This window comes from Aulonocara sp. 'chitande type north' Nkhata Bay, linkage group LG2 (assembly GCF_057382095.1).
Source record: "Aulonocara sp. 'chitande type north' Nkhata Bay isolate Kocher_YH1m ecotype deep benthic linkage group LG2, A_spYH_male_GT1.1, whole genome shotgun sequence".
NCBI classification, from domain to species: Eukaryota; Metazoa; Chordata; class Actinopteri; order Cichliformes; family Cichlidae; genus Aulonocara; species Aulonocara sp. 'chitande type north' Nkhata Bay.
Window position 1 is genome coordinate 7,984,535 of NC_141345.1, and position 288,358 is coordinate 8,272,892.

At 41.7% G+C, this 288,358-nt stretch overlaps 2 protein-coding genes across 5 annotated transcripts; both read right to left on the minus strand.

Annotated features, from left to right (window-relative positions):
• Positions 1 to 5,484: 5,484 nt before the first annotated feature.
• On the minus strand, positions 5,485 to 237,249 carry LOC147337394 (protocadherin-1-like). Of its 4 annotated transcripts, none has more exons than XM_086304704.1 (6): positions 237,231 to 237,249; positions 234,929 to 235,027; positions 221,957 to 222,794; positions 214,700 to 216,883; positions 122,893 to 123,112; positions 5,485 to 16,407 (listed from the first exon to the last, which is right to left on the minus strand). In XM_086304704.1, the coding sequence occupies exons 3-6, from the start codon at positions 222,770 to 222,772 to the stop codon at positions 15,980 to 15,982; spliced, it is 3,648 nt and encodes a 1,215-aa protein (XP_086160830.1). In that variant the 5' UTR covers positions 222,773 to 222,794; positions 234,929 to 235,027; positions 237,231 to 237,249; the 3' UTR covers positions 5,485 to 15,979. The 4 variants fall into 4 exon arrangements, 3 of the variants coding, with proteins under 3 accessions (XP_086160830.1, XP_086160827.1, XP_086160835.1); XM_086304701.1 differs by lacking the exon at positions 237,231 to 237,249 and adding an exon at positions 235,122 to 235,644; XR_015130823.1 differs by lacking the exons at positions 5,485 to 16,407; positions 237,231 to 237,249 and adding exons at positions 63,056 to 64,375; positions 66,976 to 67,541 and having other exon boundaries at positions 234,929 to 235,644.
• Positions 96,623 to 100,896, minus strand: LOC147337395 (uncharacterized). The gene is made up of 2 exons (XM_086262898.1): positions 100,537 to 100,896; positions 96,623 to 100,499 (listed from the first exon to the last, which is right to left on the minus strand). Exons 1-2 carry the CDS (start codon positions 100,894 to 100,896, stop codon positions 98,829 to 98,831), a joined length of 2,031 nt encoding a protein of 676 aa, XP_086119024.1. The 3' UTR covers positions 96,623 to 98,828.
• Positions 237,250 to 288,358: the final 51,109 nt, after the last annotated feature.

Below are 288,358 nucleotides of genomic sequence, written 5' to 3' on the forward strand. Positions count from 1 at the left end.
TTTTGAAATTCATTTTAGAATCTTTTGGAGAACCCAACCTTAACTATCATAATCATCGTCATCTTAATGTGCCCCTGTCACCTTTAAATTGAAGCTTCGGCGTATTCGATTTGTTCTGTTCCCTCTAATTTTCCTGCTGTTCTCTGCGGTTGCTGCTGCGACCTGCTTTCACTGCCGAGAATCAATACGGTTTTATCTTACATTATTATGTTATCATCTACTTCCCATTCTAGGTATGCTTTACACCCCTGCCTCAGCAGAACCACACGTAGAGATGAGCTGAGGTCAATGGGAGAAATGAAGAGAATCTGAGAGACAAGAAGAGAAAAGGCAAGAACAGAAAGGTGAACGAGTGCAGGTAGAGGAGGAAGCAAATAGAAGACAAACTAAACTGTGAGACCAAAAACACAAAAGCAATGTTGGAAAACAAGATGGTGATTGCACTGATGCTTTTGTGTCTACATGTTGAATCTGAAGTTGTTGGAGAGCCCAGCATGCAGTTGTTTTGGTCTGTTCACAAACACCTTCCTTGGCATGATGGCTCTTTTTCTTTTTCAATAGAAAGTGGCCCTGAAACAGGTTTGAGACAGCACTACCTCCGAGGAACGAACACACACACACACACACACACACACACACACACACAGGTTTCTGGGGGGGGGGGATTTGGCTGGAAGAAGGAAAAAATCAACAAAGCCGTCAAAATGAAGGAATGAAGGAAACAGGAGCTGAAAGAAGCTGAAAGGCAGGAATAAGCAGAACGATAAAGAGGCAGAAGGTTAAGATGGCAATGAAGATATGATGGACGGTAAAAGTGGAGAGAAAAATAAAGGAGCAAACAGGAAACAATGATGAAGGCAAGGACACACAAACCATTGATGCAGTGAGAGAGAGGGGACAGAAGGAAAGACTGGAAACACAGAAAACAAACGATAAAGATGAGGGAAAATAGAGAAGAGCTTAAAAGGAAAAAACTTGGTAAGGAAGAAAAGAATGCAACAAAAAAAAAGATTAGAGAGAAAATTGAGGGAATTAAAAGGCCAGATGGGGCAATAAGGTTTGGAAGGACACAAGTGAAGGAAAGGCAACAGGTGACAAAGAAGTGAGAATAAAGTATAAATCACCAAAAAGTAGAAGAAAATAGAAGAGCAGGAAAAAAATAAGGGAGAAATTAAATGTGGGGGATAAGATGCATGAAGTGTGCACGACTTGGGCTGCAACAGTGAAAGCATGGATGAGGAGAAAAGGAGGACGACGAGGCAAGTGAAGACAAACAGTCTAAATAAACTAGAAGATGAGAAATAGGGTAAAGTGATAAAAACCTGTGGGGAAAAAAAAGGGGGGAGAAAAGCAACCTGCTGCAAGTGTGTCATCCTCCTCAAAACAAGCTGTGATAATATTTTCTTTTTGTTGTTCCCAGAAATATTGTGCGGCAATGAATTTAATCATTTTGCCCTGAATTTCAATTTACTGCTGTAATGCGATGCAACAGCGCTATAAGCACAGTGTCAAAGTGCCTTCCTCCGAGTCTGTTTGATATTCCTCGTACACAGCAGCCACATACAGGGTTTGTTTTTATTGAAATGTGATTGGGTGGTGTCTCACTTTAGGGCATGACACTCTGCAACTTGAGGATTCACGAGTCAATTTCCTGAAGTGGAATCCAATAACGCTGAAGAAACCGAGGCGAGGTGTTTACGACTCCTTAGGAACATCAGGTGAGCGACGCTGAAAAGGCTGTAAGTCACTCTGAAGATGGAGCTGGAAACGTTTTATGCTGAGAATGGGAGGAAGTATACCCGTGGAAACTGTTCATTCTCCATCGCTGGGAAACCGGGACAGCAAAATCTGCTTTTTCTTCCCATGGAGAAACCGAGGTCGTCCTCCGGGAATTTAGGCTACAAATAGGTTACAAAGTGTAGCTGAAAGTTTGATCAGTCAGACCTTCTTAATAATGTGACAAAAAAATAAATCACTTTAGCAGGTTATTGGTATCAGCCAATGCAAGTTATTTATTTTAAATTGGACAAAAGTTTGTGGACTACAGAATAAGGAATAATGGAAGTCCAACAAAAGGACACTTGGAAAGAGAGGTCGGCTGTTTCCTGAGGTTCTGCTTTCAGCTGATATTGATCAGAAAATACAGCCTTCCCAGCAGGAGGCCATAGATGTTCAAATTTCCACATTGGCACAGCTGGGATTAGATTTAACTCTTTATTTAAAAAAAATCATAGATTGAACCTTTGTATGTCATTTCCATATTTTGACGCTTGGTTTGGGATTTTGCTGTCTGCAGGAAAAAATGTTTAAAAAATACTTGGAAAGTAATTTACAATTCAAATTACTTTAATTACTTTAATTACTTTAATTCAGTCTTGTTTTATTTATATAGCACTAAATCAGCAGCTGCCACAAAATGCTTTATATTGTAAGCTAAAGACAATACAGAGAACACCCCAACAATAAAAAGATTCCCTCTGAGCAAGCACTTGGCAATACTGGGAAAGAAAAACACCCTTTTAACAGGAAAACCTCCAGCAGAAGCAGGGTCTGAGAGGGGCGTCCATCTGCCATAGTCAAGGGGAGGGAGAAAGCACAAAAACTGGCACTTACCTGAAACTCGGATGTGCTCTTGCATTACATTTTCAGTTTCCACCAAACACAATTTTCACTCGTAACGCACTGTCCTAGTTCAGTTAGCCCTGGTTCGTGACTTTGATGTCTCAGCTCTCCACAAGTCTAATATTTTTTTATCACTATAGTTCTTTTCATCTGTCCCACAACTTCACACAAAACATCCTGTTTTTTACAGCTGTTGAACGACATGACACAGCAGGCCTGTTAAATTAAAGCGCTGCAGATGTTTAGGAGGTGGATTTGTTTGAACTGTTTAGAGATATAGTGGCATGCTAATTTGAGCTAATCAGCCATAGAGTGTGATTTAAAATGTTATAAATCTGTGCAACCAGAAGCTTTGTTTCCATCCACAGACCTTAAAATGGGCAGTTAGGTTTACTTTTATTATGCCTACATGAAAGACTCTCATGCTTTTGGAAGGCAAGAAGAGAGTCATGGTCTCAATGATCATCTTCAGACTGGAGTATTTACTCCAGGTACATAACACAGAACCCTTATGTAACCCCTCCATCAGGCTGACCATCAATCTTTCATTTAGACTCAGCATCTGCAGGTTTATGGGAAGGGACAGATGTGTCTGCAGATGTGGCTGTGCAGAGGTATAAAAAGTGTTAAATAAAGACAGCCGACGTGAAATTGTGCTTGGCATTGTCCCCGTTCTGAAGCGACACATGTAACAAGGCTCGTGTTTAACTAAGTGAACAGCAGGAACATGAACATCATTCTTGTGACAAGCTAATGGCTGTTGCAAATTCTTTTGTGTCATCGAACCCAATTCTATTTATTTTTCACAGTTTTATTGACTGACTCATTTCAGCTTTCCTAAAAGCACATCCAGTGACTGAGAGCCTAAATCCTTGCAATCTTCCTGGAAACTATTTTAGACTTTGGTTTGTACAGTGGATGTTCACAGAAGGGAGTCTGCAATGTAAAAAGTATAATTCATGTGCAGTTGTTCAAGTTGTATAATGAGAAACGCCAGTTTGTGGGTGTTCCCTATTTTCCTTGACCCCGTTAAGCAAATATAGATGGTTATACATGTGAATTTATTCTTCAGATGCAAATATTGTCTAAATAATGTGTACATTTTGTTTTTCATATGGTCACTTTGGATATGGACGAGGGCGTGTGATGTAGATCTGTGCACCAAGACATCAGCGAACAAGAGCAAGACAAACCAGACACAGCGACAGGTCGCCTTCAAAGTAAAAGCTGCACATTTTGAAACAAGAGGTATACAAGAAATATTAAGCACAGTTCCTATGTTCATCACTTCATGACAAAGTTATTGACCTATGGATGAGTGCATGAGTGCATATATAGCAGGTATATGACTTAATCATGTTTCTTTTTAATTTCATAAACCTTGTTGGTTCTTAAAATGTTCTCTCCAAATAAAAGTTTTCACTTTTTAAAATTTGTTTGCTTGTGTGAATTGTGTCTTTTTTTTAACATAAATTATCAAGGTATTCATGTGGACACAGAGCATCACATTTACTTCAGTCAGCTGTTATTTGTGCATCAGCTTAATAAAAAAGCGATTAACAAACTAACTCATGAAAGCAAAATTAGACCTGCTGGTTCTCTGACTTTAGACTTCAAATGCTCGTTCTCATCCAACTGTAGTGGTGTGAGCTGTGAAAACATCAGTGTATGGGGCTTTTAAAAAAAAATAATAATAATAAGAATTTATAGATTTACAGTCTAATAACTATTTTAGAATAAATAAAATGTCCTCCACTGAAACAAGGATATGATGTCATCATCATCAGTGGAGACTGGTGGATAAACGTACAACTACAAAAAAGTTATCACATAGAATTTTGCTATTTAATTTTTTTCTTTTTTTTTTAATGGCAATGCATGAGTTTGCCACAAAATATTATTATATATAGTCTTGTGGTTTGTTCAGGGGGAGCTTTGCTAAGCTAAGCTGTGCAGCCATGTTCTCTTTAGAGAGAAGAGGCTTTTCTCCTGGAAACAAACCACACTTGTTCAGTGTTTCTCCTGTTTCCAGTTTTTTATTTAACATCCTAACCTGTCTGAGATCAGAACGTGCGATGCTCAAAGGCAGGCTCCACCTCAATGTGAATTTGCTGGTAGGTCCACTCATTGGAACATTGGCAAGCACCTTGAATGTTTTTCACTTGTGAATCTCTCTCACTGTAAAATGAGGAACTGCAAACTGTTTGGAAATCACCTCATAACCTACAATTTTACTCTAACACAGCTTCAGCCTGGTACGCTGTGTTGGTGACTTTAAACGTGTGATAGTGTAAATGGATCACAGACATCCTGTTACAAGGCATTACTGTATATTTGAATTGCTTCATGAAGGTAACGTAGGTCCTTGTATTTGAGTTCGTTCAGATTATTTTCTTAAAAGTGTGATGAAGGCTGTAATGTCTTCCCACTTTTATAAAATCAGAGATTTTGACGTTGGGAAAATACGCTATTGTTCAGGACAGCACCACCCACCCTTGCATCGTTGAATGGTTGAAGGCACTGCAAGTCGCAGTTTTTGATATTTATTTGATTGGTTCTTTTGTGTGATTTTGCACTCTGGCACATTCAGTGGCAGGGAGATTTACAGGAGGCTTTTGTTTTTGATTGGCACGTTCAGATTTGTCCCAAGAGCTTTGCTGACCTGCGCTGCACAGAAATATGCCAAAGACATTTATTCACTGCAGAAACGTGCATAGCAACATTTCTTAATCAGAAACAACGGATCCAGTATTCTAGATTTTATGCTGGCCAATAAGAGCAAGCCACATTGTTTTCTAGTAAAAACACGTGATTTCATTGCAGACTGACACCTGCAAGACAAACTGAGCGACAGCCGGGATGTTTCTTTGACTGATGTATTTTATTGTAAAGCTATAAGGAAGGAGTAATTACAAGATATCATTTCTTTGATTTGCTCAGCAAAAATAAAAGACCACATTTTTTTTTTCAAATTCAAACATGCGAATGTTGATCAAAAGAGAACAGATGAGGCTCAAACAAACACATTACCCAACTTCCTCCAAGAAAATTAAAAGACTGAAAACAACAAAAATTCATGTACAGTTTGTCTTAAGACTCGGCTGAGATGAACATGAGAGAACAGAAAGCGGTAAAGCAGACGGGTGACTGGAGGAGGCGCACTGCCAACCTCCGCTCTGAGCCTGACGCATCACTCCTACATTTAATAGAGCCTACGGTACTTGAGACGATATAATCCTACAGGTTCAAGGTCAGACTTCCTTCATGTTGTTTGAATATATATATATTTTTTATTGACATTTTTTTTTTAAAAAACCTACACTTGCATGTACATAAAACTGTACAAAAAACAAGGCATCACTAGCATTTTTCCTATATAAATATAACCAACCAACAATTAGGCTACAAACGTGGACTTCCTGTAAAGACGAAAAGTGATTCGGCGGTTCTGTCCTGCTGTTTTCTTCTCTTCTAAAACAATATGAATCTTTACAACATTCTTCACACAAGGAAGCCCAATGCCACCGTTTAGAATTTGTTTTCTGGGATTTTTACCTCCAAGGTTACAACAAAATAATTTTAGGACCCTAAAAAATTCTCACAACCACATCTCAAATAAATAACTTTGCCTTTCTCAAAAAAAAAGAAAAAAGAAAAACAACAACAACAACAACAAAAAACCCCTTATACAATAGTTATCTCCACTAACATCACTTTGTGTGATGATGATAACCTTGTAGTTATTTTTTCACTGATTTGGCTGATTTGCGGTCCCGATTTCTTCTCTTTTTCTTCTTTTTGTAACCATCAGATATCTCTGGGAGATAAATAAATGACATCAAAAGAAGTGATTATAAACTGATTAATTCCTTTCTTCAAAGAATTTTAATGGAGCCCTTAAAGTCCTTTTAATTTCAGCACACAAAATAACACATAAAAAGCACAGATTAGCACTTTAGGAGCTCCAAGAAATTCTGTTTACTTTAGTTTCTCTCCAGATGTCACATCCTTTGCTCATCATTACCAGAAAAATCGACGTAGTTACGTGAGATAAGTACGTGATTCTGTAATTTTGTATTCTTCCCCTTTTTTTGTTGCATCACCCAAAGAGATCGCATAATGGTAAAGGTGTCTGCAGGCACCGTCGACAAAGATCCATTTCACGCAAACCAAGACGTGGCTCTCGTCTTATTGTCGAGATCAACTGTTTTATGTTTTGGGAAATCAACATTTAATTTTATTGATTGTGTAATCGCAAAATAACTAAACTTTCACATTCTCCATTCAGCTTGCCGGGTCTGGCTTTCAGTCACGATGGAGTAAAGAAATAGAAAACACAGAGTCCAGTCTGCCTGCTCAGAAAACAGATATCATCATCATCATTTACATGCCGCGTCTGGTAAGAAAACAGCAACAACCATTTATATTCATACAGTATGTCTATAGCAGTGTTGATTCCATAACATTGATAAAACAACTGTGACAACAACAAAAATGTATAATATTTATAAAGTTGGTTTGTTTCATGCTCAGCTGAAGCTTCGACTGCGGAGACTCCAGCCTCAGTATAATACACAACCAAAAAACAGCAAGCCACTCCAAAGTCTATCACGTGATTTCATGTGGAACTCGTCTGCAGCTCTCATGTGATCGCCCGCCTTTATTCTGTAGACTTCTGCACACCAGAAGTGCAAGTCAAAGAATCCACCGGTTACTGTCACGCAAATCAAATTAGCATGGTGACAATGGCGTTCAAATGGTGGCCAAATGGTCTTTTCATCAAAAATAATAACTAAACCTCAAACATGAGTTTAGAGTCTGATGCAGTAATATTCAATGTAGGACCCAGGCTTCTGGTGCTCAAAGTGGTAAAAGTCATTCGGTTCAAGTACACTTAGTTCAGCCTCTTTAAAGTTGTTTACAAAAGTCAACATTGAGCGTAAAACTGACCCTTAAATAGATCAGGCAAAGCAGAGATGTGGCAGTTATGAAGAATTTCAAAAATAAACAGAGGTCTCTTGTTTCCCTTTGAAAGCTGCCGTTTATTTCTGTGACTTAAACACAATTATCAATGCAAACGCCCCAGATATAAAAACACTGATTACACGAGAGCCACAAAGTGGTTCCGGTCTAAATATAAGTGGACAGAAGAAAGAGAGAGGAAAGATGAATTCACTGAGTCGTTATGTTACCGACAGACTCACGACACCGCTGACAGAGTCAGCCCGAGGAGGGAAAAATGCTGAATTAAATCAATCCCGTTGTGTGTTAGAACAAAGTGAACCTTTTGCAAAACCGAGTAACTCGCAAACCAAAAACATTCACCTTTTGTTCAAACTGTAAAATCCACCGTTCAGCTGAACTCACAGATATAGACGTGATCCATAAAGGGACCACCAGAGTTTCACAGCTGGATCAGGGCTGTTCATGAAAATGTTTTAAAAGTAGGAACTACAGACTGCGTCTCAAACTGTACTCTCCTAAAGCTGATCTAATGAACAACTCTGGACTGTTGTACAAAGCAACAGCATCCACTTAAGAGCTGGTTGTTGCTTATCCATTGATCTTTGTGTTGAAATTTGAGTGACTTTTCATGATTTAGAGTTCAACATAATCCTTCTTTATCTTAGCCTTGGAAGATTAGATTGCTTCTTTTTTGCTTCTTTAAAGTGAATTTAAGCTTCAGGTGAGAGCGCCAAAACAACCCATGAGTAAGGCTCGAGAGTTGGTAACACGTGTATGTCAAAGGTATGTCACAACGACTCGTGTCATTGTTAAGCAATGACTATAAATAAGTTCAGCTTTAAGAGTCTGACGACTTGAGACAGTCTGCGTTTTAGGAAAGCAAACTTTTCTCCACTGTTAAGTACAGCTGTGGATTTCATACATAAATAATGCCTGTCAGTAGTAAACCAATGTGTATTTTAAAAATAAACCGTTCCTGGGAGATGTTTATGTGTTGGAGTCATGAATCAGTCTATAAAGTGTTTCAGAAGCAAACTATGGTAGGGCACTTTAGCTGTTAATAATACATCAAGGGTAAACCAATGTTTTTTTGTTTTGGTGGTAAAACATTTTGAAATGGCAAAAAGCACATTTTTAATTTAAGGTCTGCGTTTTAATCCTAAAACAGTTTTCACGAATGATTTTGAGAGGTAAACTTGCAGCGTTTTATTAGTAAAAGCTGCACAGAAGTATGAAGGCGGAAAAAGGAAAGAAAACTGTAGATACATATGCATTAAGTTGCACTCAGCTATGAATGTCAAATACAGTTTCTGATCAATATCCTTTCCCTTAGAGATGCTTATATTTGATAACGCATCAGATTTTTTTATAAAGCTCCTCATGTCTGTGTTTGCTGACTGAAAGGACGAACTGCAGCTGACTCAAGCTCCATAAAAAGATTATACATTAAATTGCTGTTTTATTTCTTTCTCTCAGGCCCAGCTGAATATTTTTATCATCTATATTTATTCTGGAATATCTAATATTCTATACTTTGGCAGAATCAGAAATAAACACAGATATACTCTTTTTCTGTAACTGGAAAGCTCCCTCTATTTAAAAGCAGCAGGATGTGAGTGCACTGCATGCAGAGACACCTGTGTTCTGCTAGGGGCTGATGGGTGGTGGTGGATTTTGGGGTTCACGTGTTCCACCAGGGAGCAGGAAGTGCTTGTTTGAGACACCAAACACTTATGGTCATGCAATGTTTTAGATCGTGCCCCCCCTCCAAAAAATAAATAAATAAATAAAAATCTGTGTCTACTTTTAATATTAGCCTCAGATTATCATCCCTTTTTAATAAAGCTGGATTAGGTGACCCTAAACCCTCCCTTAGTTATGCTGCTGTAGGCCCAGATGGCTGCCTTTCCCTGAGCCTGGCTCTGTTGGCTCAGGGGTCTTTATAGTAAAAAGAATTTCTCCTTCCTCACTGGAACCCTGTTTTACTTAAAAAAAGTAATGCATTACACATTACTTGTCATGTTTCTTAAAAGTAATGCAGTATGCTCACCAGAGAAAGTAATTTGTTACACTACTCATTTATTAATTTCTTGTTACTATGCAGGCGTATCTGAAACACATTGTCTCATAATCACCAGTTAATGTAAACCTCACGCTACAGTCCCACACACCAACATAAATCCTTATTCCTGATGAGGATATACGATCCTTCAGTATTTACATATGAACACAGCACAAAGCAAAGATGGAAAAGAGACTTCAAAGCCATCGCCACAATGATTCTAGTTTAGAAACATGAACAGGTAGAAACTGAGGTGTAACCCTGACTGCTCATCACTGCCTCTGTTACCTGCTGACGTTCAGTCTCTGGCTGCTGGGCTGGAGTACACCCACATTTAATTTCTGCATTACTGAAAGATGTAATGTGATTACAGCAATGTGTTCCACCCAACACTGACTGTTGCCAAGTTCTTGCTGGTTCTCCTTTTGACGTGGGGTTTTTACCTAACATTGCAAAAAAGTCTGAAATGACTGTTCCGTATATGATATGGCTGGTTGTATCTGAACTAATCAACATTTTTTTTCAGATTTTTTTGAACTTCATAGTTTGACTCTGTGCTTTACTTGAAAAAAGAACATAAGAAGAAAGATTTTCTCAAAATGGTTTTCCCACTCTGCTGTAACCTGAGCCTGACCGCAACCACAGCTCACACCTTTGGGATAAGCTGGACCACATGACAGGCTTTGTTACCAAACAACTGCAAATTTCTGTTACTGGGTTCCAAAATCTGCTGGTACCCATGATGATGTAATCGACTGTATATGGATGGATGTAGCCACCATGACCTCTCCCATTGGCTGTGGGCTCCACATTTTGAAGCATCATAGTAAGCTGATTACTTAGCACTCCACCTCAACACACAGACCCACTCATCTGCTGAGATACAAATGAAATACTGAAATTCATACATCACAGTGGAAGCAAAGTCTTCTTGTATGGGCTGTATCGCAATGTAAGCTATTTCATTTGTCCAGTAAGCACATTAGAAATGCTCAAAGTACACCGACAGCACAACTACAATTGAGAAGTCCAGTTTAGCGACTCAGATTAACAAAGGTGAGGACAAGCCGGTACTGAATGGCTAATTTGGTCAATCAAAGTGGCCACACACCCATATGAATTTAAAATGATAATAATATTAAAATAATGATGATAATAATAGTAATTATAATTCACCCTAGAACTGGAGGACGTTGTCCACAAGGCTGCAGTAAACATGGGAGTTCTGACAGTTCACACTTTGCTTCATTTTTCAGCTCCAGAGGTTGTTATTGTAACCACATGTTTAACAATAAGACGCGAACATTTACATGTCCACGTACTTTTGGACCTCTAATATAGGAACGCTCAAGCCCTGACACATTTCTTCATGCCTGTATTAAGCATCATAAGCCTGATGTGACTGTGCAAACATGCCAGCAGTACCCGCGTTTGCTTTAATGCACAAGCAAAACTACGGGAGGCCTAAAGAGCAAACAGCGACAGCAGAGTTCACCAAAGGTCATCAGGTATTACCAGGGTTCATTTTTCTTTGTCTGGGGTTAATTGCTGCGAAAGAGCTGAGGTCATACCGATGCTATATGACCTCTCCCCCTCTCCCCTATCTTTGCCGTGCACAGCATAAGACGTCGGGCACTTGGGAGTTTATCGCCCATCCAGGCTGTGGGTAAGCATCACAGAAAATAATATAATTACTCACTCACGCTGAATTTGAAGCGTGGCAAGGGGAAAAGGAAGGAGGAAAGTCAACATGGGCCTCTAAGGTTGGCCTGTAAATAATCAATCCGAACTCTGAGCTTTAAATCACCCGAGGAAGAACGGGGAAGGCGAGGAGCGGCGCTGGGGCCTATGAACTCTAAATCTGTGTCACAGTGGGGACTGAATGGTGGCTGAATGATGGCTGACTTATATGCAGAACACAATGACCGTGTGTGCAGGTTCTTAAGAGGGAGATGCATCAATCAAAAATCAAATATTGTCGAGGCAACGGAGAAACCTCGCTTTGAACCATACACAGCCCACACGGAGAGCTTCAATACACCAAATGCTAAATGCGTGACCCTTCCGATAGCCCCAATTTGCCGTGTTTTCTTCGCTGGCAGCTCAGCTTGTTGGCATCGCTTTGATGTTCCCTCTTTGATTGTGAGAAAAGGATGTTCATGTCACATGCTGTAAAACATTAATGACTAGTCATTTAGGCTCATCAAGACTTTTGTGCTCGTGTGAGTGAGACAGTCACAAATCTGTTGCCTTTTTCTGGAAAGGAGCAGTTCTGGAAATGACAACATGAGGCAGATTCACTTTCTAGCAGAATTTAATATCTGTCATGTATAAGTCCCATATATGTGTAGGATTAACTGAAGAGGTTTTTTTTTAATTAAAATGAACATTTTCTTTTTTAATTGATGGACTGACAAATCTGTGGATAAAGCTACTGTCAGCTGTTCTCTTTTTCCCAATGGCTCGTCACAGTGAGCAGCTCCGCACGTTTCATTTGTTAGATTTTTTTAATGCTGAACGCCCTTCCTGACGGAAGCCCAAAGGTACATCTGTCTCCTTCCAGAATCGAGTGGGTCAGGCAGATCTGCTGGTATTCAGATTACAGATCAAAATCAGTTTTTTTGGATGCAGAGTCTGCACATCCACTTTTCATTTTAACCAGTCTTTGCAACATTACCAGATTTTGTAGCGCCTTTCAACAATTATTAGAAGACATGAAGAGTTATATTCTCTGTACAGTCTTAATTTGATGAAGCTGTTAAGGCAAAGGGATTTATAATTTGAAATTTCTAATTATGGACACCTAGTAGATGTGCATTACTATTTCTTCTCCAGGCCCAAAAATGCAAAAAGAAAAAGGTGCATGTTCAGACTAAATGCAAAGCAGAGTTTTTGTGTTATGTGATTATCTCTCTGGTGACACAAACAGAGGCGGCCATGCTTCTATTAGCCGAGAGTCTCACAGACTGTGGATTCTTCTGATGCAGCTGACAATCACACATGGACTGGTTAATGCCTATCTTACTGTCTGCGTTTATGGGTAGTAGTTTTATATGGGGACATGAATAAAAGAGAATAAAAATTAAAGAGAGGGCCTTGAGAAAAGTGAACAAAATTGAACGACTTTCTTGTAAATTCTGAAAATATGTTGCTTAATTTCAGCCATCAGTTGTACTTTGCTGGAAGTAGTTCTATGGGTGAATATGTGCATGTTCTGAAATGGCTCTTCAATAAAACTCAACATCTGACCTTGATTCTAGGTTGGAGTTATACAAGCCTTCATGAAAATATACATCAGAGTAAATGTAAATGTTTTAATCAGTTGCCTGAGAAGCTGTCAGGTAAATCCCAGGTAGGGATGGACGCCGATGAAAATAATCTCACCACAGTTTTTGCTTTATTTTATGACTTTCCAGTTCAGTGTGAGACTAAATGACTTGTTCGGGAGATTTTTTTGCAGCACACTCTCTCACTGTGCCTTTCCTTTCATCCATCCACTCCCAGCTGGCGTGCATCACTACAGGTGAAATCTCACATTATCCTCAGCAGCCATTAACATGAGCCTCAGAATGAATGAACTTCCAAACCAGCTCACTTTTACTGGTGCAAATTATTGCCGGTAATATGCCAAGCCTCGGGTTGTAATTAGAGTTTCTGTGCTGTGCTGTGCTGTGCTGTGCGGAGAGGGTGTTAGCGGACTCGAGCCTGTACAGGTGTCATTAATCCTGCATTCCTATGCGACTTCTGCACTGCAGGAAATGGCAGCCACCTCCCCCGCTGCACACAGCTAACAGGTTTAATAAATACTTCTGCTAAACGCCGCACGGCTCGGCCTCACACTGAGAAGGTAAAGAGGTGGGAAATAACGAGCGGCGACAAAGACTGGAGAGCTCTTCCTTCAAGCTCGAAAAACAGCAGGGAAACATTCACCACAGTCACCACAAGCACACTGAAGCCCACCACAGCTGTAAAGGATAAAGGAGCCATAACACTCTGTGGACTGTCAGCATCAGGAAACCTACAGCTGCTTTGTGCTTGTGGGACTGCCTCCAAAAACAAAACAGGCATCGCGAACAACATCTCCGCTCTCTGCTAAGCTTTGAAAGATTAAGTGAAGATTTTGGAAATCATTAATCTTAGATTATATTCAAATACTTTCTAAAAGTGAGCTCCCGACGTTGTGGCCTTCCAAGCTAGCAGTGGTAAGAAGTACGACATGGATGTGATGCTGAAGATGATCACCTCTGAAGAAGCAAATAAAATCAGTAATGCTTCCTGCACGCTTTAAAACGGTAAATGGCCTCATACTTATTAAGTGCTTTTCTACTCTCCTTGAGCACTCAAAGCACTTTATACTACAAACCTCATTCACCCATTACTGCACCCTAAAGTGGTAGCAAACAGAGCAATATTACACTCCCTGTGGATATTCATGGTCTTCCGAGGATGAATCTCAAGGATGATTATGGTTTGATTCACAACTACAAGAAGATTTTTATGAAATAATGCCTGAACATTCATGTTCTTTGGGGATGATGCAAACATCAGAAATGTTGAGATCCAACAGATTGCAATGCACAGGTCATGTTCTGCTCCCTGGAGTGTGAACCCTGGTATTTGAATTCCTTCTAAACCTTTCCTGTGATGTCACAAGACAAACTTTTTATTGAGTCTGAAATAAAAGCTTACAGGCTGTCACGGACTAGAGCTACAGCTATGACGATTCTCCATTAACACTTTATTGAGTTGTTTATTTGGATCAACTGGATTATAAATTTTAATCTCAAAAGATCTGTGAGATCTGGAGCCACTGGACAAACTAAAAGCTACTCACTTAAGTTCAGAATGATATACAGAAAAGCAGGAAGTCTTCAGACTGGAGAAGCCGAAACTCTAACTAATTTGAAAAGCTTTTTTAAAATTTTTTTAACCTTTTCGGCTTCATTAATGCAAATGCTCGTAATCAATCCGTTATCAGAAACTGCACAATAAACAGAGTAATCATTTCTTCTTTACGATGAACAATGCTGCCTTAAGCTGAGCACTTTAAACTTTTAGGTCTCTCACATGTGAATGTATCATGGCATCGAAGATAATTCGATGCCAGAAAGAAAAATGATCAGTTTGATGCAAGAAAACCGTCATTTGACTATTTTTGGATACCCTTCTGTAACATTCATGTTTAAGTTTATCATATTATGGTATACTACTGACAACAGCATGAATAATATAATCGCTTCTTAGATTCTAAGTGCTTCTTTCAGAGTCTCAGGTTTCCTTCAGTTCTGTATGAAGTTGTATCGGTGCGCCTCTAATGTTTCTGCTTCCTCGTTAACGTAAATTCCACCGTGTTCCAGTGTTGGACAGCAGAGGAAAAATGATTAAAAAGTCTTGTGTTTGTAACTCGGCACCGTTGGTGATGCTCAAGAGTCCAGGTTCCTGCAGTGTGACGGCGAATGCCACGGCATCATTTCTCTCTACATGCAACCATTTTCAGTCCAGTGTTACATGAAGAGCTGCAGAAAGATTAACGGCCACGGATCCGCTCTGCCACAGCAGTTTCCACTGTCACTGTTTGTAATATTTACAGCCTGTACAATGAAAAAAAGACTTCTCCACAGCAAAATAAAGAAAAGAAACCCTAAATATCTCAAGATTGGAAAACAGCTGTCTTTCTACAAATGTCTCACGTTAACGATGAGCTGCTCCTGACAAAAATAAGCCAGTTGATTTGATGCAACTTGGCTTAAAAACATAATATTTCCCTGTGTCTTCGAAGGTGACAGAGAAAAACTAGAAAGAAAAGTAAATCCAAAAAAAGAAAATGAGGATAGATAGCAATACACAGTATACTTAAGTAGGATTTACAAGAAGTTATTTCCCTTCACCCCCCGGAAGGTTTGTTTTTTGTTTTTTTCCGTTTTCCGGTCCCACACAGCAACAAAGCTAAAGCAACACAAAAAATCCAGCTGAAAAATGTGAGTAGCTAAATAGTTTCCCATTTAAATTATCACAACAATGTGGTGTAGTTTACATTCCTTCCAAAGCAGCTCAAGCCGCATTTTCATTAATTGATTTTGAATTTCTTCTATTTTACATGTGATTGGTTTTTGCAGGGGGTGGGGATGTCTGTGGGTAGAGGTGGAGGGGGCTAAAGCCTTGTAGGTAGATGCATTTATAAAAAAGGTAAAAGGGGGAGTAGGTGCTGTGGCACAGCAAGTTATAGGCACAGGGGGCAGCTGTGAGGGGGCGCGACAGGTGGTGGCGAGCAGCTGGGCGATGGGGAGCGCTGGGCGATGAGTGTGGGTTTTAAGGTGGAGAGCTGTGCCCTCACAGGTAGATCTCCCTCTTGGAGGTTTGGCCGGTTGGAGTGGTAGCTGAGTGGTACTCCACCGCCTGGCTCAGCGGGATCTCCTCCATGCCACAGTCTTTACTGGATGAATCTCCGCCACTGGGGTAGGCACTGCTGTAGGGTGTCATGAAACGCATGTTGGCCACTTTGGAGCTGCTGCCACCACCGCCACCACCTGGTCCACGCTCCTCCATCGGCAGGGGCTTGGGGCTGCCGTTGGCCATCAGCTGCTCCTGCCCGTCCATCTCTTGGTAAGGCACGAAGGTGGAGAGCTTGGGGGCATTCTTGGATACCTTGCGGTTGGGAGAAGGCTGGCCGGGCATCCAGCAGGAGTCAGAGTGGCCAAACTCGGTGCACTCCCGGGTGCATTTACCGGTCATTGCCACGTCGGGAAGAGGCCTGAGATCTGCAGAGAGACACAACAAAACAGAGAAGAGAAAGCATGAGTACCGTGGAAACAGCAGCGCGAGGAAAGGTGGGAGATGAAGATGACATTACGGTGCAGAGGTTTCACATAAAAAGCCTGAGATAATAAATAATAAACTCTAGTCTGGGCTTGATGCACCAGCTGCAACAATAGCGATCCAGATTAGGAGGTTTTAAGGATTTGGGTGGGATAAGTTCAAGTCCTGTCCTGCTTTTGTTTCCACTATTACTCTCGGGTGAGGTTTAGACACTTTAAACTACTCGGTTAGGGTTAGAAAGAGTGTTTTTTGGTGTTTTCTCAAGGTTTGGGTTAAAAGGAGCACATCACACTCAACCACTGCAGAAAAATATATTTGCAGTGACAGCCCCATCTCACTATTGTCATAACCCAGTGGGTTACACACTGCTGCCAAAGGACATCTTGTGCTTGTACACAACAGCAGCTTTGACAAAATGCTATTATTTGCCACATCTGTGAAGAGAAGCGCCTGTAATGTGTCTTTTTGTGGAATGGTCTTTAACGGTGTCTGTCTGCTATTCTGAGCTGTATAGGTAGTGTCCCGTCGCTTGTTGTTGTTGTTGTTGTTGTTGTTGTCTCATCTCAGCAAATGAGGCCCCAAACCTGGACCTTTTAAAGCTAATAAATAAAAAGTCAGAGAAGCTTTAGAATTGATTGTCACTCCATGTCACCTTAGCTATATGAATATTGGCTAAAATACAAATGAAGCTTTGAAGATGGGAGTTTTGATTACATTTGCAAATCTGCAGAATTTGATTGAACAGGCCGGGGATACGGACACAAGGATTTAAGATCTGTATTTAAGTTTGGGATGGATATGCCCATTATTTCCTTTCTCAGATTTGAAGAGAGCAAGCTGGACTCTGATGCTTTTTCTTCTTTGCAACCTATTATGATAAAGCTTGGATTCCGGTTACTATAGGCTAGCACTTTTTTCCAGGTATATGCATATAAATACCTCCAGCAGTAACAAATGTGTGTCTGCAAGTCTTTCTTTTTTATTGTTATTTATTAGGTTGAACTTTACTTGCTGTTTTGTGCATTAATGCTCATCTGTGGGATTTTGTCTTATGTAGCAGAACAATTTCCCCTGAGAGTTTGCAGCTAAAAGCCAAAGTTGGTTGTAAATTGCATTTGACTACAGTCAGATAAATGTGTTTGCTGAATAAATATTGGTATTTATGTATCCAAAGATCTCATAAATGATGCTTTTGTTCTGTAAAATCTAACAAAACTGCAAGTGCAGTGTCACAGTTCAGCTGTGTACAGGCTGGCGAGAGCAGGAGATGCTGATTAAAACTGTCATTACCCCTTTATCCACACGCAGTTCTCTCTATTTGAAGAAAATTAATTAAAGCTCTGTGTATTTTTAAAGTCACTAATAGTTCACAAAGTGCCAGGAATTTGTTGCTGACAGAAGGAATGCGCAGATCCAACGATGGGCGCTGAGCGTGAAACAGGATCAGCTGATTTAGTGAAGGAGGGAAAAACACGCTCAGGTTCATTAAAATATTAATTAGGTTTCGCAAACAGCCACTTAAGGCTAAAATAACAATTCTGTTACTGCCTTGTTCTTGAAAAAGAAAAATGACATAATGAAAGATGATGGCTGCAGAAAAAAAACATCTGTGTTTTAGTGTGTGATTATTACGGTCACGATTTCTCAAATCTGGATTTTCTTTTTTTGTTTTTCTGTAAGTTGTTGAAGCTTCTCATCCTGTACCTCTGAGGTACCTCTGAGGTACGGAGGCAGACAGATGGAGACTGACAGACAGACGTGGGGCTGAGTTCGCATTTTAAAGAAATCACAGCTTAGAGTGGAAAAAGGTCAGAGATGGAAGCAGAAATATCAATGCGTATGCAGAAAGTAACCTTTCTCCTGTGCGTGACATTAGATCATTCTTTGATACTAGAGGCTAGGGGCTCAAGAGGGGGCAGAGGAGGTGGCGGTCCTCCTGGGGGATGGCGCTTATTTCCCAAAATGGCCTCTGCTTCATGCATAATTGAAATTCATTGCCTCCTTTTTGCAAAAAAGGAGCTACAGTCGGCTTTTCTGTCTGTTTGCGGCTTGATGTGTGCGTTCTAATCCCGCGGAGTGCTGAGTAGCGGACGCGCTGTCTTTTTTCAACGCTTCCCCTCCCGTATTCTCACGGCCGCCGCTGCCATGGATTGTAGTTTTTAAGCACTTCCCATGCAAAAGCAAGGTGCTTGCAAAAATGTTAAGTCATGTGCGAGTGGCTGCCGAGTTCAGAGCGGCTGTTTAATAAGTGCTTTGCCTCCAAACGTCGTGTCAGCAGGAGGCTTATAGAGCACGGACTGCCTCAGAGCTGTACAGCTGAACACACTCCAAACTTGACTCACTTCCACAACAACAGACGAAGGACTCAGCACTTGAGTTCAGCTGGACTACTGTGTGCACGGGAACTTTGTTAAACTAAAGCTGCGATCACTGCCATCGACTTTGCCGGTGGGAGAACAGTAGAAACTTTATTAGAAAAGTCTTCCAGGAGCAAATATTACATTCGGCTCTGTAGCATTTTAACCAGTGCCCACTGAACAAGGGAATACTGGCAGGCAGCATTTACACGCCAGCATTTCCTCGTGGTTATACACATGCATGGAAGTTACTTTCAATTGTAATTTGAGGGATTGATATTTACAGTACTTATGACCTAAATTATTTATAATAGCTAATGTGACACAGATTTACATGATTGCAGATTTAGGCAGATTAAACTGAAGCTTTCGAGTTGTCACTATCAAAACAGAGGCTGAGCCCAAAAAGCTTCACACTCTCTGGACTTTCAGGAAATTTGATCTTACCCATCCTGCTCCCCTGACAAACAGATTACAGGCCAGGTAATGCATGCAGGCCACCACAGACGGTGTCAAATCTGATCTCATAATTAAAGCTAGTCCTCCCACACAGCAATCACCATTTGGCCCAAATGTGGCCTTGCACTTACAGTTTCCTTTAGGCCACATTTGGCTTTGGCTAATCCTGCTAACTCAAAGCACGGCTTGAGTTTTATGTGGCAAACTTGAGGTGTGCTGTTGGGCCACATCTGGCTACCAGAGCAGATCGTGCCAGTGCCACAACTGAGCTGAAAGTGCTTTGAACAGCTGAGATTTGGTGTGTTTTCTATGCAGGCTGTTCTCCTTTCCGATCTCGAGACTCTGCACAAGTTTAAAAAAAATTCTATAACAAGGGTTTGTTCACTTAATGTTTAGTATAAGGGTTTTTGTGTTCACGGTTCTACATGTTTAAGAGTGGCATCAAATGATACAGGACAGGTTAATTCAGGCAGGTCTTCAGTGACCTCCCTTATTTTCAACTTTAAGCTTTTTACTTTTAAACCCATTTATTTCAAAATAATCTGTTCTGTCTATAAGTCGATCTTGCACTAACCCTGCCAAATAGTGTTACAGATGTTCCTCCTGGAAGGTTCAGCCCCTCTGTCTGTCACTGTTTGTCATCGCGAGTTCTCCGACACTGTCAGAGTGGAGTGTTTTTCTCAGGGGAGCCATCTTTGAACAGGTGATGTTTACAAGAGTAACAGGAGATAAACAGGAAGCTCACCTTCTGTTCGATCTTTGCAGTCACAGCACAGTTCAATCAAACTGTTGTTTCATGCCTCATTTCAAATGAAAGCAGGCAAGTCTGGTCAAAAATACCGTACATCACATCTGTGTGTTACAATTAGGTGGAAAAAATGTAAATACATGTATCTATTTAATGATGTTTGACATTTTTACTTGTTTCTATTCATATATTGACACGGTTTGTGTTTTTTCCAAATTTTGGCCACCTGTCCCTTCAGAAGAACTGGTACGCTTTGTTAACTGTATGAGAATACAGATACCAATGAAGTCTTCTAGTTCTACAATTTTGTTTTACATGTACACTGACAATAAAGGGCTATTCTATTATATTCTATTTTTCAAAAGATATAATAATCTCTTTCCTTTCACGACAGATAAATGCCATTACCAATTAGCAGTAACATTAGCACGACTTTAAATGTCTCACAATAAGAGCTTCTAAAAGCTCTAATGGTGGTTCTATGGTTCTAAATCGGAAACATTTCTTTTTACCATGGATTCGTTCCTAACGATTTTTAAAGATGTCTCAGAAAGCAGTGATAAGTAATAAGTGTATAAAATATGATACAGGTGATACATAACAGGTGGTGTGCAATTGTGCACAAATAGAATTAATGCTGCAGAAATCTGTATTACAATAAATGTATCAGGACCCGATAGAAAGTGCAGAGATTAAAAAATGTTCAATCCAGTTTCAAACACTGGCCTTTAACTCTGAGCAATATTTGCCAATTTACAGAGTACTCTATGTGTTTATTTAGTTATACGAAACTGTACGTATGCATGCACATTCCTGTATGATCAAAGACGGTATACAACCTAACAAAACTCCAAAACACTCACTGAACTCATTAAAAAGTACAGGAGCAAATCAGAGCGTGAACCTGTATCCGGGCCTCGGCCCAGTGATCTGTAACTCTAATCACAGAATTAGGGCTGATGGGGGTCATGTTTGTCCTAATTAGGCACAAGCACTAATTGGCCTTGTTTTTTTGATAGAGCTAATTGGCGAGCACGATGGGAGGAAGAGTTTGGGCGGTTAGGGTTGGTTGTGGCTAAGATGTGAGATCAATAACGATTTTGGCTAATAAGGCCTTCCTCTGTTGGTGGACATTAGCTGGGTGCTGCAACCACCGCCGCCGCTCCTTCAGCACAGATCTTCATCAAAGACAGCATGAAGGCTGATCAGATGTTTGCGAAGGCTGCTGACTCGCCTGCTTTTCCTGACTCTCATTAGTGGCTGAAGCACAAATGTAATTATCTGAGAACTTTGTCACCACATCAATTAGACACAAACTTTGACTTAAAGCTGGTGGGACTCATTTACTTTCATAGAGTGTTACCGTGTTTATATTAATGCATGTTTTCAGTTCATATCTGACTATTTTCTTGTACTGCTTTATTGTATTGATATCATTTTCGTTCATTTCATCTCAAACTTTGCTCTGCAGCTTGATGCCCACAGCATGCACTGGTAAAGTTGTCAGAGTATGTCTGTCTGTGATATGACCCTTATGACCCTTATGACCAAGAGAACAAGCTCAAACTCAAAAACATAATAAAAAAGATATTTTAAATTAGCAGTGGCAAAAATTTCTACAACAGCAGTATTTCTATTTTACTATGTCGACGGGATGCAGAGAGACTTCACTGTTTATGCGCGATGTCTCAACCCAACCGGTCGGGGCAGATGGCTGCCCCTCCCTGAGCCTGGTTCTGCAGGAGGTTTCTTCCTGTAGGGAGTTTTTCCTTCCCACTGTCGCCAAAGTGTTTGCTCACAGGGGGTCATATGATTGTTGGGGTTTTCTCTGTATGTGTTATTGCAGGGTCTACTTTGCAACATAAAGCACCTTGAGGCGACTGATGTTGTGATTTGGCGCTGTATAAATAACATTGAATTGAATTCAATTGATGTGAGGTCTATTTTCATCATTAGTTATCATTAGAGATTTTGAGCATTTGCCCTTCTATAAAAAAGAAAAACGTTTTTTTGAAACTAACTGAACACACTAGAGCTCCCCAGAGGATGAACCCCTTCCAGAAAACATCTTGCATTTTTTTTTACCTTACATTTCTCGTGTTCTTTGCCAAAGTGTAGGGGCACACATGGTCAGCTGTGTGGTGGCAGAAATATTCACTCAGTATAGTCATATACCTCTGCATCTGCGTAACATGAATAAATGTATGTGGTGTAGTAGCATTATTAAGTTGCATTTTTATGTACCTTTGACCAGTAAATTTAAACTCATTCATTTAGATAGGGCCTTGGAAACAGCTGCCCAGATGCATCACAAAGATGACTGCTAACTGACAAGATCTGCTTCTAAAAGTTCTTGTAGTCAGCACGAACGATGTGGGGGAAAATGGGGTGATGTGATGTGCTGAGCGATTTCGACAAGGGCCAAATCATTAAGATTGAATTTGACTGAAGTATCATGGAAACTTGTCAGTAGTGCTGAGTAAACACTGAAAGTTGTCCAGTGAGGGCTGTCTTGTTTGAACAACTGTGATCTATGGCAACTCCAACTCTCAACCTGCATTACTCAAAAGATCTGCCGCCAAGATCGGAGCGCCTGATCGCACGGGGTACATTCAGAAGCCTCATAAAGCAAATCCCTCACTGGGCGGGGTCGTAATGTTTTTGTTGAGAGGCACTGAGATGACTGGTATGATTAACCATCTGACCTCCCCGGGGTGACAAACATCACAAAACATTTAGCAGTTTAAAAAGTTCCCTGAAGCACCAACAGCTGCAGCTGCAGCATCGTTCGGCGGCTTCAGCCTTCTTGTCAGCTCTTATGGGAAGTTTGAAAAGTTCTGGGGTAACCCCCGGAGGAGGAAACGCTATCTGTCTTCCCCCTTCTACCCTCGGCAAGGCTCGGCTTCGGTGCTGTCAGAGGGCTGAAACACTGAATTCAAGGTTGCCTCTATTAGTCAGGGCGATTTAAAATGGAGTAGCCCTCCTGAGTTTTTTCCCCCTGTAGCCCTTATCTGTACTCTTGAGTTCCAGTAAACCCCAGGGACCCTCACACGCCCTAGCAACCCCTCTCCCTGCATAATACACTCCGCTACCTTGGTCACCATTTTCTGGTCAAACTAATTAGATTTCAGTGTCCCCGCTTGGGAAGATGTCAGTGGTATGAAATGGAAATAATTTCCAGATGAGTATCTGACATTTTACGCTGTCGACTGGAGTAAAGAGCCCAGGCGGATTGGCTCTCTCTTTCCCTTTTTTCCCCTCCTCCTCTTCTCCTTCCTCTTTTCCGCTCCATCACTTTAGTCTCAGAGATATGCTAAATCCTCGTGCTTCCCCCCGCTCCGCTCGGTCCTGGGTGATAAATGGAAGCAAATGTACACAAAAGAGAGCTTCTCTTTTTTCTGCTTATGCTTGAAGTGTTAATGTGTTTAATTACTTTGAAGCTGGATTTTGCATGTGTGTGTGCGTGTGTGTGAGTTTGTGTTGCAATAAAAGCAGCGGCAGGAAAACCTTCAATTAATGTCTTTTCTCTGTCTATGACAATAGCTCCAATTTATCTTATAGGAACAATAGAGGAGTGAGAGGAGGTGCAGCTGCTCTGAATGCTCAAAGACATCCAGGAGAAAGCGGACGACGTGCCGCTTCCCCCGCTGCAATCAGCGGTGATGCCAGCAGCCCACATACACAGAGATACCTTCGTTTCAGACAATTCACTGACTTGCACTCCCTTCCTGGAGGCTATAACTATGGCGCTTGGATCAGACTAAACCACATTTCATTTCTTTGAAGAGTTTTCATGGTTTTTGTGCCAAATCAGGTGATTGCAAGGCTACAAATTTGCCATTTATTCCAATGTGCATGTGATGATCAAGCAGGAGGCTCAACAACGATGTTGCCTGAAGAGTCTTAGCATTGATAGTCCACTAAAGTCATCGTAGAGCAAATGACTAATTATTTTGCATGGATAGCAAACTGAATGATCTTCTTTTTCAGTATCTCTTTGTTAGTGTGTATTTATTTTTCCTATTAACCTGGAGCTCTAAAGTCCTGGGGATAGAGAGCTTATAGATGAAGTCACCAGCTCTAGCTTGGCCTAGTTTTTGTGACCAAGGTCCATCTCCGTCCGCTCACCTCCAACTGCTCACAGCAGATAGCCGGGTTCTGCCAGAGGTTTCTTCCTGTTAAAACGTACTTCTTCCGTCCCACTGTCGTCAAGTGTTGCTCACAGTGGTTGTCTGATTGCTGGAGTTTTCTCTGTATTACTGTAGGTCTTTACTTTAGAATACAAAGAACCTTGAACAACAACTATTGTGTGATTTGGTGCTATGTAAATAAAAGTGAACTGAGGGTGCAGCAGTAGTGTGGTAGGTAGCACCATCACATGACATGGGTTTGAATCGTTTTGTTGGCTAGGCCTATATGTGTGGCATTTGAATCTTCTCTCTGTGCATGAGTGGGTTTCCTGCAGGAACCTCAGCTTCTTCTCACAGTTCAAAGACATCTAAGTTTAAATTTAGTGTAAATTGGTGTGCTCTATGAATGCCTTTTTATCTATGTTACTTAGGATTGTACATTGGATTTTTGCACACATTGGTCCTTATGCATTAAATATCTGTCAGGGTCCCTGTGCCTACCCGGTCGGCTCAGTACGGCTACATATGTTTTGTATTCCTTTTTTTATTTTTTTCCTGCTCTCTCCTTTCCCCTCTTTCCCTCCTCCCTCTGCCTGGGCGGAGCTCACCTGCCGGCTCCTGCCCTTGGCCCACGCACCTGTGGCTCATCACGAGTGATCCAGCTCCTTTATAAGACGGCAGCCCTGTGTTTCTCGTCGCTGGACCGTTGCCGACCCTCGTCAGTGTAACCCCAGCTCAATGACTTCAGAAGTGTTTCATAGCGATTTACCTAACTACCCATTCGTGTCTCTGTGTACAGATTCCCTGGACCTACCCCTGTGTTACCCGAGTGAGTGGAGTGTGAGGAGGAGTGGACGGAGAGTGTGCGAGTGTGAAGAGGAGTGGACGGAGAGTGTGCGTGTCTTTCCCGTTCGTGTGTGGACCCCCGGAGCCCGGCTTTCCCCTCACTTTTGTAAATAATCACCTGGTGCATCATAATAAAGACTCTTGTGCTTTCAAGACCTAGAGCCTGCGCGTGAGTCCGTTCAGTCCCGTTGTGACAATATCAGAAAAGACTCCAGTGAGCGGTAAAAAGATTTCCAGTGCTTACAAATCATCATTCTGTGATGTCAGGAAAGGGCTAAGAAACAGCCAATTTCATAACTATAACATACACAATAAGATTGTAAATATAAAGGAATGTGCTACTGTTTTCATTCTTTTGTGGTATTTGCGAGGAAACAATATTGTATAAATTTCATATACAGAAATCAGACACTTTCCCTAAAAAAGTCCACCAGTGCAGTAACACAGCAGCAATTTATACAGCCAGCTTGTCATGAAAATATAAATGCAATGTTCTAGGTATGACAGCCTCATCAAAACTGTGTCTTGTTAACATACAAACCAGCAATATTGAAATTCTACCCTGGCAGCAAGTGGAGACACACCAGACCTGCAGCATTTTGAACAGATTCCTGCTCTGCATTGCTCCGCCTCAGCTACCAAACCTTATCCACCTCCTCGGTTTGTATTACACCTACATGTGTTCCAGCCTTTATTTAACCCTTCATACTCTACCAGGACAAACTCCAGAGCTGTGACGATCAAACTACTTCCCAGCTGAGTGTAATAACAGACAGGCATTGTCGCTGTGCACGCAGCAGAAGTTTTTTTCCCCCGAATAACATAATTATCACTTTGTATTACACGATAAACACACACTGCTGTAAACCTGGATCTGCAGTCACAATCACACAGCGCCTCAGATCAGTAATGCTTGTAAAAACACACCAATATTCAGATCTCCTCAGTGTGTGCTGCACTGTGTGTTCCTATTAAGATTTCACAGGCATCAGTCTAAAAAGCTTTTCAAAGTGTTCTCCCAATTGTTAATGATGCTTCTAACAATAACACGCCATTCAAATGGAACTCGCCCCGCTCTGCTGCTGTCACTGAGGTTTCAGACACTCTGAACTTAAAGGATCCTAAAAGATCTGAGCCAATTGTGTTCGTGCACTGAACCCTGTGCACATATCTTCAACTGTGAGGTGGCCAGCTAGTTAACTCTTGGTCTACATGCATGTATTTCTGGGCTAACTATGCATAATGTGAATTAGCAATATGGCAGCTTTAGCAGAATTTTAAAGTCGAAGGTTTTACCACAGATATCATATGATGTCTCTGTATTGGAATCCATGGGAATTTCAAAACAGCACTGATTGTGACAGAAGAGAAAAAAAACAATGGAATAAAAGTTAATTTAGATCATGCCTGAAATTAAATACTCGAGAAAAACGCTCTCTGGTATTTCTTGCTAAAACTACTTTGTTATGTTAACAGCAGTATTGTGGTTCAGGTTAACATCTATACACCATTCCACCATGTCCCATGTAAAAATACTCTTTGCCCCATATTTGGTCTATTAGCCCAGCACTGCTAAAACGGCACTATTAAACATCCTGACAATGAGATTTCTCAGATATGCTCTGTTGCCTTTTTATTTTCAGCAGCATTTCATCTCTGCTTTTTTACACAGCACATTTTGATTAGAACGTACATTAGACTTTAATTTTCAGAAGAAAACATTTTTTTCATAATTGGTGAACTTATTAAAATCAAGCTGTTTCTTCTACGAAAACCAGGTGGCTAATTGCCATGGTTTTTTTTGGCTGCGTCTTCAAAACATGCGATGAATGAAATGATTTGTGTATAAAAAAAAAAAAAAAATGTTGTTTTTTGCAAAGCTGCAGGAAGCTTTTTGATAAACAATACTGTCGCCCTGATGCACGCTGCTTTGTGCGACTCCAGATCTTTACAAAGAGGTTAACAGGACTCATAGACTCATTATTTGGGAATTGTGAGCCACCTTGAAATAAACTGAAATGATCTTTTCAGGAAGAAATGGGTACTGCGTTCAAAGAATCATTTGATTGACACTTGCTGCACCTTTCCATGATTTTTTGGGCCCGGTGGCTTCCTCCAGCTGAGCTCGCGGACTTTCTATTTGCTCCATGCACACATGAAACAGAGAACGTAATTGAATCTGCCAGCTCTTCTTGACTATCCGCAAGTCATTAAACAGTATTGAAATTACAGTTAAAAGGAACCGTTTCAAGAGGCTTGTGGTGCTCAGAAAAATTCATTCCCCATTTTACAGCAGCTCGGTTTAGCGATCGTGTTTGAAAGATGTGCTTTTGGGCCAGTTTTTGACACAGAAGTTGAAGAAAACCAGCGAAGCCACTTCAGACTGCATTTAGGCCAGATCCATTCCTAGGGCTCTTTCTCTCCCCTTCTTTTCATTGTTTAGTATCTCTCTCCCTCTCCTTCTCTCGCTGTGACCCCCCAGTCTGGCTCCGTGCTGAAACCTTGCCGGATCTAATTAAACTTTGGGCAGATTAGAACTTTGCCTTGTCAGTCTTTATTCATGCTTAAACAAGTTATTACTTTTTGAGAAATTAAATTAGCCGGCAATTAATTAATCGACACAGAGCTGGGAAAGAGGACGAAGGGGAGGAGAGACGGAGGGGGTGGGGTGGGGGGATAAAAGTTGAGGAAAAGATGGCAGGAAAAAAAAGGGGGAGAAAAGAAGTCAGGTTTGGCAGAAAATGAAGGAAAGGAGTCTGAGATTTATCACACAGATTTGAAGGAAAGAAAAAAGAGGATATTAGATATTTAAACGTCATCAGTTCTTTCACTAATTAGCAGGAGAGCGCCACACAGATGAAAATCATTTGCGTTTTTTTCTTTCGAACATTAACATTTGATGCTTTCAGAAGCCCCTCGCTCTCCCTTCATGCCAAGATGTTATTAGACAACCCCCCCCCCCACACCCCTCTTTTCTTTTTTTCCAAATCCAAAATTAATTCACCCCTTGACTCCCTCTGAAGGCAGAAGAAAAAAAAACAAACCGACTGAGAGAAGAGAAATAAAAGAGTCGTTTCTTTGTTTCTGCTTTTTGCTTCTCGCTCCATCGCCTTTTCTTTTCTTTTTTTTTTTTTTTTGGCAGTGGCAGTGGTGTCTCCTCCTCTGTGACATTAACGTATTGATTGACACGTTTAAAATGAGTCCCCCTCCCAAATCTCCCCTCTGCTTCCTGCAAGGTCTAAATCCATTTCCTGCTTAAAGCCCGGGGTGTCTAACCAGCCAACCAACCAAACAACAGGGCAGCCGAGGCGACAGTCGAAATGAAATACTGGAGGGGCCGACGAGGCCAGAGCAGACACGCTTCCTTCATCGTGTCTTTCTTGCTTTCTTCTTAACACCTTCTGGTTTCTTTCATTTAATCTCCATGTTTTGTCTATAATCCACCTTTTCTTGGATACTTGCAACTCACCTAAAAGTCCATCCTTTCATCCAGGGCACTTCATGAGGACACTTATTGTGAATTGGCACAATATAAATCAAACTCATTGCGAAATGTATTCATGCATTTGGAGTGATTTCGACAGCTTTCCATGCCTAACCTTTAATTTCCTAAACGTCTACCCTTCTGCATTTCCTTCTTTGTCCATACTATTTTCTATTTCCCCCCTCCTGCCTTCCTATCATCTCTCCTTTCTCCTGCTTTTCTAAATAAGATAAGATAAGATAAGATAACCTTTATTAGTCCCACACGTGGGAAATTTCCTTCCAAACAGCCTCTCTTTCTTTCCGTCTCCTTTCCCCCTTTTAAGATCTAAAAGATGATTTTACCAAATCACTGTAAACAAATGATTCCCAAAGGAGACGGGACCAAAGGAAAAACTGAGGAAAAAATTTTCACTCTGCAAACTCTGGTACAGTTTTGTTCTTTCTGCCCTGCTTTCTTCCAATATGCTTCCTTTTTCTGACTTCCTATTTCCTTCCAAACAGCCACACTCACCTGAGCTGCATTTACACCTCTTCTGCTGTTCAGTCGCTCTTTATTGATTCTGGACTAATTTGTGCTTAACATCCCTTCCCGGCTGATCGATAAGCCGCTGCAGCATCTGCTCGGCTCTGAGCTCATCAATACGACCGCAGCAGCAGTCGCTTGGATAACGACGTGATGCCGGTAAAGGACACACGCAGAGGCTACAGCGGAGTTTGTAATTGGTTCTGTCGAGTGACACACGTGAGTTTTAGGTGTTAGATGGGAAACTGGTCATACTGGTAATTTTGGTTTAAAAATTAAAAGTCTGGTGTCTAATCCCTATATCCCTATAGAATCATTTGGATTGTCGACTATGAACGCTACTTTCTTGAGCATAAAAATACATTTCCTTGCACAGCGATGCCATCACGTGTGGTGTACCAGCTGATAGTTGCTCTTTATTGGAGTCACACATTGTGCCTGTGTTTTCCTTTATTAATTAGAAATAACGTAGACATGTTTGGCACAGATTCTTTGTCGTTGTTTCAAACTTTAGCACCAGCAAAAGTGAAAATAAAGCATGAGTGTGTTCTTGTTGCTGTAACCGCTGCTGGTCTCATTTCATCAGAAGCTCAGCGTGATGCAACACTGCTGAGCTGCCGGCACTGACCTGAACTGTTTTTTTACTTTTACTATTTCAGTACAAGACTTCCTCTTCCTCATCCAGCTAGCATCGGTACTTCCTGTCCTCTGGAGAGAAATGTCCCCGCCTTTGATGAGTTTACAGTAAATGGCACTAATCTGTCTCTTCAGCAGATCGGGTGGACAGGGATGGATTTTAAAAGTATTTTGAGTGAACCTCCCGGTTAAGTAACCAAAGTTTTTATTTGTAGCGTTTTGTATTTGTGATCGGTGCCTGAAAACCAACTAAAGCAACTGCAATAGAAAACGCCCCGAGCTATATCAAGTACAATAACACAGCAGCTTCTCCTGGCCATAAATATTTGACCACTGCATCCTGCTGTGTGTGTGTGTGAGTGAGTGAGAGAGTTAGAGAATGTGTGAGCGAGTGTGTGTGAAAGAGAGGGCATTAATGATGCAGAGGAACATGGTTTGTGTTTGCTTTGAATGCACAAACTGACCTGAATACAGAAACTCTGGCTTGGCTTGGAGCTGGCAGCCGCAGCACATCTGCATCTCTTTAAAGGGAAATCCTCCATCCTTTTTTTTTTAATTTTCATAAACTAGGTCTCACTTTGGTAATTTTATGCAAGTGGTGGTGCTCGTATTGTAAACCAGCTGATGTATTTGCATCTTTTTAGTTATTTTTGGTCTCTTTTCTTCAAGAAATGGCCGGCTAAGTTGGCCAAAGATTACATTACATTCTCCTTTCCAGACACTCTTATGTTTATGTATGCAGACTGTTGTAGCCCGACTCAGCTCTATACTACAAATAATCTGTTCCAGCACAGCAGAAAGATCAGTCTGCATCCAAGAACATAACCTATGCTTGTTAGATTTTCTTAAATGAATAAAAACACTGCCAATTTGTAAGTTATGACATTGCGGGTTGAATAAATAAATGGATAAACAATTTTTAAAAAGTAGAAATGGTGCTTCTGCATGCTGCTTTGTGGATAATTAGGTAGATTATTTATCTCCAAGCTGATACCTGAATGTCGCCCACTCTCACCCCTAACGTGGACATCCAAACCATCACTGGCTCAACATTAATACGTCTATTATCATCACTCGTGGATTCATGTGGATACAGGAGTCCATTTGTGTCTCTACGTGGACGTCAAGCTGCAAATTATCACATGCGTGAGAACATCCAAGTACATTATTATCTCAATTTAGACATCAGGTTGTCAGTTTTGCTTGTGTGAGCGAATATTGGCGGCTTTGTGCATTGCTTGATGCCCATGATTGCCTCATTAAGGACAAGCGAGTCCATCATTGTTTGTACGTGGACACCTGGAAGTCTAGCTGCTCTGTGTGGATGCAAAGGGGTCCATACTATCTGGTCATGTTTAAATCCACCTCTACTCTTAAAGGATAGCAAGGTGATGGATGGAACTCAGGTTAATTGTACCTGCCAGTCATCTGCAAACTGAGGCAGAATAATTAGTACTGTTTAATTATTATTTAAATCTACAGGGTTTCAGGAGTCCCGTTGGTTTTAGTGAAACCGGCCAGTACAACTCATAAACAGCCTTGTCATAAAATCTTTGTTTTCTGTTATAAAGCAAGCCTGCGGACATACAAGTGGAACTATGAGTGCCAAAGAATCCACTTAAAAAAGTCTAGATCCATTCCGACTCAGTTTCATATGAGCTTAACACCTATAACAACAACATATTTTGGACTTTATTGACTCTCTGATTCACACCTCTGCTGGACTTCTTTTCAGAGTAACCGCAGTCAGAGCTCACGGGTGCTGTGAGGATGCTGGACTCGGCTACATAACATCATTTGGTAAAGCAGTGTTCTTTTAAAGGACTCGAGATTCATCAAACATCCTACCACACTGAGCTCCCTGTTGTGAAGCTGTGAAATGTGATCATGTCTGATAGCAACGATGACCAAAACAACTGGAATGAGCTCCCAGATGTTTAGAGGAAATCAGTCATTTCTTCCTTTAATGTTTCTGCTGAGATGGTGAGACGTGACTTTTGTGCGAATCCGCTGTCAGACCGGACTTACAGACCTGTCAGCGTTGTTTTCCATGCATCAAACAATCGCTAATGTTGTAGGTTTAAAGTGTTCCTGTTTACGCCCGTCTCTTGAAGTTAACTCACACATTCGCACATCAAACAAGAAGCTGAGACAGTAAACCAAACTCAGCAACCTGCCCCTGTAAATAACATCAACCAACCGGGACATAAAAAAACTTATAAAAAAAGACAGATCTGAAAGACGACCGAATTAGCAGTGAGGTGAAATAAATCTTCACACAGAAAGAAACGCCAACCAGTCAATTATTAATAGTCCAGAGGAAAAAGAGCACGCACACACACACACACACACACACACACTTGTACTTACACCCCAGTGGAATCGGCCTACTATGAAGGAAAAATTCAATTATCCTACAAAAGTGAATAAATTTGCAGCATCGCAGCCCCCGGCTGTAGCTGCTGCTGCCATTTCCCAAGATGCATTTAGGGATCATGTGGAGGGGGGACACAAGGAGGTGAGGCGGGAGAGTTGGGGGGGGTGAGGCTTATTAACAGGACCTCACAATCCTTTAGCTCTGTCACAGCAAAAATGCTCTCAAAGCTGCTTCTTTACATTCAGCAGTGTGTGTGTGTGTGTGTGTGTGTGTGTGTGTGCGTAAAGGACCGTTTTGGCACTGTGAGCTGCTGATGTTCCCTTTAAAACGATTTGTTTAAAAAAAAAAAAAGGAATGGCTGAAACCCTCAGAAAATAGAATTAAAACAGATTAAGAATTAAAAACTGAATTAAGCCACATCAAAGCAATCTTAAGTCTGTTGTACTGACTAATGTCCATGTTAAAAATGCATTACATTCACCAGATATTCCAGTAAAAGTAATTAATTAGATGCACAAAAGCCAGCAAATATTCATTTTCTGTGCCATCAGCTCATCAGAAAATATGGAGATGTTCATGAAAAGCAGAACAGATGTTGATCTTTTTGTCATTTTAAACACTGCCGTCCCTAAACGAGGCAAATTGAAATATAATGTAAATAAAGGTAAAGATATAAAGCATTTTCTAACCATCCCAATGTTTTATATAATCGATGGTATTATAGCAGTAGGAAATGTCTCCCAAATATTAAACATGTATCTGTTTTGGTGGAACGTGGCTGGGATCAGTGTTGGGTCTATAAACCACTCTTACACCTGAGGTCAGAGTTTAGAGTCCTTTAAGCATAAAGCAGGGACTAATAGCACTAACACTGAGTGGATATTGTTCTTTTAGTAAAAAACACATTTCACTGAAGAGCACTGCTTACATGTTCAGTGTCAGCAACTTGCCAACAATCAGTTTGTAAGTGTTCTTCATAACGTGACCAAAATGGAAATTCAAGGAGACAAAGGTAAGTCGTGGATATCCAGTGTAATGCTAGGTTAGCACTATCTACTTCTGTACTGGAACACAGCTCAAACCTGATTTCTGTCTGTAAATCATCCTTTTATCAGCCATTTAGACAACATGCTAACATGCACGTTTGACGTCTTTCCGTTTGCATGAAATATTAGCCCATTACTGAACCACTGTAGGCATTTAGCAGCAAGTATACAGTGAAATACATCCTGTCTTTAGGCTTTTTGACTCCAGTGGGACCCTTATTGAGACTGTTATATGAGGATTAACTACTGCGAGTTGTAAACTGACAACAGAAAAGCGAAAGTATCATTTTCTTTTCCTAAAAGGAATGTCATGGCAACAAACTAAAGCCATCCCTGCGCTACGGAGGCTTCACGGTTTGTGCTGCTAACACTTTTTTCACAAGTGCACCCATCAGGATTCTGAATGTGTTTTTCTCCAGCAGCTCTTCAGATTTCCTCACTGATCATTTCTGTCTTTTCATGTCTTCAGACCGATTGTATGTTTGTCACGACGACCGTCGGCGGCTTCGCTGCGAGCCACTTCCTGTTTGATCCCACAGTAACAGTCCACCTGCGGCTGATTGATGCGCTCTCATATTCTCCCGCACACGGATCAGTGACGCTTCAGACAGATTGATGCTGGCACGTATGACCGGCCGCAGACAACAACATGTGACAGGCGTGTTGAGGAACACAATGACAAACTGTACAGGCAACACGGTGTTGTGTAGGCGCATCAGCTTAGCCTGATCCCAGTTATTGGTATTCACTCACGCTACAAGCTGCTCTCATTACCTTAATGACCGTGTGGATGGGGTGACTCGTTAGTTATCACTTACTTCCTGTCCATTTTTTACCTTTTGACAAAAATCAGATAACACATAAAAAGAATGAAGAATGAGAGCGATAAAAATTGGAGCTCAGAGTAAAAAAGGACTTGTTCTCCATTTCCTCACAGAAACGCTTGAAGAAAATGAGGAACATAATAAATGATAACTACGCTTAGTTTTTATGTTTACTCATAAATTCAGATGACACCAGAGATTTACATCAAAACACATCCTTATTTCAACAGTCATATTTCCCTATGCTTTGTGCTGAAAGATATCGTCTCAGAAGACTTTCAAATCATTTTAAAGAGAGACTGAAGCTGTGCAGAGACATAATTTCACCGAGAAATTAAGAAATAAGAAGGAAAGCTGAAGATAAAACTTCACCGTCAGACTTTTTTTAATTTTCTACAGTGGGATGAAGTTTGTAGAAGGATATTTTATTTTATTTTATTTAAAGGATGAAATAAAGTATGGCAGACGTCTTTTCTCCTCCTCCCCGATCCCTGCTGGCACTCTGAAAGTAAAAGCCTTCAAACAGAAGTGGAGTCCGTCGGTATAAATCGAGGCTAGAGCTCGACGAAGCTGCTCTCTGGAGGAAAGCTGCTTCACCAGCTAAACTTCACGGGGAAAAACTGGTTCAGTACTACAGCTGGTGACAGAGCAACGCCGCAGTTGCATGATAAAAGATGTGCAGCTTTGGTGGGGGCAACTGCATCCAGAAGGTTTTAGAAAATTGAATTAATTCTGTTGCTCTGGATCTTTTCTTACTTTGACAGATTTGTGGTCATCAAAGTAGTTCTGACTTATCCGAGGGGTTTGTGTGTCTAGACAGGCTCTGTTTATTGATGGCTGTTTTCTGAGCTTGCTCCGCCTTCTTATCCGTCATTTAAGTCCATGAACCCCACTCTATAAGCAAACTCTGTTAACATGCCAGCAACCAGCCAACCACGCCAAAGTGGGTGGCCATGTCGTCAGTGCTGGAAGTCAATAATCAAAGCAGGGCGCTAGCATACATAGTAAAGCTAGTTTACCAGCAACAGATGAGCAGTCACTGAACTCTTCATGAATTATGTGCATGGTGGATCACTGCTTGTAATAAAAGGCAAAGCCATAAACAACAGATAATAAAATAATTATAGAATTATTAATTATTAAATTAATGTCATCTAAAGAAAAAAAACCAGGTATTTATGATTAATCTGCATATTTTATGAAATAAAAATATAATTTCTTTCAAATTGCAGCTTTGATCCTAAGTACAATCCACATTATTAATATGAGTTCATTTGCCATCCTTTCACTCTGGTCTCATTTAGATTTTACTCATTTCAAGTAAACATTATTTTTGCTGTATTTATATAACAAAACCACTCAGTGTCATTTTGACCCCAATCCAAAAGAACTGCCCGGAGACATCCAACATCTCACCCAGGAAGTGCCCAGGAGGCGTCCTGGTCTGATGTCTGAACCACCTGAGGTGGCTTTGATCTATTCTAAGCCCCTCCCTTATATGACTGACCTTTTCACCCCATCTCTAAGGATTCAGAGGAAGCTCATTTCCACCACTTGTATCTGCAATCTGATTCTTTTGGTCCCTACCTGCAGCTTTAACTCCTCCACTTTGGGCAACAACCCCGAGTTAACAATCCAACATAGCTGCAGTGAACATAAAAAATAGTTCAACGGTTCATCAGCAGCCCAGTCTCAACTATACTATAGAAATCATCCTAAGATATTAAATAAAAATATAGACCTTTTAGAAATATAAATATATAAAAGCTGATCACTGATCAAGCAGATTTTTAGTAAAGAAGTCAAACTAAACAGCTCTGTGCACTGTGTGGCTCTCCAACTGCACTCAGACCACAAGGAGACAAAGTAAAAGTCCTCCAAGAGCTGGGACTGATAAAGCATTTTGATGAGAATTGGACTAAAATCTAAACTGAACTTTCAATTTTTTTTTTCTTCCACAGCATTCAGGGTCTTTGAGTTTCAGGCTGGTGCAACCTTCAAAAGGGAAAAAGTGAATAAAAAAAAAATCATGTTTTTAAACCAACAATCTGACAGTCGGCTGCACTCTGACTCCTCACTTTGATGTGGTAATTCATTAAATGACAGCAAATAATGCAGAAAAATACTAAAAAGCATTTCAATTTAACCTCCAAACAACTGCAGACTGAACATAGAGTGAAACTGGAAAACAAAGAAACAATCACAGATTTCTCTTCCATCCTTTTTTTATCTGCTTATTTCTGTTTTCAGCCTGTGTTTGCTTCCAAATCTCCCTTTTATCTTTCATCCCCTTTTTTTGGTTTCTTGCTTACTTCTTTCCTTCATCTTAACTCTTTCTTTCCTACCTGCACCTCTCTCTGCCCTCCCCCATCACTCTTTGTTCCTCCTCTCTACAGCTCCTGCACCCAGCAGCGAAGGAGAGGGACCAGACTTGCGGAGATCAAAGTTAACTCTTTGCATGTTGGTTTAAGTTAAAAAAAATGGTAGAGATGGGCTGAGAAAGGTAGATATGCAGGCAAAGTTTGGTATAAGGTACTCCATCCACCTGTGTTGTGGATTAAAAGCTGCAAACAACATGAAAATTTAATTAGGCTGCAGCATGTTGGTGAAAAACTAAGTGACAAAGAGCTCAGGAATCCTGGGATAGGAGGAGAGCCTCCAGCTGTATGAAGAAATTCCTCAAAACACAGAGTTAAACAAGAATAAAAGCCAATGCAGTACCTTCTATGATTCTGTGCTTAAACTAAGCATTTTATACAGGTTTGCATTTTTTTATACGACAAAGTATCACACCTTTAGGCAATATTTCACAACCTCACTTGCAGTCTATGATTTGTTTTTCCCTTAATGCCCTTACTCCCTTTGGAAAGGTGCACCTTTGGTTCTCGGACTCTTTTTCCTTTCCTTTAGCAGCAGGTGTTTCTCTGCTTCTTCCTGATACAACTCAGCTTTTATCAAGAAGTGGGAGAACTACGAATTTAGAAGGATTTGGACTGTTTAATATACACTGATTGGTAAAATGGACTGGTGTGAATATAATGGTTTTTTGGGTGCATGAGTTAAGATGGCACATTATTGCATGAGGTCCATGTTCATTTTTAGTAATATACTAAAGGGAGAAACTGTATCATTACTCCAAAAATGACTTGACTGTCTCTGTTAAAAGTAAACAGGAGAGACAGCTGGAGGTCGAGCTGTCTGAGCAAAGATGTCTATTAAAACACGGTGAAGACTGCCAGAACCAAGGCCATGTTTCTCAGCTTGTCCTTCCATTATTTTTGAAATTAAAATATTTGACATAGAGTTCAGTTACTCCTGTGTGCCATTGTACTTGCGCAAAGCATAAAGTGACTCCTCTTGTCAAATGACATGGAAATGCTGCAGGAAACACTCCAACCACGGGTGACTGAACTGCAGGTGTTGATCAAATTGACCTTTTCCAAAGCCAATGTAAAAAATGGACTTTTATATAAAGAGTACCTCCAACATGCAACATCTTTCCTCCCTACTAATAACACATATAAACAGCCTAAATCTGCCCAGAAACCAGAGACGATGACAGAATCTGCCCAAATCATCCTCTCAGTTAGCAAAACAATCACTGAATCCATATTTGTGCATGTGAAACCCATCGCACAACAACATGTGTTCCCATCACAAACTCCAAAAATCCAAACAAATGTTCCTGAGCTGCTTCATGCGTCTGTCTATCTGTTCCGTTCCTCCATTGATCATCTCCAGATAAATGGTGGATATTTGAAGTCTGACAGAAATGAAGCTTGCTAGTTGATATTACATAAGCTTTGTTTTCTCATTCAAGCACAAACTAAAGATTCTGGATGTGATAAATGAAAAAGTAAAGAAGAAGAACACCGGAGAAACAAAGTTACAGGAAAGACACTGTGAAGCAAAAAACAAGACCAGGAAATAAAGACAGAAGTGACATGTGACAATGAGAGAGCTGCAAAAAAAAAAAAAAAAAACACAAAACAAAACAAGGGGGAAAAAAAGGTGATGGTTTGTGGGAAATGCAGAAACAAACAGAGACTCCAGAGAGGTGACTGCCACTGCACTGCAGGCTACAGCTGACCTCCACACACGCAAACACACACCTTTCTCTCAGCATCCCCCGCGTGCGTCTCTCTGAGCTGCCGCGCTGAGGTCAGCAGAACGCCCGGAGCCATACATGAACCGAAACCTACAGCTGTGTGCGTCTGTGAACCATAAAACATGAACAGACTCACACCTGTACTTATGTGTCTGCGCGTGTGACTGTTGTTGAGTTATCAGTGTAGATCTGTGTGTGCCAATTCCACTTAATCTGAGTTAAAGCACAGACGAGGCATCCCGAGAATCCTTAAATGAAAGCTTTGGCTGCATTTATATTTAAAACCTTATTTTTTGGGGGGTTCATTTCATCTGATATGCCTGGTGATTCAATACATGCAGTTTTTATATTTTAATGGCTATTAAAATTGAATGCTTAAAATAACTGCCCAAATTAGTGCCTAGAGGATGTTGCTGGGAAAGACTTGCTTCTGGATGGACTTAAACAGCTGACTGTGAATTAAGAGTATCAGATTTTAAAAATTTTTTTTTTACCACAAACAAACAAATAAATAAATACATAAATATAACTGTTTAGCTGCTTAGTATCCTTTCTTTATTTTACTAGGACAGGTAAAAAAAAAATGAAAAAAAAGATTAAACTACAGAAATTTTCTTCCATGAGTTTTTATCAGAAGTCACGCTGTGCCTGTGCTGTGACCAATGACCAGCCAGGTTCATAAAGGTATGTGTGGGGACAAAACAGCTAGTTAAATGAAATCAAATCAAAGTAGAGTGTATTAAAATGACTGAAACAATGTCAGCTAATAAAATGTAAAGCAATTTTTCGCATGTTAGTCTTTGTCAGACTTTGACATGCCTAGTTATTGAGCCTGGGATGTTTATGTTCCTGTTACAAGGCTTTGACCTGGACAAATACCCCCATAACACGAAAATTACACACTGAAACTAGTAAATCTACTAAAAACTAATACTGAGACATTTTTAAGCAAACATAAACTGACATGAGCAAATCACTTGTGGAAACCAGCTGAAACTACACTGATCTGAAAACAATATAATTTCACATTAACACAAAAAACCAAAGTATAATAACGCTGCTCCAGACATCTTAGAATTGACATAAAATTGTTCATATTTAATAAATGAAGTGTCTCCCAATGAGCCGTTTGATCGCGAACGTTTAATCGAATCATTTCTGGCAAAAAGAAAAAAACAACAACATTCACATACAGAGTTGTATGAAGTGCTCCCATCAAGACCTCGTCACTGAAGCTGACAGCTCGTCTCCTAGCAACACAAATTTCTAGTTGCAACCGATGCCGGGTGAAATGCAAAAACAGAGCCCTGATGATGTGTGTGGACCCCGTTTAAATGCCTTGGAAACATGCAGTACCGTATTAGATTTTATATTTCAGGGTGTCGACACATCAGCCGGACTTTAACATTATTCCTCTGACAACATGTTCATAACAATAAGATTAATAAATGAGCACAAAAGACTGATGGTTTAGACTGTTTAAGAGGAAGAAGAGGAGAGAGAGAGAAGGGGAGGGAGGGGGATGAGGGTGGGAGGAAAGGGGGTGGAGGAGTTTGGAGGGGGTATTGTTGGTGCTGATGATTCCACTTTACTTCTATCTCGCTCTCTTCATCGGTTTAGACCATCTGACGGTGCTTGGCAGGCGACGAGTGTGTGTCTGTGTGTCCATGTGTGTGTCAGGGAGGGTTGCCAGATCAATAGGCAGCAGGAGCCCCAGTGACTTATGGGATAGATGAGCGCTACAGAGCTGCTGGTCGCTCTGATAACACACTAACACACACAAACACACACACGCTTCTATTTTAGTCTGCTTAGACTCGCGTTGTAGAAGGGTCAGAGGGCACATACATTGTGAGCGTGTGTGTGTTTTATCAGAACATAGTTGGTCAGCATCTTGTTTAGAGAGCAACCATATGTCACACACACACACACACACACACACACACACACACACACACACACACGAACTTTATGAAACCTTTAAGCTCCCTCAGTCTCTCTAACTGCTAACACCTTTGAGAGATGAATCACTGTTATTATGATGTCAAATCAATATCAGCTGGCAAATACTAGTTACTAATTTAGCTATGACATAATAATAATCTTTATTTGACTGTATGGAAGTCTATGACAACCCCACTTGACTCCTCTTATGTGGACCCCCACCCCCCATGCTGTTTTTTACACCACAATCCCCAGTGGGCCGACATCGTAGGTTACCCCTTATTCCTGACACTGACTACAACCTAAGATGAATATATTAGAAAATTCTTAATTCTCAATTCTTTAAAAGTCTCTGTAAATGACTATAAACCACTTTAAAATCACAGCTTTGGAGGGACAGCCAGACAGAAAGACAGAAAATAAAACTCACAATAGTAAAGTTGGAGAAAGAAATCTAAAAAAAGCAGTTTTAGAAGGTGAGAACAACACAGTCATCTGGTACTAGTATAAGTATTATCAAGTGATTCTTCCCTCACAGATAAATATCGTATATATAAAAGAAATATGTTGAGTTAATTGCTCCACAAAGCTGAACAAAGATATATGTGTAATGTTCAAATATATGCAAATGTTTAAATCACCATCTCAAAGCGATGTGTCTAATCTCTGAAAGTCCTGCTTGGTAGATTAAAATCACACCCCGAGACCGCCCTGGTGAGTATTTTTCTCTCTGCTTGATGAAGTTGAACTTAATTCCCGACTTTAGTGTCACTTGTGAGGCGAGCCTGTGTGTTTCGGAGGGCACTGCACTGAAAATTATTTTCTTCACACTTCAATTCATGCAATTTACATGTATTAATGTTTTTAATGATTTGACGCTTTAATAAACAGATTGTGAAGTGTCTGAAAGGTCTTTGTCAGTTTGGATTTGACGGAAAGACTAAGCTCACGTAAACATCACCTCACTAATTTAAAGTGCTGGTTAGCAGTGATTTGACATGTGTGTTATGGCTGGTCAAAATGAATTTGGTTCGTGAGGAAGAGGAAAGTGAACAGCGAGCATTTTGTGTGGATTGTTGTATTTATGCAGGAATCTAAACTGACCATCAATAAAAGCAAGTCTGGCCAGCAGCGGGAACACGAAGTGTGAGCACGAGACAGAAACACAGAGTCAAACATTAGCTGACTGAGTCTCCTCTCCTCTCTCCTCTCCTTCTCACAGCATCGGATGTATTGACAGGGATGCTGGGACTGACAGCCGAGCGCGGCATCTGGAGTAAACTGTCGGTGTTCTCGCTGAAGTCCTCTGAGATCTCTTCTCTGTACGAGGTTTACATTCTTCATCCTCAGTGTCTGCCTCATCTGCCCAAGTGTAACCGGGTCACAAATTATATATTGTTATAATTACACAAAATGTGTTCCAAACCCCAAACTGTGGTATACCTGACTTCTTCTTTGGTGCAACCCTATAAATTTGGGGTACCCCTCTGACTTTTCCCCTTTTTCATAATTCCCCTGTGGGAGAGGTCAGAGTCATTTCTTTTCCAACACCATTATATCTTTACCCAGCCTGACGTTTCTCATTGTGTGTTTTAGTTCATTTTTGTCATCATTACGCCTGTCTTTACAAGATGCTGTGAATAAGTGGCACCTGTGTATGTGTATAGACACTGCTGATGCTAGCATGAACAGTCTTGTTAGCTTGGAAGTTGTAGTGGGTGGAGCTAACTCTCATCCCAACTGTTTATGTTTGATTATAGGAGCTGGAGCGGGCTTTTTACCTTTCATTGTCAGACGCAATGCAGGAACACACCGGTTACACGAGGACTAAATTACTAAATGCGGCAAAGTAGTGTGTGAGTGCAATTCCGGGTGTAATTAGTTTCACAGGTGATTTACAAAAGTTTAGCTATTTTCCTTTCTTTGTTCTTTTTTTTTCCAATTTTAAATATTGGCCTAATGTGCAGTAAATTGTGTGTTGCCAGCATTAATAAATCAGATCGCACACTTGACTGAAATATTCTCCTCTCGATATTTTGTGACTAGGACACTAACGTTGGTGATTTTCACCCATGAGATGAATATATATCACTTTGTGCTAATTTTTCCCTCTCAAAAATGGCATTTTTATTCATCTCTCAGTTTACAGCGATGCAGGGAGGCTCGCCTTCACTCGACTCACATGTCCCAGGGACAGGGTGGACCGAAGAACAAGATTTTTACAGTGTTATTCCACGATAGCTTCTTTTTTAAAAAACTTTCTACGACGTTGTACAGGGGAGATAAAAGAAGAAGGCCTCTGGAAAGGTACATTTTTAATGGGATGTTTCTGTTTTTCCAAATTATGATTTTATATTCTGTCACAACTCAGTAGATTCTTTTAAGATTCCACACCCATCTCCATGTGTACAAGTTTTCAGCAGCAGTCTGAGGCGACTCCATTGTCCCGAAACATCATCAGATGCAGTACGAAAAACGTGATGTCAGAGGTCAGGGGACGGTTTGCAAGACAGCGCGGCATTCTGTCCACACTGTCCTAGCTGAACATTTGGCCTGGTGAACATCGACACATATCACCCACCCTTCCTCCCCAGTGACACACACACACACACACATCCACACCTCTCTGAATGGGTGAAGCGATGCAGAAAATGGGATGCAGGTTTGTCCCTCTGCAACCTTCCCTTCCCTCATTTAGATGTGTTAACTTATTTCGACTGAACGTTTATTTTACACTCAAATGATGCTGCTCTATCACTCTGTCACACACACACACACACACACACACACACACAAACTCACACACACACAGCTTCCTCTCACACCAAGTTGAGAGCATTTCACGCTCTATATAGGCCGTCGTTATTGGAAATGAAGAAACACCTCTTCGTTTAAAGATGCGGTTTGTCGCCACATCTCATTTCCACTCGGCCTCTGAGTGTGTTTTATCTTCTGCAAGATAAGCAGGATAAAGAAAGCTCTTATCTGCCGAGTGCTAAGTGGATGAGGAGCTTCACTGTACGCCGTGTACGCGCTGTGTACTCAACTGGGTAAAGCGAACAAATAAGTCTGATACCGGCTAAATCTAATACTGCCCCGGGGCGAATTACACCCAGAATGCAATGTAGCAGACGATTCCTACAGACGAGGAGATACGACGCACTCTGGGCTCAAATGAAGCAGAAAGTTTGGACCAGCAGAGGAAAGGGTGAAGGATAGTGTAGTTTCACTCGAACATTTTATTTTGTATTGTTTGTGTGTGTGTGTGTGTGTGTGTGTGTGTGTGTGTGTGTGTGTGTGTGTGTGTGTGTGTGTGTGTGTGTGTGTGTGTGTGTGTGTGTGGGAGAGAGAAAGGTGGTGCTGCTCCTGATGAAAGCCTGAACAGTAAATCACAGTGACACACTGTCGACGCAGCAGCGGCCTCATTACAGCTCTGTTTATAACGGCTTCTCAACGAGAACCGTATTATATGATAAAAGTCTGAAGGTTCAGAACACCTTTTTGTTTCAAATGTTACTTATTCTAAGATCAGAGTTGTCCAGGCAAAGTTTTCACACTGATAATCAGCAAAATAAACTCAATATGCAACAATTAAAGCAGCTCAGGAAAGAGCCAAACAGAGACAAGAGAACGTTGAATCAGTGGAATCGGTGACAGATAATCATAACCCTGCAACCCTCGTTTTTCCCGATCTGCTTAAGAAAAAGCTCTGCGGACGTAGCGCTAATTTTACAGTGGAAATTGGACACACAATCAGGGAGGCTTGTTAGAATTTGTCTGAGGCATAAAGTCTTTATCAGGAAGAAATTCGGGCCTGCTGACGGTGCCCGATGAGCCAGAGTTCAAACAGAAACTAAAGTGGACCAACAACAGATGTTCACCTAGATTAATAAAAATCTCCTCCATCAAAGCATATTTCTTCTGTTATTTTTAGCAGCGTTTCAGACATGAAGTGCTCTCACCTCTCATTCATTTTGAATGGGGTGAAGTCACGAGTTTCCAAACTGAATGGTGGATTTGTTGCTTTCACCTCACATGTACTGAAAGATTAAAAGAAACATAGCTTTTCAAGTGCCAGCAAATCAAATCACATCAGCCCCGCTGCCGGTCAGTCAAATCGTGCAGTCCAGACAGAGCGAGGCTGATTTTTGTGCCTTGTATGTGATTGGTTGTTGCTGCTATGATGATTGTGCTTGCAAAGATATCCTCCCAATCATGATGCACTGAGACGTGTCAATGCTAATTTCAGTCCAACGCATATCTTCTTAACTATCATTAAAAGAGTTTCTCACATTGCTTTGCAGCTGATGGTTCGTTGCCTGGACAGTCCAGGCTCCTGTTGCATAGATAAACCTTTAAATTATTCATATCCCCTCATGTCAGTGGGATTCCTCACTCTTTAACACCACAAAGTCGCCCGCTTTACATCACTAACAGTCTTTTGTTGCTGCTGAATTTCACTCACATTTAACGATCTCCGATGGCTTACCTAAGAGCCTTGTTGTTTAGAAACCCCCACACGGATCCCATCTTCACAGAAACTATGGGATTAGGATTGGCTGTCCATCAAAACATTACATTACACTGAATTTAAAGTTAAGAATAAATCCTGCAGTAAAAACACAGCTCAACAATATATAAACGTAGACCAATCAGATCCATTTTTCTCTTCTTCTCAGGTGTCTTTAAACAGCTCTGCCTGTGGCAGCCATGTTGTGAGTCATCATCGTCAACAGCAGCAGCAGCAGCTGATCGAGTCCCCGAACACGGATCTGCCGGCGTTCACGCTTAGTTCAGGTTCCATTTGATCGGTTTGGACAAGTGCTCTGGGAGAGCCTGTGTACCTGCTGCTGCCGTGTCATTTCCTGTATCAGCTCAAACACACACACGCAGGCGTGCACGCACAGACACACGCGCGCACACAGTCTCTAATGGACCTGTCAGCACGGTCAACATTGCAGGAGGCAGACGCAGCTTCAAGCCAGATGTTCAGACGGATGGAGCGGTGTGAGATTCAAGATGCTGCTGCGAGGACACCGAGGGCGCCCTCATCCTACTCGACCGATCTAATTGGCTGGCACCGACCAGAGCCAGGTTGTCAGAGTCACCTCCATGCTTGTTAGATATGGAGATTTACGGGAAGCGGGGACCGAGGGAGGGGAATTATTTGAAATGTACTTTGTGTTTTTAACCTTAGAGCAGGGTGATGTGTGGGGATGAAATCTCTGTGTGGAGCGAGCGCGCCAAACACACAAAGAAAGGAAAAACCAAAACAAACACACAGAAAAAGAAATGAAAGCCTGACATTAAAAAAGCCTTGAAAAAGTATTTTCACTCGGAATTTCAGATCTGTGCTCTATGAACATTCTAGGTAAATGTCGAGTTTCCAAAGCTAATGACTCTTCTGCATTCAAGTTTATGTTTATAAATTTTGCTTTTATGATACATTAAAGGTCTTTTAAGGACATTGAATCCATCTAAACCGTCGGTCAATGCAATGTTTTGTGGTGTTTTTAAATGACTCCATAAAAGAAAGCAAAGAAAACTGAGTGAAAATGCTAAAAGACCGTCAGCATGTTTACTTGGCTGTGGAATTATTTAGTCAAAGCTCACAAAAACATGAATTAAAGGTTCATTTTTGACCTTGAAAGCTGGAGTGGACAAAACAACCAACCTAAGACCCATACTCTGCATTTTCCAGGGGTTTCAGAGGAAAACTGCAGTTTCAAAAGTACATGTGATGAGTGAGGTCACAGAGGCCAACCACAAGTTAGCCCTGCCTACATGCACGTCCTGTTATAGTTACGCGAAGCCGACTCTGACCTACAATCAGAACGCAAACAGTCGACCCCTGCTGGCCATCAGACAGAATGCAGGTTTAAGGCTTTTCTGACATGGTGCACAGTGTATAAAACATGAGCTTCAGCTTCATATTTTAAGAGAGAGTTGTGGCACTCTGACAACCCTGACGTGGAAACTGAGAATTCCTCATCAACAAATATGGTGGTACAAGCATAACTCTGAGGTGGGAAAAGGGTTTTAAAAATGTATTTCAGGGCAAAGTCAGCAAACCTTTGCAACAAAGACTGAAGACTTTTCTTCGGGCTGAGTTGTTCTGAGCAGCTTTTGAAACATCTCCAGTGCAGATGCACTGTGCAAAAAACTGAACTCTGTCAGTTACATAGAATAATATGCAGGTAAAAACATAACAGCACAATATTCTTAGTCATCCATTTAAACAATGTGTCAGTGTACCTGCATAGCAGCTGTTCCAGATGAAATCTAAACTGTAACAGCCTGTCAAGCTCGTAATTTCATCACACTACCAGCATCTAACACAATCTTTGATGCTTAAAAATATGATTTCAGAGTTTGGACCTAATCATTTGGTAGCTTAGTAATAAAATCTTTAAAATCCCACTGCTGTCAGCCAACGTGGTGATTATAATGGATGGCAGATGGTGAGCGGTGCAGGCGTACTGGTCTGGTTCAGGCGTAGTTTAGCCAACATCTCTCATATTCGGCACTGGAGCTGAGAGCTGCTTCTGCTTCACCCTTTTCTGTTTCCATTACAGTTGGTTTGTAGATTTGAAGCCTTCGCCATTGTAATCCTGTGCTGTGCCGACTTTAGCGACACAGCCAAAAAATTCCTCTATTTCAGGCCCTCTCCGACTGATTATTTGGATTGCCGACTTTAGCGAGGCAGTCTATAATTTTATGATCAAAGAGTTTTTCCCTTCGAAAGACTCGTGGCCTCTCACCCAGTGCATGCTGGGAAAGAACTATCCTCGGATGGATTTAAATGCAAAATCATTTTGTATAATGTTTCTAAATGCATCAATTAAACAATCAATTAAAATAAAGAGCTGAAAAATCCATGATTACCTCCAGCCTCTGTCCTCCTGCCCACATTAACGCTGTTTTATGGAGCTCTGCGTGAAGCCTCAGTTCAGTCAGGAGGCACGTTATAATTTGACACCGGCGACGAGAGTGAGTGAAAGACATGGTGGAGGCTGTTAAAGAAAAACCCTCACTGTCATGTGCATGAAATGACGGGGCGGGATAATGAAGGGACTTTTATGCAAAGCGGAGGGTGTCGCGGCGAAAGGCTTGTGCTCGCTCATCTCTGCAAAGCTATAATGATGCATGAAGGGCCCCTTCATGTTTATGACATGATTGTGAGTGATTTATTGGCACCCCATGGTAATTAACATCAGATTATCTTCTCTGGGAAGCTGTGAAGTCTCACTTCGCTACTGCTGCCATGGCAGGAAGTTCACCGCTGGCAGTTAACAATACAGACAGGAGCGTCTGGAGGGCTCCATTAGCACCTAGCCATATGTTAAACAGCAGCAGTTTTAGGTGCCACTGTATCAGCTCTTATCTCCGTGAACTGTTATCAGCCATTATTCAACCAGGCAGCACCATAAAATTCACGGTTTTTCACTAAAATCTGCTCGCGGGGCTGCTGACTGAGCTCCAAAGATGCATCTGTCTGACAAAAGAAAAAAAAGCTTTTAGGCTCAGCCTGAAAGATTCAGATTTATTAACCCTAAACTCATCATTTGTGCTCTACTCGGAGCTTGAATCGGACTGAATAAGTTCTTAGTTGCTCCACATTGTGGGACTATTGTTGTAGGATCTATTGTTTGGATTTGGTGCTATATAAATAAAATGAAAAAAATTTTCACTGGACTGAAGGGGGCTTAACTTGGGACATGCTGGTCACTCTGTTCTGCTGTTAGTTACATTTTGCTGGTGTGTCCCTGTAATGCCATTTAGCCAATGGTGAATCATTTGTATGTTGATGGGAGTCCTCTCATCCACCATGTCACAATTAATCAAAGATGAAAATTCATAACTTTCAGTCAACTCAAATGAACACCTATGGATGGACAGTGTTCTCCATCACCTTTAAAACACCGAATTAGAGAATATCTTCGGAATTTTGAGTTTCAGAAACTTGGAGAATCAGCGCCAGCGTACAGTCGGACCGGCTGTGCATCAGTACATCCAATAAATAATTTGCAAACGTACGTGGGAGCACGTGCACGGTTAGTTGTTTCTGAAATAACGAATTCAGAGTTCCGTTCTTTAAAGTACAACATGTGAGTGAGTACAACAGTGAGGGACTACTTTGTGATCTTTCTTCATTTTATGCAAGCTTAAATCTTCCTCGTTCTTTTTCTCTGGCATGCCCAATTATCTGTGGGCAGCAATGAGTTACCATCTCAGTTCAAGTGAATAATATACATAAAGGGATTAGTGGGCTTGTGTTTGTGGCAAAAGAAGGAAGTGTTGGGAACTACACTCTAACTACATGAAGTCTTTCTGAGTTACTTGGGCAAAAACTAATTATTGATGAGATCTGACACAACTGAAGATTCCAAATATGTCAGTATGATTTCCGAATAATGACAACTCTGAAGTGGATTTGAAAAACCAACCCGTTCTCATCACAGGGCTTCAAAAATGTCTGACATTTCAAAGATGCACACAGGAGGCCCTTTGCCATCAGAGTCTCCATGAACCAGTGGCTGCAGGTGGACGAGACAGGAAGTGACAGTGGTTTAAACTACAGGACTGTCAACCAACTGTTTGCTTGTTTTATTTCTGCACTTTGGTTTTTACTTGTTATTAATTTTCATTATTTTATTATTTGACTTGGTTTAAGCATCAGAGCTGCTTGGTTAGGATTAGGAACACATTGTGGTTTGAGTTGAAACGTGCCTGTTCACATCATCAAATACATATGTTGAAAATGATGCTCAAGGGTTCCCAGAGCATAAAATGTGACAATGAGAGCTCCTCACCAAGAGTCTGTCACTAGTGGGAGTGCTGCAGGTCTTTTTGTTACTGTCTGTTTGCAGAGAAATGTAGGAACTCAAACACTGTGACTACTTGTGCGCAGTTTTCCAAATTCCTGAAGTGTCGAGCCTGATGCCAGTGACTCTGTGTGCAGGCTCAATCCTGACTAGATGAAAAGTTGACCTGAACAGGGAAGATGGTGACAACGATGTTAGTAACAAAGAGAACGACGCATAAAAGCTTCACCAGAGACCTAAAAACAAGGCTGCCGTGGATAGTTTTTGTTGTTTTTAACATTTATTTTCCTTTTTTCAAACAAGCTCTTTGTGACTTCTGTCTACTTGCAACAGGGGTGAGTTAAAGAATGTGCTCCAGCACAAACATAATAACAATAGCCTTCAGTACTGCACTGCATCATATTGTTCACATGGCATCCTGGTGACAGCACACAGCCAGTCTGCTGGTCTCCGAAGCTCTGTGCAAGACTTTTATCCACCGCTGCACTGCTGGGTGCTTAAGAACAGACTCACTATTGCTGTGACCAGCGTGTGAAGGCGCTTCACCAAACAACTCCACATCCAAAGCTCAGAGATGACTTCAGCTTTGACGAGTATTTCATGCTCAGGAACAGACGACGGGCTAGAAATACTTACTCTTAGTGTGGCAGGGAGTATTGTTGTATTCTGTAACCTCGTTTGATTTTCACCGCATACTTTTAAATAACCTGTGACCTCGATAACTGAGGCTCTACAAACACTTTTAAAATGGTGATCAAGGCATGAATAATATTTCTATTTGATAGAGACGAGGCGCAGCCATAAAAACACGGCGTCTCGGGTTTGAATATTCAGTGTGAACGTCGTACAACTTCAATGAAGTGTTGGGCTGTGATCGATCTGTCAGAGCAGCTGGGGAAACAGTTCGGTTTCTCTTAACATTAACCAAGCCTGGTTCACTCTGTGGTCTCTCCACCACCATTTTATTTTATGCAGTAAAGAAAATGTAAAGCAATATCACCACTGCCTGCGATATATGTAGTGTATCACCCACATGCACATCATTTATTCAGCAGACCATCAAATCTTGCTCTGCTACAAGGATGAACCACTGAAGAACGAAGCATTGTAAATGTGCAAAATCCTGAACAGACAATACAGCAAAGACCTCGGCATTAGCGCAGCGGTAGCATTTTAAGCAGAGCTACAGTACGTCTCTTTTTCAAACCTTTAAAAAGGTAGCAGGAAGCGCGTTGCAGGACTCCTAAAATAAGAATTCCTAAAACCTGGGCTCCGACTCTGTTGGGAGTCACTGCTCTAACTGCAAGAAACCTGATGAAGTTCACAGTTTTCCCAGCAAACAAACTCCTCCTGACGTCTCCGCACCCCAAGCTGGAGCAGCTCTCTCTGCCGATCCATCAGCCAGCACCCTGCCCCCTCCCTCCCCCGCTGTGACTTTCCAGCATTCATCACAAGCTGTCCAGCTGCTTAGATCATCCTCAGTCGGCAGTCGCTCGGTCCGCATTATGCAAAATGTCAGCGGGCGAGTGGTGTGTAAAACCACAAAACAACATCAGTCAGTCTCAGGGAAAGAAGCAAACAGAGGATGGAGAGACCCTTCGGTCTTCACGCCTCTTCATCTTGAAAGTTTCCACTTTTCTGTTTCCCTGAAAGGAATAGTGGGCTGGGAAGCAGGCCTCTCAATATTTAAGGTGAAGTATAGGAAATGTAAAAGGCTTTGGAGTGTGTTTGATTCATTATTCAGCGTTAGCCTATTCTCTCCCTCTCTCTCTTTCTTGTGCTGTGTGCAAGAGATAACAGCTCGGCTCCATGCTTTAATTCTTTTGCATAGCAGATTAGAATAGGAAAAAAAAAAAGGGGGGGGGGGAGGCACACAATCCGGGGGAATATGCGATGACTTTTTTTCACATTTTTTCACCCACTGCTTCTTCTTAGTCCTGTCTGATAAAAACAAAAAAAGAAGACTCGTGACGATGCCAAAGAGGAGCTACCCTCTTGCACATCTTGCACATCGTTGTCCTGATGTGAAGTCATTCTGTTCTCCCTCTGGTTCCCGGCAAGTTTTCTTTTTTTTTTTCCTCTAATATTTTCTTGACATTTACAGCGAAGACAAGAAAGTGAGGAAGGTGGGTAGTTATCGCCCCAGAGCTCCTCTCAGAGAAACGGGCCTGGAGACGGGCGCGAGAATAGGACGCGGCAGATGAAAGGCTGCCGCTTTGATAGCAACTGAAAGAGACACGGAAAAGACGCAATAATGCTGGAATCACACGAATCTCACCATCACTGTCACCATCATCATCCTCGGTTCAGTTCGACTGCTGATCAGCCCGCTCTTTGGGGGTGTGCAGCAGTACAGCGAGATCTCCTCTCACAACTCGCACTCACAATCCAACGCATAATTGGCTTCCTGGATTGACTTCAACTGCTGGGGGAAATCTTTGACAAAACCATACATAAATAAATCCATTTTCCTGTGTTTTCTCTTCCCCTGGCTGCCTGCAGAAAAGGCCTCGTTATATATGCAAATGAGATTCTCCTCCTCTCTCTCAGTCATCCCCTCGAGCCAAACGCCTTACTGGCTCCCGCCCATGCAAATGCAGGCCAGGGCAGAGGATCCGCTTACAAAGAAGATACTATAAGAGAGAGAGAGAGAAGGCCAGGATAGAGGCCAAAGAGAACGAATCCAGGGAAGTGACTGAAGGAGAGAAACCAGAATGAAATAGCAGAGAGGAGATGTATGAAGGAGTGAGTGTGTGTGTGTTTGTGTAGGTGGTTCTCTGAAGGAGATGAGTGACAGAAGAGGGTGAGGGAGGCCAAGCCACAGAGAGAGAGAGAGGTGAACTAAGCGCAACTAAATAGACTCTGTTTGCATTATAGACACACATCTGCACAACATATGACCATATTTTCACCAAGCATTAACAGACAGTGTAGGCCTAGATGTCTTATCTGCGGATGAAAAAAAAAACCTTACAGTAAAGACGACCTATACAGATGTGCTGTACAGATGTGCTGTACAGATGTGCTGTATGCGTAATTCAGCACGTATTTTCACATTCATTTGTGTAAATAAACCTGAGATATCATCTTCTGTTGATGAATTCTCCTTTAAGATGAAAATTGTAAAGGTCACCAGAAAGCTGCTTTGAAAGGTGCATTGTCTTTCATCCCAGCAGCCCTGCTGCAGCCTGCTTCTATAAAACACACGCTCATATCGTTTAGTGTGTATAGTGGATTCATATCTTGCTGCCAGATAAAGCCATTTGTGGCTTGCGACGAAAACTGTTGGGTCACATGAAATCAAGCAGCAGCTGATGGTCTAAACATTGTTTATCTCAAACACACTGTCCTTTTTAAGGTTTGCTGTAATTTCTTTGGTTGCCTGATCAGCCATGACTGCAAAGCAGAAATAAAATCTCTGACTTTTGCAGAAAATATTCATGCACATTTGTGAGAGTGGCAGCCAGCTTCTCCCCCTGCTGCTGTCACCTCCCACTGCAGCATGTCTGTTGTTGTGTTAGGGCTGGTGGAAACAACAGAAATGGCTGCGTGAACTGCTCACTTTCTAAAAACATCGCTTATCTCAAGCCGCCGATTAGAGAAGCAATTTAAACCCAAATAACCCAAAATCTGAGACACAATGATTATATATACAATATGGGCATTTTTTGTAATTATTAGTATTATTATTATTATTTTGTTAATGGCAGTCGTAAAGACAAAGTAAGCTTTATTTTTGGCCAGAAAAGGTTCAAGAGGTTCAAATTTAATCTTGTTTAAAGAAGCTTAAAGAAGTAAGTATGTACTTAGGAGGCCCTTGAGCAAGGCACCAAATCACCATGTTTAGCAACCAAAGTCCAGCGCAGCTCCAGAAGCCTCCACACTTAGCGAACGGGTCTACAGAGCTTCCCTAATTAGCAGCGACACAGTCTGAGGGCGTTGGCGCGTCCTGCCCTCCATATCGAGGGGAAGAGTCCCGGCGGGTTGCCGGCATCCCGCCTGTGAGATGAGGACGCTGCACGGTGGCCCTCAGAGGCCCCGCCACTGAGCGCCAAAAAGAGCGGACACGCAGTCCTTGTTAAGGTTACAGATTCTGCTGGTGACACACAGATGACAAGGACAATTTACCACATGGCTGCGTCTCCTCGTCTTTGAGCAGAATGAAAGCGCGCACACACACACACACACACTCTCACACATACACAGTGCAAATTAAGTCTAATAAGAGAAGATGAAACTTTGTGATCCCTGTGGGGAAATTAGGAGGTCGCAGAGGCAGAAAAGAGAGGATACACAAAAGGAGAAAAATTAGGAGCAGAGCAACTGGGAATAATAATGGACGACTGGGATACTGTACGCTGTAGCCTGCTACTGCGGGATCCTTAAAGAGCAGGAAACCAGGAGTACAAAAGTGCAAAGTTAAGGTTGCTGCTTATTTTCTCAATGAATCCATGTCTCGACTATGAAATGTTAAAAAAAAACAGAAAAAGGTGGTAAAAACCAAAAGAATCATTTCATAATGACATCAAACTGAGAAAAGAAGACATCCAAAAAGCTGGAACCAGCACGTGTGACATCTTTGTTATAAAAAGGAGACAAGGAATGGACTGAATTTTCTGCCAAAGACTAATCAATAATTGCTAAGACAGAAAATCGCTGTATCCTCCAAATAATACACAGAAGAAAGGAGGGCAATTTAGAGCAAAGGGGATACAAAGCAAACACATCACAAGACTAGGTGCTGTAAACTGTGATTAGTCCGGTCACAATCGTAGAGCAATGCAGATGTTTGTAACAGAACCCAGCATGGAAAAGAAAAAAATATGTTTGGATGGGATAGAGCGAGAAGAACATCAGCTCACATGTACACGTATGTATCTCACCTGACCCCATGACCTTAAAGCACAAACTGATTCAGTGTAAAACAGGCTAAAATAGAAATGCAAGAGCATTTGTTACTGGCCTGCTCCTCACTTTGCCATGCTCTTCTGGCAAACGTTCACGTGGATGTTAGTTTGACATCAACTTGAACTTTGTCCTGAGGGAGTGTGCTGGTTTGGAGCAAAGGCATTCCCCCAGCAGGACCGTGTGCAGCACCGTGCTACAAAAGCTGCCCAGCAGTGGTTCAAAAGAACATGAAGAAGAGCTCAAAGTGTTGATCCAGCCTCCAACCCACCCAGATCCAACTGAGCATCCAAGACAAGCTCAGTCCACGAAACCCACAGGACCATCTGCTGCACCGTGAAATCTGAACAGTTTGATTTGATTTTTTAAATTTCAAACATTTTGAAATGACGTGAGGGAAGATTAAATAGTTTCTGGACAGGAACACTGGTTTAACCAATTGAACACTGACTGGGAGCCATTAATTACTACAGGAGTCTTAATCAGATACTAGCTAAACCAGAACACTGGGAGCATCACTGCAGTACAGCCACATGAACGCAACATAAGTGACATTACCATCTCAAAACATTACGAGTTGTATACACAGGTTCACTCCTCAGAGTACAGAGACCTCCAAAAGCTAAGACTGAATAAGCTAAATACCCTAGAAAGCTATTTTTTACTTGCTTACCACAAGGGGTCGCCACAGTGGGCAGCTCTACATGTTTGATTTGACAGATTTTTCTGCTGGTAACCTTCCAGGATCAAACCAGGGATCTCTCACGTGTCATTATTGGGTGCAAAACATCACAGCATGCAAATGTGCCACATTCTTCCTCCAATAGGTCATAGCTGCTCTGGTGGCTCAAGGAGGTCCTACACAATGTTAAGCACGAGTTTTAATGTTATGCCTTAATAGTCTGTCGATTCTCTTTTAAAATGGGGCTGCAGATGCTTTATTATAAGCATATTGCATTGTAATAGCATAAATAAGGCAAAGAGCCAGGAGAAGGTACTTTAAAAAAGTCCCTTCCTTCAAACAATATCCTTAAAACAGCCTAACACGCATCTATTTGAGTAAGTAGGGTTACTCAAACAAATGTTACTGGGGCTGTTTTCAGCTGCATTTTAATTCACATTTGTTGCTCTAGCGAGTACGGGGTGTGTATAACAGCGTGTGTTTATGCTAATGAAGGAACATGCCACCCAGTGCCAAACTGCGGCTCACTAATGTGCTTTTAATAGTTTAATCCCACAGAGTGGAGCCCAGTGACTTATGGATTATGATGTATTAGGAAATGTATACAGATAATATTAAATCATCGCATACGTGATATCGCACTCACATGGGCATATTTTTGTGCTTTTGTTTATTTTATTTATCTGAAAAACCTCCTTTACACACATACACTCACACACCAACCATACAACCCTCAGGACCTCAACTCATCCAGCAGGGGTCAGAGGTCAACAGGAAATGGACAGGAAGTGGACCGTGGAGGACTGTGCTGGTGTCTGACCGCTATAACTGGAGCAGAAGAAGATCTTCCCCCTGGACACACACACACGCACGCACACAGTCATGCAGCAGACACACAGTCATGTCCCCTAACCCTTTCCCCTTTCTTCACAAAACTACACACAGAAACATTTTAATGCATGTATACACTCATGCACATCTCCTCAAACCATCCCACACACACATAAACACAGTGGGGTGATATAATGTGATGTGAAAGCTGGCCTGCCTGCGTGCCGTTTGCAGTCCATCACCCACTTTCTCTCCCTTCGTTTTGCCTCACAGGCTCAACCACACCCATTAATGCACCAATCAGATGCTTCGGGTTATACAAAGTTAATATCAGCCTGAATTTACACCAAAGGCACGGCTCAGCTGTCCTCTTACATGGCAGACGTAAATCACACAAAAGCAGCTAAACAAATGTAAAACATTTTTGAAACATGAAGTTCAGGCAGGTTTCATCCCCTGTTGTTTCCTTTACAGCTTATCTACTGTCTTGTGAATGGGCAGCGTGTGTGTGTTTGGCATTATAAACATCACAAGTAATGCCTTGTCCTCAAACTTTGTGAGCATGAGTGTGTGTGTGTGGGAGTGTGCTCTGCATTAGAAGCACCGGTAGCACCACTGACCCGTGTTCGCCTCAGTGTGTTTTTATCTCTGCCTGTGTGACCCGAATTGTAAATACAGCATCCTCCGCTAAGCTGCGCATTTTGGTGTGTGTATGTGTGTGCGCATATTGGCCTGTGTGCTGTGAATTATGAGCAGCAGCCACAACCTGACCTGGTCTGTTCATGGGCTGTATGACTTCGGATCTTGCATATCAATGCGCAAGTTATCTCCGGAATACGTGCGCGTGTGATTTTTCTTTGCGTGTGCATGTGAGCCATGCCAAGAGGTTAATTGAGGGGAGGGCCTCTAAACTGTTGCCCAGGGAAACGCACTCTCATCCATCACCTCATTGACTATTCAGCACCAGGCTCTGAACAAACAAACTAATGCCGAATCCTCTCTGAGCTCAAGGGCGGAGGTGGGGAGGAGCGGACCCGCGGTGGGTCGCTATGCCCGTCGTCGGAGGCTCCTGGCTGGGCTGCTGGGGAGGCTACAGCCCCCTGCTCCCCGACCTGCTGGAGCTCAGACAACAGGCTAATCCTTACAGCACACAGAGGAGCCGCTAATAGGAGAGGATTAAACCAACAAATACACCCACTCCCTCTGCTTCTCCTCCTCTTCCTTCTTCATTCCTCCTCCTCTGCAACTTCCTCAGTTCTTTTTCCCTGTTTTTTAATTAATGTTTTTATATATCGATAGTTAGTTAGATTTGATGTAAGGACTGTAAGTTAGCAGGGTAGTAAGACTTGTGTTCATGTGTATACTGTATATTGTGTGTGTGTAGGTGTACGTGTGTGTGTGTGTGCACGCGTTGGGGAGTGGATTATCCAGGTACCAGGACTCGGCGTTCGCCGGCAGCAGAGCGGAAAGCTTTAATGAGAAGTCACTATTTACTGAGGACAGAATGGGACACACACGCAACACAGAGACTTTACTGTAAATACTCACACACACACACACACACACACACACACACACACACGAGAACCTTCTACGATGATGCACTGCTTCACACACACACTAACCAGTGCAGTAATGGGATTTGGAAGGTTTTCTCTATAAACCAGTCTGCCCTCTTTCTCCTCATTAAGGTACACACCGCACACGTACACACAGCTCAGACACTGAAGCACTGCTGGCTCTATGCTGCTGCAGACTTCTGGGCTCAGTAATTATTTGGAATCTCTGTATCTTTGTCTTCTTTTGTTTGTGTGAACCTGTAGGTGTGTGTCTCTGTGTGTGTGTGCTGGCTTGCTGCTAACAGAAACAGTCTGGTTGAGCTTTGAAAGAATGTAGCAGACGATACTTTACAGTCTCAGAAGTTCTTCATCCACAAATTCAGTCGAAGAATTTTTTTTTTATTAGAAATGGGTTTGAAATCGTGACCTCGGTTCGATCCAATCAAATCTTGTTTTTGGCATCCAAACCGAGGAACATTACTGCCAAAGCAACATGATTTATATCTGCATTACAATACAAACAGTCTCAACATGAAGACGCAATACGGGTGATTTAGGCCTGAGAAGGTTGCCCTCTTCAGGCAAGGAAAGTATAAATTGCTTCTAAATGTATAAGGCAGGTTCACGTTATGTTATACCGTTAATGACCTTTAGGTCCAGCTGTATTTAGCAGCCATGTCACGTTTATGGCACAATGCCACAATTTGACATTACGGAGCATCATGATTTAAAAGGTGTTAAATCATTTTAAATCATTTCCTACCAGAGCAACAAAACAGCTCCTGCTGTTAAAAAAAAAAAGGGCGATGTAAAACTTTAGCTGCTTCCCTTTTCTGTCATTACAATGTGATGCATGATATACCCACCTGATGACTTCAATAAATACAAATGGTTCCAGATTCAAGATATAATAATACGATATAAAATGAAAAGGATGTCATCTATGCAAACTGATCAAAGGCTCCAAAGACTGGTGCTTCAGTCAGCTATTGCACAGAAGCGATCTCATAGATGAATTTTCACATCCAATCAACGTATTTGTACAACAACAACAAGACGAAGCTGGAGGTTTTTTTTAATTAAGGCTAACCAAGACAAAGTGATGGAATCACACCAGCCACGCCACCAATATCATTTAAAAAGGTGAGAAGGAATAAAGTGGATAACAGCCACAGGCCCATTTATTATGTTTAAAATCAACACAATCATTTTGATCTGAACTACACACCAGTGAAGTGTTGCTGCGTCTCACTGAGGACCAAATGTGTCCACAGTCAGACATATAATCACCGGCCAAAGCACTCAGCCTTTGTGATCATTCCTGCCACAGTGGGTGTCTCCAGGAAGACATTTTGCCACGATGAAACGCAGCGTGGCGTCAGTTAACAGGTTACAGATGGTTATTTGTTTATACTGTATGTGGAGTAAGAAGGATAGCACTTATTTGTGGTATGTAATGTGTGGTAGAGCGTATGAGATGAAGTAAATTAAACTCGTAGTTTTGCTTTGGGCAATAAATTTTTTTCTGTCATTGAAATGTGGAAATGTGAGGAAAAACTACTTCCTGCCACGAGGAATATTTGTCTCAGAGGAGGAAGTACATCTCAGTGTTTCCCAGCTGCCCTCTCCACTCAGACTCGCAGTGCTCTCTGGGCGCTCGTGTCTCTTTATAAGGTCCATTTTCTCCAGCCTGTTTGAGCTCAGTGAGTCTGTGTGTGGTTAATAAACTCTCTGTTCTGGGTTATTTTCAGATTCTCTGTGTGGAAACAGCAGAGCAGGGCCTCACATTCTGCAAAGTGCTAATTTCTCATCCACAGCTAACACCTGAAAACAGTGCATAAATATATTAACCCTGCATGCAAACACTGTGATGACCTTTTGTCTTGCAACATAATCCTTACATTAGTCCTGCCTCAGACCTCACCAAACCCAAGGTGATAGGTGAAATGGTCCACTGAAACATTTCACCTAACTCTAAAGGCCGTTACACACAAAACGTGTTTTTCCTCCCCACTGTCACCAACAAGTTTGCTAGGGTTCGTTCTCTAATGGTGTGTTTATCGAAGAATCAAAAGTGACTGTTGATTTAAAATCATACTTTATGAATAAAACTGAAGGGAAATTGCAAAGTGGCTCACAAACACTACCTACATGCACAGCTGAATCCATGCTTGCAGAGCTCATGACTTTTTTAGACTTTTCCTTTGTCATTCTGCACCAACACACACACACACACACACACACACACACACACACACACACACACACACACACACACACAGTTTTGCTTCCATCACTTCAGAGGACTTAACGCTGCCCTTAGCCATAACTACTGCTTGTTTAAACTTAGCCTTCATCTTAACTATTGTAAACAAGAGTGATTGAGTTGTGGGATCTTTACATTTTCGTCCTCAGAAGGAAGACGGGTCCCCACAAGATGAGTAATCCGAGCAGACGCTTGCAGTACATGCGAGCAGAGTAATCATAGCAAATTGACGGATGACTGCACCGCCACTTTTTATCTGTTTCTACACGTACAGACATGAACACGCTCATGTGTCGTGGTCTCTAAAAACTCCATCTCCCACCCTTCATCTCTCTCTCCCTCCATCCTCTCCTGTCCAGAGAGTTAGATGGTGATTAGCGTTGGGATTCTGGGACTCTGGCCTCAGTTTTCATTAACAGCCATAAACACAGTTCTGCTGCACCACCGAGACCAACCGCAGGCTTTGAGTGTGTGTGTGTGTGTGTGTGTGTGTGTGTGTACATCTGAGGAAGCTTTGTCGGTGCTTTGATGAGAGAGAGAGAGAGAGAGAGAGAGGTGTTGTTTATCATGGCAGTAATTAAGGCTGCTGTTCGGCTTTAATTAAAATATAACAGCGGCACCAAGTATGGACTGGTTCTCACACGCACACAAAAAAACCACGCACGGCATCTTTAGCAGTCTATTTACCACAAAAGATAAGGTAAGACGACCACACTCTGAAAGACTTCCAGGGCGACACACACACATACACGCCGCTATCAGCCTCACATAATTGGATCTGATCCAAAAGCGACTTGTGACATCTCCTTGATCCTCTCACTTGAACCCAAACACACCTCGAGCTTCACTTTGGTCCATGTTCTCTCTGACTTTTTAATGGTCTGTTCCAAACTCTACAAGCTTATTCATATTTATTTATTAAGGCAGCGTGTCCTCTCTCTGGTGGGGCGGTAAACTGATTAATCCTGGTCTTTTTCACACGCTCGACTTGCAAGATTACAAGCCTCGGTTGTCGAGGTAAAAAAAAAGAAGAAAAAAAGAGAGAGAGTGGCTCGTGCAAAGCGGCAGATCTTGGGTGCACGTGCGATTCTGGTTTGTGTGAGTTCGCTGGTGCTACATTCAAAGGTGCAGTGGAGATTCATTTTGCTCTCAGCTAGTCAGATTACTGGATGGAAACAGCTGAGCCAATCACAGGCCAGTATACCAGCGGTAGCTCAACAAATGGTGAGAGTCTACAGAGAGATAACGTGGCTTTTCCAGCTGAGTGTGTCGAAAGGCCAAACCACATATGGTTGTCACTTTTGGTTGGCTAGATAATTATGTAAATTTTAGCTCCTGTTATGTAATAACTGAGGGAGAACATGCGCTGATGCTCTTTTGTACAGAACCAGCCACAGAAACCATCATGCATGTGGAATACATGGAATATGTAATATTTACAGCTTCATCGAGCTTTTATAGCTGAGGCTTATTCATGGTGTAAAGTTCTTCAGACACCGGACGCGTAAAGTTTGCGTTTTAAATATATTTCGGACTCGCATATTCTTAATGCAGCCAAATTTCACAGGACGACCTTGCAGTGCTTATTTTTTCTGACCAAGTTAGATTTTTGTTTGCAAATAACCAGACCTGACCAATCAGGCCACAGAATTTGGGAACAAGTGCACTGATGATGGAAATCCTATTTGACCTCAGACACACAGCTAGGTGCTGCTCGAGGTTATTTACTCTCTGAAATGATTTCTCTGCTTCCTCAGCTCAAACTGCCCCACCGGCATCCTGAAGTACGGACGAAAGCGGCCGTGAAACAGCTTCAACTCCTGAAAATCTCCCTGCCGCTGCCTTCTCCTGAGAACTGGGTGTATCCAGAGATTCAGTTTCTAGCTATTCTGCTTTAGAAACATCAGGACAAGCTTCATGTCGACTCTAGTTCTTTTTTTTTTTTCAGTGCATTTTTTTGGTGCATATGTACGTTACAGGACAAATTCAGATCTGAAAAATTCTGAATTTCCTGTCATTTTGTTTACAATGTGCTTGGTGTGTAAAACCGGTGAGAAGCAAAGCTCCACAGTACATGAGAAAAATATACAAATCTTTGAGACTCCCGACATATTTTTACATGTACTGTTTTCCAAAAAGAGTCCAGTTTTCAGCTTTATTTACTTTATTGGCTTCTATTAGTATATAAAAACATGTCTATTTACTAACTAATTATATTCAGTTCTGTGCTGAAAATGATTCATTCCAATCTAATGTAATATGAGTGTGACCTGTAAGGAAAGTGCAGTTTGTCCTCATCCAGACGCGAAACTTTAGTTCTATTTTAAATCACCAAAACAGCCTCCTGCAGGTGTTTTATAAAGAGCCTACAGTAACATAAGACTGGTGCAAAACTGCCTTCATGTTCAGGGAAAGACATTTAAAAAATATAATATGAATCTTTTCATGGCATCTGTTTGATCTAAAACAGGGAAAAAACTATTTTGCACATTTTGCATACCACAGACCTAAAACTCGTGGATGTCAGTGACCTGTGCAAAGGTGTGGACGGCTTACGGCTGATAAATCTACTGCTTGTCATTCTTTTTTCTGACCTGAGCTGAAGGTAAACAGCACCTACGATAGGTGGACCAGAGTTCAGGAGATCAGTGACCCCACTCGGGTTCAAATCTCTGGATTCTCAACAGGTTAAAGTCAGCTAGAATACTCAACTGTGCACCCACAGGCACAGTATAGCTGATAGAAATTTAGTCACATAGTCCAAGTGACAGCAGCTCACGTATATGGGCTCAGAGGGGTGTGTGCGTTTGTGCGCGTGTGTGTAACCAGGTGTAGAGCTGTCACTGAAGGAGAAAATTAGTCAGAAAATGACAGCAGCGTACCTGAGTGAGCAGACACAAACTTCAAAAAGTTTGCAACGACACACATTTCACAGAAACTTCACACACGCACAGCCGCGCACACACACACACACACACGAAGCTATTTTCACTGCGGTGAAGCCTCAGTGACTGCATGATATTTAATTATACTGATAAAAAAAGACTAAGCGCTCTGAGTCGCTGTCCTTTTCTTTTCATCTCCAGGTCAATTTGAACGCTCGGAAATGTTTGCATTTCACATCCTTTGACCTTTGATCCTCTGAGTTTATTCTTAAAAACTGTTCAATTGCCAGAACAAACACTGAAAGTTAAGGTCAAAGAACGGGTCTATATCAAGCATGAGCCCCAGTGGTCGATTCTTTATGAACCAATGGGCCACGTTAACGACGAGCTAGTCCATCTCTATCCCTCACAGTCATGTGGTACATGAAACAATACCCTACAGCGCAGCATCACAACCCTCAAAGAATGGAGTCAGTGTTGCACTGACACCAAATATTCAGATTACTGCACCATGAGTTTTTCTTGAAGTGCAACTAATGGTGGGAAAATTCTTGAGTTGACTGAACCTGTTGATCTAACTTAAACCAGCTCATTGTTGGATCTTCGCATCAGCTGAAATTCTTTTAACTTGATGAGACCGATGCGGACAGTTCCCCGTCTTTGTACTGGTGTGAGAACTCACGCCTTTCACTTAGAAGGAGGAGAAACATTTCAGCACACTCTCTGGGGTGATGCCTTCTACTGAAGTCAATAAGTTAGGGATAATCATCAATATTTCGGAAAGGTTTAAGAAGATTGGGCCTTACTTTAGATTCCACAACAGTCATGTAGAAACATGAGCTAGTTTACTGAGTGCAGGCTCATTAGAGAGGGTTTACTCATCAACACTGCAAACATGTTTATGCTTTCCACGATCAATAATCAAGCAGCTTGAGATGATACATAATTGTGCAATTAAAACTTTGGAAGCAAAGTCAATATGATATCCCCGCTGAGGTCTCCCGTGAAAATAGATACATTAAGGTGTCTCATACAAGGTGCTCAGGAACAAGAGCAAACTTTCTGTGTGTGTGTGTGTGTGTTGCTTTTGGCTTCAGACGTGCAGAAAACAGATGAAAAGAGAAAGTAAAGCTGCGGTACATGATATCAGCACTTATTTATTTTAATAAAAACCTCTGAATACAAAGTACATTCACAGGTACAGTAGCAAGCCACTGAGCTGCTCTGTTGGATTTCTACAGCAAACCAGTGATCACTACAAATATTCAAATTCATACACCATTTTACAACTTTATATCCCATAAACATACCGCTATAAGTCAGAATAAACACACTTTTGTACTTACAAACAAATAATCCTGGTTTTCGGCTGTTATTCATTTGTTACTAAGCTGTAGCACTAACGAACCAACCAGCTGAGTCCTACACAAGTCTATTTACTGGAAGATACAAGAAAGAAAAGCTCTGATTGGCAGGTCAATAAGAGCTTCAGTCGTTAATGATTTGATTAACAGGTCGATAAGGAGTCTAACTGCCTGAATGACAGGATTCACTGGCAGTTAAATCTTAAATGGCCTTAAAAAAAGGAAATCTCCAAGCTATTTGTTGTTAAAATGAGCTTTTTTGGACAGGAGGGGTAAAGGAGGACGTGGAGCTGACTGTGGTTTGGATATGGAGCAGCAGCAGACTTTAAACAGAGAGATCACGACAGAATGATCGCGTCTGAATATTTATGTATTGCGACACAGTATATACTATGATAAAGTTATCAGTTATCTTTTGGTGCTTGTAGTTCTTTAGATAATAATAATAGTTCTGGTTTTAGATACAGGATGATGGCGTTTGCTCAGCACAGCAACCGGAAGCAGAACAAAGCTGCTGTTTTAATTCCATCGAAAGGTTTTTCAGGAATTCATCAACCAATTATAAGAAAATGCTCATAAACTTCAAATAAGTCCATTGACTTTACTAAAAATGTCTCATTTGATAAAACAGAAATTGAATGTGCAAAAAAGAAGAAAGAATCAATAAATTCTAGTAAATTTGTAATTATACAAAGATTTGTTTTATTTTTCTCTGAATTTTAACCTAATGACCTGTAACTTTATCAGTAACCTGAATAAAAAAATGAATGAATGCATCGTCTTTTTCCTTTCTTCTTCATGCAGCAGTTTTCTCCAGCTTTCAGTCTCTGAGCTCGGCGCAACTTCTACACTGGAAACATAGATTAAACTGATTTTCATTTTATCATCTGACTCCAGTTTACAAGACAAACAAGAGGACATCTGAATGTAAGAGTGTGGCCAGTCAATTCTAAATCAATTATAAAGGAAGTGAAGTGGCAGGAGTGAGTTTCTGTCCACCCTGACAAGCCTTTCTGTCGGCCTGTGAGAGAAAGCAGGTTGGCTGATTATCTGCCAATCACCCTGTCCTCCGAACCCTGACTGTCACTCATCAACTCCAGGCACGGGGGCTACAGAAAAAGGAAACAAAGGTCAATAAATCTTCTTGATGCATTCTCAATCATCCAGGAAAGTAAATCTCCAAAAGTTGACTCTGTTCATCTGAATGTAGCGTTTTGTGGGAGAAACGTTTCGTCACTCATCCAAGTGACTTCTTCAGTCTCAGCTGACTGCAGGTTTCCCCAGTCTTATAAACAGTTCATTTGCATAATGACTGAAACCAGCCCACTGAAGGAACAATGGGCTGGGAGGTCAGTTCCTTAATCGTAATTATGCAAATTCTCATGACCATTGATCAACAACCACTGACCAAAGCCCACTGATCAATGGCTATGAGTACCATTCACATAGAGTTAGGGAATGGCTGCAATCACAGCATTGTAAGATGGTGACAGATGTACCCTTAGGCCCCCTCCTCGATTCAGAGATGGTCTTTCCCTTTTCACGTAAATGGCCTCCTTGACTCCGCGCTCAAACCAGCGTTCCTCCCTGTCCAGGATGTGTACATCCTCATCATTGAAAGAGTGTCCACTGGCCTGTAGGTGTAAATAGACTGCAGAGTCCTGGCCTGACGAGGTAGCTCTTCTGTGTTGTGCCATCCGCTTCGCCAAAGGTTGTTTGGTTTCCCTGATGTATAAATCATGGCAATCCTCCTGGCACTTAACAGCGTACACTATGTGACTCTGTTTGTGTTGGAGGACCCGATCCTTGGGGTGGACCAGTTTTTGGCACAGCGTGTTTTGGGGTTTAAAAGCCACAGAGACCCAGTGTTTAGAAAAAATGCATCTTAACTGCTCTGATATTCCTGCCACATATGGGATCACTACAGGTTTTCGCTTGGGCAGCGGTTGTCCTTCTCTCCTGGATCGGCTGGAGCTTTCTTTAGGTGCCTTTCCAGCTTTGACAAAAGTCCAGCTGGGATAACCACATTTACTCAGGGCCTTCTTGATGTGCTGTTCTTCTGCCTCCCTGGCCGCTGTGTCAGTGGGGATGGTGTTCGCTCTGTGTTGTAGCATCCTGATGACACCCAGTTTGTGCTCCAGTGGATGATGAGAGTCAAACCTTAAATACTGATCCGTATGTGTAGGTTTACGGTACACGTCAGCTTTTAGATGTCCCAAATTACTGATGGAAATTTCACAGTCTAAGAAGGCTAACCTGCCACTTTTCATATCCTCCCTGGTGACGGTGTCGGTCCACCGAGTTAATGTGATCCGTGAAATGTAGTATGTCCTGAGATTTGATTTTCACCCAGGTGTCATCCACATATCTGAACCAATGGCTTGGTGGTGTTCCAGGGTAGGATAGCAAAGCCATCTTTTCCACTTCTTCCATGTACAAATTGGCCACGATGGGTGAAACTGGGGAGCCCATGGCGCACCCATGTTTCTGCCTGTAGAACTGACCCTTGTATGTGAAGTAGGTGGAATGAAGACACAGTTCCAAAAGCAAACACACTTGGTCGATGCTGAGAGTGGTCCTGTTGCTGAGGTTGGTGTCATCCTGTAATCTTTTACGGACTACCTCCAACGCTTCCGTGACTGGGATGCAAGTGAAGAGAGATGTAACGTCGTACGAGACCATTGTTTCATCTGACTCCATAATAACATTTCTCACCTTCTCAACAACTGGATGTGGTGTTCAGAGCTGCCCACCAGCGGGTTGAGGATCGAAGCCAGAAACTTGGAGATGTTATAGGTGACCAAGTTGATCATGCAGACAATCGGTCTTAAAGGTGCACCCTGTTTATGTATTTTCGGTAAACCATACAGACTTGGTGTAGACTCCCTTGGGTATAGCCTGTGATGCGAGGTCCGGTCAATAGCCTTGTCTTGTTCTAACTGCTTCAGACAGTCTATCACCCTCTTCCTGTAGCCACTTCCTTGGTCTCGTTTCAGGGGCTCATAAGTATTTTCGTCACTGAGTTGTGACAAATTTTTCTCATGATAGCCTTTCTGGTTTAGCAGTACTGTGCACCTACCCTTGTCTGCTGGAAGGATGATAATGTTGTTGTCATCACTAAGTGATGTGAGTGCCTTCCTCTCCTCCATGGTGATGTTGGATGCTGGGGGCTTTGCGTTGCTGAGACAGGCCGAAACTTTCGTCCGTAGTTGCTCTGCTTCCACTTCTGCAATATTGTTGTTACGAATTGCTGTTTCTGTGGCTGCGATCAGCTCCACTAGTGGGATTTGTCTTGGTGTGACAGCAAAATCCAACCCTTTAGCAAGGATGTTTTTCTTTGTTTTGGTGAGCTGTCTGTCAGACAAATTCTTCACCCACTTATCCACATCCTCGGTGTTGCATCCTTGTCTCTTCTGGTCACTGAGGACACTCTCCATATTTTGTGGTGGTTTCCGACGTACAACAAGTAAGTCAAACTTCCTTTGTTGCCTGGTCTTAGACTTCTTGTGCTGTGCTAGACGAGCCATTTATAAGATTGGGGGAACCTGCAGTCAGCTGAGACTGAAGAAGTCACTTGGATGAGTGACGAAACTTTTCTCCCACAAAACGCTATGTCCAGATGAACAGAATCAACTTTTGGAGAAAGGTCAATAAAGTTCAAATATGGCCCATAAAATGTGACTTTTGGGAAACAATGTGTAGTTCTCACACAGAAAAGAAGCTTCAAACCAGCTGATAAAAAGAGGCGACAAGAGCAAAAACCCACAAAAGGCCAATAATCCACTGCGATCGTGACGAGTCCACTTAGGCGTCAGTTACATCCACAAAGAGAACAGTGCAGCGTAGGCGAAAAGGTACAAATCCGCTCCCCAAAAAGTGACCTACCGAGGATGAGGAGGGACAAAAACAAAAAAAAAGATCCCAGAGGAACCAAAGATGATTAACTCCTCGTTATTCGGGAAAATTTCTCCAACCAAAAAATATTTCTTTAATCAGGTTTTTGTTTTTTGATTCTCCTCGATGGGAACTTGTACGAAGTGAAACATGAAGCAAAAAAAGCAGTTCACAACCACCACAGGCAAGGAGGGAAGAGAAAAAATCCTCAGAACTGAAGCAGAGACAGAAAAAGCTTGAGGACTGAATCGGTTTTCTTTTTGTAAATTCAAGGAGGAAAAAAAAAGAAGCTTTAGATGCTCTTTGTGTCTTTAGTTTTGTCTTAAGGCAGTCTTTTATGTCCGGCCCCCTTCTCCAGCTGGGTGCTTGACGACGCTCCACCTACAAGAGGATAGATACGGACGTCTTACACCTCAGGTAACGCAACGTAGATATCACATTCCATGCAAAATGTCTCAGAAATGAGAAAAAAATGCCAAAAAACGTAGGAGTAATTGAAAGCTGGTTGAAGGAAAAATGATGCTTAAAAAAGGAAGCTAATTAAAAAAAAATGTGGGGGCAAAATACGCAAAATGAATTCACTGATCAGTTTGAAAATATCTTTAAAAAAAATAAGTGCACCATTCATAAACTCACATGGCCACAGTTATATACAGCTGTTAAAAAAAAGACCAAATCATTGAGTCTCGCTGATCACATTGGATTCAGTCAAACAACCGTTTTGGTATGAACAGAAATTCAGAAACAGAACTACATGTTTTATAAATCAAGACACGAATATATAAGATTATGTGAACTTTGTTCATTTAGTCAGCCATGACAGTTTGAGACAGGCTAATTGGATAAGCTAGCTTCCGATTTCATTTAAAAGTTTAATTCCTGTTAACGAGCAGTTTAAATAAAGTAATAATAATAATAAAACTATCTTGAGATAAGATAAGATAAGATAAGATAAGATAACTCTTTATTGTCATTGCACAGTCATACATAGTACAGTAGTACAATGAAATTGGAAAAACTGTCCTACGTCGGCACTACATATAACACAACACGACACGATATGACACATCACAACGTAACAAACAACACAACACAGTATATTAACTTAGTATAAAAAAGAAGAATAAGTGTATGTGTATTGCACACTGTTATTATTGCACATTAATTATTATTGCACCTTGTTATAAATATAAATATTATTGTTATCGTTTTAAACATTGTTACCTCCCCCTAAAAAGTCCAGGGAGGTATCCAGTCAGGTCAGCTATTTACATTGATCAGGGCTATTGCCCTGTTGTAAAAGCTGTCCTTGAGTCTATTTGTTCGGGACCTCAGCAGCCTGAACCTCCTGCCAGACGGCAGCAGCTTAAACACCCGGTGTCCTGGGTGTGTGCAGTCCCGTAGGATGCTGCGTGCCCTCTTGAGACAGCGAGTGCTGTACAGGTCCTTCAGGGAGGGAAGAGGATGTCCAATGATTTTTTGGGCCATGTTGATGACCCTCTGGAGTGCCTTTCTGTGTGCTGTGGTGCAGCTGGAGAACCACACACCGATGCAATATGTCAGCACACTTTCAATGGAGCAGCGGTAGAAGACGGTCAGCAGCTCCTTCTTCAGGTCCATTTTTCTGAGGATTCTCAGAAAGTGGAGACGCTGTTGGGCCTTCTTTAAGACCGCAGAGGTGTTAGAGCTCCATTGGAGGTCTGTGTCTATGTGCACACCCAGAAACTTGAAACTGGAGACCCTTTCCACGCACTCCCCGTTGATGCTGACAGGCTGCAGCTCGGACTTCCTCCTTCTGAAGTCAACTACCAGTTCTTTTGTTTTGGTGGTATTGAGGTCCAGGTTGTTGTCTGCACACCAATCTGACAGCCTCTGAACTTCAGCTCTGTATGCAGTCTTATCTCCCCCTGAGATACCCATAGTAAGACCACATCTGGATCCCCTTCAGTTCGCTTATCAGCCTCGTCTCGGAACAGAGGACGCCATCATCTACCTGCTCAATCATGTCTACACCCATCTGGACCAGCCGGCGAGCACTGTGAGGGTCATGTTTTTTGACTTTTCCAGTGCTTTCAACACCATCAGGCCGACCCTCCTGGGTGATAAGTTAGCAGCGATGCAGGTGGATGCTTCTCTGGTGTCCTGGATTGTTGATTACCTGACAGGAAGACCACAATATGTACGTCTCCCACAGTGTGTGTCTGACAAGGTGATTAGCAACACAGGGGCACCACAGGGGACTGTCCTCTCCCCCTTCCTCTTCACCCTCTACACCACAGACTTCAGCCACTGCACAGAGACCTGCCATCTTCAGAAGTTTTCTGATGACTCTGCGGTGGTTGGATGCATCAGCAGGGATGATGAGACAGAGTACCGGGCTGTGGTCGACTCCTTTGTCACGTGGTGTGAGCAGAATCATCTGCAGCTCAACGTGGCAAAGACCAAGGAACTGATCGTGGACTTCAGGAAGACCAGGAAACACTTGACCCCTGTTTCAATCCAGGGGGTCAGTGTTGACATTGTGGAGGACTATAAATACCTTGGAGTACACATTGACAATAAACTGGACTGGGCTAAAAACACCACAGCACTTTACAGGAAGGGCCAGAGTCGTCTCTATTTTTTGAGGCAACTGAGGTCCTTCAACATATGCCAGAAAATGCTGAGGATTTTCTATGAGTCTGTTGTGGCCAGTGCGATCCTCTATGCTGTTGCATGCTGGGGGAGCAGGCTGAGGGTCGCAGATGCCAACAGACTTAATAAACTGATCCGTAAGGCCAGCAATGTTGTGGGGATGGAGCTGGACTCCCTCAAGGTGGTGTCGGAGAGGCGGATGCTGTCCAAGATAAAGACAATGTTGGATAACACCTCCCACCCACTCCATGACATGTTGGTCAGTCACAGGAGCTCGTTCAGTGAGAGACTGAGATTACCGAAAAGCACCACTGAACGACACAGGAAATCATTCCTGCCTGTGGCCATCTCCCTGTACAACGCATCCACTTAACACACTGTTTGCTGCTACAGCTACACATGTTTCTTTTCCAACTATTCATTTATAAGTGACTTATGTATGTATGTATGTATATATATGTATATATTGTACTATTCTTAGTTAGCGTATTGTCTGTCTTGTCTTAATGTTGGTTTAAAATGGAGCACTGTAACAAAAAATAATTTCCCCCAGGGATCAATAAAGTATTCTGATTCTGATTCTGATTCTGATGAGCCCCACCACAGTGGTATCATCTGCAAACTTGATGACTGTGTTGTCTGGGTGGGAACTAACACAGTCATGTGTGTACAGAGTGTACAGTAGGGGACTCAGTACACAGCCTTGTGGAGAGCCGGTGTTGAGGCTGAGGGCTGAGGAAAGATGAGGCCCCACTCTAACTCTCTGTACACGGTCTGAGAGGAAGTCTCTGATCCAGCGGCAGGTGGTGGAAGGAAGTCCAATTTCCAGCAGTTTATCTATTAGTCTGTCCGGGAGTATCGTATTGAAAGCAGAGCTAAAGTCAACAAAGAGCAGCCTGGCGTAACGGCCCTGCACTTCCAGGTGAGAGATGGTGGTGTGGAGCGTTGTAGCAATGGCATCTTCAGTTGATCTGTTAGCTCTGTATGCAAACTGGAGCGGGTCGAGTGTGGGTGGCAGGCAGGACATGATGTGACGTCGGACCAGTTTCTCAAAGCACTTCATTATAACAGGTGTTAGAGCAACTGGTCGGTAGTCGTTGAGGCTGCTAATGTTAGTACGCTTTGGCAGTGGGACAATTGTGGCTGACTTTAGGCACGGCGGGATGCAGGACTGGGACAGTGAAGTGTTGAAGATCTTAGTGAAGACCCCAGCCAGCTGGTCTGCACACTCTTTTAGGACCTTTGCGGTTACCCCATCTGGTCCGGTGGCCTTCCTGGGGTTCACTGCCCTCAGTGTGCGCCTCACCTCATATTCCTGCACTATGAGGCTTGGGCTGCTGCTGTCCGATGTTTTTGCTGCTGCTGCCTCTGGTCCCTTCACCTCAAAGCGTGCGAAGAAGTGGTTCAGCTCCTCTGCAAGCTCCGCGTTACCCTCAGTCAACGTGGTATTGCCAGGTTTGTAGTTGGTTAAGTGCTGAACTCCCTGCCATACCTGTCGTGAGTTGTTGGTGGTGAAGTGGTCTTCGATCCTTCTCTTGTACGCTGCCTTGGCCTCTCTGATGCCTCTTTTCAACTGAGATCTGGCTGCACTGTACTGCATACCATCACCGGATCTAAAAGCGGCGTCACGTTGCTTCAGCAGGACCTGGACCTCTTTAGTCATCCAGGGTTTCTGGTTGGAATACACCCGGAGATGTTTGTCCACAGTGACACTGTTGACACAGAAGTTAATATATGAGAGCACTGATGTTGTGTGCTCTTCAAGGTCCTGATGTTCGAACACGCTCCAGTCCGTGTTTTCAAAACAGTCCTGCAGCTGATGTGATGCACCTTCTGGCCAGGTTTTCACAGTTTTTGTGACTGGGGGGGCTCTTCTCCTAATGGGAGTGTATGCAGGGATCAACAGCATGGACATGTGGTCTGACAAACCTAGATGTGGTAGAGGGGTTGCTCTGTAGCCTTTTTGGATGTTGCTGTAGGCTTTATCCAATGTGTTTTTCCCCCTCGTTGCACATTTAATATGCTGTTCAAATCTGGGGAATACTGACCTTAAATCAGCATGGTTGAAGTCCCCAGCTATAATGTGCACTGCGTTTGGATGGGAGTTCTGCTGGTTGCTTATTGTCTTGTGCAGCTCCTCCATGGCAGAGTTAGCATTAGCATCGGGTGGTACATACACGGCCGTTACCATGACAACAGTAAACTCGCGAGGTATGTAGACGGGTCTGCACTTCACAGTCAAGTATTCCAAATCCGGGGAACAGTGGCTGTCTACAGTCTTTGTGTTTTTGCACCAGCTGTCATTGGTGTAGATGCATAAACCCCCTCCTTTGATCTTACCGGAGTGGCCGTTCCTGTCGTGACGGTGAACCGTGCGGCCTGCTAGCTCAATAGTCGAGTCCGGAATTGATGGCTGCAGCCAAGTCTCTGTGAGTAATATTATGCTGCTGTCCCGTACACACTTATTGACTGCAATTTGTAATCTCAGTTCGTCGATTTTGTTGGTTATGGACCTGAGCCGAGTGGAGTGGAGGTTTGCAAAAGCTCACGTTAACGTTTGCTAATTGTTCTGTCATTGTTGGCCCGAGTCAGGTGGACCGAGTTCGGTTTTGCACATTTCTGTCAGGCCAGGTTCTGCATGAACGCACACGTATGCCTTGCACCCTCAGTCATTTAAATGATTACACTATTACTGGTAGCTTGTGAGTCTTTGGCTTTGAATTTTCCGTACAAAGAAATATTGAAGATTCATAGAAATGCACTTTTGCACCATTGTTCTAAACGTCGTCACCTGAGAAGGTGCGGATAAAACAGGAATGTGGGTAAAGGCTGCTGAAGCTCTCCATGCTCTCATGGCTGTTTATTCTTTTGCACTCCGGGTGTTTGATTATTGTCACTCTGGTGTAGCCCATGTCTACAGCTCTGATCCAAATACCCCTCCAAACATTTCTGCTGCTTTACATGCAGTGTTTGTGCAAGTATACATGCTGATCCTCATTACTGATACCTCAGGCACCTGTGAATACAGTGACAGAAAGAGGTCTCACAGAGCCACAGCTCACTTGCATTGCAGTTGTTAGCTAGCCATGTGGACAGGCTGTTTACAGGTGTGACTCTGGAGCCCCTCCTACAGCACTGCTCGTGCCGTTATGTCTTTATAATTATCTACAACTAATTCTGCGTATTTCTACATAAAGCTACTTTCGGCTGCTCCCTCACTGACAAAGGACCGCCACAGCGGAAAGCTCCACATGTTTGATGCCGGATGTCCTTCCTGATACAACCCCAAAGGAATCTGATCTCCTGCTGGGAGATCGCTTTTTAAGCGAATGTGTAAACCACCGCACTATACGCACTTCTGCACAGGGTTCTTACTGTATATACTTTACAATCAACTGTCATAATAATTATGATAATCATAATAAAAACATGCAAAATAAAAAACATGTAACTTATAATCCGACTTATAATCACTTTTATTGTAAATGTGGTAGTTGAAGTTCATTGGATTGCTTTAATTTTACATGCAAACTACACAATCACCTGAGATTGCTCTGCTTGAGAGTGACCAATCACCAAAGGTCCATTCAGGCTCAATATTAAGGCATTTCTAATGCCATCAAAAGTGAATATAAAGGCTCATAAACGGAATTAGATACAGCTAACATCTCTGCAGTAAGTTCATTGTTGTTTGAGGTGAATAACCTCAGACGGCCGTCTGGAGGTCAACGCACAAAAAATCTCTTCTTGTTCAACCTGAATGCGCCTCAATAGTCTGCTACAGTCGCAGTATTATGAATATTTAACCCTTTAAGACCTACCATAGAACCAAGTCCGCCAGAGCTTATATTATATTTTTACATGCTGTGGAGCCATTTTTGGGAGCATTTCAAGTTGCTATACATCAATACAACCATTATAGCCCAGATTTTAATAATATGTATTCATTAAGTGCATAGTAATTACATAAATTGCAAAAAAGTGCAATAAACTACAAAAAAATTGAAAATCGTTTTTGATTTTTTAACATATATTTGTAGTTAGAGAAATTTAAGAGTCTTATCCCTCAAAACTGTAAATACAAAAAAGTTGCACAAAATAGTTTCCCACCACAGGAAATTTATTTTGAGTGTCTTCATAGTTTTATTTTTGAAATACACCAATTTTTATACACTGCAGGAAAAATGAAAATAAATATTATACTGCAAATTTGCAAAAAAGCAGCATATGCATCAAAATAAACTATTTCCAGCAGTGCAATATGAGTCCTAAGAATCCCAGAAACGACACAGAAAGTCATAAAGTCAAAGATAACTTTTAAAAAGAGCAGTATAGGCCCTGAGGCCCTGATCGCAAAAAAGACTACATTTCCGCGAAAATGACGTCACTTCCGGTTTCGGGCAGGTAATGGCGGAAATGCAAAAGTTCGCGCTGACGTCTATTCCAACGTAGGAAGTGTTTTGAACAGCTGATCAGATCGGTAAAGCGTGTTTCTGGAATATTATGTTTTTGTTCCTGCAAGCGCTTTTTATGCAGTTTTTGCAAAGCTTTATGTGGAAGGAAACCGTGACCTAGGACAAGCTGATGGCATCAGATGTAAGTACAACTCCTCCGGTTTCATATGCAAAAAAAATTTTTGCGCTAGCTTACGTGGTTGCAGTGCTACTGGGATTTAAAAATAGTTACGCATAACAGAGCGTTCCCGCTCCGATCGGCTCTAAAGGGTTAATTCAATACACTGTGGGTGTGTGTTTATGTGTCAAGGCATTAGTGACCTTCAAGTAATGAATCGGGCTGAATCAAGTTGTACAATGAACCTGGAGGAACGTATAGACCCACACGTGCACACATACTTGCACACACACGTGCACACGCACACGCTGCAGCAATTGGCTGTGCTGTGATCTAGCATTGACTTTAGATTTTAACAGTAGTGAAGTGCGATATTTAAGCATGTATCCATGGCCAGAGGTGCTGCTGCACTTTTCAGGGATTACAGTCTCTAAGTAAGGTCTTCCTCATCTCTCTCTTTTTCTTTTTATTCTATTTTTCTTGCTCTGTACATTTTTCGTCTTTTCCTAGAGCTCCCCCTCTGGATTGTTAGCTCTTCTTCACCTCACGCACTCCTTTCTTTTCCTTGATCTTCCTGCTCTTTCCTCTGCGTCCCTTCTTATTAATACATTCTCCTCCTTGAATTAAGGAGGAAGTCTCCCTGTTCCTCCTCTTGAATTCTGCCTCCTCGTCCTCCTCCCTACCATCATGGCAGCATCTGTTCATAATGAAAGACACAGTTGGACATCGTTCTCGTTTAGCGCCTCCTCCACGCTACCTGCTCCAGAGGTTACCTCCCGCCGGGCGCGTTTGTTAGACATCATCAGCACTTCCCAGCAACCTTCCCTCCCTTCCTCCCTGCCACCTTCTCCTCCTCCAGATGTCATTGATCTAGAAGTGGGTCACAACAGCGCTGAATCAAAGCTAGGTTACACAAGGCTCCGAGGCAGATACTGTATGTAATTTTAGCATGGGTTAACATTTATGCGGGAGAATGCGAAATGCTACGAGTGTTGTTTGGAGCATAGAGACTGAAGCCTGAAGACCTGACAGGTGCTGAAAGGTGCAGAAGATCTTGGCCTTTAAGCCGCATGAGTCTATAAATAGGACTTTAATTTGGAATGTGTAGCTCTAAATCAGGCAGGTTGGTCTTTTAGCTTAACATGTAACTATGTTCTTTATAAATTAATCGTGGAATCCTAGACTGAAAAATTCATAATCGTACACCGAGCTCAGAATCAGTCAATAAAAATATTATTAGAATTTACTAAATGGCCTAAAACAGATCAACTGTTTTTTATATTTCCCTGTTATGTTCTGTTCAAAGTGAATTTCAGTCTATGCAAAGGTATGAATCATGACCCGTAGAATTTTGTGGCAAAGTGTCTAAAATGACCCACAAAACACACAAAATATTTCTCTTCTGCAAGTAATAAAGCCTTAAGGACATTTTAAAATCATAATTAAAAACGTTCAAGTGATTAAAACATATTAATAAAAAAAGCTTGGATGTTCATTCTCAATCTTTGCATATTGGCCTTAAAATACTCTAAATTTACAGGTAGCCTTCTGTTTTGAAACCATCTGAACAAGAAGGTTGTGAAAGGCGATAAAAGCTAACAGGAAGCTGCTCATTACTGAACCTTGTGTTTAAAAGACGAGCATTTAAAGGACAGCTGCCATTTTTTTAAAATCTTTTTATCAAAGCTATAAAAGGACAGTTTCAAAACTGGATGCTTGTACAAAACTACACGTTGCTCAATAATAATGCAACATGCAATGTGTGCAGATGATCTTTAGAAGCGTGGTTTGAAAAATCTGCCCGTGGAAAGTAACAGAAAGCCACTTGTCCTCACTTCATTTAAAGTGCCCTTTAGCAAGGCTCTTAAACTCAAACTACAGCAGAGGAGGTGCTCAATGGTCATCAGACTGTGGCTGTACTGGAGCCACAAAACTGGATGCGCCGCGTACACATCAGCCACCCTGACCTAATATGTCTCCTTTACACTTTTGGAGTGGCCCTCCAATCAGAGAACCAAAGGGGTTATGGACATCTTACTCACTTACCCAGTGAGTAAGATGTCATTAAACATAAAAAAAAAAATGATAGAAGAGCAGAAATTAGATTTTTTTTAAAAATGAGTATCCACTAGAAATTCAGCTGGGAAAACAACAAATTAAAAGGAATTCAAAATAAAATACGAATACATCACAGTCAGGAGGAGAAACTCCCTTTAACAGAAAGGAAAAGTCATCTGCAGTGACATGTTTACTTTAAGAGAGTCCAGCTCAGAACTTTAGCCTCAGTTTTTTTATCCTTATATTGCAGTTATCATAAGATAAAGTTATCAATGAGATAAAATTGGACGTTTCTTTCCTTCTACTCACACATTTCAGGTACAAACAAAAGAAAACAGTAGAACTGAATAAGCGCTTCAAAGTAGACTATTTTCACAAAATCATTATGATTTACAAGGTTTGTTTGATGGAAGATCCATCCAAGTTGATATACCGTGCTCACAATAAAGTAATGCACAGTTCCATTAGGGATAAATACCGCAGCGGGACGCGGATCGTGGGGCTGTGTCACAGCCTCTAATCAGGCTGTTGAACCGCAAAGTGAAAGTGAAATTTCTGTCCTCCTGTTTGGTGCAGACTAAGCATGCAGCACTTTATGAGTTTATAAAGTCAAGATAGTTGCCCTTGCTGCTTACTGTGGATAAATTGAGTTTCATTGAGCAAACAAACACCAAGGTTCTGTTCACAGAGAGAGGTTATGAAGCCTTAAGTCAATCCATCTGTTCAAAGAGCAAGTTAAAAACACAAAACTCTCTCGAGCATTTCAACACCAGCCTTCCTCTGAGAACAAAGCTTCAAACAGTCAAACATTCAAACCTCGACTAAAGGCTATTGAAAATATTCCAGAGAGGAGAGCTGTGCATTTTTGCTTTTGTTCTTTAACTTTGAGTTGTTAACCAGAAGGACAAAAAGGCCCGGCAATTGAAGCTCTAAATAAAATTAGAAAGATTCCTGCCATGACTTGGAAAAATCCAACAGCAGAAAGCTGAAAGTCAAAGACCAGGTGTCATAGTTATAAATGTTATAAATATGTTTTCTGGCCTTCCAGCAAATTGTGAGAAATGAATTTCTGAGAACGAGCACATGCCACTCAGCAAACACCTCCGCAGTCCTCTTGTTTGCTTTACTCGGAAAAAGATACGGAACAATATCGGCATTCTGTCCTACCCTGCTCTAATAAAAGCTGTGAAAATGATAAATATGTGTTTATCCTTCAAGGATGACTTACAATTATATGTTTTTACCCAGAGCTACTTTGTATGCAGTCAGTGCGCACAGGTGTTTGTTTACTCTTTTCTTTGTTTTCTTTTCAACATGAAGACATGGTTCCTGTTTCAGTAAAGGAGGTCAGAGGTCAATGTGCAGCGAGAGCAGGCAGGAGGTCACTTTCAAAAACAGAAAGAACAAAACAAGCGGCGGATGACTCCATCGAGTGCTGCACACAGAGCCGTTTCTATCCCACAACTGTGGCAAATGTATGAACAACATCCAGTTTGATTAATCTACAAAATAATCCAAATGTAAAACCAGTTTGGCTTCAGAGGTTTAATCCCACTCAGTTTTTTTATTTGCATATGAAAAAGTGTCGATTATAGCAAATGTGGAGAATTTTCTGCTTCCAGATGTTTTCAGTCTTTATGCTAAACTAAGCTAATCCCTGCTAGCGCTATCTTATAACACACAAAAATCACCCTTGGCTAAAACTAGAACTTAATGACTTTATTACTGTAAATAAAACAGAAAACAATGATTTGCATGTCATTTGAACCCCACGGTTATTATACGAGCAACATCAATAAGCTGGGTAATCTGCCAGCATCTCTGTTAACAGCTGCTGGCTGGTGCAGGAGTTCAGCTGCTGAGCAGTTTGGGGTCTTCTTTGTAGTATTCTTATTTTATTAATACAGCAAATGTTATCAGTATTGACAGGTCTGGACTGCAGGTAGTAGTTTAGTAGCTGAGGTAGTACTACAAAGGCATGATGTTTAAAAAAAATCAAACATGTTTTAGGATCATAGAGCTTAAATAAGCAAAGCTTTCCTGAAGAAAACATCGTCATCTGGATGTTACTCCAAAGCCAGTTTATATCAGTCAGCATTAACGATGCCTCCACAAATCACCCGGTCACACCAGTATACATGCTGGGTTCTGGCCACAATGTCCCCCTTTTCTGTTTCTCCCAGAGGACACGAACCACAGTTTCAGCACTGCTTCAGTCAGACCGAGACCAGATCTTATTTAAATCTTTGCATATTTTTATTTTATCATGCACATGTGGATGCAGACTATGCTTTTTAAAAGCCGGTGCAATGATTACCACTACACAATCATGTCCATTTTGATTGCAGAAGAGTGTTGGTATTTAAACATCGCTGCAAAGTAAAAAAAAAAAAAAAAAAAAAATCACTCATAAAGAAATGTGAGGAATCAAATAAAAGACATTCCAACAAGGACACTCACATCTGTTGAGGTAAAAAGCTGACCAGCAAAATTCAAGGTGTCGGGATAGACTGTCAAATACAGACGCACTTTTAAGGAAATAATTTAAAAAACAAAGAGTTTTGATGGAGAGAAAAAAAAACCCTGCAACCCTTGGGCAATATGCAAAGTGGATAAACTTCCCCGTTCGCCATGCCACCAAACGGGGCGTGGCGAACGATCAGCTGATTTACACTCTCAGTGATGAGTGTGGAGGCATCGGGGGGGAACGGATGGATGTATATACCCAGTCTTGACATAAGAGGGGGAACTAACGCATACTTTAATAAAAACAGGAAATGAAGTGATGTGAAATCTATGTTTTATCTGCAAGTGAGATTCTAAATACCTTTAAGAAATCTACAAGAGTACAGCCAAGTTATCAAACCATATTTTTGGTGAAGTTGAACCTTCTTCAAACTTCAACCTGTGAAATATGCCATGTATTATTTAGCGCACATTATATAATATGGACACATTATATAATAATGATACAAAAGAGCTCATTGGTCACAAGGCTAGGCATACTGAAGCACTATTTGATGTCATCATCATCATTTCTTCCTGGAAAAATTCTGAGCATGATCCTATTATATGAACAGGTTAACAATGGGAATCACATCAAAGGCAAATCTACCCACAAAACCGAGCCGCTGAATATGAATTACCGAGTGTTTTCGCAGTCTGTTTTCTGCCATCCCCGAGGCTCTCTCAGGACTTCAGATGGTGAAGGAACTGACATAAAGACCCCTTTTAACACAGCCTCAACACAGGCAGAGGAGCTCTCTGCATTAGCCTGCGCATTATCCAGCCGGTGAGTCTCCAGCAGCAGCAGCAGCAGCAGGAGCACACAATGGAGAATATAAAAAGGCGCAAAGGCACGTACCTGCATGAAAAGCACCGTATAGAAGCATAAAGGAGAAATTTCAGTGGTAAGTAAAGTGGCAGTGTGGCGCGACACCCCTCTCTGTCTGTCAGGCCTGTGATAATGCAATGGTCGCTATCCAGCAGTGTGCTCTATTCACAGCTCCAGGCTTCCTTTTCACACTGTCCACAAAAGAATAAACACACTGCACATGTGGGGTCTGCTGACTGTTTGAGTGGCCTGTCCTTTTTAAACTGTCCTTTTGTCCTGCACTCGACGTGCCGCACTCCTGCGGTCCGACTGGTAGTTCACTAAATGGTTCAATTTGCAAGAACTGCTGCCAGCAACATGCGGAGACTTAAACCACCAGAGGTTTAATTTCCAAAATATAGAAAGTAAAGAAGAGGAGACCAGCTAAATCGCCACAAACATGCAAAGGTTCAAACAAACCTTAAAATGTAATGATGCAGACAAGTAAACTTTTACCCGCTTAGTGGGAAACACAATGCCTGAACACAAAGTCCCAAACCTGACAGATTTCACTTTTTAAGACAAATAAATGTTTACTTTGAACAGACGTGTCTCCAAATGGAGACTTAACCTGCAAGGTTGCGGTGCATGGCGCCACACAGCTACCTGTTCATGCGCAGACCACCATCCCATCAAATGTTTTTCAGCAGAGCAACGTTCTCACAGGAACAGATTTTCATCTTCATATTCCTTTAACATTCCCACTAATATTTCCATGTTATGCCCCTATTTGGACTTTTTTCAGAACTGGGCCAGTTATCCGAGTCGCTTTAAATTTAACTTGAGCTCTGACTGACTCATCAGATATTCGCCGTCTGTCAGCCTTGAGCCTTTCTTGGTGTCGTCTGCAGCATGTCTGCCCATAGTACCTCATCGGTTAGCATTAGCTTATTGCATTGCATTGGATAACGCTGTCAGTAGTCAGCTGTACTGCAGTCTTTATTAGGTTCTGGCATACTTGTTGTGCTGTTTTACGTAGCTCATCCTTTGAATTTATGTGTTTTTTTATGTGCTGCTGTTAAACAGATTTACTGTGGAACAGGCTGAGGAGAGCGTCTCAAATGTGACAGCTGAGAAAAAAACTGCTCAGACTGACAGAGAGACTCCATTTTGGAGAATTAAATCAGTTAAATGGCTGTGGGAGAGCGGAGAGGGAAGCTGGATGTGTCCACCGGGCTGAAGAGCTCTCAGGAAAACGCCTCAGTTTCTCCTGCCAAGACTGAATCTTTTATCTTTCTTTTCGCTTTATTGGTGCCGCTCTGACCCGTCGCTCCCTCTTTCTCATTTTTCAAAGTCGATTTTCTCTCTTAAGTGTTCTGCTTTCTCTCGCTTCTCCACTTTTTCTTCTCTATTCCTTTTTTTTCCCTTTGGTCAAATCACTTTTAGCTCTTCTGCTCACACTTTGACTTATAGCTTCTTTTTTCCTCAAACACTCGATGGCAGACAGACAGACAGACAGACAGACAGACAGACACTCAGCCAGTCAGAGTGAGATGAGACAAAGCTGGACATGATTTAGGGGACACTTTCAGATGCCCCGCTGTAAAGGCAGAAGCCATTTCTTGAGCCTATGAGTAGAGTTTTAACATATGATAAGAAGTATTGAAGTCATTCGCATGCCTGCAGGGTGGGTGGAGCTATAAGAGAGTGAATCAAAGAGCCTGACGACCAAAAGGGGGGCGGAGTAAATTCAAGGCCAATCAAATGTTACTAGTAATGTACTCGCATAGCGTCATGTTTTAACCCTCTGTGGTTACTACAGTTCTGCACATCAGGCTTGCGCTTGTTGTCCATTCCTCACACATCCTCTCGCTCCACAGGACTGTTAAACAATGTGGTTTAAAAGCCCACTGCCCTCTCACCCAGACATCTCCATACCTCCACAGGTGTCCCCTCTCACTCCTCATCCTCTTCACCGCTGCCCTCACTTCCTCCTTAATAATCCTGTGCATCCATCCTAATTCATTCACTGTCCTCCATCCATCCTCTCTCTCATTTTCTTCATTCATCAGCCCTTTAAAATACGTGTAAAATACATGTTCTCAGCACACTCTCTTTCCACATCTATCCTTAATCACCCTGACTTGCTGCACATCCTTTTCTCTGTCTAAACAATCGTGTCAGCAAGTGTCCAGCCTCTCACTATGAGCCTCTTTCTTTTGCTTTTGACACCTGCCTCTAGCCTCCCAGTACTCTTGTCTATGTTCGTTATTTCTCTTTCATTATGAACTGTTATATTAAGAAATATTCTTCAAGTAAATTAGTTTTAATGCACATAAAAAAATTGAGATGATGATTGGTTATCAGATGTCGACTGTCAATCGGTTTATGTTCCTAACTCACAGCGAGAGGTATTTTTTCTCCTTTCCAGAGATTCAGTACTTCTCATAGAAAATGAATGAAAGGAAGATCCCACGTCCTTTGTGTTTCTATATTTTTGACATTTCTAACTTTTTGAGAGCTGCCAGTAGAGTATTGTGCAAAAAGTTCCAGACAGCAAAGTATGGGTAACTTTTCATTCATCATTGAACTTCTCTTAAGTTCAGTAAATTGAACATCAGTTCCCATCTCTGCATCTTCTGTTTCTTTATGTAATACTAGTTTGCAGACCAGACAATTGGAGTAGTAAATTAGGACTCGTGAAAGGAATATAAAGCCAATGTGGGAATGCTGGTAAATGCAGTGAATTGGCCACTAGAGCCAATCCATCTTCTCCTCGAATATGATCAAAGTTCACATTCCAGACACTACTAAATGGCATCGCAGTGGCTATATTTAGTGTTTATATTTGGTCTGTGGGCTGAAGCTGTTTCTGTGTGACTCATAGATGACATAAAAGATGAATATAGCTACCACGGCATCACCCATGGTTTCCAGTCCCATTTTGAAGCCTGTGTCTGTATAATGATTTGTTAACCCTATACCATTAGCCAATGAGCATGCCAAACTGACTTAATTTTGTTATGAACCAAAACAGTGACTTAGTCCATAAACTCAACAGAAAAGTGTTTCCCAAAGACTTCTGCAGGACAGGAAATCTTTTCTTGTGTCTCAGAAGCTCTGTCCATGTTTTCCACTCTGGAAGTTCATTTGTGCTTGCTGTTGTGCTGCAGAATCATTTTTGGTCAATCAGATGCCTTCCTGGTTTCAGACTTTTAAGTGCCCAAAATGTTGGAAGGACAGAAAATGCAGTGAGATGTGAAGACGTGCAGCCATATGCTTGGTCCAAAGTTCCAAAGAAGTTCCAAAGAAGAAGTTCCATGTACTCACTGTCATAAATACACTACTACAGCTCTTCTCTTTCATGCTCAGCCTTCTTGTTAAATTAGCAAGAACGGGAAACAGGAAGTGAACTACATCTTCTTATGTGTGACCACAAATACAATATTACAATACACCTTCACCCTCCCCCGATTCCCCCCTTCTATTCCTTCCCCAGAAACACACAAATATACAAAGCCAGCTCTTCGTTTACTGTGTGTGGATGTGCACTGAAGCTGAGCTGCAAAGTGAAGTCAGACAATGAGCTGAGCTGCGACCTCACTGACGCCTTTCACTAACAGACAACACAGTCTGGGGGCGGGACCGACTGTGACCCTGCGGCGGCGGTACAGCTCGTACCTTGCTTTGTTCGTCTCCCTTTACTCTTTTTTTTTTTTTTACTTCCCGATTCCCTCACAGACCGCCGCCGTCTAGGCAGCTGCTTTCTCCGTCTGATCTCCTCGAGCTTTTTGAGTTCAACCGTCTCGCGCTCCAGTTTTGAAAGAAAGAAAAGGGAAACGGAAAAAAATCTTTTTATGTGAAAAAAAAGGAAGATAAAACTTTTGGAGGGCTGCCTTTGCAGGGGTCACCACAGCAACCCCTACCAGCCCAATCCTTTTAATGTGAACGCCTCCTCTTCAGTGGCTCTGTTATCTAAAGCGTGTAGAGGCCAGAAGAAATCCTGCTCTGTGTGTGCGCTTAGCGGTTAGCGTGATGACTCATGCTTCACATCGAACACTTGAGCATCCTGTGAAACAGTGATTGAGTCAGAGCACAATGGCTCCAATGTTATTGATTAATTGAGTTCACGCAGGTGAAGCAGCATCAGAAATATTTGGTTATGATGTCAGACAACAGGTTAAAGAAGGTAACTTTATTGATTGTATCTCTTATAGAGGTCACACTGAAAGACTGGATTTACCCCAGAATACTGCAGAACATTCTGCTGTGAAAATATATTCGTATGAAATGACTTCATGGCATTATGGGATTTCTGTTCAGGATTCAGAGTCAATGCATTATCATCCAATGTGAGGGTTTACGTTTATTCAGGGTCAGTGTCAAGGTGGTTGATGCACATGTCGTATCTTATTCTTGCAGTCAGTGATGGCATTTTTACATTAAGTTTTTTGATTCTAAACTCTCGAATAGTGCATGAATATCAATCTAAACGTAAGTACTTACTAATGACATGTGTCTGAGGAATAATATTGTGATATTTAAGGGGCAAAATGACATTTAAGACAGTAGTGTACCAAACACTCACAGTGGGAGGGGCTAATCTGCCAGGAATGAGCCTGTGCTTGACTTTGATGCTTCTCTGAGCTATAGCTCTGCTTGACATAAATACAAAAGTTTAACAGTGAGGGACAGAATACCTGAAGACACTTCAGTTTATTCCTGGGGTTCATTGTTTGTACATGTGGATGAAAGCAGGGTTAATTTTTTTAACTTATACAGTATGTAAGTGTGGTATAAGGCCTTAATTTGGATTTGATCCAAAAGTCAAACGTGTGCATTTGAAAAAAAAAAAAAAAAAAAACCCTTCCCTTTGCTCCAGAAATAACCGGGATTTTTTTTATGAAGTCTGTTGGACTTATGAAAAAAAAAAAAAAAAAAAACTTCTGCTGAAGTTTTCTTCCTGTTAAAAGGGAGTTTTTTCTTCCCATTGTTGCCAAAGTGCTTGCTCATAAGGGGTCATGTGATTGTTGGGTTTTTCTCTGTATGTATTATTGTAGGGTCTACCCTACAATATAAAGTGCCTTGAGGCGACTGTTGTTGTGATTTGGCACTGTATACATAAAACTGAGCTGAATTGAAAGTGAAAAATGATTACATTCAAAACTGTAGGTGTTAAACATCAAACCACAAACAATGTTTATCATTTAAGCCATGTCAAATGATAGTGTTTAAATCCATCCATCCCATTTCACATTACTCTGGTCAGTTACTCTGTTTACTTTACTTTGGCCCTTTTGTCTATTCTCCTTGCATTGCTCTGTCTATATATTGCTGTGCTAATATGGCACAAAGCACTTTAACATTCCATTTGCACAATGTACATTTTCAGTGTTTTAATTTAAATGTACTTTTTGTTTATAATGTTTTGCACAGGCAAGGAGCAGCTCAGGACACATTTCACTGTGTGTACTTGCACACAATCCTCTTCAGGGTTGTTTATTTCAGAAGATCAATGAACTTGCACTAAAACTTCCAGGTGCACTTCAAACGTCACAGTTTTCACGGTGCAGTAGATGAATCCATGAACTATGTCTTGTCATTCCTAAAACTGCCACCGCTGTCACCTTATTGTCCAGTAGTTGTCTACAGGATGCAAATTTGTCGAACCTACAGCAACCTGGCTGCCAGTGCATTCGCTTAAATCCTTAAAAGATGTGTTCTATTATGATTGTAGGCTCACAAATGTCACTACAAAGTAGTGTGCAAACAAGCACATAAAAAGAAAAGCTAGATGACTTTTGTTTTAATACTTCCTGGAAAAGATTACACAGGGAGGGAGTAACACCCCAGAAAAAGAGCTCTTGAAAAAGAAATCCATTATTTATTATTAGTATTATTAATATTATTTATTGATTGACTGACTTTTACAAACTGTTTATACACAGTGCATCTTGTCTCCACCAGGAGTCACTTATCTGTGCGTGTGTGTGTGTATGTGTTTATGGCCGGCTTTTTCTGTGCTTTAATGAGCTCTGCATGGACATTAAGTAGGGGCTCTGAGCGCAAAAGAAGCGTCCAAACAAACTCAGCAGTTGGTCGAATGAGCCCACAATTAGGTCAGGCACAGAGGAAAAATAGCTGCTGTATCACTGCTGAATGCGAGACAGTTGAACCATTTCATCCACACACACAAGTAAACACAATGAGAGAAGCAGAAAACAGAATAATATGGCGGCTTCAAATGCTATAATGACAGCGATGAATAGCAGAGGTTGCAGTTACCACAGACAAGCTCTTTTCTTTCTTCTCTTGATAGATTTTCACTGCAGGAAGGCACGAGCAATCGCACACATGCGTGCACACACATCGTTAAAGTCATCCGAAATGCAGATGCCAAGGTACATACAGGTGGAGAATAAAGCCGCACCAGTCTGTGACACGATGCAAACCCGGAGGTCACATGATCAATCAGTTGTTCACTGCGGAGATCTGATTGGTTCTGATGAAGACAAATCAACTCAGACTGGACCAATCACTGCCAGAACAAACTGCAAATAGGAAATTGACTTCCTGTCAGAAAGGTGAGATATCTGAACGAAACAATTCACAAACTCACACACACACACACACAAACAGAGGCACACATACTGCGTCAAACGTGTACATGCACACACACACACATCTTTAAATGTTTATATTTGTAGACACACACACACACACACACAGCTGCATTTCCTTGTGCATTTCTTTGGTGAGACATGACTTCCTTACTTGAGGAATGTCACCACATAAACACACACATATATATATCAAATACAACAACACAACTCACTGCTATGGTTTTGTTCAGTGTCAACTGTACAAAGAGGGATCTAAAAGCATCTACAACTACATATCCCATGATCCATATTACTGTCAGCAAAACTCATTAGACCACCGGCCCCGTTTACATCAGCTATGGTTTGGAAATTTGTTGGTAGGGTTGCGGAACTTTTCCAGTGCAACATAATGATATATATTTACAGCCACTGTGATGCTACATTATAGATGTTTCTATGTCTCTTTTTCCAAATAATTTAACAATCAAACACACCTCCAGTGCTTCTTCCTAACACAGATATAACTGTGTCCTTCAAGGCAAACACCGACAGCTGTCAGTGCAAACCAAAGTTTACAGAACACAGAACAATCTCTGACTACAGAGTGAAAGAGCTGAAGCACATCTGGCAGGACAGCTGTGGTGGAATGCCCGGCTCTCCCTACTCTCTCTGGAGACAGCGGTGGTGTGAAAGAGGCGGATGTCAGTGTGGTTCGACCACACACGGCAGCTAACGACCTTAACGAGCCTCGGCTACGAAGGAACCAAATAAAAACGTGGATGTAGGCACGCAGAAGGAAGAAGGGAGGTAGGAAGAGAAGCTTGGGAAGGGGATGAATATAGGAAATGAAATATGAGGAGGAAAATAAATAAAGAACAAGATGAAAGGTAAGGAGAGAAGGAAAGGACAGAGGAGGCAAATAAAGGAAAAGAGAGGGAAGGTTGTCGAGTTTTGACTTTGCCGTCCTCTGGGGGAGAAAACACTGTTCTGCTGCAGGGGAGGTGACCACAACATCAGGGACAAACGCCTTGTGTGTGTTTGTGTGCACGTGTGTGTGCGTATGTATGCAACCTTGTGTGCAAGGCCCTGGGCTCTGTCCTTGCCTCCCACCCTGACCTCTGACCTTTGACCTCCAGTCCTTAGTGATGCTGCAGCCTGCCAGCAGCATGACGGATGTTCCTGCAGCTAACCAGTGCTGACATTAGAGAGACTGTGTGCATGTGTGTGTGTGCACAGACAGGCGTGTTGAATATACATATACAGACTACAGCAGTCGATATCACAGTTTAAAAATACACTAGAGCAACCTGCTCACAAACAGACGAAAACAGACGAAATTACTTTTTAAAAATCACTCTCCTGAGACGAGATCAGTTTCACCAAAATGTTTTCACGTGACAGTGCCCACTAGTGGCAATAGTTATGGTGGGGGGAAAAAAGAAAGTCAGGAAACTACAGAGTCATGAAGTCGGTCAGCAGACAGGAGGCTGGAGTTCACTAATATTCACCTTTTTTCAACTCCCATAGCATCCTAAACAAAGGTTGTTTGGATTTTTGTGTGTTTGTGTCTAATTTTTATAGCAGTGGCAGATCTTATTTTTCTCCACTTGTAGTAGGTGCCATATGTCCTGCGACCTCTACAGACGGGCACAAATGTTTTGGCAGTGGTAAAACTATAGTAATCAGTAATTTGCCCGGAAAATGACATCTGTTATTGACTGTGACTGTTATTCACTATATTATAGAAATGTAAAAAAAAAGAATCCAAAGTGCATGAAAAAAAAAACCTTTGTGCCAGGAGTGTACAGTACAGGAACGAGGAGAGGCAAGCCACTCGTCGTTCATACAGGTGACAACCAAGAACAGCTCTTACATAAAACGTAGACAGCGACCTCAAACAACAGCGAAGCTTCATGAGAGGAGACGGTATTCTGATGTGGGACGAGACTGCAGCGATGAACAGATGAGTCAGATCAGCTGATGTGCATAAGTGGTGAAGATAAGAAAAGATGCACAGACACGCAGGTGCCATATGTTCAGATGCTTGTCGCTGCAAATGAACTCCAACAGAGGTCCTGGTTGTGAATTTATGAGTGTGTGTTGGGGGGGGCAATTTCAGGGTCAGCAGCCAAATCTCTAACAGATGGTCTGTTCCAGGGTGAGACCAGCGCCTCCTCCTGGCAGATGAGCTGCGAGAAGAGAAACAAACTCTGGACTCAAACCCTGGAGAGGCCCCCCTTTTGATTCCCTCTCTTTGCCCCGTTCTAGTCTACTCTTTCTTCCATTTTCTCCTCCCTTTCCAAATAATCAAATTTACAGCATGTTTTCCAGGTTCTGCTGCTTTTGTACTTCACTCCTGTTTTTCTTTTCCTCCCTCTTCTCTTCCTGGTTTGTTACGTCCCACTCTTTTGACACCTATCTTTCTCCTTTCCCATCACATCCATCTTTATTCCTTCCACCTCTCTCTCATATATAATCACTCTCCATCTCTTCCTCATTTTCCCTTATTCCTGTTCCTCATCATGATAATTACCCAGCTTTTTCTCTTTCTGTATGGCTCAATGACTCGTCTTCCATCTCTTCTTCCTCTTGCTGCTTCTTTCCTTCATTCTTCCACTTCTATCTCATTTCACCTCTTTGATTCTCCTCTTCCTGTCTCCTTGCTTTCCTGCTCTGCCTTCTCTTGCTTTTCATCCATTTCGTGCTGCTCCTCCATCATCATTATCCAAGTCTTTTCAAGCCTTTTCTTCATTTCAATATGTCTTCTTATCTTTCTCACCTTCCCCCCCCTCCTCCTCACACCCTCTTCCTTTCAAACATCTCATTCTCAGGCTTCTCGTCCTGCTTCTCATTTTCTCCTGCCTTTGCCCTTCCCCTTTGTCTTCCTCCACTGGGACCTGCTGTCCTACCTGAAGCTCTCTGCTGGATCTGGGGATTTTCTGCAGCCGAGGCCATGAAAGAGGCAGCCTTCGGCTGGAAGCTCACCGAGCATGCTCGGAATCAACAAACGCTGCTCGGTTGTTGAGGTGTTGAAAATGTTAACATGCTGTGGCTGCAGTCTCACTGCTTGAGTCCTCATGTTGGTCAGACGACATGTGCTGGGTGTCCAAACACTTACGCACTGCAGCAGCTGCTGAGTGTTATCATCGATTTTTGTTCTTTTTTATGTTCTAAAGTTTTCTCCTTGTTTGCTAAACTTTGGTTTATGGAAGGATCTGAGCATGCTCAGAGCATGCAGGATCTATTGGAGGTAGCACCCACTATTTTTATGCCTGCACAGCAGACTGAGGCACCACCATCATTCTAGAGTCTTTTTCTATTGCAGCCTATCTACCCTCTCTGAATAAGAACAGTCATTGATCGAAACAATCAATGCAGCACCAGCAGGTGAAATTCAATAGAAGTGTAATCACTGGTAAAGCATTAACTGTATCAACAACAGCTCCTAATGTTAGCTTTAGAAAAGAGAAAAAATGATGCAAATTGACAGCCACTTACAGTCCATCCTCTGGGTCTGTGGGTGACCCAGGAAATAAAATGTAACTTTAATTCATCAAAGCAAAACATACAACTCAACTGTGTGTTTGACATCCACCGCACATAGCCTGAAACAGAACCAGAAAATAAAAGACAAAAAGCAGAGACGATGTTGCACTACAAACCACTGGACGGCTGTTTCATCACTTCACAGATCCTGTCAGACATGCATGTGCAAACAAAGCCAGGCTACCTCCAAGCTGGTCAGAGTGGTTATTGCTCTACTTTATGCACGCACAAAATGAATAAATAAAATGAAATAGTACATGTAGCCCGCACAAAACATCATGAAAAAAATAGCTATAATCATTATACTGGACAAATTTAACAGATTATGTTTTTGTGTTGTTTTCCTTAAAAAAGGCTGAGAAATATGGAAGAAACTCATGTTCTGGGGTCTGGATCCTGGACAGAGATCACAGCGCTGCTCTGGTCTGTCCCGGTTACTGTCTACCTGCTCTCCCACCCCATCCGCATTAATGAAAGACATGTGGGGGAGACATAATACTATTGTCTGTCAAATCTGCTTATGGAAAGGGGGAAGTGGCAGGGATCTGCCTGTTGTGTGGGTGGATGGGCAGATCATCTGCCTCGGATGATGGCTTAATCCAATCACGGCGAGCGGATCACAGGAAGCGGATTCACCGTAAACTGCCGGCCAACCGGCCTCACAGAGCGAACCTGAATCAGTCAGCGTGTCTGTCTGTCAGAGCTCCCTGCTGCGGCTAATTCAACAGGACGCCTCATCAGCGGCGCTCATTGTGCTTATTTATGGACGACTGTGATGATGACGGACCGATTCAAAAGCATTTCACACTTTAGCAAATGTCCATTAAAGGACAATCACAGCATTGCAGCTTCCATTTAGTATACTTCCCTTCGCTTTAATGTTATTTCTGACAGTCCCCACATGCCAAGAGTGTGATTAAGGATATTTTTAAATCTATTTAGCTAAATCTCACAGGCTCATTCGGCCAAATCCAAACAGCAGAGAAAACAACTGGATCGTTCTACTTCAGTCAGCAGAGCAACGAAAAACTGAGTCTGATTTCTCGATGTTTTTGCTCTGTCAGCTTAGCTTGCAATTAAACCTGCACTAAAAGGTCTGTTTTAATCTCCAGATCCTTCATCGCTCACTCTGTATTATCGCTGATTGTTTCAGCTCTATGGAAATCAGAATCATCGTAGCAAATCTGCCACGTGCGATCAACTTATTGTAGCATTTTACAGCCTTTGGATACACACAGTACAATCGGCTGGTTGGGTCTGAAATACAGATATTTTTGTGGAAATGATGTAACATGATGCATCACCTTTGACCTCCCAGCCTCTATTAGCTTGGTTAACGGTGGACTTCACAGTGCAAATCCAAAACTGGTAAATCATTAAAAGAAAAGATGGAGAAAAGAAGCTGAATGTACACAGGGAAAAATAGACAGGCGTCAAGGCCGTCTGAGCAGCTCTGAACTGAAAGCAGAAATCAATACAACACAGAAACATTTCTGAATCCAATATCCTACTGCCTCACTGAGCAGGAGGAGGAGGACGAGAAAAATGGAGCGCAAGAAAAATGAAGGAGGAGGAGGATTCTATCAAACAGCAGCTGATGAAAATGAATATGCGACGGTGGTAAAGCTTCCTCTTGATGTGTATCTGTTGTGTAATATTCCCATCGCACTTGATTCTGGGAAGCTCGAGGTTATCTCACCTCAAACTGGACACGGTGTGAAGTTTACCTGGACAGGCTCTGCAGCAAAGCAGTCTACATCTTTCTCACAGGCAATTTTAGAGTTGATGTAGAGACTTTATTGGCCTGTTATTAATTTATCGGAATATTTTGCTACTTTAGTTTATTACTTTTTCACTGGTAAACCGATAAGCAAATGTGAAATGTTCCAATTTGTGACATGGCAAAGCATGCTTCTTTTTTTTTTTTTTAATTCTCTATAAAGAATATTCAAGATTCCAAATGAGTAAATTAACCGAGAGCCAAAAAAGAGAGTGTGGCCAATAAGCAGAGAGGTTTTATGATTGATAAAAGTGATGAGCATCTGTTTTATGAAACGAAAGCAGCTCCATGCTCATCCCTCTGTGGATACACAGGAAGGGAGAAAAAGGACAATACTGTCATTTAAAAATGACATTAGGCTTCCCAGTGTCAGGAGTCTATTCTTTTCCCGTCCTATTCATTTTCCTTCCATGTTTCTTCTCGTGCAGCAGGCCGTAAGCTGCTTGTAGCACAAATCACATTTTAATTAGCTCGATCCCGACTAACGACCTCCTCCTCCAGGATTACCTGCCAGCGTCCGTCTAATCCTTCCGTCCGCTGTCTCTTCTCCCCTCATTCAAACCTTTTTCCTCCTCCTCCTCTCTGACCTCCTCCCTCCGTCTCAGTTTAATTCTTCATCCTTTTCCTCGTCTGTATCAAACAGAGGGGTTTTTCTCATCCCGTCAAAGATGCAACGTTTACATTCTGCACAAATCAGACGTTTTTACTGTTTTCACACTCCACGTATTTCATCTCTCCATTGTGCGTTTTCATATCGTACGCAGTTTTCCTTCTATTTGCTTGGCTGCTGGTTTTGTCACATTCTAATAAAGCAGCTGTGCATTTTTCCCCATTTCAATTTCGCCTACTTTTCCATCCATATATTTCAGCATAATGTATCAAGCTGAAATTGTCGGCTGCTATGAGTTTCCTGTTCTCATCTGTTTTATTCTTATTCATGTTCTGTGGTTGCTTTCTGTTCGGGAACTCGTTACGAGTTTTGTTAGGCAGCAACTTTTCTAGATTTGATGAGAAGTGATGCAGAGAATCTTTCAGCAGCTGCTGTAGAGTAACAGAGCGAGAAAGGAAGCGGGCATCATTTTGCATCTGTAAAATATTATATTTCAAAGATATGTAAAAATATATATGTTTAGTACTACCCACATGACTTTGATAAAGTCATGTGGGTAGCAGGTTATGGTCAAACAAAGTAAAGCTGGAGACAACAGTGGGTCTGACAGTGTTACTGATGAATGAATGTTCCCAATAAAAAAAACCAAAATATTTGTTGATGTTGACACCAAGGGGAGGTCGGCGCTTTGCGTCCGGCTCTTCCTCCTCCTGCTGTGTTGTAGGTAGGATGGGAGAAAACCTTATTAACTTTGGAAGGATCCTTATGTTAATACCTTCCAAATAAGTGGATTAGCAGAGGGGTCAGCATAGATTAGCCATCAGTTTTTGTTCAGTCCTGATGTCTCTCCTTCTTGAAACCCCATGATCTGAGCAAAATCCTGCAAAATAAAGGCTCGGGGCCAAATGGGGCCCAGACATCACCGGGCTGTTGACTTCCTGGATGGCGAAGGGGGCAGACCTGACAGAAAAGCCCTCTCTTATGTTTGTCACAGATTTCGTCCAATTACCTTCATCGCTTTTCTTTGCGGTGATCTCCCTCTACTCTTTGTCTGCTCTCATCTCCTTCCCTCCCTCACAATAAAACAGGAACATCAAAGCTTGTGTTGCTGTGACAACAGGCCCAAATGAACCCCATCCAGACCTCCTTTCCCGCTGCCCTCTCTTCACACTGGCTTCCCTAATTGGCTGGATCAGCCAGTGGACTCTGATCCCCTTTCGGCAGCAGCACAGAGCGGTGACTTGGCAGATGAATATGAATTAAGGCCCTTGTACGTCCCCTCTTTCATGGCTGCTCTGCTTCATCTCGGGGTCGAGCTGCCATGATGTGAGGTGGGATGGAAGGCGCAATTTCATAATGATGAACCCAACTGTGGGGCAGACAGAGGTTCGGGTCACGTTGTGAGGTCAAACGGCTCCTTGTGACATCAGAGAAACAACCAGAACAGAAAGAATCGCTTGATTTGGATCTTGGACAGAATGTTCTGAGCAGACGGATGCTGCATTCATTTTGTAAACCAGGGAAGTGCAAGTGGTTAGTCACTAGGGATGGGTATTGATAAGATTTTAACGATTCCGATTCTATTTTCGATTCTGTTTAACGATTCGATTCCTTATCGATTCTCTTATCGATTCTTTTTTTTTAAAAAAGGAGAACACTAAAGTCGATTAGCTTAGAACTGTGTTTTATATCTTCTCTTTGAACAAGATAGAAATTTTGGAGTAACATGGCCTTACAAACCCAACAGTGAGATCTTAAGAGATCCAGCCTACGGCTCTTCAATGGGGTGTCACAGGGTCCCCAGGAAAAAAATGTATATGTAAAATAATAAAATAAATATTCTCCTGTAGCAATAACAAAGTTTAACATAAATTATTCTGTAGCAATTACACATCCAGTAATGTCCCTGCCTACAATTAAACACATTCACTTACCAAAGTGAAATCGGGGGCATCTGCTGTGGCAAATGGGTGCAAGCCTTTGACCACAAACTTAGACACTGCTGGGTGACATTCGTCTATCCTGGCCTGAAAGGAGACTGCAGCGAGAACTGCCAGCATCTGAGCCAGCCAGACTCTGTCTCTCTCATCATGGTTATCTAAATGCAACGCACAGTAATAGCAGGTTTTGTAATAAGGTAAATCGCGCTAACATAATATGCAATGCTAATTGATTAGTTACCTGCAGTATTAACGGGAGAGGACGTGGAAACGCTACCGCTGCTGCTGGGTTGAGCTTCGCTAGTCCGGAGCGGATCAAAAACACGACATTCGTTGAAAGCAATCGCGTGTTTTTTGAGCAAATGCTTTTGCATATTCGTAGTGTTTCCTCCCTTTGATGAAATCTCTACTCTGCAAGTATTGCACGTTGCCCTGTTGTCATCCTTTCTCATAAAGTGTAACCAAACTTTTGAGCGTTTGTGCCGCTCAGGCGCCGTGTTTCCTACTGGGTAAAAGACGCTACTCAACGTGATGACGTCATTCGGGGCGACTGGAATCGATAAGGGAATCGTTTTTAAAAGTGGCAAACGATTCCAAGGAATTGAAACAGTGGGAACCGGTTCTCAACAAGAACCGGTTTTCGATACCCATCCCTATTAGTCACCTATGTATTTTTTCTTTAAAAAAAAAATTACTTTGCTGTGCTGAATAAAAGATGCGTCGTGGCCCTTCAAAGTCACCTTTTGAACAATTCATTTTAGTTTTAACCCTGTGCAAGCAGGAAAGCTGCTTATCTTTGCAAGTTCTCAGTCATCCAGGCCACGGTAGTCTTAAGTACTTAAGTTGAAGGCATCAGGGTTGGGGTGACCATTCTTCAAAGCCCCTCACATGAGAGGTGAAACATCTTCATGAACATAAGACGTCCAGCTGCCTTCAACGTAACATTCAAGAAAGCTTCTTGAAAAAAAGCAACAAAAAGGTGGCTCACTTTTGGTCTTGTATTTTCTAGGTCGTGTATGGTTGTGTACATATACACGGATACATGTACACGCAGTCTGTTTGATATTTAATGTTTGCTGCAAGCAGAGTTTCCTTTGAAGAGCCAATTAGGTTTTAGAGAAGTGAAATAATGAAGTTCTAGCTGCATTTGCATGCTTGCTGTTGTTCATAAGCATTTCATTGTGTACATAAAATTTACATCACACTGCTTAACATCTGAGAACATGTACTGCTACATTTCTAAGAACTATCACTAACAGCCTTTCACATAAACATCCCATTGTTATCTGATTGATAATGGTTTTGCTGGCTGAAATGATAACTATTAACATGCAGCAGATTTTATCTGTAGCTAGCAAGTGCAATATAAGTACTCCTGACTCTTTAGTGTTTCCTGCACACTCATTTTAAAACAAGGCTGAAGCCAACCACAGCTTTTGACATCTACCACGTCCAGTAGGACAGAAGATATGGGTCTGTTGTTGTTCAGTGTTGCTGTTCCTTGGTTAATTTCTTATGTTTCGTCTTGTTTGTGAGATAACCTGCATCAATGAACCTTTTCATGTGTTGTAACATATTTTCAGGGCTCATCTCAAACCTGCAAATTTGGAAAATGGCCTCTTGTGTCTACATTGGATCTCTTTGTGGCAGTAGGCCTTTGGTAGTCCTTGGTGTTTCTTTAGAACAGGGGTCTTGAACTCCAGACCTCGAGGGCAGGTGACATGCACGTTTTAGATCTCACCAAGGGTCAACACACCTGAATCAAATGATTAGTTCATTACCAGGCCTTTTGAGAACTTCAAGACATGTTGAGGAGGTAATTTAGTCATTTAAATCAGCTGTGTTGGATCAAGGACAGATCTAAAACCTGCAGGAATCCAGCCCTCGAGGTCTGGAGTTCGAGACCCCTGCTTTAGAACATTGCCTGATGTGCCTTATATTCTAGTTGAATTAAATGTATAGCTCCTATGTGATAAATAACACTGGTGAAACATACATAAGTCCTCAGTCACAGTAGTGTAAAAATAGGACAGCGACCTCCGTATGACCAAGAAAACACAGTAGTTGTGCTGAATTGTTTTTTCCTGTCTGGGGCTGACTGCTAGTATTTACAGCAACCTGCTGGTCACCCAGAGGTTGAGCAATGATCCATGCAGGGACGGAGGCATGCTGTCCCCTTTGTTTCCATTTCATCAGACTTTCTATGTGAAAATGATTCAGCTCTGAAAATTGTTTTACAGCCTCATGGACTGCAATCAAGAACTACAAGTTCTGTGAATCTTTGGTCATGTTAGGGATGATCTTTTCATCCATGAGTGTGGCTGCTCCTCTCTATCGGCCCATCACAGCAGGTGCACCATCAGCTGTGTGCGCAACATTTCCTATGAGACATCCTCATAGCAAGGCTTTCTAACTCGAACTGAGACAGCAATCGCAGTGAATAACACTAATTCAGTTTCACAGCAGAAAATCTCAGAGATGCGCACATTTACGCATCTTTATTAACGCATGGATGGTTTGTGATATGACAGTATAATGTGTTGTGTTCTTCTACACGGTGTAAATGTCAGCTATTACATAGGTTTCAGATGTATATGGAGGAACAGTTTACAGTAAAGCAACTCTCTGCGTAAATCCAGAGTCAAGAAATAATAACGACCTAAATAAACATATTACTCAGAATGTGTCCTCCATGTTTATTGGTGCTGTAACTCATAGAGAAATAATTAACATTGTGAAGACATTTAAAAATAAAAAGTCCACTGACTGTTTTGGTATTGACATGATATTAGTTAAAAGTATTATAGAATATATAGTGCAACCTTTCACATACATTTGTAATCTGTCCTTTCAAACTGGTGTGTTTCCCTCACAAATGAAAATAGCAAAAGTTATTCCAATCCATAAAAACGGAGAGAGATGTCAGTTTACCAATTATAGGCCAATATCACTACTCCCACAGTTCTCAAAAATTTTAGAAAAGTTATTTGTTAATAGACTTGATAGATATATTGAGAAGCATAATCTCCTAAGTGATAACCAATATGGCTTTAGAGTGAAAAGGTCCACTTCGATGGCAGTGATGGAACTTGTTGAAGGGATATCTAATGCTATAGATAATAAGGAATATATGTTGGTGTTTTTATAGACTTAAAAAAGGCGTTTGATACAATTGATCATTCTATATTAATGAATAAACTAGAGAGATATGGCATAAGAGGCATAGCATACAAGTGGATGAAAAGTTACCTGGATGAAAGATATCAATATGTCGAATTCAATAATGTAAAATCTAAGCAGTTGAAGGTAAGTTGTGGTGTTCCTCAGGGCTCTGTGCTGGGCCCTAAATTATTTATATTATATATAAATGACATATGTAGCATTTCCAAACTGTTAACTCATTCACTGCCATTGACGTCTATAGCCGTCAATTGCAGTGAATGAGTCAATGGGTTTAACTCATTCACTGCCAATGGCTGGCAGTGAATGAGTTAAAATGTGTATTGTTTGCTGATGATACCACTCTGTACTGCTCAGGTAAAAACCTAGAACAGCTGCTGACTACAGCGGAAAAGGAGTTAAATATATTAAAAAACTGGTTTGATGTAAATAAGTTATCATTAAATATAAAGAAAACAAAATTGATTATTTTTGGCACTAGACAAATGAAAAATGTATCTAAAATAAGGGTTAATGGAATTGAAATTGAAAGAGTGTACGAAAATAAATTTCTTGGAGTGATAATTGATGATAAGCTGAGTTGGAAGTCTCATATAAACCATGTGAAAACAAAAATGTCAAAAACCATTGCTATTCTCTATAAAACAAAGTATGTCCTGAACAAAAAAATCATTATACACACTTTATTGTACTCTGTTGCTTCCATATATGACTTACTGTCTGGAGATATGGGGTAATGCATATAAAACGAACACTCTTCCTATTTTCAAGTTACAAAAAAGAGCTATAAGAATTATAAACCAATCAAACTATACAGAACCAACTAACATTTTGTTTATTAATCTGAATACCCTGAAATTTTATGATTTAGTTGAATAAAAAATGGCACAGATAATGTATAAAGCACAAAATAACTTGCTTTGCCGCAGTACTCAGAAGCTGTTCAAAGTCAGAGAGAGTCAATATGACTTAAGGGGAACAGATTTCTTTAAAAAAAAAAACAAGATGAGGACAAATATAAAGCAGAGATGTGTTTCTGTTAGAGGAGTTAACCTGTGGAATAGTTATGACAGTGATTTAAAAAGGTGTAGTTCATTTTCCTTGTTTAAAAATATGTTTAAAAATAGAGTATTAGAAAAATATATAAATCAAGAATGAAAAGAGAAAAAAACAAAAAAACAAAAAAAATAAACCTCTTCATTCTTTTGCTTTGATGTAGTTACTTATCTAAGGTGGAAAGTTTTTTTTCTTGTTTGTTTGTTTTGTTTTTGCTTCGTTTTATTATTTGCTTCGAGCCCTGTGTACAGGAGCTGCATGCAAAACAAAACCGGAGCACCAGAAGGCCAAAAGACAAAAACAAAAAACGAGTCCAAAACCAAAAGAAACGAAGCACACCAGAACACAGGAAAAAACAGAGTCCAAAACAGAAGAGTTCAGGGGGCCGACAGCACAGGAGTCCAAAACAGTTCAGGGGGCCGGCCAGGGGGCCGACAGCACAGGAGTCCAAAACAGTTCAGGGGGCCGACCGTGCGGACGGCAACGGCGGCGACGTGGACACAGTTCGGGGGGCCGACCGTGCGGACGGCAACGGCGGCGACGTGGACACAGTTCGGGGGGCGGCCGTGCGGAAGGCAACGGCGGCCACTCAGGCGATGGCGGTCCGGGGGCCGGCCGTGCGGAAGGCAACGGCGGCGACGAGGGAGACGACGGAGCAGTTCAGGGGGCCGACCGCGCGGAAGGCAACGGCGGCGACTCAGGCGATGGCGATCCGGACCAGGCGAGGCTGCAGAGGCTGGACTAGGCGAAGCACAGGCTGAAGCCGGACCAGGCGAAGCACAGGCAGAGGCCGGACCAGGCGAGGCTGAAGGCTCGGAGGCCGGGCCAGGCGAGGCTGAAGACACGGAGGCCGGGCCAGGCGAGGCTGAAGACACGGAGGCCGGGCCAGGCGAGGCTGAAGACACGGAGACTGGGCCAGGCGAGGCTGAAGACACGGAGGCTGGACCAGGTGAGGCTGAAGGCCCTGGAGCTGCAGCAGGCGAGGATGATGCTGGAGCTACAGCAGGCGGCTGGACGGGCTGAACGGGCCCCTCGGACCCTCCAGCGGAGGCAGGAGGCTGAACGGGCCCCTCGGACCCTCCAGCGGAGACAGGAGACGAAGGCCGGAGCGGTCCCTCGGACCCTCCAGCGGAGACAGAAGACGAAGGCCGGAGCGGTCCTACGGACCCTCCAGCGGAGACTAGAGACGAAGGCCGGAGCGGTCCCACGGACCCTCCAGCAGAAGTCACCACTAAGCCAGCAGTCATGGAGTCCTCTGGCAAACACGAAGGCAACTGGCGATGCACTGAGCACTGGCTCTGCCCAGGCAACGCTGACATGGTGCAGTTCTCAGGTGGCTGCATAAACTTCAGGGGTTCAGAATCAGCCGGGGACTGAGACCTAGCCTCTGGGGAAGCCCTGGAGCGGCAAACTGTGCCAATGGCGGCTGAACCATGAAAAGCACCTTGAGGTGAAATTAGACTTTCTCCCTGCATGGAGTGAATGAGTGAAACCGGTGATACTGGAGCCAGAGCTACGGGTAGCGGGGGCACTGGAGCTACTGGGGCCTGCGCTACAGGCGGCACTGGAGCTACTGGGGCCTGCGCCACAGGCGGCACTGGAGCTACTGGGGCCTGCGCCACAGGCGGCACTGGAGCTACTGGGGCCTGCGCCACAGGCGGCACTGGAGCTACTGGGGCCTGCGCTACAGGCGGCACTGGAGACTGAACTGAGGGTGGCACTGGAGACTGAACTGAAGGGGACACTGGAGACTGAACTGAAGGGGACACTGGAGACTGAACTGAAGGAGGCACAGGAGACTGAACTGAAGGAGGCACAGGGGACTGAACTGAAGGAGGCACAGGAGACTGAACTGAAGGAGGCACAGGAGACTGAGCTGAGAGGAGCACGGGCTGCGGGGGAGCTAACCGAGCTGAGAGTGGCTGCGGGGGAGCTAACCGAGCTGAGAGTGGCTGCGGGGGAGCTAACTTAGCTGCCGGTAGCTGCACAGGCGATAAGCAGCTCGCGTTGACATCCGCCACACAAAAACGCAGCCCCTGAATGAACAGTCATGCAGTCCGAAAATGAAAAAGAGTCCTCACTCACCACAGCCGGCGATTTAGAAGCCCGAACGTCCGGCTGTGGGGTGGCGCGCTTGCGGCGCGATCGGCGTTTCCTCCCCGCAGACGGCTCCGACGGGCCGGGCAAGATCACATCCGGCGAGTCGGGCAGCGAGGCAGGAGTGGCTGAGAGAAGGTGCGGTGTGAGCCGGAGAAAAGCCTGCATGGTCGGAGGAAGCGACTGCAGAAGCCATGGCAGGCCAGAAAAGAGCCATTGTAGCCGACTTTCCACGGCACGACGAAGTTCCTCTGGAGGGTTCTCCAGCCATAGCCCGAGGAGAATCTCCACATTGTACGCAATGTCGTCCTGGAGCTCCTCGGACGGATTCACTGCCGCTGGGTCCATGGTGGCTGGTTCGTACTGTCACGGTTTGCCGGGGCAAGCCGTGTGGAATATGAAATAGGACCCAAAATGCGGCAGCTCTGGTGCAGATGAGTGTTTATTTACAGGGGTGTGAGTACAAACAGTGGTGGCGACAAAACATGAAACCGGAAACCTAAACTGGGTAAACTAATAAGACAAACCAGAATGAGGATGCAGGGAGGTCCGGAGAAATACATACGGGGAGACGCAGGGAGACCGAGGGGAAACAACACAGACGAACCAGCGATTACCAAGACAGAAAATACAACTTAAATACACTCAGAGAACACAGGGAGATTACACACAGGTGGGAGACACAGCTGGGAGTGATTAACATGACGAGACCAGGGAGGCAAACTGAAAACACTCACATAAGATGCAGACCTTCACAATAAAACAGGAACACACGTGGGGGAACAGGGTAAACACCAATTAGAGAACAGAACCAAAATCGCGAAGAGAAAACACAAAACGCTGGGTCAAAAGGACCCAGGATCATGACAATAAATGTAAAAGAGCAAAGAATTATATGGACTAGACTGTGTGAGTTTAAATGTTTCTCCAAACCACAGGGCTTAAATGTTTTACATGATGCTGTCTGGCACTGTTTACATCAAGATTAATATCCGGGCTCAGGTTTCTGGACTATCCAGAGAAGCTTCCTACAAGAGAAGACTAATCGGTTAGCAAGACATGTCCACCCTACAGAGTTTTTAATGTTACAAAGGTGGCTCTCTTTTAAATTTACTCTGGTAACTTATGCCAAGCAGCTCTCACATAATTGGATCTTTAGCAGGTTATGTTCAGAGTTTGGTTTAAAATTTGCCTAGAAGCAATACACCTCACCTTGGAGAATTTATGTTGCAGGTTGCAATCAGGGTTGGGGGGGGATGCTCGAATTTGCCCAGCTATTAGGGTACACTTTGGACAGGTTGGGTCCATCACAGGCCTAGAGTGGCTGAGAAAGTAATAAATCGGGACACCACTGGCTGCAGATGATAAGAACCTTAATATAGACTCATGTGCATGTTACTGCACACTTACAAAGACCTTTGAGTTATATGCTGTCCTGCTTCTAACTGTTTTAGCTGGGAGTGCGTGGTCAAGGCAAAGGGGCACATATTAATCACAGTCCACAATCGCAATCACAATTCTCCCAAAAGATTTAGCTCAACTCAAGAGCGCATGATTGATTGGGTATTTTTTGCTTGATGCAAATCCTGTCACTGTAACCTGAAGCTCTAAGCATAACCATCTAAACTCTTCGGATCCTGTTTTTCACTCTAATTTTATTTGGAAATTCTGACCAGAAGATTTGATTCATTCATTTGATTCAAAAGACAACAATTTCTCCTTTTAAAACGGTTAGTGATGGGCATTATCCTCACTATGGAGCAGTCAGTTACAATCACTTTTCTTAGTTGATGTGAAGATAGTTTTAATGCACAGTGCTACACCTGTAACTGACTTGGCAGAGCATGCACCCCATGGCCTGAAAGCTGAACTTCTTCCTGCAGCTGCTTGTGTTTGAGTCCTCCGCAGGGCATTTGCTCCATATAGTTCTCCCCCTCCTTCTCCAGCTTCCTGTCTACTTTTCTCTATCACTGTCAAAGTGCTCTACAAAGGAAATTATTAGTCTTTCTTCCTTCTAATTCATTTTCATTTCATTCATTCTCTGAATCACTGCCCACATCACATCTTGCAGGGATTCAGATTCAGTTTTGTGTTCACTTACAGGAAAACAACAGAGCCATCAGAGCTCTGCAGGTGGGATTAAGAAACGTCTTCATTTGGAAGAGCCACAGACTCAAGGATCTGTCCTTGTTGTGTGACTGGACTTTGAAAAATAACTTTTATCTTACATCCACATATATTTGTTTGAATGAGCACGATAAGAGAAAATCAAATGGATAGTATAAATGTGTGTTACTACTGACTGGGTATAACTACATATGAATCAAACCACAACTTTTGGTGATGGACGCAAACCCAAAAAGCCCACAAACAAGACTCCAAGCTACAGAGAGCCTCTGTTTAGGACCACCAGCACTAAATGGCAAGATCGTCACATGGAATCAGCAGCAAATGTTACTCTGTCTTACAGTTTTTTCTGAATGCTTAAACCCTAACTGTAATTCCTGTAGCACAATCTCTAAAACTATTCAGACTTATAGCAAAACCACTCACTGAGTTTGCAAAACTAAAAGCACAAAAACTGCTTTGCACTCAGTTTGCAATTTTGTAACACACACTTTGCAAAACTGTAGGCACAATTCACTGCACAACACTCAATTACCAAATTTCCAACACACTCCTAGCAAAAGTATACACATGTATGGCTATCATTAACACTAATTTGCCAACTGTCTGGCACACTTTCACATGTGAAAACTTTTTTAGATAATCAGTTCACTTTGCAATCAGCCTAAGCACTATAATACAGGTAAGCTGTGTGTGCGGAGTACAATGGAGGGAGCAGAAAGAGTGAGAAGTAGAGGAGGCCGAGGAAGAGGACGTGGAGGTGAAGAAGTAGGATGAAGAGGACGACAAGGACAAGGAGGAGCAAGAGGAAGACGAGGAGGGGGAGAGGAAGATGAGGAGGGGGGAGAGGAAGGGTAGGAAGAGTAAGAAATAGAATTGCTGATGACATCAGAGCTACAATAGTGGACCATGTAATCAACCGTGGAATGACCCTGAGGGAAGCTGGCCAACAGGTCCAGCCTAACTCGAGCCGCTACACTGTAGCAAGTACCATAAGGACATCTTGAAATGAGAATCGGTTAGTACAGTCACTTTGCACAAAGATTTGTAGCACTGCCATATGCCAATGAGAAACACACCAATACCATTGATGTAAAAATACTGAAATTGTTACTTTACAGAATTGCTAGATGACCAGATGCTGGGGCAGAGGAAGCATGTTCACTGCAGACCAAGTAACCCATAGAGTCATTATGGTGATTGCAAATAATCCTATACTTGGAAATAAACACTTGTGTTTGTTTTGATGTGTTTGAATAAACACCAGTACTTGAAGTTTGGATCCCTCTATGCTTATGGATCTATGACAGAAGTATGAGCTCAAACTGACATAGCCTACCTTGTGCACAGAGAAAGCAAAGGCCAGATGTGTTTTGTATTCATACCATCAGTGTGCAGTTGGCGCATTGTGTGCTTAGTAGATGATGGCTTGTGTGTACTGTTTGATACGGAAACACCATTTTTACGAAGGTGTGAAGAGTTAATCTAGCTGTGTTTGCTTTTGCAAGAGAACTACAATGTTTTGATGATTGGGTGACAGGTTTTCTTATTTGTGTGAAGAGTTTTGCAAAATTAGCCAATAGTTACAAAAAATGTGCTTAAGCATACAGAAAAAACTGTAATGTGCATTGCTCAGTACTAATAATTTGTAATAGTCTGACATCACTTTTAAAGAGCTGCTGGGTGACTGAAATGGGAAGTTGTGTTGAAGAGCAAACTTCCAACTTACCTGTTGGTCTACATTCTGACCCTCACCTGCTGTCATGAGCTTTGGGATGGAAACTGATTTAATAAGACTGAATATAAGCCTCCTCTGTATGGTGCCTGGGTACATCCTTAGAGACAGGCTGTGGAACTCAAACAATGGGTTCAGGCATCTGATCAGAATTATGCATCATATATGGCCTTAAAAGACCTTGAAATACCCTAGACAGAGCTGGGATATGTTGCTGAGGAGAGGAACATCTGGACTACCTGACTGCTGCTAGTGACCTGGCATGTATTGGCTGGATAGCTGGATGGCTGGGTGGTTGAAGTAAAAGTACTGGCACACTAATGCTGTTATTTTTGGGGGTTTTTTAATATTCTTAGACTTTTTCTCTAAATAAAAACATGTTATCTTTTTTGAAGACTAAGCATACATGTAGATACAACTCTATGATTTCCATATGAAATCAAACAATGAAGCTAACAGCAACAAGTGTAAGATAAAGCACTGACGCTTCAGTCTTAATTATATGCAGGCATCATATTAGTGTAAACATATTCTCTGAAAAGCCCTGACATTGACCCTCTCTGCAATCCGTTAGTCCTGTTAATTCAGAGGGACTGGTAGGACTCATCAATCAGGAGCACGTTGAGCGGCAGGTCAGGAAATGCTCAGCTACGTTCCTGGTTTCGTCGTTAATGGGAAACAATATCGGTTTAAGAGAGCGGGTCCACTCTGTGATTTGCCTCTAAGCTGCTCATTAATTACTGAGAGCATTAATCTGCGGGGCTTAATAGGCGATCAAGGGGCTGTAACGTGAAGCAGCAGCATGTGACCGGCACACACCTTAAGCCTCTGTTAATCTATGAGCCGAGAGCCCGCCTCCACCCGTTTAATTCAGAGAAGTTTTCAGTTAAAAGACAAATTGACTGGGTGATGGCACAAGCTTAGAGAGGCCCATGGCTGGCAACCAAGTAAATTCACTTTAATACTTTCCATCAGTTGGCCTGTTTAAGTTGGGCCCCTGCCCACAACTCAGAGTGTTGTGAGTTAAACTTTTAAATTGAACTTTTGATTCCACCTGATTCTTTTGAACTTTAGCACCAGGTGCGAAAAAACTGGTACGTGACATAAACCATGCAACCGTTCCTGAATTACATCTGACCGATCTCCCCTTCAAGGCAATCCTGTCCTGAAACTCTGGAACTTTTGGCACAGCTGCTAGAAGCCCTTTTCTGTCTGCGTGCACTTCTGTGATTTAACCTCTGAACTTTAGATCTCTGGATAAGTGTGAGTTCTAAGTGATGTATCATGTCAGGATTTTTTTCATTTTTTTTTTCAAAACATTCACAAGGTTATGCGCTGTGAAAACACGGTATTACAACTGTGGCACCAATACAATCTCCCCTCACCACAAGCCCTAGTCTGGCACTTTGTCCTTCTCAACACAGTAAAAATCATAAATGAAATACATACATACACACATATATATATACACATATATACACACACATATATATATACACATATATACATATACACATATATACATATACATATATATACATATACATATATATACATATATATACATATACATATATATACATATACATATATATACATATATACATATACATATACATACATATACATTAGGGGTGCAACGATACACAAAATTCACGGTTCGGTTCGGTTCGATACTTTGGTGTCACGGTTCGATATTTTTTCGATACAAAAAAATGTTCATGCATTTTTAATTTGTCATTTATTAAAATTATAAATATATATTTTAACTCAAAAGTACAGTTTTTAAATTTAACCCTAACCCTTGTGCGTGTTTTTTATTTTGACAGCGAATGTGCACCTGCGGACCACTTATGTGCAGCCCTGGTTATTTAGCTCATCATATTGCAGCCACAGAAATTATTTTGTCCATGAAACCATAAAGCTGCACTTTCTTTTTGCCTCATAGTCTGATTTGTCATAACTTCTCCGTTTTGTGGTAAGCTTTTCTTTGGCTGTCACTTCTTCACCCTGACCTGTCTTATTTGGCTCAGCAGAACTGAAATGCTTTTACACACGCACTCACATAAGCTCAGCGATTCTCTGCGCGATCAACCTCTCACATGTTTAAGCTTGCTGCGGGAGATTTCACTTGTCATGTTTGCATAGTAAGCTAACGATTAATAAGACGATGTCAGAGGAATTGGTGCACAAATTATCATCACTCACAGATCAGTGCTGTCGCTCTCTATACACAGTTCGCATGATTGCAAAGTGAAAGCAAAAAAACAAGCGCAAATTCAAACGCGACTTCAATATGTCACATATTGACAGTGGCTCACTGATGCCAATGACATAATTACCCAGCTACATTTCTGAAAGAATGCAAAAGCATTGACATATATTTTTCCTACAATAGCCCGACGGGCAGGGAAGAGATAGATTTTGGTAGCCCGACTGAAAAAATCGCTAGCTCCAGGACGTCGGGCTAGCGATATTGCGAGCCCTGTATCTGATTGAGGAATCACTCATCTTTGGAAAAGAGAGTTTATTACAGAGAAATGTCTCTTTCCAAAATAAAAGCTATACTATCCGCTTCTTCTGGGCTATATTCTCAGCAGCATAAGGAGAATCATGTGCTAACAGCTGTCTAAATGACTCGGCTAAAATTAGTAGCATGCTTGTTGTTTTTGTCTTTGCACTAGGATGATGTCAGTGTAAATGTGCAGTCATATTCGTTGTGTTCCCACTAGTGCTTTCAGGTTAATCTCGTTGAAATGACCTTAACGCCACAACACGGCAAATCTCCGTTAACGAGCTACCGCCGATCGCTCCGTGCATGGGGCTAGACGGCCAACACGTTAACGAGCTAACTGCGCTAACACACTAGTTCACACCAATGTAATTGAGCATTGCATGGCACATCCAACATACTGTTTTACTTTAGTCCATGACTCGCTTACCTTCAGGGTCATACGTCACATGAAAACCAAAATAATTCCAAACGCCAGATCTGAATGAGGGTCAATTTGCCTGTTGCAAGGAGAGCTTAACTTCTGTCTCGCTAGCTTGCCCTGTGCTCTTCCTTCTGACTATGCTGTCTGTGTGGAGCGCTCAGTGGATCTGCGCTCGACAGTGCAGCCTAGGCGGAGTAGTCGAACACAGATTCACTGAGCGCTCCACACAGACAGCATCGTCAGAAGGAAAATTGATAAAATAAATTACAAATGTTGTATTGTTCGATACATATGCGTACCGAACCGAAAGCACTGTATCGAACGGTTCAATATCGATACGAATATCGTTGCACCCCTAATATATATATACATATACATATATATATATATATACACACATATATATATATATATATATACATATATATATATACATATATATATATACATATATATATATACATATATATATATACATATATATACATATATATATATATACATATATATATATACATATATATATATACATATATATATATACATATATATATATACATATATATATATATATATATATATATATATATATATATATATATATATATATATATATACATATATATATATATATATATATATATGTATATATATATATATGTATATATATATATATACTACACTACCAAGTTAAACTTGTGTCAAGCTTCAACCAATGGGAGAGAAGTAAATTGTTTCATACTGGGGCGGGGCTTAAGGATTCAGGAACTATAATAATTGTATTTGTGTTACTTTCAGGCAGATCTTGCCTTTCAGTTTATCTTAATTCCTTCACAGAGTTTCTGAATATCTGTTTTACTGCTGAGGGTTTTCAAAAAATAGCATAGAAAGTTTATTATTGTTGTCTCTGCCTGAAAGTATTTGTGAGGTTAATTCGGTACTAATGGCTAACCCTGTAAAGCACTGTTTCCATGGTGATCAGTTCCCACTGGGGGTCAGGACATCAGAAAAACAAAGTTAGATACATCAGGGACATGCAGTGTGTTTACCTGGTGCACTCTCCCCCATTAACACTCTGACATCACCTTGCCACACACAAAACTTTAGTCAGCCTCTGTTCATTAGTTCCCATGATGCAACACTAACCTAGCAACCAGACCTGTGGCTAACTCCCCTGCTGCTTCCACGCTCTCATTGGATAGGTTCCCGGGGGTCATGGCCCAGCGCTGCCCTCCCTGCCGACCAGCCATCTGTCTTGGAGACTCCGCCTTGAAGCAAGCAGAACCCACCAGGAGCAGCTGCCGACACCAACGGAGGTGGTTAACCAGAGCCAGGACACGGCGGGAGGCAGCTTTAGCGGAGCCGCTTTTAGCTCGCTTGGAGCTGAAGCAGGCAGTCGCATCCTGTTCAGAGCGGACAGTCGAGCAGTGACTTTGATCTCTGAGATAATCTCATAGGTGTCAGCTTCTGAGATGCCGAGTTCAGTGCAAATATGACAGTAATATCACTGCTACTCTGTGGAAATTACATGATGAAGATAAAAATATGCAGCTATGAATGTTCACAAAAACAAGAAAGCTGAAAAAGCTGCAGCAGAGCCGCATAGTTAAATAAATCCACAGGGAATGCAACTGTGCTAAGGTTAGGCCTCAAGCTCAGTGTACAAATGATGGCTTAGACAAAAGTAAGAAGACATCTATTCAATTCAGCTTTATTTATATAGCACCAAATTAGAACAACAGTCAATTCAAGCTGCTTTGTAAGGTAAAGAATCTACAACAGAAGTAAGAAAACAGTCAAACAACATCCGAACCTCAAACATACATGTGAGCTATTCAGCCTCAGTAACGTGTCTAAACTAAACTTTTGAAATGATCATTTTAGGCATTTATTTCTTTTTGAATATTATGGATATTATTATTTCAAATATTGTTTAATATTATGGCAGTTTTTTCTTAAAACTTTTGCCTGTCAGAACAACCTGGACTACATATGACCTAATCTACAAAAACAGAACTAATAACGGACATTGAAATATAATAAAACTCAACAATTTGTAATTAGAAACATTGCTAGAAGACAGAAAACTCTAATGATTCATTATTGAACACCTGAAAACTGTATTCATTTCTCCATTTTTTTTTTTTTTTTTCCTCTGCAGGAAGGGCTTTCATATTTCAGGTGCTTTTATATTTCACGCCAATAAAGAAAACTCGGGCTGACAGAAAGGACAGTTTGACAGTTTATTCAAGCTGCAGTTTAAGAGCGAAGACACTCAAACTCTGAAGAGAATACAGAGCAGTTCACTGTGCTGAATATTCATGATTATAGCAGTACACGTGGCTTCTAAAGCTACTATTTGTTAAAGGTTACATGTCAGCAAATAAACCAATAACTGAGGTAGAGACACTTAAGAAAAATGTGAACAGTTCACCTTCAGAAGACAGAAGCCTATTGTTCATTCAAGGCTCCCTATTCACTGTTATCTGGGAGATAAGCACAGAGTTATTGTGTGCCCATAAATGTATAAACCTGACAGAAAAATGTTAAAGAAAACAAAGTGGTGCTTGTTCTGTTGCAATATCAACACTGATTATGCACAGATATCAAACACACACACAAGACATGCATGTATGTGTTTGTGTACCGTTTTGACTTTGATTAAATAAGTCATCAAGTAACTTCTTCTTCTTCTTTAGAAGTATTTGAAACTTGCTGAAATCCTCTAATCTTCTCTATGTCTTACATGAACTTTCGGTCATACTGGTAATGCCCACAATGTCCCAGAAACCAGTCCCAGTAACATCTAGTTAGGACCTGGTAATATACTCTGAATTACCCTGTAGTTGTTACTGTTAACCCCAGAACCTTTAACTACCTGCAATACAACAAAAGTTGCATTGTATGTAGTTAAGAAAAGTTACTTCCAGTAGATCTGTAAAGTCATCTACTTCCATAGATGACCGTAAACATTATAACTGTGTTATTAATGTAGTTATGAACTGCATGTGCTAAGACTAAGTGTTGAATATAATGTTTGTTTCTTCCATTTGCATGCTAATAATGTTACCGTGCTGATTTAAAGTCTTCCTAGGGAAGCACGTTGGCGTGACAGCCATGATATTGTTAACAATATTCTCTCCTTCTTCCTAAAAGATACTGTAAATCCACTGGGTCTACTTAAGTCAGTCTTAACAACCATCCTCAGTGACACCTGGAACCTTTTGAAGGATCTCAAGTTCCTTATGAGTAACCTTTAAAAGTCTGCCTCATTTACTGTGCATACCTAAAACTGCCATGGATCTGTACTTCCTAAAAGCTTATGTGCCGTCTGAAACTCCAAGAAGGTTTAAATTACACCTGTGTAACCACACCACAACACAAACTAAGAACTCTTTCATAGAAAACCACCTAAATCACCCTAAAAGTAGCAGCAAATGCTTTACATCTCTGCTAACTGTAATTCACAATAAGTCAGACCTCTCTAGTGCCTTTAACAACTTTAAGAGACAGATTTCAGTTGCGTCTGGCTGACTTTCAGAACCCGCTCTTCCAGCAATCTTTAGTATTCATATATGAAATATCTGGAAGGTCACTGAGACTTCAGCACAAAGCCGATATTCTCTGTGACCTCAGGTATGTAGTTGTTGTTGAGCTTTGCTTCTCCTATGAAAACAGTTGAAATCAGGACTATAGAACCTCTATGCAACTATGTGCACATCTGTAACGTTGACCCTTAAAAGCACTTCAGCAATAACTTTTTTATTATTGATAAATGTACCTGTGACACTTTGGGACTTTTTATTACATTTTGAGTTAACACTGAGACATTTGAGTGATTCACTGAAGCTCCTCTGAAGGATTTTAATACACACATGAGCCCTGCAACCTTTAAGCAACTCCTACTGACAGCGTAAATTATATCAGGAACATTTTTCCCCCACAAACTGCTATTTTAAGTCTCTAAAACATTCTTCATACTTTAGCATTAAGGCCAGATTTAAAATTCTCTCAGTGACCTAAACCTTTACACCCCCCTCCCAAAATAAATCACAAAGACCCCTAAAATCTTTAAAATGACGCCTAAAACTCGTGCTGTGTTTTCAGTGACGACCAAAACCTTTTTAGTTACTTCTCAAACATCTTAAACCACAGCTGGAACCTTTTTAAGTAACCCTAAAACTTCCCAACGACCCCTGAAATCTATACAAAGAGGTCTGGCGGTTCCAAATTTGGCACAAAAGTACTGGTTCAGTCAACATGGTGGGAGCACATACGCACAAAGAGGCAGTATCTATATCTCACTACAACACCGGCAAAATAATCCAATCATGGACACAGTGTGCGTGTGCTGCAGCTCTCAGCATCCTTGCTGTTGTACATCAGTCGAATGCTGGCCCAGCTCCGATTTACAGCTACTGCCAAACACAAACACACACTCAGAAACACACACACACATAAACACACACCTTCTTGTGTAGTGTACAGCGGCCACCCCAGATAAGCTCAAATAAACAACAGACCTGGAAAAATAAATCCGCACCCCCCTCTCCCTCCCTTACTCCCTCCCTGGGGACAAGAGAGGGCATCCAACGAATGCTGCCTGTTACTATAAAGCTTCTTGACATCGCATCACAAACACACACACACGCACACACACACACACAAAACACACTCTGCGATACAAACAAGAAACAGAATGGGAGGTATAGTTCCACAGGGAGGGATCACCTCTTCTATCGCTCCACACACTCCTTTTATCTACCGGCTAATGAGGAGCAGATATATACACACACAAACACGCACACATTTAGAAACCGACAAACACACACACGCACACGGATATGCACTCAAGAAGCTACATGAATACACACACCTCCTCAGGACCATGGTTTCATCAGTGAGTGTCCCACTTCTAAACTATGGACCGCTGCTTACATCATTATGTACTCCTCTGGATCTGCCTGTGTGTGCATGTGCACGTGTGTGTGCACGTGTGCTGTGCATATGTGCTCTGTACATGTGCGCGTGGTGTTCATCGCAGAAAGGCTTTGAACGTGCAGTCTCTTTCCTCAGTATGGAGTGCTGTAACACTACATGCTTTAATGAGTGTGCACATGTAGAGAAAGTAAAGTTGTGTGTTTGTGGATACAACAGCATCTCTATGATTAGCCAGTAAGTGGGTTTTTTGCAAAGTAAGCAGTTGCTAAAACAGTAAATGAGCTGCCGTTGCGTACGCCGACACTACAAATACACAATGATCTGTGTAAAAACTTTTTTCCCCCTCCTGAAGGATTGTCGTAGCCTCCCCACTAATCCACCGAGCCATCTTAATGAATTCTTAATGTCTTAAACCCTAAACAAGCCTCCTCTTATTAATCCCACCACAGCACCATAAAACCTCAGAACACGAGTTCTGGAACATCCTCCATGATTCAATGACTTACGTCCTAAAACCTCTATTTAACAGTATGGATGCACTCTATATGGACACAGCTTCCATGACTGAAAAGTGCAGCCAGTGCAATTTTGCATCCTGCACTCTGTTTCATGGCCAGCAGGGGACCAATGCTGTCATTAAAACAATACATCGGCTTGTATATAAAACTATCACAAAAAGGCCGTACTGCTGATAGTTCCTGATTAGTTTATGTCTTCAATAGCCATTTTTAAGTCTAAATGAATGCAGCACGAATGCATGTATGATGGATATTTTCTAGTTTATTATTATGTAAATAATCAGGATAACATTCATCTCTTTAAAAATATCCCTGCACAGCTTGGGAATTAATAATTTCACATTGGTTGAAAAGTTAGATACAACATTTCATTGGACTATATTTAACAATGGTACCCTTTTTTGGTATTTTACAGGGTTTTGTGATATGCAGAAGGGACTTACATCACTTTCTCTCCTGTTATGGGTGAAATGTAAACCTCTCAGAGGATGATGTTAAAGGGTACTGGGATTATAGTGCTTCTGTCAAGGGAAATTCCAGAGTTTCCAACATTACGAGAACAGAGAGTAGAGAGCACTGTTTAACAGGAACAGGACACAGCTCATGGCACCTCAGTGACCCTTAGAAACTCCCGAGTGATCCAAGAAGTCCAATGACTGAACCTTGAAGCCTCTTTAATGGGTCATGGACATCCTAAATGACTCCTAAAACGCCTCTAGTGAGCACTTGAATCTAAAACTTTAACATGGAGTCACCATGATCCCTCCAGCCCCTCAACCTCTGAGCCTTAATCAAAACATCCTGCCACCTCCTCAAGAAACCCACCCAAACCTCCAAGAAACCTGTAGAACGGTCTCTTAAACTTTATGTACTTGTTTTTTTTAATTGTGGCAATTTTCTTTACGGTATAATTTTTTACTTTTACTTTAATCCTACAGTCAGTTTCAAAATAGTGATCCTAGTTCCCCGTTTTTATATTCACAAAGAGCTTAAACTGAAGAGTTTATTTTTGCTGCTGAACACTGAGTACTGATGCAAATCTCTGGACCTTTGGACATAAAGACTTCACAAGTTTGAGAAGAAACTAAAAATAATGTGCATTTCCAGAGACTACTGTTCTGTCCTGGGAGTTTCTGACAGACTTGTGGAGGACTGTTGGCCCCCTCATCATTACCCACTGGAGAGATGATGGAGGAGGAAGAATGAGGAGGAGGTGGTGGGTAGAAAAGAAGGGAATGAAGATCCCTGAGAGCAGAGGCCTCTTGTAGGAGGGCAGGAGGAGGGAGGGGGAGACAAATGGAGGCGATAAGCTTCACTAAGGCGAACACATGAACTCTTCTACTCACCTCCATTTCTTTAAATCAAAATATTTTATCAATTTTACATTAAGTATACTTTTCTTGAATCTTTTTTTTCCCCTTTCTTCTTTTTGCCAAATCACATTTAGTCACTCTGTGATTGCTTTTAAAGCTGTTTTAGAATGAAAATCCATTAAATCCATTCAGTACACAGAAGAATACGCAAAACTAAAACTGACAGGTAATATCAGCGTTTTTTGTTCACATTAAAGATTTGTTAAGACTTTCAAAGGTGTAAACGCTGTTTGCAAAACATGCTTCATAAATAAATAATAAAGTACAGACTAGTAAGCAGTGCTACACCAATGCTGACAGCAAATACTGTATGTTGTGTAACGCTGTGAGGACTCGGTCTTTGCATTTTCATTTATTCTGCATTCGGTGTTTTGCTAATTAGTTTTCCAATTTCTTCTGTCTGTTTTATCATTTACGGTAAAGCACTTAATGTCAACGCCAAACTAAATCATCACTTGTTTTTCTCACATTTAAAAACGCTTATTTACTTACAGTATCAGCGCTGCAGGAGCACACAGTTTAGGTTTATCAAAGTTGGATTTGGTGTAAGATGCACAAATCGTCCACAGAGGTTTACAAGACTGTGTTGTCCTTTTTACCCTTTTATCAGAGTGACTTTAAAGTGTCATCTGATCTAAGATGCACTCTGCAACCAGTTAACAGTTGCAAACAGCCAAACGTCAAGATCTGACTTTTATTATCTGGTTTTAAGTCATTTCTGTGTGTGTTCACTCACAAAAAATGGAAGAGGACACAGCAACAGTTTGCAAACACTTCTGCAGATTACTCACCAATCTGTTCAGGTTTGCATATATTACTGGAATTGAAATAATAAACGAAGCTTGAGCAGAAGTCTGACTTTGGCATGTTTAACTCGGCTAAACACGCTGGTGCACACCGCGTGTCGGTGCTTTGTGCCCACATCCCATGAAGAGATTCCCATATTTGTATAGAAATGATCTCTCCCCGTGAGCTCAGACTGATCTAACGCATAACACGTGTGTTAACAGAAGTGGAGCGGAGCAGCTGAAGTCACCCTGCATACTGAACATTTTCTGTGTTTTCACTGTTTTATCTGGAAATCAAACTGGTGGCTGATTAAGAGCCAAGATAGAAAACCTCGCTAACATTCGCTCTCTCTCTCGTGTGTGAGTGTGTGTTGTGCAGCGATTACTACAGCTCTCAGACTGATGCAATCAGCAGCTAAAGAGGTTGAGAGAGAGAAAGAGAGAGAGTGTGTGTGTGTGTGTGTGTGTGTGTGTGTGTGTGTGTGTGTGTGTGTGTGTGTGTGTGTGTGTGTGTGTGTGTGTGTACCCAAATACAGAATGTTTGCATGTGGTTTCATCTAGAGAGATGAATGCACCACACACACACTTCATAAATCACTTTTTATCCGGCAATATCAGTGTCAGGCAGCAGATTCCTCTCTCTCTCCGTCTCGCTCTCACTTTGTACTTTTCTTCTCAGCTTTTTTTTAATGCCTTTCTTTCCTTTATCTCCACCTTTTTATCTCTTACCTCCGCTCTCTCTCTCGCTCTCCACTTCTCACCACAAACACACACATCCATTCAAATCCCACAAACTGCACCCTCTTCCCTTCCCCTCTGCTGTTCACTCAGTTTGCTTTTTCTCCTCTTTCCATTCGTCCATCACACATAGGAAGTGGGTGCATTAGCAGAGCAAAGATGGCCTGATGGAATTAACGTCCATTATCTGACCATTTACAGGATGGAGAGCGGGATTAAAGAGGAAGAGGAGGACTGAAATGATTGAGATCTCACCACATCGGGCGGTGTTTCTGCTCTCAGCTCTGCAGAACAAACCACAGTCTGTTTGAAAGCATGTTTGTGTTGTCTGTGGGGCCGTTTGGTCACAGCAGGCAAGAGGCAGGGCAAGTGTGATAGGATGAGGTACTTGCTTACTTATTGCTTGTGGTGATAACGAGTCTAAAATTATTTTTATCATTGTCCTGCAACGCTTTTAAAAGACTTCAGGCAGTATTCTGTCAAGTTTGCCTCTTGGTGCTTTTGGGTTTTTTTTTTTACTTTTTTTCAATTGCCATTTACATGCTCATCGAGAAAAATCAATGATGTTTAAAGTAATTCAACTACATTAAAAAAGAGCTCTGTATGTGTTTTAAATCAGATAAGCAGAGAAACCAAGAGATAGATGTTTTTTCATTTTCCAATTTGATGACAAATGGAAAAAAATGCAGATAAGAACAGTGAAACGTACTGAGCGTGTATAAAGTAGAGATGGCACGATACCACTTTTTTATGTCCGATACCGATATCATAAATTTGGACATCTGCCGATACCGATATGAATCCGATATAGTGTTTTTTAATCAACAAAACTGTTTTTTAAAATATCTTGCTGCATTTTGCAAGTCTGCAAGTTCATACTCAAGTTTAAAACAACAACTACACTAAAGCTATTCTGTTATACCTGTATACAAAAAAAATATTTCATAGTTCAGCAATACTGATCAATCTAATAAACTTAAACCTACACCATCCTCACTATTCTGGTATTTTAAAGAGTACTTAGCGTAAATATTAAGCAACCTAACTAATAGGGTTCCAACTCCCAGCAACAACAAAAATAAATAAATAAAAAATAGGGAACCACCCCTCACACTCCACCTCATGATGCTTAATCGACGTAATCAACCTTAATTTGATGAAGTGTGAAAAAAATGCACAGAAATCAATTATTTTTCAAGAAATATTAAATAGATTCAACATCTTTCTTCAACAAAATTGTAGACTGCACAGATGGTACCTTCCCAAAGTAAAAAGTACTATAGCTTACTAGGGTATATATATTAGACTTAATAGTGACTATATACAGTAATTGACTTCTATTCATTTTACATCAAATTAAAACTTTGGGTGTCAGATAATTATTTATTAAAAGCTCGACATTTTAAATGAGAATAAGAAAGAAAAGTATGTCTTTGTGCCCCCTTTTCCCTGTTCATGCCCTATCGGCCCCCCTGGCTAAACTTTGCTAGATCCGCCCCTGCACAGTTACCAGCGTCAGCTACGTAGAAAAAGATCCTGGAGTAGAAAGTAATATTAAATACATTCTAACAACAGCTTATCAAGCTTAAACGTGCTGCTGTTGTTCAGCCGCTGGTTTCCTCTTTCTGGTGCAAAGTGGGCCAAAAGCAAACTAGAGACACGGACTCACGACAGAAAAGCCGATCAGCTGATCGTTAAGCAGTTTCACGATTGAAGTAGCAGCAGGAGAGCGAGAGGCAGTCGCTTGTTAAGCTTAACGCAGGAATGCTTTACAAACATTCAGAGGTGGACTTACACACTTGCTTTACTTCTCTCGGGGATAACTTTGTCGGAGATGAAATGCCGGGTTGCTAGCGAAGCTCCAAATGCTATCCAGACCACCGACAGGTCCCGCATGCCACAGCCGCTCTATCACGTGATGCATACTGCTCCGACGTGCTAACGTTCTGAGGTGAGTTACGGCGTGTTGCAAGTTTTGTGAGGTGCTTTCGTGATATTTAATGGATCGGATTACACTTTTTATTTTTCTCCGATATCCGATCCAGTAATTTAGGTCAGTATCGGACCGATACCGATACGTAATATCGGATCGGTCCATCTCTAGTATAAAGCAACTGTTGCCTCATGGTGATTTATACTGCAAGGTAAAGACCCTAAAATAATACAGAGGAAACCCAAACAACACCCTATGAGCAAGCATTTGGCAACAGTGGGAAGGAAAACCCCCCTTTTAACAGGAAGAAACCTCCAGCAGAACCAGGCTCAGGGAGGAGCAGCCATCTGTCGTAACCGGTTGGGGAGAGAGAAGGAAGACGTTTATGTCAAATACAGCCAGAGATTAATAATAACTAATAATTAAATGTGAATAAACAAATACAGTTAAAAAGGTGAGTGAAGGTACATCATGGTAATCAGAGTAAAGCTACTGCAGATTGAGGGTCACCTGGTCCAGCCCTAACTATATGCTTTATCAAAAAGGAAAGTTTAAAGCCTAATCTTAAAAGCAGAGATTGTGTCTGTTTCCCAAATCCAAACTGGGAGCTGGTTCCACAGAAGAGGCTGAAGGCTCTGCCTCCCAAGTTCAGTGAACTGTTACTGACCCATGTTTACTGTGCTTTATCAAAGACATACTTGAACATGATGTGTCACCGGTGACTTCTGGGATGTTAGAGGTTAACACTCTGGTGCAGAATGACCACAGCTCACAGGGAACAGATGGTCTACTGTGAGCCCAGTCCTGGATGAACAGTGTCATATGTCATGAGTATCCAGTTTATATGCGGATTAAGTCCAGATTATATTACTATATGTGGATAATCCATCTACAAAGACAAGAGGAAAAGGAACCAAGATGCATTAAGGACAGGCTGCAATCCCTCAGAGCCATCGTGGCCATGCGTGATGTAAGAGCCACTCTTTACTATGTGCTGTGGAGCGATGCTTCTATGCAGAATCCATGTTTGAATTCAACTAGTTCCATATAGACAGAGGATATGTTTGATGTTTCTGTAATCTGCTATAAGAGCAATGTATTTGTATAAGCACAAGAGACAGTTAACTAACAAGGGTAAAAGAACTGTAATCAAATGATACAAAACGCTGAAAAGAAAACATGTTTGAGAGCAGACAGTCGTTTCCTCCAGCTTTCCATCAATCTGTCTGAAGCACTTGAGATCAGCAATCAGCCACACAGCTGACTGATCGATAGAGTCTGCAGGAAAACAGAAGGACACATCAAAACAGCCTGCTAAGGACACAGAACAAAGTGTACGGCCCGGCACCAATGCTCAGTCACTTCCTAAAAAACATAATCTGGAAAACACGTGCTACGTGCTGCCAGTTGGTCTAATTATTGCCTAATTATCTATTTAATGTTGAACCTTAATTACGTCCAGCTGCATATGATATACAGAGTCTGCGTTTTGAATCTGTGGTGCGCTAATTCCCGCAGACAAAAATCGCTGGAATTTTGAACGGAGATTTGCTGGACAAAGCCGAGCGAGGGGATGATCTACTCACAGATGGAAAGATAAGAAAAAAAGAAGGATTTTGTTCAAATAAATGATCAGTATGGAGCTTGGCTTATCGTAGCAACGGAGGCTGAAGTTTTAGAATCGGGCTGAGAGAAACAGAGCGAGAGTAAAGTGTATCTGTAGTGGTGTGTTAATCCTCTGTAATCTGTTGGCCTCTCTGCTAGAGCAGCGCACACACTCAGACACACTTCCTCAGGAAAATACCTGCAGCTAAAACATGTTTGACCATCAAAGTGGAAGATTGTACAACACCATCATCCCCTCGCACACTGCAACTCACACACAACATCGCCCTGACCTCATTCCTCTGTGTACGAGCAGATACAGAGCCACTTACACACTCTCCTGCTCTCTATCGCTATCTCTCTCTCTCTCACACACACACACACACACACACACACACACACACACACACACACACACACACACACACACTGGGTGGCAGTAGCCTGTGGGCGTGCAAGCAGCTGTGAATAATTGTGTTTACAGATGGTATATGTACGACCTGTGGGTGGAGAGAGAGAAAGAGCCAGAGTTGGTCTTCTCGCCCTCACAAAAGCAGACGGGGATGGCATTTAAACTGAACCTCACTCCCCCCCTTCCTCTCTCTCTCCCCCCGCTTTTTATTCCTTGCCAATTTCAAACATTTCACCTGAGTTAGCTTAATTGGCACAAGTGTTAACGAGGCATTGAGAGCCCGAGCAGAACAATGAACGGTGACATAAGTTTAAAAAAAAGATGGTGGTGTGTTTAAATGTGTGACTAATGAATAATTTGGGTCTATAAAATGAAGCACTTTATTTATACCTGAGGGAAACTGGGCTTTAAACACTAAAAACAAACAGTTACTGTGTATCATGATCTCAGTGAAATATAGGACTGAAGCACGGAGCAAAAATCAGATGGGAATTAGATTCTCAGCAGCAAAGATGTGTAATCATTTCTCAGGAAAGCCTCAGAATGCTGTTATTCTATTTAATCTTTTGGCATTTTTTTTACTTCATATGGATAAACAAGTTTTTCTTCCTTGAATCTTTCTATTTTTTAATGCATGGATTGGTTTATGTTATTGAACCTAAATGAGATTTTTCCAATACACAGTAGAAACACAGGGCTGTGGATAGTAAATGTGCATAATTTTATGTAATTGACTTGTTTTATGGCCATACTAAAGTAGCTGCACCCAAAATACAGTATTGTACAGAGCTAATGAGAATGATCACCCCCAGCCTGCAGGTGAAGTCAGAATCAGCTCATCCAAACATGAAGTCACTTTTTCCATCCTCCTTTACTTTTTCTGCTCACCATTTATCGCTTTGGCCTGCATCTGACCGGTAATTTGTCCTTTGGCATGTATCAAACACGGCGAAGTGCGGTGCTCTAATAGGTGCAGGAGGAATGATTAAGAATTGTGTTGATCTTTAATGCCTACTATGGCTAGCTGCCATGTTATAAGCAATGCCACTGCTTGTTGCTGGATTATAACACAGTTAAAGCATAAAAGACTCATTCAGTATGTTCAGAAAGTCGTGCTGAATTTTTTCACAACTGCCATAATGAGCGGCTACAGCTAAAGCTAACATCACTGGTACACGTAAAATATACATCATTTGAATTTATGATGGTTTACAAGTCAAATAATTAAATAAATTAGAACATTTTGAAAAAGAAAAACTCTCAGGTTTCCTTGAACAGAAATATTAGTACCCACATACAAACTTGATTTATATATAAATCTGAGATGAGTCAATGTGCTAACATCATGGTAATACAAGCTAAAAGAGGCTAATATTGTGAACTATTTAGCATTTAGTGCTAACAGGGCACATCAAGTCTGTTTACAGTCATCAGTATCAAGGTAGCGCCTTAACTAACTGCTTCAAGAGTTGATGTTTGGATGGACCACTGTGATCCCACCCATTGGATTATGCATAAAGCCAATGAGCATGAGTTCCATATTGAACATGCATAGCTTGGGTAATCCTCAATTCTGGGACATGGAATTATCAAAATTTTTAAATGGACTAATTGTTTTATTAAATATGATCCGAAATGAGGAAAAGTAAAGACAAGAAAGTATCTAATAAGGTCAGGGCCGAGGACTCATACACCCCTCAAACTGGTCTATGGACTGGAAGTCTTTTTGCAAACACAGATACCATCCCCTGATGGCCACGGCACAGAAATTGCCTTCATTTTTCAGACCTGAAAGTTACAACACATTACACCAACTACTGTCAAGTCATGCACTTACCTGAATTTGCTGTGGAGGACTGTGACTGACGTGAAAGCTGCTGCTATTTCTATAACGCTTGGAAGTTGTAATACTGAATTTAGCAACAGTTTAACACATGCACGGTGCTAAATCTGCAATTTTAGCTAGCTAACAGTAGAATAACAGCAGGTGTTGATGATACATCCTCCCTCCCTGTCTCCCACACAACTAAGATGTGACCATGCTAGGTAAGTGCTTCACACTCTGGTGGCGCTTTGATGGTTCAGAGTTCTCCGTCACAAAAAGCACTCTGTGTAGTTGCACTCGGTTATGGGAACATACTCGTGCACTAAAAATAATGAGTGTAAGTGTGGAAGTAGATCAGTTGAGACAACATATAAATGCTGCTTCGTTTGTTTCTACCGGTCAGTATTATCAAGTTATTTTTATAGCTCTGTTTAGAGTTTCTATGTCAAAGGTACAAATCTTACAGTCAACACAGTGATGCTGTGGTAATAATGTGGGTCACAATGTGCCAAGTTTACGTTTAGCTGTTAGCATATTACAAGTTAACATAATCCATCCAGCGTTACTTTTCATACCTGATGTTATTTGATTTTGTGATGATGTAATATGCTTACCATTATGTAGAATAGTATGATCCCCTTATATATCACTTTAAATATTTCATCGTGCTTTACAAGTTACGATAAAAACACTACAGCACATCGTGTTCAGCTGGAGGAACGCTAACATCGTTAGCTTCAGTAAACAGTCTACAGCTAACAGGCTCAGACTGATACACTCACAACCTGTGAGGACTATGAAGATATTCAGAGCTGGTTTTCTGTAAAAGATAAACAAGGGACGACATATATGTATATAGAAAGAAAAATCAACATGCTAACATGATGACAGGTTGACAAAATGCTAACTAGTGAAGTCAGAGCGCAGAATATTGTGTTAGCTATTCCCTGTTAGCCTCCCTCTGCGGATCTATAAATGCAGCTGATAGAGGGTTGGACTCGGTATGATTTACATAATTGGGATGTTAATTCATTAAGCCGTGGGACTTGATTATGTTGCATATTGATTGTGTTGTGCTGCTGTGAGGTCACACACCTCTTTAACGAAGGTATGCGCAGCGCAGGGAATTGTGGGAATTTGATTAAATATATTCGCCGTTAACATTCCTGCTGACATGCCGCGTTTTGACATACAGGGCAAGCGAGGTGTGTGTAATGAAAACAGTTATAATGTGTGTGAAACCCAGCGGTGCTGATATGCTTTTAGTCGTGCGCCTGTGTGTGTGTGTGTATGTATATATATATATATATATATTAGTGTGTGCAAATGTGCCTCTGCTTCCCTATGGGTTGATGGATGGATGGAGGAGGTGAAAAGAGGAGTAGAGGGAGGGGAAACTCCACCTGGTCTTACCGTTCTCCGGGTGCTCCATCTCGCCAATGCTGCCGTCAGGTGTGGTCCGCTCGTAGTGGTCCTCCGGCAGAGCCAGAGGCCCGATCCGCGGCCCCGATGATGACTTGGAGCTGGGGGTCTCCGACTCCTCCAAGCCGCTGTCGTAATAGCTGTGCTGGGATGCGTCCTGCAGATCCTGCGCCTGATTGGCCGTAGAGAAGGTCACTCGACGGTGGGGCAGCTGTGATTGGATGACATAGGGAAAGCGACAGGGTTAGTTTCGTTTCTGAAACATTTAAGGTGAATCACTTCAAGTTAGTGTTGTTTATCCGTTTGATCTGATGCAGCTTAAATGATTAGAGACATCAAATAGAAGCTGGACTGTAAAAATAACCTTAAAACAGTCATTTGCTCTATTCTCACTTCAGGTTCTACTTTGATTCTGCACCTCACACTTGTCAACTTTCATCTCATCACATTTTAAATCTTTGAATCATCTCTTCTCAGCGATGTTATCTGCAAATGCTTTAGCGTTAAGCTAAACCGGCCTTTTAACAAAGAACAATTGATGAGATTAAAGTGTTTCCAGTTTATTGCACTCAGTAACGTCACATAAATTCAGCAGCCGTAGCCAATAAAGGTTTTAACAGATATGAACTTTTTCATATCTGTCTTTTCTGTTCTGTGCTGCTGTAGGCTGCTCCTAGAGCTGGGCGATATGAGATTTTTTCATATCACGATATGTTTTTTTCATTTCAGGCGATAACGATATCTATCACGATATAAGCCAAATAACTATATTTGTAAGATTTAAATGTGCCGTTGCTCACAAGTAAAATGTGAAATAATCAGCAGCTTGTTTTTATTTAAATATTTATTTCCCATAATAAGTTCAACAGGGTAGATGTAGTTAAGGAACATGAGACTTTTTCAGATAAATAAAGGCAAATATTGCAAACTACACAAAAGGCAGCCGCTAAAGCGTTTAAGTTTCAAAATAGAACAAACGAAACAGACTACTAAATTGTCAATTCCACTTAGAAACAAAATATTAATTCTAAAAATAAATCTTAGTTTGTTTTACAGAAGAACAGACAAAACTGACTAACTTTTGTCAATATCAAATAAACTGAGAACTAAAAGGAAATTCTCAATCTCTCCTTGTTGTATAGCTTAGCTTTTCAAACAGCTTTAACAGTTACTTTAGTCTGACAAAAGCCGAATGACGAATTAGCGCTTCCAGTCAGAGACTGAGGCTACTTCCACACGTACACTGGTATTTTTGAAAACTGAGATTTTCCGTTTTCGTTTTAAAAAATAATCCCGTCCACACATAAAGGCAGAAATGAAGGAAAACGCTGCTATGAACATGCCAAAGCAGCAGGTGGCGCTAGATTCCTAACCGTGCAGAAATGTTGGCCAATCAGAAGTCTAGAAGCCTCGGTGGGAAAAAGTAAACAAAGCTGCGGCATAGAAGCAGAACCGAGTCGTATGTGTGGACGGACAGTAACTGTGTGTATATGTAAGCATTTAAACACTGCAGAGAGTAGAATTAACAGTAACAGTATTGTAGAAATTCATTTCACCGAAACAATAACGTGGCGCACAGTGTGACGCATGCACCAGTTTATTGTATTTCCAGACTTGCTTTCGGCACAATTTACAGTGCACGCTACTCTATTTTTTGTCAGACTTGAAATAGCCGAAATACCTTCACACTACGGAACTTCTATGGCTCTTCCGTTCGAAAATCTCTCCGGCATTGGAACCATTATCTGTTTTCTCTTCGGTCACGCTCGGTTGATTTTTCTAGTCGGCACACTCATTTCCTCCATTACCCGCTGGCTGCTTCCCAAACAAACACACGTGCGGCTTGGCACTTGTGCTGTACGTAACAAGTCACGCGACGTGACGCTGCGGCTGTGATTGGTTCGGCTCTGCGCTACTTAGTTTGGATTGGCTGACCTTTTTTTTATTTTATTATTATTTTTATTTTATTTTTTAAGAGGACAAGAGCGGCGAGGTCTATCGCGATAGCTTAATTTCTCTATCGAGTAAAAGTTATATCGCGATACATATCGTTATCGTTCTATCGCCCAGCTCTAGCTGCTCCAGAAGAAAAAATGTGCTGGTCTGCACCGCGGCAAAGTTCTCAGTTTATTTTTTCTGACAACAATTCAAAAGAAAGTAATTCGCTTTGATTATTGAAATAACAAACTAGCAAGTAATTTCTAGAATGTGCAATAAAATCACCGAATGTATTTCCACCACACAACACTCGGCCTAGACTGTGGATGTTGCTAAAAGGCTACGTTCACATAATTTCTCCACAAAAGCCAAAGTCAGAAGCAATTTCAGACAAGTGCTTTTCCAGTGAATAACTTTGAGATTCTCACAGACCGACTGCTATTAACCCAAACATCTCTGCTTTCACGCTTGGTGAAAATGTGTCCAGTTCTTTTTTGGCCATTGCAGTTAAGGTGGCAGTGCAGTGAATGCAACAAATAAACCGGCTCCTGGAGTCATCTACAGAAAAAGCAGATGGAATAGAGAGATGTACAGGAGCAGGGCACAAACCCGAGTCAACCTCTGAAGAAATATAAAATACTGAAAGAATCAGGATGCTACAAAGAGCTTATTAAAATATAGGCTGCAAGTATACAAGACTGATTATTTAAAATATGTGGGTTACGTTTCATTCCGCACATTATTAAACCTAAATAAAATAAATGGTTTCGTTTGCTTTGTTATGCATTTTCTACTCGCGCGTCCTCAAGTTTCCTTCCACTGACTGGCGTCTGTAATGAGACATCAGTATTAATAAAAGCAGCGGGCTGAACACACACTTAACTGCTCCATTTACTGTGTGTTTTCTGGGGGTGGAAGGTAACTGTCTGACTTGTGCGTTGGATGGTTTTGTAATTAAAATACAATTAGCCTCCCTATAGCGCTGTGGGGACGCTTGCCACCGCTCACACACAAACACACATTGTGCAAATACACCGAGTGCTGCCAAACAAACTGTCCTAATTCAAAAAGGCACACAATGCACGGTCAAACATTTCAATCACACGCATCTGACCAGCCAGGCTGATAAAAAGCAACATCCCTGGCTTGGCACATACTCTGTCACCATGGCAACTGGCCCCTATCAGGACCCTGAACCAGTAAAACCAGCAGATCCGTGCTCATCACGCAGAAACAGTTTTTTTTTTATCTTTATCTCTACTTTTTTAAGCAGCTTTTTTCCCCCTTGCAGATGCTGACAGGTTCACTGCCTTACTTTAGACTGACAAACTGTCCTCCCTTCCAGTTTCAAACCAGTAACCAAGCGGCGATCAGACTGCATCTTAATCCTGCCAATTGCACTTTTAATTTCCGTCTTAGTTGAGAGACTTTAGCTCACCAGCCACTTTCTCTGCTGTTTGAATTCTAAATAGTATGAGTGGCTCCACTACAAGGATTTGAAAATGTGTGTAATTGTTCAGCAGGCAGGTAAAAGCGGCTGAATTAATGTCAGAATGATGGAAAATGTTCAAAACTCAACCCGCGGTGGAGCTGTCCTTTAAACTGTGTGGCCACAGTGTGCTGTCAAGGCATCAAAAGCCCCAGATCCCCGGTGCTTCAGGCGACGGGCTCCTCTCCAGGTAAACACATTCAAATACTCAGTAATAACCAGACTCGCTGCAGATCTGTACAGTCACACTGGCTGTCTTTTTCCCCCAATATAATCCCTGAAATGGTGGAGCTCAGTGAGTCTGCTATTTGTAAAGCCAGATTCTACCTAAAAATGTCACCATATCCATTTTTGGTTTCTCTGCATCTTCTCAGTCTTATTCACACTGCCACAAGGAAGACTTCCTATGAAATTATTTGATTTTTGGGTTTTTGTGATGGTGGCATGAACCTAGACAATAAAAATAATCTTCTAACCTTATGCTGATGTCACTCTGACTTGAGTAATATAGACTTAAATAGGTCTTGTGAGGTTCTTTTACTCCTATCTGAATTACCAACCGTACCGACATCACTGACAAGACAAAACTTTTCTCTAACCCAGCAGTGCCCAACCCTCAGGCCACGGACCGGTACTGGTCCGCGAGTCGTTTTGTACCGGGCCACGAGAGTTGAGGCTCGGATGTGAAATTGATTGTTTCAGAGTTTTTATTAGTTTTTAGAGTTATTTTTTAATCGTTTTTATCGTTAACTCTGTTTCCCTTGGTCTTCTCCCTTGTGCTATGAATAAATCTTCTTTTTTTGGTACCGGTATTGGTTTTATTTTGTTGTATTTATCCACTACACCTTAAAGGCCGTAAACTGGTCGGACATAAACTGGTCCATGGTGCAAAAAAGGTTGGGGACCGCTGCTTTAACCTATCCCATAGCCCACTTTGGGGGCTGAGCTACATTTCATTAGACTCCAAACACCCTAAAGATTATAACTGGGATGTGTTAGCTATAGAGTAAACTCTTAAAACAACAATAACGTCAGCAAAAGCACTGATGTAATTGATTTCAGCCGAGGATCGTGTATATACAGTAATGTCTTGAGCCACTCATCATGTCTTTATATTTTGCTTCCAAAGAGCCAAACTTTCATGGAAGTCTTCTAAAGTGGTCTTGAGCGGTAGTTCTCCAGGTTTTCTGTCAACCATTTTCAGTCCAATCCATTTTCAGAGGGATTACTTTCTTGTTTTTTTAACGTAACACTCACTGAACACTGAGCTGCGAATCACTCCAGTATAAAAAAAGACAGCTAAGGGATGAACCAGTGCTGTGTCTAAGCAAAAACCTTTTGATGTAGAGGCCAAATCCAGGGTATTTACATGACTCAAAAGAACAGGAACAATTTCTGCACAAACAGCAACATTTTAGATCAGTGTGAAGAATATTTCAGATGAGCAAGTTACAGATAAATACACATCACCAATGTTTCATTCCTGTCTTTTAGTCGGGACTTACTTTACATGGAAATGAGTTTTGTGAAAAACACCTGTTACATCCTGGGACTTGCTGCCTGAAGTGTTGGAGAGACATCACAGTTTTGGAAAATGTTTTTGTGGACTCTGATATAAAGAATACGCGATCTGTCAGGCTGATAGAACTTATTATTTAATTTTTATTTCATAAGTGGTCTTCAGTCATTTTCTTCCCTGTCTCAGCTCCTACCTGAGACCCTGCGGCGTCAAACGGGCATGTCTGAAAAAGCTGCAGAACAAAGTCGGGCGTTTTATTACAACTGTTTTCGTCTGTTTGCTGTGTGAATCACATCTACGTGTAAACAGAGGAGAAATGAAGTGGATCAGATCCCTTTCTGCCCGTCACCTCCAGCACACTCGCTTTGTTCCCTTTTTTTGTCCTTTTTGTTTTTTCGCTTGTGTGCTTGTTTGTTTGCCGGAAATAGAAATGCTATCTCAGCAGGTCGCACCATGAGAAAGTGGAGCAGATCAGAGGGGAGGAATCTAAAGACCAACCAACATCCACATCAGCCTCTGCCACAACACCTGCCGCCATCTTGGACCTCCATCCCTTTTGTTTCTCCTGCTGCCCTATTTTCAGTCTACTCTTAACCCTGAGAGGCAGCGGGCCTCCACTGTAGACTGTTGGTGTTCAAAACACAGAATTACTGATTTCCAAGACTTATGAGTTTTTAGGGGAGATTAAGCTTTTTTTGCTGTTGTACAGCCGAACGAGCCACGCATAAAATAATATTCAAGGCAAGAAAGAAGTCTCAGAGGGAGCATCAGCATGGTGGACAACAAGCTCATGAATAATTTGAGCCAAACACACTGAATGAACATTTGCTACAAACAGACTGGACCCACAAAGACCTCAGACTGGCAGTCGAGAGTTAAAATCAATCATCACACTGATCTAGTCGAGAAATCCTCCAAGCTAAGCAAAATAATGCCTCCCAAATCTTCCTCATTAAAGTTACTGAGAGATGCTGGTCAAAACAGCCCGATGAATTATTTCAGATATATTTATTTACACACCAACAGCATAAAAATAGAAGCACTGATATCAGCAATGCTGATATCAATGGACATAAATGCGGGAATAGGGTCAGAGTCTGTCACATTTCTGTAAAACTTCCAACAGAAAGCCTGAAGTCTAATCTCAGACATCTTTAAGAAATTTTTAAGGCGTTTATTCTGTGATTTTGATGATGCCACAGAAGTGATGAAAATTTTGACATGTTAGAGGTTTGCATGAACTGTGTATCAATGTGATTTAGCACCCTAACACGTTAACATAAGAATGACTGATTGAGTCCTGTGAGTAACTTTAAACATCTTCAGACAACTAAAAGATGCAGTCTGCATGAATGATGGTCACTATAACTCCCTTGTATATGCACTTTATCTCTGATGTATTATTATTACTTATATATTGTTGTTGGCACACAGGCCTCCACTAAATGCTGGCATTATTCTGTTTTTTAAATCCTGAAACATATATAAAGGACACGAGTGTGTTCCATGAATGCACTGCAGCAGCAATGAAGGTCAGGAATTAAGAATTCAAGGAAAGATAGCTCATCACAGCCTCTTTCCTCCACAGCAAACTGTTAATGCTGCACTTTGATGGAAGTTTCTAATAATTTGTCCACTGAAGACTATTTATTCAATCATCTGCAGGCAAAATGCACGCATGCACTTTTATTTAAAACAAGAGGGCATGATGAACCATTTTTCCTTGAATCCATAATAACTGACCTTCATTACCATTGCAGAGTGCAGCACCACTGAGGCCGTATGCAAGACTTCACTGTCAGGGAAAAAGTAAGAAAAGAAACAAAGAGATGATTGCTTTGATACTTATTCATGGAGATAAAGAGCAAGCAGCATATATTTTTACGTTTCCCATAAAATAATTGTGCAGGGTTTGGGTTGAGGCGTATAAAGAGCAGAAACAGAAATGGAGGAGGCGAAAGAGAAGAGGATGGAGGACAACGAGGAGCGAGGAAAAGGAGCAAGAGGAGGCCAGCTGTGGGTTCAGGCTGATAAGCCTGGGTCTCCTCCTCTTCCTCTCCCTGCTGCTTGTCCTCCTGCAGGAGGTGATAGAGGAAGAGGAGGAGGCACATTCACTGGGCCACATTGTTCAGAGATGATTAAAAACCAATGAGAGGAGGAATGCACGACGCCTCGCTGGCTGTTTGTCAGCCGAGACACGGAGAGGGAGATAACTGAGAGAGAGAGACAGCGTTTGTGTGTGTGTGTGTGTGTGTGTGTGTGTGTGTGTGTGTGTGTGTGTGTGTGTGTGTGTGTGCGTGCGTGCGTGTGTGTATGTGAGAGATCCTCATTACCTCCCTCTGTGGGAGATAAGAGTGTGTGAGGTTGCATTGTGCATGCTTATAAAAGTCTGTCCTTATCAAGTATGCATGCACACACACTGTCAAACCAACACACTGACAACACACACTTATTAACGCATACTCGCGGACACACACCCACACACTCGGCCCACAAGAAGAGCGGCTGCCAGCGATAATTCGACACAACTGTGTTGAATCTGAGTGGAGAATGAATGAAGAGTGGAAAAAGAGATGGAGAGAGGGGAGAGAGAGATATGGCTCCGAGCATCAGGGCAGAGAAATGCAGAGAGGCAAAGGTGCATGAATAAAAACATGTAATATGCTGGTGACAAATTAAAGGAAAACCCCGCACCTTTGACTCCCTCTGGCTCTGTTAGGCTTTGGGGATATTTTCCTGGCGTGGTTTGTTTACTCCTCCCCAACAAATCAATGTGATGTTGCTCTGAGTGATCACCTGTGATGCTCCATGATGTGGGAGTCGTGTCTTTTAGGATGATAATGAACAAAGCGATGTAAGTGTGAATGCAAACTAACACGTTTGTTGTGGTCATTTTCCTAAAGAACATTGGCGTCACATTTAGGTCCGTAGGTTTTAGGACGGTGACACATTTCTAGACTTTAAGATTTTCGTCCAAACTACAAGCCTCTGAAATCAGGGAGTGTTTAGAAAAACCGAGACATGTTAACGTGTCGCCGTCCAGAAACGTTTGGACCCAACTGTAACACGGGTACAATGAATGGGTAGAAAAATCTTGATAAACTGGTTCATCTCCTGCATAAAAAGCAGTCTAATAAATTATTGAAAACTGTCTGAATCCATTTCAGGGACTGGCCTAACCCAATAAGACGATATTATATATAGGGCACTACAGGCCTCTATTGACCATCACATTATATGCCTTTTTCATCTGTCCCTAAGCACCCACAAAAATTATATATTTTTGTGGGTGCATATTAAACGTTTGTGGGGCCTGACTGTGGGTCAGACAATAAAGGACATTTGAATATGTTCATTTGGGCTTCAGGGAATAATAATGAGGAACCTGCTGGGTAGCGGTGCCAGGACTGTGTGGAGATATTCTCACAGTTCTCCTTCGCTTGATTGGTTTCTCTGAATCAGTAGTTGTAAATGTGAGCATGGATGCAGAGACTGGGAGGTCTACCGATTGAAAAGTCGGTCGATCGATTCCCTGACTACTCCGGTCTACATGTTGCAGCATCCTTGGGCCACATGCTGAACCCCGAGTTGTTCCTGTAGCATCCATGGAAGTGTGCGTGTGTGTGTGTGTGCTCGCTCAGGTATAAAAAGATGTAAAAAGCACAAGACTAGCGGTCCAGTTATTATATAGCCCTGTGACTGACAGCTCATAATAATCCTCATTATCAAAGCTGACTTTGGGCTGGGCAAGTATGGCCAACGCCGCGCAATAATAAACTGCAGTGCAAAAGCAGGCTTCTATTACACACTTTTTTACATGTTAGTTATTTAAAACAGAATAAAATGAATTCATGTTGGTAACCTTTACAATAAATGTTAAATGAGGCTTTCCATAGCGAGCTGCCGTGCAAAGCGCTCCTCCAAGCATCTTGAGCTGCTCAGGGTTCAAGGCTTTGTGAAAGGAAAGCTCCCAAAAATGAGGTCAGCAGGAAAGTTACTGCAGGACTGAGTCATGAGGCCACACGCTAATTTCCAATCTTTTTTTGTCCTCAAAAGTACTTTTGTGGGGGTTTTTTCAGTTAATCAAATTCTGTAGACCTAAATAATACAAAAGGCTTTCAGGGCTCCCCGAGTGTTGTGGTGATTTCACCCAGTCGATAATGAAGCAATTTTATACATTTTAGCTGAACCACTATCAAAACAGGAGTTGGCTACAGTTCATCAGTGTCTTCTTCTCTGATGCCGATCCGTCAGTAGATGCGTGAGGGCAGTTTGGCCCCAATGACCTCACAGGGCTGTTCTGATGTGGTTTTGGGGTTCAGGCAGGGGTTGGGCTTATGCATTTAGTTGTGAGGGTTCAGGTGAGCTGAATGAAATGCATCGTGTCAGTTAGTTTTTATAGAGCTGGGAAAGCACTAACATGTGCAACAGAACACGCTGCCCTGCAGCCAAAACAGCACTCTCTCTCTCGTCTCTCTCTCTCCCTGTTGTTCCCAAGCAACTCTTCACTTTTTCTCTTCATCATCTTTCCACCCTCCCTCTCTCTCTTTCAAAGTGAAGGTTGTGAGCACAACGCTGCAGGCGGTGATTGACTCTCTGTGAGAAAACAGCGTGCTGTACAGAGCTGAGCAGGTGTGTGTGCATTTCCACTTAGGCTATATATATGGAACCATACACATGTACTGTTTATATAATATGAACACATAGAGGGACACGGAGCATCTGCCTCCAGCTCAAACTTTAAGTGTACAAGTTGGAGTTTTTCTACACTGCTGTCCCACCACCAGCTTAAAATGCACTATGTGGCCAAATGTATGTGGACTCTAATTTTGTTTCCACCGTGAGGGAGACAGCAGTCTGTTGTCCCGTTGCACCAGGGTAGGTTTCTGTGCTTTCAAGCATTGGATCTGCACGTTTCACATCTTTGGGGTTGGAATTGGAATCATAACTATTAGCCACACCCCATGATCCATGCATCAGTGATCAAGCACACATCTCCGACTGCCATTCTCCTAGTTTAAGAGGATTTTTTAAAAGGAGAATAAACACTTCCTGTTGCACTGTATCGGGCTGATAAAATGAGTCAAAGTGCAGACTGATGGAATCTGATTGCTGATAATGGACATTGATCAGAGAGCAGCAGAAGCAGTGAAGCAGCACACAAACAGCACCTCTGTGTTTCTATGTAAAGTTTCTACATGAAAGCAAATGAAGACGCTCCAGCAGGGAAATTAGTTTCCATCAGAGCGCAGACACACAAAACATATGCAAAACACACTCGTTATGTATGGCATTATTTTTGTGCCACTATTCTGAGCACACGTAAAAAAAATTGAGCGCACGTAAAAAACATTTGCAGGTGCAAGTGTTGCATTTTGAGGAGGAATTTATTTTGAGCAAACAAAAGCTAAATTTGAGTGAACAAACTTCATGCTGCGTGCAAAAATATGTATGTGTGTAATATGTGTTTGCTATTATCCATACACACACACACACACACACACACACACACACACACACACACACACACACACAATAGCAGCCCCTCTCGCTCAGTTTTTGCATTTGCGTTTGCTCGCAATGTGTTGCTTGCGCTCTCAACATTTCTGCCCGTGCGTGCTCAACTCTTTCTCTACACCGTTATATTTGTTCCACAAAACCAGCCAATCACAGTCTTGGATGCAAAAAATCAGATTGGCTGTTTTGGTCTCCAATCAGCTCAAAATGACGAAATGCAATATCCCAGAATCCATTTCGTCAGTGGCAGAGGAACACAGAGTGGCGGAGTTTGAAATATTACTCTTTCTGGGTCACAAAATAAACTTTTAAGATATTTTCATGTGAGAATGTAGCTGTGTAAACTTCAAATACCTGCTCGATTTATCAAGACATCACATATTTGCATAAGTGCTCTAACATTTTCGGAGATGCCTGTTACCCACCAGCATAGCTGAACTGGCCGTTGGTGGGCCGATGGTGATTTTTCATTTTTATGTTTGTTTGTTTTTCTAACTTTATAAACAATGAAAGGTGGTGGATTAGCCAATTGGTCATGATCAACTCTGGGCTGGACCAATTACAATACATCCGTATTGAGGGAAAAAGGAACGCGATTCGTCCTGTACTTCAGCTAGAATGAAAAAAAAGACTCAAAGCTGGAGTTATTCTGTGTTTTTGCTGCACAGCTGCCTCTTCTTCTCTCATTCTCTCCCCCTCTCTCTCCTGTTGCTACTTCAATCATGAAACTGATCAATGATCAGCTGATCGTCTCTCTTGTTTGTTTATCGCCCACTTTGCGCCAGAAAGAGGAAACCAGTGGTGGTCGCGCTAAACAACAGCAGCACGTTCAAGCTTGATCAGCTGTTGTTAGAATGTACTTAATATTACTTTCTAGTATCAGCTGATGTTTGCTGGAGCCACAGCTGTAAAAGCTGCTGGCCATGATATCGGTTTGGATACGTGGTGAGAGGAAAACATGAAGGTGATACAAATCATACATATATACCAACAAGACAGTGTACATCACTGTCACTGTCACAACAGCGTTTGTTTTAGTTCAAAGGCTTTATGGTTTTTCGTATAATACCTGGTGCTGGTTTTGTCAGTTCAGCCTTATATATTATGTTTAACCTGAGTGACCACCCGGTCAGCTGGTGGGTAACAGGCATCTCCGAAAACGTCAGAGCACTTATGCAAATATGTGATGTCTTGATAAATCGAGCAGGTATTTGAAGTATATAATGGTGTAGAGAAAGAGTTGAGCGCACACGGGCAGAAATGTTGAGAACACGAGCAACACATTGCGAGCAAACGCAAATGCAAAAACTGAGCGAGAGGGGCTGCTATTGTGTGTGTGTGGATAATAGCAAACACTGAAATACATTTTTTGCACGCAGCAATGAATTTTGTTCACTCAAATTTAGCTTTTGTTTGCTCAAAATAAATTTCTCCACTTGCACCTGCAAATTTTTTTTTTATGTGCGCTCAGAATAGTGGAAAAAAAATAACGCCATAGTTATGCATGTAGGATTAAAAAAAAAAAGAAGCTCAGAATCAAACCTTAAAGGTTAAAATGGGCAAACAAAGAGGAAATGGGAAACGTGTTTCCTCAATCTTCATTTTAATATTTTCTCTCACTTCTTCTTCCCCTGTGCCACCGAGCCACATTGTTGTACAAAACCTATAGAAAACACAAACGCGAGATAGACTGTTCCACTGAGAAACGTGTTCCTTCATTACCACAAACATACAGGCTGTAGTTTATTTTTACTCAGTCGTATAGACGCCATCCCGCTGCCACCACTGAGCACCCAAATCTTTCAGAAAAAACACAACAAAACCACGACTACGTATGTAACTACAGTTACAAGCTGTTTTAGGAACATTTAATTTAAAAAAAAAAAATCGCGAGGTGTTTCAAACGTCTTCAGGAGGAACCGATGAGTTTGCAGCCGAGAGCCAGCCACGGCGGCCACGTTTTCTGGCTTCCTCGCCTTTTGGTTTACACAGAAAAACACAAATGTGACCTCTATATATCGTCTAATAGCAAAACAAATGATATTAAATACATCCTGAAACTTTCAGTACTGTAAACGGAATCTGCATCTCACATCAAAGACAAGAAAATAAAGATTACAAATATTGGCATGATGCATCTTTCACTGCTTTCAGTGCAGCTAACTAGTGCGCGACAGGCCTGTTTTCACTTTAGATCAAATATGTTTGAGTGTTTAACTGGCATGATGAGTCTACATATTTACAGTATTTAGCAGCAGTGTATACAGCACTTGAAACTTTTCCTGCTCAGAAAATCTTTTCTGGTTCTAATTAAACAGTAAGGCTTTTATCTTGCTGCACTTAAAGCATCGGGAGACCCTGTGAACTCAGTTTTACTTCTCATATTGCTCCATGGCAGTGAAACACAGGCTAAACAAACCCTTTTAGTGCAGACAGACTCTAAAGGATTCACTATATGACAGCATTTTTTGGCCGTGCAACATTAAGGCTACCAAAAAACCTGCCCGCACAACGGCATGAATAATATTTGCCTCTTGTCACTTTTCCAACTTTATCACAGCGACCTTCCCATGCAAACGTGCTGTGATGGCAGAACATCAACATCAACTATCAGTTTTTGCAAGTGGCCCATCAGTTTGTTTGCTCGCACACTCAGAGAGCAGCGCACAGCGGGAGAAGTTTTCTCTGCATATTTGATTTTGGATGCCATTACAGCCTGTGTGTGGACCTACTGACAAGAGTCACTATCCTCCATCAGATTTTAAATTGTGTCAGGTAACAGAAGCTGCAAATTTCGATTGGCTGTTCATCATTTAACCCTATAGTGGTCACTACAGTGGACAGCTATTCAAAGGCTGTTTTCTTGTATTTGTGTCAGTGTTGCACATAAACTACTACATTGGACACTGATGTGTCACTCCACACCCTCCCTCCCAAGCATTCTTCTGCCCTGCAGGTGTGTGTGTGTGTGTGTGTGTGTTCGTGTGCGCGTGTATGTTATCACTGAGCCAGTAAATCTAGTGTTATACTTGCAGAGCACATGGACCCATAACTCAGGAGCACACTCACCTCTGGCAACATCAAACACACATGCACAAGTCATGTCCCTACATACACTACAGGGTTGTCAAAATGTGGACTACACAAACACATACACACACACACACACACGCGCGCGCGCACAGATCCCACTGAAATCACAGTCCTGACAGGACTTTTCTGGGTGGGGGGCGGGTGGGGTTGTAAACAAAGCTGACATTGACAGAGAAACTGACGCAGCAATCCACCGAAGTCTGACGCCACACACAGACACACACAGATCAGGGAGATGAACATGAGTACGCCTTCGTCTTCACTGCGTATTTTTTAATTTGCTGCCTCGCTGCTCTCTCACGTGCTGCTCAAACTGAGACAAAAGTGAACGAGGCGCTGACAAGTGACAGGAACAGCCCCCACCCACACACCCACGACCCCCCTCACCCCTAGAAGTGACCACTGTGCATATTCGCAGCATTCTTGTGCGCCTATGCATTTATGACTTGCTGATGTTTTTGAACTGTCACTCAAAGAAGAAAGCAGAAACATTTCACTCTGCTGAGGAGTTTCATATGATCCAGAGGGCTGGTTAAAATATATATATTTTGTATTAAAAGCAAAATAACATATTAATTTACTTAGAAAGGTTGTATATTATGCATTACCCTAATGCTTCCCCAATAGAAAATAATCAAATAAAATATTGGTAATGCTAGTTTTGTGCTACTTCACAAAATCACCCAAGTAACCAGACACACACTATAATTACCAAGGCTGCAGTCAAACTAGGTAAAGTGGCTGGACACCACCTCACAACCAACATTACTGCAACTGTTTGCAATCAATCCACAGTCTGTTGTCTTTGAAATGATCGTTTTAAATACAGGGTCTTTGGTGCATCAAGGGTCGGTCTGCGATCGGTTTTCAGTAGTTGGAAAAATGTCTGCAGTTATACATTAAACTCTCTTTGAGAGCTGACAGTCTGAGTCAGATGGAGACAGGCTGCCTCGCATCAGGTGACCTGTGCAATCGCATTGCAATAAAAAGTGAGCTTGTTGATGCACTTACTTGCAATCAGTCTCAGACTCAGTGCAATTGCCAACCACCATTGTTTTTCCTGGTTGCACAGAGCCTGCAGTATTTGTACTGCACTGTGCCTGAGCCCTAAACCTTTCACTGACTGCAGTAATGAGTTCTGTTACCAAGCTACAGACACATCTAATGTGATGACAGTAACACATTATTTCATAAACTATTCCCGTAGCAACTTGATAGAAACTTTACAGAATTAAATTCAACATAAACCTGTTGTTCCTTATTTTTATGTTTATGAATTTAGTTCCATAATATTATTCAAAACTTGGTCATACAGGCATCTTAAAAGAAAATGAAGTACTTGACATTTTACCACCATATGGTATCAAACTGAAATACCACTTTGCAAAACTCAGTGAACAACAACATTTTTTAACATTTCTTTCCAAAAAAGAAAAAGGAAAAAAAGAAGCGTTCTTATTTCAAAGAACCACCATGAAAGCAGCCATCAGTTGTGTTCGGGGATTAAGCAAGAGTAAAAGTCCTTTCACAGGCAGCATATCACAAAGAAACACCACCAGTGTGTGAAGAATTCTATTCCTGGCAAAAGTGTCGTAACTCTATAAATGGCTAGATGAGACCGGCTCGGGTGTCAAAAGGTCTCTGTAGCCCCAGTCTGAAGAGAAGAATATAGTCATAATATTCTGACACCCAGAGGTGCTGGAAGCAGGTTCTATACACATCTGTTTTATTTATGAGAACATGTATTCGCAGCATCGCAAACTCAATCGATTCACCTTTCCTACATTGCGTAGAAGCTGATGTCAAAGCAAACTTAGACATGCCAGAGGAGATAAAAGAGAATTATTTTAGCAATATTAGTGTGAAGCAATTCTTTAACAAACGCAGGAGAGAGTAAATCAGACCACGGTGCCCTCAGGACCTCATGTAGCTGCTAATGATGCTAAATGCAGCTACAGAAGACAAACGAAGTAAGAAAATGACACCTGCTTAGGTTAGCATTAGCAACGAGCATGGCGTGCTTAAATGCTCTCGTCTGTTTTTAAAGTCGGGCAACTCTTTGTGTGATTGTGTATTTTTACTCAAACTATTTCTCTTATACAGTGATTAACATATTTCATTATATATTTCCTTTTTTCTGCATCAGTCACGGCATTAAAGTAGCATCACTGCTTGTCATCTATGTCCCACTTGGCGACCCACAGCAGCCCTGACCTATCGAGTGGATGAATTCAGAACCTCTGGGGATGTCCTGTGGCGCCTTGCAACAGCACACTGGCAGTGGATCCTTTCGGTCCTTTGAGTTGCAGGGTGGGGCCTTCATGGATGCCTGAACAGATTGGAATCTGGCACTTTGGGCTTCCTCAAGGCCCCCAAGCTGCTCTGGAGAGTATGTGTAGTGTTTTGGGACAGGGGTGGGGTTTTTGGATGTTTCATATTGTCTGATCTGATGCAGCAGCTCCCTGATCCAAGACAAATGTATCTTATGTCAGACAATAAAATGACGTTAGCTTTAATGGGCTGATTGGTGCATTCATATGGTCACCGTACAAGTCAAGTCAAGTATTTATTTATTGTCATTGTCAAAGAAACAAACACATCTTTGACCGTATTTTAAAAACTTTAGTTTTACGTGAAGCATGTATGTAATTTTTCCCGTATTTATGTGCAACCACACATTTTCATGCAAAGCTATACTCACATGTAGACCAATCGTGCATGTCCTTACTGTACAATAACTCAACCTGGTATTCAACACATACTGCACAATCCCCTTTTGTATTGTCTCTGTCCTGTCTTTGTTTATTGTACAGTTAGTATTGTATAGTTATTATTATAGTCTTGTATAGTTAGTAATTAATACCTTTTTATCCCTTAATTTTACCCAAATTTAGCATGTTATTTTTTGGGATTTCCTAGTTTTATATCTCTTGGAGATATATCCTTTATATACTTATAAATGCACTATACGGGGCTTGGGGTGAAACAGCATTTCAGTAAGCTGTATACTGTGTATACTGATGCATTGACAATACAGCTCTAAAATCTTGAATCATATTAAACCACTCTATGAGTTTCCATATCATCACACTTTGCAGCTACGTTCAGCCTGGACATTTATTGAGGTTTCATGTAAAATGTGTTTTCTTGTGTGTCCTAATGAGCAGGGAGAACTTTAGATTCAGGCAGAGGAATAGAGCAAAAAGTGGGAAGAAGCAGTTTCCAGCTGACAGCTCTGGTATGTTAATCCCTGAAACACCTCCCTTCCTCCTCCTCCTCCAGTCAGGAATGCTGCAGCAGGTTATAATTGGCTCCAGCATGGAGCGAGGGAGGATGAAAGAATGAGGGAAAGGTAGAGTGATAAAAAAGATCGTGAGGGAGAGATGTGAGCGAGGAGATTTGGGTTTGATTTGCTCGGCTGTCGTCCAGCTTCAACACAGAATAGGGAGGGGGAAAAAAGCAAAGAATGACTCAAAATTTCTCGAGGAAAACCAGAAAGAGTTTCTTCTCAGAAACAGCAGGCGAATCTGAATATCTTATTTTTCCCTCTTTATTTTGTAGTGAGATCCTAAAACCATAATTACTAGTTAAATTCACGAAAACAGGGATGTCACATACGGCGGGCTAAATTTGAGCTTCTCACTCATAAATAATGATCAAACAGAGCTTAGAGTTTGTGCAGTACAGGAGAGAAGTCACTTTACAAAATGTCATTCCTGGATATTGAAGACTGTGAGGAAAAAAGTCAGACTCAAGTGTTAAGGAGGATTTTCTTTTTCTTTTCTTTTTTTATACTGCATGATTGTAACATAAGGCCTCCAGGACAAGATGATAAGAAAATGTGGCGAGGCTTTGATGTTTTCCTTGCATTTCTGCAGAATTTCACATTCAAAGATGTTAAAAATTATAGTATTTATTTTAAGGGGGGCTGTTAGTTTGTACATTAATTAAATAAGCATTCAATGAATTCATGTTTTTTATTTATTAGACCAGTCAAAGATAATTTAAGACGCTAAGAAACGGCTCTCTGACCGGTGTAAGCTGGCATATTCACACAGTTTGAATATGCACACTAAACTTTTAGCTAATCTGGCCCTTGGGCATATTTTTGGCAAACTACATAGGATTTAGGCAGATAACATGTGTGTGCATTACTGCATACTCTTACCACGTAATCGCACAATCCGTGTTCATGATTTTTTTTAAGGCTCCAAGGTGCATAAAAGAAAAAGAAACTAAGGTAATGTGGTGTGAAATTAACAGTTTTTGTTCCTGATGAAGAAAAAAGAAGAAAATTAATAATTTTACACATCAACTATTTTCTTAACAGAACCACCAAATTTTACTTTAGCTGCAGCTTTGTACTGTAAAATGTTCAAGCACCGGTGGTTCCCTTTGGGGAAGCAAAGTGCTAAACAGGTAACTCTGATTGTCCTCTTTCCTACGTGCAAACCCAAAGATGGCGGCTGAGAGACGACACGATGAACCCCATTTGGAAATTAAGCTAAAAACAAACATGGTGGCCTCAAAGACTCAAAGGCAATGCAATGCGACATTTAGCTTTGTGTCAGTCTCCACTTGTTCACTTGAAACTCTTAAATTTCATTCTTATCATTCTGTTAACTGAGTTGTTATCCCCCCATATCACATTTAGTTTGGGTCAGAAGGTGTGTTTGGACAATCAAAACACCAAGAACAACACAAACAAAAACAACAAAACCCCACCTGAACACAGATTGTTCAGGTGTTTGTATATAACCTTAGGTAGTATTAAAACCTGCCTCAAAGCTACATGCAGCATGCAGTTATCCACATGTGAGAAAAGCCCTCATAGAGCAAACATCAAGCCCTGAGATTTAAGGATTAAAGAAGACACAGGGTCTAATTAGTGTTTGGTTTACAGTGAAACTGCTAATTTGTCTGTCCAACCAAGAGCTGGTGATATTTTCCTTCCTTTTTCCGACCAAATATCTGATGTTTTACTCTTAGACTCACACAGATGGAGTCTATCTGAGGCAGCTGGTATTCCCAAGCTAAGGTTAGAAGGAGGTGGAGAATGGGGTTTCTATATTTTTCCCTCTTTCTCGTCTGCCCATCACAAACACACACACACAGACACGCACATACTTCAAAAGGGAGGACTGTGTTTTTCATCCATCTCTTGCAAATTTTATTTCCAGACTGAGACGTTTGAAAGGCAGAAAGTAAAGCGAGGTCAGCAAATAGAAGACTCAATCTGTCAAAGCCTCTCCCACTGCACTGGTATGTACCAACGTTTGCACATTGGAATTAAAAGGTACAAACGCACCCTGTTCACAGGACAAACACATCATTACACGGTTTAATGCGTATGTGACTCATATACCATACTTTTCGGAAGGATAGCGTTTGGGGGTCAGTGTTGAGGTGCATTCAGTCATTTTGGTGAGAAGAAAGCTTGACCAAAGATCCTGTTTGCACAGAAGCTGGTCTTTGCTGCTAGAAGATCAAAATGAATGGGATTCAGAGCTTCCATGCAGCTTTCCAACAGACCAAAACTGCATGACACCCATATGCAACGCGCATTCCCTCTGCTGTCCAATCAGCAACGACCCAAGTAGGAGACGCACCAGTGATAGCTGCAGTGGACAGTTCTGATTATTTTAACATTCAGCGCAAATTAATTGGACTCTTTTCAGCTCGACTTTAAACATTTCATACATTTTTTTCACCATTGGACTGAAAAGAAAAGCAGATTCCGTTTGCAGCAGTGACTGGCTCTACATCGTGCATTAGTTCGCAGGCTTTGTACGTCTTTGTTCCACATTCAGTTTCATTCATCTCTTTCTTTATTTTCTGTATTTAGGCACAAAGATGAAAGCTAAACCTTTTATTGAGTGAAACTTTTCCTGAAAAAAAACAAAAACAAGATAAACTGATTATTTAGTGCTGATCAATTTAAAAAAACCTTTCATGTTAAAAGCAAACTAGCGTGAAAAGTTGTTCGAAATCTTTCTTTAAATACGTCTGATCTTCCAAAAGTCTGAAAGAAACAGTGTGAAGGCCATGTACAGCTGCTTTGTGGGATTTGTATAGAGAATTTAAAATTTTTAATCAACAGGTTAAGGCCACAAAATGATAAATGGCCTGTATTTGTATAGCGCTTTTCTAGTCCCTAAGGACCCCAAAGCGCTTTACACAACCTGTCATCCACCCATTCACACACACATTCACACACTGGTGATGGCAAGCTACATTATACACCTACACAAAATATTACAGACGTTCCAAATTATTCAGTCTGACACTAATTTAAAGCATTACTTTGGAAAAGTGAGGCTATATTATTGTGCGATATGTTTTGCTGCTATGGAGAAAATAAAATTCATTATGAGCGAAAGCCCAAAGTGTCTGCCAACATCTTTCTGCAACACAAACCGTGGATCTGTCAAACAGCCGGGGATAATTAGAAAATGAGCAGCTCAAAAAGACATTCGGGTAAAATGCAAAGTGTAATGGAAAGTTACTGTGGCTGCTTACATTTTACATTTTATTATCAGGGTTTTCTTATATTTGAGCCCTTCTGTTAGATGTGTGCATAATGTGTGCTTGACCTGCAGTCAAGTGTAATAAATGAATAGTATATGTACATATGGACCTGCGTGCTGTATCTCCATCTATGTAAACAACAGAAGTGAGACATCTGGGTGCAGTCCTCTAATAAGTCCCCCAGACTCGCCTGGAGGTATGGGGATTGTGTGAAATGAGTGGATTAACTGTTGCATGCTCTCTGTGTGTTTCCATGTATTCTTCTTATATCCTCTGGAAGTGAGAGAAGCATAATAACAGCAGTATGTCTTCTGAGTGCATGTGTGAACACACAGTCAGTTGTACTGCGAGCTCAAGTTTCTCCTTCACTTATTCCTTCCATCTTCCACATCTACACGCCCCATTCCCCCTTTCTCTATCCACGCACACGGGGGGTCATAAATCACGGCAACTCCCGGGACGGCTGTCTGCAGCTCGGCTATTGTGAAGAGATGTGTTGCCGACTCTACGTGTGTGCAGGTACACATGAACGCCTGAGGACATGAGGCCCACATCCACATGTGTTTCTATATATGAGCAGTAAAAATGGCAACAGAGCGAGGCGAGATGAGGAGCGCTGGGTCGGGTTGATTGTCTGGAGACAATAGAGGGAAGGAAAACGATGACGGACCGCTGCGGCATGTCGAGCGTTCCTGAGTGAGAAGCTTCTGCTGTGGGGATAAACGACATCTAAATAAAGAGGGGTGAACTTGAACAGGAAGGAAGACCTGCTGCAAACAATCCAGTCTGTAGTCTTTGTTTTCTAATTGATGAAACAGGAGGTTTGCAGGAGGTTATGAGGCCTCAAAGCTGATCATTTACGTCACTGTGTGTTTGCGCCACAGTCATATCTGTGCACAGTCCATAACCAATCAAAATGGTTGTTTTTGTTAACAGTTAAACTTTATAATGACTTGCCAAGTGAGGAAACTTTGGTTTGAATTTAAGAAATTTTAATGAGTATAATTAACATTTCTGTAGAAAAATATATAAGAGATGCATTAATTATTCAATTCAGAGTAATTTTAAATGTCTCTGGAGGGAACCTTTAATCTCAAATGGAGCCAAAGTGGAATTAAATGAATAATTGTTCACAAAATTAGGTCTCTGACTATGTTTCTGAACCTACAGAAGATAACGCTAAATCACACTGACCCTGTGTGATGCTTTGAAGCTTGCAGTAATGCTTGCATGATTTGTGTTGCGTGCATTGACAGTATATCACTTGTAGCTCTTTGCCAATGGAATATGATTATGTGTGCATGATGTACAAGTAATTTTTAAGGAGCTCCAACTGGAATGAAACGTTACGCTACCAAATGAAGTTTGTGGCTTAGATTCAGTGTGCTAACTTTTCCCTCTCACAGTGTTTTAGTATTACTGTTATTATTAGCCACACCGACGTCCTCTAAGTGTGAGTTCGTATTTTAATGTTAAAATATGTCATCTGTCTCTCATTTACATGGGCTACAGCCATATTTTCACACTAGGGATTAATAAAGTCTGTGACAAGCGCATGATGCCTTCATTCAGTTTCCCACATTCACACTTCAAATAATATAATAATATAATTTTAGACTTTCTGTGGCAGAGAATTAGCCACCAAAATATGCAGCAAAATAGATTTTTACTCTCCCACATATATCAAATTACTGTGTGTCATTATAAATAAAACTCTGCACATTACACATAGTTATTTCATCTGTTCTTATTTCAAAAAGTCTTAAAGGTCAATCAAATTATGACCCATGCTTTAAAAGTGTAGCATTTTTACAGAACATGGTACAGAAAGGAAAATACTTCTACGTGGTAAAAATCCCAACGTGTGGCAAATGGATCAGTTCATTCTCAAAGGTTTAGAAAGAATTAACATTTTATGTGTTTTTCTCCCTATTAGAGGAGTTAAAATATAACTGCTGCCTTAACAAAACTATAACATCTATCTTAATGCTACAAATACTCGTGCTATACTTATGCAGAAAGTATAGTTTTATTTGTAAATTTGAATTCAGTATATGTAAAGTGCTTCTTGTTAACAGGCACCCACTGCCTTTCATACTGCAGTATTATTGGTTGATTAGCAAACAGCTAGCTGAGAGCCAGATAGTTTGCTCCGGGTGGTTTGTCTTTCTGCCTGACTGTCTGTTTGTCCGTGTTGGACAGTGGAGCAGTGGCCTGTTAGCTGGTTAGCCATTGGGCTTTATAGAAACAGACGTCTCTACAGGAACGAGGTGGACACTGGCCAGGGTTCATTAGCATCCAGTCTGGATTAGCTGCTAGCTTGCCAAGATTGGATGCTGCTAGCCAAAAGAGACAACAGGCCCATAGGGAACGACTGGACAGGCTAATGCTAAGGCTAACGCCAAGTCTAATCAGTGGCAGTAGAGAGGAGAGACAGAGAGGAAGATGGCAGGAGGACGAAAGCAGTTCTTCCTGAATAACAATGAAGTAGCGAGCATTTAAAAAAATCCCTGACTGAAATCAAACAACAAAACATATTGTACAGTGAAAAATAAATGCATAAAATAAAAAAGCATGCACACAAAAAAACAAAACAAAATGAAAATGGGATTCAACCCCTGCAGATTTGTGCTGGTGGGAAAAAAAAAAAAAAGACTTGGCATACACGCAATTCACTCATACAATAAATGTTCAAATCTGCAGCACATGGTTCAGTTTGTGTCCAGAGAGGTGCGGCGATTTAGAGGAACAATTTGCAGTACCAACTCCATTCTTTACCAAGATTCATCGCTGCACTGTGAGGGGTTAAAAATCATAAATCATGAGAGTTGTTCTTCTTTATCAGTTTTATTCTTGCAAAACAGATTGAGCACACAGCCACAAAGAAAGCTGGCTTATCATTGTTATTGCAGTATGTGTGATATGTAAGGTAAACACACTGCAAAAGATGGGCTGAAATACAACGACACGCAGAGTGAACGCTTGACATTCAGTAACAACATTTAACTATCTTAATTAAATTTTTATTTATCGTAGAGTAAGCAGAAAGCACAACACTAGTAAATGCAAACTTTATTATTTCTTTAATCATCACATCACAATAACTGTACAATGTTATCTTATCTCTCTGGGCCTATCGAGTTTTAGATAATGTACGAAATAACTGATTAACACATGCGTAACAAAAGAACTTTCATAACATGCCCCAGATTCCTGAATTTAGACCGATGTTACTTTGACAACACAAACAGCATACATTCTGACTCCAGGAGAAGCTCTTCTGTGTTTTGACATTTTTACTTGTTGAGGAATTTTTAATAATTTTTCTTCATGTGCGCTGTGGGAACATTTAGCTATAGCTTATTTAAGTGAAGAGATTTAACAACAATGAGAGCTGAAGTAACCAACCACGCTGTGCTTTCTCCAGTATGATGAAACCTAAAGACGCCAAGCTAACTTCAACAGCTCCATATGAACCCAAACTAACTCGAGCCTGTCATAACAATGAAGGGCTGTGGGATATGGTGATTCTGTGATGACGGGTTAATTTAGACTTCTAATAAAGCTTCAAATAAGCAAACATGGACGCCTCGCTTATCCGGTGATCAAAATAAACCCTCAAAGTGACCAGAAAATATCTCTATGGAGAACTGAAGTGCTCAATAAAAGCACATTTTGATAAATAATTAATTTAAATTTGCAGCTGTTGTTCTCAGATTACAAATCTCTGCATCGAGCTTTTCATTTGTGAGTTAACGTTACTAAGCACCAGTGGGCCTTTTTTGAGCCAGTGTAATCTTCAGAATCCTTCACTGGATCAAAACAACTCGGAGGCTTTCTACTTATGCACAGAAAACCACCCCATAAATGAATAATAATTGGTTCCCACAGAGAGAGAGGGGAAAAAAACAGTCTCAGAATATTTATTGTTGTACAGAGAAGTTTTGTTGTGTCTGCAGTCACACAATAAATTTAAATGAAAAATAAATTCAGTGTTTTTAGCCATTCTGGTGATGGCTGTAAATCTATTTTAAGGAACGAAAATGACGTGAAATGTATCTCAGAGCAAGATCCAAATCAAACTATGAGCAGGGGAAAAGCACACGAGTTATCAATGCTCTGACACAGATGATTTATCCAAGAGACGCGATCAAAACATTAAAAGCTACAAAGTCCTTAACGGAGGCTTTAGAATAAGTACACGGAGGTCACGAGTGCCTGAGGCTCATCATACAGCTTCCCGTAGCCAGGTGTGCATTGCATTCTGGGATGCAGGTCAGTTCAGCTAGCAATGAGCCGTTAAATAAACGTATATTCTCTGTGTTCTCCAACAGTCCAGAACACAGAACCTTCTTCTCTATTTATTTTTGTTGCTCCAGACACATCTGGCCAATAAGCAAACTGAACATTGGCATGTGGTTCGTAATGACGCATTTTGCTTCACTTGGATTTTTTTTTCTGTATGAAAAGAAACAAAAGTAAAAAGATCCACAAGTATACAATCTCAGCTGATCTGGATCAGAGCAGGTACAGGTGTAAAAAGGCCCTTAAAGTGCTGCAGGTGTAATGCTAGAAAACACGATTTTAACTCTTCACAGCAAAAAATTTAAACTCCCCGCGACATGCGATTAGGCAACCACCGCACCTGAAAGCAGTGTAGAGAAAATGAAGAGGGAGGATGAGGACTGCAAGAAAATTCAAAAACCCTCAGACACCTCGCCCACATCACTAAACATGCCGATTGCATCACTAAACATCATCACCCCCGCATTCCTCCCAACAGCAGCCTCTGCTCTCACCCTACGCCTCTTTAACCAAAGAAACACTGAACTTCCACAAGATCTTTGCGCCTGTCAGCTGACCTTTGGCACACTGAGCAGGTGTTTGTGAATTGAACACACACGCACACACACACACACACACTTCCTGCTCCGGCTCATTGTGTTATCAGTGTGGCCTGACTGCCAGCGAACTGTGAGCTTCATGTAAAAAGCTTTCCTCAGTATTTAGATTTGACTATTTGTGCCTCTTTTACTAGAAAAACAGCAAGAATCTCAGCAGTGACTCACCAAACCTTCCTTGCTGAGGCTTTTATTTGGCTTTAATATGAATTTTCACCTTTGATGAGGACTCCCTCCTCTCCATCTACACTTTTAGGACCAGATTGACTAAACAGGAAAAAACCAGCCTCTGAACATAGAGGCTAAAACTAACACTCACAGATGTGGTTAGTGTTATGGGTGATCTCCAAAACTGAGGAGTAGTCTGTTTATTTCAATATCAAGCACAAAAAAATGGGGTTTTTAGGCATTAAATATCATCACAACTCACACTAAATTGGTTGGTAAATCTCAGAGTTCCCGCCTGAAACAGAACTTTTTTTAATGTCAAAACCCAGTTTGCGCTAGCACACCGCGTCACTGAATGGTTAATGACCTGTATTTGTATAGCGCTTTACTAGGCCCTAAGGACTCCAAAGCGCTTTACACATCCAATCATCCACACATTCACACACTGGTGATGGCAAGCTACATTGTAGCCACAGCCACCCTGGGGCGCACTGACAGAGGCGAGGCTGCCGGACACTGGCGCCACCGGGCCCTCTGACCACCACCAGTAGGCAACGGGTGAAGTGTCTTGCCCAAGGACACAACGGCCGAGATGAGCCACGATCGCCCCTGAATCAGGAAATCCTCAGAAAATCTTTAATCTTTAATACTTTAAGTGTAATGTCTGAATGTTAAATTCCTGTGTCACTCAGTACATGTAGAATTTATGTCTTCTTTTCTTCTCTTTATGAGTTCCAGCTCACCACTTATCCATAAATATATAATTTTACTGCATCGCTCTGTTTGTGGCCACTCTTTAAGCCTCTGTGTTTACAGAGAAACTGCAAAGAGGAAAATTATCAACCTTCAAGAGTCAAGGTTGCATTATGCTTCATTCTTTCATATATATGTTGCTTTGTTCAGGTTCCTACTCACCAAGTATGAATTCTTTTTTCTCGGATCAAACACAGCTGTGAGTGGCTGCTAAAAGCTATAGGAGCCCAGTGTCGAAGAAAAACGAGCACCTGCAGAAAATCTACAGACTACAGAAAATCACTGCCAACGTTTCCATGTCCGATTACAACTGAACTACTTTTCAACCATAAATGCATTTCAGTGCTGGCTGGGAACTACTGGCCACCTCATTCTCTAATGGCTGTGGTTAACTGGTGATATGCTAGCTTCACCTAGAAGTGTAAAACGAAGCTGACATTAAAAGATATGTACCAGAAAATTAGCCTTTAATCTGTAGTAAATTATAGGAGCTGTATATGTAAAGTGCTAACCGATGTTAGCTGAAGGAAGCACTGTTGTGCCTGCTGCAGGGGAAAGCCTCAGATCATCCTTTGGAGCTGATTCTCGGCTCTTCTGTGGGCTTAATTAAAGTCGGAGGTGCAGCCAGACAGCTCCGCCGACTTCGTTAATTTGCTGCGGTCTGAGGCAGGAACATGTTTACCGCACCAAAACAGGAAGCTGGGTTTTGTCAGCCAAAAGATAATTTAATAACAATGTTTTTAAGGCTGGAGACAAAGAAGAAAACACAAGCTTGAGTGTCTGTGTCATTTTTCCTGGAATGACTCTGCTGGGAATTGTAAAAGAAAAAAAAAGTTTTCAAGCATCAGAGAGGAAGCGCTGATTCATTACAGCTCAACTCACTGCACCACCACAGCCAAAACAGAGAGACGGAAATAAAGAAGAAGAAACTGTATGACAGTGGCTTCAAAGAAAGCTCACCCAGGAAAGTCTTACAGCGGTTACAGGTAACCAGAGGATGTTAACAGGATTAGAAACACGCCAAACGTGCAATGCAGGTGTGTAAACTAGCAGGTGACCCGGTAACATTACTGAATCTCAGCCAGACAGAAACATGTCACATGACAGTGAATGGAAACAGCTTCATTACAGACATGCAGCACGATTCAGCCTTAAAGAAACATTTTAAGCTACAAGCCTGCTCCAGTTTCAGTTTAATGAAGCTATGATTGAAACAGAAGTTAATCAAAATGAATATTAAGAGCATTATTAACACGAGATGAGTTTACATTTGCATTGAAAAATATGTAATTTTATTACCTCTAATACATGCAGATTGACTGATTGATGCAAGACTCAAGATAAAGTAATAATGTAGGACTGTACTTTTAATTCAGACTCATTACTATAGTAAATGTACAACTTTCAGTACATGCAGTGCCAGCCGTCAGGCATCATTGGCTAACTGCTGGAAATAAAACGATGTACAAAAATAGTAAATCCACCAATCACAGCTGTCAGCCTGGTGAGTCCTACGGTGCTCTGCTCGGCAGAAACAATGAACAGACGTCCGTTTAACGCTGTATCTTTAAGAGTGTGCAGTGGTTCCCTATAGGAAACCATGGCAGCACACTGACAGAGGGTTATACTCTCAGTTATGTCAGCAGACACACCGGCAGATGGATTGCACTGATGAAAGGTAAAGGGTCAGTGGAGGATGCCAGCTGTAACCGTGCCAACCAGACTATAGACATAGAGCAGGCAAGTTGCCGTAGAGACCTAAACAAAGCATCAGTCAGTCACATCGCTGAGGTTTAAAATGAGAACCCAGAGAGAGACATTTAGTCTGTGTTAGAAGTGCTTATGATGTTATAGATATTGGCTGTTATGTATTATCATTATTGCTTTTTGTTACAGTGTATTTAGTGATTACTGTGCGAGTGAATAATGAGGCGTGTCAGCGAGAGTGGAGAAACACTCCATGATAAACAGGAAAATAAATTAAACCGATTGAGAAAGAGCCACAACGTCTTCTAACTTATTATCCAATTATCTTCTATCTGAGTGTGTGTTTTTGTGTGCGAGTGTGTGAGAGTGTGTTGAAACTGTTTAGAGTAGTTAAAAGGGAAATTCCAGTGTTTTTGGAGGGAAAACAATATAGGTTTTTTTATTTTTCAGTGCATTTTCTAAAGAAATAACACCAGTTGAGCTCATGAGAGTCCCTGAGATATTTAAAAAGCCTGTTTGTAACAGTCCCATTGCTGCATGCTGCTAATGCCATAAACAGATCAGTTCATATGGGACCTTCTGTTAGAGTCACAACACAAAGCAAAAGGAGAAAAATGGTGAAAAGGTGACATCTGTCAATTTTCATGTCTTTATCCAGCTGAGGTGCGTCCCAGCTGACACGGGGACAGGTGGCTGGACAGGCCAACACACAGAGGGACACACAACTACACACGCACAATTAACCTAAAATGCAAGTCTTTGAACATGCAAACTCAATGTCTTTGAATGTCTTTAAAGTAAAACAAAAGGGTCAATGTTTAGGTTTAGGTGGTTCGAGCATCTAACTGGGAGGTGTTTCAGGGATGTCTAACTCTAAGAAGACCCCAGATCAACTCGGGCCACACAGGAGAGAGTTTCTTCAATGGATTGAGGATGGATGGATGCATGGATGGATAAAAGACAATGAAAATGAAAACGTTTTCCAAAAGTGTCAGTAAAATGTAGATGTGCAAACACATACGGGGACCCCACCGATAAACTGGGGCTCAGCCAAGTATGTGAGGGACACTAAGTTAAAAAGGCTGAGCTGTTCCTTTAAAAATCGAGGACAAACCAAGTGAAAGACTCAGCTCACACACACACACACACACACACACACACACACAGCCATCTAACATTGATGCCAAAAACAAGAACAACAACACAGACTCTTGTAAGGACACTTGCACCATAAGTCACTTTACACATCAGTGCATTAATATTCAGTCTGTACAGTAACAGTGTTTACAGCGAGAGAGAGAATGTGCTGAAGGAAAGCTCGCTCGCTCGATCTCCGCTCAGCCTCTCAATTACTTCCAAGTGTGATTAATACATCAGACCGCATTAGTCTCTCTTTTTTCCTATATCCTTCCTCCTCCACTCAAGTGTCTCCTCCTCTCTGCTATCACTCCTCCCTCCACTCCCTCCTCCTGCTCTTCCCCCCCCCCTCCGTAGTCAAATAGAAAAACAAACTTGTTGAGGAATGTGGCGATTGGTTTTGGCAGCATCGGTCTGTGGTACTGGGAATGGTGGTTTTAAGTGGGTGGGGGAGGGGGCTGTGGGGTGGAGTGGGCGGCGTCATGAGAACGCTGTGGTTAACTGTGCGGCGGCGTTCCAGAGACGCTGTAATGACAGAGAGCTGGGCAGAAAGATGGAGCCTCAGCTGGAAAGCAAAAAAACTAAAACACGTAAACACAAACTGGTGAGAAGATTTCAGTGTAAAACCCCTCAGAAGCTACACACTCTTAACAATGTTATGCTCCGCTAGGGCTGATTAATAACTTCAAAAGGTTAATACCACACACACACACTGAACTGCTGCATTATCCTGCACTTTACCAAACCACAGCATACAATACTGGACTCCAAAGAAAAGGCATTAGCAGGAGGTATATTTAAAAACCAACAGACACCATGTCCTGAGATTTTTGTAATTTTGTAGTTGAGAGTATATGAAAAATTTTCAAGTGAAAAGAACTGTTGAAAATAGCCCAAAGCACTATAATAATAGTCAAAATGAATACTGATATCATAGGTAACTGTGCAAAATAGCTCGCCCGTAAAGATTTAATAGGAAGCTAATTATATATAATCCGTTTAAAGTGTTCGCCAAATAAGATTTTAGTTGGGAAAAAGGGGAGTAGCAGCTAAATTAAACAGATTAATGGTTGGAAATAGAGGGAAAATGCTGAGCAAAAGATAAAGGTAGCATACAAATGGTGAAAACAGAAGATCATACTTGATAAACAGCTGAAATTGTGAAGAATGGCTGAAATTATTAGCTCATGGCCACGAGAGGTGACCTGACAAAGGTGAGCGGGCAGGAAGCATCGCTAAACCCGAACAAAGAAACAGGAAACACTGTAAATAAACGTATCCTCGGCACATCCCGTGTATAGTACGATACAGTTAACAAGTTAACAAGAGTAAAATTCATATCATGTGACATTACAATCAATGTAAAATAAAATATTGATACACAGTATGACACAGCGGTATATTATACTGTAACTCTATTATATCTAACAGTAATACATGTAATAATATGTGATATACAACCTTCCTGTCATATACTTTACATCATGTGATGCTGCGTTAACCCACCGTGTGCCGCAGCGTAACACAGCAGCCGTGACCTGTCCTGTTGTGTGTCCTCCTGTTCGTCGGCTTCAAACAAGTTTGTTTTCCGACATTTTCATCGAGCCTTTTGTTAGTCAAACAAGCGCGTTTCTATCTGCAGCCAGAGTAATGCGAGCCATTGTACAAAACAAACATTCAGGGTGCTTACACCCTGAGAGCGCCTGACAGCTGCAACACAGATACACTCACTGGAATTAGTAGAAGTTTAAAATAATAGCTCATGTTCAGTTTTTGTCTTTGTTGTCTTTTGTAAATGGGCCTGATTGACCTGATTTGTTTCCCTATTCAGTCTTCCTGTCTGAAAAGAGACAAAAGAACATAAAAACTGATGTAAATGTGTTATTGATCAGAAACTGCTCGTCCTCTGCTCCCCAAACTCACCCTGTCTCAAATGCACGCAGGTGGTGGAGGGCGGATTTGGGAATTTTATGGTGAGCGTAAATGTATAAGAATCAAAGAAAAAGACGGCGCCACATTCCTGATTTGGCCAGTCCCGCAACTTCCTGTTTGACTCTGCAGGGAGTTTATCACTTATGAATGATGACATGACTGGAATAAATAATAGAAGACAGATGCAGAGGAAGAAAGCGTATGAGCGTGCGTGAAAGCAAGAGGGACGGAGAGCGTGTGTGTGTGTGTGTGTGTGTGTGCATTGTTTGTCAGATGGAAACAAAAGAATGATGGCGGAGTGAGCTTTGTATGTGTGAATGTGTCATAAAGTATTCAGTCTAACAGTGCGGTTTTGCTAAATCTGCATCCATCACCACAAATCTGCAAACACACCAAACCTCTGAGAGACACACGACTACGCGAGGGGCGAAGCAAGGATGGAAGGAAAGGAAAGGAAGAAAGGAAGGGTAGACCTTCCCTCCTTCCTTCTTACTCTGAATGAACAGCAGCTCTTTGACGGGAAAGAGAGCGAGCGAGAGAATTAGGATTCAACCGTGGTGGCCAGCCGAGCGAGCCCTGACTTAGATAAATCACCTGCATGCACAAAATACACACACACACTTCAGTGAGGCAGAGCTGACACAAACACACACAAACACAAACGCTGAGTGTACGAGCAGGATGTAGTCGTAAAAAGTGAGAAGCAGCTGAAAGCCAAACTGTGTCTCTCCACATGGGGAAAGTCATTAAACCCCCACAAAAGCTGCTGGAATACACAGCAGCTGATCTGACAGTCAGCCGTACAAGTGTGGGTCAAAGCGTGCGTGCGCGTGTGTGTGTGTGTGTGTGTGTGTGTGTGTGTGTGTGTGTGTGTGTGTGTGTGTGTGTGTGAGAGAAAGAGAGAGAGAGGTTCAGCTGCAGAGATTCAAAGCAGATTCAGAGTAGCCACACCTCCCTCTCACAGAGGTCAGTGGTTTGTTTTAATTTGAAAGCATTTGTATTTCCTGTCAGTGATGCTCTGCAGCCACGTGTGAAAAGTCCAGATCAACCGTTTTTAACCGCTTCTGACGCTTTGTAGCATCAATGTGTGTTACTGTACTGCAGTGGTCAGCAATGCACACATGGCTTCTGTTTTCTGTTACTCCAACTGTGTTTGTTTAATCTCTGCCTTTAGAAGCACCGAATGGACCCATGGTACTCCCCAACACAACACCCTTTCCTCTAGTTTGTTCAAACTTACAGCCACCAGCTGCTTTGGAAAATTTTAACTTTTGCCTCCAATGAACTGAGTGTGTTTTTGAACATTTTTGAAAAATGCGACTTCTACAAAAGGAGCCGATGTCCCAGGAGCTGGGAGAATCAGACAGGGAGGCAGATGGTTCGAGTGTTGGTTTCGGGCTATTTGTGGGATTTCTCGACAGTAAGAATAATATGAAGTAATTCCAGTTCTATCTTTGTATTTGAATGAAGCTAATACAGGAGCAAATCAGAAAAAAGAACGAAAGCTGGCATCCTGACACACTGCATGCTATTGTGAGGTCCGATCATCATTACAAAGAATGAATTACAAAGAGTCCAACACAAGTTTTAAAAAGAAAGAGACCTCCAGCAGGACCAGGCTCAGGGTGGCCAGATACCTGCCGTGACTGGCTGTGCTGTGAGGTGAAAAAAGAGAACTATGAGGTATTTAATATGTGGCAAGGTCTGATTATTCACACCCCAGATGTTACACAAGGCCAAAGAAAAGGAAAGTTTATGTGGCAGACTATGATCTCTCTTTCTAGTCCCTGTTTCTAGTCAGTTTAGCATCGTAGAAAACAAACAAAAAAACAGGAAATGCCAACTTTGAGAAACTCAGATATTTCCTTTCTTTGTTTTAAACTGTCAACAGAAGAATGTGTCCACCTCCTGGAAAGGGTCTCATCCTTTCTTCACAACATCATCCTACCAAGATGCAGGAAGTGATGTTACTATTTCCCGTGCAGCGATGCAGGACGACGCAGGAAATGTGTGGGCTGTGGTCCGACTGTTAAAGGCATCCCCTTGGGAAGACTCATTCATATATACATATACACAGGAAGGAACAGGACAACAATGGGTGAGACACGACAGAGCTGGAGGAGGAAGAAACAAATGCTCTCTGTGCTGCTGCAGGGGAATCCCATAGCACAATACAGTTATTAATAAGAACTTTGTGGAAGATTTCAAGAACTGGATAGTTTTGCACAAGCTGCTTTTCAGGCACTGCAGCTTCATCATCAAGGTGGTTGGAAGAGCAAATGTCCCCAGACGTCAAAAAGCTCAGCAAAGTGTCCGAATGTGAAAACATCACTGGGTTGTTATTCAGGGTCAACAAAGCTTTTAAAAAATGATGACCTAAGCCAGCCCAGTGCATGGCAGTTAAAGACATCCTTTATCACCTTTAACTTTCATTTTAAATGCCACTTTAGCAAAACGGGAGAGTTGAGTCAGATGTCGGGTTTTTTCATGTCAGCAGCTCCCACACGAATGTAGGTTAACAGTGTACACCGTCCACGGTTAAATCCCCAATTTAAACTCATTCAGTCCACGTCAAAGTAAGATTTAATGAATTCAGCTACATTAAAGCGCAGCAAAGACGGCCACAGAGAGCAGCGGGAGACTGGGCTGAGTTGTAAGAGGCTGAAACAAAGAGACCGTGTAGAGCCGACGGTCTCAGTCAGGAACGGCAAAGTTAAAAAGCTGATCATAAAGGTCAGCGAGCAGTCTGCCCCAGCCCGAATTTTGGCTGGCGTGCATCCAACTGGAAAACAGAGTAAAGAAGAAGATATTTAGATACTGTCGTGGAGTTTTGCTGCTTTTTGTGGGAGTAGAGTTTTTTATTGACATGAAAATGCCAACGAGGAGAAGACTGTGACAAGTCACAAAACTCAAGCAGGTTAGTGGGCAGGTAGTAACAGCATATCTCCAAAGTCTGACTTCCTACAAACTGATACACAATTTGATGCCAAAGGAAAAAAATTCAGTGAAAAATGTGTACGTGTCATATATAAACGTGTCCAGTCATCTCTTCTTTTGTAGTTTTTTACAGCAACCAAATGAGACTGAGTTTACCGACTGTTTGTCTATATGAACAGGTGACAAATTAAAGGAAAATCCTGCATTCTTGGGTGGCTCCATCATGTAGAAGAGGACATTTTGCCTCCATTCACAGGTCACGACGGGACCCTGAATGACTGATGTGCATGAATATGATGTGAATCATATACTATGACTCTTTGAGCCACTTTACTATCTCCATGTGTGAGTATGAGGTCAGGATTTGACCTGGAACAGTGTCAATGACCTCACATCACTGCTGTCCATCATTACACAACCTGTCAATTAAAGCAGCTGCACGCACACACACACACATGCACACACACACTCCAAACAGCTGGATTTCGCTGTCATCTGTACAACAGCATGTTGACAAGCACGACCTCTGGCTTTGTTTACCCTCAAACAAAAGGCAATACACACATAATTTGCAGAGTGACACACACACACACACACAGGTAGATAACAACAGAGACAAATGGTGGTCAATAGCTTCCTCCCTCTATCTTTATAGAGCTCGTTAACTTCTCTCTCCCTAATGGCTCTCTGCTGAACTTTTTGTTAGCCATACTGCTACACACATTCGCGCACGCGCGCGCGCACACACACACACACACACACACTCAACAGTCAGCTCAGGTCACACACTAACAGCGGTCGATGGATTTTCGTGCTTTGAGGAAGTGTGATGGGACGTTTGGCTCAGAGGAAATTTCCGATGCCAGCTTTTCTTTTTCTTTCTTTCTTTCTTTCTTTGTTAACCTCATTTAATGTTAAACATAAAGTCTGACATTCACTCATCCTGTTTACTGTCTCACCAAAGTCAGTGACATGTCGCTCCAAAACCATTTTTACCTGATTAACCTTCCACGATGTACGAGGTTTAGTTACCAACACATTACTCAGTGGGGTGCATTTAAGTACTAATAAGTATAAACCAAAATACACGTCAGCACACAAGCCTACTGCACTAAATATCAGAAAATGTGCATTCAAGGTGTTGTTACATTGGAGGATTTGTTGTTTCAGTTTCATGGCTAAAACAAACTGAAATCTTCTCATGCTGAGACACAAGTTATGTCAAAAATTGTTACTGTGTGGCACCATAAGGTTGAGTTGAAACAAACCTTTCATGGCACGCTCCTGGTGCTCAGATGCATCAGCCACTCATATTCATCAATGGTCACATGGGGATATGAGCACTAGACCAAGACTTTAACCCGAATTGATCACCTGTTGCTGTTCACGCAACTGTGTCGATTGTAGCGTGGGCACAGCGCGCGGTCAGGGTTATCACGATAGCTCCCCTCCACACAGGAGGGCTGGTCAAGTTACTCAGGCTGATTAGCCTAGCTTAGCACAAAGACTGGAAGTGAGGGGAACCTGCTAGTCCAAAAATAAGTCCTAAAACTCGTCCCATATTTAAAATTAGCTTCTACCTGCATGCAACACAATTACAGACCTTGCTGCATCTCTTTTCATCTCTGCGTCTCTCTATAGGAGGATAATCTGTCAGACAGACAGCTTCTTCTCTGATAGTCGGCGTCATCAATCTCCAATCTGCCAGTCTTATTGATGAAGCCACAGAGCTGCTGCCAGCTGGCAGCTGCAGGCAGAGACGGACAGACAGAGAGAAAGAGAGACGGATGGAGTGATGAAGAGAGTGATAAATAAAGGAATGTTTCCCTGGAGCGACGAGCCCCGCCCACCCGGTAAAAGACATTAAAAGTCCCATCTGATGCAGGTTTTATGACTTTGATCAGGGTAATGTTCTCCCTGATGTGCTTGTCTTAAATGTTATTTATTTATCTCTCCGACACTGTGGCCATTTTAACATTTGTTCCAGCACCGCTGTGTATTCACTCAACCTGTTAAAGTGGTAATAAACTAGTCATAAACTAGTCATAGTCAGGGGTATCAGTTTAATTGATGCTGAGAAATACGACCTTCACACTGCAGCTATTTTGAACCTTCGATGCAACAAACAAGGCAGACTCCTTGGACTGAATGGGTTCAATCCAGCCATCACATAAAACTGTGTGTGTGAGGCTTTCTACAGTCAACGGGTCCCCGTTGACCAAATGCAGTAGAACATCTTCGTTGCCCTCCTAATGAGAAACAGTGTGAGAAATGTAGGTGGATGCTAATACTTGTGTGCAATCAAAGCAAACACAAATAGATTGTAACTCGCCCACTCACTCACTTACTCAGAGATGTGTCATATTACTGAAAATAAAGACGCAGTGGTACCCGACTCCAGTGTCGGGACTTCCACGCCGACTTGTTTTGGAAGCAGAGATGCCGCTGACCCCAAAACTCGCACGCTGAATAACATTTTCCATATGAGCTTCTTTTCACACGTAACTCATCTGGTTTGGTACATTTAGGCTGGAGTAAAAACTGTCCCTGAAAGTCTGGTGCAGACCAAACAGCTGCACCGAGACCGCATCAAAAGATACGTCTCGGTTCATTTCACATAAAGTTGCGGTGCAGGCACAAAATAGAACAGCCACAGAATGTAATGATGATAAACAAGCATTAAATTCATCTGGTGATCACAGAAGCTGTCTAAGTGATGTTCTTTAAAACTGAAATATAAAAACAGGATTTAAGGTCAGGAGGTGAAAACACAGGAAGTGTTTCTCTGCTGTTTGTCGGCAAGCAGTCAACCTGAAGCAGATTCATTTCACTGGCTGTGTTACCTCCTTTGTACCAGAGGTGAGATTTCCTTTAGCTGAACCTTTAGTCGGATGACATTTGATCGACTCTGAGCCTTGTTCTACTACATCCTCCCGTAGCCATCGTTCGCCTGGTATAATACGGCCGTGCCACAATTTCCAGGCAGAACATTGCCGACTAAGCAGCGCTGTGATAGTGCGACACATCAGAACTAAGCAAAGGTGTCAGAAGTCAGATTGTTATTCACAGCAAAGAGAGGTTTTCTCAGCACTGGATCGTTGCAGGACGGAGGTTTCCTAAGGGCGCGGCGCACTGAGCTCCACGACACTTTGTGCAAACTCTTGATCAGTTGGCTCTGAAGCAGGATCAGGGAGACAAAAAGAATACCATCAGATGTTTGATGCACCAGGCTTTGTTGACTGAGAGCTAGACAAGCATCTTAACCACAGATACAGACTCTAGTAAAGAAAAGACACAAGGCTCCAGAAAGCACAAGTCCATCAGAGACGCGTTCCGCCCTCTGGTGTGCATTTTGTTTTGAAGGATTCACAATGCAGCACAAAAATGAGCCTCAACACTTCATCACAGATATCCTCACAAGTCACTGGCCTCAGAACTGCTATAAATTTATGGGGCACAAAGCTAAAGCTTTCCCCTCTGACTCGAAACTCATCGGACTGGGATAATATCGGGTTTAAACAGAGCTGGCAAAAGTACAGACATTCTGTACTTCAGAAGAAGCACAAATACTACTGTTAAAAAAATACTTAAGTAAAAGTTGAAGTACTGATTCAACTTCTTTACTCAAGTAAAAGTAAAAAAGTACAGGCTCTTAAAATGTACTCAAATTTTTTTGCAAAGCTAATTGAACCTCGTGTTGTATTAACATAATGATAAAATAATATCAGTAGATGGGACTTTAGTCTAATTTTTGTTTATTCTAATTATACTCAGCTTGAATCTGAAGAAAAAGAAGGAAAATAAAAATATATGTCTATTTTCTGTTGCCTCCATTGTAGAGGGCGATTTTGCCTCTAAACAGGAGAATGTGCAATGTGGGGTTAATGTAAATGCAATGTAAACTGGTTGTAATGGTTCAGTGTGGGGGAAAGAATCATAACTCACAATAACTTCTACTAAGAGCTCCAGCAGATTTTCTTAGTGTGCAGGCTGTGATCAGCTGACCTGCTGCTCTTTGTGGATGTACACAACTGAATTCAACCAGATGTGAGCAGATGTTTCATGAGTCATCCTGGCTGATTTCATCCTCTACACTGACAGTACATTGTTTATGCTGTCTTTACATTAGACACTATTAAAGCTGGTGTCAAGGTGGAATTCGGTCAATGGATTGCTGCTACAACTCTGACATGAAACCACGGCCACTGTGCACCAGTCACACACTGTTCTTTACTTTAAATCCATCACAGTGCAGCAAACTAACCTGTTTATCCTACAATAGCCTGCAGAGGATTTCATGCCGTCTTTAAATAACACAGTCTGCCTCAGTTTGTTTAGCAAAAGGTTTCACAAAAAAACATAATGTCACGTGTAAAAACATGAGGACTTACATGTGAGCGTTAAATGAGCAGTCCTTCCCTTTAAATCTAACCTCTTTTCTTCCTCTTCTGTCTTTCTTATCTTTCTCCACCTCTGACGTTAGCTGAAGTTAGCTCTCTTTCTTTTCTCTCCCCGTGAAATTAGCAGCTGGACCTTTAGCTAGCAACACACTGTGAGACAAACTGCACACAAACAGTTTGTGTGTTGGCTGATGTTTGTTGAGCGTATAGAAAAGCTGCATTTCAAATTACCTGACACAAAAACATCACTTCCTTTTATGCTCCTTGCTCCTCTTCAGTAGCACTAGCTAGATGCGGCAACATGCAGTTCCGGTGTGGATGCAAAAACAAACAAACAAAAAAAACGCGTCCCACTTTAACCCCTGGGTTTGGCATCTCTTTTTATGCGACATCATCTGGTGACTAATAACAAACAGGACTGCCTTTCACAGGTTTCTGTTTATATCAGATCGGTTTGATGTTTGAATGCTCACAGTGACCAAATAATAACCGTGCAAATGCATTAAAGCAAAAGTAACAAGTCTGATTTGAAAATTTAAGTAGTAGAAACTAGAGATGGACCGATCCGATATTACATATCGGTATCGGTCAGATACTGACCTAAATTACTGGATCGGATATCAGAGAGAAATAAAAACTGTAATCCAAACGGTTAAATATGAAAAAAGCACCTCACAAAACTTGCGACACGCCCATAACCTCAGCACGTCGGAGCAGTATGCGTCACCTGATAGAGCGGCTGTGGCCTGCAAGACCTGTGGGTGGTCTGGTTGAGCATTTGGACTCTAGCTACCAACCCGGCATTTCATCTCTGACAAAGTTATCCCCGAGAGAAGTAAAGCAAGTGTGTAAGTCCATCTCTGAATGTTTGTAAAGCATTCCAGCATTAAGCTTAACAACTGATATATGGAGCGAGTGCCTCTTCTCTCTCTCTCTCCCTCTCCTGCAGCTACTTCAATCATGAAACTGATCAATGATCAGCTGATCGGCTTTTCTGTCCCAAGTCCGTCTCTCTTGTTTGTTTATTGCCCACTTTGCGCCAGAAAGAGGAAACCAGAGGCTGGACAACAGCAGCACCTTTAAGCTTGATAAGCTGTTGTTAGAATTTATTTAATATTACTTTCTACTCGAGGATCTTTTTCTACGTAGCTGACAGCTGGTAACTGTGCAGGGGCGGATCTAGCAAAGTTTATCCAAGGGGGCCGATAGGGCATTAACAGGGAAAAGGGGGCACAAAGACATACTTTTCTTTCTTATTCTCATTTAAAATGTGTAGCTTTTAATAAATAATTATCAGAATCTTACACCCAAAGTTTTAATCTGATGAAAAATGTATAGAAGTCCATTACTGTATATAATAACTATTAAGTCTAATATACCCTAGGTAAGCTATAGTACTTTTTCCATCTGTGCAGTCTGCAATTCTGTTGAAGAAAGATGCTGAATCTATTTAATTATTCTTGAAAAATAATTGAGTCTGTGCATTTTTTTCCCCACACCGCATCAAATTAAAGTTGATTATGTCGATTAAGCATCATGAGGTGGTTCCCTATTTTTTTTTTTTTTTTGCTGGGAGTTTGCAACCCTATTACTTAGGTTGCTTACTCTTTAAAATACCAGAATAGGGAGGATGGAGTAGGTTTAAGTTTATTAGGTTGATCAGTATTGCTGAACTATGAAATATTTTGGGTGCAGTATATTTTTTGCATACAGGTATAACAGAATAGCTTTAGTGTTTGTTTGTTTTAACTTGAGTATGAACTTGTACAAAAAGCAGCAAGATATTGAAAAACATTTTTACTGATTAAAAAACACTATATCGGATTCATATCGGTATCGGCAGATATCCAAATTTATGATATCGGTATCGGATATAAAAAAGTGGTATCGTGCCATCTCTAGTAGAAACTACAGATATATGTTCAAAAATGTAGGGGGTAAAAGTAAAAATGCATGGCTGCATGGAGGAAATTTAAACAAACCTGAGGGAAAGCTGGCTGAATTCTCTACAATGTTTCCACAAGTCAACAAACAATGCTTTTGTGTACTCGGTAAAGACCTCCTGTGTACCAAGCAGTATGGCAGATGCATCACAAAACAACCGTCCAGTAAGAGCAAGTGACTGCTACCTGCCACCGTCCCGCTGACCTGTTCAACACACTCTCACACTGAAGAAACTGTGATAAACCAAACACTGCCAACATTTGTGTAACCAGGAGGAGCTGTGTGCAGTCAGTAAAGTTGGCATCCACCGAGTCTAAAGGCTCCGGTTTGAGCAAGTGTTCAGTTTCCTGAAAACACCGATCTCACGTCAAATTAATTCAGGCGAACACGAGAAGAATTTAGCATCGTCCTCCATCAAGGCCGAACTCTGAATTTATCCTTACACTGACATTCATCATGCCACCCTGAACATTTGTATCCTTTACACTCACTTTCAAAAGATTTATTCTCATCTATGTAGCTGGAGCTTAGAGCAAAGGTGAGAATGAACGCACAGCAATCAATCCCTGTGTCAGCACTCCTGACGTCAAAGCAGTCACACCTACTTTGCCTAAAAAACAGCACCCACACCCTGAACTTTAAACCCTGCTAGCAACCAAGGGATTATAAAATGTTATAAAATAATAAAAATAATTTCCTGTACAGTCAGTATGAAGGAGGAAAAGGCCAAAACCATTTTCGTACCAAGCTGAAAACATGCTTTTAATTCTGTTTAGTTGGCCAGTTTAACACGGGGCTCTGCGGGGAGTGACTCACTTTTGGATCCAACCTCAAGAGGCCATTAGAAGAACTGTAGCTGTTGGATCCCTGTTGGCTTCAATTTCCAGCAAACCAAGCATCTACAGCAGAGCCGTCTCAAGCCTGAGCTTTTGGCTCACAGGGATTACTTGTAAATACTCTGACCTAATTCTTGGAATTTTTGGCCATGTTTAATATAAGCACCCACCATCAAAACAATATTTATATGTCAGAAAGTAAAGAAACCCATTTGTGTGTCCACTTTAAAAGAAAAAGTTGGTGTTAAGTTAGAAAGCAGGGAGTTATCTAGTTCTAGTTCTCTGCAAACTGCTCTTCGTCTCTGCTGCAGGCTACACGCTCTAGGCTACGTTTGTTGCTTGTAGCACAACGCACTCAAGTCTCTCGCCCAGCTGATGGCAGCTAAGAAGAATATAGGAAATTAAAAGTGGTCAATGTTGGTTAAACCGATAAAACACCCAGAAATGTTAAGAAAGCACAATCGTGCTGTTTAAACGAAACTATGAAACTGTTGTAACTAAGCACATTGAAAGAGGGAGCAAAAGTATCTTTCTTTCTCTCTCTCTCTCTCTCTCTCTCTCTCTGTGTCTATTCGTCTCCTTCTCGCTCTGGATTTCTTGGATGGAGTCAGATAACAGACGAGCAGAATTTCAAACAGGACACACACACACAGACAACCTGATGTCTCTCTTGCTCTCTCTCTCTGTCACTGAGCTGTGAATGACACCTTCATCCCCATCACTTTAACATTCAAACATCTCTCTTTGCACACCATGAATTAAATTTTTACACCCACAAATACACAAATGCTGCGAACAGTATCCAGATGTGTAAATGAAGTGCAGCTGTTTTATTATTGCTGTTTTCTCTTTGCTCTCCTCCACTTAACCTCCTCTTTTCTCATAAATGATCTCCTCCTTCTTTCCTTTCTTTTTTCCTTCCACCTTCTGCGTGGCTCCATTTCCCATTTTCTCCTCTTCCTCCGTCTCTTCCTTGTGTCCTTTTATGGCCACACGTTTGTTTCTCCGCAGGTAAAGCTGTCCGGGTCAAAGGTCACTGTGTGCAAACACACAGATATTGACACACGGTGGGAGCCGCACAGCGTGTGCTGAGTGTGTATATGTGGGTGAGTACTTTTCCTGGAAACCAATCCCTGCAAGCCGAAACCCTGTCTCTCCTTCTCTCAGAGGACGAGCGAGGACGAGCGAGTGATCACCTTTCTCTCTCTCTCTCTCTCTCTCTCTCTCTCTCTCTCTCTCTTCTCGTCTGTCCTCCTCTCAGCTCAGATTAAACGGCAGTGGGTCAGGGTTGGTTAACAAACAGCTACCGGTCAAATGCTAACAGAGCGGAGTGCTGAGAAGGAGGGGGAGGAGGGGGAGGAGGTGGAGAGTTACAGCTCGTCTTACAGGAGGTGCAGGGGGAGATACTTCCTCCTCAGCTCCTCTTACCTCAAACCTTAAACACCAAAGACAGACAGAGAGAGGAAGAGGGGGGGAAAGTGAGAGAGAGAGAAAGAGACAGTATGACGGAGAGAGAGAGGAAGAGAGATGTACATTTCCACAGTATGTATTAGTGTCTTATAGCGGGGAATTAGGAAAAAGTGGGATATGAAATGTGACCCAGGAAGTTTGATCAGTAACCTTCCTGGCTGAAAAAAAATAAGAAAACAAGGTGGAAGTGGAAAATCAGCAGTTCCTCCAATGGCCACTTGAGGCTGGCTACAATTTTGAGTCAGTCTCAAAACAAAGCCTGTGTCTCCTCTTCATAAAACTCTATATGTATTATTAAATGGTTGGCCTCTTTTGTGCTGGTGTCTTATGGAAAATTTTAAATGAATAATGACTGAATGATCAAAAAGATCTAAGAAGTCTGGGCTTGAGTTTTGATGTGTGATGTTCCAGTATCTTACAGCCATGCACTGGCACAGTTTATTGTTGCAGTTTGTTAGCCAAACTTGTTAGCATCAGCTGATAAGTAGCCTGCTGAATATGTTCACTTCAAGCCCCAGAAATACCAGTTGGATATATTTCTCTGCACTGGTCAGTGATCTTACTCTAGTCTGGAGTATATGTGAGTAATTTTTCACATGTTTTTGGCAAGACAATCCCTGTTCTTTAATCAGGTCAGTGGGAAATGTAGCATTTGTGGGCAAACAGAAGAAATGGAAAATTTTCCTTTGCAGTCTTGAAACCAACCAACATTTTGGCCCATTTAAGAACCAATATGATCATGGACGTTAAAGCCATCCAGTAAGCTAAGCCCCATAAGCTCATTAGTGGGATGTTATAATATGAATTCTCTTTGAGCCCCGCTTTCTTACATTTGGCCAAATCTGCCGTGTTAAAAATGTTTTAAACTAGTTATTAGCAGTTCCTGATTGTAGGAATGTGCAGAGAACGTTCACTCTAACACTGCACTGCTGAAGAAAAGCACATCTGGATTGTCTTTTCACTGTGATTTCTGAGTAGATTTGCTGATGTATATTTCACACCATATCCCATAATTTCCTGTAATTTAAAAGCGTAAGACCCCAACCAAAACGATTAGTTAAATTACCATGAGCCACAGGGAATATTTTACCCTCATATCCATCTGTAATTTTATATCATCCAATTTTCTGCTTCTGACTACACAGAATTCAACACCTCTACATAGTTTGTTGAAGTAACAGGTGATGATTTTCAAAGACATTTTTCATTAAGCTTGAACAGGTTAGGAGTCTCTAACACCTAAAGGCAATATGAGAATCAAAGACGAGTACCTGCTGTGTCTGCACTGACTTTGCTGGCTGGCACTGGCTGCCCAGCTTCCCCAGATTAACTGAGTGTTTTTCCACCGGGTCAAATGAGCTCGGCAGCCAAACTGCATCCACCAAAGAGCTGCCAGGGAAATACCAAAAGCACCACTGCGAGCACTTAGGATGTTATCATTAGTATCCAAAACAGCCATTCAACACCAAAAAAACATGGGGCAGTGATAGTTCAGTAGGTAGAGCGTTCGGCCCAGGAATGGAAGGCTGGAAATTCAAATCCACCGAACGGTGGTATCCTCAAGGGTACCTCGGGGTAGCCGTTCGGGTCCCTACACACTGCTCACCGGGCACTGGATTGGTGGCTGCCCGTTGCTCACTGAGTGAATGGGTTAAATGCAAAGGACTAATTGGTGACTGTAGCCACAGAGGTCAGTCGCTGCTCATATCAAATGCTCTGACACAGAAACGATTTGTTTAGGAGATACTTCCTGTGGGAAATATTAAATAAATCAAAGTGTCACAAAGAATCCAAAATGCTGTTGCAGATTAGTTCAAATCACCACCCCCGAGGCTGACACAAGTATCCCTCTGGGATCAATTCTGGGCGCACTTCTACTCATGTTCTAACCACAGGTCACCATCATGACTATCATTTTAAAACATTTTTTGGTATCAGCTGTTTCACTGCTAACCAAGCATCGTTCCGATACCAGGCTGATTTTGATGGCCTGCAGACATCTCTGCTAAATGTTAATCCTGTTTCCTGATTGTCCCACATGACAAAACAGCATTTATGGCTGTGGGGAAAACACTTTCTCTCCAAAAACAGACTGGGCTTGATTTCTCTATGAAACTCTTATTCTTTCGACATGGTTTTGAGGGATGTTTAGTTTTCATTTGCTGTTTGGTCGGCTTTTAGGCACCAAAAATACTAGATGGGGTTTTGGAAAAATGATGCACACATCCCAGTAAATAAAGCCTATATATGCAGATATATAACCGACAGTACAACATTAATAAGTAGAAAGATTTAGAAATATCTAAAATTGATCACTTTTCCAAACCAGACAATATCCACCTGCCTGTTACAATAATACTGTCACTGCTCTTACACCACTGATACCTCCTGCCTTATCGGCTTTGGTTTCATTTCTGCAGACGTTTATTGGATTCTCCTCTGTGAGCTAGATGAAAAGGTTGGATGGTCATCGCCAGCATGAGAGTTCCTGAATAGATAAATCCTAACACTAGATTCTTTGAGAGAGCCGAGCGCTCCGAGCAGTCGAATATGATGGTGATGTCACTAGGTTTTTTGCTGCAGTTAAGTTCCTGCAATTCAATTCCCTCTATCTCTCCCTCCCCCCTCTCTCTCCCCCTCTCTGAGGCCAAGCAGCATATCCTTCCTCTAATACAATAATGTCACAGCTTTTTTGAGAGGTAAAATTCAATTACAGCAGTGCTCCATCTGCACACGCACATATACCCACAGCATTGTCAAGTCATAACAGCCTGGAGGAGACACACTTTTTGGGCATGTGACTGCATTTAACACAGAGCGAGCCCGCTGCCTCCTGATTTGCTGACTTGCAGTTTGTCGTTCTGTCAGGCTAACGTTTCAGCTGTCAGAAGTGAAACTGCTAAAATAGCATTTTCAGGGGTTTTTTTTGTTGTTGTTGTCTCTGCCCCTCGGGGACAGATCTAGTTTCCTTAAATTCAGTTTGTCCATATATCTGTGTGCCCATCTTCAGGTCTCTGTGTCTTCAAAGAACATCATCCTGTCACACCCCTTGACCTTTGTGTACAAATATTGTATGAAAAACTGAGGAGGAAGAAAGGAAGGAAGCAAACAATTGAAAAGAAAGGGCAGACAAAGTGGAAACAGAGGACCAAAAACAAAGGAAGGTGGAAAGAAGGACAAATGAAAGAAGAGAGGACAGATAGGAGGCACAAAACAAGTGCAAGAACGAGCGGGAATGAACCAGAAAAGACAAAAACACAATTCTTTGTTTCTGGGTCCCTCCAGCCCACCCCCGCTGTTTGTGAGAATGTAGGATGCTTACACCTCGCTCTCTCCATCTCTGCTCCTCTCCTCCCTCTCCATCGCTGTGCATCGCTCCATCGTCAGCAGATTCTCCCAGCGTGCTGAGGAAGTCGTCTGAACGAGCACTTCATCCAGCAGCTTTTAATGAAGCGGCTTCAATCTCTCAGTTAACGGCAGGTGAAGAGGAGTAAAGACACGGGAGAGAGCGATGGAGGGAGAGACGGCGGCACCTCTAGTTTATAGTTTGACTGACTTCCTCCCACAACAGATTTCTTTGAACTGTTCTTTTTCCAAGGTGGAATAATTGTACAGCACAGCATACATCTTTAATCACTTAGAAAAATAAATAGGATGTACAAGTGTGGAAAGGTATAAATAAATCTAAATAAATGCACCCCCATTAATAGTTGTTACATAAAGTTAGCCATCACCAAGCGTCTGGCGGAATCCCAGCTGGATTTCTGACTTGGCAGAATTGTTAGATTGATTGTTAAATTGTCATTTAAACTCGTTGGTTTCCTGGCACAGACTTGGTTTTTGTATTTCAAGTATTTGGCCTTTAAGAAGGCCATTCCAGACGTTTAATGTTAGCGTGCTTCATCCATCCTGTTTGATGTGTGTCTGGGATTATTGTCCTGGGGGCGTAAAACTGACTTCACTGTGGACGGGGAAGTTGGTGTTTCACTAGTTTCCACCATTCCTCAAGCGTGGCAGGCTGGAGGAATGGTGGTGACTGAACATCCTGACTAATTTCCTCTCATCTGAAGGTTGTTTGTTTACTACAAGTAGATGAAGCTTGGATGAAATGATTAGTGGGAGTCATCGCAAGATAACAAGCTACCGAAAATGGTAGCAGTTAGCATAGTAAGCATAAATATGCTTATATGCTACATGATAACATGTAGCTCTGTCAAAATTCCTACTTTAGCTCATCATTAAATTAGTGTTTGAGCCCAAAAAACTCATCAAGAAAGGATTTTTAAGGCCGCAGACCCAGTTTGTTCTCTCGTAAACGTCTAGACAATCCAGTTTATTTTTGAAACTGGAGGAGATGCCGGTGTTTTCTGAACATCGGGTAATCAGGTTTAACTCCAGTACATTTCGAGAGTTTTTTTTTTTTTAGTAGAGAGAGTGACGACCACAGAATGTGATGAAGCATCAAACTGGTTTTCCTCAGCCTGAAATCTGAACCAGGATCAGTTTGTTTTGTTTTGAAGCTCAACTTCACTTCTGCACAGGAAGCTTAGAGGATATGAACACACTGCAGGAAAGCTAATGTGTCACCCAGTATGTCTGGAGGGGTTCAAATTACGCACACACACACACACACACACGCACGCGTGCACGCGTGCACGCACGCCCAATTGCACAATCATCTCCGGAGACTAGATTAATCAAAACTGTAAACTGTCTTTTTCATTCTTCAGTGATTCTTGGATCATCTCCGGTTTCATTGAAGCTTCGTCAGGACTAACAAGTGTTAACAAAAACACACACGCACCCACACACGGTTTCGACACCCGTAGCTGTTATTCAGACGCTTCAGTGACAATCACTTCAGTGACAATCACACACATTTAAACTTTTTGAATGGCAGTGAGTCACTCCAAAGCAATGTGGTTTTAATGTGAAAACAAACGCACTAACACACAGAGTGTTCACTATTCATCACCCGTCTAACCACATTCTTCCTTCTACTCCTTTCATGGGAGCTCCAGGTCGGGGGTGCCAGAGCACAAGACATCAGGATTCCTCTGAGCTGAAACGGCGCTGTTCCTCGCTTTTAAAGATTCCTGCTGGTGTCAGCAGAAGCAGAGGCTGCTACAGATGAATAACTAAAGACCGAGGTGTGTGACTTTGCATGGTCGCACATGTGTGTCGGGCTCATCACACAAAACACACCACCATGCCCCCAGGCTCAGTCTCTAACTGAAATCTAGTCAGAATTACAGAATATGATTGGAATCAACAAGAGAACACCAGCATGACAAACAAAAAATTCCAGCTAAACATGAAACACATACTGGTGCTGAGGGTGCTTCTTCAACAGATCTGATCCATGAGATTATTCACTCTTCATTTATTTTGACCCATTTCACTTATCAAACATATATTACACAAAGCTACCCTTGTGTTTGAATGGAGGCGTGTTGAAGGACTGGAGAGATTTACAGCCATTATTTGTGAAATGCTACATTCCTGTTATTTCCAGTCTGCACGTTAGCAGGGCTTGTGAAATTGCTTTTGTGAGACAGGCTCCTGCTTCGTGCTGCTGCAGCATCAGTCATTCACACTCCTTTATGCACTCATATGGCATCACTCAGTACCCTGCTAGCAGAGCCTGTTCAGTACAAGGAATCACACACACACACTTAAAATAAAAATTGCTGACTCTACACAGACATAGTTTTTATAATTGGGCAAATGGGTGGAGTGCTTCATTATCAGCTTGGTTAACAAGCTGCATCTATAAATTGCACAGGTTCATCACACAGACTCAGACACGGCTTATTTATCCGTAAATTTAAAAAAAAACTAATCATACAAAAAACTGCATCTTTGACTTTTTGGATGATCTGCTAGTACAATTAACCTCGCAGCACCCATAATTGCAGTAACATACACCAGAGGTCCACTTAGCTCAGGTGAACCCTCAGCAGACATCGAGCAGGCATCCACCTGTCAGTCAAAGAGGCCAACCCCTAAATGTAACCTCAGTTTTTAAAAAGACAAAAATTCAACAACCATAGATTTTATATAGAAGGCTAAATGAGCTTTAACACACAAGCTTTTGAAAGTGGGAGTCTAGTGGCCATCAGAGGAACTACAGTTTTTGGCATTTCTGTGTTGGCTTCATTTTTCAGCCCTAAAGTTTTTAAAAGAATGAATGACCCCTGCACTCTTTAGTCCTCGTACCTGATCTTCCACATTCAACCACAGCATAAAGTTGAGAATAATCAGACTTCTTCAAAGGCCCACAGAGAAAACAGCACCTGCTCAAACCCACACCTCTCTGTCTCCTGCTGTTTGTCAGGATGTCATTCTTTCTCCCACAGATGCTTTAAAACTCAATTCAAATGATTTTCAGAAGAATTCAAATGTCTTGAATGCAGAGCAGGTGAGGTTCAGTTCGTGTGTTTGTGGAGAAAGTGCTGCCCGAGGCTTTTTTTCTATTCTGGAAAAAAAAAAAGCTGACTGCGCACCTTGTTTCCATAACAACAGACAATCATTCAAGCTCACCTGTTGCTCTTCTCTCTGTGCTCTTTTGTGTGTTTTAAAAGGTACAAAAACAACTGCATATTTCTGAAGGGGAAAAAAAGTTGTTTAAACTCTTGAACTGTGATTTTACTTTTTTACTAAGCAGCAAAAACATTTTCTTCATAACATATATAAAGGCCACCTACACTACCTGCATACATTTCTGCACCATGTGAAACATCGCAGACTCCATGTTTTATGTCTGTTTTTTTCTGTTGGCTGGGAACGCAGCATATGTCTTCTGCATGACTTTACAAGCAGTTCCACAAATTCAGGCATATTTGGTCACGGTGTGTGAAGAATGAGCGAGTGCTGTTAGCAGGAAGCCCAACATAATCATAGCCGGTGAATTGTTTGCGGTTATGATAGTCAGTCAGACTGAGCTCTTCCTTGTGGAGCTCAGTCTGACTGACTGGGTGATGCTGACTAATCCATACGAGCTGATTTTCAGTCTGGTAAAATGATAAACTGATTACAGTTCTGCATTTTTTAATGGTGGTCCTTATGAAGTTTTCACAGGTGGAACTGCACCAGCTCCGCTCCAGTTCTACCAAAGCCAATGAGTCTGCCTTTATACACATACAGAGCTCCCGCAGTGAAAGCCACTTTCAGCAGATGGACTTTCTTTTTTAATTAAAGCATATTTCAAGTTCAAGCTTTTGATTTTTTTAAGGTCACTAAAGGTGACTATCTGTTACTGCTACTTTGTGTTTATCACTTAGAGTTGCCAGTAATGATGGCAGATGAATGTAACAGTATAAAAAAAGCACATTAATTTATGAGCAACAATAAAATAGAAGTGTGATTAGCATAGAAATGGTGAGCAGTGAATGTAATGTGATATTGGAGGTGGTTAACTGCTGGAATATTACCGAGGCACGGCAGAGTGTAAGCACTACTAATATGAACACTCAGACAGACGGGGATAAAAATGACATAGGAAACCCCGGCGCCAACTGAGGAGCAGCAGGAGGGCGATCTCGGGTTGTTTGAGCTCGAGTGAAGGCTTTCAAGCCGTAACCATGGGAACATTTCTCATCACAGCTCTCTGACAGGACGTAAAGGCAACACAGAGACAAAACAAACAGATCTTCAGTCAGACCAGCTGAACCGGTTTGGTGAAACCACACAGGACTTCAGTGTGTCGGATACAAACAATCCTGCGCGTGTGTGTTTAAGTGTATGTGTGCGCTCTTCAGATGTGTCCTTCTTTTATTGCTACAATCAGACAATCAGTGTTTCACTTTTTAAAATATTCATCCCTTCCCACTAAAGCCGGCGTTACATTAAAATTCCCTTTGCAGTGCTAATGGCCATCAGCCTGCAAGATGAGGGGTGGGATGAGCGAGGGGCGAGTGAGGTGGAAGGCAAGACAGCGAGAGAGACAGAGAGAGAGAGACGGAGAGAGAGAGAGGGAGGGAGAGCAAAACAGGACAAGACAACCAGGGATTAAATACATTTGTTTTCTCTGGTACCAAATTAGTATTGACGGCAGCTACCTTCCCTACTGCACACACACACTCACACACACAGCCAGCCATGGTGAAAACCCAGCCATGTTGAAAATTAATTACTCAAGTGTGCTGTGATACTGCACACTTGACACACAGACACACACTGCACATATACACAGAAACAGATATATAATACATATAAGTATATATATACAAGTGAAAGTGGCAGGGCAGGTTCTGCCCAGCTGCTCTGCTATACAGCAAGAGTTAAAGGGATGTATATATAAACATACTGTAGTGTGTGTGTGTGTGTATGTGCACGCAAGTGTAACAGTTTGTCTCTGTATAGCTGTTTGGCTGAGGAAGGAAAAGGCAGCAGCAGAGAAAGAAGACAAAGTGGCTCCATGTAGGCCACACAACAACACACCCGGGATTCATCCATCCAAACATACAGCGGAGTAAAATAGAACCCATTCAGCCCTTCTATTTTGTAATCTACCAAGCAAACAACAAAATAACAACCACAATACCCTAGGACGCTATGATTCAAGCAAATACATTTTCACATTTGTCACGACTTTGAGATTGCAGGGCCCTGTCTTGACTGCCATTTGCACTTGATACCAAGATACTTCAAGCTTCAGCTGGATATTTAAGTAACAGCTGCTCACATTGTGCATTGTTCATCAGGTTTATATACCAGTCTGATGGACTTGGGAGGTCGTGTTTTTAATCCGTGTTTTTCCCACAGAACTCGATTCCATTTGGTCACAAGCACTGGTCACAATATATTTCTAAAAACAGGCGCTTCTCTGCAAATCTAAGTAGGCCCCTCTTGTCACAGAGAATGGTGCAGTAATCAGTACTGAGTCTTTCATCTACAGTGCAGTATGAATGCAAACTGCACTGTAGCAGTGTCTTGATTCTTGCTCAGTCATCCAGGTAATCCCAGAAAGTTGGTTCTGTTTATCTGAACGTTGCGTTTTCAGTGGGAGAAATATGTCATCACTCATTTTGACGAAACATTTCTCCCACAGAAAATGCAACATTCAGATGAACAGAATCAACTTTCTGGGAGTTGTATGTGAAACACAGTGTAATGACATTTATTACCTAGCCATCCATCCTATTTCTTCCACTTATCCAAATATATATATTTATCCCTATTTGTGAGAACTTGCTCCAGATCCAGCTGTGAGGACTCAATGCACCGGCTCCATGGCACACATCCTCCAATCATACTCCAAGCTGAACCCCACTGTATCATGTACACAGTTCCTTTCCGTGGCCGTATCCGGATATGCTCTTTTTTGCAAGAAGAGAGTTATTATCTGCTGATACTTGGCTCAGTCATGAAACAGCACTAAGACACGGATAACACGTGAACTTGAAGATCTTCTTTAAGGACACTGAGATCACAGTGAGAGTCGAATACCATTGCAATACATTCCGGCCTTCGTTCTTATCTAGATGCAGATCACATGTCGCCCTCAGGTGTGAATTTCAAGTGACAACCCAGTCAGATAAAAGGAAGGAGAGATGGTACTTTTTGTAACTGCTACCACAAAATGACGTTAGGGTGAAGAGTTTCTTATCATGGCTATGATTTTAAACTTGTGAAGTTATGAAATGTTTAAGAGAAACATCATAGGCTGTTTGCCTGGAACAGCAAATAAACAGCAGCTTCCTGGTAAAGCTTGAAGCTTTTTCTGACCAATCCTTTCACTGCATTCCTTCCAACATCGACTTTAAACTATACCGTCTTTCAGTTTTAGTTAGAATGTATACAGCATTTAATATATTTAATGACTGATTAATAAGACAAGATAACTATGGTTAGGGATGTTCCACACAAGATTATTTGATTGACTTTGTTGGATTATATTTATAAGCAACCAAACATGGGAATTACAGAGTTCTGGAACCTGTTGGACAACTCTGAGAAACTCGTTGATGTTTTTTCAGCTCATAAAACAACTTAAAAGAAGCCGTTCAAGTAGTCTGGCCAAGGCAGCGGAACAAAGGATCCAAGTCTTTCAAGGAGTGCATACCTTTTTCTCTGATCCTGGAAACAATAATAGTTTCACCGTTAATCTTGATCCGGTGTATTGTAGGGAACCGGTTTTCTGTGGTAAAGCTTCTTCCTTTGAAAACATCTGCAGGAACATCTTGCTTGATTTGTTTGTTGTGTGACCTGATATTTTAAGCAGTTAGACACCTGTATGTTAGATAATAATAATACCAATACTAACACTACTACTGACAGTACTACTAAAGCTCTTGTGTTCAGTACAAACAGTAGGTAAAACATTTAAAAACAAATATAATAAACAGTAAAAACAAAGGCATTAAGCACAGACGCACGTCCACACGTTTCACACATGACTGGGCTTTAAAGGGGTGCCACTCACTACAGGATAGCTATTGCACTCCTTTATTTAAAGCTGTTGAAAGTTCTGATGGCCCAGGGGGAAAATGTTTTCAAGGCTATTTGTCTGGTTCTTTATGCACCTGCACTGCCTGAGGGCAGGAGGTGAACAAGTGCTGTCCAGAGTGGGAAAGGTCTTTGATTATTTTCTTTGCTCTGCTGAGACACTGAGAGTCTTCTAGGGAGGGCGATCGGCAGCAAACGGTTCTCTGGACGGTGTTGATAACCTTGCGCAAAGGTTTCCTGTCTGCCACTGAGCAACATACCACACTGTGATTCAGTACATCAGTGGCATCAATGATGGCATGGTAGGAGGCTGTCGTCTGTGAAGGAGGATCCCAGAAATTTCTCCTGTAGTCAGTGGTTTCACTGGTTTTGAGTGCCAGGTTATTATCAGAGCTCCACCCAGACAGCGTTGGCATCTTTATGGTGACTTGTCACCTCCAACCACAGCAGTGTCATCAACACACATCCGTGAGCAGAGCCACTGCTAAGTGTGAGGGTGGAGGAACAGTGGGCGCCACCTTGACTATTTGTGGGTGGTTAGTAACAAAGTCTTTCATCCAAGCGTAGATGGGGGGATGGGTGGTCTAGCTCAGACAACTTTTCAAACTAGGATATTTATGTTAAAAGCAGAACTGTAATCATCAAAGCGCATTCTGACCCTGGTATTCCAAACGGCTCAGTGGAGATGGTGTCCTCTGTCGGTCTGTTGTCTCTATAAGCAAACGGATACGGGTCAAAGGTAGCAGGGAGAGAGTCTTTGATGTACTCAGATACAAACTTCTGTTAGTGCTGTTGTTATGTAGCCATTTAGTCTGTTGATAGGTCTCTTTAAGGCAGAGATTATAGCTGACTTGAGATAAGGTGACATGATAACTTGAGTCAGAGAGAAGATTAGAAATCTTGGCTAAAAACCCTGAGAGTTGGTCAGCACAAGCTTTTACCTTCCCAAGTACACCAGCAGCTTGTCTTGCATTCCCCATCTTAAGTAGGCACATCACTTCATGTGAGCGTGAGGAGGCTAGATGTTAATGAGGGTTGCATAACTGTGTGGGTCCTCTTTGTCTCAAAATGAGCAAGCACTGACAGTCACATATGTGTTGCCTTTTGCACTTGGCGATGCACTAGAGACCCAGGCCCTATTGTCTGACTTGAAGGCAAAATTGTGGATTCTCAGGAGTGTCTATACTTCTCTAGCCAGCCAGGGCTTTTGGTTGGAATAATCCTGGATGCATTTATCAACCGTGACACTGTCAGTGCAGAACTTAATGTAGGACAGTGCTGATTCTGTGTATTGCTGAAGATCCAGGTGTTCAAATACATTTTATTGTGAGTGCAAAGCAGTCCTGCAGCAGAGAGAGTGTACCCTCAGGCCAAGTTTTAATAATACCTGGGTTGTTTTTTTCCTGAGGGGGGTGTATGGCGGGATGAGGAACAGTGAGAGATGGTCTGACAGGCTGAGGATGTGCTCTGCCTGCTTTGAGTTGGAATAGACATGTTCCGGTGAGCTTTCCTCAATGGTGAAACATTGCATTTGCAGTACAAATTTGGGAAGTTCAGTCTTTAAGCAAGCTTGATTAAAATGTGTACTCCCACTGGGTGAGTCTGGTACTGTCTGCTCACAGTGTAGTGCAGATGGGAGAGAGCTGTGCTAACGTTATCCGTGGGGGGGATACATACAGCAGGGCTGGTCACTGCCGTGAACCCTCGACGGTGAGAGAAGGGTCTACATGACAGATAGTGGGTGTGATTGATATTACTGTTATAGTGGACCAGTCAAGATGTACAAAAACTAGAATCTGTGGTCCTTTCTTCGCAGTGGGAAAATGCTTGGTAGAGTGGCTTTGTGTGGTTGTTTCCTGCATCTTCCCAGCAACAACCTGGTGATCTCGCTATGTCCAGGGTATGAAGGTTTGAAGCCGCATGTAACGCTGATGCAACCGATTAAACTGACATTCTGCAACTTAGAGTGGGTGTAGATGTGTTTTATCCCACGCATTCCACCACACACACACAACAATAATAATAATAATAATAATAGTACATTTTATTTGAAGGCGCCTTTCAAAAACCCAAGGTCACCTTACAAAAGAACAAAATTAATAAAAGAAGCAATAGTCATAAGATATATACCAAAACCAGACAATCGGTGAATCATGCATGTCGCCATCATCATCCACTCCTACAAAATCATCTGAACCGATCTACATTCACTCACTCAACATCTGCTATAACTGTTAATACAACACCTGCTGCTCTGACTGGCAGCTGTGATATGGCCTGTTGTGGCAGGATTGAGGTGTTTTTGTCATGTTTCACCAAACCTCAACATTTTCAGAAATTTTGGACTTTTCAGAAGTTGACAGAATACGTCATCATGTGAACTGTCCTCCTGTTTCTGTGATGGGCTCAGTTGACTCCTGGAAGTTGTTTTTAGAGCAGAAAAAGGGAGTTTGTGAGATTTAGTTGAGCTTTGCGAGGGTAAAAAAGCAGTAAGAAGAGACGGAGGTCTTATAGCATTATAGACAAATCTACCCAGGTTCTTTCTACGGATCAGCTAACTTTCATCTGATCTCTTCTGACAGAGAGACATCCAAGACTCACAGGAAGGTTGGCAAAAGCTGATTCACATATCAAACTGAACCAGGCACCAGCAAATTACATTGTTTAGGATAAAGTTTAAGTCAAATTAGAAAGCATGTTGTAATACTGCTAGGTAACGCTGATCATCAGGAGGCAATGAGTCTTCATAGTGATGCTATTAAATGCCCAGAACCAAAAAATACACAGTTCGGTGCTTGCTGAATAACTTCCAGATAACCAAAAACTAACAATTTAAATCTTTCACTGCCTGATTGGCCAGGTTTGTTTACCAGGTGAGGTCAGGTAAGTTTTTCTCTGCTCTTTTTATAGTTATGAGGTATGATTAAAAGGTTATCTGAATAAAAACCTTGCCATAATTCAAATTTATCTGATTCCCGATAACCTTCTAAGGCATCAACATCCTGCTCTGACCAGCCATGCTCCACAATTTCACCACAGATCCCAAAATTATGCAAAGTCCAAACTGTTTTGACCTGAATGTCTAGATATCAAAGTTTCAATCAAATGAGGTTCATCAATGGTAATATAAAAGCTTAGCTAAGGAAGCTAAAAAGGTTAACAAGCAATAAACAGATGGAGTCATGTTCAATGTTAAGTGCTGTTAATCATTTAGGCTCCATCTGTTTGTGTTGTAAGGGATCATTTTTGGTTCACTACAAAACTAACCTACATAAGCAGCCTGTTATTAACAACAGTATGATCAGATTCAGACTTGTTAAAGCACTAAACTACTAACTAGCAATCTGCTGCACGCTTGAACTGTCACATGGTACATGCCAAACCTCTCCACCCTGCAGATAACTGATTTCTGCACTGTGTTTATATTCATATCATTATATCATATCATCTATTTACACTGTAAATGTAATGTGAAGTTGGCTTGTTCTGGAAAGAATGACTGCATTAAGCCACAGTGTTCAGTTTGGTTTCAGGTTTTTACTTTTAAAGATTTACCTGTTTTTTTAAGAAACATTTATGGGAAACTGCATTTATATTGTAGTGTTTGGAAACCTCTTTGAAACTATATTGAAAGAAGACATTAACATGCAGCATGAACCCAAAGATCTCTGATTTTGAAAAATGTAAAGATGAAAAAAAGAAAACGTAAGGACAAACAAAAGATCTGACATTAAAAGAGAAAATAAACAAATATATGGTAAGTTGACCTCTAGGAGCCCCCCTCCCCCCGTACTTGTTTCTGTCATCGTTCAGTGCTCACTGAGATATGTTCTGTGACCTTTGACCTCCCCGCCTCTGCCTGCTGCTGCTGACTGATCGTGGACGTGAAGGTGACTCTGCTGATATTAAACCTCCACACCTGAGCGGACTGAAATCTCTCCATCTCAAGCGGCGAGCCCTCGTTTTTCATCTGTACAGATAGACGGGAGGAGGAAGCGTTCAGACAGAAGCCGACACTTCCTGCTCGATGGTGGGGCGGAGGTAGAGGTGCGTATGGAGGCTGGGCGGGTTGGAGGTGGATCATGTTCAGACACAATGTCCGACGGTGAGCGGCTGATTTTATCGACTGCTTGACACACCGCGGGGATTGAACGGCAGCTAAATATAGATGCGGCAGGACGGAACAGGGCAAGCTGTACGTGCACACGCCGTGTTTGGGAGCATGAGGCATTATCTCGGGCTCTCAGAAACATTCACATTAATGCTGCCGGTCATTGTTAGCATTAGAGATTCGAATGCTGCCGCTGTTATCAGCTCTCTGCTTTTGTACTCAGCTCTTCACGTGAAAATATTAATGTTGTGTCAAGGTCATGCAGTACAGATGGTGAACAAACACATAATGGGAGCTTGATTATTGCTGCATGAGCTGTTAAAAGACACTAGCCTAAAAAAAAAAATACCATTAGCATTTGATTATGACCCCAAACTTTAGTTTCCTCAAGAGATGTTCTTGAGATTTGATGTTTAAATACTTTCTGTATGGCAAAATAAACTGAAAACCCAACTTTTATGTTTCATTTCCAACAGCTAACCATCAGTGCAGCCAAACCAACTCTACAGAAAGTATTTCAAAAGTTATCTGTCTAATGGTTCAGCTGGACCTGGGATGTTAGCAGTCCTCAGACTGAGCGTGTCACTGCAAGACTTTAAATTTTCAAATTCAAATTTTATTTGTCACACACACACAACCATACACAGTATGACATGGGGGTGAAATGCTTGTAGCTGTACAATGCCCGACCATTAAATGACAGAAGAAAAGTTTTACAATATTTACAATTTACAGTTTACTACAAAATTTACAAATTAACTTAGGAATTTACAGTAAAGAATGTGCAAATAGCAGAAGAGATTATAAAGATTATAAAGATTATGAATTATAGAATTATAGGAAAGGTTTATCTACAAAACAAGTCACAGAAGCACTCGAAAACCAACACCCTGACATTAGCTGGACTGTGCACTGACTGAGGACGTGAATACAGATGACGAATTAGACAGAAAGCTTGCTTATACAAACAAATGAGGTCAGTGCATGACTTCACTGACTTACATGTACAGTTTGGCCAGCCCCACAGTGACAATGTTTGTTATCCAAACATACAACGGATACAGGAGACACTTTTAGAACACCTGTTCAACAAGAAGAGCTCAGCTGGCTGGTAACTGCTCTGAACAGTTAGCAACTTACACACAAACTTGTCGTGGCTAAACATTAGAAACAAACCGGTGGACAAGCGGACCTTCAACAATCTAACCTACACTTTATTGCCACAATTGCATTTGTAAGAATAAAGTGTAACAAAACATCAAGATAATCACTGGTTATCAGGCCTATAATTTCATATTTGTGCTTCTTTACTGCTGCTGTGTTCATGCTGCATCAGCTGACAGGGGAGAACTAAAAAAAAAAAGTCAGACATCATTAGTGGAAACATCATATCCAAACAGACGCAGAATTACAAGCAGAACACTGACAGTTCCTTCTACAGTTACTTGCTTCTTCTTATTATGCTCTGTACGATATGACTTGATCTCTACACGTGACCTCTGACCTCCTTAGTAGGATTCTTTGAATGTTCTCTAACCCTTCGTCTTGCTTTTTAGCAACAGAAAAAAATCAGACACAGCATTCAGCTGGTACTGCAATCCAGGGGTTAATGTGGTTCACAACAGTGAATTTCCAAGCAGGCAGAGGATGCTTCTTCTAATTAAAGGAAAAACCTTAATCTCTTCCAGCGGTACCTCTTAAGGCGCCGTGTTTGCCCGTATTCTGTCTCACACTCAGGAAAAGAAAGAAGAGGAAGTTAAGCAGCCACCCTCCCAAACCTCTCTCCACCTCCCTTTCTTCTGTTCTTGCTCTGGATTCACACATCATCATGTCTACAGTCCACAGAATAAATGTTAATACTCCACACATTCTCCTTTTATCTCATTCATATTTAGTAGTGGGATTGTTGCAAAGAGCACACCCACAATATGTTGTTCTGTTTTTCACTGTTTATAGACAATTCAAAGCATCTTCCCATATTTCATTGTGCTTGTTCTGGATATTTTTCATCATTGTTGTTATTTCTGGGGTTACTTCACGTCAGTGGCACTCACAAAGCCACATCAGCTCCTCTGAGCACTGATATTTCAGTTTGAGCTTCTGAATAAAATGACATTTCAGCTTCTTTCAGAGCCTCCATTTTTGCGGCAGCTTTGATTTTTGTCAGTAATTCTTTTCAAATTGGCTCTTCAACTCAGTTCTGTGGATCAACTTCAGGTACAACTTGCGTTTATATAGGCTTCAACCACGGCACCATACAAAGTGCTGCCTAAAGCTAGATAAATAAAAAAAACGAAACTGGCTTCAGAGTAAACTGTACGTTTCTTTTAGAAGCTGGTGGCTCCTTTTTTCCCCTTTAAACTGGGACTGAATAGAGGAGAAACAGAAGGAGAGCAACACTGACCAGCTCACCTCCTGAGCAGCCTGTTGAGAAACAAATGTGATCAGCCGGTTAACCACAAAAGGAAGCCTTTTGGGAAGTGGAGAGGGGGTGTGTGGGTGCATAGTTAGAACAGCAGGGAAGGTGGAGAGTGTCGTTAAATGGCCAGACAAAGGGGGAAACGGGGCAGTGGGAGGCTGGAGGGTAAACTGGGAGTTCAGGAGTAGGAGGGCACGTTTGTCTCAAATGGCGGAGGTCAAGCTACTCTCTGGTCCGGACTGGACTTCATTTGAATGTGGTTTTGTGTTTTGCATGAGCGTGGGAAGCTGAAGTCTTTCTGAACTGGATTCAGGTTTTATAATCTAAAACCAAATGTAAAGATTTTCTGCTCAGGTGTGCTCATTTATTGAGATAACACAGGTGGTAGTAGTAGTAGAATCGTGCCAACAATCTACATTTGTAATCAAGGGTCAATCTCAGGACTTTTAATAGACTTTGGGGTTCATTCGTGGTCTTCTTAGCAAACAAAAGATTAGGTTTGTTTGACAGACATTAGAAAGGGTTTTATTTTTTATTTGCAAATGTTACTATTTTGTTCATGTCCTACAGCTGCACTTGTGCTCTGCTGTTCATATCGCCGGTTTGTCACTCAGCCTCACACATTCTGCTCAGCTGACATGTTCACATACTCAGAGCCACCACGGCCGACAACACGCTCCAGACCCGATCTAATCTGTTGTGTAAATTTACTGGCAAATTGGTAAATTTCTGATCACCATTCTGATTGCCGCAGCGAGGACTGGCTGCTCGCTGGGTGCAGTGCAAAATGCTCAGCTCGCCTTGTAAACCACACAAACTGTATTCTGAGTCGTGTCTGCTCTCGCTGTGATTCATGATTCCATAAATTGAGCAGATCTGTCGCTTGGTAGTCGCTGCAGGCTGAGAATTCAGTTCATTGTGTCTGAAGAAAACTGCCTGGCTCACTGTTAGACGAGGACAGCGGGGCGTGAGAGCTATCATGCACAGTGAAAGGACAGAGAGAGGAGAGATGATGTGCTGAGTCAGAAGAGACAGAAACCAGCAGCAGATGGCCTCTGACTGACATCTGAGATACACCTCTGTGTATGTGAGTGGAGTCCTTGTAAATCCCACATATCCGCTGCCACAGAGAGCACAGGGAGCTCAGTGCACATCATCCAGGGCGCCGTTAACACTGCAGTAAAGCCAGATCAAGGCTTTTTGGGAGCCTGAGCAGAATGTAATGATCTAAATCACCCAATTACACAGTTCTATAGTTTGTTATTCCATCCAGCCGTTTTCCACAGCAGTCCGAGCAGAGGTGACCTCTCCCAGGCCACCGTCCCCAACTTTTCCATGGGGATCTGAGGCATTCCCAAGCCAGTCGAGCCACAATGTTTCCAGTGTGTTGTGAGTCTCCCATGGTGTCTTTGCAAGTTTGATATGCCCGAAACATCTTACTCGGAAGGTGCCTGGGTATTATACGTCCCTAAAGCAAGTTTATGCAGTGGAAAACGGCCCGTCAGGACTTACACCTCTGACTGGTGCTAAGGCCATGTCCACACTAATACATTTTCATTTGAAAACACATTTTTGTCTCTCAGTTTTGGCCTTCCGTCCACACTGAGATGGCATTTTGGTCAAGGAAAACTCAGCGTTTTGAAAACGCTCTCCATAGTGGATACATTTGGAAACACTGTTTTTGCGTCGCAGTGTGGACAGCGAACCCGGAGCCTTTTCGAAAACGATGGCACATTTTAGTCATGTGATGTAGTCATGTGACCAATTACACTAAGATAGCGGAGGGCATTATACAGCAGTTGTTTTGTTTGCTCTGAATTTTGACAGCCCTATTAAAGATTAATATCAGTTTGTACATGCTCCAGATAGCTTTTCTTCAAATTCTTTAACTCTCACTCGCTTTTGCAACTTTGTACTTTTGTGTTACTCGCAGCAACAACTCCACCTCATTGTTAGTCCATTTAAAAAACTTGGTGCTTTTCCTCAACATTTTGCCGCAACGTTTCAAAGAGCTGGAAAGCAAATAAGCGGCAGACAGAACTGAGGCAGGCCAAATCTTCTTGTTCTTCACCCATGCGCAGTACTGGAACGTAAGTTTTCGGCCGTTTCAATGTGGATGCACAACTCTGTGAAAACGACTGAAAACGCTAGTGTGGACGCGGAGCGTTTTCAGATGAAAACACTGTTTTCAAATTTATCCGGGCTAGTGTGGACGTGGACGTAGCCTAAGCCAGCAAAGCACCAGAGCCCTGTTGGGTCTCCTGAAGGTGGTGGCGTATAGAACAGTGAAACCATGTGTTTGCAGCTGTGATGTAGTCAGAAAAAAAACACTTTTCACCTTTCGATCAGTGTTGGACATAATGAGATACTTTCTATAAAGCCCATCTCAGTATCTACGAAAATCTGGTGATTGATGAGCTTTGTTGCAGAAGCACATGCACACCCATATCTGCCTTCTATGACAATCAACTAAAGGGTAATTTTAATGTTACAGCATAATTTTAATATTGCACAGAGCCCTGAGCTCAAACCCATCAAAGCCCTTTGAGATGAAAGACAGCTGCTTGCCAGGCCTCACTCTCACATCTACACTGGACGTCCAACAAATCCACAGAACCTATCCAACCTTTGGAAGAAAGATTAAAAGAGAAAAAGCAGAAGCAGCCACAGGACGACTCAGGTCTCCAAATACTTCTGGCTGCATAGTTTACCTAAAGGTTCATATTTTTTTCAAGCCCATCTTAAAAAATTTGAATAGTCAGACATCTGAATGATCACTGAAATATAAACAGCCGTTGCTTATAACTCCTGAGAGAGAGAAAAGGCCAGTGAAAGTGGGATATGACACAGGAATCAAAGTGACTGTGGTTATGTGGTATGTGCTCAACCATTAGTTTGTGAACTGACACAGCAATGGACTTAAGCCTCAAATGAACTTGTGCTGAACTTTTGAGGCATTTTCAATCTGTTTTCTGGAAGATCTAGTGGAAATCTCCATCACAAGTATACAAGGAAGCACTCGGTACATTTCCATCCATCATTTTTGGTTTGCATTTTTAATGTAGTCAAAAAATTAGTAAAGGAAATGCCCTATTTAATCATGTTAATCATGCTCCTGCAGCTTCTTTCCCCCACTGTTTCGGTTCACTCATTGAAGCATCTTCCTCTGCAAAACTTATAAACTCAATGAGCCAAATCCTGAGATACGCAGGATGGTAGTGGATGAAAACCGGCAATTATTTGCATTTCCTTTTGCATATATTCTGGTAATTCGACTAGAGTTTGCATTACATTAGTATGCTAATCTAGGTATTCGGCATCAACAGCTTCCTAACTTTGGAAGTTGCTCATTTTAATTTGGCAGATTTAAATACTGACGACTACTAAAACCTGATATTCAGATGAAGTACGAACAATTTTTTGAACGGAAAAGATATATTTTAATGGCCAGTACAGTTTTGGAGGAACGACTGCAGTAAGCAGTGCTGAGTAGAACATAAAGACATGCTGTTAAATGCTGTTTTTAAGACAGACAATAGAGAGAACAACAGGAAGATCATGCACATTGTATTCCTCGTGCTCACGCTAAACAAATTTAAACAAATGACACACTTTTCTAAAATGCAGCAAATTCACTTTAACTGTCAGCTCAGATTTGCAAATACGCTTTAACATCATTGCCATCTCACCGCTCCACCTTTGACCCCGTGTGTCTGCCGCCGGCTGACCCCTGACTTCCACTACAGACAGGAATCCGTCATCGCCTGCCGACCACCGAGCCGGAGCGTGACCTTTAACTCCATCCCCTTCCTCTATCTCATTAGAGCAACTGTCAGTGGGATGTAAAGGGGAGGCCTCCGTGTGTGTGTTAGCCTCACATCTTATATCACGCAACGTTACAGAAAGCCAATACACATCACATCAGAAGAGAAGGTCAAAGGTCGGAGGTCATAGCAGCCTGTTGAGGCCCAAACTTCACAAACTCATCAACTCTAATGAGCCCCTGTGGTTCCATCAGCTTATAAATGAGACAGTAAAGCAGATTTAAATGACCGCTGTGCTGTTTGTTTGTCATATTTTACCTCATTAACTACAAAAAAGTGCACACACACACACACACACACACATCACAGCTGACCGGCTTCCTATCATATAATCAGTGTTTACTCTGATTTAATTCCTTCCAGATGGCTGTTCATGTGTCATTTAATTTTTGGCTGTTATAAAAGTCAACCAGCAGAGTTGCAGAAAGTTTCTATTTGTCCTGGCTGCACTGTTTTTTTAAGCACCATTCATAATTACACCCAAATCTTTGTTTTTCTGCAGAAATGTTTAATAGCTGTGTGTATATTCAGTTCATCTGATTAACACTAAATTAAGTGGGGGAGACACACACACACACAGCCGCCAACAATTAGGCTAATTAATTCATTTGTGGGGTTCAAGTTTCAATTTCATCATTTTAAATGAGATAATTAACAAGCTGCTTTCTGGGGGGACCTCACGTTCATTTTCACACGTATCGACACAGAGTATTAAGATGCACCCCATCCGCTTCCTGTTTACCTGCCGGGGTTAATTAATGTTGCTTGTTTGGGGAACAGACTAATCATCGAGTTCCACCCACCTCCTCCTCTTGAGCTTGACAGGTTGTCAGTCCACCCACCAGTTGAATATCACTGCTGAAAGCCAATAGCAACAAGCCGACGGTGTGTGGGAAATTATCGTGACAGCCTTGTGAGGTTCAGTAATAAAGTTCAAAAACTGCATTCATAAAACGATTAATCAGAAGTCAAAGATCACACCCCTTCAAGGTCGTGTTCTTGTGCATCTTTGGACCGCTTCAAGCACAGCTACTAATTTTATATCACTCTGTGTACATCACACTGGTCGCTTTTCCTTCACATGACAACTGACTGTCCACAATGTCCACAGTATCTCAGCCCAAAGGCAGCTCATTAAATGAACAGAGTGGCCAGGAGCATGCTGCTCGCCGTCAACCCCACATTCATGACGTTGTGCACTGAATTCGTCCACCAGGCTCAGCTGGGTAACATGGGTTCTATTGTATCAGTCCAATGTGCGCCTCTGTTTTTTGACCACATCATCACAGTCTTTGCTCACCACCTACTTGACTTGCCTCCCGGGGACCATTTTGCCTTCCCCAGCATGAAACCTAAGCTGAAGCCCCTTCTGATCTGGGGGAGGAGAGACTATAATGCATCACAAAGGCACAAGTCCAAGTGGACAGAAATAAGACTTGAAGTGATGCAGAGGTGTGAGAGAAAGCGACCTTGAAGGGAAGATTGACCATACTTACACTGAGTAAAGTTTTTGATGCTTAAACCGCAAAGTCGCAGAACTGTAATACTGCGCCTCGTGCTATATCCTCATCCTCTTGCTGACCTCTCAGTGTCAGGCCGAAACAACCGAAATCCATCCCCTTCCCATGTTCAGGCTAGCGTGAGCAAAACCAGCAGGATGTGGAAAAAGGAGAAGATGAAAGAGAGCAGAGGAGAGCTGCTGGCTTCGCTGCCTGACATTACTTACTGTGTGTGTGTGTGGGAGAGAGGGAGGGAAAGTACGTATATGAGTGTGTATGTGTGTGACAGGTACTCAGCTTGCTACACAGCATGCTCAGGAGGTCAGTTAGGTCAAAGGTTGTGGGTGGTCACTTCCTATCCATTAGCAGGAAAAGGATAAAAAGACCCTCATCAATCACCCAACACCTGGTCGCCTGGTAACCAGCACCACCTGCAGCATCCAAACCCCAGGAGCGCCATGGGAGCGACCTCTGACCCCAGAGAGGAAGATTTTCCTTTAACAGACTGCATTGGTGGAAATATTGCAGTGAAACCACCTCTGAAAGTGAAACCTTCCCTTCGGCCTTGTCAAACAGCAGAACAAGCAGGGATGCACTGTTCCAAAGTGGCAGATCAGTATCAGCACTCAGCCTCATTAAGTGGATCTAGTATCAGCCTTGATGCGAGCGGTCTGCATAAATGCAGTTTCCTTGTCAGTGTCATAAAATTCAGGGTTTCGGGAATCATTCAGTCACAGCAGGCTGCTGACTCAGAAAGATTTCAGGCTGTGTGTTGCCCAACATAAAAGTGAGTTTCATGCAGCGAACTGTGCAGGTTATGGAGAAAGAGAGCGCCAGCACTGGGTTAACAGTCTCAATCAGAGGAGAAAAAAAGCTGATTTGACAGTTTGTGGTTGTACTTAACAACACACACACACATCTGAATCACACACAGATGAGTGAAGAATGACCAGCTACGGTCACATGATTCACAGCGTCTCTATACTCCAAACATTGACCCTCTGTGGAGGGTACTGTCATCCCGGTAGAGGACACTCCCATTGGGATACTAATGTTTCATCATAGAAAGGCAAAGATAATCGAACAACAACAGCAACAACACACTCTGTTGTTAAACACACTCATTTCCCTCCCCTCCATTACTCTGTCAGTGATGTGTTATCTCCTCAACAGAGCGCACACACACACACACACACATGCACAACATTTCTCATCATGTTCTAGGCCAATCGATATTCTGATTCCCCTTGAGGCACACAAACACGTGTCAGTCATCCAGTGTGTGTGTGTGTGTGTGTGTGTGTGTGCACATGTGCCAAGTAACCCAGAAACTTGGGTCCAGAGTGTTTGTCCTGGTTTATATGCTAACCCAGTTTTTTTTTGCGCTGATCAGAGATCAATAGCAGCAGTAGGTTGTGAGTTCAATTCCATGCTTATATTTTCACACTGCATATTGCTAAATCTATGAATATTGCAGATCATCTGCCTCCATCTCACCCTATCCCTGTCCTCAACCGTCACACCAACCCTCCATGAATCTTCGCTGAGGTCTTCCTCTTTTCCTCCTGCCTGGCAGCTCCATCTTCATCATCCTTTGGCCTCACCTCTCCGACTCTGAGCCTACCCTCTGAAAAACTCATTTCTAATCCTATCCATCCTGCTCACTTCCAATGAACATCTCCACCTCAGCCTCCTGTCGTTTTGTCATTGGTCTCCAAACCAAACATCACAGCAGGTCTTACTACCACCTTGTAAACTTTCCCTTTCACTCTTACTGCTCTCCTTCTGTCACAAATCACTCCTGACACTTGTCTCCACCCACTCCTGTGCTCTCTTCTTCACCTTTCTTGTGTGCTGTCCATTGTTTTGGATGATTGACTCGAGGTATTTAAACATTATCTCTGTCCTTGCATGCTCACCTTTCCATCCGTCTCCCTCTCTTGCTTCTACTGACTTTCCTTCATCTCGTCTCCTGAGCGTACCTCCACCTCTCCAGGCTCACCTCCACCTGTTCTGTACTCTCACTGCAGGTCACAGCTCAGAGCCTGCCCCTGATGTAATCCCACTCCCATAATTACTACATCTAGAGTAAAAACACAAGGATGACAAAGTGTCAGAGTAGCTATGTTCATCTTTTATATACAGTGTAAATAATGCCATGATCACAGTGAAATGTATATTAAATGTAACACTTACCATATTTGATCTGGGGCAACACTGAATCACACTATCAAGAAAGTAGGGAGTGTACCTAAAGTACTGCATGTACAGGTGCAGTTAAGGTTAAGTAGCCAGACTCAGAGATTTATTTTAATAAACTGAGACTTCAAATCTCTATTGTCTTTTCCTCAAGAATAAAAGTTTACATTTCAGAAATAATGACCATCTCATAACTCACTTACTCTTGTGCTGGTGGCTCTGAACTGAAAGGTGTCATGGGAAATGTCAGAAACACACAAGGTAACACGAGACACAAACAGTATGCGTCATTACTCCTGTTTGTGTTTAAAGAGCTGTTTGTCTCTCTCTCTCACACACACATACATCCTACTTCCTGTCATCATGGAGGCATCAACCAGGACAGCACTGACTGACTGACTGACTGCGGAGTAAATGAAGATACGATGACACTGTGAGGAACGTCACAGCAGCAGCACTGCTCCTCGATCACAGATTCATGGCAGACGTCAGACGAACCCAGACTGCATCCTCACCGTTGCTATGCATCCAAGATGTGTCTGCAAGAAGCCTTTTAGACATACGAATTCAGGCACTTCCCATATGAAATACAGCAGGAAGTGTTGGTGGAAACACACAAATGAAAACCAAATACTTGCCCCAATAACCGGTCTGTAACTGAAGCGAGCTGATGTTTTCCAAGGTGTAACCTCCACAACCAGAACGACTCTGCTGATTGATCAGTGCTCCTGCTGTCACTATTTTCCACTCTCTCAATGCAATCAATATATATAACCAACATTTATTTGGGGCTGTTGCTTCTGCTGAAGACCGTCTGTCACGCTCATCTCCTGTCAGCAGCAAAATTAAAAGACTGTATTTACCTTCATTTATTGCTTCGGTCGTGTTTTTGTCCACAGACCGAGTTTCACTGTGTACTTGCTGCAGTGAATATTTGAACACTTCCAGAGTGGCGAGCACCCATGAGACTGTTAATGGCTGACTCTGCATCATTAATGTATTCATTTTACAGTGTGATGATTGATGATGACGTCACAGTTAAAGGAACAATACACTTGGTTTAAACTATAAATGGTTAAAAAGTGGTTTAAAAGGTGAAATGTCCTGTTGTTGAACAGACACAGTACTAGTACTAAAATTACTTTTACTGTAGTATCATTAGTACTCACACAGTAACTACTTCTTCTTGCAGCAGCTCCATTTAGGAGTCTCATATACCCACTGTCACACCAACTCTCTGCATGCCCTCCTTCACTACACCCATGAATCTTCTCTGAGCTCTTCCTCTCCCCCTGCCTGGCAGCTCCATCTTCATCATCCTTTGTCCAGTATGTCCACTCTCCGTCCTCTGCACATGTCCAAACTGTCTCAGCCTCTCTGATCTGAGCTGTCCCTCATCATGAGTGAAGACTACATGTGCACTCATTTCTATTCCCGTCCTTCCAGGCAACAAAAGTCTTAACATCTTCAACTCCACCAGATAAATAATTAGCTTGTTCTGAACTTTGAGTTAAACTTTCGTTTGCAGGTTAAATTAGCCTGATTAAATAAGCCAACAGCAGAGATTTGTGTGCTCCATGTTAACCTGCATGACCATCAGTGCCTTCAGTTTGTTGCCAGTTGTGTGATAATAGAACTAAAGTTACATTATTTTTATTGCTTCTGTTAAATGTTGAATCTCGCTTTATAAAAGTGTTATTTTTGTATCTAAATGTCTCCATTTTTGCAGTTTTAAAGTTTTCCTCACACGCCTGGAGGAAAAACTGAATATTTTAACAGCAGGCGAATATATAGAGTGTAAAAATGCTGCAATGAGCTTATTAAACATTTATCACGTTTTTTGTTTATTTACTCTTTAAAGTTCCCAAATTCACCCGTGTTCAATGCAGACAAACAGAACATGACCTGGTTGCTCTTAATGGTGACAGCCCTGCAAAAACCTGCAGATTTTTCAGATCAGACCGGCAAAGGAAAAGCGCCACAGCGTACTACTGAATTACATTTTTACAGCTTCAGGAAACATGCTCTCAGCACACACTCTGTCCTCCCTGCAGGCAAACATTAGCATTGTAAATATGAGTGGCCAGCCAGCAGAGCGGTGAACTATTGAGATGAACACCAAGCAGCTGCTGATGTGAAAACTGGGGGTAGAAAGCAACAGCAGCAGAATGGTGACAGGAAACAGGAAGTTCCCAGCAGGATAACGTCACAGCGGTAGACAGAAGAACGAAACCACGTCGCCCCCGTCAGACTCCTCATGCGGACAAATCGATGGTGGCGTTTGCTCAGGAACTGCAGAATTTACTCAGCCTCTGGCTGATCAATGGTGCGGTTTACTGAGGAGATTCAAGACAGACAGCAGTGGGATTGTTAGAGAGGACGGATAATGAGGGAGGGTGCTGAAGTAAAATAATAAGCACAAAAGAATGAGGAACGAGTATAAACAACAACCATGAATACATCTCCTCCTGCTTAAGATGCAGTCCGCCTCAGGATAAAACCAGCAGTGAGAGAACACTGCAACACCATCACCTTCAGAATAAAATATTGTGAAATTCCTTCAGTGAATTAAAACATCCATTTTATCCGTTGAAACTAACAGATGTTTGGACTTTAAATCTGTCCCTAATTAAATCCCCGTGCCTCTCCTCCTGACCGGAGTAGTGGCAGCACAGCCAGACAGGCACAAGCTCCAGGCCAACAAAACAGCTGAATGGCGGTCACCTGCTGCAGCACAGTTTGACCACAGCGATCCTGGCCTGATCCTCAATCTGAGTTGTAAACACCGTTAAGCACTTTTGCTTTTGCCCAACAATTCATAGTTACATAACCAAAGCTGACAAAAAGCATTGGACCTTCAAAACACACCCCAAGCCTCTTCAGTCCCCTCCATTAGCAGGTCTCACATAGTCATTCCAACTTTTACTGGGCGTTCTGTTATTATTCATTTTAGCAACTCTCCAATCCATAATCCATACTCATTGTTAACTCAGGCTCGGCAGGAGTGATGATCACCTTAGCTGCATTAAACTGTGTGTCAGTCAAACTCAGTAAACCCAGAATTTTGCACTATGAGCCATAAGATCATTAATCCACTGAATTGTTTTCCACAACACAACTTTCCTAACATTATTTCAAGTCCATGAACACGACTTCAGTCGGCAGTCCTGTGTGCTGATTGAAAGGCAGATGAGCCCACATTTAGAGTTTGGTGAGATTGTCCACGAGTGAGTCATCTCGACCTTTGAAGTCACGCATTTGACAGATTTTCACACATTATTTGTATGATTTTTAATTCAAAATGTCACTCGGTTAAGGCGTTAAAAACACCTTTGCTAGAATTAGAAAAAGATCATGACTTGGGTTACCAGATCTTTCAAAAGTTTGTTTTCTTGGTTGGCATGGCGACACCTCCCCACTTTCTCTACCTGTCAATGAACGCCAAAAAAAGGATTAATTTCTTCATGACTATTTCACAAACTGCAGATGAGACTGGGATGACTCACTTTACAGTAACTTCAATGTTCTTTAAGAATAAAATGAGGTAAGGTCACTGAAAAAAAAAACAGTGAAATTCAGGGTATGACAGGGATGGATGACGTTTGGTTTCAAATATAATTTTTAAGAACTGTGAACAGCGCGAGGCTGCTCACAGTTCCATTATATTAAATATAACCTGCTGAACTGCTGCGTCCTGACATTAAAAAAAATGTGTTTTATTTGTCACAACCTTCACCTCCAAATGTTCATTTTTACTGTCTAACATAGTCTTCTTTCTTTTAGACTGCAATTCCACTCAATAACTGTGGAATTTGAGTTTAATAAGGAACAAAAATGAGTCCCATGCTCATTATTAAACTCAAATCAAATTTATAAACTGGCCGGATAATAAAAAGGAGATGTTTTAAATTAAAACAACAGTTCTATATTTCCATTAAGCTAAATAGAAAGGATAAATTGATTCCAGTAAATTCATGGAGAGTGCTTCATAGTGAGCTCAGCTACAGCCAGGTTAATGCTTGATAGCTTCAGTTAACATCATATTGTTTGAAGCACTGCATTTCTAAAATTCTATTGGACTCCTTTAAAAATGTTCAAAAATCAATGCAGCAGAACAGAAGATATCATCCTTTTTATTCCCAGCATCCTTTTTCCCAGTGCCCGTTTTACCCACAATGCAACCTGGCTACCAGCAGTTCAGTTGGAGATTAAAGTGTGTTGTAATAGTGGCTTCCAATGTAGTAATGCATCAGGCCCTACACAGCTCCTCGTGGAGACACGAAAGGCTTCATATTTTCACATGTAGTCTTCACTCTTTGATGAGTCGAACTGGCGGAGCTCCCCTTTAATCTCACCTACAAAGCTCTGATTGGCTTTGTGTTTTTTTGCCAACTCGTGCAGCACAAGTCAATCTCATCATATGCACGAGTTCGAGGAAAAGAGAGTTGTCCAGCTGCATGTTTTTACAGGACTTTGATAGCATTTTTATGCATTTTAAAATACGTGCTTCATAAAAATTGCATGACTGGCAGTGAGGGGGGAAAAAAACCTGCTGAGATTTTTTTTGCATTCAACACTTTTCTGTGACTCTTTCATCCAAAGAGAAATACTACTGAGTAGGGCTGAACGATTATGGAAAATAATCTAATTGCGATTTTTTGCCCCAATATTGCGATTGCGATGCGATATGCGATTATTTTTTAAGGTCTTTGTCTTCTGTATTATTAAACAAAGACAAGCAATACATCATATAGTATGGCCAATACTATATTACATTAATTTTAAACTGTTCTTTCCTGGAAGACAGACCTCTGTTATGATGACATGAGGTGATGCATGAATTGATGACTGACATTTTTATTTAACTTCTTCAATCACAACAGTATATTTGAACATACACAATAGTTTATTTTTAGCTTACAAACATCTGAGCATAAAGTGCTGACAAGGAACCCTGGTGTAAACATTAAAATGAAAGTCAGTACAATGTGCAGATTGCAGAAATATACATAAAAAAAATCAGTGGCTTTACCACACTCAGTTTTTCGACATCTGTGAACTACTAGACAGTCATTCGATTAAAAAATAATATTAAATAAATAAAACTAATAAATAAAAAATACACACATCTTACTGATCTCTGCAGTCAGTAACATTACACATAAAGTGCAAACATAATAGCAATTGTATAAACACACACACAAACACGCCTTTAAAGTTTAAAGGCGTGAAATTGGACGGTCTAGTTCTGATTAGCGTCACCGCTGTCTCGGTGGAGTTTAATAAACTCGGCCGTCTGCTTCTTGCTATCTAAAATATAACCAGACACTGGTGTAAATTCTCGACTGTCTCATACTTCTGTTTAATAAGTTTTCTGTTTGACGTTTAGTCAGCTGTGTGAAAACCAAGGAGGAACCCACCCGGGGGATTAATAAAGTTTTATTTTATCTAATCTAATAACTTTAATCTCAGCCAAACCGATTTACTCACGAACAAACAAAACACTGAAAAAAGCCCAACAATAACATTTTTAGGTTGTCTAAGTGACTTATATATTACGTTTAACCCGAGCAGCGAAACTCCGCGGTGATCTGAAAATGATGTGCCGGGAGTTGTGCCGTTCTCGGCTGCATCAGTAACCCTCGAGCTCCCGGCTAGCTGTCGAGCTGGTGGGTAGCAGACGCCTCTGAAAACGTCGAAGCACTTTTGCAAATATGGGATATCTTGATAAACCGAGCAGATATTTGATGTTTACACAACTACTTTCTCGCCTGAAAATATGTTAAAAGTTTATTTTGTGACCCAGAAAGATTAGTATGAGTAATTTTAAAACATAGTAGCGGCCGCCATTGCTGGAAACTGGAGTTTGGCTGGGCCGCGCTATGAATTCTGGGATATGGTAGTAATTTGGACAGCCTTATAATCGCAGTATAATCGCAGCCTTTGCGGTTAGAAAATTGCACTTGATCATGTCGCGATATTATCGCAAATGCGATATATCGTTCAGCCCTACTACTGAGGTTCAGCACAAAGACGCACACCTCACTGACAGCCCGGAGTTCAAAGGTCGCAGGTGGAATCATGCACACAAAATATGAGCAAACATTTCAGACTCCAGAGAGGAACGATGATGACGATGGTGGAGGATGGAAGAAGAGCTGAGTCTTAGTGTTTGTAGCCCTGAAACCAGAGCTCATTTAAACTTAATCAGGCACGCTGCTAACTGCTAACTTATTTAAATGTGCTGTTCTTCTCAATCTTTTGGTTTCTCGTCTTCACTGAGAGCAGGAAGCATACTCGGGGATGTGGCACCCCAACCAGATACTTTAGCTCATCTTCCTCCCAATCAACGGGATCACCACGGAAAGAGTCACCTGTCCCAGATGCCACAGGGCAAGAGGTGGGGTGGACAGGACACCGGGGCTGTCACAGGACTAAAACAGAGAGACAGACGCCCATTCACACCTGCAGGCAATTTAAAATCCCCAGTTAATCTAACACCACTGACTGCATGCCTTTGGACTGTGGGAGGAAGGCAGAGTGCTCGGAGAGAACCCCCACACACGGAGAGGATGCAAACTCCACGCAGAAGGGTCCTGACCAGGTCATGCATTGGAACCCAGGATCTTTTTGTGAGGCAACAGGTATCAATGTTTGAGTCAGAAACTGTTTCCCAGCTTTGGGTTGGTCATCATCATCTGTCCATCTCTGGGAAGCTTCTACTCAACCTACATAAGGTTTACAGGCTATCTTTGACTCTATTATTTGCCATCCCACGCTCATCTATGCCGTTCATCTTTCACAGCCACCCATGAGTGACAGGCATGGCCATAGATGACTGCAGACTACAGTTTAGACTCTGTTTCTTTTCATCTTCAATACAAGTAAAAACAGTTGCATGGGTCAAAGGTCAATCCAGAGTTGTCTCTAACCGTTAGTCAAAGGTCAACCTGCAGGTCAGGTGTAACTCGTGTTAACAGCATTCAGCAGATTTAGCAGCACGTCACACTACAGATGATTGCTGAATATAATGAGACAATTACACTCTGTACACCTCACCTCTAATGCAAACACACACACATTCTCCTTGATGCACACACACGCTAACACACACTCACACACACAAATGCCTGAGCAGCAGTGAAGGCAGTTAAGTGTTTCTCTGAGGCGTTTAGGGACTTTCTGCCTCTTCCAGCTGTCAGAACCGAAACTGAATGATAGACGGTGATTGGCTATGGCTGCCAAGTGTGCACGTATGTACACATGCACGCACACACACTCACACACACACTTTCCTGAAACTGCTGGTGAAATATTCAGTGTGCTGTGCTCACTGAAGGCAGCTCATCTGCCTCAAGACATTTACACCTCATTTTGCCAATTTAGAATGGCATCCCTCCTCCAGCCTGATGCGCGTGCGGGCACACACACACACACACACACCAAACACACAAACACACATTTTTATAGAGTAAAGTAAGGCTCGTTAATTCCAGCCTCGGTGTACTTCTCCAGTGCTAACTCCACTCAGTAGTTCTCCAAGGCAACAAAGCTAATCACTAAGCTAAAATACAGTATGCACACATACGCATATAAAATGCACAGTGTGGCAAATTTTTATGTGTGATGGCGCTGTATGAAGCAGCAGGATAATTCGTTAGGACATTGAGCTCCTACATTATATCTCGCTTTAGCGCTGTGTGCACCCTTTTGGGCAGGTGCGTGCGAGAAAATGGTCATCGGACAACCAAAAGCAGCCCAGCACCCAAAACTGCTGCTGTGAGGTGCATCCGGGTGACGGAGCACAGCTCAGCACTTTTGATGCCTGTGTGAAACACAAAACTATGAATAATTTTAATTAAAATTCAATACTTTAAATAACATAATGTGTTTATACTCAAATCCTCCCACACACACACAAAACAAAATCCACCCACATGCACACAAAGCGTGCACTGCCTTGCATACAAACTCCACATTTGGCTGCTTTTGGTTCAGTTTTGAGGCTTCTGTCACACAGACCTGGCAACCCTGCAGCCGGATTCTTGATGAGGAGCAGTGAGGGAGGAGCGTTCTCCTTAAGTGAAGGAGAACGTTTGCCTGGACGTTTGCCTCGAACAAAACCTGGACATGTCAAAAGTGAAATAGGTTGTTTTGGGTTTATAAGCCACTTTTGCTGTTTGAACTAAAGATGTGATAGATTTTGCTAGACAATACAAGCTAAATTATCTAAAAAGTTCACAATAAACTAGATATGCAAATCCAACAATGATGCTAACAAATAAACTGACCCACTATGCACAAAGAAGGAGAAAAAGGACAGTCTGCACCCACAATTACAGCAGTTCCAGGGCTGAACTAGACCTTCTTGGCTAGAGTATTTTGGCCATGAGGCTGAAGTCCTGTTAGCACACAGAGTTCATCACTGAAACTGAGAAAGCAGCTCTGTATTTACCAGGCAGAAACCAACAAACCCAGCAGGTTAAAAGGAAAACTAATTTGTTTTCAGAAGCAGATCTGATACTTCATGCTCTTTATGTGTCTCTGCAAATACCCATCCTCTCCATTCCAACAGATTTGCAGTTCCCCTTGCCTTTGCAGAGCCAGTAAAAACTTTATCTAATGTGGGACAAGCCTGACGTGACAGCTCAGGAGAAGAACGTCATCAGCCAGTGCCTCATACCATGTTTTGTTGCTCTGAATGGTCAAAGGGCTATCCAACTGTATGCAGAGACATTTTGGCCTGAGATCGCTGATTTCACCTTTAGGAAACTGAAATGAAGAAAGAGGATCCGTGTTTTAAAAGCACCTGCACGCCTCTGGCTTTTTTTCTGTGATATACACCAACTGCAACTGAGGTTCACAAAATTAGCAGATGCTTACCTCTCACAGACAGTCCACTGTTTCTGCCTGAGCTGCCAGGCAAGCAAACATTATGGACTATGACAACTACTCCACTGAGAGACCTGCCTCGGCCAAGACCTCCACACTCGCTTTCTCCTTCCCACGTGCACTCACTGTGCACGCTAGCTGTGTTCAGAGGAGCATCAGCAAACATTATTCTTCAGGGGCAGGCTATGGGGCACATGCATTTGTCCTCTCAGATGGCTGGAGGTCTCATCGTGAAATCAGCTGCCAGATAGTCGTTTATTATTTACCATGCTTTGTGTAAGCTATCAAAAAGTAAATGATCCCTTCACCCTTTTCAGGCTCTGGTTAATAATTATTAACACTTCAGGCGTCACAATATTTTCTGACCAATGTTTCAAGACATAAAGAAGTGATTTAAACACACCTCTGATTCGGATGACTCGGAGGTAAAAACACACAAAAAGGAGGACATTGGCCTTTTTCCCATAAATGAGTAAAGCTGTTTGATCTTCAGTGAAGACACAACATCTGAAGCCCTTTTCAGACAGACAAATGAACACACTGTGAAGATCAGCAGTCGGTCGGCGGATCAGTCAAACCAAACTACCCAGAAGCCCCTGCAGCAGCATGCTGACTCGCCATGTGTTTATTTATCAGTTTTCAGGGATCGCTCCATTGGCTGCTCAGCCACCCGCAACATCGCATAAGGAGCCGGCAGGAGGGCAGGAAGACCGAACAAACGGACACCGTGTTGGAGGACGCGGGAGAGGGCAAGACAAAGATTTTACCTGTCTCACACGCACACAGGTAAACACAGCTTCACAGCATGACCTCAGACTGTATGCAAAGTGCAATGCAAACACGGGTAAAAGGAGATGCTTGTGTGTGTGTGTGTGTGTGTGTGTGTGTGTATGTATTCATATCCCTGCATGCCCAAACATGTCTGTACTTCCACAGAAAAGGGTTCAGCCTGCCCTGTCATTATGTTGCTATGACGACACTGACAGGTTGCAGTGAGGATGGTTGTAAGTGTTTTTATGAATTCAGGTGTGTCATCGCTCCATTCTTCTCTCTGTTGTCACCTATAGTCTCTCTGCCTTCTGAGTATTTCCCTCCATCACTTTATGTATTTTTAGTGAGTGACAGGACACAGAAAACACACACACACACACACGCACACACACAGTGGACTCTCCCAAATCTCATTAACAAACCTTCGAATCGGTGGTTGTAGATTAAAAATGGATCAAGACTCTGCAGCAGCTGCTCGGCCTCTTTCCTCCTCTCTGGATTTCAGTCAGATTTTTGGACTTTTGAGGTAAATTAGAGGTCCGATCCCAGAAGGGGGAGTTTTAAAGAGAATTATTAAACCAGAAGAAGGAAGTGTTATTTTGTACTAAATCGCACTGTCTTTAAACATGGTGATTATGCTTTTATTTGTACTCTTTACACACTTTTTACCAGCGGGCAGTTTTATTTTCTGCATGTAATCACTGTGAAAAGCTCTTTAGTCAGCCTAAATATTTTGTCTCTAAAACATTGATATTTAAGGGGTTTTTCTGTGGTTATCTTCTTTAGGGATTCATTTTCCAATTACTCGACTGATTTTTTTCTCTCTATATACTGTTTGAAAAATGGAAAAATGCTTATTGTTTCCCGGCATCCATCATATTAAATAAACACAAAGGTGTGGAAGAACACGACCTTGGCTGTTACAGCAGCAGAGTAATGATATGGTATCACTGTTGTATGAACACGTATTTCATAAAGCTGCAATGATTGGATGTACCCCTGCTTTTGGCCACGGTTTCAAAATTTATTTGCAGCATTTTCAAAGGCCCGATGTGATTTAATAATGTTGTTAGCACAGGGAACGCAGTCTGCCTCAACAAATCTTCCTGTCTATTTACTGTTCCACTCCAAGTCGTTATTGATTATTTCGTGTATTGATGAGGTTGTTTGTTGGTGTTTTTTTTAGTTGTCAGAGTGCGTCAGAGCAGATAAAGCGTCCGCTGGCTTCTTTGGAAATAAACATTAAGAGGCAGCTATGCTCGTTCAGTTTCTGACAGCAGCTGAGGAGAGAACACGAGCGCTGCTGTCCGACAAACACGGACCAAGAGCAGATTTGTTATTTTCTGTTTCTGAGCTTGTGCAGCGGCTTTAACGGGATTCGCACAAACCTTCAGGGAAATTTTCGGCTCCCCTCCCCAAAAGAAAGAAAGAAGCAAAAGAAAAAGTCGCAGATGTGAAGCTGTGTGTTAACATCCGACCTCAATCCTCTAATTTAACCTCCAGAGATTAGGCCGAGCCACTAATCCAGACTGAAGCAGAGGGAGAGAAGAGAGAGAGAGGCAGAGTCCCGATTTTTGATGTATTAGTCATGTATTTTTGTCTTTTTTTATTCGAATATATTGTTGTCAGCAGTGAGACCTCTCATTCCAACCAATAAAGCAGATGGAAGTGAAATGAAAATAAAGACGAGATGAAATGGAAGATGGGGAGCTGAGGTCGGCCAGAGGATTAGAGCGAGAGAGAAACAGCTGTTATAATCGGGCACACACACACACACACACACACACACACACACACACACACACACACACACACACACACACACACACACACACACACACACACACACACCAGGCTGCAGTTGAAGGCCTCACTGAACCCTCCTTTAATACTTGAACCAAGATCTGTGCTGCGAGCTGAACTCTCATTTGAAATATGGATGAGCAATAAAACTCAATCACTGATTGTATCATCCTGTTTAATCTGCTACTTCATTAGATTTGGAAAAATATTTTGGACCAAATGCAGGCTTATTGTGAGCTGCTGTTACACGTTATTGCTATTACGGTTTCCAAAGGTACTGCTTGCATTTACATCCCAGTGACATTTACCCCTATTGGCCGTAGTAATTGATGATAATGTGAGTAATGTGTCGATATTGTAGAGCTGTTTGAGGGCAGATAGAAGTGTCCACAAAATGCTGTGCGTGACAGCAGCTAGCTTCTCTTCTTTCTTTTACTGCTATCAAGTGACATAAATGAGGAAGTTATTTATTTCTGTAATGTGATCATTGTTGTGGTTTTTCAATTAATTTAAGGAAGTTTATTTAGGGAAGTTAAGTTGTGGGAAACAATGCAAAGAAGATAAACAGGAGACAGAATGCGTGGATGATCATGAGCTGAAGTTAAATCATGAAAATTAAAAACATCTGGGAGGAGTTTCCAGTGCTCTACAAACAGCAGACAAGTGGACGGTGTTGGGGAAAGTTGGATCAGGCTTGTTAGGATCGCCGATGGCTTACAAGAGTGTGACACTTGTGTGGAGAAACTCCTTTTGATTTGATTTTGTCTAAAAAAGTTGGTGTTTGTGGTCCTTAAAACGCCACTAAACCACTAATTATGTTTTTTTTTTGTAACATCTAATTACTTGAACAAAGAAAAAAGGAATCGTTTCACAGAACAAAAGTTCAAATAATCCAAACTGGTGGCCATGAGTAAAACACTGAGGACTCCTCGCATCCTGCTGACTGGTAACAAAATGCAACCAGGAAGAGGAAGGAAGAAGAAGAGGAGGAAGCAAGAGCAAAGCGAAAGGATGAAGAATGTGGATGAGATAAAAGCAGAGAGGTGATGAGAGAGGGAGATAAAGAGAGGGAAAGAGGGGGAAGGAGAGAGGAGACGAGTGTTTCCTATCCAAACAGACACTTCAGATGATATGGAGAGAAAATGCCGAGTAAAAGAACGACAACATCTCCCTCCCTCTTTCTGTTTCTCTTATCTCCTCTCCACAGTCTGAGCAGAGGAAGGAGAGGTGATTCAAGGTGAAGTACGAGGTGGTCATACTAAATAAAAAGAGAGGAGACAGAGGGACGACAAGAGAGAAGGAAAGAAAGAGAATGAAAGTTTGGTCGAGGCAGAAATGGAGAGTAAGAAGAAAACGGCGAGGAGATGGGAAAGGAAAGACAGGATGAAAGACCGGGAAGAGAAAGAGGATGGAAGGAAGGAAATAAATGAAAAGAAATATAGAACGCAAGATAATAAGGAAGGAAAAAAGGGCATGGAAAAGTGAAAGAAGAGAAGAAGTGAAATGAGAGAAGGTGGATGAGGGCGAAGGAGGTGGAAGGAATAAGAGAAAGGAAAGACAATGAGAGAGTATAAGCAGGAGAAAAACGAGAGGAAGGAAGGATGAACGAGAAGTATTTTGCCAACAAGGATGGAAGCCCCTTTGCTCTATAAAACCTCTCTGAGCTCAGTCGACCACTGTGTCATTTTCTGCCTCAGTGCTGAAGCAGTTAACCAACACACACACACACACACACACACACACACACACACACACACACACACACAGAGCAAGCCACCCTCTGCCCTCGTCACGCTCTGCCCTGCAGGGTCCAGGGATTTTATGACTGGCAGAGGCGTGTGTGTATCTGTATCTGAGTGTGTGTGTGTGTGTGTGTGTGTGTGTAGGTGTGTGTGTAGGGAGGAGGAGACATAAAGTAGCAGCACAGAGCTAAAAACAGTCTTTAAACCTGAAGCCTGCAAAGCGTAAAAGTGTGTACGGAGGCAGAGGATGAGGATGATTGAGATGAAGATTACAAAGTGGACTGAATGTGATGAAGAGCAGAAATGAGGATCAAAGGAAAACTTCTCGCTACCAACACACTCGGTCAGAATCAAAGCCAGGCTGACTTAAGATCCTGTCTTGCTGTAAAACATGCGATGTAGGCGAGAAACAACAAGAACAGCACTCGGCTAGTGAAGGCTACATATTAGCTTTAGCTAAAGCTCGTTTTTGTTGCTATAATACCTGAAGACAAGATTTTTTTTTCATCACACAAAACCCTCAAAAACCTCCACGCAGGCTTTGAGGGTTTTACAGTGAACCTATCCTGCTCATTTCCAGGTCTATTTTTATTCTAGGACTTTACTCGAGTAACTCTGCAGACTAACAGATTTATATCATACTGGTTCATCGGCTCATCCTTAAAAGTCCACCTTCTCTCCTGATTGGCTGACTAGGGGTAACCATTTCTGTTTTTATAAGTGAGCAGTTTCAGGCCTGTGCACCAGACAGTGCGAGCTCTGTCTGTGCAGTTACTAGAGCTACAATTGGAGAACGTCATTATGTGAAATGTTCAGCACATTTAATCTAGATAACTAACAATGCAACATAATCTTCAGTCCATGCTAGTGCAATATTTTTAAACTAATACTTTAACCCAAATCAGATTACCCTCCACATGGTGACTGTTAGGAAGTTTATTTGGGCAAATAAAACTTGAAAGCTAAATTGAATTCAAGTCACGTGTTCTGAAACCACCTTGTTTAGCACGGGACTAAAATGCAACCTTCTTGGCTAGCACAGGCGTTAAACGTGGGTGTAGTCGATGGATTGTGTTTTGGAGAGACTATTTCAGATACCAACGTTTCAGAAAAAACAAAGTTTTATTTTCTTGTTGTTTTTCAACACTGGGAAATCTGTACTGCTTTCCTACTTTCAAAAACGCCGTACCTGCAGCTCTTCACTGTGACGCGCAGCCATCAGTGTAAACAGTGAATGTGTTTCTGCTGTTTGTGCTCGGATCAGAGCCAGGAGATGAACCACAAGCGGACAGACAGCGACGGAGGATGCAGCTCAGCTCACCTATTCTGCTGCTTCTCCTTCTTGTTTGTCAGGTCAAACAATGAGGCTGCTATTTGACAGATGGGGAGAGAGAGCTGCAGGAAGTAAACACCAAACAGGAAGTTGAACACAAATGAAGGCAACAGGGCAGACCATAGCCTCCGTGTAATGATCAATTACTGTTGTAGGATGGCATTATAATCAAATAACAAGAGGAAGCAAAGGGCTGCTGGTGATTATGTGTTATTTCCTGATTGATGAAGTCATGTTTGTCTCTCTCCCTCGCTCACTCCGGTAGCTGTCACTTCCCTCATCGTCACCTGTCAGTCAGGATGCAGACGGAGGCGGTTGCCGCGGTGACTGCCTGTGACTGTACACTTGGCAGAAGGTCCTTTAACACATCGAGCTGCACTCCCTCTCTAACACAACTCTCCAGAGACTCGCTGCTGACAGTCCTGATTGTCACTTAGCATCTGCTGCCAATTACTGCACTATGTTCCTGAAAATACTGATCCTGATACTATTACGGCTACTGTGACTACTGATACTGATACTACTGTTACTCTTACTTTGGCAAGTACGCAGTAGTGATGCTACTGCTACCGTGACTCCTAATCCCGATGCTCTTTTGGTCTTGGATGCGAGAAATCACGTGTCAAAATATTTATTCCTCTTTTAGATTGCCTGTCATGCCAATAATCTCGTCAATTGCATTTTTTAAATTAAAGCCAGCGTGCGTTTAGTTTTTCACAGAGGTGAACCCCATTCCAATTAAGACAGAAAAAATAGTGGAAGAAGTCATGTTCTCCGCAGAGCTTTTCCATCGTTTGTGCTTTGACTGGAGTTCTTTTAATGAATCTCTGCTCTGTCTTCTTCTTCTTCTTTTGTGGTGGCTTATTGGCAACAACTGGAGAATGAAATTCCGCTATTCGCATGACAGTAGTGGATGGAAAACTGCATTCATTTGCATTTTCTTTTTGCCAATTTGGATTTCATTTCTGCTTGGAAAGCTGACTTTTATCAAAGTGCCCCTCACCAAAGAAAAGAATGACAAAACCCCTTGTTATTTATGACAAATGTCCAGTTGTGGCAGCCGAAATCTGCTCAAAATGTCAGTGTGGAGTCCACATCAAGATCAAGGTCAGCAACACGTGAACCAAACCAATCCCATCCCATCTTTTTGCATTTCTGTTATCCTGCTCTGCTTCTATCAACACAACACAGTCACACTGCAGGCAGCATCCGAGCTGCTGCCGCCACTGCTGATGATAACAATAAGCAGCTATGTTGTGTGTGTGTGTGTGTGTGTGTGCGTACTTTCCTGCAGATAGAGTTCAGCAGCCCGGTGTGCAGAGCAGCTGTACAGTATCTGACCTCTGACCCCACTTACAGGTGTGTATGTGCATGCATGTGTATTATGCGGTGCACATCTGCAGCCCTCTTCTCTCCTGAGTCATACCACCTGCTACCAGCCCAGTCACACACACTCACAAACATAACGCTAACATACATGCTGATATGTGGAGTGAGCGTGTGTCTGTGTGAGGTTTGAGTGTGTCTGCGTGTGTGTTCGTGTGTGTTTTGCACTCGGCTTCATCATCTCCTCCACCTCCTCATTTTTTCCTCTTTACAGGGCCCACACTCCCCCTCCTCTCGTCATGCTTGCATCTACTGTCGCCTGTTTTGTTCCTGTGTGCGTGTGTGTGTGTGTGTGTGTGTGTGTGTGTGTGTAAACCCTGAGGCAGGTTTCCATTCCACTTCACTTGTGTTGTTGGAGCAGGTGGCAAGACATCACACACACACACACACATATATATATATATATAGAGAGAGAGAAATCTATATAAATGCACTGAACACACAATAACACAATAACAAAATTATGTTTCTTGTGTTTTTGATTTCTGGCGCCACATAAAAGTAAAACACAGACACACACACTGATCTTTGTATTGAGTCGTCTCAGTGGCTCGAACACAATCACAGCCCTGAGGGGGCGACCGAGATAGACAGAGATTGAGAGAGAGGCTGAATAAGAGTTCCTTCATGGCTCTCTCGGCTCTCTATGGATTGTTTAAAATAAACTGGCACTTCTCAAAAGGCTAAGATGATTTTATGTTTTCTGAAGATGATTTCACTCCTGTCCTGTTCTTCTTCTTCCCTGAGAGCAAGCAGGAACGTTCTGGTGGCGTCCACTGAAGCACTGAACTGTGATTGAAGTGATTGAAAAATGTTGCTGCTTGTTGTTGTAGTCCCCATTTTGTCACTGCTGCTTTTTAAATTGGCCAAACGGCTCCTGTGAATGGCTCCTGAGCCGTCCTTTGGCTCTCAAAATAAGCTTTTGGCAGGAAACCACGAGAGGTTTTTTTTTTTACACCATCACTCTATTTTAATCATTTACTTAACTGTTTTAAAATGTTTAATTCCTCTCCTTTCCGTATACACTAAGACAGAAGAAAATGGTCTACTTTAATTTTATTGGTTTCATCTTAAATTTGAGCCCCAACTTGCTTTGGTCCCAGTTTTATGTATTTTTTTACATGGTATGTGGATGCAAAAACAGCGGCTCTGTGAAACTTTGGCTGCTGATATGGGAAGTGTATGCTGAAATAATGATGGTCAGCAGGTGTTTTGTTCATCACCTTTACCTTTTTGTTTTCATATGTTAGCATGCTAACATTTTCTAATCTCCCAAAGGCTTACTTACAGGTGTGCTAGCTGCTTGTAGACAGACATTTCCACCATGTCAGCAGACGTATCATTTATCATAAGGAGAACAGGAATCTACAAAGTAACTCTCATTACATTGTTTATCTAAAACCACCGAGTTAGCAAGCTAACTAGCCACCACGATAGGTTAGCTCAAACCACATGAGTGGTGCTGATGATACAGAGCTTTTCCCTTCATGTTTGGAAGTTCTGTGATTGTATATTTGTACTGTATATTATATGAGGTACAGCAGGACAAACTGAAGTTGCTGTTTTGCATCATGACATCTTTGGTAGCTTGCGTAATGTTTTCAAAGCTAATGTGGGTTGCTGCTAATAATTCACAGCACTTTGAGGTACACTCTATCTCTGTGTTTATCTTTGAGCTGTAAATTTGCAATTTTGTACATTTATATAATACAACCTCATACAATATAAACTATTTTAATATTGTATATACTGTATATATTACCACTGTGATAGTCTTGCAACTACTCGCACTTTAAATTCTGACTACACCCACACACAAGCTACACAAGCACTTGTTTTACTGTTTTACTATATTCTACGCTCAGAGTTAAGTTTATTCTTATTTTAGATAGTTGTTTATTTAGTTGTTTGAAGGGAAGCTGGAAGTAAGAATTTCATTGCTTTGTGTAACCACTTGTGTTTTGCAGTGTATAAGACAATAAACTTGAATCTCGCATTTTTAAGTCATTATAAATTTCATAGTGTAATTATTAGTGTGTAAGTTTTAAAAGACTCAGACTGCTGGCTTGTTGTTCTTAGAGCTTTCAGCTCTCAGGCTGATTTTCTGTGGGACCAGCTTTCAGTCTGGGTTTATTAGACAGATGCTTTTTCTACTTTTAAGATTTGAGCTAAATGTAGTCATACTTACAGGTATCCAAATCCTGTGGCAAAAATAACTGGACAAATATTTTGAATTTTAAACAAGATGAACGGTTCTCTTCCTCTTAAACTGGAGGAGGTGACTCTCCAGCAGAACCTCAGACTCATTTAATGTGTCCTATAAACACCTGAGCGAAACGTTCAGATGCTAATCTCCTGCCATCCGAACAGAGTGTGAACTGTTTAAATCAGTTATTTCAAGGAGAGCTGGTACTGGGTGTCTTCATGAATCCAATAATTTGATGTAATTTGAGGAGTGAGGTGTTTTCTACCTGTCAGACATGCCTCGATGTGTGTGTGTGCGTACACACACACAAGCTGAGAGGATTACTTTGTGCTGACAGACACCCACGCCTTAGGAATGTGTGTGTTGTATGTCTGTGTTTGTGTGTCAGTGTTACAAAGGCCCTTTGTGATGAAACTCCCCAACCATTCTGGACCCGCAACTTCGCCACTATAAACACTGCGAGTAGCTGTTCGAATCAGTGAATACACACAACCTTCAAAACATTATACTCACAACAATGAACAGCCAGTAACAAATAATTAGTACGAGCGCTACTGCTAAAAGGAATAATATAGAAAGGTGACAAATTCAAGGAAATACCCGAACCTTCCCATGCAGTAACGACATATTTATTTTGGTTTCTTTGGTTTTAGTTACTCTAGTAATACTAATACTAAAAAGTACCAAAAGACCTGTGGTGGAATTTTAGGTTCTTGATGTCGTTGATGTTATTTCTGTAGCTAAATTGTTGTAAAATTGTTGTAAACTCTTTCCCCCATGAGCAACGTTTGGGGATAACCTTTGTTCCTGTCATATTTCAGACTGGATTCCAGAATAAAATGACTGAATGTGCATCAGAAGTTAATGTGGGTGATCTCTACACAGTCTATTCTAATGGTGCCCAAACCATGTCTTTACTGATAAAGACTACAGGGTACAGGGTAGCTCATCAAATGTGATCTTTATAGGGGAAAGACTCATAAATGCTCACAACAACTGCTGATTTTACATGAGCTGGGTCCTGATATCTTCTTAATGTATCAGCATTATGTATGGATGAGTGAAGATTCTGAGTTTATTTTAAAAGAAATCTTCTGGAGAAGCTATTCAACCACAAAAGACTAGTGCAACTTTAAAATCCTGAAAAGGAGCTGTGATTATTTTTACATGAGTGTTTTGGCAAAGGAAAGTGTGCAGCTGAAGTAACGTGCGAGTACAGTGGCAGTATCTGTAACCTTGCCTTCCACTCAGCTGAACCTGACTGATGACAGGCACTCTGTCCCAGCCTGATGATATTTTAGCCGCTGCCATGAAATTACAGTAATTTTCTGGGGGAGAAAAAGCTGCTAGCTGCCCGCCTAATGACTGCCATTACAGTTTCTTTTCCTGACAGTGAGCCAGACCGCAGAGAAACAGGAAGTCTTCTGTCAGTCAAACTACAGAAACACACGCTATTGATTAAAAACACCTGTTCTGAATTGCCTATGGTTTAATGAAGTGAGCGAGCTGATTATTGAGTGTGAACATTAACAGGTCCAGTGGGATGGAAACCAGATTTTGGTTCATCGTGTGGTTTCGGGTGTGTCATTTTCATGGATTTCATCTGTTAAGCTGACAAGCTGAAACACTGAATGAATGGGTCTGATGGTCTGATTGCTATTGTGGGTGAAAGAGATTAATATTTTTCTTTTCACCCCAATAACTCAAGGAGAAAATTTCATTTCATTTCCAGCATTTCCAGGGCTTTTTAACTTGGTGGCTGATGTAAGTTTATCTCTGATATGATAAAAAAAAAAAAAAAAGTAAAAATATATTTTTTTCCCTTCTCTACCTTTGCCCACCCTGTGGAGGTATGAATACCAAATATGTTTTCAAAATTAGAAGAAAATATGAGACAAAAATCTGAAACAACAGTATTATTTTCATGCCATGTTCCTAATGACTACAGCGGGCCCACAGAAAAGCATCGGCCTCCTGGATGCCTGCTAGCTGAGTTGTTTTCAGGCATGACGACATGCTTAGAAGGAGTTCCTTATAGAAATGTGTTTCTTGGAAGACCTAGAGCTCCAACCAAGAAGAGCTGGTTGTCAGGGTCTGGGTATCAGTGTCAAGACTGATACCCAGATAAACCAAGATTTGGAGCCACTCCAGCAGACTGATCGTCGGTAGTACCTGATTTAAGATGCACAAACAATGCTTTAATGAGGATAGTCTAGTACTCGCTCATATTTTTCTGGACAATTACAACTTTCTGCACAACACCTACCACCACCCTGTTCCAACCGGCAATTTTGGGAAGCTCTCTCTGCGTATCTCGAAACTCCACTCAACTCTCCTGGAGAGGTTCTCCGAACAATTAGCCTGTTGTGTCTTGCCTCTCTCGCAACAAGCCAGGTTTGGACATTTGAAACCAAGAGCAACATGGTTCTCTTCCGATGTCTTGACTCCTGCGTCTTTTCTCACAAAAGCCGACCCTCCAAAAACAGCTGCAGCTTTTAATGAGTGGAATTGTTGCTTTGCCTATTTGAGACTATTAAAAAAAAAGCTGCAGAATGTTCCCACAAGCACTTCAAATGAAGCACGAAGTAGTCTTTGGATTTAAGACACACTAAATGTGCCATAGGAGCTTTCTGCACAGCCTGTAAGCCTGTAGAGCATAACGCTCAGATCATGAATCAAACTCAAACAACAGAGTGAAAGTGCAGATATGAACGAAGTGCTGGTTGTGAAAACAGTTCTTGTTCTCCTTTAAACAGCTGATAGGCGCCATGATATGACACTTGGGCTGCTGGTACAGAGATACGCAACAGCACTACAACAACAACACACACAGAGCGAGACCTGACAGCAGACATTTGCACACCTCTATGAAGATGTTTATAGTTTCTTATCCAATGTTTCAAATATGTCCTGGCTTGAATTTTTTTTTTTTTTTTGTCCTGAATTCATTCTGGGCATATCTATTCAGCACTGTTACTATTGATTCTGGATTATAAACTTCTAATAAAATAAAAAGTAGCTTAATCATCTGGTATTTGATAAATATATGTATTCAACACAACTTTAGTATCAAACTAAAACTGGAACGCTTCAGCTGTACAGATGGTAATATGTAATCCAGAAGTCATTTAGCTCAGAGCTTATACAAACACACATCTCCTCATTCAAAGGGCAGAGCTTTCCAAAGAAGGAAGGATTGTGTTGGGTTGGATGGACGGAGAGGGAGGTTGGTCAGTACTATGAGTCAGCACACACACACACACACAGGCAGAGGTCGTTGTGTTGCCATAGAAACGGCTGAGCTGGTCAGCGTAAAAGCAGGAAGGATGCCGCCGGACTGTTAATGTAGAGACCAGACACAGGGAGGAGTCGGGGAGAGCTGTTAACTTTCGGCCTCTTCGCTCCTCTTTGCCAATAGCTGTTCTTGATTGATATTTGACCTTTGACCCCAGCGGGTTCAGCACCTGCTCAGAGTTGTTTTGATCTCAGTTCTTTCTGTGCTGTTTGCTGTAGGTTCAAAGTCTGAAAGAGTGTTGGGTGTGTGGGCATGTAGGCAACACGCCACCAGGTAGGCAGCTGTAAATTTAAAGTGACTGAGAGAATAGCTGATGTGTTCCAGTCAGCTGTTATGGAGAGAAAACATATTTGGAACAAAGGGCAAAAGTAAATTTCAAGCACTGTTCAAACTGTAAAGCTCATGTAATAGACCTCCATCGGAAATGCTAACAAGAATGCTATTTTCAGCGAGTGGTTCTTAGTTGAGTGTTTGCTTATAGAAATGCTCATTTCCACCAAACACAAAAATGATTATTTGCTTGTTAACCATCTGTAAAGAATTTAAGCATGCAATGTATGTTTTCAGTTTGTTTTTGGCTTCCTTTTAGTGTCTCAGTATTACGTTTAATCTACACTTATTTCTGAGTACTACACAAATTGTCATTGTTATAGAACGTCTGATAGAGTGCTAACAGTAGCACAGTTAGCCTTTGGTTTGCATGTTAGCATGCTAACAAGTGTAGCTGAAGATAACAATGTTGTAATATGTCTTTATCACTAAATATTTACTTGGGAAAGTACTGCATTATGACCCGATGATTATACTTGGCACAATTTGACAGCTATTATTATATTGTGCTGTTTCCTAGATGTGATGCTAGTGCTAACACCATGACTCTGATGATTCTGCCCTATGAGCCCAGAGCTGCATAAACCGGATATGTGGCTCTAAAACAGTCATCTGGATACATCATTAATGTAGTGGGAAAAAAACAAACATGATAATCCATCTATCTCTGATCTATTTAATAAAAGTAGTGGATTGACAGAATTAGCCACTTTTCTAACTAACAGTCAGTTTTATCTTATGTTATTCAGCTTTAACGGAGCAAAAACTTTAAAATGTCAAGGAAAAAGCTTGCTAATTATCCTCAGATGTAATCTGATGGGTTTCCTTCTCTTACCCTATAATTTAGTAGATAATGTATTTGAGGACTTTTTTACATCACCTTGTGCTCCCTGTAACTGTGAGGTCTGAACGTAGTTGTTAAAACATCAGTATTATGAGCATAAAACCAAATAATTGAGAAAATGGTCAGATAAAGAATTAAAAAAAATATCTAAAAAGGGAAAAGATATGTTACCATTCTGTCATCCAGCTCTAAAATCTGTGTTTTCTGCTAAACCTAATTGTTTGTCTTGACATTATTAATGAAAGGTGTTGAGAACATGCAGAAACCATACTCAGAACATCTTGGGCCAAATACATTTTCTCTCCATATATTAGAAATGAAAATGAAAATACAATACTGTACCTCTCCTTGCAGCATTCCCAATATTCCCAATTCAAGAACCCAGTGAATGCACAGAAAGCGCCACTTAAACATTTAAGAAACAAGTTTATTGAAATAAATTCTGCTTTAAAGTGTTAAAAAGAAAACAAAACACTGTACAATTATGTCCCCATAGAAAAGTACATGAGAGTACACGACTGAGCAGGTGTGCACAGACTAGATGTGGCTTTAAATTCTAGTATGATGCCTGCATGTCAACAGGCTAAATGTTAAACCAGCAGGAGCGCTAGCAAGCTGCCAACAGCAGCAGGGACTCTGCGAGACTGACCAAAGAAACAGTTTCTCTGCTTCGCGTGTTCATATATATATATATATATATATATATATATATATATATATATATATATATATATATATATAAACTGATGATCGCGATCGCGATGACAGTGAAAATGCAGGTGTGTGTGAGTCTTTGGTACATCTTTTCAAACAGTCAACACAAGTCTTTAAGAAGCCAGTAGAACAATGAAATGGCCTTGTTAAGCTCACACGAGACACACTGTAATGTTGCAAAATAAACAGCAGATGAAAAAGCAGAAACAAAACAAAATGTTTCACATTCACATGTATGTACAGTCTGAACATCACTACAACACCTTAATCTGATTGTCTGGTTTTTTCAGCGCATGTGACATTTTCACTTTTCACAGCTGCAGGTCCATCAACATGAAGCCACAAAACAGCCGATGTGGCGTGAACGCTCATCACAATCATACAGTTAATGGCCCCCGTCTCACAGACCCCCTCCCAACTCCCCTTTTTGTACATTAAATAGAATAAAGCAAGGCACTCTGGGTAAAAGAAGGCAAAAGCGGGTGCCTGGAAAATTACCTGCCATTAATCTGTGCAAACAATTGCCTTTTGAGCCCCTGTGATTGGGAACACAGCTAAATTAAAAGTCGTCTTTCAGCTGACCTGACAGGAAGCGTTGTGGCTCGGAAACGGTCGTATTTAGTTGTAGTGTACCTTTTCCTTCATAGCGTAGAGGCTCTTTATAACCCCACTCCCTTAGCCTTCTTATTGCCTTTCTTCCTTTCTTTCTTCTTTGCTGCTCGGCTCCCTGACTGAGCTGAAATTACCTTAAATTGGTCTGAACTGGATGGAAACACTAAAGTGCTGCTCAGTCAGTCTACTTTCTGGCAAAAGAAAGCTAAGAAACAATAAAAATTGGTTAAAAAAAAAGAACGAAAACTAACTCAGGAATTCACAGTCACTCTTTGTCACACTTCAACAAGCTGATCCGGCCATAAAGAGCAGCTTTAAGCCTCAAGTCAGCTCTCCAGACAAAAAAGAAAAGAATAACACATTCAGACATAATGAGGATGTCAGCATGAACCTTTCAATGGGTGCTCAAAGAACTCCAAGAACATTTGCGAATAATAAAATGGGGAAAACTCATAATGTCCTTCATTTAATCCACCATAAAAAAAGGTAAAATGAAACACAAACAAATGAAAAACACAGATGCTAAGGACAGACCCATATGGGATTTCCAAGTTGAACAGGGGGCTCAATCAAACGTATGCTATCAAACTTGGGTTTACATAACATCATAAGTAATTCTTTGAAATATCACATATAACAGGAACTTTTAATTAAATTCTGCAGATTAAACATTTGAATGCAAGGCTTTGAAAACATCATCCAAAAAAACCCCAAAACCCATTACCTCAAACATAAAAATCCTCCATAAATGTGTTTTAGATCAACAGAGTCCATTTTAGGAGGGAGGTTACTGTAAGGAACTGACAAATTGGTAAGCCCATATTTGGTCTAGCCCTGCAATCCTTCATTCTGTGGCTTTGTGGTGTCCATGTTGAAGTGAATACCCAAAACTGAGCAGAACAGAAGACAAATGGTGAACAGAACCAAACTTAAAATAAAAGGAATCACAACTGTGAGGAGGTGGGTGATGTGCAGGGAAATCAGTGCAGCTTTGGTGGAATAACATTGGCTTTGCCAAATAAGTCCCAGCGTGACTACCACACCCGGTTGGTCCAATAGATCTCCCTGTGGTACATTGCTGTGTTTGCGTAGTCTCCTACCTGTTTGTTGCTGTATTTGGGTGGGTTGGCCTTGTAGCTGTAATCCGAATATTGGTCGGAGCCAGTAGAGTTGTTGTCGCCCGTCCCCACGAAGGTGTTGGTGGCAGGGAGGTCCTGAACAGCCTGGTGCTTCTTGGAGGCAGACGGTGACTGTGGCTGCAGCTGGATGGATGGTAGCGGGGAGTTGGAGCGGTAGTGGCGCCCCAGATCAGGGCTCCCTGGTGGATAGTTAAGGGGCAGGTGGATTCTGGGACTGTCATTGACATTCTCATTGATTAAGTTGAATTTGAGGCCTTTTTGTAGACTGGCGTCCTCATCATCTTCTCCTGTCTTAGCTGGTTTTGGAGCCTTCCCCTTTTTGCTCTTTTTCCCTTTGCCATTTTTAGGGCCCTGCTTTGGGGCATACAGGTCCTTACTCTCCTTCTTGCCAGCCTGGTAACCACTCTTGGTATCCTTCTGTACCCAGCGTCTGATGAGGACCACGGCAACTATAACTAAAATGACAACAGCAAAACCGGCAAGACTGCCGTACAGAATATTGCTTTGCTGAGAATAGGCATAGTTGGGATCTCCGGCAATGTCCCTGTCCAAAGGGGTGTAGAGGCTGTGTCCAACCAGCGCTTCAATGAGGGAGACATTTGATTTTGTTTCATTTACAAAAACATGAACTAGTGCAATGGTGTTACGAGGAGGTTTTCCCTTATCAACAACCTTCACTACCAGCCGATGTAGCCCATTGTACTTCGGGGTTAATTCTTGTGCTGCTGTGATTTCCCCATCATTGGTAGATATTTGGAACAGATCATATGGATTTCCACCTATGATGGTATACTCTAGCTCAGCATTGAGTCCAGCATCAATGTCCTCAGCTTTTACCACCTCCACGTGTGTGTTTGGTCGGGTCCCAACCGGTAGGTGTACAAAGGACGAGTTAGACGGCCTGGTAACATATGGGGCATTATCATTTTCATCCAACACATTGATGGTCACACCCACATAGGAGGATCGAGGCGGGTTACCACCATCCACAGCCTTTAGTTGAAATGTGTAGGTGCTCTTCTTTTCACGGTCGAAGGAGATGCTTGACAGGATGGTTCCTGTGCCATTCTGGATGACAAACATGCCATTGTCCTGTTCCACAAACAGCCTGACTTGGGAATTCTCATCCTTATCTGCATCATTGACTGTCACTACACCAACAGGATTGAGTGGAGGCATGTTCTCTATGACAGAGAAGCTATAGCCATTCAGTGTAAACTTTGGGTCATTGTCATTGCAATCTAGAACATTTACCACCACCGTGGCAGTGCCGGTTTTACTAGGCACACCCTTGTCTGCTGCAGTTACACGGAATTCATAACGCTCTTTTTCTTCCCGATCCAATGAGTGATTCACACGAACTTCTCCAGTGCTGGAATTAATTTTAAAGAGCCTTTTGGCTGTTGAATCAGTGATGGTATAGAACAACTCTGCGTTTGTGCCGCTGTCTGCATCTGTCGCCACAATGTCTAGAACTTTGTCTCCTGGCTGGTTGCCTTCTGCAAAGTCTACCTCAACAGTTGAAGGAGAAAAGTTTGGTGCATTATCATTAATATCTGTAACCTGGACTTTGAGAGCGTTAGTGCTGGACAGAGCTGGGTTTCCAGAATCCACAGCGACTATTTCAATCCTGTAATCCTTAATACGCTCATAATCCAGCAGGGTTGTTGTCTGCAGGAAGTATTTTCTCTTCCGATCGTTGGCTGACTCACTTGCAGGACGAAGCTGAAATGGAACATCACCAGCAACAACACATGTCACCACAGCATTTTCCCCCTCATCACGGTCTGACACCTGGACCAGTGCCACTGGTGTACCAATAGGCATGTCCTCAGAAATGTTGGCCACACCATCATGATGTGTTACCAAGCCAATACCACGGATCTCAATGGCTGGTGCATTGTCATTTTGGTCCTTGACGTGTACGGTCACAAGGACCTTGGAACTCTTGGAATTGGGTCCACGATCTCTTGCCACCACAAAGAACTTGAGAAAGTTTTCTTCTTCTCTGTCCACAAGACCTTTGACGTAGACGATGCCTGTTGCGCGGTCAATGCGCAGAAGCCTTTGGACAGATTCTGATGCTTGATGGAGGCTGTAGTCTATCTCTCCATTGAGGCCAGTGTCTGCGTCGTTGGCTTTGACCTACAAGAGTTGGAAAAAAACAAAAGACAGACAGACGGACAGAAAGAAACAAAGAAACAGATTCAATCGTTTAGCCAAACACTGTCCAAAACAACATTAAGAATCAGATCATTTGCCTGTTCAGAATTGCATTTGGTACACTGGAAAATCAAAATATCATCAAAACATTGATCTTTTGGCAGGTTTGCAGTTTTCATGACAAGCAATAAATATTCTATATTTAAGACATTCAACTTTAGACTAAAAGTCTGAAGTAATCTCAGACTAAAAGAATGATTCGCCACGCTCTTTTTCATGTGACGTCAGTGAAATACGCGTCATGATTCCATTACAGTCTCTGTTAAATTTTAATGATTATTTAGCTTCTTTGGCTAATGAAGAGTCATGACCATTACTAATGCAACAGTACAAGGCCCTTTATGTTTTCCTCAGGGGGAGGAGTTTGTATGCTGCGAAAGATAATACCCGATCAAAGCTGATTGCACAACCCTACACAACAACATCTAACGGCCGTGCAGCGGGTCATTGGCATCTAATGGGCAGACGAGTGAATGTTAATGTTCCTCTCATTATCAGAAAAGCCCCAGCTCCTCAGGGCCCATTAGGAGACTGAATAGGACAGAACAGAATGAACCACAAGCTGACTTCATAAGTCCAAACCTAAAGTGAATGGGGGCAGTTAGTCAATTAGGAGATATGAGAAGTCAGCAAAATATCACTTAGGAAATACTCGTTAACACACCTGTCCTATCTACGGATCTAAACCGTTTTAATTGCAGTCATTGAATGCCATGGCTGCCGGTCAGAAATGTAGGTTGTTTCAAATTAAGCAGTTCTTGAACAGCTGATTTAAATGTCCCAGGTGCTGCTGATCCAGTGTTTGTACAGCCTTCACCCAGGACAGAGTAATGTAATTATGTTTGGTTTTTTTTATTCTTCTTTTTTTAAGGCCATTATACCTTTAAAGCTGGGCTGGTTCTTAGCCAAGCTTGCACTCAGTAATATATTTCCCTGAAATTTAAGTCCAAAATATTATGATTTACTAAAATACAAAAAAGGAATCTGCCAATGGGATAAGATTATTAGGGCTACTTTTTAAAGAACCAATCAAACATAAGGGATTGCTTCTGGTCGTAGCTTCGTATTTATCCAAATAAGAAACACCCTTTAAAGCCCCTAAAAACACCAGCTACATTAGTAATCAAAATCTAATATAATGTAAACATGATATAAGTTCAATGAAGATACAGATTATACCATATCCAAAACCATTTAAATCAGTTTTTAGGAGGAAATCAGGGTTTAAAAGGCTACTGCTAGCAGAATCTCTGAAGACTCTTGTTTTTCACACAGACTCCAGTTCATACTGCCACATAATAAATATGTTGTTTATCGTCTGCTCAAGAAACTCACAAACTGTGACGGACCACCACCAGCACCATGATGTGACCATAGAAGCTGCTGATCCAAGTCAGAGAGGTTAAGGTTAAAGAAAGCATGAAAGTGAAATTATAATTTCTCCTGCCCATTGATTTCCTTTCCTTTGCTCTGGCCTTAAGCAGCAGACATCACCAAACAGCGGTGAATTATTGACAGCTTCTGAGAATTGTGTATTGAACAGTGTTGCTGCTGGAGCCCGGTGCCACTGTGATGGGGACAGAGCTGCACTGGCTGCGCTCCAAGGCCACTTTGTCCAGGCATACAGAAACTATAAACACTCTTTATCTACCAGTTAACAATTAACCTGCAAGAGTGTCTGGTTTCCTGACTGAGTGAACCAGAGTTTCTGAATGTTTCAGGTGATTTACAACAGTAAACCTTTAATTTATTCCAACATTCTCCAAATCAGCCTGGTTTCTCCCCCTCCACGAAACTATTAGAGAATTTATTCCCGAGGAAATGAGCTTGCAGACACTTAACGCAGAGAAATAATCTATCACAGTTTATATCCTGTCTAGTTTATTGTTGACTAAATTACATTATAATGACGTGGCAGTTCAGTGTGGACTCTTCAAACCATTTGAGGCTGCTTTTTGAACTAATTAATCAGCTCGTCAACATCATATTGTTTTTTAAATCATCTTTAGGATTTTAGTGACTACGCATTAGGGACCCCTGTCAATATTCCTTGGTCTTTAATAAGCGCTAAATTTCAAGGATCTGTCTTCTGCTAATTACTTGATTAAAGGCTCTAAAAACTGTTAATTGTTCTGACTCAGCTTGTTGATATGGTTGATTAGAGCTACATTTAAAAGAAAAGATGCCAAATTTCGAGCTGCTCTGGTTGATGTCCTTCTGGTTAGCTTCCATTTCTGAAGGGTTTCAGGTAGGCGGAGCTAAGTTCAAAAGCTTTAAATTAGGGCTGGGTATCGTCACTGATTTCTAGAATCGATTCAATTCCGATTCACAAGGTCCCGAATCGATTCGATCCACGATTCGATTTAATTCGATTCGATTCGATTTAAATCTGGGAAATTTTGACAGTCAGAGATATAATTCAGATCAGGACATTTACATATTTTTGTATCTATAAAAAGGAAGCTGACACTCTCAAGACTTTATCCAAGGTGTGAGCATCACAGCAGATGCCTTTGTGTCAAAGTAGCTGAAGATAAAACACAGAAAAACATGTAGGTGATTTTCCTGGCCTGGGATTTTATAAAAATATTCTGCAGTACATCAAAAACGAAAGAAAACCATTAATTAATCAACATTACCTCTGACGTTACAGCGGTTTTATTAGAGACATGGCTAAGCATTTTGCATTTTGAATAATTTTAAAAAGTTTCAATTTGTTCAGTATTGAACAGCAGAAATTAGGTTTTCTTTTCGGAAGAATGTAAAAGGGGAAAAAACAGCGGCCGACAGCGCTGTAAGCAACAGTAGACTTGTGTAACAAGCAAGCGAATAATGAAGAAAGCGAAACTGTTCGAGAGAGAGGGGGGGGAGAGGGGGAGGGAGAGAGGGAGAGAGAGAGAGCTGCGCATCGCAATGGAAGCAAAACAGTAAAAGAGTGAATTCATGACGATGTTTATGTGAAGCGTTTGGATCTTCTTTTGCTGCTGGTTCGGTCAATATTGTTTGGAGAGAGATCAAACTAACAGCTTTAGAATCAGCGCATAAAGGGCGTGAACACAAAGCGCGGACCCGGATCAGCGAGCTGTCGGCTTTCAGCCCCGACTGTGAGAAAGGCGACATCTAACTGATTCTGATCCGCGGGTCGCGCTGTGTGTTTAAGTCTATGTGCAGAATCCCTGTACCTGCTCTCATTTACTGTTTGGTGGTTCTTGAAATTTTGTGAGATGTCACCAGAGATTCTGGCATTTCGGACAAAATAAATTTATATTAAAAAATCGATTCAGGATTTTAATGAATCGATTTTACGTTATCCAAGCCAGAATCGATTTTAATCGATGAATCGATTATAAAAACCCACCCCTACTTTAAATGCAGTGGTGCAGAAAGGATCAGTGAATTCAACTTGGCAAGGTGGGGATATCATGTACCTAAGTGCACCTATCAGGCACAAGAGCAACATTTGAATGTAAAGAAAAAAAAATCGGATCAAAAACCACACCCACACAGGCTCTGTAACTGGGCTTTTCCACACATTAAATATATAAGAACAGAAGAATTGTTCAAAGGAATTTACTTTAGGTTACATTACAAGGGAATATCAATCAAATCTTTTTTATGCATTATTTTTATCCAGAATATATATTTTTTTTCCAAAAATCTAGCGATTTAAACTTAAATTTGCCCATTTTTAGACAACAAAGTTAGACCCACTGATGTTACTTTTTTTGAGATAACAATCTGGCTGCCTGAAGGTCTAAAATAAGGTGACTCGATACTGAAACAGCTTTAGAAGAGGCTAACAATAATCACAAAGCAGCAGTGTGTTCCTTTAAAAAACAAGTCAAAAGAAAGGGATATACATGTCTGTGTTGCCATTGGCTGATTTAAGAAGGTCAGGGTCGTCAGTCGGCGATGTCCTGCTGCCTCTAAAGCATCGCTCCTCAAACGCACGTTAAGTGAAATGAATTCTGTGGCTCTCTGAAATGCAATGAGCCACATCCAGAGCAATAATACCAATAAGCCCCGTGGATAATCTCATGACTGACTCAGATTAAGTCATGCACAGCAAGCTGGAAGGCTGGCTGGCTGGCCGCACTGCAGTCTGAGAGAAGGGGCACGAAAAGTGGAGGATGACATGGTGAAGTGGGTTTGTTGGGATGTTGCGGAGTCACCGAGCCAAACCGGGCCTTCCTGCTCTGCTCGCTGACGGCAACATCACGTACCGCCGCTCCAGCCGAGGGCTCAAAGGTGAAGTTGAATCAGTGGTTAATATGTGACTACACACAGCGATCCCACGCCCCGCTTCACCTCCGCTGCACCATCTGTCTGTACGGATAATTGAGCAGCATATTACGTGCAGTCGCTGCTCCGTGTTGTCCTGCAGTGTTATCGCCAACAAGGCCAAAGGTTCCACTGCAATGTTCGGCGGACAAGAAAAACTCTGGATTGACTCCTGAACAGCAGCAGCAGCAGCGCTCACACGCAGTTTTGCCTGGAGAGAACTAACTTTGCTACTTTTAAAATAACACAATAATAATCATTTACTTGTGATATTTTAGATTAATAGACTGAAAAAGCTCCCATAAGGCTGGATCTCATATGGTTGAGACTTGTATCCCTAAATCACACATAGGGGACAATTTTGAGTAAATAAGAACTGTCCTCAACTTCCACTTCATATTGAATTTTTCAAAATGGAAAAGGTTTTAACAGCAAAGCTTTACTGCCAAAACAAACAAGTGACTTCATTAAGGAAGTTCTAGTTTCTGAAAACCTGCCCACGCAACACAACTGAAAGCCGACGATCTGTTGGGTGTGAAGAGGTAAACATGTTGAAACCTTTAAATGCAAAATGTAAGTGTTTAAAGTTACATTTTACACTGAAAAACATTAATCAGAGGATAAATGACTGATTAGCTATCGATAATAAATCAGAGCTAACGGCTCTACAGATTCAGATAAAATGAATTGTACGACACTGATGTGTGTGCTGACCTGCAGTACAGAGTGTCCCGGTGGACTGTTTTCTGGTAGGTCAGCTTCGTAGTGACTTTTCTCAAACTTCGGAGTGCAGTCGTTCTGGTCGGTCACCGTAACTCTCAGCAGAGCGCTGCTGGCCCTCGAAGGCTTCCCGCCATCCTGTACCCTAATGTTCAGGTCATACGAGTCCTTTATCTCACGATCTAAGTTGCCCATCACGACCAGCTGCGGCAGCTTCTCCTCCGCGTCCACGGCGACCTGCAGGCTGAAGAGCTGGTCAGCGCCTAATCCGGTGCTACTGCTCAGAGAGTAATCTGCCACGCCGTTGCTCCCCGAGTCTCTGTCAGTGGCCATGGGGATGGAGAAGAGGGCGCCGATGTGCGTGTTCTCGGGAATGGACAGAGTCAGGATAGGCGAGGAGAACTGTGGAGTGTTGTCATTTATGTCCAGGACCTCGATGCGACCTTCAATGAGCCGCGGCCCATTGCCGATACCCTTCACCATGTCAGTGATCGACACCTCAAACTCCAGGTAGCATTTGTCGCCCTCGAACAGGTTGCGGCAGTCTCTCAGCGTCTCACGATCGATGGGGATCTCGGTGGTGTAGATGTCACCGGTCGAGCCGTCGACCCTCAGGTACGGCGCACCCACCTCCAGCTTATAGAGATGACCGGCATTGGGCAGGCCCTGGTCTGTCGCCAGGCTGCCAATCATCGTGTTGGGCGGTCGTTCCTCAAAAACCTGATAGAGGATGTCACTGGGCGAGGCGCTGCAAGACACCAGCAGGAAGGCAGCTAAAAAGAACAAAGCTTCACACCTCGGCGCTGCCATGTCTCTGCCAGAAAACACCGCTCTGAAACAGACAGAGACAGAAAACACATTAGTAAGACTCATGTTCTGCTTCAGACGGCACCAAACAAGACTGATAACTGAGGATCTGCAGAGCTGCTGCTCAGATTTATTTCAGGGCCACTCAAGAAAAGATGGCTAAATTCATCTCCTTCAGCGTCTAAACATATCCTCAATGGTTACTCGCCAGACCCGAATGCGGAAAGTTTTCGAGTCTGAACTCATCGGCTGAGACGGTGTGGGGAGAGCAGCCGAGCAGGGTAGAGTGATGACTTCCTCCTGCTACCAGTCGACTGCTCTGGCAGGAAGACAAACTGAACGCTGCTGCAGGCGACCAAAAATACTGACAAGAGGCAGCAGGTGGTAATGGGCCACATGATTAGAATAAAAAAGTAAGATAACACGTGGGGAGGACCGCACTCGTAGAAAATCGGATCATTTTCATGTCTTTCGTGCGTCTCAAAACATGTTTAGTTTGCAATCCAACCTAAAGTCCAACATTCTGAGTAGCCTATAGCATTGAAGGCTGTTTGCAGGGATAATAAACTCAAATTTAAGCTTTTTAAATGTCAAACAGAATTTCAAGCAAGAGCAGATCTTGTTCCTGTGCAAGCAATTCAAGACATAAAGAAAAACATTTGCCATTGCCTTCATCACACACTACTTGTTGGGCATAGTACTTGTTTTCCAGCATAATACAAATGTGGTACAACAGGTTCAGCAAGTCATCAATGATTGAATGCTTCAGGTAACCGTTTTATAACTACACAAGACACACAAGCCTCCAACTAAGAGTTTATTAGTTTTAAGTTTAAGTACATTTCAGACTTCACTTGACCTTGCAGACTCTCAGAAGAAATCCTTTTTTCTACAGAACTCATAAGAGTCGACTCTGCCGTCAAGTCTGAATGTGTTTACTCAAACCGACTTCATTCCTGATGGCCTGGTGTTCATAACGCTACATCTGAGCCAGACTCTTCTTGATATAAACTCTTCTCTTTTCTTCTCCCCTCATTCACTCCACCTCTCCTCCTCTTTCTTCTGTCTCTACACATTATCTTTTCTTGGCAGTAAATCTCAGACAGACACTCCACTCTGTATTTCCTGCTGTAGGAGTTTCTCAGCTGCGGGTCGCAGAGGTTAATCTGAAAAGTGCTTTTTTTTTTTACTTTTCCTCCTCACGTACTTGATTTGGAGAGACTATCTCCCTCGCACACACACACACACACACATAGATCCAACATGGACCAGCATGCTGAATGGGAAGCAGGAACCCCGCAACTCAGATGCACGCAGTTTATTTTGTCCTACAGGATGGAGTCTGCTTGTGTGTCTGAAAGAGAGGGGAGGAGTGAATTTTCTCTGTTCACAAATCCAACATAAAACCAGAACAATATTATTTTAATAGCACGTGCCCCTTCACACATCAGAACGCCTCATCTGTTCACACGAACCCAGAAAGAAAGTGTTACCCTGCAGAGCACTGTGGTGATATCAGGCTACATCCACGCCAGACATCAGCCTGTTAAGTGAGACTGTAGTTATCTGCCTTAAACTTCAAAGCATTTTTTCCCCCATTAAATAAAAGACAAACGATTGTCTAGTAAAACTAAGAGTATTCTCATATGGTTCGACTCAAGCAGCTGAGCAGGATTTTAAGTGAAAATGAGCAGGAATGTAATCACGGATGACTTTATGGACCGATGATTTCTGTTGTCGGTTTGTTTAATGGCCTTGTGGTGTGGACTGAGTCTCCTGCACAAATTTTTTTTTTTAAATTTAAAATCAAAAATAAATTTCAAAGTGGCAGCAGACCCAGAAGGCTGCAAATTAGCCTTTTATATTAGCTCCTGTTATTCTGTAACAACGTTACGTAAAGGTCAACCTGGGATTTGGGACGTCTCACACTTGCACGATGGGCCCTAATTATCCATCTCCCACTCGTTTCAAACAAAACAGAGAACGGCAACAAAAACCGGACACTGATCTGAGCGTTCGCCCTCGCCCTCCCCACTGTGACACGCTGGCACCGAATTACCCCTGCACCACTGCGAACGTGTGCGTGCATGTCGGGCTGTGAGTGTTAGTGTGTCTGTTACAGTGTAAATGATGCCCATGTGTTTCTTTTCTCACATATTTTCTTCAGAGCTGCCAAATACCCCAAACTATTGACCCCTGACCTTTGACCCTGTGATATTTCACACGTCACTGTGGAAACGGAGCAAAAACGACTCGGGTGGCTGGCTGGTGTTCAGTCTGCTAATGCAGCTCTGAACACATGAGAGTGGCTCCACAAAACCAAAGGCTGGTTCTAATCAGTGTGATACATACGCACACAGACGTGACGGCAGCGATCGCTGATAAATGAGCTTCCTTTACTGTCAATGCAATGAAGTATTTTCATTTCCTTGTGTATTTACATGAGGTTTCATGTAAATACACAAGGTGCTGTTCCTGAAAACAGTTTGTTTAAGGGTGAGCTCATGCTTTGCCAACATATGAATATAAAGCAGATGAATGGGATGACAGGCAGTTACTGGGTCCAACATATCTTTCCTTCTAAACGCCTTTAATGAGTCTATGGAAACATGAACCCCTGCCCTGTGGATTATGAGACATTACCCGAGAACACAGAAAGCAGTTTTATTGAAAACATCTTTGTTTCTATAGATTCAATTTGGATTTTCAATTCATGAAAAATTGCAGATAAAAGTTTGCACATGTGCAAAGTTCACGCAACACTTGTAATGTAAACTGCAACACGCTGAATCACAGTGCCAATATCCCCTCTGGGGCCAACATTTTCATTTAGAAAGTAGCAGCTGAAAACATATTTCAGCACAGCTCGTGGTACCTGAACGTGAGCGCTGCTTTAACGCCTCGTGATAAAAATAGAAATGGAATCAGAACATTTGCTTTATTCGCCTTTTCAGCACAAACAAATCACGTAGGTGCGTTGGGTTTCTGCACGCTTGCCACTCAAGGCCTCAGGTGAGATCAGGGGATTCTGTTGTTGCAGTTGTTTCCACAGATTGTGGGGGGTTAAAAAAAAAGAAAGAATTCAAGTCGTGAGAAAAATTTGATGCTAAAAAAATCTCCAGGGTCAAAATGTGAAAAGTTCAAAGTGCATGGATTCCATGTTCGCATGTTTGTTCACATGTAGTGCGCATTTTTGTGAGTTTGTGTGCGCCTTCCTCGGGGGACGAGTGAGCCAGAGATCGCCCCGCTCGTCCTCTTTCCCACAGTCTCAAGCTTTCTCACTAAGCAGTGTGTGCGCGTGTGTTTGCATGTTTGTGTAGAAAGCGGGACAGCCAGTTCAGCTGCTGGAGCCACTTGTGTGTGTGTTACATTACAAAGACATTAGACAAAGACTAAGGACAGTAACATTTCCATGTGTAAGGCTCGCTGCCACCCGTGTTTGCCGCTGGAAGAGACGAGAGACAAAGACTCACAATAAAGTACTCAGAGGGATTGAGGGGGGGGCGTGTCCAGACAACAGCACTCATCTATACATTACAAAGCAGCTTAAAGGCCCTCAGACCACCTCCTGTGAGTGTGTGTGTGTGTTTAGTGTTAATATTCAGAGTGTGTCTCCATGTTAATGTCCCACCTGCATACCCGTGGAGTCACAGCTGCATTAAATTACCACCACTGTAAATGCCACATTATGGTTTTTGCCCCCTCTCTACGCCTTGCCCCCGGGTGCTCTCATGCCAAACTTGGTACGAATATCTCCAATATGCACGTAAAACAATTACAAGTGTGTCGTAAAATTGTAAGTTCAAACGCAGCTGCAGCTGAGCCATAAACTCAGTCTAAACATAGTATTTTCACCGCAGTTTATTAAGTCGATAAAATGCAGTAACGTCTTCGATGAAAAATCATGTTTTATTTAAGTAGCAGTTTGAAAGCAAAAAAGTAAAACGTATTTCCTCCTGAAAGATGACAGAACAGATGAGCTAACTGACTCTAGTCGGAGCGAAATGCTTCAAGACAAACACGCTTCTTACTCTTTGAAAGCTTTAGTGAATGTGCAGACTATTAAGTAATATCACTTATTATATGATTCATTTGATTTAGAGTTATAAGAATACCTTTAAATTATGACTTGACTTTCTTTTTTGAGTACTTACTTAAATATCTGAGTACTTCTCAAACTTTTAAAACCTTTAAAAACTGATGTAACACTTTCAAAATTCTGCGTACAGTAACGGGTCGCTGGATAAAATCAGGACAGATAATTAGAATCATAAATCAGTGACAAAATAAAATCCATTGTGATGAAAATCAAACTAGAATAAAACGCTACTTCAGTGTTTGCCAAGGGAAATTCTTGACTGGTCTCTGTGGTTAAATGAATTTATATCAATGACAGTCACAGTTCCAAACACAAAACTGCAACATATTTTATGTAATTTCAGAAAATGTAACAAAAAATGATCACAGAATTTAAAAAAATGCTTTTTGTCATTTGCTTTAAAAGAAATCTATTTTGAAAACCATCCACGGACGGGTTAAGAGATGGAAAAACCAGCTGAAATTTCCAGTTTTTGCTAATCCTGTTAATTAAATATCAGACAAATCCAGACAGCATGCAGATCACTGATGCAGAAATCCCATAAATCCAACAAACCCATAAAACAAATCTGTTCATTAGTTTTCATGTATGAAAAATAAAAGAAATAAAATAGAACAGAGTAAAAAGGTGGCTAGCAATATATATATAAAAAAACACGACTGCACAAGAACACACTGAACTGCAGACACAACTTCTAGCACATAAATTGGACTACTGACCTTAGCGCTGTTCTGCAGAGCCGGTTAAACTTTAAAGATCCTGTGACTTGAGCTGTTCAGCTTGTCTGTGCTCCCTGGTGCATCTGCAGGGATGAGCTCCCGCTGCACGAGTGGGCGTATCTAAAGAATGGCATTTTCCAACCATCCTGCCTCTCTGCCTGTCCTTCCACATCATACTGCATGTATCTCCATAACAAACAGCCCTGGTACCTCTACACATGTCCCACTGACTGCAGACGCATCAAGGAATGAATGACGAAATGTCACGAAAACCTTAAAGAACACAACATTCTTGCATCTCTGTTGTCATTGTTCCACGATTATTCCTTAACACGCCACTTTTCACACACGGATTCAAAATCCACCCTTTTCAGCTGCGATTGAAATGTAGCATCTAGGAAAAAAGGGCATGAGGAGTCTGATCATGACTCCTCATCCCTGCTTCTTTGATTCCACTTTTCTGCAGGTCACACAAAGAATTAAGACTGACTTTTTTACACCACAGTATTTGGACTTGTGTTGCACTGCTAATATGTCCAACACTTGACTATCGATCAACACAACAATCATAATCCTGAACATTTTAATCTTGATAATTTAACACAAATTATTTGTAAACTACTGGCAGACGCAGCCGAGCGTGAAGATAGCCCCAGGTGACAGCAGACTTGAATACCTTTGTTCAGTCAAATTTTTGAAACGTCATCACAGTAGCCTGAAGTTAAACGATTACAAAAAACAAACGGGATACTGCCTAACTGATTGAGCCACTTATCAATGAACTGCGGCACCTCTAACACTGTATATGCAAAACTATAAGTGTGTATAAACTTAAATGATTTCTAGCCCTGTGCGATACGCTGGTGTCCCTCTGCTGCTGCACAGTATTTCAGTGAAGTCATTACTGAACTGGTTTTCTTAAAGAGATCCATCTAAAGAGAAGCTGTGTGACTGTGACAGAAACATAAAGTCCTTTGTGTTACATAAAAGGCACAATTATCCCTGGTATCATTTTTAATTGCGGTAATGTGTTGTGTAATTACACACGAAGTCCATCAGACCAATTACAAACCACAAAAATGGCAGCATGGAGCTGATGGCCAGCGGCCAAACTGGAAACCAGTTCGCAAAAGTTTCCGTGCAGGTGCGCACCGCTGTACCTGGGCGTATTTCCTACACAAAATGCAGTAACCTGAATGTCCAGCTCTTCAGGTTCACGCATACCAGAGCAGGCCTGAATTAAACATCACACACAAACACAGAAAATCAAAAGCTCCTTTGATGTTTTCAGATCTCAGATGGGTAGGATGTGCATGGTTGACGTGAGCTTTCTGGACAGTCCAGTGTGTGTGTGTGTGTGTGTGTGTGTGTGTGTGTGTGTGTGTGTGTGTGGTCCCCCTGCCTTCCAACACAATGGGGATTACTCTAATGACTCCATTCACTACCATTGTTTGATCCAGATTACTGCGCACGCAGACACACATCCTCCCTTTTGAAATGCAACAATCAGAGGTTGCCAGGTTCTTTCTGCCTCCCGACACCACCTGGATATGTTCAGCGTGAATTTGCTGGGTGCTGTAAATCTTTGGAAGTCCTGCAGTTTGACTCAGAAGTGCTTCTTGATTCAATAAAAAGAATCTGGGTACAATATTTACATTTAATTTAGTGCCAAACAAGGCTCCAGTCATTTGCCCTCAGAGCTGCGAATGAAAGCCGGAGAAGACGGAGCTTAAACTTATTTATGCAAGTTAAGTAACTGCATTGATTTGGAGGCATCCCCCGCTTGTTGCCTTGCGTGATTCCTTTCTTTCTTTCTTTCTTCCTTCCTTTTTTTTTTTTTTTAAAGAAAGTCATTTCCTGACCAAAAGCACACGTTCGTCAAAATGCAGTACGGGGGCAGGACTTTTATAACAAAAGCAGTTAAAGCTCGAAAGCCTTTTGTTCACGGAACTGTGTGAACAGTAAACAACAATTTAACAAATATGAGAAGAAGCTCTTTAAATAATCCAGTTATGATCAATGGTTTTCGGGTCTATGATGCCTCTACACCTCTCCTCACAGGCAGCAGGAGCTGTGCAATGTGGTTTATCATCGGTGTGTCCACACCTTGTGTACACAGCCTTGTAACTTATCAGGTGTTCGGGGTTAAAAATGAAAACAACGTGACTACACTATGAGTCATAAATGCCGTGTAACTCGAGCTATGTCACATGATCATCATGTTGCTGTCAGACGGGAAAATTTGGATTTATGTGCATTTAGTCACCGATTTCATCACGCTCACGGCTGGTTTCTGTATGCTTGCTTCTTCTTTCTGTTGCGCAATTTTCATCCCGAAACTCCTGGTCTGAGGCACTGTGGCACGACTGGCTGGTTCAGGGATCAAACGTTTGACCTTCTACTGACAGGATGTGCCAACCTCTGATCCACACACACACACACACAGTGATCCTCTGGGAGCAGCAGCAGAAGGGGATTATGGGAGCGGATGGTGGATGAACAGCAGGCTGGTATGAAGTAAAGATCGGGCATCATCTGAATGCGGTTTTAAATCCACGGCAACATATTTATTCCACATGAATGTCAGACTGCGGCAGGAGGAGATAATAACAATAAACTACCACTGCTTTATAAGCACCAGATAACACGGACTGACATGCTTATATAACATCAGTGAGCTGCTTTCACTTCTTTCCAGTCCACCCTGCTGGATTCTTGAGGGTTTTTTTTCTAATCTAAACTCAGATTATTTTTTAAAGGCTCCAATGACTCTTGGTATAAAAAAGGGTGTGGCCAAAGGTGTGAGGGGAAGCTTTTACAGTTACTACTGTAAAAAAAAAAAAAAAAGCTGGTTAAAGCCTCTACAATTACGCATTTAGTTCTTGAATGACTAAATACAACATTCTGGGTTTGTGCTGGGGACCTTGCCTTGGATTGGATCTGATGCTTGTTTTCCATCGGGTGTTTCTGATTTATTGAACAAATGTTATGTTGGCATTCAAAGAACACCTTTTCAGCACACATCATGTGTGCTTTATGCACGCCGCCTCCTCACTTTTTCACTTTTAATTCAGCGGTCCATGCATCTCTATGTTTCGTTACATATTCCAAGTCTCTGACTCACCGCTGCAATCTTTATGATTTGGTCATTGCTGACCACTCGTGGTAAACGGCTCTGGCGGATTATCTACGAGGTGCCCCGGGTTTTTAGAGCTCTGGGATAACGATGCTTTCTTACTCTTGGATGCCGAATGTGTTGCAGAATGTTAAACGTGCTTTAATCTGGTATCATCGAGAATGTGGTGACACTGAAGTTCCTGTTTCACTATATACTGCGTTTTACAGTGTATATGTCTCTCCTGAAAAGACTTGATTTGAACCGTTCTTTAAAACTGCAGAGACAGACCATATTCCATATGGGGAGGCACACATTGCGTTGGAGGAAAATAAAGACAAACAAACCTAGTTATGTCTAAATATGGAGGAAATCAGTGTTGCTTTTGTGTTTAACAAAGCCGAAAGACGAGTGTCTTTGCTGGTGCCGATCAGCGCACCCAGTTCGCCCCAGTCCTCCAACCAAGGGTTTGAATAGTTGCCGTCAATTACCCCTGAACCTCCTGAGCCCAGTAAATGGTAATCGGGCCAGCCCCATTGATACATACATTTAATTCTTCTCTGCACTCGATGGCTGGCGAAGCTTAAAGAGGCTCTGTGCAAGTTTAACAGATTAGTGTTAATCAACCACGAACTGATTAAATCACTTTAGTCATTTATCAAGAAAATGTGACAAGTGTCTTCTGCTTCCAGCTTCTAAAAGCAGCATTCAATACTTCTCTCTCTGCTTAGCATCGCTTTAAAATGCTCGAACAAAAGAAATCTGAAGACGACGCCTCGAGCACCTGTGACAGTTTATCGACCATCACCGCACGGCTGCGTTATGTGAACACGCAGAGACGCAGCCTGAAATGACGCCTGCTGCTCAGAGTGAGAACACGCAGCGAGTTTTTTAACATTTAACTCACTTTAATGATTGCCTCTATTAACCAACAGAGAGAGAGAGAGAGAGAAATCAATACGGCTATATCATTCCATATCGGTGCTTTTAGTCTCATTTATGACAGGAAACGATGACAACCTTCCATCTGCCAGGCTGTAAAGCATCTCCATGTCAGCCGGACTGATTTACATGAAATTAACAGTGGGTGTGTTTATGATTCCCTCAGGAGGAGTTCTACCATTGCTCCTTTTTAATAAAATATAAAAATGATGATGACATTGCAGTTCACGGCAAAATTCAAGCCAAGCCTTCAACCACCTTTAGTTGATTTATGACATATTTGCCACTAGAAAGAGGGGGAAAAAAACCCAACCTCGCATAGGAGAATGTGGGTGAAAGTTTTTTTCATCAGGTCACAGTGTCCACAATATCACCGACGTGCTGCAACAGCACCGTGCCCTGAGTTCCCCCGTGACTCCTCGCCTTATTACAGAAGAGCAAGAGTGTAGCTACCAAGCAGATATAAACCTCTGCGACGTGTTCAGTGTGCTCCGCGAGCTGTAAGGGTTTCAGTGGGAAGAGGGGACACATCTGATCTCAGAAAAACAAAACGACAAACCACAAAAGCCAACCGGAGCCCGTCATCCTAACAGACTCAAAATGAAGCATGAATGTGCATTTATAACTAGGTTTGTGTTTTATTTCAAATGATTCATGTTTTCTTCTCGGATAGAAATCTATAGAAAAATATGTGATGGCTGTTGTACAACCACATCTCTGAGCGACCTGTTCAGGGTTTTCTTCCTCCCAAACTAACCGAAGGATCATCTAACTGGAAAATGTTACTGCCAGTCAAACTTTTCTAGCTTGTTTGTGAATTTCACTGAGATGCCAAAGATTTTATTGCTATTTCCAAGTTGTGACTAAGAGCTCAGGAGCCATACCCAAACACCATAAAAGAAGAAACAATGGATTAGTCAAGTAACCAGCCGTGTCACAGGAAAGACGTGACAAAGCATCCATTTCTCCTTTTTTCTTCTGCGTGTTAATGCGAGTTTTTGGTTTCCTCTCCCATTTGCGCGCTCGTTGTCACACCTAAACTTAAATTAGAAAGGAAACTGTGAAAACTCTGAAATCAGAAGGGTGGATGTCTCTTTTCCTGCAGTGCAGTGATGTGAATGCATGTGTGTGTGTCCATTTCACACACCAAACCCATTTCCACTCTACCTCCTCCTATTTTAATGACGGGCATTAACAATGCGACTCGCTCAGATCTCCAATTTTTACGCAGAAATGTGCAGAACGGACTCGGTGCGACCTCCCTCCTCCCACTCCATCCCCTTTCTCCCCCCAATGACTAATCCCCCACGCCGCAGAGCCACGGAGGACTGTGACGTTTGTCACCGTTTTATCTGATCACCCTGAATTAGAGGAGGCAAGAGAAGAATCCTAAAGATGGGAATCAAACCTCAGACCTCACCCTCAAAGTGGCGGATGGCATAAGCTCAAGTGACAGCAGGCTTGCCATCGAAGCCGGCCGCAAACCTCAGGGAGAATATCTCCAATTCAGTCGCTCCTGCTGCACAATAAACCTGGATCTACGCTTAACAGTGGCAGAATGCACAGGGGGGAACCCTCCAGCTCGACCATAAAACCACAATCTCACCCTCGGAGGCTTTTTATGTTTGTCCAACAGCAGAACGCAGCAACGCGGCTACATTAATTCATTAATATTCTTTTATTAAATAACACCACTGTTCAAGTGGATTCTCCAGTTGTTCCAGGAAGTACGCTGGACCTGCTCTACTGTGCAAAATCTACCTTAAGGCCAAATGTGATTACAACGGTCTCGCCTTACTGGCTGAGACACATGAAGCTTCTAATGCAGCTGGATGATTTCACATCACTAGTTTCACAGGAAATTATGGGAGCGAGATGACAGTGGGGTAGTGGGGAATAGGGTCAAAGGTCAAGCGTGTAGGAAGAGAAAACATGGCAGATTCCCACGGAAGCGTCTCCGGAAACATGTGTTTGAAAACCACCAGTACTTAGCTCAGTATCAGAGAGGCAGATGCAGTTTGCATGTAAATACACTCCCCCCTTTCTCTTTCTCTCTCGCTCGCTCCCTCCCTCCCTCCTTCATGTGGAGCAGGTCTCTCTCTCTCCCCCTTTCTAGTACACACGCGCGCGCACGCGCACATACACGTACGCACACATGGAACAGAAGGAAGGAGGAGAACCGGAAAGCCGGAGACTGGTGGGACCGGACTGACTAGATTCCCAAGCGGTGACGCGGTGGATATTCATCATCAGCTGCCCTCCTGTCCACCTTTGATAGTTTACACTGATACTCTTGTGCCTTTATTTGCCTTCACACCATGTTAACGGCACGTAGGCTCCAGAAAACAAGCTCATTAAAGGGGGGTGTTAAGGACGGAGGAAAAGGGAGTTTAATTTGATGCTACAGGTGCTCAAAGCGGCCTCAGGTGCCGCAGAGGATCAGATATGGAGAATGATGTATGCCCCCACGTCTGCGCGTCTGGTTTATTAGCAGCCGTGGATGAATAGACTGTTTTGTTGCCAAGAGTCCCCAAAGGCAGATTAGCTCTTATATTCCAAGACAAACCTCAGATGATAAAGACACTGCCTTTTCACATTCTCTGAACACCGAGCGTCCCGTACAACTCCTACAGATCGAGCTTAAATGAAGCCCCACTGAGTTTATGATGATGCTCCTATATGCACTACAGGGACCCGCGCGCACACTCTGCCCTACTGTACTGTCCTCCCGGAATGCATTAGCCAGGATTACCGTGGGGTTAGTTCCAGGTTCCGAAAGGTTTATCAACCCAAAGTGACCCACAGGAACGCATTTTATTACTAACAGTCACGGGGGTAATGCTGAGCGGGGAGGGGATCGATACGGATCAATAGCACTGTAGTGTAACACTGGTAAAAAAAAAAAAAAAAAAAGCCATCTGAGGAGATTAGGCAGAGAATATGAAGGTCCAGTCGCGCTAAATGGATTTATTTTATTTATTTATTTTTACCAACAAGTGTTTTAAAAAGAGCTCCTGCTCGACACAAACGCCCGTGTGCCTTCGGAGATTCAACCTCCATCGAATATGTGTTTTTTAATTAAGGCATAAGTGCTCATCCAAGCGAAACTGAATACAAAGTGAATGTGTTTCGGGCTATTCTCGTGCGTAAAACGTCTCCTGCAGTCCGACAGAAGGAGCTCGAGTCAAAATATTTGAAATATTTAGCATGAACGTAGTTATGTGCAGATAGAAGAAAAAGATTTTGTGTATGGATCGCGTATTTATGTGCAGAGAAGTTCCTACCTGGACCGGGTAAGAGCTGCGCGGTTCCCCGGCTCTGAGCGCTCCAGCCTGGCTACAGGCTCCGCTCCTCCTCGGCACCAAGACGGAGCCGCTTCAGACCTCCCGGGAAAAAAAAAAGAAAAATAAGAATCCCGAAAATCAAATCTCTAAATAAACCAAACAATCCAGTCAGACAGCCAGGGGTGGTGATTACTCCAATTTCTCTCAAATCTCTGTCCACTCTGAGTGTCGTGATCAGCGCTGCGCGTCAGCCCGACAGTCCTTCCTCTCACCGGAGGAGCGGCTGGAGCTGGAGTCCAGCCGGGGAGGAGGAGGAGGAGGAGGAGGGGGCAGACCCGTCCGGGCGAGGAGGGGTGGGGAGGAGTTGGGTCACTCAGTTACTCCGCAGAAACGTTACCGCCGCCCGGGCTCTACGGACAGCGGCAGCAGCAGCAGCATCCTCCGCTGGTGGCACGCGTGGGGAGATGTTGGGGTGGAGGTGGACGGAGCAATGGGACAGGGCAGCAGTGTTTTTTTTTGTTTTGTTATTTTTTGTTTTTTTTAGAAAAAACGACCTGAGTAACAAACACAAGGTCCGGGAGCTGTCAGCAGCGGGTCTCCAGGTAGTTCCCACTCAGAAGCGCGGTCACCGCTCAGCCGCCTCAAACTCTGTCCGCCTTCCCGGTCCAGCACGGAGCAGGTCGCGCGACTGCACCGTGAGTGCTGAGAAAGTGGAGTGAATCCAAACGAGTGCGCTCGCGCTTCTCTCTCTCTCTCTCTCTCTCTCTCCCTCCCTCCCGGTCTCTATCTCGCTCTCTTCCCCATCCTCCCCCTCCCTCACCCATACACTCTATACACTACACCGGAGGGGGCGGGGGCGGAGCGAGCATCCACCCCAACAACTTCGTGGATTTCCCAACATTTTTTCTCTCTTCAAATCAAACATTTGGCGACTTCCCCGCTGCCGTCACCCCCGTATTCTATGTGAATACACCTGATTTTATATTTGATGTATCTTTATAAGGTGTCGTGTCTCGGCCATAGGTCCGAGCCTGCGCGCACCCGAGATGGCAGACCAAAGTGCGCACACGCTGTGACCCTCGCATTTAAACCCGTCTCTGCATTTTCACACGCACATACAGTAAATTAATGCTTCTACCTCTTTCTATTTTCTCGCGTCTCTCCCTCTCTCGCTCTTTAATTATATCCAGGGGTCTCTCTTCCTTCTCCCTCTCTCGCTCGGCTCCGTCCGGCCACAGAGGAGGAAAGCTGCCGTCTCTCGCGCTCTGAGCGCCACCTACAGTCGGCAAGTGGCACGTGAGAAGATGAGAGCGAGCGGAGGCTCTGCTTTAGTGATGGGATTTCCGGCTCTTTTTAGAGAACCGGCTCTTTCGGTTCGGCTCACTAAAAAGAGCCGGCTCTTTCGGCTCCGAACCGGCTCTTCAGGTTGTTTTGTTGCTTTAATTAATTTATTAATAACAATAATATAAAATTATGCACAAAAGGAATTACTAACGTAAAAAAAAAAGTGGTTTTATTTATATATGTTTATATATAAATATATGTGGTGGGCCCTAGAGACAAAACACGTACAAATTCCAAAACACATTTCTAGCATGAACTGAACTTCCAAAGCAGAGCTACTAGATCACTTAAATTACACAATTGAAAGCATGTGTGTATTGTTTGTGTATTTATACACAGGCACTCATATATATTCAAATCATTTTTTAAAAAAAAGTTCATTTACCTGTTACTACCACTGTTATCTTGTGGCTTGTGTAGCCACAAGATAACAAAAGCTCAACACTGCGCCCAGCATCCTGGAGCACTTCTGTTGTCTTTTGTACGTGTTTTGAGTTTTTATGTGCTTCTGAGTTTTTACGTGCTTCGGAGTTTGTACGTGTTTTTACGTGTTTTGGAGTTTTTACGTGTTTTGGAGTTTTTACGTGTTTTGGAGTTTTTACGTGTTTTGGAGTTTTTACGTGTTTTGGAGTTTGTATGTGCTTTGTCTCTAGGGGCCACCGTAAATATACTTTTATTTATTCACTCCACATAAAATGTAATAAATAAATAAATCATATAATACAAAAATCAACTATTCACATTTCAACTTTTAACTATTTAAATTTTCAGCTTTTTCCTTTTACAAATTTAAAGTGAAAACAACACAAAACACTGCAAACCACAATACAATTAAATATAAATTATAATATGAAAACAAAAAGAACATGCATATTCTCTGTCATATGGACCTGCGTGAATAAACTTTCTGAATCCTTTATCATCTGCAACTGAAAATAGTTGTGGATGATTACTATACCTTTCTAATGTGACGTTGTTGTCCCTGGCTCTCTTTCTCTCTCTCCCCTTCTGGCTCTGTTCGTGTGCTACTGAGTGTAACTACCGCCCCTCCCCCCTCTGCCCAGCGTAAAGCACAAGGCTCGCGTGCAGAGTGAAGCGGAAAAAAAGAAAAAAGTGCGAGAGAGGGTGAGAGAAAGAAACCCCCCCCCCCCCAAAAAAAAAACCACGTGACGGCTCGCGATAAGGAGCCGGCTCTAAGAGCCATTTCGTTCGCGAACGACCCATCACTACTCTGCTTCCCGGCCGCCGTGCAGCAGAGGCAGCACGGGAAAGGCAACAAAATGGAGCCCGTCGTGGAAAATCTATAGAAAGCTTATTTATTGGACGTAACGCCCGATAGAGCCCGTGAACCCGGCGCAGCATGTGGTGGAGGGGAAGCAGCTATCCAAAGCAGCTTACTGAACACCGATATTACACAGGGCACATATGGATTATGATTTTGCATATGCCTCAGTTTTTGTGCATCTGCTTACGAGCTAATCCCGAAGCAGTGAAAACAGTCTTTAACGTGCATGTATGAGGAAGGCCGTTACCGCAAAACACAAAAGTCTTTCTTTTTTCTCACGCAGAGGCCCCAAAATTACAATGAATCTTTGTTTAAATTTTTTTTTTCTTTTAATTAATAATTTTCCCCAGAGAAAAGCTGCGAGTTACTGTCATGTTTTGCAGTATCGTCTGTGAAATGCTCATTTATTCTGATTACTCTGGCATCTCTGGACTGTAAGTGGTGTAGAATTACAGATACCTTTAAAATTGCACTGTGTAGAATTACTGATGCAAGTTTTGCATAAAAAAATCAATTAGACGCGATATTACAGAAGGGGAAATTATTAGCACGCATTTGTTTGAGTATTGAAAGTAAACATACTAATAATGCAGAATGGATTACTGAAGAATGGCTAATCTAAAATAGCTGGACTGCTGGATTTATTAAATATTATGTGCATGTATGTACTTATATTGTGAAATGTTAATATTCTTTAAAGTTCATAAATAACACAGCTGATTCATTGAAATACTGGACTCAACCAAAGTGTACCCTGTCCACTTTGACAGGTTTCTAACAAAACACCACAGAGAGGATCACAACTTTACAGAAAAGAACAAGAAGGATACAAAAACACACATGAAAAGTTTACAAACAGACAAATGACACACAAATAACAATGGACACACACACACACACACACACACACACACACACACACACACACACACACACACACACACACACAAAGCTACCACAAAGGGACAAAAAGTACCTGCAGATACAAAAATGACCAATAAATTACAAAATGATCAAACAACACAGTTTTCAATGAAAAGTGTTCACTCCACTGTGGGTGTTCCTGTGTGGAGTGGAATGAAGCTGGATTGTACACTGATGGTGTAGCTGCCGTTGGCTGTTTGTGGGTATAGCGACAGAGAGCTATATTTGCTGTATGCTTCTGGAATGGAAATATTAGAGGCATGCGACAGTAATTGGGTGAATAACCTGTCCAATAAGTTGATGCATGTATTGTTTTATTATGGCGAGCCAAAGTCCCATCTGCAGGATGAACATGTTCTGCAATATTATTGGATTGTTGACCAGTTGTTGAACTCCCTGACGAGCTCTATTAACTATTTGGGGCGTTCTGAACATTAATAACTGTTTGCACAAGGGTTGATTTTCCATGTTGCTTGACTTTTATGAGCTATATTTACTGTAGCCACTTTGCTGCCTGGCTAATCAAGGTCTCTGTAAATAGCAGTTTGCACTTTTGGTTAATTACAGAGACATTAAGATCAGAGAAATTGGAGGGTTGGTGAGCAGAGTTGAGGATAGCTCATGTGCTAGGATCCACGGAGCCTTTATTTAACATCGCATTCCCGACTGACATGCACAGCACTGCAGATTTCCTTTGGTGCACCTGGATTCAGGTTATACAGTGAAATGTTAACACACTCACTTGCATTTTGGGGATTATGGGTTCTTGTAGCAATATTTGTCTGAAACACTCAATCTGCAAAATATGGTCTAACACAGCGATATCGAACATAAGGGCCAGAATTAGCCCAGCAAAGACTCCAATATGACCCACTGTACTGGAAGATGTGAAGGAGTGAATAGATTTGGACATTTTAACTGTATCTTCATAACATAACTTTTATCTGCTACAGAAATGTCTGTTCCTACACCAGATTTAAAAAAAGAAAGAAAAAAATAGAAAATTTATATTTCATAATGACAGGACAGTCTGTGCAATGAACTTCCACATTTATCACATAGTTTCATTGGTCCAGCCCACTTCCGATCAAAGTGGCCACGATATAAATCGACTTTGCCGTGTCTGAGATAACGTCTTCTGATGAACGATCAAAGCCTGACTTTACTTTGGAATATTTGTGATTTTCTTTTTTTTTTTCCTTCATCTTCAAAATCTAAAACACACACTAACACAGAAAGATTGGTAGTTGTGTTAAACTGGACCTGGATGTGCTGCTCGCTGTAAGACGTAATAACGGAAAAGAGCTGAATACCTTTTCCAAACATAACCTAATAATACAGCTAGACCATGTCTTTTATCCTGTCTTCCTTCTCTCACCCTGTCTGGTCGCAGCAGATGGCCCCGCCCCTCCCTGAGCCCGGTTCTGCTGGAGGTTTCTTCCTGTTCAAAGGGAGTTTTTCCTTCCCACTGTCGCCAAAGTGCTTGCTCATAGGGGGTTATATGATTGCTGGGTTCTTCTCTGTATGTATTAGTGTAGGGTCTTTAACCAACAATACAAAGTGCCTTGAGGTGACTGTTGACGCTGTATTAATACAATTGAATTGAATATGAGTTAATTAAAAATGCTGTATACAGTTTTAGGTTGTTTTTGTTTGTGCTGTATGATCGAGGGTTCACATAAATTCATATCAGACTTCTCAGCGTGCGTTGTTTGACAGTTAAATCTCTCTAGGGAGCACTGTTTTTGCTGATTGCTGTCATTTCACCTTCTGAATATAAACTGGGAATAGCATGAATCATGATGGATGTCAAAAACATAAGTTTTTGTTTGTTTGTTTTTTAAAAAAAGGTGGCACCGTCATCATCGTCACTGATCTTGGATTTGGGGTGTTTGGTGAGATTCTCCTCCGTGTTAACATGAATCACCGCGTCACTGCTACGCTGATCAGATCTGGTACCCAGGGAGTTCAGTGACATCAGTAATCACGTTAAAGCTGTCATTAGACGACGCTAAACATCTCAGAAACTACACTTGTGACTGACTGGTATTAAAAACAACCAACACAAGTGCACCAGCAGCAGGACTGTGTGCACAGGTTCCATGGCTTCACGCCGTTGACACCAAGTTGTGAGTCTGCCAGCTGCATAAAGATGATAACCAGGTAACGGTTTCTTTTCTTTTTTGGGGGGGTCCAGTCAACTGTCCAGTCTGGGCGAGCCTGCACCTACTGCATCTCCTGACAGGAGCGAGCCCTGACATCGTCTTCTGCTGTTGCGGCCCATCTGCCTCAAACTTTGACATGTTGTGGGTCTGAGTTGCTTTTCTGCCCAGTGCAGCCATAAAGAGCGGTTATCTGAGGTACTGTAGCCTTGCTGTCAGCTCCAACCCATACTCCTCTGACCTCTCTCGTCAAAGAGGCGCTTTCGTTTGTAGAACTGCCACTCACCGGACGCCTTTTGTTTTTTCCAGCACTGTCAGTAAACTCACAGTAAATACTGCGAGATTAACGGGCTCAGAAATTGTTAGACAGCAAAAACCTCAGCCTGATGTTAGACGAGCAACTCTCAAGTTTTAGCGTCTCGCTTTTATGCCGTGCAGCTGCTACACGATTGGCTGATTGGAGATTTGCATGACTAAACAGGTGTACAGGTGTTTGTAATAAAGACCTTGATGACTGCAGATTTACAAGTTCAAACAACTGCAGTCAAATAAATTAGCAAATTAAATATGAGGGTTTACATAACATGTCGTGTCATCACGTTCATATTTGTTGGGCTGCAAATGAAAAAAAAAAACATCACAGATAACGCTTCAACTCAGCTTAGTTTCATTTCCAAGGTGCTGCCGTCATCAACAACAATGAATATCACTAAGTCGCAGCATGGACCCACACACGCTTGTTGCCTTTCAGACTTTAGTTTGCAGCCATTTTTCTTTTTTCTGCTGCACTCAGATGGATGTATTTCATTTTTTCTGTTATGAAATCTGTTACAATAAGCTCAGCAGTTTTCTCCCAGGATAGAGATGTAAGATATACAGAGATAGTGTATGATAGACAATGGTGATTTTGTTTTCCACTCCAATGTGCCCCTTAAGGGTGGTTTCAGTGCTGAATAAGCTTACCTCCCAGAAGAAATGTTTCAAATGAATGGGCCTATTTCTCAGCATGTCTTTATTTCAGTTCACAAAAGGAAGTCAAATACAAAGTAAAACACAATTTCATTACAATAATAATCACAATAATAAAATGCTTCTTGGCTGCCGGAGCAATCCATAGCTTTCTGAGAGTCCTGGAGGGCAAAAGCACCAAGCCGGCCAACGCTGGACACTCCTCAGAGCTGGAACACAGGATGGACAGATTTCCATCTGATTCTCACTATGATTATTTAAATTAGCTCTTAACTAAATGTCTGTTATTTTTATCTAAAATGGAAAGGACGCTATTATTTTTGTTATATTCTACAGCACAGGTGTCGAACTCCAGGCCTCGAGGGCCGGTGTCCTGCAGGTTTTAGATCTCACCTTGGGTCAACACACCTGAATCAAATGATTAGTTCATTACCAGGCCTGTGGAGAACTTCATGACATGTTGAGGAGGTAATTTAGCCATTTAAATCAGCTGTGTTGGATCAAGGACACATCTAAAACTTGCAGGACACCCTTGAGGCCTGGAGTTTGACACCCCTGTTCTACAGGGTCAACAGCCAAATAAAAGGTGATAATGAAAATAACGGGCAGGAATCATGAGAAAGCATCACTGTGACCCTTCATGCAGAAATATAAAAATCCCACAACATGACAACATGAAAGGAGCAGTCTTGCAATTCTTCTTTGTGAGACACTTTCACACACCAGACATGTTAAATTTATGCAGAAATTTAGTCAAAATATTTTTTTGGACTCGTCTATTCTTAATGCAGCCGTTCACACCGAACACGAATTTCACAGGAAAAATTTGCAGAATTTTAGTTGTGAAAATGCGCACTAGTACTCATCACACAGGGTGATATACAGAAATGTGGAAATAGGGAAATAATCCTAATTTCTGACTTTTTTTTAGTGCAATTTTTGGGTTTGAATCTTTTGTAAAAACACAACATTTTTCATGTTTCTATACTTTGTACAGGTTCACATCCTAAAAGTATGGAATTTTGTGTCATTTTTGTCAACACACTCATGTGTAAAGACCTCTACTTCCTGTATTTCATTCCCATTAGCTCTCTCCTGACTGTTTTATCAAAAATAAGGCAGTAGATTGTAAAGCGCAATTTTGAAATGAAGCAGTTTGTGATCTAAAAGAGAACTGATCGTCCACCCGTTGACTACATGGTTTTCAAAGACGCTGAATTACTGGTAAATCCACTTTTTAATCTAAGAACTGGTATTATTAGCATTCTTTATAACTATATTTGTGGAAGGAGATACAGAGATACAGTTCACGCTAATCTTTATGCTCCAACTTGGTTCTACCTGCTTGTTAATGAATGCAGTCAAGTTGTAGTCCTGACTAATAATGATCATCATCATCAATTATTTATTCTTGAAGTCTTTGTGACACCAGGGAAGACAAACAGAGGCCAGGTTCAAAGAGCCCCCCGAGCTGCTGTCAGTCACCTGCATTTGATTTTGTTCCATTAGTCTATGTTGCTGTGGCAGTGCAGGATGATGTCACCAAAACCGAGCCCAGAGCCCAGGGGTCAGGAGTCATTTCTCTTCAGAAAGTTAAAAGAGGAAATAAAGGCAGGAAACAATAACAAAAACGTCATCAAGCGAGAGACGTAAATAGAAACACAGAGACAGATAAAGTTGAGAAACACACAATTACAAGATGTGACCTCAGTCCAACAATGGCTAAGAGGTCACATTAACATAACTAATCATTAACATAATTAAGACATGACTTTTATTTCACCATTTCCCATTTGTGTTGCTCTTTTTCAAGCTTCGGTAGAATTTGCAGAGTGTTTGCAGACACGTCAGCATCTTCCATGCAAATTAGGAGTGACCGTGACTATGCTACAAATAAAGCAATCACAAGGAGAGTTTTGAAGCAGCACCATATACCTCTCTGCAACCACTTGTAACTGGTTAGGGAATTCTCACCAACTAGTCTGTGCACCTGTGAGACTGGGGTCCAACATTTTTATGACACAGCATTTAAACTGTTTGGTTTAAACTAAGAAAAGCTAATTTACAGATAATATATATATAATGCAACATTGCAATAAAAAGCAAAAAGGTTTTAAAGAAAACTGTCAGCAGTTTCAATATGTAGCATCTGTTTTGTTCTCTGATAGCCAACCTCGGTTGTCTGGCACTGACTCTGAGTTAAAACAAGACAGCCAGCAGTTCTGTCGATACCGTTTAGTTTCTGTCTGTTTCCTCGGTTTGTTTTTCCTCCTCTTCTTCCTGAAGACATGCCGCAGCAGGTTTGTCTCCAGAGGAGTTTAAACCTCTGCGGTCAACTTCGTCTCCCAGCATCCCTCTCAGTAATTAACCCTCCAGCCTGTGTGGCCCCCGCTGATCAGCTGTAATATCCTTATCAATATTCTCTGTCTGTCCTCTGTTGCTCTTTGCTGCACTCACACTCATAATCACAGTTATGAAGTTAGTTCAGACATAAAAGTTCCCTTTGTTCAGTTACCAAAGTGTTTGCAGGAGTTATGGACGGTAATGTCTCTGCTGTTCCTTACATTGATCTGCTGTTTGTTATGTTAGTCATAGCTGTAAGAAAAGGTAAAAAAACAAAACAAAAGAATATTGTTATTTACAGATTTACTGTCCATGTTGGTCAAACAGAGATCTTGTTACAGAATAATCCAAAGTAGGAATAACATTCTTGGATTTGGGAGTTTTGGTTGGAATAACCAGAACTTTTCAATATGGCCTGACTGACCTTGAAATAATAAACATTTAAACAAGAAAAGGAACAGATTATTTGATTTGCCACTGGATTGATAGATTTCATGAATATGAAACTTTAGTGATTCATTTGTTCATCCGGTCCTCCAGACACGGATTTCCTTACATGTAAAAGTGATGAGGAAACCAATTTAATTGTGCAGAAATGTAATTTCGGCCAGAACCACTGCAATTCAGTTTACTTGTATAGCATCCTTTAGACGTGCAGTGAAATCAGGCCCAAGTAGTCAAAGAACCACGTGCTTGGACAAACAAACATGTGAGCAGTCATAGGATGACAGTCGTGTATAACTGGCGTAGGGCTCTGTTTTTTGGACCTCACTGCCCCTCTATGTACATGCACTGGAAACACAGGGCTGTGCATCCGTGCACAGAACGGAGCAGCTATCACTTACAACGGATGTGACTTTGCAGCACTGAGTAATGACCCCTGATCTGTTTATTTGTACTTCTGGATAGAATTTATCATCTCTTTGGCCTTATTTGTAGTGATTCGTGTCCATGTTTATACAATTTATATTTTCCACTTTAAAAAAAAGCCCACATCCGGAGCCGGTGGTGGAGAGAATCATTTTATCAGTCGTAGCACAGACTGGAGTTTGATTAAGTACAACTTTGTTAGTTTAAGGTGTTTTTCTGCCCAGTTTGATTAAAAATGCATTTTTGGGACACAAATCAGATTGTTTTCATGACTATTTCCTGTTTTGCTAAGAGAAGGGGGTGGACACTGACCACAGCAGAGAGGCATGAAAAGAAAGAGCTGGGCTGGAGGTGCAAAAGTCCTTGCAGGTGCATTAGTTACTGTGTGCAGACCAAAGAGACTTAAATTGTGTGGATGGTCAGCTGATCTGTTTGCCTTGTGTTTGGAGATTAATAACACATTTTGAAATGTAATATTTCACAGCAGCTGTGGCTAAAAATGCAAACATATCAAGAGTGGTTCCTTTTAAATCAGCAGCCCCCCAAAAAGCGCTTCCTTTCTCATTGTAGCTGATTTCATGTTACTGAATTTCTGTTAATTCTGATTCAGACCTGTGTGATCATAAAAATATTCCTTTCAGCAGAGGAGTTCAGCTGGGGTTACACTTTTAATCTTCTACATTTCCCTGACAAATGGTGTTTTTACTGCAATACACTCATTTTGAGACCTTTAGCTTGTACAGATTACGCCAGTGTTTCCCAACCTTTTGGAGCCACGGCACATATTTCACGTTAGAAAAATCAGACGGCACACCGCCAAACAAAAATGTCACAAAAGCATATTGATCATTTTTGCCTGCGCACCAGCCATTGTGGAATTGGCTCCGTTTGTCCCCGGTATAGCTTTTTGCTTTCTTCTGACCACTACTCATGCTAGGGCCTTCATCTGGGTCAGAATTTCTTCCAGGACCCAAGTCAGACTGGCTACTTATTCTTTTCAAATATTTATCTATTGTGCTGTCTCTCACAGCATGACTATTCTGTAATTTCTTCTTCTTCTTCTTCTGTTTTACTAGCAGTTGGAAACTCATTTAATTAGAGCAGGTAGTTGTACTGCCCTCTAGTGGTAGGTAATGTAATTGTTCTGCCCATTACTCACGCCGGTTGCTTAGAGTACTAATCAGGTGGAAGCAGATAATCTTCCATGGCACACATGATCATTTGGTTGGGCAACACTAGATTATACAAACATCTCAAATCCGATTGGATGTTGTAGATTAGGCAACTTAACAGTAAACAGAAGTGGAGCTCGATTCTTATGTTCTAATTTATTTTATGATATTGTCTTTGAAATTTGACCATTTGCTACTTTTTAAAATTTGGATTTTTGACCCTTTTTTTTTTTTAACAAAGCCAATATCGTGCGTAACCTAGAACTAACTGAGAAAAAGAATCACATCCAGAATTAAACATGCTCGACATTAATGGCATTTTCCACTCATGCATTTATTTTAATTAATATTTTCTTTGCTTTTATTCACAATGCAATATTATTTAAGTGAAATGCTGGTACTGATATGTGATATCAGTGTACCTGATTTTATATACATAGTAATGAAGAAGAGCGAACACAGCTTTTATAGTCCAGGGATGAAGAGACCATGGGCACAGTTTTTCCTGTGTGTATGAGCTGTCTTTGTTTCAGTGACAGCCATGTTGTAGTCCCGTGGTGAAGATCTATTCTGTATTATAAAGTATTAACTGATAATAAAGGTGCGAAAGAGTTTTGCATTAAAATCATGAGACAGAGACATAGAAACTAGTGTTAAAAATTTGACCTTTTCTTCCATGTTTTTGACCTTGTCTGTCTTCAACTATTTATATAAATAAGATAAATGTGAACTGAATGAAAATTAATGTTTTATTACTTTCCATACACAGTGGCTGCTGTTTAAAGAGTGCAGGAAACCTTTCCTTTCATTCGAGATGTCCTGAAAGCAACGTGAGAGCAGGAAACACACGGGTGGACTCTTAACTGTTTAGGAAATGAAGTTAATTATGCTGGCAGAAGAACAACAAGATTCATTAAAATCCCACAGTCCTCTGCAGATAATCATCATTAATCATCAAACAAAGAGAAACTGTGCTGTAAAAAATTTCTGCTTCATTGATTTTAAAAAATAGTACCAGACTGTGCTTCACGGCAGAAGTCGACTACGAGTCCCAGAGAGCTGTGCTGCACGAAACATCCAATCAGAGTTCAGCAAAGTTAAACTGCATTAATCCAAGTGGTCCAAAGTGATGGTGTCAGGGGGGCAGGGACAAATGGAAAGAAGCTGATAAGGATATTAATTATTCAACTGAATTATTGAATTATTAATGCGAGGGAATGAATGAAGCAATTCAATGGCACTGTACACAAAAGTAAGGCAAAAAATAAAAGTGACAAATGAGAAATTGCAGGAATGATTTGTAATTTCAGCTGCACAAATGACTCATTCCACGGAACGATTATTAAAAATTTCCCTCCAGACACCTGCGGGCCCAGCAGACCCGTTTGGGCCGAACGCTCAGATTCCAGCTTATCCTCGAGATGCAGTTTGACGCCCAGTACATGACCAAAAGTATGTGGACAGATGAGCATTCCAGCCTTTTAATGATGGCATCGCCCTTCAGTGCTTCCAGCAGACGTTTAGCATTGATGCTCGGAGGCTTTGAAGAGCTTGTCATTCAGGAATGCCATTTTAGACCAGAGTCAGGATCACTAATGATAACAAATGTAACAATGATTAAGTCAGAAACACACGAAAGGAGGAGCTGGGGTGGAGGTGAGCTACAAAGGAACTTGCAGATGTGCAGAAACAGCCTAAACAGCACAGCTTATTAAGACCTACGAACTGAATACTCAGAAGATTATCAACTGAGCTGAATTCAGGTTGTCCACCGAGACTGTGACTGAGTTGCACTATGCGATCTGTGCTCTGTTAGCATCATGGTTCATTTTAAGGTGTTGGATTGGTTTGGGGAAAAACCACTCAGCGGAAATTGTTGATTTAAGGCAACAAAGAAACAAATACAATCTGCAGAAACTTGCAAGGAACCACGATATTTATTGTCCAAAGCTGGATTCTGGAAAATCTGTGTGGTTGCTCATTATTGTATGGATAAGAAAGAGTAATGTCTGGTTTTGCACTTTTATTGAAAGTGCAGAATTATTTATACACACCTTTAAATCAACATTTTAAACTCTTGACATTTCAAAGGCTTGAAAAGTACCTTTAAAGTACTTTTAAATGTAACATTAGAAGTAACTGATTAGAGTTGCAGCTGGCAGCAGTGACTGTTGTACAGTTTAATATTCTCTAATGCCTGGCTATATATATCACCAGCAATCAAATATACATACCGTTAAAAAGTACTAAACTTCCCAATGAACTGTTGCAGAGTTAAAGTACGTCCTCACAATATTATCGAACAGCATATCCTGGAAAAACAGAACCTGGTCTGATAAATGTTCATTTCTGCTGACGCTGGCATCAACAGCATGAATCCATGAATCCAATCTGCCTCCTTTAAGCAGTCCAGGCTCCTGCTGGTGATGCTGTAATGGTTCACTTGGCTCACTTTAGGCTCCTTGATGCCAATCAATCATGTTCCCGAGGCCAAGTCTGTATTGCTGCTGACCATGTGCATCTGTTTATCAGCAGTTTACTATCTACTAGTATTACAGCACCTCAATCAACTGGTGTCATGGCCATGACAGTGAGGTTATCTGCTGGTCACATTTCTGCACCCAGGAGAACATGTTTAGAAGTTCTTTCTCTTCTCGGAGTTTGCCGTTGTTAATACAGTTGTCCCTGAGTCTGTATGCCTCTTTCTAAACCTTGTCAAATCTAAAAGACTCAAGTAAAGTATGAGTACCGTCAAACTACACAAGGCTGATTGTTTCATATGTTTCCAGTCTTTCTGCTAACGCAGGTCAAGCTGTTCTGGATTTCTATATTGAACAAATGGAGATCGAAGTGAGCCTTTCTCTCAAACTTCCACAAAACAGGAATGTGTGAAACATTGCTGATCTAAGTTTAAACCTTAAAACAGTGTGCTAAGGTGAGCAGCAGGTTGTGCTTAATTTGACAGCGTTTGCTCATGTTTGTGTGTTAGAAATGTTGCACTATGAGCAGTGACACACACTGTTTGTCATGATCTGACTGAGATGTAGACTTTAGGCTTTAATTCAGGGGGTTTAACAGAGTTTTTGCATTGAGGAGTGCGAAAACAACATCCCTAATTTTCCAAGGTTCAAAATGAACTGGATGAACTCATTTTAAATATCAGGATTTTCTTTAAAGCTGCGATGAAAATCCCTTGTAGTTAATGCAAAAGTTCTAGAAAACCTCTTGAGTGAAAGTTTGCACTTCAACCATAACCTGCTTGTTTGAATTAAAATCCACTGTGTCGGTGGACGGAGGTGAAACTGTAAAAACTGTGGACCTAACTATATATAAACCTGAGCATATACACTCTGAATAAGATGTGCAAACACATCAGAGTTCATCATCGTATCACATCCATGTTATACAACATTTAAGCTGTATATCCCTTGGAGTAGGAAGGATGTAGAGGTCAAAGGTCACGTAGGAAGCAACCTCGCGGTTTAGCCGACCTGCTCGTTTTCTTCATCAGGGAGCTGCTTTACATTCAACGGCCTTGTTTCGTCCCGCTTTAATAAATAGAGTGTAATCTGTAATCTACCTGCTGCCAACGAGCCAAATTAATTAGACGCTGACAGTAAACATCAATTGATAAGATCAGATGAAACTTTATTGATCCCTGAGGGGAAATCAGCAGTTGTAGCGGCAAACGTTAACAGGAAGCCGTAGAAGAAACGAGCGGGGGACACACGGCACCGCTGCGGCGGGAATGTACAAACAAAAACGTGAGGTAAATAAATGTGAGTCAAAGCTTTTAGTTCAGAGTAACAGAGGAGGAACAGTGACATGAAAAATAAGAGCAAAGCTGTGACAGTTAATGAATTATTTGCAGTATGAAAGAGTGACAAATTGCTGGAACACACAGACTCCCAAACACACACTGTTGACAAATTAGATTAACCTCCAGAGGTTTCTTTGGTGTGTGTGTGTGCATGCCCGCATGTGTGTGAAATGTAGAGCATAAATAATGAATCTCTGCTGGAAGTTGATAATATTGAAGAGTGTGCAGCTCTCCCGCGGTGGGGTGTGAGCTATCATCAGTTCTGTTCTTTAAGCCGTGCTGGTGGGATGTCTGCTGGTCAGTCGGCCTGCCGCTGTGGCCCAGTTGAGTGTTGTCACTTGACTCTTTCAAACCGTTTTGAATGCAAAGTGCTCGTGAGTCAAACCTCACCTGTGGGGAGGGCTGTGAGGATGAACGTAACAAAAACTAAGTGCATCCTGATGGATTCAAGCCAATGGCCTGATCTTTTATCGTTTGTAATGAAGAGCTTGAAATATTGTGACAAACCAACAATTGTTCAATTTAATACTTCGAATTACGCACGTGTCGTTTAGAGATAATGCGCGCCTTTGTGGTGTTGGGCAGAAAATCAAAAACCTAAATTACCAAAGGCAAATTGTCCGTTTCTTTGGCCATTGTTCTTTATGCTCTCTAGTGTCCTCCTCCATTATTTACTACCTCAGTTTACTGACAGGTCAGTAGAGTAGGCCAGGCCAGTGCTGAATACATATCAATTTTTAGCAACATTTCAATGAATATTTCAAAAATAATAACATGAACTGACAGCCCTATCCACTAAAACATATGGAACCTGGAAGAATTTCTATGAGATCTGAAATACTGAAATACTTTAGCGCCACCTATAAGAAATATCAATATGATTGTCCCAGTTCCTTCCTCAGTTTACGGCTGAGTGACAGAGCCATCCAGGTTGTCTTGACTTGTCTTCTTGGATTGTGCTCCAGAATTTCTCACCAGAGTCAAACTTCTAAATTTGGGAATTGTCCACGGTAGCATTTCATTTTAAATAAATGTTGCCCCCTTGTTTCAAACGACATCTTACAAAAATCTATTTCATACATGGCAGAACTCGGAGAATATGAAAACATCCTTGTGTATTGTTCTATCTCCAGCACGGGCGTCTCCCCTGGACTATTTCCAACATTTGCTGGTTTCACACACGCACATACACACACACGTTTTTTGCTACCATGAAGCTGACATTTCTCTTGTTGAGCGGAACGTCTCAACAACTATTAGACAAATTGCTCAGCTGTGAATTTGTGAATTCAGGATCTGTGGAATTACTCTTTCTCCATCCTGTTGTGTGTTTTCTAGCCGCTAGTGATGTACAAGTCCATTACTCAGTGGAATGATCTCCTCTCTCTTTTATAGAAACACCGAACAACGTTTGTTATGAAAAACAGTTAAAAATGCTCCTAATGAGTCACATTATAAGGACGCAGTAAACTTTGAACAGCAGCAATCAGCTTTATTCTTTCCCTGCGTCACTGAAGTGAATGTGACGCCATGGGCAGCAGCAGGGTGTTGATTGAACTTAATATGGTGGATTTTTGCATTGTATGTTTACAAGTGTGGTCTTTCCGCACCAGGCCTAAATGAAAGGATCTCTTACAAAAGGCGATGTTTTAAAATAATATTAACCGATCATCAGCGCGTGGTTTACAGGCATGTCTGAAAAGAAGAGCCGCAGGGTTTCACAATAACACCTCATTCAGTTCTGAACGCATGCAAACAGCAAACCCAAAATGTGACTTTCCAGCATTCCGACTTGAAGGTATTTCAATATATCTGTAAAGTAAAGCAACAATTGGAGATAACAAACTATTGTGCGTCATAAGATGACCCAAGTCAGTCTTTGAAGTGACTCAGACAGTATAAGACGGTAAATGTTCCGCCTGCCATCTGTTTGTCTTTACAAGAGAAAGAAAAACTCTGATTTAATACCTCGTCCAAACAAACTTTCCGGCAGGAGTGTGAGCGTTCCTGATATCACCTCTTTTACACTTTGCAGCCTCTCCTCATTCCCAACTAACCTCAGATTAGTTAAATTGTTTACTCTGTTTTTCTGTTTGGGATTAATTTAAGAGTAACAACCATAAAATTAGCTTTTTTATATTTGTTTGATTTGCGTTTGAGCCTTACTGTTTGAGAGTAATAAGGCTCACACTGCCCCACCAACATGGTTCCTCTCGTCTGTATTTCATATAGAGATATGTTTTTTGGAAACTTGCATGTATACATAGGTAATAATAATCTGACACAAGTCAAGAAGGATAAAGTGATGGCAACTGAAATGCTAGAACTGTGAGGTTTAATATTTTTGAGTCAGGAGGTCACTAAATCGTCACAGTTTATCCTCTGAGGATCAGGACTCGACATAGAAAATATCATAAATCCAATAATTATATTTCCATGTGCTTGGTCATGGGGAAGTTTTCTTTGCAAGGAGAGATTTGGGACTGACAGCAGAGGTACAGGAAAGGTTTCATCATGTTCTGAGCGTCAGTGAGAATATTTAGAAAAAAATCTGAAGTGTTCCCAGTAAATTCTACCACAGCGGGAGGAATTTAATCTTCTGTCTCCAGGTGTCCCGAATGGGTCAGTATCCAGAAGCATCATCAGAATCTCGAAGCGAGGACTCCTTTTTGCGCGCCGGTTCTGTCAGCATCTGCAAAGTCATCTGTTCTTCAGTCTAACACATGAAGTGTCTCCCGGCAGAGCACGCGCTAATGGTTCCTGGATGACATTTCGATAAAGGTGACAGGGAAAAGGTTCAGTAAACCTGCCGTCGACCTTTAACCTTCCATCCAGGAAGTCAAACTGCAGTCAGTGAGCCTGACATTTCCACTGCAAAGCACTTCATTCAGCTAATTAACCCGTTAGCCAGATGACCTGCAACACAAAAGCAAGAGGAAGAAAGGATGAGATGGAGAGAGAAAAACAGCGTGACAGCAGAGCAGCTGGACAATCACGCTGCCCAGTCTTATGAGTTTGTGTGTTATTCACATGCAGATGGATAGAGAGCTAGATCCCTGCCCATCACTCCCGTATCACTGATATTTATACAAGACTAAATTCTAATTCTTTTATATAATTTCTTTCAATTGCATAACCCTCACAAAAGAGACCGGGGCTAGCAACCCATCTGCAGATTAGGTAACAAAAATATTTAAGTTAGAACATTGTTTTTGGAGATAAACAGCTGATATGGAATTTATGATGAGGCCGTGTTTGCCCTTGTGCAGAAATAAAAGTTTGGGAGACGGTGATGAATACAACAGGCAAACTGATCCAGTTCTTACATTCTGATCTCCCGCAGTTTCACAAATCCCTCCTACATAAATTCTCCAGATAAGACATCAGACCCATTCCTACAACACTGTTCAAAGACGTCTTACAATTAATTACTGCTTCAGTCTTAAATATTATCAATTTATCTTTATCAACAGGATATCTTGCACAGGCTTTTAAGTGGTTGGTTGTAATTAAACCACTACTTAAAAAGCCCTTACTTGACTCAGCTGTCTCAACTAATTACAGGCCAATTTCAAACCTTTTCTTCTTAATTTCTTGAAAGAGTAGTTGTAAAACAGCTGGGGGATCATCTGCAGAGGAAAGGTTTATTTGAAGAGTTTCCATCAGGATTTTCAGTCAGTGCATCACGGCACAGAAACAGCTTTAGTTAAGTTTATAAATGATCTTCTTATCTTCTTTTCATCTCTGTGCTCATCCTTCTTGACCCCGGTGCAGCATGTGATACTCCTGACCTTAATATTTTACTACAAAGACTAGAACAGACCAGATCAAAGGTACTGTTCTGCAGTGGTTTGTATCATATCTATTTAATACACTCCAATTTGTTCATGTAAATGGAGAGTCCTCCTCACACACTAAGGTTAGTTATGGAGTTCCACAGGGTTCTGTGCTAGGACCAATTCTGTTTACATTATACGTGCTTGTCTAAGACAGTGTTATTAGAAAGTATGACATACATTTTAATTTCTATGCAGACGATACCATTCATTATGTCTGTGAAGGTTCTCAGTCATTCTGGACTTCTTTAAATTAACTAAAAGAAGAAACTCATGTAGGCAGATAACATTCATCAATCAGTTAAAATACAGGAATGTCTTAATAATATCCTGCTTCTGAATTACTAAATTATTATTACTTCTAGACATTTACTTATTTTATAACAGCCTGCTGATAATGAATTATCAGCAGGTTGTTAGCAGCCTTCAGCTCATCCAAAATGCTGCAGCCAGAGTACTGACAAGGCCCAAAGAGGACATAAATCCAGAAACAAATTTATAATGCTCCTCGTGTACAATGTCTCGAACCATCAGGGCCCACCTTTTGTATTTAATTGTTAGTTAATCTCTTCCACAGTAAATGGTTTGTCCTGTCTTCCTTCCTTTACCCCAACTGGTTGGGGCAGATGGATGGTTTCTGGTCCCTGAGCCTGGTTCTGCTGGAAGTTTCTTCCTGTTAATAGGGAGTTTTTCTTTCCCACTGTTGCCATGTGCTACCTATGTTGTTTGGTTGTTGGGATTTTCTCTCTAATATTTTAGGGTCTTTAACCTACAATGGACGTGACTGCTGTTAGAAATTCAGAAAGAAAATTTAATGGGATTATGTTTATTCATTATCCAAAAGCAGCCAGGGTATTCTTGCAGCACGTTGGTGAGCCAAGACACCCAGCATGATTACATCCTCACCGCATTGACTTTAGCTATGAAATAAAAATAAGAAATGCAGAAATCTGTCAAAGAGTTTACACGTCATTCATTCAAAATGAATCAAAATATAAATCAGTAAAATAATCATTTTTCATTCTTTAACAGTGCAACAGTTGAACATTTGCAGGGACTCGTGGAACACACTCGTCACTTCCACTGTGACCTGCGTTATACTGACTCATGCCACATGCAGCATAAAGTGAAAAGGTCTTGAATTCTTTATTAAGAAACAATAGTTTGTTTTTCTATTCCCAGAATACTTTTGCATTTGCATTTACCACTAAGAGCTACAGAGGTCACCAAATCACACAGGAGCGAAACATTATTATAAGACAGAGCTTCATTCTCCAGCCTCAGCTGTCTGAGGAGCGTTGTTTTATAATCCAATAAAGAAAACTAAGTCTTAGTTTTCTGAGTCTGAGTAGGAGGTCTTTGGATTCAGCTTGTGAATTCTTTTTGTTGATGTATTCTTCTTTTTTTCTGGTAATTTCTGTTATTATTCTGTTTCTCATTCTTGTCTTTTCTATCTTTTGGTGGCCTGATTTTACTTTTATTTTGGAAAATTGTGATTACCTTCACTGTGTCACAATGAGGCTTTAACATTGTTTTCATCACAGAAAACTGTCCATCAAAGAGTTTATTTAGTCTGCAACAATAGTTCATATAACATGTTATTTGTTACACATCACTCTTTGTAATAGCTGGAAAAAGATCCAAGCCATTGTAAATGTAAAAGCAACCAAAATAACATCAATACTTTTTGTAATTGCCTTTGCTTCACAGCTTGTACCAAATTTCAAATGTTGGTTTTGGATCTGCCTTTTGAAGAGAACCAAATCTACAAAAAACATTTGTAGAATATTTGATTTTGTAATAGTAAAACTCATCATTGTGGTCTCAAAGTCCAAAAGTCAAATTGTCCTTGAACATACCAAAAGTTTTACTCCTAATCTCTACCTGCTTCCAAAAAGATAATGCCAAAAATTCCCTGCATTCACTCTTTCAAGGTGATTTTATATTTTCAAATGAAGTAAAACAACAGACCTCTTGAAAAATTTGATTTCAATCTAAAAACTCATTAACTTTCAAAGCTCAGCTGTAACTGAGTGCACACGGCATTTAATCACATAAACTGTGCAAAAACAAATCAGCATATATGGACCTCTAATCTGGTAACCCGAAGTTAGACTGCAAACCTAATCAAAGGCAATGACTCTTACTGGCACAGTAACAGGGGATCATTTTAGCAGTGGGCTTTTCGTGTATGTTTGAATGGAGCTTTTAGCCTAATCGCAATTAATTGGGGTGCAAGTGGCTTTATCAACGCATTGGAGGATTATCCAGTGACATAACAGCAACATCATCAGGCGGTGCTGCAGTCTGGGAAGGCGAAGACATGATGGTTCACTTTTTTCTGCTTGTCAGGTGACCTTTGACTCTGCCTGAAGAGCCACCATTTATTAAACCCTTAACAATCAAAACATTTAGGAAAGCTAGTGATAAATCTGGTCAACTCCAATCCGAAGTCTCCCACATGTGAAACTTTGGACATGCACAAAGATCAAATATCAACTTTTTACACTGAGGATCCTCTCTGCTCCTGACAGCTGGCTCTTTGGCTCTGACCCACTGAAAAAACTGATGTTTCTTGTCCCCTCCATCACAATCGCTCGTCCTTCTCTCACCAGATTTGGTTCCTTCCATAAAATCAGCACATCTACAGGTAGTCCGATGGGGATTTCTAGGGGGGCATTTAAATGAAGCTTATGCTTAAGTTCAGTAAAGAAGATCTGTAATCACTCATCTGCCTGCTTTCCTGCATCTTCAGCAGCTAGTCTGTTGTTCACATCACTACCACTTTACCACACTGTCAGTGATGTCATTACATTAATCCAATCATCTTCTTGCCTGCCGTCTTTGAGCCAATCAGCCCTCACTCTGCGTGGTTTAAATCTGTGCGCTCTCCCTTTAAGACTCTCATTTGTGCAGCCCACCTCCACCCACATCTCAACCTCACCTGAGAAACCCAGAGCTCCACCCAAGCCTCAGTCTCATCTTCACCACAAGCATCTAGACTTAGTTTCTGCAGCTCAATAAATAAATCGTGTTCAGTTCTTCCAAACAATCTCTCCTTATTGAAATAAATCAATTATAACTTTCCTTTTCCTTCTTTTTATTTTCTGTTTTAGGTTTATGGCTGGGAAAAATAATTTATTTCTGAATTACTAAAGATATTACAAATAAAAGACTGCATATCAAAGATGGACTGGCATTACCCAGTTCTGAAAACGTTTGGTTTCTCACTGCATGTCATCAGAAACAACACGAGAAACCACAAACGCTGCATTTATGTTACTTGTCATAGCCTAAATCATTCCCTGCTTTAGCCGCTCTTTTACTCTACATGAACAATAATTTCCAAAATTAAATCCCAACTGTTGAATGAGATGATAATGACGGCAGTAGCTTACAGACCTCTAAATTCTTTAAGCATCCACAGCAGTCCAAAGAGAGAATGTAAGTTTCAGGCAGTGAAATTCAACATGAATGGAAAGAATTGGCACACGTGGGTTATTCATTTAATGAGTGGTGAATGATATACATCATATTCTATAACACTAAAGAAGCTCCTGTAATGTTTCAGTTAGATGAGCATGGACTGCTCCCATCGATGATGGTCAATGTGGATCATGTGACCAAAACAGGTTATTAGATCTATAGTGACCAGAAGCAGGATAATAACTGTCAGTATCAAATCAATACCATTAAGAAGATATGATTATCAGTCTGTGTCCAGATATTTTCCTGTGTGTGTGTGTGTGTGTGTGTATTGAGCACTGAAAAGCTCACTCACTTCTGAATCTGTTATTTCTTCATGTGGACCTTTTCAGTGAACCCTGTTAAAATTTCACTTTTAAAATCTGGAAACAACATGGCATGCTTTTATTTCCTTTTAATCCAGGGAGCAAGGAGACATTTCACAGCACCTCGCTGTGAACAGCAAGATGAGTAGTAAGTCATCTCACTGTCTTGCATTGTAAAGACCGAACAATATTCATTCAGAACCTGCTTCGACACATAAGAGAAGTCACTCCACTGCATACTGGATTTATTCATGTAACACTCCAGCCCAGCAAAAATATTGTATGTATATGGAAAGTGTGGAACACGTTCCAGACTTGTCCCCTTATGGAATAAATAAGGCAGCTCTGCCAGTACTATGTCATCATACAAATATACTGCTTCTTACTTTTCATATTTATATTCTTTGCTGCAGGAAACTGAACTTCAGGGTGACACAGTTAATTTATTTATTCTGGTGAAACTCAGGAACTCAAGGTGAGTACGTATGTAGGAGTTTTTATTCAAAGCATCCTACATGCTGTATTATCTTGGCTCTGTAGAAACTCAGGGATATTAAACTTACATTGAAATAACATTTCTTGTGAAATGAATATTAGTGTTGAATTAAAACGAAAAAGTTTATATTAGTCTTATATAATAATTCTTTTTTCAAATAGCATACAGTCCACTTAGTAAGACCACCCAAGTGTAAATCAGTCAGCACAGTAACTGATTTGATTCACACATTTATAGTTATTGGAACGTGATTATTGCACACGGCTGCGCAGCTCCACTGGGAACTATTATTATTTCGGAATGATCATCAGATGCATTTTGGTCGTGCTCCCATTCAGCTCGCTCCCTCACTGGCATGCTCTCTTTATTGTTTTTAAGTTGATGAATGAACGTTCACATAATCATAATACTGATAATCAGCACTTCTGGTCTGTCTTTAAACTCAGAGCCTTTGACGTGGAAGAAGTTCAGCACAAAAGAAACTTGATGCCATGTACAAAAGAGCATTAACTTATCAGGAGAGCAATTACTGAGGTCATAAGTAAAGGGATCAGTGGGTCGTTTTCACTTAGACTCCTGTGCAGTCACATAGAAGAAGTCACCCCCTTCTGGCCATCAGAAAGAATCCAGGTTTGGGTTCTCCTTTCTAATACTAAAGTTATAATAATTATTAATTAATCATGGTAACAAAGCCTTATATTACATTTATTTACATGTCTATCATTGTTGCAACTCTTTAGATTTTTTTGTTTTTGTTTGTCTTCATCTTACATAAGTGGAATATTGTAGGTTTGACAGCAGCGTTTCCTGCTGTTATTGGCAGTGAATTAGGAGATGATAGAAACTTGTCCTCTTAACATTACATCCCATGTTTCCCTGTCTTGAGATTATTTTAAGCTTTGGATTTAGGTGTGGGATACGCTGGCATGGTGTGAACTAAGAAACAGAGCAGCGAGGAAGAAGGAGAGATGTGTTTTCAAAGCTGAACAACAAAGGGACGGTTCACTTTCTCTCTACTCGACATCTCACAGCAGCACAAGGCTTTGGAAAATATTGCCAATCAATCAGGCAGCCCTGACTCCAACACACACACACACACACACACACACACACACACACACACCCTTGAGTATTTAGTGATACATTAATTCATACACTAATGTGCTGCCAGATACAAAACCCTTATGTTTGTCTCAAATGAAATATGAAATTACACACACACACACACACACACACACACACACACACACACACACACACACACACAGCATTCTGTAGAACAACACACCTATTTAGCATCCACAATAATTGTGTTTGTGTGTTGTAGTCTCCATGGTAACAGTGAGGTCAACCACCAACAGAGGGCTGATTAACATTAATTATTATTTATAATTATTCAAGAAGGTTGCATCCGCTAATATCTATCTCTCACAATTATTTTAAAAAAAAAAGCCTTTTCAAGTCCCTTTTAGCAAAATACATAATGTGGGATGTGTTTTTTCTGGTTGCTATCAGTAAAAGCAAAGACTGAGGCAGGGCAGAGCGGTCCTAAATTTCTTTTACTGCCGATATGAAACAGAAAGCGAGGGTGGATATCAAATCAGAAATTATAAAAGCCTGAAATTTTCCATTGAAATGAATCAGGATGTGTAATATGTCTGGGTATTGGCTAGTTTAAATATGAATAAAAATATGAAAACATTCAGGCTGTCCTGTAAAGTTGCACATTTGAGAACACACAAATAAATAAAAAAAACAGCTCACATTATAAGACAATTAGTGACAAACTGACACTTTTCTGCTGAGTTTGTGAGTTTAGTTACTCAATGTGGATCATACTGAACAAAAATAATGATTTTTATAATTCCTGGTCATAGAAGTCATTGGTTTTGTGCAATGGAAAATCATCTCAAGGCTTCAAAACAAGACAGAAACCAGCAGCTGATGTCCTGGAAGCGGTGTCCATCTGTTATGCTGTCTATAGCAGGGGTCAGCAACCTGCTGACTTCGTACAGCCCCGATTTGCTGACGCTTTGTTCAGAGGTTCAGGAGCAGAAGTTCCATTGTAAACATATCACGGCAGACCCGACAATGTTTCCATGAACATGCTTTTCAGCATCTCTTTATTGACCACTGTTCACACACGGTTACTGTACCCACACAGCCGGCTGTAGCTTTTCACAGCCTGACACATACCAACACAACAGCACAGATAGCACAGACATTAAGGCGGCGTGATTGCAGGTCCCGCTCAGGTGCATCCGCCTCGCCTGCAGCGGTGCTGCAGACCACACCCCGCCACACACCATAACCTGGTAAAATACCAACACGTGCAACCAAAATACATATTTAGACAGAATTGTGCAAATATCTATTTTTCATCTTTTAGCAGCATAGTGCTTTTTTTCCAATTATTTTTTAAAAGTCAGGTCAAGGCTCCAAAAGCTCAAAGGCGATATGAGGGTGGCGGCTCACAACAGTTTTTGTTTGCTGGATCATTTTAGTTCAGCTGGGTGTCTTTCCTTTTGTTATATTTCTTCAAGATTTAAAAATGTGTTAATTACATAAATAAAATGTAATTTTCTCTGTAGCACTTCATGGATTTCATAAGCAACACACCTTAGTTGTTCACAAAAAGCATAAAGGTAAAAAACAATATATACAGTGTTGTCTTCATTTTAGATGTCAAAAAGTATTTGCGGCTCCCAGTGTTTTCTTTTGCATGGAAACCGGGTCCAAGTGGCTCTTTGGGTGTTAAAGGTTGCTGACCCCTGGTCTATAGTAAACGGACGAAGAATTTCAAAATAAAATAGGAAGTGACTAAACATCATGACAAGATGGATATTTTCTGAGTTGTTTCACACACAAAGAGCACATTATGACAGCTGGGATAGACTCTCACCATCCATGGATATTACAACTAAAGATGCAAATTAAAAATATCATTTGACTCAATGAATCATTTTCAGTATTTTTTCTCATGACACGCTTCTTCTATTAAAGACAGCTTTGGTTCATTTTCTTCACTTTCATTTGCAGAGAGTGGTAGTGATGTTTTGTATCTTTTGAGCACATTATTGATGAATAGTGAGTGGCCATGTGCCATGACCTAAATATTCCTCATCAATATCTTCTGAGGGCTCTTGTTTCATTGACATTGAGATCAGGATTCTCAAGAGCATCCATGATCTCGCTGAATTGTACATTTTCTTTATAGAAACTTCATTACCCACTCATTACAGGGATAATGTAACAGACTGAGGTATTTACGTGAAATTATTTCAGCTTTCTCCTGTGGTCATGCAGGAATGAACTGTATTCACTGCAGATCAATAACCATCAGGTTAGAAAATATGTCTATTTACAGTGTTATTCACTGAGTGCTAGCACTGTGCCGTCTTTGTTGTTCCATGAAATTGTTCATTTAGCTGCACAGACTGGAACTATGACATGTGCTCTGCATGCTGGAGAGGCTTGATTTGAAACTGTACTTTTTCATCTATTGGATCTAATCTAAATCTTTATGCTATGTTTCTGTTCTGGGATTTTTCTCAGTAGGCGTTTTTTTCATATATCATGATGACCAATCGTATCACAGTTTGTAAAAATAATGTCCCTTTTTGACAAATACAAATGAAAATACATAAAGATAATGATTGTGGTTGAAAATGAAATATCCCAGTGGGGGGCCAGTTTCTATCTTATAACAAGAAGCATTTCACTGCACTAATGACTATACATCAGATATTTGTGATCCAGCAGAAATGGAAGTATATGCCATATAAAAACAGTCCCTTTTAAAATATGATTGATTAAATAAACAAAGAAAAAATAAGATAAAAAATTGTAGCAGCAAGCATAACAATGGTAGAGCCTCTCGGGTACATTCAGTGCTCAGGTGTCAGGTAGGTTCACTTTGACCTGTTAACTGTTTGTTCAGTGGCTCTGAGATCCCAAAATATCCCGACATGAGAAAATCCATGCAAAAAAACAAAACACGGTAAATAATTCAGCCCACACGCAAAGGAATGCAGCTCATTGCTCTGTTTAGTTGTCTTTCCTGTATTTGTATTCGAATGTGCTGCTGAATTTGCGAGAATTGTTTCTCAATTTGTTCACATTTTGTCTGCTTTTTCTTCAAGTCACAGTGCGATCAAATCACTGATAATATCTGTACCTGTAATACCTGTCTGCTAACAAGTTCATCAAATCCACTTCAAATGTTCACAGCTGGTTTGTGCCGAAACACGCAGCTCGGCAGACACGCAGGTTTAAAGTCTGACACGAGCTGCAGTCTGACTGCCGTAAGGAGGTTGTAAACAAACAGCAGTTTTTGTGTCGCTGACAGTAGGTGGGTCTTCTCAGGTGAACGCACTTTAATAATTCAGCCAGTAAAAAGGGGAGAAGAAACGGCATGTGCTTGTGCTGGAAGGGCTGCCACATTAAGTATAAGCATGCAACAAACCAAATAAAAATGTGTTTTTGGAGCATCCCACCTGCAATGACATACAAGTGTGCAAGGGACACTTTGTTCATTTTGCTATTTTTGTGTTAGTAATGTTATTTCAGACAGTCGAGTTTACAGTTTTTGGTTGTAGTCTTCAGGCCGGGTTGTATTTTTAACAAAACTCAAGCAACGCTTCACCTGTGAGCAAAATCTTTTCCTCACAAGGTTCAAAGTCTTTCCTCTGCAGACTTACACGATAAAATTGAAAGCAAACTGTAGATAAATTACAGTCAGATGCTGCTTAGCTGGTCTTAAAGACTGAAAACACAGAAACAGTCAACCAGACTGTTTTAAAAAGCACCAAAGTCCGCCTACAAGCACCTTGAAAGCTCACAAATGAACTTGAGTGTTTGATCTGACAAAAATCATGTTTTAAACGAGTCATTTTCATATTTCCTCCAAACATCTCTAGGCTGATAAAACTTTTAATGACTGTCAAAACTGCCTCTGCTGCTGCTGGTTTATGCATATTTGCAACTGGGAAAGCACATGCGAATGTGACTTTGCACAGGTGGTCTGGTGGTGCGCACTGCCGCCTCACAGGAAGAAGGTCCTGGGTTCAAATCCACCCTTTTGTGTGGAGTTTGTTTCTCTCTGGAGGGAGAAACCTAACACTGTTGATGGTGTTATTTTAATTGGGCATGAGTGGTTGTCTGTTGCTCTTGGGAACCTGTGCACAGTGTACCCTGTCTCTCACACCATGGCAGCTGGGAGAGGCTCCAATCACCCTGCAACCCTAAATTGGAAAAGTGGAAGAAAATGAATGGGTCTTTGATTCATTTGGATCGACTCTGCTTTCGCTCCATTCAGTTCCATCCGACTGCCATGGCCCATAGTACACCACGAAATGTTTCACAATAAAAGTCCAGTTGAATAAAAGTGTTAGCAATTATTGCTATGAATTTGACATAGTTACAAAAAGTGTCAACAGCACAATTGAGACGCTTTATCAAACAGAAAACATTCATTCTATAGGTTTGCCTCATACAACCCTTCTACAGTTATGTCACATTAAGGCCTCAGTTTTACCAAATACAAAAGGTCCAATGACTCAGGGCAGGAAATAGTGCTGTTGTCACGCAGACAGGTGTATCGCTAACATCGCTGATGAAAATCAGTCTTAAGATTTAAAGGTTACCTAACACTGGGCCCAGTGGTCAAACATTTATGAGCAACAGTATTGTAGTCCTGTAACTTTGACTTAAATTGTAGGCGCTGACTGACTGCAGAATACGTTTTCAGTGACAGAAAATACTTTTAACTGATGATGCAAAAACAAAAAGACATTCAAACTACCAAAAAAACAAACAAAAAGAAAAAAACAAAGAAATGTAGACACACACGTATGCCTCTGTAGTTTGGACATAAATTCTCAAACAGCTTGTTTAACATAAAACACAAAAAACCCTTAAAGAGATGTTTTAAATGCAAATTCTCTCTCTCTCTCTCTCTCTCTCTCACACACACACACACACACACACAAACAAGGACCCAGGCGCAGCCCTTATTGTAGCAGGAGACTTTAACAAAGCGAATCAGATTTTGGATCACTGCTACACGCCATACAAGCAGGGCTACAAAGCTGTCTCACACCCGACTTTTGGGAAGTCTGACCACAACGCCATCTTCCTCATTCCCCAGTATAAACAAAGCATACGTAGGGAAGACGTGACCACGAAGGAAGTAAAACGGTGGACTGCCCAATCAGAAGCTACGCTACAGGACGCACTCAACGACGTAGACTGGGACATGTTCAGAGCATGCGCAGTCGACATCAACGAGTTTACGGAAGTAGCAGTATGCTTCGTCAATATGCTAGCGGAGGAGATTATCCCCACTGCGAGAGTCACCACATTCCCAAACCAGAAACCGTGGATGGACAGATCGATCCGCACTGCAGTAAACGCCAGGACCGCCTCCTACAACGCGGGTCTCGCCACTGGCGATATGAGCGCCTACAAAGCGGCCTCATACGGCGTGCGGCGCGCGGTGAGAGATGCCAAACGCAGGTACCGGGAACGTGTGGAGTCCTGCTTCCACCAGGGCGACACACGGAGTATGTGGCACGGACTACGCACCATTACGGACTACAAAGCCAGGGACACTGCGCCGATCAACGCCGACTCTGCATTCACCAACGAGCTGAATCGGTTCTACGCCCGTTTCGAGGTTAGCCAGGCGGCTAATGCTGTCTACCGCCTGACTACCGAGGACAGTGACGTCATCAGCGAGAGACCGGTGACCAGCATCGCGGAGCATGACGTCCGAGCGGCACTGAGGAGAGTGAACACAAGGAAAGCGGCGGGGCCAGACGGCATCACCAGCCGTCTGCTGCGCTGCTGTGCTGACCAGCTAGCAGGTGTGTTCACTTACATCTTCAACGAGTCCCTGGCGAAGTCTGTGGTCCCCACATGCTTCAAAAGATCCACCATCATCCCTGTGCCCAAGAACAGCAAACCCTCATCCCTGAACGATTACCGGCCAGTTGCACTGACCTCGGTAGTAATGAAGGTGTTTGAGAGGCTGCTGAAGAACATCATCTCCTCCGCCAATCACAGACACCACAGATCCGCTGCAGTTTGCCTACAGATCCAACAGATCCACAGAGGATGCCATCGCCCACGTCCTACACACCACTCTCAGCCACGTGGACAAGAAACAGGGTAACTATGTGCGAATGCTGTTTGTTGATTACAGTTCAGCATTTAACACAATAGTGCCCTGCAGACTGTTCACAAAGCTGAGGGATCTGGGACTTAACAGCCGTCTGTGTGCATGGGTGTTGGACTTCCTCACTGGCAGAACTCAGGTGGTGAGGGTGGGCAGGTGCTTCTCCAACAGCATCACCATCAACACAGGAGCACCTCAGGGATGTGTCCTCTCGCCACTGCTCTACTCCCTCTACACTTCAGACTGTGTGGCCACCCATGGCTCCAACACCATTGTGAAGTTTGCTGACGACACAGTGGTGTTGGGTGCCATCTCCAACAACGATGAGGCGGCCTACATGGATGAAGTGAAGAATCTGGCATCGTGGTGCCAGGACAACCACCTCCAGCTGAACGTCAGCAAGACCAAGGAGCTGGTGGTGGACTTCAGAAGGGGTCAGCACAGAGACTACAAGCCCATTATCATCAATGGAGCTCCAGTGGAGAGGGTGCAGTCCTTCAAGTATCTTGGTGTCCACATCTCCTCAGACCTGACATGGGCTGCCCACATTCAGGTCCAGACCAAAAAGGCTAGGCAGCGCCTGTATCACCTACGACAACTGAGGAAGTTCAGGGTCTCTCCAAAGATCCTCAGGATTTTCTATACAGGCGCTGTGGAGAGCATCCTCACACAGAACATGACATCGTGGTTCGGGAACAGCTGTGTGAAGGACCAAAAAGCTCTCCAGAGAGTGATCCGTACAGCAGAACGCTGCTGCAGGATTGCTCTCCCCCCGCTTCAGGACACCTACACCAGGAGATGCCGGACTAGAGCAGCGCAGATACTGAAGGACCCGTCCCATCCTGGCAACAAACTGTTCCAACTTCTGCAATCTGGTAGAAGGTTCCGCATCTTCCGGGCAAGGACAGAGAGACTCAAGAGGAGCTTCTATCCCCAAGCCATCCGTGCCCTAAACACACACACCCGCCCTCTCGCATCATCTATAATTGACTGAGACAGGACTCTTCCAGACACTAAACCAAGGAACAATGTACATTTCAATTCCTTTAATTTTAAATATGTTTATATTGTCTATCCTGTAAAATAGTCAGATGTCTATTCATATTAATGTACAGAATTCACCTGCTTGCTGCTACTACTGCACATTCACCCAGTGTATATACTATATGTATATATATATATATATCTATATATATATATATATATATATATATATATATAATGTTCTTCCTCTACACCCCCCCCAATTTTTGCACATGTCGAGGAGCGTGTCAGGCTACATTTCACTGTGTGTTATACTTGTATAACTATGCATGTGACAAATAATAAAGAACCTAGAACCAAGAACCTAGAACCTAGAACACACACACCGGATCTGGATGAATGACAGCTCTCTGTGGTGGATTGAGTCATCATGTGACACTCTGAGAAAAGTTGGCAGTGATTTGTGTGTGTGTGTGTGTGTGTGTGTGTGTGTGTGTGTGTGTGTGTGTGTGTGTGTGTGTGTGTGTGTGTGTGTGTGTGTGTGTGTGTGAGTGAGTGAGAGAGAGAGAGAGAGAGAGAGAGATCCTCAGCAAATGTAATTCTGTCAAGTTGACATGTCAAGATGCACTGGCAGCATGAATCTCTGCTTTCATTGGAGAACAAAAGTGTTGCTCTTATTCATCTATAGAAGAAGACAGCACTAAACTTCAACTCCCAGAATTCTAAGCACAAGCACACACGAGGATAAACTCTGCTTTAATAATATTTATTAACACAACATATTTTAGGATAATTAGCTTGAAGGACAACCTACACTTGATGGGTCTGCTGTGACAGACAGTGAACTAACCATGACCCTAAATTCTTTTGTCAAGTTGCAGCATTTAGCCTGGCAGTGTCACGACTTATTCATCACATTAGTTCTGCTTAAACTGAGCATCTAAACCCCTTTCACCCCAAACATGTTTTCACCAGCCCCAGGCCATCTCTGTCATAAAAACAAACGCAGCAAGTAAATATAAAAAAAAACAAAACAACTGACATTCACTGGTTTGTGCATCGAATGAAATAACCATAAAATTGGTTACATCTTCACTCCCACATTGATTTCTGTTTTTCATACTTCTGTTTTTTCCTCTGGAATCCAAAATAATGTGTGTCTTTATTGTCTAGAAATGAGCCAGACTGGTTTTTGGGTGTATTTGCTATTCAGAACATGATGTGAAATGTACCTTTTGCTGCATCCTAAAGCTGAGCTCAACAATATTGCTGCAGTTTCTATGTCTGAACAAGTTGAAAGCTAAAAGACATTTTGCACAGAACAAACTGTCTTTTACTATCGCTCCAAGAAATCTTGAATGCAGCATGAGCCGCAGCTGGATGAGGTGTGAGGGGGCATGATGGGAGATGAAGGCCTTTCTGCCTGCAGCCGTGTTAGAGCACAGGTCTATAGTCAAATTCCCACGGGCTCTCATTAGAGAGCCGCCACTCAGAAAACACACCTGCCGGCAGCCAATGAGACATTGCCCTGCAACCCACACAGGTTCCGCCTACACACGAACTAATGCTAACACTCTCGCTAACAGAGCTAAAACACACACACACCTTCAGAGCTGTGAGCGAGGTCTGATCGGAGTTTGGCCTCTTGGTGCTAATCTGGTTTGTTAGTGAGGTAGAAAAACAAAATCAAACAATTACAGACAGGCAGGCTGGACATCATCATCTCTTACGGAGGAGAGTCTTCCTCAGTGCAGGTCAGGACACAGCCATCCGATGCAACAGAACAGCTCAGCCTGTGCTGGCACACATGATTAGATTTTAATGTTTTCCTAGAGAGGCTGGCAGAAGCTTTAGCTCCACCAAAACTAATGAAACACACTTTCCAACAACTCCAAGATAAAGTACCTGTGGAATTTACACCGCGTTATCATGTGTGGGAGTCGGGACGTGCTAATCCGAGCAACCATGTGACATATGCAGATGCACTGTAGTGGCATAAAAACTGCGTATAGGTTATCATTATGAACGTTCACATCACATGTTGTTATTGTCCAGCATAAACAGATTCATCTTTCTTAGCAGTGTAGGCTGGAAACTGCATATGAAGCCTATGCAAATGACTTTTGCGAAAGCTAACGAAAGCCAGAAGTTCACAAACCCAGTTTGATAAAATAAGACTGGAGGTGTGGGCTAGGGCAACTTTGAGTTCACTTTACAAGAAGCATCTGCTGGTGCGAGTCGTGCCTAGCAAAAGGAGCTGTCAAAGTTCTTATAATTAAGAGCTTTTGATTGGCACAAAGCTGGAAACATCTACAAAGTGATCTCCAAGTCTTCAGAGTTTTTACAGTCCAAAGTGAAGCAAACCTGTGATGCTAACGTGACTCCAAAGGCACAAAACAGACTCAGGCTCAGCGAGGATAAAAAAGAAACCTGGAGAAACAGATGAAAGCTGGAAAGAAATCACTGCTTAACACCTCTGTTCAGAATACTATCATACACAGATACGCTGCCAAAGAATAAAACAACACTCTCCAATCTTACTGGGAAATTGTGTTTTGGACTAAAAAAATAGCTTGTCCTGCTGCCTGGGAGAAACTCTCATTTCTGCAGATATTAGGAAATGAACACTGAATGAACCTCCTATCTTAGTTATGCTATTTCAATTAATTTATCAGTAAGCTTTACATATACTGGTAGTTTTTGAAGTGAGAGTGCCAGAGAAGGAGCTCAGCACAAACCAAAGAGTGTGCATACCCCCCAGAATGATGAACTACACCTATTACTGTCATTTTCCACCTTTGACTTGCGAAGGGCGGGGACGCAGACTCTTATTGTGGGTGGAAAAATGATGATGATGATATCCTGCAAGAGAGGAAAATTGTAGGTTTGATGAGGGGAGTAGAGAGTAAATGTGACGGAAATGAAGAGAAGAAGCAAGAGAGGAACAGGGAGGAGGCGGTGTCGGAGGGAGGAGAGGTCAGAACTCCTTTCATCTCTCCATCTCGACTTCAAAGCCGACATTGATGCTGCTTTGATTCCATCAGAACCTCCTTTCTGAAGAGGATGGAGACACAGCCACTGTATAGTATACCCTCATACAGATTCCTAATGTATGTCCACATTTTGTTCATTACATTTGTTGGTGTATTTCCAAATATGAATACAGATTTCATGGTATAGACGTTTGAACAGATCCTAAATTAAAGCCAATACAATCAGTGGCAGTACTGTGATGTTGTAATTACCACTGCAACAAAACTAATTCCTAAAACATAGCTGAAAACTTTCAAAGATCAAGGACACAATATCACAAGCTGCTGATGTTTGTAGCTTTGCAGATGACCAAAGGTTCAGATATGAGGAGGTTGAATTTGCAAAGGGAAAAAGAGCTTTATAGCCAGTAAAAAGTTCAAAAATAAGTCCAAATGAAAGAAGGAACCTAGACCAAAAACACCAAATGATACACGGTTGAACATGAGACTGAATCCAAACAGACAATCTGACAAAAAGGAAAAAGAGATACACAGGAGATAATTAGCAATGAGACACAGCTGAAAGTAATCAAACCAAGAAGACAAGACAGGAAGACAAACTTGAATATGGAAGAAAATAAAACTTGAAAACACAGATGGTTTGAGATGGAATGATCTAAACCTAAAAACCAGAGGCATGCCCCCTGGAATCATTGGGACCCGGCTCCACAATAGCGCATCATATCCTGCTCTTTCTGTGTCAGTGTGATGTATGATGTCAAAGACTGGGATTCTGCTTCTGCTGCTCTCTTAGAACAAAACCACACCTTCGAATATTAATTACTGCAATATGAAATCTTAATCTATAACCTTTTGTGGTCCTGACTGTTCAACTTTGTTGCGTTTGGTTCGCATGGGCATCAAAGTGAACTAAGAGGTGTTTGCTGCACTTTAAAGTGCTTTTCTTTGTATTTTTGTTGGGTCTTTACCTGACAACATTAAGCACCTTCAGCCAACTGCTATATAAATAGATTGGAGACTGAATAATGAGGGGAGAAAATACATTTTCATAGTGTATTTGGTATTAAAATGAATTATTAGCATAAAATTCTGCTGTAATTATGGGTGAAATTTTCTGTACATATTCATAGTCACTGAAGGTTAGATGTTTATGAGTCTGGTGACCCCGTTCCTCTAGTGCCAACAGTGGGTTAGGGTTAGGGCAAAATTTCCCAATTTAAACAAGAATTAATTCAAATTCAGGAGGCAGATTATGGCACTAGTTTCTCTTTTGTTTAACCTTTGACCCAAAAGAACAAATTTCTTTCACTGCATGTTTTTAAATTACTTTTCAGCCTTCAGACGAAGCATCTGTACAGCAAGCGAAGCACTAAATTTTACCATTTGTTCTTTTGCTGCTCTCTCTGTTCATAATATTTCTACATAATGATTTTTCATCAAGCTTACATCTCGCCGGATGTGCACATGTAAACACCAATTAAAAACAAGCTTTAATCGTCTATTTTTCCTACAGAAGAAATAAAAAACTTTTTGCATCATCATCATCAAGGCCGCTTGTTCAGAAAGCTGCAGTTCCTCCTACATGCTCTCTGCTTTTATTTCATAAAGAAACTCTCACAGTCAGATATTTTGAACAAAGATATGCAACACTTTCTGTTTAGTCCTTGAAAGACTAATATAAAAGATTTTAATCTGAAAAGTAATTCAGAGACACTTTATACAGAGTAAATATAAATTCACCTTTAGTTGTGTCTTTGTTGTGTACAAATATATTCAGATATATAAAACATGTTGCTAAAATATATTGTATTCTACTTTAATAGAATCCTATAACAAGCAAGATTTTTGCATAGATTTAAAACTTTTAGGCAAGAAAAAAGCCAGTGAACTTAGAAATGTGTCAAATGAAAGATGTGGTTATCTCCCAGTGTCTGAACCAATCAATGAGTTTTGACAGCATCAAAAAGTAACGCATACAATGTGGAAAATATTGCATCATACTGAACATGTTTACTTCTGAGCAGCAGTGCATTCACCTTCTCTGAGTAGAAAGAAAATCTGCAGGAAGGTCACTCCATGAGTGGAAGAGAAGTGACTCTTTTAAAAGTATTTTTCAGGTTCATCTGGGTAAGCTGATCCTGGTGAATGTTTTACCTGTGTGTGTGTGTGTGTGTGTGTGTGTGTGTGTGTGTGTGTGTGTGTGTGTGTGTGTGTGTGTGTGTGTGTGTGAAAGTAACCAATACATTTTTCATTCCTGTTGCAAATCATCTGCTAACGGCTTTGTTGTTTGTGACTTCAGTTAAAGGTGCCACATCTTCCGAAACCTGATGTTCTGAAAAACTTTAGTCACTCTATAAAAAAAGTTGCAGCAAGCTGTGTCCTTGACAAACAGACCCGATCCTTCTTACACCTGGTGCATCTTTTAGTTTGAAAACTGTCCAAATTCTCAGTGTTGTGTCTGTCATCCTGCACTCATCATCTGCTCTGTCAGAAATAAACATCACAGAGCCGAGAGATGCCTCTGAGACACTTCTGACGGGCAGGATTCACATGTACATGCTGCTTCCACACTTTGTGGCCGTGTCTATCCGATCATTAAGTCTGACATCATTAGCCATTTCCAGGTCCAAACTCCGCTTCTGGTACCAAAGTCAAACAAACACTGCAGCATCACTGAGAGTTACAAACTGTCTAAATTATTTCATCTTTAATAAAATGCTCAGTGTGGCTGCTCTACCAGGTGTAACGATTAACTAAACATCCAGGCATCAACAAACAATAGGGTTTATGAAGTTTATCTGTGTTAGAAGTTGGCAGGGAGTTAGCTCGCTAGTTTCCATTTAAAGATGAAAAAAATTCAAACGTACAGCTCTGCTATCACTTCCAACATAAATGAAGACAGGAAACTAAACAACAGTGACGTTTGTAGGGTTACTGAAGTTGAACTAGTTGGTATATAATCATGTGCTATGTGGTGACTAGCTACACAGCTATGTTAGCATAATATAAACACAGTGAAGGTGGAGGATGAAAGCTAACATTTTTACACTCGATAAAAGCTAACGTGAGGGTTCCCAATGGTTAGGGACAAATCCAATTGCATGGCAGGATGCTGTAAATGGACCAGACTAAAGTCAGGAGAACAACTGAGATAATCTGAGATAATCCATCCACAATACGAGGTTATTCATTAATATACTGCTGCTGTGCTGTAGATATATGTTAAGGTTTTAAAAACTGAGTTTTAAAATGAACAGTGGTAATAAAAACCAAGAGAGGCCGACAGTGATCACTGACTTTTTTAGGGGCTCATTCAGATTAAATAGATTCAAAGCATTAAAACATGTTAAAAACACAACAGCTTTAATAAACGCAGAGTAGTTTGGACCCGGAAGCAGGATTCATACGTCATCACTTGAGCTGGGTATACACTGTGCGATTTTTTTCAGTCGCGTTATTCAGCTTCTGCTCAAACTGCATGATTGACTCGCCGGGGTTAGAAGTTCGTAGGTCACGATGCAGGGTCTCACACTATACGGCCCGATGCTCTGATGCGACCTGAGTACTCACACCACCACCATCAACTTTGCTAAATTGCTAATGAAAAACATTGATCAGGCAGCTGTGATTGAGCAACAATGTAAATCCAACTATTTTCACGGTTGTTGTGGTCATGATAATTTTGTGAGGCCACATCGAAAAGACTCGGATGAGCTTGCCAAAGTTCTACAAGTTGTGCCTCCATCGCTTGTGTCCAGATCACACGCTGCACTGCCGTGCTACTTCGTCTTTTCACTTTCATTTCTGTGTTTGCGCGTGCGCAGTGTGAGAGGCTGCAGCGACACCCTCACGACGGCCAACAGGATTTCAAACAGGTTTGATTTTCTTACGACCAAACGATTGATGATCGGGAACTGGTCGTGAGGTGTTAATTGCTTCTTGTTACCCCACATATACTACACGATGCACGACACACGATGAAAGGCGAAACTCGGGCCGATCACCAAAATGGTCGCACGACTGAAAATTCAGCTCAAAATGAGCCAAAAATCGCACAGTTTATGCCCAGCATTAACAACCGGATACGACTTTCTTTCCTGGTGTGACCATCATGGTGACAACAACCAATCACTTGGTAAATGGACTGATCCTTATATAGCGCTTTTCTACTCTATCATCATCTTTACACAACTCGTGCATTCACCCAATCACACTTTTTCCTAAGCTGTTAGCTAGTGCTTCTTAACTAACATTCTCACTCCGATAAATGCATCAGAGAGGAACTTGGGGTTAATATCTTGCCCAAGGATATTTGGCATGTAGCCTAGAGGACGCCAAGAATCGAACCACCAACCTTCCGATCAGCAGATGGCCTGCTCTACGCCTGAGCCACCACAGGCAAGGTTACAGCTTCGTTTAGCATGAGCAAAGCTAGCGGTGTTCATGTTCATCATAGTATTCATTGCATCATCAACTTTTTAACTTTGACTCCCACCGACAGAACAAAATTAATGATTGAAATCAGAATTCTTCAAATGCTCGATAATTGCCATGAACAACAGCCAACACTGCTTGTGTGCACACTTCCTGTACAAGCACATTAATGAGTCAAACACTGCAAGGCATTATGATATGGTGTTTGTTCAGCCTTTTGTGTGTTAATATGCATTACCATCTTACAACAGTCACAATCTAAACGACTGCATACGTGCTCTCTACTTTGCAGATAATTAAATGTAAACTGTTTGGAAACAGACCAGAGAGGAGTCAGGTTCCTATTTAGGCTCTACGCTGTTTGAATCACACGGGCACATCAAGTCAACAGGGCAGATCGAGCACAGTAACAGATTTCCTTTATTAACTCAAACAGTCATCATAGATATTTAGAGCCTGAATAAACAGAATTACCAATTAATTTCCTCAGTGTTCATGCACAACAGTGAACTGTCTTTCTTCCAGCTGCAGTCTGTTTTTTCCCTCCTGAGATAAAAGCTGAAAAAAATATGAGAATGAAAATGACAGTGGTCACACATTTTCTGGCTTCACTTTCATTCTCCAGTATCTGATTTCTGACAGTCAGTGTCATATTTCTGCCAGTCAAAACTGTCTGACATCAACATATCGAACAAATCATCATCTTCATGTGTTTGACAAACCGCTTTACTGATGATTCTCATCTTATGAAAATCTAACAACAGAAATCTCAAAAATAGCTTTGACTGGACTCATACATGAACACATTAAGCTTCTTTAAAGAGGACAAATAAGTGAATGAACACTATGATCTCAAAGTCGTGACCGCATCTATCTCTCAAAGCTTTATGACAACATAAAAGGGTCTGAAAACAACACCAAAGACCAAAATTTAGTGTACACAATAAAATGAAGACCCATCAAGGGTTAAACAGACTTAAAACAAGACTGCATAGAGACTCAACATAACAAAGACATGCAAAATAACTGAAAAAGACTCAAAATGACAGCAAAGAAGATCAATACAATGGACTCAGTGTACCAACCAGGAGACTCAAAGTGACAGCCGAGGTACATCATTACTACAAAGAGTCAAAACAAAATGCTAAATAAATAAATAAAAAGATGACAGAGAGAAATGTAAGAGAGCCAAAACAAAAAAAAAACAAAAAACTGTAAAGCACAGAAACACAATAAACAGCCATGAAGAATAAAGTTTTCACAAGACTATGCTGTTCTCTGAACAAGTGGACTTTTACTCCTTCCATAGGTGTTAAAAAGGTAATTAACAGCTAGGTGCTGATAATCAGTTAGTCGCGGTTAACCCTTTAAGACCTACCATAGAACCAAGTCCACCAGAGCTTATATTATTTTTTTACATGTTGTAGTGACATTTGTGGGAGCATTTCAAGTTGCTATACATCAATACAACTGTTATAGCCCATATTTTAATAATATGTATGCATTAAGTCCATAGTAACTACATTAATTGCAAAAAAGTGCAATAAACTACAAAAAAATTGAAAATCGTTTTTGTTTTTTTTTTACATATATTTCTACTTGGAGAAATTTAAGAGGTTTATCCCTCAAAACTTTAAATACAAAAAAGTTGCAAAAAATAGTTTACAACAACAGGAAATTTATTTTGAGTGTCTTCATAGTTTTATTTTGGAGATACAGCAATTTTTATATACTGCAGGAAAAACAAAAAACAATCCTATGATGCAAATTTGCAAAGAAAACAGCATGTGCATCAAAATAAACTATTTCCAGCAGTGCAATTCGAGTTCTAAGCATCCCAGAAACTATTCAGAAAAGTATAGAGTCAAACATGACTTATAAAAACACCAGTATAGGCCTACAAGTAAAAAACTAAATTTTCCGCGAAAATGACGTCACTTCCGGTTTCGGGCAGGAAATGGCGGACATGCGCTAGTTCGCGTTGACGTCTTTTTCAATGTGGGAAGTGTTACGAACAGCTGATCGGATCGGCAAAACGTGTTTCTGGAATATTATGTTTTTGTTCCTGCAAGTGCCTTTTCTACAATTTTTGCAAAGCTTTATGTGGAAGGAAACCGTGACCGAGGACAAGCTGATGGCATAAGATGTAAGTACAACTCCTCCGGTTTCATATGCAAAAAAAATTATTGCCCTAGCTTACGTGGTTCCGGTTCTACAGGGATTTAAAAAATAGTTATGCAAAATGGAGCGTGCCTGCTCTGACCGGCTTTAAAGGGTTAACTGATCAACTGTAAATGTAGCGCTTTCACCTGTTTGCTCGTGTGGAGCATTCAGGTGTGTGCAACCTTCCCAGGAGTGCACAGCCCAACAAACTCCACCCCGAAGTCTCACTGAGCTTGTTTTATAGCCACAGGACTTGGGCACTTTGCAGTCTCTTAGTCGATTATGAATTTCTCTGCGTAAAGCACCCGAGAGTCAAAATTGAAGCCATCAGTCTGACAGATAATGTTTTTCCAAAATTGGGTCATGCAACACGACAATGTTCTCAAGTACAGGAGCAAATCTCCAACAGAATGACTGAAAAACCAAATGAAGGTGTTGCAATGGCCCAGTCAAAGCCCAGACCTCAACCTGATTGAAATGCAGAAAGCTGAGTATAAATAAACAACTTTGTAAAGAAGAGTGGACCTTTCACAGAAAGTTAAATGTGTTTCCGAAGACAACAAATCAAAGCTAAGAATTTAAAAACTACTTCAATACCCCGAAAGTCTACAAAAAACTCACAAAATGAATACAAAGAAACTATAAAAAGACTCAAAATAAGTGCAAAGAGACTCCATCTAACTATAGAGAGACATAAACTGATCACAAGGTGATCCAAATAACTAGAAGAGGGATTGAAAGAGGCATAAACTAACTGCAAAGATGCTTAAAATGAGTACAAGATTTAACTCAAAATGAATGCAGTGAGACACAAAGTAACTATAAAGTATAAAGTATAAATGACAACAACGACTCGAAATATATCTGAAAGGACTCAAAACAGCCACAAAGGAAAAATGCAGGGAGATTAACAGAAATCCACATAGCTGAGGAAACACAACGTCATGACTGTAACGATGATGGGGGGGGGTGTCTGTGTCCTCATGTCTAACCCTGTCCTCCACCTCCACCGCCTTAAAGAGGTTAAAAATATAGCAAAAAAAGAGCCTGTTCTATCAACCCTAAAAAATAACAGTAATATTTACCAACACGAATAAAGAATAAACACTGGAAGCACCTGCCTAATCCTTCTGTGTTTGCACACTGTCACAAAGCGGCAACAAACACAACGTACTTCCATTACAGCTCATTTACAGCAGTTGTCCCCCATAAACAAACCAGTGACCTCACCGATGAAAACAGCAACACAACAGTGACATGTGCTTACAGCAGACAAAGACTCGGGAGTTGTGACGAAAACAAATCAGTTTCCATAAAAATAACTTGCAAAACATGAGCTAATGCACTCGTGTCAAATATGTAGGTTAACAACAGTATTACTGTAAGCATGGTAATATGAAAAAAAATCCAAACAGAAGTATTTATGGATTTTGTGTCAGAGATGACAGGGTTCAGTAATCCTCCAACACTGGCAGATGTTGACCCCAGGCCCCCTTCACAAGCAATATGTTTATGATCTGTATTTAATCTCTGATCGGAATCCTGACGGGTTATTTTCCCCACAACATATCAGAGAAAAATCAGTGTGACTCAACGAGACAAAGAAATCTCTTTAATTTCACACTGTTATCTGCATCAAAGGTCTAAAGCAAATAACGAATAAATTAAAAGCTGCTTAAAGCGAGAGTGTCAAATATACAGTGTGTGGGTTAGAATCAGGCTGCTAGGTGTCCAATTCAGCCTGCTGCTCTTTCCACCTGGGAATTATGCAAAGGCATTTGTGCTAAACTACAGTGATGATGCAGAGGCCGAATTTAATGTGTAACCACGACTGTCACTTGGGTAAAGATTTCAGGTAACAAGATGTGTTTTAAACAACATCTTAATCTGGGTTAACATGTCAGCTGATCAGTCGCAGCACACTAATCTCAAATCATTATTCTCTGTTTCTATCTTCAGACCAAATTAAACCACTTTGAAAGAGTGTAGGATTTGGTTTCACTTAACCAATCACTGGAGAGCAACATAATCACATGATTGTAATGCCATGTCAACTGACTTCAGGGTTTTCATTAGCAGCTCCTCAGGGGTGCAAAAATCAAGTTAGTCCCAGCCTTCTAAAATTCCCCAGACAACAGCATCAGTCCCAGTCGTGGTGACTGGTTAATCGTTGGCAGTGGTCCTCATACTGGACCAACTGTATTCAAACTGAGGCTATTACAACTACATCAGTCCCAGTGTCAGGTAAATTCAAAAGGTATGAAGACAGGTGAGGTTTGTAGCTGTGCAGGTTTGCTCCCTGATTCAACTGCTCCACCCTGCATACTTGCATATTCATCCATTCATACTTGGTGCTGATGCTCGCTAGCTTTCTTTGGAGCATGTGTTGGTGCTGGACGGATGGTAGCAAACAAAAAATCCATCAGCATCAAAGTCCAATAACAGAAAACCATTCAGGCCGTCTCTCCCTGACAAACCAGGTGTCACTGTAATTGCCTGTGTGAGCACTGAAGTTCACATTGGAGTCCCCTGATGGGGACCCCACCCAGGGTCACTAAGAAGGCCGGTACTCTGAACTGCCTTTTGGTGTGTAAACACCAGTGTTGGGACTAACGCGTTATTAAGTAACGCGTTACAGTAACTACGTTATTATTGTGGTAACGAGCACGGTAACTAGTTATTATGCCAAAATCAGGAACGCGTTAGTCGTTACTGGGATTTAGATAGGGTCGTTACTCGTTACTTCGTGTGGTGGCTATCACGGAGCTTCCACAGATTCAGTAACATTAGCAAGTGGTGGAGGCAGCAGGTGGAGGAGGGAAAGGGAGGCAAGAGGAGAGACCCGAGGCGGCCGCCGGTCCAAGTGTGAACTGAACTCCAGGTAAGAAGTTATGACCTGCAGTCTCTCTGGGTCAGATATAAACCAAGTTTAGGTGGAGTTTATTTTCGTTATTCTGACTTTTTCCGTACTGCGTGCTAGCTAGCATGACGGAGTTTCTATACAGCTGGGTGGAGCTATGATGTTACTGATGTTGAACTTTATTTTGTTCATAAGTTATTAGAGTTGCCAACCGTCCCGTCTGGTATTCAGAGAAAATATTACGCGTTTCTTATTGAGGTGAAAAGGAACAGTTTGTCCCGTAATTCAGCTGCAATGAAAAAGACACAAAGCTGGAGTTATTCTGTGTTTACGCTGCACTGCTGCCTCTTCTTCTCTCATTCTCCCCCCTCTCTCTCCTGTTTCTACTTCAGTCATGAAAACTGATCAATGATCAGCTGATCGTCACTCTTGTTTGTTTATCACTTTGCGCCGAAAGAGGAAACCAGCGGATGTCGCGCTAAACAACAGCAGCACTTTTAAGCTTGATCAGCTGTTGTTAGAATTTATTTAATATTAATTTCTAGTATCAGCTGATGCTTGCTGGAGCCACAGCTGTAAAGCTGCTGGTCATGATGTCGGTTTGGATATGTGGTGAGAGGGAAACATGAAGATGAAACCAGGAGATGTCCTTACTGAACCATCAGAGCTGTGATGGAGAAACAGGTTTACCTTTTAGGTGACATGAATGAGTTGAAGGGAAGTTATGAACAGTTTCTGAGAGACAAATAACACCAGGATCCTTTTTTATGTAGCTGACAGCTGGTAACTGTGCAGGGGCGGATCTAGCAAAGTGTTGCCAGGGGGGCATGTAGGGCATTAACTGTCACAAAGAAATACTTTTCTTTCTTATTCTCATTTAAAATGTCTCGCTTTTAAAAAATAATTATCTGAATCTTACAACAAACGATTGATAGATTGATGCATATATACCATCAGAACAGTGTACATCACTGTCACAACAGTGTTTATTTTCATTCAAAGGCTTTATGATTTTTCCTATAATGGTGGGCCGGTCTCTAGTCAAAATGCCCGGGCCAGTTTTCTGTCCCAGTCCAGCCCTGTATGCAGCTCATCTGCAGTCTGGTGTTACCTACATCTTCCTATTCAGAAGGCAAAATTTTCGAGTTCTGAGTACAATCGAAAGCACCACGACTGCAGTTTTTGTGTTGGATGTAAAAGGAGCACATGACGCTGTGACGTAGGCTAGAATCATGGCAGCAGTCAATGACGGTCCAGGCGTGGGATTTCTCTCGTGGAAATATGCACATTATCTTTTTCTTTCTATTGGTAGGTGGCACAGTGCACTTGTGGCAAGTAAGCAAGCTAGAAGACTGGCAAGGTTATGGAAGCAACACATTAACAAGAGAATTCTGAGTAAAACCAAAGTTACTTTCCCTAGTAACTAGTTACTCTGAAAGTAACGAGTAACTTGAAGTAACTGAGTTACTTTTGAGAGAAGTAACTAGTAATGTAACTAAGTTACTATTTTAAAGTAACTTACCCAACACTGGTAAACACCAGGTAACTCACTGATTCCAAATCCAGAGTGGAATATAGAATATATAGTCCAGGCCCTCACCAGAGGATTGGTTGCAGAAGCCTAGCTCTGCAGTGGTGTGAGCCAAACCACACTTAGCCAGATATTGTTCAACCTCGCAAATAAGCTCATTCCCACCAGAGAAGTGACCACCTGGACCTCTGCCCTGATCCCAACCCAACAGATTCATACTGAACCCCTACAGCCCCTCCTGTGACTGGTGGGCCCACAGCAGGGTATAAAGCTCTTTCGGGCTGTTCTTTGTCGAGATCTGGCCACCAGAAGCTTCATCGGCTTGTTCTGAATTTCTTGGTCTGGCATGTCACCTTGGGGGACCCTACCTGGTTCAAATTAAAATAGTTTCCAAACTTTTTTGTTTGCTCTGCATTGTAGATACGCTCTGATGGAAATAAGACTTTAATTCTTTAACACTTTTATCACCTTAAACATAAACAGTTTTTAACTAAGTGTAGACAGCGAGAAGTAAAAACGTAAGACAGAAGCAGACTCTGAGTGGGCGGCTGTCTGCCGGAACAGAGAAGACAGAAGTTGGAAGAAATGCTTTCACTACTGAAATCTGAGATAAATTAAAATACTGAAAACATACACAAAATATCTGAAAATAAACCACTAATGAGAGTATGAAATAAACTTTTAATAATATAAATTTTGAAAAATTTACAAATATTTTACTCCTACATAGTTACAAATAGATATAAATACACTCTTTCATACATGTAATGATAAACGTTTCTAAAGTGTGTGTCCACTGACAGTGAGTGTCCAGGGTCGTCTCACTGTGACATCACAAACTGCTGCAGGGCTGAACTTCAGCAACAATGTTCAGTGTGCATGAGGGAATTACCCACAACCAATATCATTCTGTATTTGTAAAATGACACAGGATATCAGGGGAGAGCTGATGTGAGAGAATTCATGCATTTGTTTAATTCAGTCTCCAGTAGTTGTTAGCAGGGTAGTCACAGTTCTTCCTGGGATCCACATGTAAAAATACACCATCATCATCATCATCATCATCATCATCCTCTGACAGTCACATCCTCACTTTTAGAAGGCTGAAAAAAAGACATCGATGAGAAAAGGAAAATAAAATGAGATGGGATGAAAAGAAACCTGGCATCATGCTTTGTATCAGGAATAGTGTGATCATTCCCAGCTACCCTCGTGTAAATCCATCAAAAAGAAAAATCTGAATCGAAATCAGAGCTGCGAATAAAGCAGTTATCCTGGTTCTATCTATGTCTGCTCCCAGCTCCCGGAGGGGTGTTATTGGGGGTTCCCACCATCATTATCAAGTACATTTGTGACAAAGACACTCTCTCTCTCTCATACACACACACACACACACACACACACACACACACACACACACACACACACACACACACACACACACATACATCAACAATCTTCACATAGTGTGTGTGTATTTTCTATTTTTGTATTGCAGATGCTGTATGATTTGGTTTTTTCTTACAGGTGCAGCAGCTGACAATAAATCATGTGTTTCTATTTGTACTCTATCCTTTTATCATACTTCCCTCTGCCCATTTTTTGTCCCTGCCGGCCCTGCCTTGGATATGGTCACACTGTAGCCATATAATGTAATAACTGAAATAACACAAATAGAAATGGATAGATAGATTCACATGAACAAGAACAGCCTATAGAGAATTTATACAGCCATTCTTGGGAAAGCTAAATGTGTTTTGCAGTCAGAGTTATGATCTGGATGCTCTGTGGTGCCAAAGTTGCCAAAAAGGACATGATTTGAAAAAGAAATCAAAATCAGAGAAACTTTATTAATCCCAGAGGGAAACTGAGCTTTCATAGCCACACACATACAACAGACAACACAACAATCATATAAAATGAAGTGTAGAAATAAATTGTTAAATATATTCATAAATATAAAGAGACATGTATTAACACTAATGTTTCTGGGATATTACAGGTACAAATACCCATAAATCAGAATCAGAATACTTTATTAATCCCGAAGGAAATTAGGGTTACGGCAGGCAGCACGCTAATGGCGCATGTGCACTTACAAAGGAACCTTCTGACCAACTTTACACAAACATCACATTGGGGAGACGTCAGAAAGGTAGGCTGATAGGAAACAAACAACGAAAATACATAACATGAGGTAAGAGGAGGAGAAAAAAAATTCCACTCAGACTGAGCTCCTAGTGGGAGAACAGTTTGATAACAGAAAAAACACCTCAGCACAAAAAGCACATGACTATCAATACACCATAGAAACACAAGACAAGCAACAGGGGCGGGTAAAGGGTAAGAGAGAGCTGGTGTAGACAGCGCATCTGGTCCTGCAGCATGTCTGCACTGGTCCAGCAGACCCACTAGTGCACGGTACATCATCCAGATGTGCTGCTAGGATCTAGAGAAACTGGCAGTTTATAGTTCAGGGAAAGGAAAAATATGGCAGGAAACCAACAGGATTTAACAGGTTTTTCAAAAATTGAAGCTGGTGTCAGTGCTTCAAGAGCTGCTACGCACAGAAACGTCACACTACAACTGTCACATTCCTAAAATCAAGTTACTTTTCAACTAAAGGAGCAAGGGGCAACAAGGACCGAATAAGTCCAAATTTCAGATGAAAGTACATTTTGTATATTATTCGGAAGTCAAGATCCTAGAGTCTGAGGAAGAGTGGAGAGGCGCAGCATTTGTGAGGTGTTTGACTTTCAGCTGAAACTTTCCACAGTCTGTGCTGATTTGAGATGCCATGTCATGGTGCTCATGTTTGGTCTGCTGTATCAAGTCCAAAGTCGACACAGACATCTATCAGGAGATTACGGAGCACTTCAAGCTTCCACCTGCTGACACCATTTATGGAGATGCTGATTTCCATTCCCAGCAGGACCTAGCACCTGCCCACAGTGCTAAACTACTACCAAATTGGTTTGCTGACCATATTAATACCTGTGCTGGATTGGCCAGCAATCAGTGTAACCCTAGAGAATCTGCGGAGTATTATTAACATATTGTCAAACATACGCAATGGACCAAAAAATACAGAGGAGCTGAAGGTCCCTATCAAAGCAACCTGTGCTCTAACAAGAACTCAGCAGTGCTGCAAGCAGATGGCCTCCATGCCAGACTCCATATGTTGTCCAACATGTGTACATTGTACATCTTATTTTGACTGAACCAAAGAAGTATTCCATCAACGTGACATACTGGATCAACATTACACTGCATATGTTAAAACACAGATGGCACTGTCTTTCCAGTAGAGAAAATTTCGTCATTTTCAATCATCTTCACAATGACTTTGAATTGGGGAGAGTGAGAAAATACCAATGCTCAGTTCAGTCCAGGTTTCCTGCACTAACAAGAAAAAGGAAAGAAAGATGGATCTCATGCAGAATGAGGGAAGGAGATGAGGAGCACTGATGGATCCTGGGGTGAAGGTTAGCAGTGCAAGCTAACCTTTAGCCACGGGGTGCACTGAGCTGCCAGCTGTTTGTTGTCTGCTGTTCTAATGAGAGCAGCCTGTGTCAGGGTGAGGCCTCACTTTTTGCAGGTCGATAGAAAAACACACACACATTAGTCTGGGTAATGGGTTACATGGGACACCTCGCTCACATTTACAGTGTTTGACCTTTGCTCTCTGAGCGCGCTGAGCTGCGAAGCTACAGATCCTCTGATGAAGGGAGAGTTTTTAAAGATGAAGCTTGCACTGCTGAGGTGATTCAACTGAGGAGGCGGGGCCGGGGGAACGTCCGCCATAGCCGCTCGCTTCTGAATGGATAAATAATCAGATGTGCTTCCTCTCCTCGTCCTCCCACACAGGGTTAAAGCCACTGCTCCTCACATCGCTCAGCAGGAGAGGAAGAAAACAGGACCGCAGCCTGAGATGTGGTCAGGAAAACTGCGAGATTTTAGCGCTGTTGCTGCTCCCTCCTCGCATCCTCCTCCCTCACAACTGACCCTCATTGGAAATGGACGAGCTGGGATTCACAGAAATACAGCTGCTTCACAGGCGAGAGGGCACAAAACTACAGCAGAGGAGGATTTTGAAGCCGTTCAGACGGATGTGGGTGGAATTTACTGCTTCACCAAAACACCCCAATGGTTTACTTCAGCGATCTGATTGGCAGCCCGTCTGTTCCGCTGTCACTGAACCGACTTCACCGAGAGTCAGCGCAATTCTAATAAAACCATTCAAAATCTTCACCTTCACCAGCTCTCCATTTCTTCACTTCGCAGCATTCCTGCACACCCACTGACCCACAGAGTGACCACAGGAGGCAGAGGAGTCACAGAGCTGCTTAAAGCAGGAACTGAACCACTGACATTTCCTCTACTTCTGCAGATACACAGAATTAACACTGCTGAGAGCCGAGCGTGAACCAAAATGGAGAAATTTAAGTCAGCAATCATTCAATTTAACACAGTTTTTAATAAAAACATCACTTATGTTTTTTTTTTTTTCATATTTGTCTAGTTTTGCGAGGTTCCTTGTTAGGGATCAAAGAAAGACGAGGCTTTCTGGTGAAGATATTAGAATACAGGAGGCCTGATCATAAACAAGGAGGAGGAGGCTTTCTAGTTTGGGAAATTGTATTTTTCTTGTTGAGAATCATGAAAGAAGGCTTCCTAGATGGAAAACAAAAGATAAAAGGAGAATCTTATTTCAGGAGCAACACAAAAAACATTCCTAGTTAAGAAACAACAAGCAAAGAAGATGCACCAGGAGCTAAGAGAAGCATCCTACAGAGAAAGACAAAAATAAAGAGTCTATTTTAAAAGTAGGTAAGAGAGAGAGGGGGGGTGGTGGAGGGGGGGGGATTGTCAAGGTCACAAAAAGGTTTCTAGTTAGGAAGCAGAAAACTGATTTCAGCTTTGTGGCTGAAAAAGCAATTAGCACTGAAGGTTTCCAGTGAAAGTCCCAGAAAGTTACACATGGTTGATTTGCTTATACCCGTAGTCACCAGTTCTTAGTGCAATGTGGTTTAATACTGCAGGTCAGGGAATTCTCAAAAAAAGACCACCAGCACGTTTTCCAGATGCATATTTGATTAGCTGTAACACTAAATGCACTGTTTCCTGAGAATATGTCATAATCATCGTTGAATGCTTGCAATGCAGAACTGCTGCAGGGAAAGTCTGGTTTGTGTTAGAGGCGACCTTACAAACAAACAAAGCTGAAAGGAAGATATACTGCAAATCTTTAATTTTCTTTAATTATATTCAAAATTATGAAAATTCAAAGAAATTTCAAAAGGTTTTAGAGGAGCGGGTTTAATGTTCCCAGCATTATAAACATCTACAAACAAATCTTTTCAGCGAGGATCTTGTCAGCTCCCCTGCAGCTCACCTGTTTACAGGTAGTGAGCGATTTAAAGACATTTGCAGCAATCTCCTACAGATGAGGTCATCATGTTTCTTCCTGCTGCACGGCTTTTTGAGCTAGAGCTGGATAAAAGAAAACCACTTTATTGTTGTACGGTTTGGGATGATAGTTGTGAGATTGTAGGTGGTTGCAGCTTGGTGATGAAAGGTCGAGCATGGGCTCCTAAAGTGAGTTTGAAAGTTTTCTTTGAAAGCACAGATTAGCTCTAACTTTGAAGGGTGAATGTTTTGACTTCTTGCAAAGGAATAAAGGTTGGTTATTTTGAGGTTTTTAAGGCTTCTATTGTTGGATGTGGATGGTTCTTCCTTACCTCTGCAATGTCTGCTTGAGAGAAACAAATTTACTGGCCAGGCATGCCAGCTATAACTATCAGAAGGACAGCTAAAGCTGTGACAGCAGAATCAGGTCATCATTTCACCTACAACCTCATCTTTTGAACCTAATGCAACTCTCTCCTTAGCTGTCAGCACTTCAGCATTACATCATTAGTTGTTGTTTCATTATAAACTGCTCAAAAGAAACAGAAAGGGGATAGAAACAATAAGATTATCAACGGCTAAAGGCCCGGAGAAAACTCATTATTTACACCTTAAACAGGACGAGTTCAGGAGCACTCAATGGAAAAGTTTTTGATTTGAAATTTCTGAAGAGAATTTGAAGGTGATGATTTAAATGGAGGGAGCTGGCACTGAATTGTTTATGCAGCAAGACTTGAAATGTGACTGATGAGAAGTATCTGTTATGACAGTCTGAGGCATTTCTGTTCCAGCTTGTTAAAAAAAAAGTTTCCCGAGGAAAGATCCTTTACTCACTGAAAAACTGGAAGCAGATAGCAAATGAAAGGAGGTTCAGGGTTTGGACAGTATCCTGTACTTTATATAATTTGGTTTGCTGGTTCTGGTCTAATATGAAGTCAGTTTTTTCTGGCAGGTTTGCAGCTCAGGTGTCATTGATGTATATTCAGAAGACCATCAAAGCATGATGCTCCTCTGTCAATATTTAATCAGGAAAAATGACACTGGCAGCAAGTTAACATTTCATAGAGCACATTAACATTGATTCAGCAGCTCTGACAGATTAAAGCGGATAAACGGGGGGACGCCAGGAGTCGATCATTTGGCACAGTTGGAGCAGGTAACAGGAAAGATGGCAAAAGGGAACAAACGAATAAAGAAAAATCTCTTATATTTAAAACAAAACTATGATGAATTTGGTTTCTCTGATTGATGTATTTTCTGTCAAACGGGAACTGAGCTGCCATTAATGTTATTAGTGACACCTGCTCTTTTCTTGGATCACATACTCATGCAAAGAGCAAAAGTACTCACAGCGATGTTCCCTTCTACATACAGCTGGAGCTGACACAAGAGCCGCAGGTGGGAAGTCATTTCAGAAATGAAAGAAATGACTTCTAATTAATAGCTGTAGGTAAGTCCAATAATAAGTCCATTTTCAGTTGATAACATGGAGTCGATGCTGTGATGAAATAAATCTCAAACTGGGGTCTTCTCTGGCTTATTCAGGAGGCAGCACACACACTGCTCCTAATTAGTAGCCAGTACGAGAGGAAATGTATAGATCATGATTTAAATGAGGCAACCTTTAACCCTTTGTGGAAGAGCCTTGAATGCTAAACATGTTGACAACAACCTGACACCATAAAGCAAAGAGGCAAGACTTGAGGTGGTGAGCTGTTTCAGTGTGTTATATGATGGCAGATGGTTGGAAATAACAGATCAAGTCATGCAGATATGTTTTGGTTCATTAAATAGAGACTAGTCTTTTTGTTTATTTTTCTGCCATTTATATTGTTGCACCGGTGGACGCTCATATTGAGCGTGACCAGAGGTTTATATAATGCGGTCAGTATATGTACAAGTAATTTCTGCAAGCCAACAGCTCAGATTTCTGTCACTATTCTCAGTTTTTCTGTCCTTGGCTCTCACTGACATCAGAAAGAGGGGATATCCTTATATGCAGGGGTGCACATAAGTGGTCTGCAGGTGCTCATTCGCTGTCACAATAAAAGACGCGCACCAGATAAGAAGTTGCAACGCACGTTTGTGTACATATAAAAGGCACTGTTTTTGTCCGCTAGAGTGGGATTTTCATGGTATATTCTGCACCACATCTCTGTGCGTTCATCACTTGTTTGAAGCCAGCTCACCTCCTGCAACCACTTTTCCAAGAATGCACGCTTCTTTTGCGGTTCGGACTCCTTCTGACATTTCTTTGGAGGCGGAGCAACAGCAAAGCTTAAAGGAGCTTGCTTCTTCGACATCTTTAAGAGTTGTCAAAGGAGCTTGCAAAGAAAAGCGTCTGGACTTCTTTAAGTTGCTTGAAGACGTTTCACCTCTCATCCGAGAAGCTTCTTCAGTTCTAAGGTCAAATGGTGGAGAGTCCCAGATATAACCTAGTGGGAGTAACCCCCCACAGAGGGACAAAAGGACCCCCTGATGATCCTCTAATCGCCTGAGCCAAGGTGTGAAACTGGGTGTGGGTCCCAATCAGCCAGAGTTTCGGGTGTGTTCATTGTGAAACCTGGCCCCACCTTATCATGCGAATTCCTGAGGTCAGATGGCCCAGGATGTGAGTGGGCGTTAAGGCGTCTGGGAAGGGAACTCAAAACTGGATTATAGATGGCAGAGAGTTGGTGTCGTAAGCCCCCGCCTCTGTTCAAAGATGGTCGCTCACAGTGGACATAGATGGCTTCTTTCACTCCTCTTTCAAACCATCTGTCCTCTCTGTCCAAAATGTGAACATTGGCATCCTCGAAAGAGTGTCCTTTATCCTTAAGATGCAGATGGACTGCTGAGTCTTGTCCTGTGGAGGTGGCTCCACAGGA

Coding starts and splice junctions, on each gene's coding strand:
- LOC147337395 (XM_086262898.1), bottom strand. CDS start 100,896: ATGGACCCAGCGGCAGTGAATCCGTCCGAGGAGCTCCAGGACGACATT. Junction 100,500..100,536: donor CTTCTAAATCGCCGGCTGTG/GTGAGTGAGGAC, acceptor CGGACTGCATGA/CTGTTCATTCAGGGGCTGCG.
- LOC147337394 (XM_086304704.1), bottom strand. CDS start 222,772: ATGGCAGCGCCGAGGTGTGAAGCTTTGTTCTTTTTAGCTGCCTTCCTG. Junction 216,884..221,956: donor CGGGACACTCTGTACTGCAG/GTCAGCACACAC, acceptor CAACTCTTGTAG/GTCAAAGCCAACGACGCAGA. Junction 123,113..214,699: donor CCAAATACAGCAACAAACAG/GTAGGAGACTAC, acceptor ATCCAATCACAG/CTGCCCCACCGTCGAGTGAC.